Here is a 235,449-nt window from a genome sequence, read left to right as displayed (position 1 = left end):
ACTCGTGTAATTATTTTAAACAGCCGCAGTGTAAATTTCGTTAAACATTCATCTCCGCTCGAGACTTGGAGTTCATCTAGGCCCGATTTGGGCATAATATGACAGGTAAACAGTTGAGACTGGTGATAAATGGCCAGAGATGTTTTGAACCACATTTAATTGTTTCAGGTCTCTGGGGAAGTGAGACGGCAAATGCAAAACTTTCGATTGATATTGTAAATACGACTTTAATGGCTATAAAAGTCAGCGCTCGCTTTAATTCTGAGAGCCACACACTCGAGAGGCGTTCTGAAAGCTAGTCAGTCAATCATTAATCACTCAATCAATCATTTGGCAAACGATTCCCGGCAGCCTTCATTGTCCTGTTGTTTTCGCTGGAAGAACCTCCAGCATTTCACTGGGGTCTCCAGCTAATCAACATCCCTGAGTCCCCCTCCCATTCTTTATCCCCAGAGTTCCCCTGCTTAGGCTGAATCTACGTCGACTTGTCAACATGTCGTTAACACAATTTCCATACCAGATTGATTGGAATGCCAGTCTCCAACTGAAGGCTGTCTATGTGGTGCAAATTGGTGGGTGGCGAGGAATTTTAGATTCTACTTAGCATACAATTTGATGTAAGAAAAATATTGGAGAGCAAGGAATGGTTTTAAAAAATTTGTGAATTCTTGAACGTACTTGGAATAACTTAAATTAGTTGCATGCATTTTTGAAAATAGCTACCATATAAAAGAACCAGAAAAGACTCATAGAACTTAGGTTGACTGATACCTAAAAGACTTAATATTTTTATAAAAAATGTTAAAAGGGGATAAAATTAAGAAAAAACAATGTGTGCCCATTCCCATGATTAGCATATTCCTAATTGCTGATATTAGTCAACTAATCAGTGGCTGTGGATACCTCCCATTTTGCATAACATTATTCGATCGCACACTCTCGGGCTTCTTAATTTTATATCGCAAAACTTTTGATGGCTGGCTTAAAGAAGTGAGCCGAAAACAAAGAAAATCCCATACTCGAGGCATGGTGGTTCTGTATATAAATTCGCATTGGTGGTCGTAATGTGCCTCGGTGGATGGGGATGCGACATCATTAATCACGTTTCAGTGTGTTGCCTCGTGCAGCAAGTGAACTTCCTTCTGCCGCCGCCTGACAGTCGCAACTGATTGCTGGATCTGAATTGGGATTTCGGACTCAAATGCCCCGGACAAAGAGCAGGCAATAGCAACAAACACACGCTTCCCCAACTGTGCCATCCTTTTTGTACCACGAACCATCCTCCCTGCTGGCGCAAAGCTCTCAGAAGTCCCCACCCCCCGAATCCGGGCACTTTCCCCAACCACCCGCCTGGAGTTTTCATCCACCCAAGGAGCTGTGTCAGAGCTGAGAAAATTCGATGTAGCAGCCACTAATGCGACTGAGTTCAAAAGTTCCTTGAGCACTCGCCAAGAGGAATATAATATGCTTAGGATGCCGCGAAAAGGCTTTAAGAAAGTATTTTAGCTTGGAGTCAAGTAAACTTGGCAACATAAAGTTGCTTAAAAGCCCACAATAAAAATAACTTAAAGAGTTTCTAAGGGGGTGTTAAAAAGTTGTATTTGTAAGTAAAACGTTTTTACCATAGGCGGTAGAGTCCACTAAAGTCCTAAATCAAATACATTTATGTGTTATAAGAAGAACACAATGATACAAATTAAGATAAAAAAGTTTTTGTATTAAAAACATTTTTTACGTTCACAGGTTAGAGACACGGAACTAAAAATGCCTTTTAAGTTTTTAATATTTAGAAAAGTTTTCTAAGAGGTCAATGACCTATTAGCAGATCAATTAAAGTGATTTGTAAACAAAAGGAAGCGTAATGAGCCTCACACACTATTAGTTAACACGCACTCTCATTAGTTAACATTCGCTAGTCAATTAAACCAAACACTTTAACTCGGAATGAAGACCTAAACCAACATTTACACCTATGAGTTTGGCCGACAAGCCGCAGACTAAATTTAAGTTTTATACACTTAACTGGCCTAATGACGTTTTGATGGTGACCATCAAAATCGAATCAGTTGGAAGTCGATTAATTAGTGGCCATGCCTCCTATATCGCCTTCCCCCGCTAACATATGGACCTGACGGCGAAGGTGGCACAGCACGTGGACCCAATTGTGAGGGGGTTAAGATACTTTCGGTGGGATTGTGGGCGGTCCAATTATTCGGCAATTAGGCAGAGTCACATTCGGAAACACACTCCAAAAGTGTGACACGAATTTATGTTCGTTTAGCTTTCAAGTAAAAGGGGTTTCGGCAACCAACCACCTAAATTTAAGAATTTTACTTAATTTAATTTTTATATTTTTATTCGATTTACAATTAAAAATAACTGCTATTAATTTTCCACCTATTTATCCAACTATGTTTCTTAATGCCTACAAGGAAAACTTCTATAACTCATCCATTTTCTTCTTAATGCTTTATATGAGTCAGTCTAAATATTTACTAAAAACAATATTAAAGCGTTAAATGTCCGACCTTCTCGGCGTGCATTATACAACAATCATTCTATCGATTTTCCATGTTTTGTTTGCTTCATTTGAATATTTGCCCGTCATCGTCGTAACAACAACATCGGGGAAAAATCACGGTAGTAATGATAACAACAATAACAGCATTAACCCCAGCGAGACCACAACAATAATCACATAGGAGAACATTATGCCAAAGTGATATTCGTCGGTTGTTCAATTGAAATTACTGCAAGTCAGCCCAGACTCTCCAACTCGGTAGCTGATTTCAGTAGGAGAAATCGGCATCCAATAGTCCCTTTCCTCTCTTCAAGATCAATGCGGTTGTTATCCAAGAGTTTTCTGCATCTAGATTCGCTCCTATAGGAACCCATTTCTGAAAGCGGAAAATAAATGGACTGGTCCATATCCACACTTATGTCTCGTCCGGAATCGATGAAAGCCCTCTGAAAATGGGCGGTGCTTCCATGGCCCAGACGACTTTTTTCCGACTTCAGTTTTGGAGCGTGCGCCATGACTGCCGAGTTACCAACACACTTGCAGCATATAAACAACCTAAATGTCGTATCCGTGAGTGGTCCATACAGTCAAGGTTTGGTAAATAAACACAGTTGAACGCTACAGTGGAGTTGTGCACTATAAGTTCTTACTATGACATCCGAAGAAATAGTTTTAGAGAATGCCATACAATAATATGGAAATTAGATTGTGAAAAACATTCCTATAAATTTGTAAGTATTTAGAGATTAACATAAAAATACAGATACATTTTAAAGCTGATATGAATTATTTGAAACCATTAGAGAGTTTTCTAAAAATATAATAGTCAAATATCCCAAGCTGTGAGGTTTGTTACCAGGCTCAATATTCCAGACCGACAGTGTACACGCAACTCTGAATGGGTGTGACTAAAGATCTTGCTGTCCCGCTTTAGCCTCAATCGTTCTATCTCTGTCGCTCGCGAAAGAGAGAGCCGTTTGGTGGTGGAAAATGGCCACCGCGGAGGAGGGTGAGAAAAGCATGGCTGCAATATACGAATGGCTCACCTTCCATCCCGCCGCGTGTATGTGTGTGTAGGCCGTCCTTCTATTGTTTCTGCAGTGAAAACCCGTTTTGATGGCAATGGCGGTGGGAGAGAGCGAGCGAGAGAGCAAACGGGTGAGCGAAGAGTAGCGAAACAGGTTCGCTCGCGCGGAGAGTTATCGCCAGCGAGCATAACAAAAAATCGGCTCGAATGGAACGGTTCGTGCTCGCAGCGCACTCGTAAATCCGAAGTGTCCGCCTTTTCTCCCAGTGTGTGTTTTAAATTCATAAAAACCGTTTTTTTACAACTGGAAAATAGCGCCATAACAAAGGCTCCAGGGTTACTAAAGTGCCAAAAATAAAGTGCAAACCAAGTCAATAAGTTCTCAAAAACCATACAAGTGAAAACGGTGATATCAGATGAATATTTATAAATATACCATAAATAAATCGTCTTTCTATGATTGGAGTTTTAAAACAAACTCTTGTTTTCGGTGTAAAAGTTGAAAAAGCCTTAATTTGCAATAACCAACACAATAAAATAATTACTATTTACGAGAAGTCGTGAATCAACCTTATAGTTACTGTATAAAAAACAAAAGCTTAAGAATATGTGCAAGCGGAGTGAAAGTACCCAAGAAGATTTCTAAAAAACCAACGAAAAGCCCCAAAAAACCTCTCTGGAGAACCGCGACCCCACAGATCTCTCGTCATGAGCTCGTTCCTCATGGGTTATCCACATGCTCCACATCATGTCCAGAGTCCCATGTCCATGGGCAATAGCTTGGACCCGAAGTTCCCGCCGGTGGCCGATGACTACCATCACTACAACGGTCACTACTCGATGACCGCCTCCACGGGCCACATGAGTGGTGCCGTCGGCGGTGGTGCAGTGTCAGGTGTGGTGGGATCGGTGGGCGGTGGCGGGGCAGGTGGGATGTCGGGGCATCCGCATGCCATGCATCCGGCGGACATGGTCAGCGACTACATGGCGCACCACCACAATCCGCACAGCCATTCCCACTCGCACTCCCACTCGCTGACGCACCACCACAGCAACAGCGCGTTATCCGGGCACCACCAGCCATCCGCCGGCGGTTACAGCTCCAACTACGCAGCCGCCACTCCGCCCTCACACCCGCACTCGCATCCGCACGCACATCCGCACCAGAGCCTCGGCTACTACGTGCACCACGCGCCCGAGTTCATCTCCGCGGGAGCGGTGCACTCCGATCCCTCGAACGGATACGGAGCGGCGGTAAATGTCCCGAACACGAGCAACGGCAGTGGCGGCGGAGGAAGCGGAGCAGTTGTTGGAGGCGGAGCAGTGGGCGGATCGGGCAATGGATACTACGGCGGTTACGGCGGGGGCTATGGGGCTGCGAACGGGAGCGTGGGCAGCACCCACTCCCAAGGACACTCGCCGCACTCCCAGATGATGGATCTTCCCCTCCAATGCAGCTCCACGGAACCGCCGACAAACACGGCGCTGGGACTGCAGGAATTGGGTAAGTCAACTATAATGGGAGGTTTCTTAACCACATTTGGTAACAGTAAGAACCGTCTAGAGATCTGAGAAAAGTCCCTTGAACTATAAAAAGCGTTTAAAGAAACTTATAATATATGTATTAAGGAATAATAATACGTACAAAAAGAACAATGGTATTGGCAGTATGGACTTTAACAGTATTTATCAACGATATATGTTGGTTTTAAAGATTCCGATTTTGTTCTTCAGAATTGCCACATTTAATCTGCGAATTTAATTAAAGTAAACTTTTCAGTCTAAGTATAGACTGTAGTAGTATAAAAATTTGGTTTTGTGTGCTGGTAGTGTTAGTCGTTAATTTTAACTCATCTACAAATAGTTTTAAAGATCTGGCTACAAAACGAATAATATTTACTAAAGGTTTTACAATAGGTTATAAGGCTAGAAGAAAACAATATCGACAGCGCAATTATTTCGTACCCTTAAAATGAAATAGTATCAAGAAAACGACCTTTAACGTTAACAAAAAAGGAATATAAAAATCCCAACAGGAAGGTTTGTTTTAACTTTTAATGTTTTTTTTTCCATTTTATTACAAAATTGATCAACTATAAATTTTAAATCTTGATTAAAAGCCAGTTTTCAAACCAAATAGTTAACAATATCCATTTACTGCAGGTTTAAAACTGGAGAAACGCATCGAAGAAGCTGTACCTGCCGGCCAACAACTGCAAGAGCTGGGAATGCGATTGCGCTGTGATGATATGGGATCCGAAAATGTAAGTACCCCGAACAGTGCATTTCGCAAAGGAACGCATAATCAAGACCCTTGATTGACTTGTTTAGGACGACATGTCGGAGGAGGACCGGCTCATGCTGGATCGATCTCCAGACGAACTGCTCTCCAATGACAATGACGACGATCTCGGGGACTCAGACAGCGACGACGATCTGATGGCGGAGACGACCGATGGCGAGCGGATCATCTACCCCTGGATGAAGAAGATCCATGTGGCGGGAGTGGGTAAGTTGAAAGTTTCTCCATATCCCTCCTTCCCCTCCGCCTCAAGAGCCCCCATGTTGTGGCCCATTTTCGGGGTATGCTAATTAAATTACTTAGCTGCCAACACCCACTTGATCCACTGACAGGCCCCTGTAATGTTCGTTCTTTGGCGAAAACGAAAATGAAAATAAACAAAGTAAGAGCCAAAGACACCAGCCAACCGAGTAACTGAAAAAAGAAAACTGCGACTCCAAGCTCATTAATCAAAATCAAGAGTGCCACGCCTTGTGTCGAGGGGGGCGAGCCGTGCTCACCAAATGACAAGTTCCTGTACATACTGCTCCTATATAATGTAATGCACACGTCGTTGTGTGTGTTCCGTTCGCCTGCAATCAGCACTCGAATCGGCTCCTGGTAATAAGGCCTCTTCAGCTCTTTCAGCACTCCAGTCGACTTAAAGTCAACTTGGGTTGTTGAATGGCTCGGTGCCAATTGATGTGTCACATAGAGTAAGCAATATTGCTCTGCATAAGCTTTTATTTGCTTTTGTGGCACAGAATGGGAATTAGTATTATGTAGAATTCTGCATATTTTAAAAAAACATCAAGAATCGCACAATGTCTTATTTACACATATATTCTTATCAAAAAAACAACTGCAGTATTGGTATTAACTTCACTTGAATTGTTACACAAATTTGTATTATTTATCAAGGCAAGTCAGATTCTGACTCTGCAAACCCAACAATGAAAGCTTTTATGAGTATGAAGCACCACTATTCTTAGTAAAAACTGAATGCAACATCCAGTTAACTCGGACATGGAGAACAGGTTTCTACTCAATTCCATTCACCAGATCCAGACCTGTGAATGGGCTCCGTAAAGTTGAGTTGACAGTGTTGGCCCGGCAAAGATAATTACCCTTAATTGTCGCGCCCAAAACGGGAATTCATTCAGCCATGTGTCGAATGTGTTACCAACAATATCCACCGGCCAACTGGCGATTGTCGCCACTTATTGTTTTAATATTGCTGAATGGGGATGCCTTTGGGCGGCCAGTAGGTGACGAATGCATTTGCTGGAGGATCGGGAGAAGGTAGAAAAAACTGATAGATTGCTTTTTAATTAGCACAGCGTCAAAGTACTCCAGTTCGACCATAACCTTGACCCAAATGGGTAATTATAACGTTTCGCTTAACGCCACTCCGACTCGCTCATTGTCAAATGCCTCATCGGTTCATCGATTTCCCAGTACCCACTCCAGATATTAGTCTCACTGGGGATTTTACAATGCACTGTAAAAAACCATGCATTAAAATTGTCGCTACATCTCGAATAGATCGCAAATCAAAATTTTATTTATTAATAAATATACCAAACAAAAACAAATTTTAAACTTTAGGAGTTCTAACAACATTTTGAAAAAAGTTCCAATTGCCTCAAAGTTTTTTGTATTCATTTTTTTAAGGATAAGACTAGTTCTTTTATACATTTTTTTTAACATTTGCATTCGAAAATACATAAAGTATAGTTTACTTAGTAGAGGGATCAAAATTTCTTCGAGTGTCTCCATCAAAAATCAAACATCAAAACAAAATATCGGAGTAGTCCGACGAACTGTGGGACAGACAGACAAACGATCGCTCAGGGGCATTTTTGACACAGTCGCAAGGTATACGACTCCGATTCCGACTTCGACTCCGCTTCAGATTCCGATGCCGAACCCCCTCCACCTCCACCGTCGAGCCGAAACTCCGACTGAGTGACGGATGGTCCGTGTCATTTGATGTTAATGTTGTGACATTTATCATGAGCGCACGACCACGAGAACAAGACGAAACTTGATTATCGCCAGTGCATCATCTCGGCCAGCGTCTTGGCATCCGTCTCGTTATGCCCCAAAACCCGTAACCCCGAGTCCCCTCCGGTGTCGTGTTGGTCCCTTTACAAATGACTTACACTCGCTTAGCACTTGCCCGAAACTAAGGCCCCAAACTATGCCTCCGATGTGGCGTGTGGTCCCTTGCCCAATTTATTGTGTTTGTGCCCTACGGCGAGCCCAAAACTTGTTCGAAACTTGTGCCTCCGTCGGATGAAAGAGCGAGGCTAGGTGTGAAACGAATTTGGAGAGCAATTTCGTGAATTATTTAATAGTTGGCATTAAAAGTGTTGAAAGGTAGGGAAAAGTTAACTAATCTGGGCTTATTTTATGTTGGCGTTAATAAGTTTAATGGGAGAAAAAAATCTTAATATGCTGAGATTCATAAATAAAATAATTCAATAAAGAGTTTGGGCTCGGAATTTAATTTCTTTATTTTATACAAGTTTACCAAGAATTTCGACATATTTAAAGAATATAATATTAAAATTAAAAGGTTTTCGTTCTAAAGAATCTTAAGAATTTTTGAACAGAGAAACACAAATAAATAATGATATTTGGAATGACAAAACAAAGCATTTGAAAAGTAATTCTTTATGATTTCATAATTTAATGTAGCAACCTATTTTAATTGAGATACATTTGAGAAATGGAAAATTAATAAGAAATAATTTATTGGTTTTGGTAATCTCCTGCATATAGGTACATATGTATGTGGATTTACTTATAACATGTATTATGTGTAACCTTTTCTAACTTCTACCTTAAAAAAATTTCGTTAACGTATATTTTAAAATTGTTTCCAACCAATAATAATTTACATTAAACAGGTTTTGTGGAAGCCTGCAAAAATGTTATTGTATTAATAATTTATCAGTTATGGATTAGTTGGCAATGGATCTTTAACTGTTTTAAGAGATACAGTTCTCGCAATTCTTTAATATAATAACTAAACCTATTGAAACACATTTAGGCCCATGCAAATGCAAAATCTGAACGAAATGAATTCTGTGAAGAGCATTGACTGAATAATATTGATTTTATGCACGACGTCGGCTCAAGATGAGGCGGCTAAAAACGCGTACAAGTTTCGTGTTTGTACAGGGAGATACACACAGCCGTAGATACAGTATAGCTGCTTTCAATGAACGGCGGAACGTGAACAGCCTTGTAACTGAATTTCAATGGCAAGTCCACGATTAAGTTTCCACCATGAGGCTGAGTTCGGCCCGAGAGTCACAGTTACTCGATGACTTGCGGAAAAGCCTCAGAGGCGGGCAAAAAAAAGTGCAAGCCGCAGATACAGATACAGATACAGATTCAGAGTCAGACTTGGATTCAGATACATGAGGCTCAGACGCAGATGCTGTAAAAACTCAGCTGGAATTGCGCCTTTTGCAAAAGTGCAAACCGCTGGTAAGGGGGTGGTAAGGGGTGGGGAATCAGGGGAGTAATCACCGGCGGCCCAGGGCATGACAATGATGAAAATGACGCAGTAAAAATTAAGAAGTTCGCCTTTATGACAGATGGGGCACGAACAGCTGAGACTCAGCTGGGTTCTTCACAAAGCATAATTAGCGATCCCTGTCCGCTCACTCTCTCTCTCTCTCTCTCTCTCTCTCCCCTCTTTCTCTCCCTTTCACTCGCTTTACTGCCGTCTCTGTTTTGGTTCGGCAATTTACGCCAATAAAGTTCTCCGGACTCCGGAGCTGTGCAAATTATTGAAATTGGCTTTAATTAGCGGAGCTTTTATTGCTGCTGCCACACTCTGCCCATTGTCCATCGGGGAACACAAATATATACGAAATATATATGTACAACTTAGTGGGGTTTTGTGGGTTCTTGTCTCGAAAGCAACGAATCTCCAAGGTCGCCTCTCCATTGTTCACCGGTCTTTGAGTCGTGAGCTTCTTAGCTTGAGTTGTCTTGTCTTTCTTCTGGTACTCTGCACTTTGCTGTCGGTTTCGGTTTCGGTTTCGCTTGATTTTACGGATCCATTCTATTTCCATTTCGTTAGCACAACAAAACGATTCCGTCTTGGGACAAGTGCCGCATTTTCGGCTTAGTTGAATAACATTGTTGATGGTCATTCGATTGGGGGCTTTTGTTGTTAAGTGCCAGAATCGAAAGTGAAGCTAGACATTTTTAGAAACAAATGCCAAAGCTATTTTTGAGCATGAAATGTAAATGAAAAGAGCGCATCATTTAAATTATAACTTTATTATTTTACGTGGGTTGTTAAGCTCAAATATTCAAAAACTTTAGAGCTAGCAATAAAAAGTTGTATCCTTAAGTATAAGTTTAAGTTTTTAATTTATTGCATTTGTTCTTAATGGCCTAGGGCTTTTAAATTAACAGTTAAGTCTAGTTAAAATACTGAAAAGCTTTTAAAGGAATATATAAATGCAAATGTTTTAAGATAGTCGTCACTGTACAATTTAAATAACCTCTGTGGTTCTGGTGTTCGCATAAGAGTTTGTTTTTCACATAATGGTAAACAAGAACCAGGGAAAATTCGGCATCCATTCTCTAATTAGTTTTGGCTCCAACAAACATAGCATCTTTTCCCCCGACTCTTTCAGCTATACTTAAATTAACATATTTTTCCATTTAGTTTTGCACTTGGCTTTAAGTCAGTCAAAAGCGCTTAAAGTATGTATTTGCGTTTAAATTAACAAAATTCGAGTTGGAGAACAATTCTCCCACAGCGCGGCAACCAGTTCAAGTGCTGCGGGTACTTTACGTTGGAAACACATATGTAAACATATACATATATAGAATATAGAATACATATATACGAGGGTTTGGGTGTTCTGCCCGTACATGTGTAAGTAGCATGAGCTCATGTTTATTTTTATTATTTGCCTGCCACAAATTGCAAGTCACTTGACAAGCTGCTGATGCAGCTCCCGCTGTTGTTGAAATGTTGACTTGCCTTTTTTCTCCACTCGCGGTTGTTGTTTTTGTTGTTGTTGCCATGAGCTCACACACTTTAATGTATAAAATTAAAAAAAAGAACACCGAGCGCCTCAGTAAAGTTTCAAACTTAGAACCCAGCTGGATAACACGGCGTATGCGCAATCTCCGTTTGGGCATTCATTAGTGCAGACCGAAAATTAATTTCTAGCCATTTGTTCGCTGCATTCGAATTGCGATTTCCTCTAATAGGCGAACAGGTTTTTCGTTTTTTCCACGCTTGCTATTAATGCCTTTGATGAATGTTTGTATAAATGAATTATGACAGCCGTTAAATATTTTCGACTGATTTCTTTCTTTTATTTTTCACTACGATTTTGTGGCTTTTTCGGGTTGGCACGAGTCAAATTTCTTTCTCCGATTTACCTCCGATACTTACACACTCTCTGTTTACCGGGTTGTCAATTAATCATTTGTATTCAGGCATCTTCTTAAATCGAATGCAAAATGAATGGATTTAAAGAATCGAAGCCCGGAAGTTGTCTGGTGGCCACCGCACCTCAAAATCGGGTTGGCTTAAGCCCTCAAATGAGGCCGCCAGACAACAGCGGATTATGAAATAATGCCTGACATAGTTTTTATTCCCCATCCCCGCTTTTGCAGCATGAAAATGTAGAGTCACAAACGCATGATAAATCATATGAAATTTCGGATGGGACAAACATGCCGACAGCCTGAGTCAGGCCCCAGAAAGGGAAGGAAAGTGTGGGAGGGAAAGGGACAGCTGCTGCCTACACACTAAGTCCGCCCGCGGGCGCCAATTTTATGCAGCATGCCCGTCTCCCTTTTTCACAGCTCTTTAGCACTTTTCCACCTAACGTTCCCCTCGGAGAAACGTATCCCCGATGGCTTGTGCAATCTTGATTTCCTTGGCCTTGTATGATGCGGCATTTTCATAAATTGGCTGCCATTCTTGCCAGTGTTAAATGCAATTGGCACTCTTTTCCTTTTCGTTTTCGTTTTTCGTCTTAAGCCATGACGCTGCGGTTTCCTTTGGAAGCCTGGACCGAACACTGAAGTTCTTCCGCTTCGCGGGCCCTGGCAGTTTCGTTGAAACGTTGAAATGAAATGATACGCACTTATTAAAAACGAATTAACGCAGCATGCCGCCAACGCCAGCGCCGACTTCTCCGCTGACGCAGCAGCTGACATTGGGATCGGTGTTGTTTCGTTATCTGTTGTATTTCCCTGCTCCTTTGGGGTTTTGTAATTGATATTGCAGTTGGCTCGGTTCGGTTTCCACCGCCGTCCCTTTCGGTTCTCTTTAATTTTTCGACTCATGTTTTGTTTCGAGATTTTGCTTGCAACCCGAATCAATAATTGATGGATTAGCGTTGCATGTTAGTACTTAAGCTAATTTTTGTGTGAGGAACTAAAAGCTCAATGGGGTGTGTTATAGAAAGATTGACTTTACAAATTAACAAGGTATAATCCCTTAGAAGCGATTTAAAAATATAAAAGGGTAAATGGAAAATGATGATATTGTAATCTTATTTCATGATATACGAAGCTGTAAAACAAAAATATAGCAATAAGTTAGGTTTGCTTCAAACAATTTAATATCCTTGTTTGTTACCAAAATCAGTTGTTTTCAAATAGCAGGAAACCAGATAAACTTTTAAATGTTATCATACACTTCTTCTTCCCGAAAACAAACTTTTAACTTTATTCGACCTGCCACCCCGCTCAAGAAAATAAAAATAAAAACTGTCAGCAGCTCTTAGCGCATCTGTTCCGTTCCCTCCTGAACTGCTACAATGACCTGACCCATGTTAGTCCATTTTTTCTGATGGACCACCCGGCCAATGTGCTCCCCCTCTCCCTGGTTTGGGGGCCTGTCAACGGTTGGCTGGACATATATCATTAATCTAAGTTTCGGGCCGCCGAGCTGGGATTGAAATATTTCTATCAAATCGAAAGCTGTCTGTCACAGAGCAATGAAATTTTTATAAATGCACAACTTCGGACGGAAAGTGCGAGGGACTGTAAGTCTGATAGAAACATCAGCGGAGATGGCAGCAAATTGAAATTGATGGAGCGTGTATATATTTTGAATGTCCATCTCCGACGGGCGGCAGGTGCGAGGCATTTATCTGTCTCGGCGATAAAAATAAAGAACACGGAGTAAGAAAGTTGAAAGGGGAATGGGAGAGCGGAAGGATGCAACCCTCAGATGTGTTTAATTTCCCAGCCGGAAAAACTAACTGCGGCCGCGTAATTTTTCGGGAGGCCCAAGGACAAGTCCTGACATCCTGGCAGTTGCGCGCCATTTGATTTTGATTAATTATCCCCGGCCCAACTGACACGGCTCTTTCATGTGCCCGCGGGCTAACCCTCTGAGCCGCCCCCACCCCCTCCCCCCTCTGTGGCACCAGCAACTCCCCTCGACCTGTCCAGTTTCAAGGTGAATGCGAGAAAAACTTTGGCGCGGGCTTATTAAGGGTTGTCAACTTATCTGGGAGATTTATTGAGAACTGTTATGAAACGCAATTTGAAGTGTATTAATTGTGGTGCCCCACCCCCATCCCTCCATATTGTTTATACTCCTCGATCATTAATTACGAAAATCCTGCGTTCTCGATTCGAGTTTCACACGGAGAGAACACGGAACTACTGTGGAAATGTATAATCTTAAAATGAGTTGCTCTCAAAGTCTTTTTAATTTGTGTTTACAATAATTTAATAAAACAAAAGTATACATTTTTGCAAACATTTGTACATCATTATTCATTTAAACATTGTTTTATATTTGAAATCGATTTCAAGGAAACTCTAACTCCATGAATACTTATAATAAGTTAAACAATGATATATAATAAAAGATATTCAAATCTAATTTTTAAAAAACTAGTGTTAAAAGACCTAACCTTTATCTTTATGTATAATATATGTACATTTTTTAAGATAAGAATTAATATATCTCATTTTTAGAAAGCTTTTTCTTTATTTTTATTTTTTTATTTTATTAACTACATATTTATTTTTTTATATTGTCTAACTCCTCCGATCTTTCTCCTTTTTTCGTGCAGCGAACGGGTCGTACCAGCCGGGAATGGAGCCAAAACGCCAACGCACCGCCTACACGCGCCACCAGATCCTGGAGCTGGAGAAGGAGTTCCACTACAACCGCTACCTGACGCGTCGGCGGCGCATCGAGATCGCCCATACGCTGGTCCTGTCGGAGCGGCAGATCAAGATCTGGTTCCAGAACAGGCGCATGAAGTGGAAGAAGGACAACAAGCTGCCCAACACCAAGAACGTGCGCAAGAAGACGGTGGACGCCAACGGCAACCCAACACCGGTAGCCAAGAAGCCCACCAAGCGGGCCGCCTCCAAGAAGCAGCAGTCGCAGCAGCAGCAGCAGCAACAGCAGCAGTCGCAACAGCAGCAGTCGCAACAGCAGCAGACGCAACAGCAGCAGACCCCGGTGATGAATGAGGTGAGTGGAGCGTGTTGAAAGTTAACAGGAGCAGGCACTTAAGAACCATCCACTCCTCTGAATGGCAGTTCTTGCGTGTACTCTACAATTTTAAATTTAATTCATAACACCCAATTTACTATAATGATTACTAATTGAAAGAGGAGTGGTTACGGTTTATAAATTTAACGTACTTAATGATCTGACTTACAAATCTGAAATTTTAAAATATATGTATATATATATATATAAATATGGTTCAAAAGAGTAGTTGCTTCAAAAGACATGATTGCTGAAGAGAGGTCGTTGCAAAACGAACTTAAAACATATTTGGAATTTACTTTAAGTAACCTTATTAACTCTTCAAACGATTTATTATTAAACGATTTTTAATCAAGTCAGCAACTTCAATAGGTCTAGTATTTAAGGAAGTAAAATGCCGAACCTAAACACATCCTTCTTAAAATTTCCATAATGTTCTTCAACTTATTAATACAAAAACCACCAATTTTACTATATATGGGACATTCTTTTACAAACAGTACGGATTCGAGAAAAAATTTTTTTCATATCTCAGAATTGAATGAAATTTTTTTTATAGCTTCTATGGAAGATTTTATTCGACACGTGTAAAAGGATTTTACTCAAAAAAAAATAGTTTTTTATTTATTTTTTCTATATATTAAATATATTATCTCCGCTTCCAGTAGTCACATAATAAAAAATTTTTTTTTATTCAATAGGTATTAATGTTGCCTTTCAAGTTTTTTACTTGCAATTTTTTTATTTGTTCAGAAAAAAAATTATAAACAATTTAATGGTTTCAAAGCTGATCCCCACAACATATGTATATAATTGGAAAAATTACAATTTAATTCTATACGTCATTCCTAAGAAAAAACACTTGGATTTAATAAGATATAAAATAACATTGATCGCGCTGCGGCAGCATGTGGAGCGCGCGCTGCGAAAATTATTTAATTTCTCTTGATCTGATGAAGACCCCACTCTAATTCCTTTTACTGGTTATTAAGCGAAACATAGGGATAATAAATTGATTTTTTTCAATTAAATAAGTTGTGGGGATCGGCATTGAAATGTCGATATAATGATTAATTTGTAACTAATAAATAAATAAAAAATTAAATTAAAAAATAAAATTACTTTTTGAAAGCTGAATTCTTGAACTAAATAATAAAAAAAAATTGTAACGATACGATTAATAGAACAAGAGATAATAATTGATTTAACGTGTTCAAGGATAGAGAAAACCATTGATATTGTCAAAAATCATAACTTTGTAAAAAAAAATTTTTAAGCAAAATACCGATACACGTGTCTTTTTATTTTGCTTCCTACACCTAGAAAAAAATTTTGACAAAAATCGGAATTGTGACGCAAAAAAAGGTGTACCTACGATTTGTAAAAGAATGTCCCATATATGTATGCAAAAAAGTAGAAATTTTTTTATTTGGTATTCCGAAGCGAATTGACATTAATATTTTATCTTATCTAAGCCAACTATTAACTCAGTTTAAAAGTTGTCTTCAGGGGTAAAACTATTGTTTGGTTTTTAAAATGAAGATACTTAAGCCAGGATATGTCTTGCAAACTAGATTCATACTGATCTTCTGACCACCATTTTTAACCACTTTCCTTTCCCTTTCCTTTCCTTTCAGTGCATTCGTTCGGATAGTTTGGAGAGCATAGGCGATGTGAGCTCCTCGCTGGGCAACCCGCCCTACATACCTGCGGCACCTGAGACGGCCGGTTCCTACGGAGGACCTCAGCAGCACCTCGGCAACAGCGGCAACAATGGCAGCGGCAATAACAACAATAACAACAACAACAACAACAGCAACCTCAACAATAACAACAATCAGATGGGTCACACGAACCTGCACGGGCACCACCAACAGCAGCAATCCGATCTCATGACCAATCTTCAGCTCCACATCAAGCAGGATTACGATCTGACGGCCCTGTAGAACGACGACTTCGGCATTGTAAATTAGCTATCCCTACCATTCTTTGTAGAATTCTTTTTCATTTCGAATCAATAGCCTTGTACTTGGGACAAGGCTAAAGACAAATCGGAGCATACAGTGAACGTAGTTAGTAAAGGACCGAGCATTAGGTAGACGCGCTCATTATATAAAGTTGTAATCACGATTCCCCACAAGCGTTGTATATGAGTTTTACTTAAGCACCCTAGGATTCAGGTTTAAGAGATTGTATAAAGCCTAGAACGATTCGTCATAGCTGTTAAGTGGCAAACCCTAGCTCTAGAATTACTTACTTGTGTAATTACGGTAACTATAAATATTATTAACGAAACTAGTTGGCATCTGTTGTGCGTCTCTAGATGTGTGTAAGTTCGTACTTATATTTTATGGATATAGATAAAACTGAAAAGTGGAAAGTACATGTATCGAAATAAAGAGAATATATTGTATACGGAAATGAAAATAATACCAAGCTAATATTTGTTCATGGCAAAGGGTGAAACTTGTAGAGAAAACATATCGTACTTAAATAAGAATTAATATTTAAAGTGGTAAGTAATCTTCCTGGGTGACATTTTCAAAGAAGCTTCGCAAACACGAGATTATTGAACAAGTTAAACAATCTCCTTTGATTGATAGCCCCGATGAAGTTTCTTAACCCGCCTACACAAATCCCCGCCGAAGACATGCACACTTGTGTGCTCGACTATAATCCGCTGATTCATCATCGCTCATTGTCAACTAATTAGGACAAATTTAAACATCATGGCCCAAACGCTGCTGGGTAGCCGAATTCAGAGCCGAGTGTCTCCCCTTCAACTCCTTTTGTTGGGGGGCTTTCGCGCTAAAGAATTCAGCAGGCCTTTGTTGGCAATCAGCTCCGCTGAAGGAGAGGAGCCGAGTGAAGTTGCCAAATGCTAACAAGAGTTCTTAATTAAAAATCGATTCGCCAATGATTGATCACAGCCCATTGGCACCTGTTGGCTTCTGGAAATGTGTTCAACAAGAAATCGTCTCCGAGCGTGGGGATCCTCCGCCGATGGAGTGTGTGCGATAAACTGGTCTTAGCTCACTTCAGAGGTCCTATTGCGGATTGCGGATTGCGGATTGTGGCCGGTTGGTCGGTTGGTCGGGCGCGGCCTCCGTTGACAATGACCCGAGTCACCAGGAGAGTGTCCACCGAGATGGGCACACAATCAATCTACCCCCGATCCCTGACAGTGGATTGTCGGCCGGGTACATGGAAACACTCTTAGCGCTTAATTTATCATTGCGAAATGATCAGCACTGCTCCTCGGCCTCGGGACCCGCGATCCCAAACTGGAAATTGCGCACACTCGTCCCCAGCGATAAAAGGATTAAGACCCACTTATAGACCGGAACGACCGAGAACTCGCCCGAGGAGCCTGCTTAAAAACTGGGGGACGGCATCGAAGACGGGCACGCAGTTGAAATTAGCAGCTCAAAGTGATTACGAGAGCATGAGCACGTGTTAGGGGAATAATTTAACACTCTGACAGGGACCTCGGGGTCCTTCAGAAAGGGATCGAGCCCTGAAAAGGGAAATCGTAATTATGACCAACGGTAGCTTCACTTGTCACTTGCCCTTGGAGAAGGACCCACCGCAGGCAACTCTTCTAAAAGCCGGGCTTAAAAAACAGGTTTTATTGCAAGAATTTCTTTAGGATGACTATCTTTAAAAGTAAACAAAAGGTAAATATTGTAGGATAGTGGGTTAGTAATAGTCAGGAAAGATGAGACTTGTTTGAAATAGCATTTCTCCATTCTTTTAATTTGGTCAAACCCAAAATATAAATATTGTGAAGTATATATAACGTTTATTGCAGATGGGATGCATTACCTAAGAAGTGCATGATTACTAAAATATATAATACATCTATTTTAGTAAAAAAGAAGATTTATAAATATTCAAGTTTATCTCAAGATAGCGTTTGTTTAAGAAGCAATAATTGTTGGGTCGATGCAGTTTCCAAGTATTACTAATTCCCGTCATGTGCATGTACAATCTTAGGTTCATTTAATTCCAGAAAATTTCGTTAATCCATTAACCCCCACAAAACGACCTCACACCTCCTGGTAACAACTGGAGAAGACCACAAATCCAGCAACCATTAGTTCTAAATGATTTTTAATAGACAAAACTCAGCGCAGCCATTCATCTGGCCATTTATATCCCAGTCCGGCCTCAAAGAGCCAATCCATCGTTTGGCCACTCGCATGCCCAACATAATACATGGGTTAATGGTTACAAATTAGGCTGGATCGGTTGCAGGCGACCAACACGCAAGTAGAGGGGAGTGGCAAGGTGGACCAACCGCAGGCTTCCTTGGAGGAGGAGTGGATCCACAGCAGAGGTTGATAAAGTAGCACTTCATCTGGAAAGTGTTGGATTGTTAAAACAAATAGTTGGATTCAAAGAAATAAGTACTTGCAATTTAATACACTTTGAAGTAGGATATGATCTTTATTTTAGTATTACTGTTTAAGTGATACCTATTTGTTTCAATGTTTTTTAAATCAAATACACATATAAATAAATATATATATTTTAATTTAAAGTCAAAAAAAATATATTTATATTTATATTTATATATGATTTTAACTTAACATATAAAAGATTAAGCTATTTCTTTAATATATTCTTATTTTAGAAGCTACACTTATTGCTATTTTATTGACCTCAGCTGTGTATACATAGAAGGAGGCTAAGCTGCCAATTTAATAAATGGCCAGGCATTAATTAAATCGAAAAGGAGAGGGAACACACACAAGAGAGAGCAGGGAGGACTGGAGCTGCGACTTGAGTGATGAGACTTGATTGATTCCTGCCGAGGGCCACACTTGAGGTGCATTGTTGCACATAATTGTGGCTCCGGCCTTGGCTTGGCTGCACATTGATTTATTTATGCGGCCCGCTCTCCTTTGTCCCCTGGAATTTGTTTCCAATTCAAACTTAATGAGAATTGATGCCTCTTCAGCTTTTTGATTCCGACTTGTTTGTTTTGGCTTCGGGTTGTTTTGGCATTAAATGGCCTACTAATTGGCGAGGTGAAAACAATTAGCTGACATTTCTTGGAATGGCATACAAACCTCATAGCCAAAACGGTAGCCAGCTAGAGCCAAAAATGTCCTGCGGCATTCATCAAAAGGCGTACGGGGAGAAGTCAAACTGGAACCTCTGATTCCTATATCCCAGCGAGAGGGCTGCGAATCCTTTACCGTTCTAATCCCTTCACTAGTGCCGCCCGACGGCGCGTGGGCGTTTTAAGTGGGCGTGTCGCTGTGTCCGTATGCAAAAAAGGTTTGTCCATCCAACGAAATTAGCAACAGTAGACGCAGTTAATTGTTCCTCATTGTTTCGTCCCTTTCTGCCTGTCAGGATCTCACGAAAAATGTGGCTATAATCAAAGGGTTGAGACTGTGGGCCGAGCCGTGTCCCTTGACTTCTGTTGGGATAATCCGGGATGAAAGAGGATGAGACAGGATTAACATGGCGAAAGAGTCGCTTTGACCACCGCTGAGAAAAGTCAAAAGTTAGGAAGCCTGAGCGGCTCGAAAATAAATTCAAAATATTGGAAAAACAAACTCTGGTAATGCGAAATTGCATGGATGTTCATTGATATGCAGACACTATTTGTTTTCTATTTTTTTTTCCAAAAAAAAGGTTCATTAAATGCCAAAAAAAAAAATAACGAAACAAAAATAAAGATATTAATTAATAATTTTATGCGGTTTTTTTTTGCTGCTAAGTAGTTTGTAAATCGGTACTGCTGAATTGCATAAACCTCATTGATCATCTGCGGACATTATATTTATATTTTCTATCGTTTTCGAAAATAAAATGATTAACTAAATCAAAACTAAAAAAAAATATTAAAATCCGAACCCAGATATTAAATGAATTAAAGCTAATTAATAACTAGTTCCATATTTTATCTTTTGGTAAGACAATGATGATAATGATATATGATAATTCAACGATGATATGCAGAAATTTTATATGTTTTAAAGTTTTCGGAATTAAAAATGGTTTACTTTAACTTAGTTAATCTAAATAGAGCTATTATATGTTCCATGAAAAAATAATAATATGTTCAATTTTTGTTTTTCGCTGGGTTATTAGGGAATTGGACGACCAAATATAAAATGCTTTAATACCAATGTTCATTCGATTTGTTTTTGCGACTTCTTTTAAGATGTCAGGCAAAAGTATCTGCGGTAATTGACACACGATCATTAATCAAACTGCACAATACTGCATGCTTTTCTTTTCGTTCATTTCATTTTAGTCTTGCTTTTCGCTCGGTCTAAGAATTTTATTTACGTGAAAGGGAATACACTCGGTGGTCAACATTTTAAATGATTTTCCTTACAATGTATAATTTTTTAACAGGCGAAACAGACGTCAACACTTTTTAAGGCATAAGCTTGGAAAACCAAACCATCTCATTGTAAATTTTATATCCTCACCTTGCACTGGGAACAATTTAACTATAAATCAACAAAAACTTTAAAAAAATATATCTTTAAGTTTTATTTTGTTTTTTTTTTTTATGAAAAACTGTTATAAAAATGCGCTAGATTTATTTACTTTCGTTAACAAATTGAGCAGTATAAATATACTATAATTATTGTAAACATATTAAATATAAATCTTGTTTTTTTGTATAAATATAACTGTACAATAATTGCTATATTTCATCTGAAATTAATATTATTAAAAGAATCATTAATTCATAAGAATAAATTAACAAAGTTTGTACCGTTTCTGATTCTAAATATGTATCTTTTTGATTGTGGCCCTTTTTCGCTGTGTGTTTATCATGGCTGCCATCTGAAGGCTTTGTTTTTGCTACTGACAGCCCCTTGACAAGGCAATGGCAGCTGGAGAAGGCCTGAAGGGTCCGAAAATCCCCATATATGATGTGTACTCTTATTCCCATCCCTCACGTCCTCACTCACGGGCTCGTCAGCCACCCTCTCCACTTTCCCCTGGTTTCCCTTACCACTTCGCCACAGAGTGAAAGTTCCCCTTGAACGGAGTCCAAAAAGGACCCAGATGAAAGCAATTCCAACCATTTGCAATTCTTACCCTCGCGACGGAGTGTGTCTGTGACAGTGGCATTTTTGATAAAATTTTATTCCGTTCACATAGCCGTCAATGTCATTTCTGCCGCTCGCTTAGTCCCTTGCCTTTTTTTTTGTTTTTTGTTGATTATTTCGTTGACGTGCTTCTGTCTCAGACTCCGGGAAAAAATGGATACTCCCACACACTTGAAACTTTGGTTCTTTGCCGAATGTTAAGTGGTGGTTAGGTTTTCGATTTCCGGTCGAGTTTTGCGGGCAAGCGTGGAAAGTTTCAAAATGGTCAATGTATAAGATAGTTGATTATAGGGATTAAAATAAAATGCTTTTAACTAACTGTGCCAAATTACTTAACTCAATTCCTAAATCTTTCGATTAGCCGACGGACAGACAAAAAATATTCACTTTAAAAATTTGTGTAAAACACGGGCAACACCAAATACAAATTTCCTAAGAGGGAATCAAACAAACGGTTTCGGACTAACGATATTCAGAAACAAGCCGTAGATTTCAGATAGCCAATATACAAACCATGTAAGTGTAGAATGTATGATGAATATGTAGAATGGGTGTATATGTAAACTTAGTGCTTATTCGCACTGCTTGCTATTAAGCAGTGCACGTCGTATTCGAATAAAACAAATGCGGCGATATTAAACATTTCTTCATTTTATTATGTTCGAACATGCTGAACATAAACATTCAAGGTCCGTTTTTAAGGGCATGCTTGTTATAGTAAAGCGTTTCAGCTCTCGGTTTAATTTATAGGGTAAGAGTAGTCTACATAAATAAGAAAATATCATAAGGTTTCACAAAGCGAAAAGTTTATTGCACTGTTCCTCATCTTGCGGACGCCAATTATATAATATCAATAGAACCTCAGTAACATTGGGGTCATCGAATTACTTTGGCGATTGTTAAATAATTCCAACACACTCATTTAGTTATTAACCATGCTTAAGTTTTGATGGCAGGACAAGTCCTTATATAATTTTTAACATCACTTTTAGCATCTGCGTACATAAATTGACGATAATGTGCAATTAGCAGGAATTAGGAAGATGGAACCACAGTAACTTCCTTTAAAGGCAAGAAAAAGAAAAAAATACAAAAATATTCATTTCGGACAGTATTTTTATTTATATAATTTCGTTCAAACATATTTAGTTATTTTTCCATTACCGTGTATTTTCTAAAGTTTTTACAGATTATTATTAAAATACCATATTTTAATGCACCGTTGATTTAAAGAAATAAATTAAAACTATTTCATAATAGTAAAATTAAATGTATATAATTTTATAATAATTCATTCATATAATAATCACACAAATTTCACCATTTTAGACGAATTTAACCGCTTTGACCAATTAGAGTATCAGCAATATTTATTATCTACCAATGTTAAAACAATTTTGAATTTAGAAAAAAATGAATTAAAGAAATTCAATTTTAGTTAATTTAATATATATTAACAGACTTAAAACAAAAATTGTGATCGATCCATATCTTTCGATCCATATCTTCGCAACAATTGGTGCCAAGGTTTGCGAGAAACTTTGCTCATTTCAAAAGTGTCCCTTAGACGACGAGTCTATTAAAGCCAATAGACGGATAGATTGGGTCCCCTTTAAACTGTAGTTTTCTCCCTTTGTCTCCTACGAGGACTTTGCCGTCCAGCGTAAATTTATGGAAGATTATTTCTGGAATTATTATTATTAATTCATATTATATATATTTTTTTAATGGTTATGACATATTCTTCCTATTTAGACATTTTTAAAAAGTTGCACGTAGTGTCAAATTATAGGTCATTAAAAATTACACAGTCCATTCAAATCAAATCAGTGCTTATCAAAATTGAGGATGAATATTTTTTATAGAACCATATCGGAATGTTTGATATACCTGTACATGATTAATGACAACGGTGATATCTAAATTAGTTTCACAAAAGCCCTACAACAGATAACATTTCAGGTGGTTAGGGAAAATTTTGGGAGATTTTCTGGTGAGGGGCGTTGCCTTGCTCACCCTCTCGGAATTTTGGCAAGAAACAAAAAGGTGGACGGAAATAAGCGCCGACGGATGTGATTCAAGTGGCGTCCTATGCAAATTGGGCAAAGTGCATGGCCATTTGCGCAAAACTGCAAACTTCGCCAATCCTCCTCATACGAACACCACCAGAAATCGACTTGACCCAAATGCCTTGCTGAGGCGAACACCAGATACTCCACACATCCACTGCCGAGGAACCCCAACGCCCCCACACCCTTGGCGAAATTGTAATGGCAATTTGTATGCAAAATTGAGGGAATGTAAATTTCGAGCAACACATCGAATAAATTGAAGTCGGCAGGAATATAAATGGAGCCCAAAGAACTGAGCAATAAGAAAACAGTGTCCCATGTCCGGTAGCGAAAAATTTGAAATGTGGTACTTAATTCAATTGAACGATGCTATAACTTTGCAGACAAGCGTCTGCTGGAAGGCTGTTGATAAGAACATTTTTTCTGCCAGAACATAATGACCTTCTTAGAAATCTACTTAAAGGAGCATGACACAGCTGATAAGATACATTAACAAGTATTTAACTAGTATTAACAATTAAGTATACAAGCTAACTTAGGCAGAATGAAACTAAAAATAACGTTTGCTAAAATTCTTTTGTATTTGAGTCATTGGCATTGAAAAGTGAAAATACACTCTTATCTATAAATGTAAAGCCAAATAATTATGTCAAGACAGCAATTCATTATCATGGATTTTATGGTAAGCACTGGCAACACCTTACTTGGTAACAGTAATTAGTTTTTATTATCGTGACTCAACATGGAATAGGTAAAACTATATTATTATATTGATTTTACAGACATTAACTATGGATCTTATAGCGTTAATTTCATGGAATTTTCATTAGGAAGATCAAATATCAGCACTTGTTTTCACTTTGGTAAAGTTTAATATCAGCTGAGATCACTTTTTCGATGGACATTGAACCACACAAACCTCTCTAGAACCGAATTTGTCCTTAAAGCTAGTATAAAACAAATTCGGATCTACAGGGTAGACGTGGAGCAAACTGAAACTGGAGGGGAGCAGTCGCCGGGTTGAAATGACGCAGTGACTCAGGTGAGCAATCACGGCTGCAAAAAAAGTGAAAACGTTAATAAACATATACAATGTGAGTTTACGGGGCGGGGTAATTTGGGCAGCGCGGCAATTACATGCGCCTCGGGTAAATTATATTTATCGTGCCACACGTGATGCGGTGACGGCTGGCATAATACAACCGTTTCCTTTATTCCTTTCGAAGCCGTGGAGTGACCCATAAATGTGATTACAAGCCCGCGGTTGCCTGCCAATTAAACAGGGGTCTCCGTGTCCGTGTCCGTGCCCGTGCCCGTGTTTGTGTTCCTATCCTGAAAGTCACGGAAGTGCTCCGCCGGAGGAGCCCGCTCCGTGTTGTCTTCGCCCTCGCCTCTGGAAGCCGACTGAACTGGAAGGCAGGAAGGCAAGACCTCACCGAGTGCCTCGAGATTAGGCGCTAGTCCGAAAAACAGAGCGCGGAAGGTAATGCCGACGTTATCGGAAGAAGCGGCGATAAGATAAGATACGGCTGCGATGTCTTGGGAGTGCTTAGTGCGCTTGTATCTTATTGATTGCCCCCGGATTACGGCACTTTCTTCACGTCGATAAAAGGTGCGAGGCCTGGAAATTGGATAGACAAGGAGCCCATTAACCGAGTGATAGATCTGGGGGTGTTGCTTCTGAGGCTCTTCTGTTTGCACTCGAATCAATCAGCGAGCAGCTCCACTAAGCTCCCGACCTGGATCGCCGTCGCCGAGGGCGCCACCTTAAGCCTTCTCGTTCCTGCTCCAAATCGGTGAATCGGTGAATCGGTAACGACGCCGGCGATGATTCAGCACTAAGCCCCGCTAAGACTGCTGAGTAATTCCAAGGGAGGCGGAGGGGAAGGCGGTGCGGTGGCAGATGCTCCGATGAAGTCCGTGTGTCCTGTAATGAAATTTCAATTAATTAATGACTTTCTAGCAGGATTCATTAGCACTAAGCGGCGGGCCATAGACGCACTAAGCTGGCGAAGTCAAAAACCTTTTCGGGGCCGGCGGGTTACCCTGGAAATCCCCGGATTAGGTCCTTAATGGCAACAAATCTTGCGTAAACAAAGGAGGGAGGACGAGCCGTTTGACTTTGCACACCCTCTAACGCTCCCTCTTTCTCATTCACTCTTTCTCTCTTTCTGTCTGCCTGCGGTGCCTCTTTGTCTGCAGCCCCCGTTGTCCTTTTTGCAGCCTCAACATGGCCGCCTCAAAAGAGAGAGAGAGGGAGAGAGAGAGAGCGCGCTCTCCAAATGTGTACACACAATCCACAAGGGGTAGCAACGAGAGAGTGAGAGAGAATGAATACTGGGGTGAAGGACCACGCAGGCAAAAGGCAGCTGAAACTAAGTCGCGTTTCTTTCTGTGATCATCCAGTTGAAGCCAGAAGCAAAGTGCTCCATATTTCAACACCTTGTCCAAATTAACGCCGCCTTGCCAAATCGAGATTCGCAAAATAAGTTACATCACCCCGACCCAGCAGCACCCTCGAATCAGAACCGCTAATTGATTTCACGTGGTCAGAAGCTAATGGTTAACGCGAAATCGCCAGGAAATATTCATTCTGTACGGCCTCCAGAAGCCCGCTAATGCAGTGCAAATATTTGGCAACATTAAATATATTATGGAAATAATAGATCTGTCGTTAATTTGTGGCGACCAAGCGAGCGAAGGATTTCGCGGTTGGCAGCGTTTATTAGCCACCGAAACTTACAGTTCACGAGCATTGTGTACAGTCATGTCGAGATGCTAATGATAGAGTAGTTATAGTGGAGATTGTAAAACTGTATTTTTAGACTTGTGTGTCACTAGTTTTTGTTCTCAAAGTACTAAGTATAGTTAATGTGGTGAGGTTCGCCTCTCACAAAATTTCACCATTTGATTTTATACAATTAAAACCTGTTCCACGAATTTTATTGCTTGTATTATCTAATTCCTAATTTTTTTCTAAGGCGCCTAATTTCCATTTCCATTTTAAAAGTGAACTCTTTTGCTTTAATCTAAAATGTTATCACTCCAACATCTAATGATGTGCCATCACTGTTTAGTTGTGTTTTCATTGTTCCCCCAAAAACATTGATTAATTAATTTACAAAGTATTTTCTTGATATCGCTCTGTCTGCATTGATAAGTATGATGTACGAGCAAGTCAGATATAATTTCGGTAGCCTTTGGAAATTCGGTTGCTATTTTTGTTTGCTGATAGCCGACGAATCGATTTTCAATCGGGCCGCAAGCTTAGAAGACCATTAGTTGCTTTGGGCAAACCTAATAACTCAGACTTGTAAGCCAGATGAATAACTCAATCAATGTGTTCTTTTGTGAGGAGGTTTCTAAGACGTCAGGCGCCTAAATTCATTCTTCAGATGCAATAACAGTGAAAGATACAAAGAGAAACCCCTCCGGAAGTATAGCGAACGTATACAAAAGACGAGTAAGGAAAGCAATTCTTCTTTAGTCACCTGTGCACTAAAAAAAATTGTTTTGTATTATAAGAAAAACATATTACAGGCTATTTTAATTTTTGAAAAATTATAATTTTTGTATAAGGTTACTATCGCCCACGAAAAGCTAATAAAATTATAAAGCCTTCTCGTGTAAAAGAATAAAAAACAACAAACTACAATTGTTCAAAGAAAAGGTAAAATGGCACAAAGCCCAAAATGCTTTCCTCAGTGTATCCCCTTCCCCCCTGCGGTAACCTACTCCCTGACCAGACCCACAAACCTTCGGCGATCCAGCAACAGATACGCGCAACAAAGGGGCAATGACTGGCTAAATTTTGCAATGCTGCTTTTAGCACATGAAGACAACTTCGCACATAAATCAAAGTGCCAGCGAGAGAAGAAGAGGGGGGATGGAGGGGGATGGGAGGGGGCAGATCATTTACCTTGGTCAGTTCAGTGCCAAGTGTCACTGTGCATTGTGTGCGCGCATCGCTATTCAATCACTGTGGCCCCACTGTGCCCTCTGCCATGTTGCGTCGCTGCGTTGTTTGCATCGAGCGGAGGCCAAGGTTGTTTCAGTTTGCTGAATAATATTATTGCCGCTACCTCACCTTCTTGCCATTCGCCGCGAAAATCGAGAGGCAGGTAGAAATGCGAGGAGAGAACTGAGAAAGAAATTCCGAAAACGGTTCGCGGCTGGCGATTTTTTGCATTTATTTTGAACCTGCCCAGGTTTGCGGCATTTTGTATCCGCACATCTGTATCTGAATCTGTGTGGGTACCAGTATCTTTACCCCATATCCATCGCATGGGGCTCGCATACCGGTCTTCATTCTATCCTGATATCGTCGGTGTCTGTTTGTTGTTTACAAAAATACGCGCCTGCCTCTCGCGTTTCTCGCTGTTCTTTCCCTTTCGCCTTTTATTTATTTTTAGTGTCTTAATTTATCTTTTCACTGGGCTTGATGAAAATGCGCGGGCCACAGAAATGCGATCCCAGGTGCCGAGGAAATGGTAACTAACAGTGGGTTAGTCGAAATAAAAGCTTCCGGAACAATTGGTGTTTAGTTTTACAAGCCAAATTTGTCATTATATTTCGTGTATAAATGTAGTTCTCAAGTAGTAATCATATTTATAACACACAGCAAATAAATATTTAACTTATTAAGCTCGTTTAACTATTATTTTCAGTTTGGCTCACTGTGCACTTCACAAAGTGCAAGTTCTCAGCTGCCAGCTGCATTTCCCAACCGGCTGATTGTTTGAAAATTTGCATGAAATTCCAATAAATATGTCATACTGCAGTTACCCCAATTTAGGTGCAAGAAGTTCCCAGCCCATTACATTTGGGGTTGATCGGGGTGTATTAGACTGAGTACTAAGGGTATGTTAATATTATAAGTTCGATAAGGAAGTGAGAATGCTCACAAAAAATGCAGCATGTGGCAAGTTCGATTCTGAGGTGAACGCAATTGCTTGAAGATTTTTAATCTAGTCGTAAATGCACGGCAATGATTTCAATGATTTGTCTGCTTGGTCTGACGTAAGAGTTAAGATTATAAGCAATTCATTTAGTAGCCGGTTCAAAATCGTTAATTTCAGAGATTAAATTTTAGGGCTGTTGCCATTTTTATTGTGGGGATATCGTGAATTTAATTAACTTTTGAAAACAAACGCACAAAATTCAGCGGCTTTGAATAAATCATAACACCATATAATATTGGTATCATAAATGTTAAATGTTGTTTGCATATCTGCACTTAATCACTTATGCAACATGGCCTCAATTTTTGGTGACCTATTGACACAGAACTGAGAACTTCTCGTTAACAGTTAACAGATTTTCACCCGAAACGCTCGACACTTTTCTCCGCTCGTTCATATTTATGAGCGGCACATTCCCAATGCAAACTCTTAAAAATTCATATCTAATCTCAGGCACTTCCCCTCACCAAACATTTTCCAACCCAGCTCCCTTGTAAAGGGCTTTAATTGGCCGGAGGAATTTCAGCAACATTACATGCAGCTTGTGGGCCATGTGGACAAAGCGAATAGTTATACAACAGGCCAGGCAAATTTATGGTTCATATCCAGGTCAAAGCCCAGCCAAAAAACAAACGAACTTGTTGGCACAGCACCTTCATAAAGATATCAGCTAAACTTTGAGACGAACAGGTCTCCAAATGTGTCAAAAGCCAAAAAGTCGCCGGACGGCGCTCTGTGGCAGTCTTCAGTGTCCAACGTCAGCAAATGCATAAAATAGCCATAAACTCTTATTTACTATGCTTTTCCTACAATGCCTGCGACTCAGCCAGTTTTATTCGCCGAGCGCCGCTCATTTGGTTATTAGTCAGTCGCCGGTTTTAGTTCGAACCATTTGCATACTAAATGAGCAAAGAAGCAATTGGTAAAACTATTTGGTTTTGAGTGCAGTCGCTTTCTCTTACGGTTCGACCTCATCCGAAAAAGGGAGTTTTTTGGGGGCTTCCCGGAGCGAAAGCAGCTCCTTTTTGCTGCGCATCCCAGAGATTCGGATGGCACGCACCTTACGCGCAGCCCCACGCAAAATTTGCACAGAAGCAAAATGTGTGTGTGGGGTATATGCACCTACACAGAAAAAACTGGTCTGGTCGTCCCACTTATTTTGTGTCAGATGTCAATACTATAACAATGTCCATATGATGTTAATAGGTTATAATTAGAATACAGAGCACCTCTTCAAATATATAAAAGAAATACATCGCTTTAGAATATTAATTAGCTTGAACTCTTTACTGAGTTTTTTAACAAAAAAATTAAGTTGATAACAAATTTTTGTTTTCATTTTCAAGGAAATAGAGGCAATATGCAGTTTTAAGAATTTTAAAAGCAGATTTATAGAAACTTTCTTGCACACAAATTTCTATTTTCACTGAGAACCAAATCGGAAATATTTTAAGAATTTAAAAAACAATTTTTTTGACCTCAAAAGTACAAAGCCAAGCTTTGTTGTTCGATTGGGTTTCCCGCAGTGTACATAATGTATTTGCAGCTATGTACGCACTCACATTAACTGCAGCCGCCGCAGCAGCAGACTCGGGTTGGGTCACCATCCTCCTCATCCCGATCCCAGCCCGGGGCTTAACACTTTGCCACTTGGCGTATCTGGACCCGATAATCATCGTCTTGGCCAGCCCGCGCCCCCTTACCACTCCCTCGGTTTCATTACGGGATTATTAGAGGTGGGTGGCCTGGGTGGGTGGCCTGCAGCAGCTGTCGCCGCCTTCTTGGGCACAGCCACTGATATTTCGGTATACTACTTAGCCCGTGCACTAAATGGCGGGACAAGTGCCTTCCACCAGGAGGAGGGGCAGTGGCAGTGGCAGCTTGGAAAAGGGAGAGGGGAAGGGTAGAAGGAAGGAGAAGGGGGGTGGGGTCGCCAGGGGGTTGCTGTTGCTGCTGATAGCGCGACAACGAGGTTGAAACTCGGTTTCGGGTTTTATTTTTTCTTTTTGTGCGCCCGACTTTCAGGATTGCAGGGGTGAAGGGCGAGGGGTTGGCCGCTTTTCAGTGTGTGTTCTGCGCAAATGAAAAGTGGATGAAAGGAGCACATTTCCGGAGCTCGCGACACTACCACACTCTCCTAACGGAGTACACACAGACACACACACACACACACAGAGGCGACGACGAGTCGAAACGAGGACAGGCGCAGGCTTTGGAAACGGCAATTGACTGCGGCTCCACCACCACCCCCCTCAAAGCCGCCCACTCCGCCCCCTGGATGCACATGCGTACAACTATCTGGTGACTTTTGCCAGCTTACTTTTCTGGGAATTAATTTCGCATACATTTTGAACTTTAGAACATACCTGCTCGGAATACGCCTGGAACTGCAGCCTTAAATCCATTTGTACTATGAGTTCCAGAAGCTTTAATCAATTTATTATCGAATCGCGTTTTGCTTAACACTTTTCACAGAGTTTTCGGGGGTTTCTGGATTTTTCGACCAGCTACTTTTATTGTTTTTTCAGCAGCCATGATAGTTGCATGGCCAGGGATCAGGTCGCAGCCTCCTGCAGGATAATGGCTGCTCTGCCCGCCTCTGCTGCAGCGACGCCGGCAGAGGCAGAGGCAGCGAAAGAAGCAGTGGCAGAAGCAGCGGCGGGCGATGGCCGCCTTTCCTCTGCGAGCAGAACGCTCAACGTTCCGCCGCGCTCGGCGTCAAATTTCAAACTGAAACTGAAGTGAGCTCAGCTCACCATTTCAGCGCAGTCGACGTCCGCCGAGCGGTAAGCGGTGTTTTCGCCAAAGTTGATAACAGCCCGCTCTTCCCCTCTCCCTCTGCCTCCTCCCCTGATTCGTTTCCCTTCCACGGGATCTGGATCTGGGTCCGGACCTGGGTTGTATGTGGCCCTAGTCGCAACTCCAGGGAGAGAATCGGGCCAGGAACGCCGAGTGGAGAGCCCGCGAAGAGCACAAAGTGCCGAAGAGAGCCCTTCTACCACACTCGAAGAAAAGTAACTAAAACGTTTTTATTTGAACGGCTGCTGATTGTTAGCATTTCATTATTAGAGGAAGGTGTATTGCCTTGGCTACGAATGAGTAAAACAGCAGCGGATAATTAGCTGATATTCCAGAGGCACAGTAATATTAGCTCTGTATTATTTCATTCCAAATGTTATACAATTTTGTGTCACTGTACTAGATTGGTTTGAATGAAAGTTTCTCAGTTTCTATCACTTGAAATATTATACTTCAAGTTAGCTTTTTTATTGGGTAATTTATAGTTTCCTTGGTTTGTTAAAAATATACATATTTCTCTCAGCTTAATATATTTTTCTAAGCAAACTGTTGTTCTTGTTTTTTACAAGTAGCAAGGCAGTCATTGACAGATTTGGTTGTAACTATGTACCTATCTAAATTATAAAAGTTCTAAAGCTTATCTGGAAAGTTAAAATAAATAAATGAGGTTTATTTGCTTAATATATATTACCTTACTAATTTTCTAAACCGCCGTTGGCAGTTTATATCGTGAACGGATTTAGGTGTGATCATTATCCATTAACTTAAAAGGAGCGTCACGTGAGAAGCAATACATCCTTTTTTATTATTATTTATTTTCCTTTCTTTCTTTATGGAGTTGTTTGTGAAGTGTAGCAACTCCTGTTCTAAGTTTTCCAGGGCGCAGACATGTGTGTTTGTATTGCGGAGGGATTGAGCACAGCCAGCTCATTTGTAGACTTTTGTGGACCCTGTTTCCAGAGTTCTCAGTTGCCCAATGGATGCGAGTGTGTGTGCGTGGGAGGACCTCGGTTCGCATGGCGATTTACGAGGGCAGCGTAGCCATCCCGTACATAAGAACACATCTATTTCCCCGCCCAACTCCCCCAGGACCTTTTCGCACTCTCCACCGAGCTGAGAGTCAATGAAACTTCTTTGTCGGAGGAGCGGCGGCGAGAACGCTCCGCGTGTTTTCAGAATGAAATCAAAGTGGGATATTTAAAGCCTCATTAATCAGACCGTCGCTTGCTGAGGAAAATCCTCGCTCTGGGAGACTCGAGGTCCTCGAGAGGTCCTAAAGGACCCCATTCATCGGGGAGCGGGATTAGGGCTGTGGGCGGAGTCTGGTGTTGATGCGCTCGTTAAATTCAAATTTGTTGCACTGATAATTACACCTTTCGCCTTCGAAGGGGACACCATTAAGTGTGGTCCCTGGCCAACTCGGTTACGAAGAAAAGTACAATATGTTTATGTTTCCCAAAAAAGAACTGCAAATAAACCCACCTTAACTTTCTTTGAGTTGGATTGTAAAATAAAAAATCAGGACACCCACAAATAAATAATGTTTTTGTTTCAAGAAACTTACTCTTACTATTCTGAGTAACGACTGATTACTAGTAGTGTAAACCATAAAATAAATTATTATTTTGGTAATTGTTTTTTTCTTTAGTTCTTCCTGGATCAGAAACAAATTTGATATATCGTCTTGGGGCTTAAAATATTTAACAGTAAATCAGTGGCTACTATTACATTTTATAATACGTTTATCAATGGATACAATTACATTTTTAAAAATATAAAATTACGGTTATCTTCTCCTCGACATACATTGCTCATATACTCGATAGACAGATGCAATTTCATAAGAAAATGTTAAATTTCGCCATTCGGGATTTCGGAAACTGTCATAAACGGCAAAGGAAAATATGAAATGTGAAAAGCAAGCTGTTTTCGGCTCCGACGCGGGAACCCATTATTGTCCAATTGTTGTTTGCCATTTTTAATTTATGGCCCATATATCCTTTGGATTTCTTTTTTATGCAATGGCTACCTGAAAAGGAACCGAGTTTCTTTCTTTCTGTCCAACAACAGGTAAAAGGTCGCTAATGGTCGCAGCCTTGGTGGAATTTCTTTCTACCATATCATCCAACGTCATGGAACAGTTTTGAAAACGTCTCTTGACTTTGGTTTATCATCTAAATATTTGCGTTTGTTTAGTAGATTAGCATGTAGACCAAACGTTTTCTCCCTGCTTTTATTGTTGCATCGTGAGCGGTGGGGCAATTTGATGATTCGTCGTAATGAATGCTAATTAAACGCATTCGTTTTCTAGTTCACTTGCCAGGCGGCAACAAACAGCCAGCATCCAAGTCCGTCGCTAAATCGACCAGAGCCGCCACGATTCGGAATCGGTACATACTATATGTACCCGATTTCCTTGGTTTCGGCGGGGTATGAAAGTGTGTCAAAAATTCTTGAGCGTATCCAGACGCACAGAAAAAAAAACTACTGAAATTAATATTTAAGTTTTTCGTATATAAAAAATTAAAACATCTTATAAAAAAATTTGTTATTTTTATCAAAAAGTTCTTGTCTTATTTCCAGTATTAAAAGTATATTTCCTAGTGTCTTCGAAATACACAAAACAAAGTTTACTTGCACATACTAAGCAAATTGGATTTTTCTCTGTGCTTTAAAGACGGTTAACAATAAAAGCCGAGCTCTCCGTTTTGCCGACGGAGTCGGCAAACATTGCGCTCACACAATCTCTATCTAAAACTCTTAGACACATATCCGTGGAGTGGTAGAAAAGTAGACACGGTAGTAGATACAAAAAGCAGAGGAACGTTGTACAGCACACAATTTGGGTATATCCACATCCACGATGTCGACAGTAAATGAAAACACAAATAAAAGGTGCTAATTTCATGAGGGTTCAATTAGATGCTGGCCTGGATGCTCTACGATTTCTCCGCGTCTTTCCAGTTTCATCTCCCAGCTATGCACGACTTGCTACAACTCTAAAATGATTGAAAAATTGCATTAAATATTTCAAAACAGAGGAAAAAGTAAAAAAATTAATAAGAAATAACTAAACGGGTGCTCGGGCGACCCTGGGCTAAGCCCTGGATCCTGGGAATAAAAGTCCAAGGCGATACCGACAGATTAATATCAATATTCAAATATGTATGTGTTCTTTTTATAAATTCTGACGCCTGATCAGAAATAGTCCCGTCCCTTAAGGGGTTACATGGGTTTCCTCGGGTAAAAAACGGCCTTTTTTCAAACATTTTTTTTGCATATAAAAAATGAAATATTTCAATGAAACTTTTTATTATTTAATAGATACATATTTAATAAAGATTTTGTGAAATTTTCAAAAAAAAATATCAAAATGTCGGCCATTACGACGCCATTTCCGCCAGTCCCTCGGAAAAAGGTGCCTCCGCGTTGTCAGCAGAACTTCTTTCAGGATCATCCAAAGTAAAAATAAAAAATACGTGTTTCAGTATAGACAATAAACTAGGTATTGGACGAAGGAAAAAAAAAAAATGAAAATTGGATTTTTGGCAGACGTTTTTACAAAAAAATGCAAATTTCGATGAAAATTTCTCGACATTTTTTTTTTTTTAAATAGTTGTAATTGAAAAAAAAAAATCCTTCGTTCAATACCTTGTAAATGATATCTCGAATACTTGTGTAAAATTTCATTAAGATCGGTTGAGTAGTTTGCGAGAAATTTTGACAACCGACTTTGAAAACATAGTTTTGAGAAAAACGCGTTTAAAGTTTTAAGAGACAATAAAAGTGGTCTCAAGCGTCCACCTTCTCAAGGCTGTATCTCCGAGACTATTACTCGGATCAACTTGAAAATTTAGGACAATATTCTAGAAATGTTATAGAATTTAATAAGACAAAAAAATCGATTTTTTGAAACCGTGAAACCCATGTAACCCCTTAACCACTTCAAAAACTTCACCGACAGGAAAACGGAAGAAATTTTTTTGGTTGCTGGTTTTTCCTATTTTTTAAGCTTGCAGCGCTAGAAAATGATCACGCATTGGTTTCACAAAGAAACTACCCAGCAGAAATAATTATTAATTCATTTTCAATTAAAAGCTAGCCTGGATGCCGGACGATTTTTCAGCCACTTTCCAGTTCCGTCTCTTAGCTATGCGAAACTTGCTTTAAATCGGAAAAGGTTGAAAAATCGCAGAATTTTAATCTTATTAGAATAAAAAATTAAAAAAAAAACAGTTAAATTAAAAAAAAAAAAATAAGTCGCCCGAGCAGGGACTTGAACCCTGGACCCTTGGATTAAAAGTCCAATGCTCTACCGACTGAGCTACCCGGGCAGCGACGTGTCTGATTCCGGCCCGAATAAGAGCGAAACGTGCAAGGTAGAACTTAAATACATACACATACATAGCAAGTTCTTAAAATACCTTGATATGCACGAAAGCAGTACAAAGCAGTACATTAAAGCTCTGTCGCTTTAACAAGCAATAAAGTTTTAGGAACGTATGAGTTCTAGTATTTATACCCTTCCATGAAGGAGACACCTCAAACCCCATAAAGTACATATATATAATATATTCTTGATCAGCATCATTATCTTAAGTAATCTAGACTTGTTGGTCCGTCCGTCCGTCTGTTTCCATGATAAAACTTGGGTAGTTATTTGGATAGATAGGAGAGATCAATAAAATTACGGGAACAAAAATTATTACGTTGCTTTTTTATCACATCGACATGATGTTTTTTTTATATACCATAGGATAATCGAAAATTATTCGTTAAAATGATAGAAAATTAGCAAAAAAAAAAGTCAGCCTAATCGGCTTTTTATACAAAAAAAACCGTTTAATATATTAATACATATTCAGTAAACCAGGTCACAACCAGGTTTCTCTATTGTACTGCTTGATTTAACCGTTTCTGCACCGAAAAAAATATTCCAATCGCAACCATTTTCTCTAATTCAATGTTTTATTAACTGCTTCTGCTCCGAACAGAAAATTCAACCCCAAATAAACTTTGTCGTTTTTGTTTTTCCCTACAAGTCACATATGTATTTTCTCGAATATTTATGCTCTTAAATATTTAAACACAGTCAAACTTTTTTTTGAATTTTTTTAGTTTTTAAACTTCTTTTGTAAAACATTTAGCTCGTTCAAAATTTCGAAGGAAACATTTTGTTGTTGTTGAGTTCAGCCATTACATTTTAAAAATACTTTCTAATAAATCCATGTACATATGTATATGGGCATCTATACTCATAGGTTTTAAAAATGAGAAAATGAAAGCACACAGTCGAAATACAACAACTTTTTAATTTGTCGTTTCGCTAGCGATCTTGGATGAAAGGAAAGGAATTTGCGTTGCTTGAAGTAAGGATCTCTGGCCGCAAGCATTTGAATGCCCGGATAGCTCAGTCGGTAGAGCATTGGACTTTTAATCCAAGGGTCCAGGGTTCAAGTCCCTGTTCGGGCGAGCAATTATTTTTTTTTTTAATTTCATTCTGTTCCTCCTCAAATAACTGAAAAAATAATTCGGTTAGTTTTAAAACAAATTAGGTCGCAGAAGCAAAAAAAAAAATATTACGACAAAAAAAAGAGCAAAAAGATTGTGGTCCAACCATATTGGTTGGGCTGATAACGGCAGTTCACTCCGGTACGCTATCCCACTACTGCCTACCACGGGAACTCTTGGCTGCTGGTTTTCACCCCTGGCCCGGTTCATCCCTCCTTAGCCAACCTGAATGCCGCGGACTCCTCCATGGCACCCATATTGATGGCAAGCTTAGTGCGGACGTTCCGTCAACATGAGCTGGTCCGCTACACAGTAGATCCCAGCCTCAGGCCATCCCACAATCGGACCTCACAGAAGCGTGATTACAGAAGCTGCCAACCTTCCAGTCGGAGCAACTGCGTCTGAAACTCAAACACACGTCCGCGCTTCTGACTCGAACGCCATAAAACTGCCTTGCCGATGCACCACTCTAACGACATCAAGCAGTTCATATGTACTGGATTGCTGGCAGCCGCGTTGCCAATTGTATTGTCGAAGGTAAGGTCTGGCCGACGACACATTAATTAATTTTTTAAGGTTGCAACCACTAAAAAAAAACTATCTACGGCTAGACAGCAAAAAAATTTAAGTTCGCCCGAGCAGGGACTTGAACCCTGGACCCTTGGATTAAAAGTCCAATGCTCTACCGACTGAGCTACCCGGGCACGGCAGGAGCTGCCGGCAAAAGTTCCAGCCATAAAAAGGACAAGGCACAGAGGTAACTCGTCCTTTATAGCTTGGATGTTAAAACATACCTGTTCAAGGAATGTAAATCGTAATAAAAGAATGTATTCTATGACCTCTACCCAGTGGATTAATAATTTCCCTGCAGTACTGCGCGCTGGTTCGTAGCTGGTGAAATAAGCGCTTACCAGCAGACCACCCCTACTTACCCATCGGGCCCAAGCAATGCGATCTTTCATTTCCGTTTTTGTATGAAATGTCCGCAAATAGGGTCAATCGTCACCGTGTCGTATACCCAGGAACTAGTGAAATAGTGCCCCAGTGCCCCATATTAAGGGAAGTAATGTAAGTACTTACATGGGACCCCATAGAACGGTCGGTAATGTAAGTACCCATTATTAATTAAAAAATAATAGAAGTAACCATTGTTGAAATGCATTATTAATTTACTTATTTTTTATTTTTAAATAAATACATTTTCTTCATTTTTTTTGTTAACGCTAGAGTTTTTAAAGTGCCTCTTTTTTTGGAGCTGCAAGGCCTTTCGCAGCTGGTCCTCAGCTGACCCAATACCTCCAACTGAATTTATAGAATCTGGGAATAAGAAAAATTTAATGATTATTAATCTTAATTTAAATTTAACAGTCCTGATTATAAATACCTACCAATCATAACACCATAGAAATCTATTTTCTTTTTTAAGGCCGCTTTCCCCTGAACACCATCTACATATATTATAAGCCACAACCACCTCATTAGCCATAACATTTCTCAGATTTTTTAAAATTCCGCCATTGACAATTATGTTTTTTATTGCATCCATCTGTAAACGAAATAAATACGAATTGCGGTTAAAAGAAAATTTTATATTTAATATAATTAGTTTTACTTACCAATTAATTTGCGTTTGCTCCGCTTCTCTCCACTCAACTGCAATGCTTAGAATAATTTTGACAACCGGCAAACACAAATGCGTTTCAGCGAAAGAACGGCGCAACATAAATAGATCTAACTGTAATCGAAGTTATGCTTTCAACTTTTACTTTGCCCTTTTGCTCAAAATATCAAAAAAAAAGGCGATGCTTATTTTTTTTTATTATGAATTTTCGTTTATGCTTTCGTGTGCATACATATTTCTATTAGGTGGTTCGGCGTTCGATAACCCTAGGGTCACCAAAGTAAGTACCCATGTAGAATCCAGCTAGTAGCTGGTTCGCAGCTCGTTTACCGTAGGGTCAGTATAGTAACCGACGAAGTAAGCAACTACGCAAGGCAGGGTGGTTCGCAGCTCGTTTACCGTAGGGTCAGTATAGTAAGTACCCATATAGTAACCGACGAAGTAAGCAACTACGCAAGGCAGGGTGGTTCGCAGCTCGTTTACCGTAGGGTCAGTATAGTAAGTACCCATATAGTAACCGACGAAGTAAGCAATTGCTGTTCTTCACGAAGTTTTCGAAGAGTTGGTAAAGTCGGCAAATAGCTCGGCTCTGGGTCGTCCTCATTCATGTCCATAGTGGCTTCCTTTCTCCACAATGCCGCTTTTTTCAAAATCAATTCCTCTCCGATTTGAATCAGTGATGCCAATTTGTCCTTTTTCCGGACAGATCTGTCCTGTTTTTAACCCTTCATCCGGACAAAAATTGAAAATCATCCGCATACCTGAAATCTGTCCTTTTTTTTAGAATTTTTCATCCGGAAATCTGTCCTTTTATAAAATCAAATATTATTTACTTTTAAAAAGGGTAAATTCTGCCTATTTTAAATATATTTTCAATAAATTCTAAGATTAAAAGCAAAATAATTTCACAATATTCCAATATTCACCTAATAAATTGGGAAAATATTGAAAATACTTTAACATTTTGGTCAGAAGGGAAGCGGTATCGGGATTCTGCAGGCAACAACCCCTATGAGGACCTCTCAGTCTGCTTTCATTACCATGGTCAAATGCTGAGGTAGAGTTTTTAGCCAAGTAAACTTGGTGAAAACCAAAATTAGGAACCGTTTGGAGGTAGATTCATTAAATGCCATTTTGGCAAACAGGTATACATACATATATTTTCAAAAGCTTACCGCTTATAAATACATGTATGTATGTACATGTGTTCTTTCTTGAGATTTGGATTGCGTCGTCATAAATTATGTTGTCATAATTATAACTTGCCTGAAAAGTCTCTCCAATTAATTGGCTCCATGCCTACTTATGAGGACAGCAATAATGACGAAGGAAAAATAATCAAAGATGCCTTAAAACTATTATTTTAATAATAAAAAATAAAATTACTGTAAAAAAACTTTTTGTCCTTTTTTTTTTATCCTTTTTATAATATTTTCATCATATTTTTCCCGTTTTTTTTTTCTCAATCTGTCCTTTTTTTTTCGAAAAAATTTTGGCATCGCTGATTTGAATTCTCCTGGATTCAGTGCACTTCCGATTTTATAGTGAGGAATACCGATATGGTGATGCCACAGTCCAAATCCGGTTCAGTAAGGCAGTGAATTGAGTTACACTCACTGCAGCGACCTTTAATTTGAAGGCAGATACTGTCCGCTTTTCCAGATAATTTGGCCCGTTTAAATTTAAAAGCACAAGGAATCGGAACTTTTTCGTACAGCTGTTTGGCAACTATGTATATCCGTCCAGTAATTTTGCAGATTGTTCCTTGACCGCAAATCCTTGTCCTGATCGGCTGTTGGGGCAATCGATTTCCAAACTTCTTGGTCTATGTGCAGGTTCAAATAAATTGTGGTGAGGGGTCCATTCTTTGGAGCATCAGTGACCTGGAATTCAGGGTCCTCATCAGGTGCTGTGCAATCCATGGTACTGTTGGCAGTGATATCCGAGTGCGCTAAGCCACATGGTCCTTTCACAATACATATTTATTACGAAATCAACTTTTATCAAGCTATAAGCTGAATATTCCTAGCTCACAATAATCAATTTTGTTGCACGCGAACTTCTGGTCTATGTTTCCAAAGTTTAATCCGAAACATTTTGTAACCTACCTAAGTTCGATTTAAACGAAAAACATACATATACACAAACCATAATCTGTATATACATATGTAGGTAGCTATTTCGTCTCTTAATCGTTCTGCATAAAAATAAAATAACGAAAATAAAAAAAATGTTCGCCAACAGTGTTTACATGCGTTTGTGTTTATCGATCTAAGCAGAAATCTTTTGTGCATAAAAAAATATAGGATTTTTGATATTAGGTACTTTTGAGATTTATGATGAGATTTACACAAAAGATAACTTATTTTTCGTTGTTAACTACTCTTAGGCTATAAAAAGGCTATGAATGGACCAAAAATACAAGAAGGGACGCTTGACTATTAGGTACCCATTATTCTGGAACAGCAATTGTAATGGATGTGCAAAATTGTTATAAACTATTAATTCACTGGGTAGAGGTCATAGAATACATTCTTTTATTACGATTTACATTCCTTGAACAGGTATGTTTTAACATCCAAGCTATAAAGGACGAGTTACCTCTGTGCCTTGTCCTTTTTATGGCTGGAACTTTTGCCGGCAGCTCCTGCCGTGCCCGGGTAGCTCAGTCGGTAGAGCATTGGACTTTTAATCCAAGGGTCCAGGGTTCAAGTCCCTGCTCGGGCGAACTTAAATTTTTTTGCTGTCTAGCCGTAGATAGTTTTTTTTAGTGGTTGCAACCTTAAAAAATTAATTAATGTGTCGTCGGCCAGACCTTACCTTCGACAATACAATTGGCAACGCGGCTGCCAGCAATCCAGTACATATGAACTGCTTGATGTCGTTAGAGTGGTGCATCGGCAAGGCAGTTTTATGGCGTTCGAGTCAGAAGCGCGGACGTGTGTTTGAGTTTCAGACGCAGTTGCTCCGACTGGAAGGTTGGCAGCTTCTGTAATCACGCTTCTGTGAGGTCCGATTGTGGGATGGCCTGAGGCTGGGATCTACTGTGTAGCGGACCAGCTCATGTTGACGGAACGTCCGCACTAAGCTTGCCATCAATATGGGTGCCATGGAGGAGTCCGCGGCATTCAGGTTGGCTAAGGAGGGATGAACCGGGCCAGGGGTGAAAACCAGCAGCCAAGAGTTCCCGTGGTAGGCAGTAGTGGGATAGCGTACCGGAGTGAACTGCCGTTATCAGCCCAACCAATATGGTTGGACCACAATCTTTTTGCTCTTTTTTTTTGTCGTAATATTTTTTTTTTTGCTTCTGCGACCTAATTTGTTTTAAAACTAACCGAATTATTTTTTCAGTTATTTGAGGAGGAACAAATGAAATTAAAAAAAAAAATAAATGCTCGCCCGAACAGGGACTTGAACCCTGGACCCTTGGATTAAAAGTCCAATGCTCTACCGACTGAGCTATCCGGGCATTCAAATGCTTGCGGCCAGAGATCCTTACTTCAAGCAACGCAAATTCCTTTCCTTCCATCCAAGATCGCTATCAAAACGACAAAGCGTGTACAAATTAAAAAGTTTTTGTATTTCGATTGTGTGCTTTCATTTTCCCATTTTTAAAAACCAATGAGTATAGGTGCCCATATACATATGTACATGGATTTATTAGAAAGTATTTTTAAAATATAATGGCTTAATTGAACCAAGAAAAAAAAATTTTTTTCGAAATGTTAAATGCCAGAGTAATATTGAACTATATCAGTAAATTCAAAAATAGGTTTACTCTGTACAAATAATTTAAAAGCATTCTACTATTTGCATTAATCCGTTTAGATGCTTACGGGCAAAGATCCTTTCTATAAGCAACGTAATTTCTCTTCCTTCCCATGCAAGATCGCCAAGGAAAAAACAAAGCTCGTACAATTTAAAATAGTTTTTATTTTTTATGCCATAGTCATACATGTTTACATAGGTGTTTTGTTTTTCTTTATATTTGTATGGTTTCCGTGGATTCATAGTTGAAGTGATCGGATTTTTGTTTTTGAACCGTTTTTGTATAATAATTGCCTTGGCAATCGAACCCAGATTAAGGTGATACATACATGAGAATTTCATTTAAAATTAGTTGGTAACTTTATTTTTACATGGAATGCAGTTAAACTTCTTGCCCCCTTAACCCTTAACCCAAAACTTCGAATGGTGTTCCACTTAAATCGGCTGTGAAAATCACTTCATTTCGGTTCCGACAAATTGCATTAAACAAACAGTTGAAATGTTGTACAAACTAAGATTGAACAAATGTACAAAATGGGAAACAAAAAACGATTAAATAATTTGTGCTAGGTATTTTTTGTTTGATTCTCTCATTTCCATGGTTTTGTTCGTTTCGCTTTGCCTTGCTCATTCTGATTTGCTTTCTCTAAAATTTGTCTTGCTAATTCGATATACATAATTTAGGCTTACTGGCTAGGTTCACATAGACTACCGATAGTTCTAGAATGCACTAACCTTAGCTTAGCGAAAAGTACAGCATAAATAATTACTTTACATTACGGTTATGGGTTTGCTTTAGCTTTAGGCTTTAACAATTCTCGCTCTTATCAAATTTCGTTGGCTTACTGTACGATTAACTACGCAATTAAATTTACAGACATTGTTGAGAGGCCGTTGAATAAATAATGTGGAAGGGTCAGTTGCTGATCTAAAGAAAACTGCGATTAGCTATAGCAAGTTCTATGCTGAATTTGAAATATTTTTCTTCCTGTTTATACTCCGAATTTGTTCTTCAGTGGCAATTAATCAAAAACGATTGAATACGATCGATAAAGTTAGTAAAGCATTTTCAAGCTGCTAGAGCACTTTCAACAACACAAACGCAAACATACAAAATAAACTGAACAGTTGCAGATATTTCCGAATTTCCTCTCAAGACGAAACACAAACATAATAAAAGGCGACCCCGAGCCGGGGTGCTCCGCTATTTACAAACTAAACAAAGCCTTATGTGGTTAACTAGAGTAAGGTTCTCTACTAGCTAGGAATTAAGTACACTCTTTAGGACTCCCTGGAGGGTGCGGGTGGGGTATTGGATGGGAGGGGGATCGGTTCTGGGTGGGGGAGATACGAACGAAGGACTAATGTTAATTAGAAATCACTTTGAAATTATTGCAGATATTAGTTTTGCTCAACTTGACAGCTCTGTCTGTTCATCTGTGCAGCTTAGGGCTAAAATTAAGCTAGGCTTACAAACTAACAGCTTTTCGAATACTGCTTAGAGAAAGAGATTCATCATACTGGAAGGACCACGAGCACTCGTGGAGCCATAGAAACCAAGTATATCACTGAGTTCCCACATTCGAGAGCGATACAATGCATATCCGTACGAACCAACAGCAAGTCAACATCAAATATCAACGTGATATTGATCCATACTGACATGAACAATTCCATCTTGGTTTGTGAAACACAGCAAAGATACTTGCTCCTCTGGCTGGTTTGGAATTTTGTTGGTCTCAGCTCGACTGCCGTGAATTGCGATTGCTCGCGGTTCCGCCTCCAGTATCATAAACCCAAACGAACCAAGCGGAGTGGCTCGTTTCTTAGCTTAACACGAATCAGTTGCAAACAAGAAACATCACTGGATGTTGGTTGATCGACGGGCGGCGACAGGCGGTAGGCGACGGGCGGTTGGCGGGGCGGCAGGCGACAGGGGGGCCGGAAGGGGGCGTGGCAGGCGGACTCAGGACTCAGCAGCAGTACAAGTTGCAGCCGACGATGTCCGCTTTGAACTCCAGCTGCAGCTCCGGATCGGGCTCACAGTCCGACTCCAAGAGCTGCTCGAAGCCCCGATCCTGGTTCCGATCCAGGGGATTATCCCGCTGCTGCTGCTGCTGCGGCTGCTGCTTTAGCTGTTGCTGCTGCTGCTGCTGCTGCCTGATGATAACCTGAGATCAGAACTCCTGCGGATACTTGATGCAGTCGGTCGCCTGCGAGCCGGAGGCGGTGGAGGCGAACAGGGAGTTGGGCCCGTTGCCGTTGGGCAGGCCACCTGGCCCACCCGCTCCTCCACCACCACCGCCCACTCCCACTCCCACGCCCACTGAGCCACCGCCCACGGAGCCGCCGTCCTGCGACTGGTAGCCGCTGGCCGCCGAGGCCGCCGCCGCCGTCTGATATGGTTCCTGATACAACTGATTGAGTCTCTAACCAGTACCCGAAAAGTGCCACGCGTCCTATGCGCTCAGGTGCGCGAACTGCGACGGATGGATATCGAACTGGTGGTACGGGTGGCCGTAGGGGCCCATGTGGTACGGCACGATGTTCATCGAGGCCATCTTGTGCTCCTTCTTCCACTTCATGCGCCGGTTCTGGAACCAGATCTTGATCTGCCGCTCCGTGAGGCAGAGGGCGTGCGCGATCTCGATCCTGCGGCGGCGGGTCAGGTAGCGGTTGAAGTGGAACTCCTTCTCCAGCTCCAGCGTCTGGTAGCGGGTGTATGAGGTCCGTTGTCGTTTCGTCTCGCCATTGGCATTCACAGTACCTGGAGGGACGACAGAGGGATAGATTGATTAGAGCGGTTAGCAAAAGTAGAAAGGTTTGCAAGTTACAGTGGGCGGATTACAAAATAATTAGAAGTTCAAGCAAAAGCAGCATATTGTTTAAGATCTTATTTACCACTTCTTATATTAATATAATAAATACTATACTATTTAACATACAATCTAATCTAATCTTATTATTTTATTGATACTTCGTGAAGAAGCTTACCTAAACAAATTTAAACTACCCTGCTAAAAATGATTACTTCTTTTTAAAAGTACTTTTATATGTTTCTAACTCAAAATCCCTAGAATGCATTTGTTTCTGCCAAAAACTTTGTAAAGGCGTTCCTAGGCAATCGTCAACGTTCAAGTGGACAACACCAGACCGTTTCCCACTCCCCTCGAGCTTTCTCACCGCTTCGAGGCAGTTAATTTTCTCATTTATATTGTGATTTTCTGCAACGTTGCGCATTTCATAAATATGACGTGTCAAAGTGCCATTTGGTGGCACCCGAAAAAGTTCATACTTGGTATTGTGTTTTGGCCAGAACGGAGAACGAGCAGTTCGGCGAAGGCGAATGTATCTCGCCCCAGACAGATGTTTGTCGCTCGCCGAAAACTACAGTGTCTTCCCCCTTCCTTCGGAATCCTGTATCGGCAATCGCGGAAGATAATGACAATTTCCCGTTCTTGGCAAGTCGCCCCCGAAAACTTTTCTGTCATCTGTATCGGGGCTTTCGTTGGCCAAACTGCACGAGGGCGTTCAAAGAGCGTCGTTCGTAATGAGGGGGCGTGCTATGCCAAAGTAGACTTTTTAAAAGCCATTTACCGTGGCGTGTTATTACGGCCAACTCAATTGGCCCGCCCGCCTCGCTTTGTTTTGCTTTGTTTTGTTTCGGCTCTCCAATGCGCGGCAAGAGTTGCGGCGGTTCTGCCAAAGACACTCTATCTGTATCTCTAGTATTTATATCTGGGAAATGTGTGGCAGTCAGTCAATGTGATAGACGGCAACCGCTGACTTGCCTGTGCGTCCCTCTCTGATTTCGAGGGGACTGTTGTCTCGCTTGGTTCAGAGTTCCACTCGCTCTATATGGGTCATGGCCCATTTGCTAAATGGGAAATAGTTTGGTGCCTAGAGTGCCTGAGGCAGTCGGTATAATTCAGTAATAGATTATGCACAACAACTATTGTTAATCGGAAGTCAGACTTATTCAGTTAGTCTGAGTTGCCGCCCCTTCTTATTGATGTTTTATAAATGGTTCTCCTATTAAAGTTTTATATAGATAAGTATTAAAGTTATTCAAAACATAAATAAGAATGGTTCGCTTGGCTTGCTAATTGACACTTTTCCTTGATATTTTAAATGAATCTATTTATTTATAATTGAATTAAAGCTAAGTACGCGCCGCCTGGCCTTCCCAAAGACACAAATTTAAGTCTCGGCTGGCTTTAAATAAATTTACGAAAAGAGGACCGCCCACACTCGCTTCCGAAAGTTTTCCGCTGTCACAGTTTAGTGGTCTTCGATGTGACGTTGGCGGAAGATGTCAGGTCACATCAATCAGCGGCGAGAACCTAAATGGAATTCCTGATTAAAGTTGAAATTAATTACCGCTCGTTTAATTAAAGCGAGTTCGAGTGTGGCCAGAAAGCGCCGACATCAAAGCTCCTGCGCTCCCTGGCTTCGGCCTCCCTGGCTGGCTGCCATCCTGAATGGGCTTAAACTAATGACCAAGTAAACAGCGGGCAGACAGTAACCAGACAACGGGCATCGGCTCCATCAGTCATGCGGATCGGGCGGCAGTAGAGAGGACTTCGGTCTCTCAGTTGGCCAACTGTTGTGGCCGTGGCCACAAATTGAATTGCACCAATCTTGACCCATTTTGTTTTGTCAGTCAGGCCATCAAATGCGATATTGCAAGTAATATTTCTGGCTCGCCATTAGAGGACTCCTCTCCTTTTTTTGGGTGCAAACTTTTGCCGAAACTTGGCAGACTTCCGGCTGATGCATGATGTGCAGACGTTTCTGAGTGCTCCTTACTATTTGATAAGCGGGGATCCTGACCTTGCCCATGCGTCCGGCCAAATCGATACGTCCTGTGGCCACACTCCTGCCAGGGGTCACAGACAGCTCTTTTTGGCCATTTCCCATGGTCTGCCTGGCAGCGAGACAACAAAAGACAAGCCGAACACTTGCAATGCCGCCAACCATTTACAATTGTCAAATGCCGCTGTCATATGTTGCAATTTGTTTACACCACTCAAGGGCTGAAAGGAGAAGCGAGTGGAGGAGCACTGCGAAAAGTATCTTTGGGATGCGTGCTGGGGACTCAAGAAGAGTTCTTGCCATCTGATAAGTTTTCAATTTAATTTAAATGGATATTAGAAATGCTGTATTGCAGATTCTTATTTCATCTCTCCTCTTGTTATGACTAAATTGGCCCCTTCATCTCGAAGGGAAGGCATCATCGGCCACTAATTCCCACTTAGATTTCATTCGATTTCCGACTAAAGATCAACACGCATCCGCAACCCGTTCAGCCCGTCGAGTGTCAACACTGCGGTCTCTTTTAGCCGTATTTTCTTTATTTTTCGGTTAACTACATGCGAGTAAGCAGCGCATCGCACCGCTGTCGTCATGGCCAGGCGCAATATCTAAGGCGAAAGCCCCAATGAGTTGACAGGGCAGGGCTTCATCCAAAAGCAGCCCCATGCCGTCCAAACGGCACCTGGCATGTCATATCACTTGCGCTTATATCACTTGCTGGGGGAATCGGGGGAGAGGGGCTCGGATCTCTGACAGCGCCAATGAGCGAACATTCGAAGCGTTTTACAAGTTTGTTCCCATTTCCCTGCCACCTCGGTGGGATGGGATGCCATGGGATGGTATAGCATGGTATGGGATGGTTTCGAATCGGATCGGATCGGATAGGGATGCCAGCGCACCAGACTCGCGTTGTATCTTTGTCTGCGTCGGGCATTCGTGAAATACTATATAGACATATTGGATTTTGCATGTACGAACATATATGCGCACATTTTTCTGAGACAGAACGCCCCACGAATGAAGAATCATCTTGTGTGTGACTTTTTGTAGTTTCGTACTTATAGAAATACCCTTTTTTAAAGGGTAAAATATTTTCAAAATATAAGTAAAATAATTTTTGTTTTATTGGTAATTATATTCCTTAAATTTCCCTACTCTCACAAGATATTTAATATTTTAACGTATTAAGAGAAAAGACAACAAACTTCGACTTGACTTTGATATTTTTTAAATTTCTCTAATCTCGTTTGATTAGGAATTTAAAGAAAAGCATTTACACTTCGGCTTGATGGTGAATTCCCCGCGTTGTTGGTCATTTCATTTGCATTTCGCGCAAGATGACGTCAAGTGTACTTGGCTAAGAGAACTCTGCTGACAGCCGCTTAACATATCAGTTGGAAATTTGAAATTTTTGGTGCATCCCATTTGGGATTGGGCCTGCATGCAAAATCTGTTGCAGAATTTATTAAGTGACGATCGGAGCGGGTTGCTTATTCGATCTCAGTGTCAGCGGATCGGGGATTCTGCAATTCAAATTGCCATTGTCTGGCCGGGATGTTTCGTGTCCCTTCGATGTTTCGTGTCCACTTCTTTGCATACTCCGATCGTCCTGTGATTGACACGGGATTAGCATACTCGACCCTCGAGTGGATGCCTTGTAGGTTCAAAGTTAAGCTGGAAACCTTTGGCGTAGGTCGGACACCACGGTCTTTCGAGCCGAAGTTTAATTGTTTTCTGCTTGCCGCGGCGCAAATAGAAATAAAAAACGACAAAAAGATACTTGCGGCTTGTCACAAACACTTGTACCGGTCATTTGTCAACGGTCTGGCGTCTGGTCAGGAGAAAAAAAAGAAAGAATACAACACAACGACTGAACATCGTCATCGTAATCAGCAACGTGTGCGGCACTCCGAGATCCCAGCACCTGGGATCGGGTGGGTTTGGTGTTATATGGGAGTGCGGGGAGCACGATCATCTGGCGGCCTCGGTTTTGATCTTATCGTGCAAAAACAACTTTGAACTTGTTGCACTTTTTACAGCGAATTGTAAGCCTTACACAGAGGAAAAGTGCGAAATAACTTATAAGTTTGCATAAGTCAAATCGAAATAGAAGTAACTGAATGAATGGGAAAGGAAACTTATAAACATACAATACTGGACTGTTTTTCTGTTCCGAACTAATGCGGGATATTTCTCCCTGTGCAGATCTGCTGAGTCAGGTTGTTGTCCACTCGGAAAGTCCATAAATCAACGCACTTCCGATCGTCGCAAGAGATCGCTGGCTACTTAGGGGCAGAGGCCTGTGGCTAATGAGTCGTTTAACCGAAAACCATTATCAATGTCACAATTCCAGGCGAGGGTCATTACTCATAAGAAACGAGCGAGTGAGGAATTCTGTCACAAATTGAACTAATTAAATACAACAAGTGATCTTGGCCAAAAATTACGAGCAGTTTTGAGGCTCTCCGAAACTAAAAATTCCCTCAAATAAGTTTCGAACCCGAACGGTTCCAGAAATAAATCAGACGGAGGGCCAGAGGTGCCACGCTTGAGGTCTGCTGGAAGAGATAAATCTTGGAGGGATATAGAATGCAGATGGAGGAGTCAAAGGGGCCGCAGCGCGGGTTAATTTCTTTCGGAAAAAGAGAATTAATCAAATATGCGGTCGCCGGTTCGGTTTATCCGGCCGTGTATCTGTATCTGTTCCTCTATTCGGCAGGCCGTATCTTTCGCTGTGCGTTGCTGCATTCCTTAGGTGATAAATGATGCTGCCCGGCGGTTCGAGTCACTTTGTGTGTGTTATTTTTGGGGGCAGGCGACAAATGATGTGACATTTGTGATAATGAAACCCCCGTCCCCTTCTCCATGTCCACCTCCTCCCACTCATTGCAATCCAGCACGCGCTGGACAACAGGTGTTTCGGGTCCATCGATGTCCACAGACCATTAAAGAGCTATTAAATCGTAGTCGCAACTACTGTCTGCCTCTGTCCGGATATATTTGTCACACTCTGGATGGGGGGATTGAAGAACAGGGAGTGGGGAATGGGTATGGGTATGGGAATTCCCTGACAAGAAACTCTGAAACAGCAGCCGAGCTTCACCATTAATCACAATTCAAATAAAGGAAGCGTTGCAGTCACAGAATGGTGGTCAGAAAATGGCAAGAATATTAAAAACACTCCAAGAAATGGGATGCAGCCAATTCCTTGGGCCTTCGGGGCAAACTTTCTGTATTGTTTCTGGCTTCGTTTCATGGTGCGAATTGTGCGTGGCAAGGCCACGGGTGCTCCCACCCGCCCACTTTTGCCCACTCCCCCTCAGGTTTTTGGGCATTCGCGTGGCTGCCTTTGGCTGGGTTTCGTGAAAAATGGAAATTATGTCAAGAAGTAAATTGATTATTTCGCTTTAAAGCATTTTTCAATTTATATTCCGTGTTTGTTGTCAACACGAACACATTCAGTTTCGTCAGCCCGGCAGTTCAGCATTTTATTTCCAGCTCTTTCCGCCGTTTTCTTCACTTACTCGTAGGCACTCGAGTGAAATGACATCATGCGGCACAGAGTTCTAATTCTCGACTTTTTGGGAAACAGCTGATGCGGTTCGTTGGCGAATTGAACGATCTGAACCTTGAGGTTTGCGGAGGGAAGAGGAAAACCTTTGTCCACACCGAGTGTGCGGCATATGGTTTCCGGTGGCAAAAGGTATCGGTCTTAAATTTCAGAGGTAACAATTTCAGCTTTAAGGAGCCAAATGTGGGTTGGGTACAGCATTTATACATATTTGTAACTTTATTGTATTAATTAAGATTAATTTTTCAATACTAAATTATTAAATTTAATACTAAGTGTCCTTGCTAATGCTACAAGTCTATAAATCAGCCATTAATATTCCCTTTTCAAGTTTTCCCCTTAAGCAAGCATTGAATGTACCAATAAATAAAATTTAATAAAATGTATAAAATATCAACATTTCGTGTCATATTAAAGTTGAAAAATAACATGATTTTCATCATAACTTTCCTTTTTAGAAATTATGTTTATATTTAAACTACTTCACTTAAAGTTCAATTTGAGCGACTCAAAACAAGGATTATGTGAATAAACAAAATTTAATAAAATATTTAATATCCCAATTTCTTCTCATACTAAAATTAAAAAATTAAAATTAATCCGTTGACTATCACTTTCCTTTTGAAATTGAAATAATTATTTCACTACTTAACTCAAATGTTCGATTAAATCGACTCGAAATTTGAAACCAAGTCTTTCGAAAGTAAAAGCTGTTAATCGTACTCGTCAGATTTGATCCCTCAACTTTATAATGATTCACTTACAATCTACAACTTCGAATCCCTCCACCAATTAAGGAAGCGATTGAAATCCACCTGTTGATTGGCACTCAGGACTCAAGTGCTTTTCGGGGGATTAGGCCAAGCGAACGCCCCCCGGAGACACGTCACGCCCCCGAACAACCCCCTTCACCTGTCCCCGCCCCTTCTTTATAGTATCCCCCACAATAGACAATCAACCCCTGGAGAGCTTTCCTAATTGTTTTCAATTCGGGACAGTTGCCTGCCGCCACCCCGAAGACCATCCTTCAATCCTCCGCTGGCATAATGAGCTGGGTAACAAATTATGCCGCTTGTAGCTTGTATTGTGTTGAAAATATAATAAATGAATTATCTGCATAATTAATGAGCTTTTAATTTTTAATGGCGCGTCGCAGGCTCCCAGAAGGCAGCATAAAGCTCACGGAGGAAGCGAGTGGCGGTCGGTTATCTGTCCGAGCGTATCTCTTAGATACAATTTTAATGTGACTTCTTGCAAATTATTTATGCGCGCATTTTCGCCCAGATAATTATCGTTTATCTCTGATTTAAAGAGTCCTCTCCCGCCAGAAGATGCTGGCCATGTACACACACACACACACACACACACACACACAATTCGCAGAGGTGTGTGTTCATGTTCGAGTCCAAAATGACTACCTCAGTTAATTATGGGGCTCCCGAGTAGGGAGCGAGCGTCGCGCATGCGCACATAAATTAGTCGAGCTGCGCGGGAAACCCGTTCTTCGTTCGTTCTTCCCGTGCTTCCCTGTCTCCCTGTCTCCCTGAACCTCCCCGTGAAAAGACCGCATAAACAGAGGGGCATCCCCTTTGCAGCGAGATACCCTGCACCGCTGCTCCCATTTTTAATGAGTGTCCTGTCGTCTGCAGTTGAATGAACGCGCTACAAAATGCGGCATTGTCGTTGTCTGGCTTCTGGAGTTCTCGCTCGCTCATTTTCCGCAGGCCCATGATTAACTGCTCGGGGTCTTTGACTGGCGCTGATGATGACCACTCGTCCTGGTCGTGGTCGTGGTCGTGGTCCAAGCCCGAATCGCCCGAACCGCCCGACCATCCGACTCAGCAATCAATCACGGGCACGTTGAAGAATTTTTTACCCGGCGATTTTGATTTACTCGCGTCGCACTCATTGACTTTCCATTAATAATTTCCTTTGTAAATTGCATCCTGTGGCAATTGTTGTAATTGTGATGAATTCTTTATTAATGCAAGGAGCGGGCAAGAGCTACTGTCAATGGCGTTAGCTTCAATTATATTCCATATTTCTTGTGCCGCAGAGCTTGGGCCTCGGCGATTTGCATTTAAAACCATACCAGCCATTGCCCCCCGGACTCTCCACTTCTCCACTATCTAATTCGCTGGCTGATGTGATTTTGATGATGCTTTTAGCTCCAGTTATCTGATTTGCTGTGGGTTGCACAACAGCAGGCGCAGCAAAAGAATTGAAATTGAGGCATTAAAGTTGGCCCAGGTCAACGGGGTTGAGATTGAGTGCTCTACACGAGCCATTAGCCGATCTACTTAGAGCCATTAATCAAGCGGAAAGCTAATAGAGCTGTATTATCAGAGTGCCTTCTTTGTTTTGCGCCATTCATTAAATGTATATGCTTAAAAACGCATTCTTCTCTACCGGTTCTTCGCCAATTAAAGACTCTTACTGCATAGTTAATTAAATGGAAATACAGAACGCAAAGCCCGCTCAGCGGAATTAACTTGAAATTTATAAGAAAAAGTGATGTGTTTGCGAGCTTCGCTTTTGGAAAACAAAAGTATTCAACATGGCTGCCCCAGCAACATGTCAGAGAAGATGTGAACACGAAAAAAGGCATACAAAAAAAGTGAAAAAACGAGGCAAAATTAAAACCCAGAGACGAGACTCTCAGCGACGGAGGCTGAAGCCGCGGCTGCGGTGATGAAGATGGAGATGGTGAAGTCAGGGCGCGGAACAAGTTTTCAAAACTTGCTACAAAGGTGTCTTTAAAAATCTTTTAATTTTGGCTCTTCCCCCCGGCCGCTCGCCCGTTTCTTTTTTTTCTCTCTTTCCAGCAATGTGCAAATTTGCTGTCGTCAGTGGGGAACTGAAAATGGAGCTGGAAAAGGAGCTCGAACATGGTTTTTTAGCTGGGAGTCGCCGCCCGCCTTTTAATGAAGCGCGAAGTGCAGCAAATGTATCTGTATCTGCAACTGCACCAAGAAAAAAGATGCCCAACGTGGTCTTCGTTGATTGGAAGATTTTGAAATTGGCAATTTTATACTGACTGAAATACCTAATTTAATACAAATTCAAAAAGTCTGATAAAGCTTAATATTGATCAAAAAGCTTATACTTATTATTTGATTTTATACAGAAAATAGCTTCTTAAATTAAATTATGTAGTAAGTAAAAAATTAAGTTTTAAGAAAAAGTAACTTATTTTAGCTAAACTAAATTTTAGCTCTTTAGAGCACGAAATGAAAACAACAAAATAAACTATTTAATGGGCAAATCGACAACAATAAATGAGGTTCTGTTTTACAAAGAAGAAATATTTACTTAAAGTTGCGTATGAAGTTCACTGCTTTGGTGGTAGTTCTTACGATTTATTTCAAAGCCTATACATATGTTTTTTATTTCTTTATGGCATTATTTTTCTCGCTGTAACCCTGGGAGTATCGAAAGTAAAGCAAGCCAGGCTAAAGTTGTCCTGGGCCCCAGGGTAGAACGTTGCCAACAAATTGCAATTGTTGCCATTGCACTGGAGCTGTCACTTCAAAAGGGAGACAACACACACACATAAACTTTCACACACACACTCAGACAGCGAGGAATCGGAGCTGACCCTTGAACCCCGGCGATTTTAGCACGCCATAAACAGGAAGAGAGCCCCAATTCAGGGCCTGCAACGAAATATGGCCAGGAAAAGCCGAGTGGAAGTGCCAGACATTTAAATCGAATTGGCTTCAGGTGGCACGCCGGCCGCCCGGTTTTAATCTGCGAAATGTAAGACAGTTCGTGGCACGTAGCCGCAGACAGCAGATACATATGTATCTGCCAGATACACTCGCACACACACCCGGACCACGCGTGTAACTCAATTTTCAATGGAGGAGGTGGCAGCACACGTTCCTCCGCCCGAGCTGCAGAAATCCGAGGCGAGGTGAGAAGCCCAGGGAGGCGAACCCAAACCCAAACCCAAACCCGAACCCAAACCAAAAGCCGGCTCACTTGTGGGTTTGTCTACTCAGCCAAATAGTTTTGCCGTCCGCATTAATAATTCACAATTTCATCTCGGCTTGTGTGCGATTTGTGATGGTTTTCGTTTAGCTTTGCGTTTGTTTGCCGCCCGTCTGCAAGGCTTGCGGTCGAGACCAGGTACCACTGTACCTGTCCATAGCCTGTTGCTGGTTGAGCTTTGCGACAGTGGGTAGTGGAGCTCGAATTTGAGATAAATGTGGGAGGGCATGCATAATTTAAGGTACTTAGGAGACTTGTTAACGAGTGTAAAATCTTGTGGAAAAATATTAATAACAAAATGAGCGTAGATAACAAATATTATTGTTTCTGATAAACATTTATTGATAATTCGCTTTGTGGTCACAATCATGTGCTTAGGCAATCGAAACAAGTGAAAACCAAAAGATATCAAAGGCTAATTGCTCACAAATCATTCTTTAAAATGTTATTAATAATGGAGTATTTTATATGAAAAATGCATTTGCTGAGTTATCAGGATTTCTGCAATTCAAGCACTTTTTACCCTTTTGCGACCCACTGTATCCAGTTCGCTTATCGCCATTGCGTCATTTCATTTAAGTTAATGCGCAAAGAGATTAATATTCTATGCGTATCTCGGCGAAACCGTCCAGAGGAAAAGGGGAAAACGGTAACTGGGTGAGAAGTGGATGCTGGAGAGCGGGAGCTGGGGAGCTGGGGATCCGGGGATCCATTCGTGGCCATCTGCAGATGTGCGCCAATTTGCGACTGAATTTGATAAATTCGCATTGCAGCGCTGCCGTGACACTCGGTTGAATTTATGGCTCGCACTTTTTCACCATTCAAATCGCAATTACTTTGCTTGATTCGCAATTTAATTTTCTCCCTCCCCATCGTGCAATCGAGTATCTGGACGATATTTGTATATAGACATATGCACTGACCGCTCGAGTAGTTCTCTAAACAATGGAGAAAGAGTAAACACAATTCGGACTTCCTGCCAGTCCATTAGAATGTCGTATCAAAGTGGAATGGTTTTGAGTGAGCTGAAGGTGTTGTTCCCTGGCGGAATATGTATTTCTATCTTTATATGTTCCTGAGCTGCATCCGCGGATGTATCTGTATTCGCGCTGGCCGCCTGCATCTATCAGCGCTGGCACATCATCAGTCATTAGTGGCGCCATTGTTGGCTCTTTAAATACTGCTGTCTTTGTTGCCGGCGAGCTGTTTCCCCATTGTTACTGTCTCCCTCGAACTCCACTCTCCCTTTCCCTCCTTTTATGCGCTTTTATTAACTTTGGCCAAAATGTGGCCGACTGCCACTTGAAGGCATCAATGGGCAACTGAGTTTCATAAACAACGAGCCATCGGGCCATCATTCATCTTTTGTGTGTGTCGAGTTGAAGACGCTTTTAAAGCGCTTTCTTCGCCGACTGATTTGGGCTATACGATGAGTGATATTCTTCAAGCAGACAACGCGTATATATAGAACTGCAATAGAGTTGACCTACAAACAGATTAAATAATTTGGGGGATGTCTGGCAGAACCTTGTCGTTAATGAGCAGCTAATTTTAATTACACTGTGCTACGAGCATATTTTATTTGTTTGTGAAGTATGCAATTCCTCCTTGAGTAAGTAAAAATATTCTTATTTCTTATATTGGAAACGGTTCTATTAATTTTCAAAAGAATCGCTTACGAATTGGGCTGTACTTCAAACTAGATCTGTTTGTTGCCATGAGCAGCAAACATTATATTTCCATCCATGTAGCACTGTGTTATTAGGCGTTGGTGCTCGTTTTCAGTGCCCGTATCTGCGCAACTTAAAGCCGAATGAATTTCAATTCGAGCAGAGTGATGAGTTCGTTTAGCATCCCTCCGCACTGAATGGGCGCAGAATTCATTAAGAACAATCGCCAGTAAAACAAACCGAGTGTTTCGTGTGCCAAAAAGTTACGCTTGGTGCGAAACAATTCGACAGGCACTTCTGTGCCGAGGCTCCCCATTAGCGGCCCAGAATACTTCAGAGTTGGCTAATAATAGGCCTCGGCTTGGGCAAGAGCCATCGTCATCTGGGAACCGGAGGAGCAGTGAGCACTGAGCAGTGAGCAGTGAAATAAATTTATGTTCTACTGCACTTTCAGCACCTTGCGCAGATGCAGATGCAGATGCCTGGCATTTTGCATTCACCTCGCGCGGTGGCCATTATAAAAATCATTTTCATTTTCGGGGGATTCTAAGGTCCCCGCGCAGAGCACCGAAATAAAAATAATAACAATCATTATGATTAAACGTAGCTATTTGAAAAGTCGTGTTCCAAGTTAATGAAAATGTAATTGGGCAGCGAATGCCGGGCGCGTTTTTCTTCCTGGCTCTGGCTCTGGCCCTGGTTCTCGTTCTGGTTCTGGTTCTGGCTCTGGCTCTGGCCTGAGATCCTCGGGTCCTCCATCTCTGGGTTCTGTCTGCAGCTTCGTTTTTATGGGCGGAGGCAGGCGCAAAAGCAGCATGGCGGCAGGAGCTGGAACTGCAACGGCAGGTCCGCCAGCAGACAGCGACACCCCAGACCCCAAACCCCAGACCCCAAGCCCCAGAACCCAGAACCATTTCCGAGATCGGGAACACAACTCCAGTTCTATGCACAGGAAAAAAGGAGGCCCAACTTCGATCGATTTGACTAGAAATCAACACTGCTTTTATGTTACAAAACAATTCATTTTTTCTAAAATGAATTATACCTAACTTAAAAAGCATAAATCTAGAATAGTTTTCTGTTTAAAATACTTCATTGTTTTAGAATGAAATATAAATGAAGCTTGCTCCTAACAGAATAAACTATTTTTGGATTGCAGCACCTATAATGCATATTTAGGCATTCGTAATGATGAACTATTTGTTGTTTAAAATAATAACGCTGAACTTCTCTGTAATACTATTCTAGTATGAACTTCCTCAAGATGCATTCTCAAATTACGTCTTTTGTGTAATGATCCAAACTTTTTGCGCAGTGCAGCTCCAGTCTCGAAGGCTGCTGCATTCTGCTGCCTTGCAGCGACCGTCGCGTATCTTGTATCTGGCATTCAACTCGTTTGCAAACTATTAATTTTGTGTAACATCCTGGCATCTGCGGCATCGAGTGGCCAAAGCCTTCGGGTTGAACGGCACGATCGGCGGGGAAAACGGAGCAGAAGATATTTGCAATTTAGATTTAGAAAATAGACTGTCCGCTGGCGGTGCTTTCCCGCACGTTAGATTTATTTTCCCGGAGTTTTCGTTTTTAGCCCGGCTTCTGTTTTATAGTTCTTCTCGTCAGTTACCATTATTGACACGATATTCGGTAATTATATGAATTATGTGCAATTTACGGAAATTTTCTGAGCCAAATTGCATGCAAACTTGAGCATATTTTTATGTGCAATTAGCCACTAAATAAAGGCTCTTGTGGGGCCACTCCAAAGCAGAAAGCGAAATAAATATGTGGCGAGCAATTTGTATAAATAAATAAATAAATAACCCACTAATTAGGGTGCGGCCTGCCTGGCTGAATAAAAAATGTTCGAAGAGAAATGTCAACAAATTGTCAATTTTGCTGTACGAAAAAGGGGAGAGGCGATCTAATAGGCATTTGACATTTCGAAAGATTCGCCTGCCAGCCATCAGCAGGTAGCACGAGTATCTTTGCATCTGCATCTGATTCTGAATCTGCGGCAGGTATCCGCTGGCTGCATCTTTTGATGATCTGCTTGGAGCCCTGCCAGGTTTGGTCTTGTCAATTAGGGAATGGATTCCGAATGCCAGCAGACTTCACAAGACTGCATGCGATATTTACCAAACATGCAGCTATGCTCGTGTGTGTTTATTGGCAGATAATTTACGCCGGGAGCTCTTCAAAAAACAAAAACTCTTTTTGCGGAAAGTGTTTCGCAGAATTCAGACAGCCTCGTACTCGTTGTCGTTCTCGTTCTCTTCGCTCGGAAGATGGCGTTTGAGCTGGCGTTTTTTCTTTGCACTATAAAATGGTTGCCACAGTAACAACTTGACGTGATTATATGCAATCAGCCACTCCCCCTCCACCCTTCAGCCCCTCAGCCCCTCCACTCCCCGCCTCATGAGCAACATGCACTCGAAATTTGCATAATTGTTAACATGGTGTTGCTGCTGCCTTTGCCGCTGCTGTTATTTTTACTGGACTTTAATCAGCGCCTGTTTCCGATGCTACCCTCCAGATTACCCTTTATTATTGGCATTTGCGCTGCTTGGCACCTGCAACAACGTTTTTTAATAGCGATTCTTAGTCCGGCCGCAATTATGAAGAGCCATGCACATGCCAACACACCCAGCAAAAACTTCTAATAAAGACATTTGCTGTCGAAAATTGAGTTGTGTTCTGGGACGATTAGGTGGCCGCCTAATTGCATGTCCCAGCAGGCTGTTGACTCTTGAGCTCTTAAATCTAATGTTTTTTTTTAGAGTTTTTATAAATATATTTAATCGTGTCTGTACCTTCAAAGGCAGTCGAAGAATCACGCCAACTAAAAACATATTCGAAAGATATAAAAGGTGTGCAGACAAGCATTTAAGTTTCGGGTGTTTACTTAAGGTCTAATTTTATTGACTGCTCATATAACAGCATCATTTAAAAATGTACCCCAATATATTATTAAATCTGTTAGGCATAATGTTACGTAAGAGCAGCTATTGTTGTAGCTGTATCCAGAAAAGATGTAATTATATATAAAGACATGGCTACACATAGTTGTATAGATGGCTGCCTTTCACATTGCCCTCAACCGAATATGATTAAGAAAGTAATTAAATCTCGGCGATGCATGAAAACTCAAGGAAAATGGCAACGGCAGACAGAGATGCCAAGATACCCGAGCTCTCCGGCGAGAAACATAATTTCCTGCGTTCATTACTTTGAGTGCAGTTTGTATGGGCTGCATATGCATCTGTATCTGCATCAGTATCTGCATCTGCATCCGTATCTCTATCTGTATCTGTGCCTGTAACTGATTCTGAGCGAATTTCATTCATGTCTCTGGCAGGCGAAGTTCATGTTCTTCATTACTGCACCCCGCTGCAATCAATTTCTTCGGCGCTTCCACTTGCCGCAATTTGCATAACAGATACTCGTCGTTCTTGCTGTTATTGCCCGGCTGCCATGAGTAACAGATACATAAATAATAACAATGTGCCCCATTGATTGGAGCCGGGCGGGGAACGAGTTTCCCCACACTCACACACACACACACACACATCCACACGCTTGCAAATCGAAACGGAAAATCAGGCAAAGTTGTTAGTCAACGTGTATCTGTATCGCTTGCGTCGACTTGTTGGCAGTGCGACTGACTACCTATAAATATGCAGTTCATGCGGAGCACTTCAGCGGCTCTTTAATTGGCTGACATGTTGTGATTTCGGGTTGTCAAGCGCCGGTTGAGTAAGCAAATATGGAAATGCAAATGCGATTGCAGGTCTGCAATTAACCTTTTCAGCGGGTAGCAGCCTATATTTAGTTTCTTCGATAAATACTTTCAATGGCCAATCCTTTGCAGTTTAATGAACTAATGAGCGGGCACTTGATTTATGAGACACCAGGCCAAAGACTAGCCAAAAATATTTCTTAGAACCTGAATCAAATGATTTATTCGTCGACAGAAATATTTAATTATTTTTTAGCTAAAATAATAAACGAGCTGCAGGTAGGATTGCAGCCAGGTAGATCGAAGCAAAATGTCAAACTGTTTGCAACCCAATTAATCTCCCCCAACCGCCGGCGAATATGAAGAATCTCCCCAATAATTTGATTACACTTGGGATCCCCGAAACGACTTCGTGAGTTGCCCTGTCGATGGGTCAGAAGCGGTGGAAAATCGGAAAATGGGAAAATCTGGGGACAGCCGCGTGAAACGGGGGGTGGCTGAAAGAAAAATCTGTGTGCGCGCCAGAGACATGATGAAAAATCGCCGAACAATTTTTCGTTCACAATTTTCCAGCCCAACAAATTTCGGGTGGAAATTTGTTCGGTTAAATTTAAATATAAACGGAGCGAGGTGCTGAGATTTATATCAAGCCCCACTGTCCGTATCTGCATCTGTGTCTGTCTGCTTAGATGTATCTGTATCTGTATCTCTATCTGCAAATGTATCTGTATCTGCGGCGGTATTATGAGTTATTGTGGGAGTCAGGCGGCCTTAGCTGCGGGATCAGATCGCCTCACGTTTGTTTACAATTTTCACGAGCTACGATTTTCGCGGTCGAGTTTTTCACGCAGCGTTTCCCCTTTTCCTTCGCCACGGAACTGGAGAAAATCGGAGAGCGTAAGTGCGAGGGAAATGTTGTTATTGTTTATGTATTTTGACAAGATTCCCCGCGCGCACAGTTTGCCAGACAATTTGGTGCTAAGCACTTGGCAACGTTTTCTGCCCAATGAATATGGCTCGCTGGCTCGCTGGCTCGCTGGCTTTCTGGCTTGCTGGCTTGTTGCAACACCCATTCCGAGTGAGTGAGCCAAGTGTCTCGCAGAAGTGGTAATGAGCACTGGCTGAGGTATCGATTGCGGCGAGTTCTCGGCCGGCGGACGGATGTTGATTTATGGAGCTCATTTCTAGCTAATTCCATCATAAGTGCCGGTGAGTTGGTTAAGTGATGCGGTACATTAAGTGCAGACACAAAATGGTTATATATGCCTCTATTTGCGAGTGTTTGTTTTTTTATCTACACATAATAACTAACAAAACTTCGTAGGAAACTGCTACTTGGTAGCTTTTTATACGTTTCGTCTTCTTTAAGTTAGGCTGCTAACTAGCCAAGATAAACTAGTTGGCATGATTATTTCGACGAGCTATTTTTGTTACTATTTATAACTTCCGCACTAGTTCTATATCAGTTGTAAATTTATCTGTCCTTTTACGGAATTGTACATCTTTGTATTTGTCAGATATTTTTAACCACTATTAGAAGTAAATTATTTTTTGTTTGTAATTGAAAACAGCTTTTAATTATCCATGACTATTAAGAGCTCAATGTTTCAAAAGAATTTCCAAGTTAGTTTAACCTCTTTTTCTTATCTGGAAGGTTAAAACTTGTTTTTGTTTGAAAACATGTAATTATTAGTTAATAAGCTTCTATAATAAGTGTTTATTGAGAGCAATCCTAAAATGTAAAAACTACTTACTACTAATCAAGATATACTTGATATTTGAATAGTACTTTATAAACACCAGAATAACTCAATTTTTTAATGAAGGAGGAAAATGGAACTTTAAATGTTTAAAAAAACATTTTAAATTTTGGTCAATATACAACCATCATTGAATGAAGAATAATTCAGAATATTTCATACTAAATCCTAGTTAACTTAATAATATTTATTTATTATGTATCGAATGGAGTACTCACTCGTTCCGAGATGCACTCGCTTCATCCAGGGATAGATCTGCGGCGGGTTCTTCTTGCCGTTGCCGCTGTTCTGGCTGCTGCCCGCCTCGTTGCCGCTGTCGCTCTCGGAGTCCGAGTCCCCGCCCCCCGGACTGTGCATGGGGACGTTGACGTTGCCCGGTCCGCCGGGCACCCCGGATCCGCTGTGGTTGTTGTTCAGGCTGGCGGCGGCGGCCGCGGCGGCCAGACTGCCGCCCAGGACGCCCTTGTTCAGCGATCTGGCCACGCTCTCCACCACCGAACTCGGCGAGAGCTTCGGCGAGATGTCCCGCGTGGAGAGGTCCTGCGGGCTGGCCAGGGACTGGCTGTTGTTGTTGTTGTTGCTGTTGGCGCTATTGTTGTTGTTGTTGCTGCCGGGGACGCCGCCCCCTCCCCCGCTGCCGCCCGGCGTCACGGGGTCGTTGGCGTACTTGCAGCTGATGTTGGCCTGCTGCTGCTGCTGCTGTTGCTGCTGCTGTTGCGGGTTGTGTTGCTGCTGGGCGAGTTGCTGCTGCTGCTGCTGCGCGGCCACCGCCGCCGCTGCGTGGGCGTGCTGCTGCTGCTGTTGCTGCTGCTGCTGCTGCAGGAGCAGGCGCTGCGGCTGCAGCTGTGTGTAGTCCACCATGTCGGGGTTGCCCTGTCCGCCGTAGGCCGCCTGGTTGGCGTAGTGCGCCTGCGGAGTGTTCGGGTAGAGGTTGGGCGTGTAGGCCGCCGCCGCCGGGAAGTAGTCGTTGGCCCCCGGAGTGGCCGCCCCCGCGCTGCCCTGGCCGCCGTTTGCCCCGCCGCTGGCCACCACGCCCCCGCTGCCGCCCGCCCCGCCGCCACTGCCGCCCGCACTCGAGTTGCCCGCTCCCGGGTGGTTCTGCTGCGGATTCATCTGCTGCGGATAGCAGGAGGCCAGCGAGTTGACGAACTGGTACGAGGACATCGCGAAGCAGTCGGGATCCATTCTGAAGCCAGGGGTCCTAGTCGTGGATTGGAGTCTGCAAGTCGGAGGAAAAGCCATTAGAAACTGAGTTGATTGCGGTTCTATAAACAATTAGTAACAGAATGTTGGGAAAGCTTATGAAGAGCGCATTACCCCTTTAAGAAGCTATTGTAAAGTTAATCAAATTCCTTTAAACCAAATTAAAAGATTCCATAATTAAGATTGGCAAGTTTGTATTAAAGCATTGACCTTCTTGTTGATTGGTTGATACTTTAACCACCATTGTTATGCTTTGTATTCTTGAACTCTCATAAAAAGAAAAGGAACTCGGCGAACCTCAGAATTAATTCGTTTTATTGCTTTTCCTTTTCAAGCTTGAGATCTCTTTCTGCGATTGGCAACATTGTATCTGCGAAGCTGCGGGGGTTAAGTGTTTGCATGCAACTGAAGATAAACCGAATGGACACCAGCTTTTGAATGCAACTTATTTGTAAAGCAAACAACTGTGGCCTTAACCTCGGGGATACATACAATGTAAATTCGGAATTTAAGATGAAGATACTCGTATGAGCAATAAAATAGATAGAGAACTATTTGTATACAAATCAATAAGTCAAGTGAGGAATACTCTTGGGCAGCACGTAAAATACTTTATTCAAAACCAAATAATCTAATAAAGTAAAGCATTGGAATTAAAAATACGTGAGTTATAAAACTGCTTTTAGTTTTTCAGGCGAATGAATACGAAAACATCTTTTGATTGGCTCCTTCTTTAAAGTGTTGCTTCGCTCGCTGATAATTTCGCTGGCCTTTTACTCGGCTATTGTTATTATTACTTTTAGAACGGTACAAAGTCGGGTCTTGCTTATTTTCCGCTGGTGGAGAGAGTAGGGGCTGCCTAAGCATGCAATTTAAGCGCGCCGGGCCATCGAAGTGGATACTTTATACGTGGAGAGGAGCCTTTGGCCGCGGAATGCCGAGGGACCGCCCACTCTTCTGGACACACTTGGCGCAAATTTCTTGCGGCTGCACTTGCTGGCTAAAACCCCCTTCCTTCCCCTCCGCTCCCCTCCCCTCCGCTCCACTCATTGCAACCATCGCAGATATTGCAGTCTTGGTCTGGGGCATGTTTGTTCAATGGCGGAAAAACTCGTATTCTCCGCCGCGCAGATAGCAAACAAAAGCAATGACCCTCCGCTTCGAAAGGAGCTGAAGGAAAGGAAAGGAGCTCTCGAATCGCCCCAGAGCCGAAAGAGTGCAAAAAGGCAATACGGCAAAAGAGGCCAAGCGAGGCCGCTGCACATGAACATGGCCAAAACCGAAAATCGAGATGGCAATATTGATTCGCAAAGCCGAGTTCTATATACTCTAAAATTTATACGAAATAATTCCTTCGAGAAATACCAACTGTATTTTGCGCAAGTTCAATTTAAGTCAACTTTTCCTTAATATAAAAATTGGAATAAAAACAGTTGAGATTACTTCTCTAAATTTTAGCTTGTGTTAATTTAAAGGTGGAAGTATAAGTATATATAATTTGTGAAAAGGGTCTGAAAATTCCTGAGATGATAGCACCTTTTCGAAGAGCATCGGAATAAGCAACAACAGCGGAGCACAGAGAACATTGGCCAAAAACAATGCACCCAAATGCACACCCCGCACCCCGCTGCCCTTTTTGTGTCTCGAAACCAATAATTTTGATTCAGTGGGCAATTTAACCCTTTAGCATGTTGGGCAAATGAAAGGAGCTCTCAACTTGGGCTTAAATTAAAACGCCGTACGCCATTCGAAGCTGGCCAAGAACCCAAGGAGCGAATGCTCAACTTTGGACAGAGATTTATTTGATGAGCAGGGTTCTCGGGGAAAACGCAACAAAAAACAAAAATTAAGGAAATATTGTAAACTCGCCTTCGGGTCTCTGCTCCGCCTGCTCCGCCTGCCCCCTTTTCCCCCTTCCCCCTCGCCGATCTGTAGCGATTATAGGCTTAAAGGCCGGAGTAACGGTGCTTTGGAGAAAACCATTTCGACCTGGCAATATGAGAATTATAGTTGTAGACAAGCGCCCGTGTTTAAGCCAAACAAGGCCGAAATCAGCGAAATTATAGGATCAGCGACTCTGGCTGACTTTGAACCTTTGACTGGCAGATATTTAAACAACCTGGGGTCGAATCGATTTGGTGGCAATTCGAATGGAAGCGATGAAAATTGATTGGGTGAAAAACCACTGTTTTCGGCAACCAAAGATTGGGGGCTTCAAAAGTGGAAATTGATTTGCCAGTTATGTCTTTCGTAATGGAATCGATTAATTCACACTTATATTTACTTAGTAATTTCTTCTCAATTTATATTCGTATTTATTTATTCATAAGCAATCTTATCATAGGCTTCCCTCTTAAAGTTTTCCCAATGCAGTTGCATTTATGAAAATCAAACTAAAGCCAATCACTTAAGGCAAAATTAAAAATTCAAAAATCTAGAGGGGAAGGGAAGCTGAAGCCATAAATTAAACGAATTTTGGAAATTGTTTTCGAAATAGTTTAAGACGGCGCTGAGGCGACAAGCGGTTCAATTGGTGTTAATTAAATCCATGAATAATAAAAACGCCGGCGAATTTTGCGGGCAGCGAAAGAGACGGGGAACCGGAGGGGAGAAAGAGAGGGAGGAACAGACTCCGTCTTAGATTGGCGATCGTCGGCCGAATTCATAAGAAAGCCATAAATTATGGCAATTCTCCCGGGCTCAGCGACATTTTGGACTCGGGCAACCGAGTTTTTCTTTTGTTCCTCCCCTGTTATATAAACACTTTAATATGCCTTCGAATGGGAGCGAAATTTCTCTTTTGCCCCGATACTTAAACCGCAGAACGAATTTCCTTTTCCCGGCCACGTCGCTTTCCATTTCACATTGACACAGGTAGGATCAGACCCTGTTTAACCTTTAGAGGAGGGTAAGAGTCAAAGTGAGAGTAAATAAACAGCAATTGAGTTGCACATGCGTTTGGTGATGCCATAAATCAAACGGGGGGAATATTCCAAAGCGACAGCTGAAAAGGGTTTCTTCTTTGAAACTCATCCAAGATGTTGATTGTATTTTTAGGGGGTAGCGTGTGTACTTTATTCGATCTAGGGGCTGAGCATCTGCCCAATTAAGATGATTAAGTTTAGCATAATCGATAATTACCCTTTCTGTGGGACGTTAAATATTCGTAGATACAAACAAAAGATATAAGTATCGATTTTTTAATTCTTAAAAAATACATATTAATATTGATATTATCAGTTTTATATATACATATAAGGTGCAATTTATCAACCATGAAATTAAATAAAAGCCCTTTTTATAAATAGCATATGATTTGGATATTATTAACATCTTTAATACTATTAAAACTTGTATTATGTTCCTCTTATTTTAACCTTACCTAAACCCACTTTTACTAGTTCTACTCAAACCCCACTAAATCAAAGCCTAGCCCAACTCGTTTCTGCTTGAAGAAAACCCCGTGAAGGAGCTGTCATCCATTTCTGGGCACTCCATCATCGTCGGCATCTACGTCATCGGCCCAGAGGCCACCATCTTAATTATGAGGCGCACAAAGCGGCCAGAAGAGCAGTTACTTCTCCTACGAATGTCGCCGGGCTGTTTGTCGTCACCATTACGGATTTTGTACCCAAACGAGCCCTGGCCATAAATCATAATTTTTAATATTTGTTGTCAACAGGGGCGTAGCTTGTGTGCATGTAAACACGCCGCTCAGAACCTCAAACAGCGGTACGCACGGGTACAACTCTCGAAAAAAAAAACGAGAACAAAAAAGATAAATAAAAGGTATTTGCGCACGCGCAGTCACACTCATTGGCAAAGCTTGCCGTCCCGCTCCCTCGACAATGCACTGGCGTGAGAGGGAGAGAGAGGACCGAGACTGTGTGCGGACCCATTAAAAAGTCATAAAAATTTGTAAGCACCTCATAAAAATAGTCATAAATATTATTCCTCTTCATCTTTTTGTGTCTTTTTTTCTCACTCCCGAAACTTGCATCTCTTTCTGGCTTCTGCTGCGGCAACCCTCGTCACATGTTTGCGGTTTGTTTGTTTGTTTGTCACGGCTCTCATAATTTTTATGAGTTCTTCAATTGTTTTCCCAGCTCAAACCAATCATCGATCCCGATCCTCGCTGCAAGCGGCCATTTGTGGTTCGGTCTGATAATTTACGATCAGTTGCGCAATGGTCGATGGAAATTATTATCTCAGTAGTCCTGTTTCGGTCAAGGACATCTCAACTGTGTAATATATTATGGTTTTGCTGTGTTTAGCTACTGTTTATGTGTAACAGTTGATAATTTAGATTTATGGTAGTCTTTAAGTGAGTATTGTATTTCAGTTGGTGGAGGTTCAACTTTTTTTTCTATCCCATTAATACATTTTTAAACTTTTAATACGTTAGAAAATATAAATTTAACATAAATATGTGCTATAATAAATAATTAATAAATATTTTCTTACTATTGTAATAAAAATTTATCAACTTTAGCAACAAAAATAATGACCTAATCTTTTATTTTTCTTTGTTTGATTTTCTACTTTGTAGTTCTTTATTTTCGTTTCCTGACAGAATTGTCTGCCATTTTTGCGGCCAATAGATCAACGACTTTAGCACAAATTTTTTGCTTGCGTGTTTGCGATTTTGATTTATAAATATGAACAAGTGGAGCTGAAATATTTGAGGAGGGCGGCGAGGAGAGCCGGGGTTAGCCCATGATGAATGTCTCCGCCAGGCGCAGGCCAAATAAATTACAGCGCTGCAGAAGACACTCGAAGAACTTTGGACTGGCCTCTTCCCTCCAATTAGCAGTATGGAACTAGAAGTCGGAATGGGAGTGTTACTGGGTACTGGGTCTGCGATTGCGACTGTCTCACTGTTTGCCCACATTATGCAATCGGGGCAGCCAGCTCTTTGATCTTGGCCCACCCTCGGCGAGCCAAACGAATGAAAGTGACCTACATCAAGTGGAATTTCTTCCACTTAGAGCCCATATGTGTTCAGCCCCGTCGGGATGTGGATGTGGAACTCTGCCGAGGAGGAGCGTCTTCACTCGGTCATTGGCAAAGTCGCCTGAAGTTCCAGACCAGTGCGTCTTCTATTCACGTTACATATTTTCAGGTTCGCCCCATGGCGTCTTGGCCAGCATGAGTTCGCTTCCCCGGACAGGGCCAAGCCTATGTGGTAGTACTTCATCCCTACTTGGGTTGGGTATATAGCGTATATAGCTATGTGCCTGGATTAGCCTTCTATATGCGCCGCTTGTTAGGCATTTTTCATTCGCTGTGACATTTCGCCTTTGTGCCTCTTAATTATTTCAAAAGCGGCTGCATTTCGTTTTAATGAAGTGAAAATTCCTTGCGTTGATACCGCGCACGCAACCCAACGAAAAATTACCAAAACACACACCACAAACAGAAACAAAGGACTGATATAGGAAAATATACAAAGTAGGTTCGGGGTTCGGTTTCGGACAAAACAAATACACTTATTGATTTATAAAGATTAAATTACTTGGTAAGAAATGCCTTAAAATAGATTTATCATTCAAAAGAAATTACATCAATATACTAAAGTGCAATGTTTTGTGAATTAAATAAAGTTATCCAATATAAGTCAGTAAAATGTATTGTATTTACTTTCTAAGAAATGCCTTAAGAAAGTTTCATCATCCCAAGAAATTTAATTTATATACTAAAGTGTAATGTTTTATGAATTGCGTTGATGAAAGAAGGTTACAAAAAATAAATTAGTCCAAAAGACTGCCACCAAGTATCAGGTTACATAAGTTGAAATGAGATTTTAATGAACCTTATAAATCAAAGATGAACCTACGTAGCATGAATATGGATTTTTATTGACTCGTTTACTTTAATATTTTACAACACATCAAAAAAAGCACAAAAAATACAAAACAAAAAAATAAAACGGAATATTCTTTGACCTTCGAGCAAGCATTTCCACCTGTCCCTAGGTGGATAGCGAATTAGCCTGCCCTAAAACCCGTCTACTCACAATTGCAGTTAGCCGTCGGCGCTCACCTCTGGTGAAGCGGGTTTCTTTTCTGATATTCACTGCACTGAATCACAAACCTCACTTGTAACTCGGAAATAGCAGAGGGCAATCACAAAGGCAAAATGTCACAACCAGCCGGATATGTGGAGAGTTAATCCGCTGGCATCCTGCTGGCAAATTGGCTAGACTTGAGCGTTCTACCTGCAGGTGAATGTTTAGATGGCAACTGGCCGCAAAGGGCTAATCGACGGATTTGGACGGCTTTTAAGTACGGAACTAGAACACACGCACTCGCGCAATTTGTCACAGATCGCGATTAGTATCTGCGGGATGGCCAAGTATCTAAGTGTCTGTGCGAATTTCACGCCGAATTTATGACTGTCCATCAACGCCAGCATCGATGCAAGCACTTTGCTGCCCATCCATCTTCCGCTAATATCGAACAGTTTCCGAGTGTCTTTGTATCTTTGCGCGGCACAGCAGTGGCTGTGTGTTGGATTGTTTGAGCTGCAGAGTGCTTTTTTGTTTTATTCCGGTGTATCCGCGGATACGTGCTCGAAGCGCCAATGTCTCACTTTGACTGCTCGGGCATAATTCAAATATCTGAGCATCAATAAAAAACACACCGATACGCGTACGCGCTGCTCACTCACACTGCCCCAATTCCCCCGTCCAATTGTATCTGCGAGTACGAGCAAGTAGGGCTATGTAGCTACGTATCGCCGACCAAGTGCAGCGTTCATTATTCGAAAAGTGTGCGAGAGGGACGGCAGAGCGGCGCACTGGCCGCCGTCTCGGTCGCTCTTGGGAAGAGCATGCCTCCACCTTTGCGGACGCGAAGAACGTTTCGAATCAACCGCCAAACCAGAAATTCGTTGCCACAAATTGTATCTCACGTACACGGGGCCCCTGTGTGTGTGAGTTCGAAAGAGCGCCAGTTCGAAGAGCACCTCTCTCCGCATTTCGAACAAGTTCTTATTGCTCTCACTCCCACCGTACGTGTCCGTGTGAGATCGTTAATCGGGAGTTCGAAAAATACGTTTTCGAACTCCGACTTATCCGAAATTCTTATTGTTCTCACCGACACTGTCCGTGTGAGATCGATTCGGCGACTTTGGGGACTTTTGTGAGTGCTTTGAAAAGGTAAATCTATCATAACAAACCCTCTGGAGGCTCAATATATGATGAAGTAGAAAATTACATTTTTTCTATGTTTATATAGTAAACAAGAAAAAAAAAACAGTGACTGCATGTTTTTGTTTACTTATGATAATTCTAATAAATAAAGAAAAATTTATCACAACAAACCCTCTAGAGGCTAAAAATATGATAGTTTTTGAAAAGTTTATTTTTTAACTTTATCTGATTTACAAGAAGAATACACTAAATGCATGATTTGTTTATTTTTGAGATTTTTTATAAAAACCAAAAAAATGGTATCCAAATAATCCGTGTGATGGCTTAATTTATGACGAAGTAAAAATTACTTTTTTTTCTAGTTACCGGAAAAAAACACAGCAAATTCTTGTTTTATTAATTTTTTTTTAGATTTTTAATAAATAGGAAAAAATCCTTTGCCTTGGTTAATAAGAAATGACAATAACGACGTTGGAAAGCAAAAATATGGAATTTAATGTTTACATTTTTAAGTTGAGTTTTGAGTTTTTTATGTAAATTTTTATCCGTTCAATCCACTGCAATATTTTTTAAGTGTTTTAGTTTTTTTAGTTGTTAATTAGATATTGACAATATTTTGACAAAAAAGAATGGTACCCATTGATAATACATTTCCCCCTATTTTTTTATTTAACTAAGAATAAAATGTAGGGCATATTAAAATATTATGAATATTATTTATCTTAATGCTCCGCCTCCTTCTTTCTCATCTTTCAAAATACTTTTTGGTTTTTGCTGTATAAACACTTGTTCCTTACCTTGATGTGGATGGTTATTGGAAATCCAATCGGGTTTGAAACAGTCGTTCACTTAATAAGTTTTTTCAGGCAACACTTCACTGTTTAATATGAATTTTTGTGGGAATTGTATTTGCATTGAGCACTGCACATTTATTTTTTTTTTTAGGTTTTTGTTGTGGTTAACACTTTGAGATATAAATTTCAGGTATGTAACAAATTTCTCCTATCCAGAGGAGTAAATGGTTAAGTATCCGCTATGGGGAGACCATAACACCTTGCCGTCGCCAAAAAGCTTCCATGGAATCATAAGACTGACTTTCAGGCGGAAACTTCGCGGATTGCGGGCGCGTACGAGTGCGAGTATCTGTATCTTTTGCAGGAGACCGAGCGCGCAGCTTGGCGACTGAAGTGCGCCACGTTCGATTCACGTTTGAGCCATAAAAACCAACAATACGACCCTCTAGCTATCTGCGCTGGTGTGCGTTTCGAACACTGTAAATCACTTGCGGACCCGACAAACGGGTGCGAGGGAGAGGCAGCAATGTGCGCATTTTCGAAAAGCAGACCATCCCACTCGCACCCATGGCAGACTCCGCCTCCCGGTTTGATTTATGCGACGAGGGTGCCACGGCAACCGGCCTATGGCGCTCCAGCTTTTCGTTCGCCGCGGCCGGGAAATGGGGAAAAGCGCGCTGCTGGGAAAACCGTAAAGCGAAAAGCGAAAAGCGAGAAAAAAACAGGTAGTTGGCAGCCACTCCAGGACGCATCTGCCCCCGGTTCACGGTCCAGATTAGGCCGAAATCATCCTAGATTAGGAGTCTCGGCCCCGCACGTCCCCACTTTATTTGTATTCAATCGTGGCGCTGTTCCGCTAAATCACCGTCACATTATTATTTCGCATTATTATTTTATAAACGTTCCGCTCCGCTCCGCGTTCATTTCCATTTTTATTGGCCGCCTTCGAAAATGCAAAGTCTCCTGCTAAAGTTATTCCTCCTTTAAAACGAGCTCGTTGGCAGTTGTCTCTGAGTTTAAATTTATTGGTCTGTTTTTCGGGGCTTGGGTTCATTTGGACTCCAGCCAAGTTCAAGTTCTCATGATTCATTCGGTTTTGGGGCTTAACGATTTTGATTTGTTTGGCTAAATGCCTTAATTAAAAGTCGATTTCATATTTGCTACCAACATTCCAGATTCAGAGCTGAACAAATGTTGTTTGATTTCGACGGCATTTGAATTTGAATTCGATTAATTACTTTGTTTCATTTTTTTAGGGTCTGTTAGCTATTTTTGTAACAAGATACAGTGAAGAAAACACACCCAAACCTGATTTTCAATAGGACTATTGTATTGGAAATTATTTTTGGAAAATTTAATATAAAATCAAAATGATAAAAAGTTGTGTGCTCTTGTAAACTTAAAAATAGATAATGATTTGCCTAAAAAAAGACTGATATGATTTCAACCTACGAATAATCGATTGCATTTTTAACATGCCCCTTGTAAAAATAATGTCAGTCTAGGATATCTAATGGACATCTACAACTTTGATTTAATTTAAAAGCGTTGTTTAAATTTTTAACAATGGAACAAAAAAAAAATATACATTAGAAGCACTAAAAAAACTGTCAGTTGGGTTTTTACTTAAAACTTGTTGCAAAAAGAAAAAGGCTAATGCGCTTTAACGAAAATTAGAAAATATATCCGGTTTTAAGCCAATTTAAAGTGTTCTTCCGATGCTCAAGGCTTGTGTAATGTTTCCACATGTTGTTCCATTGTTTTACTTAAACACACATGTAGAACATTGTGTTTGCTCTATCTACAGAACCCGCATATCACCCCGAGGAAAATAAAATTTGTAAAAAACGAAGAGATGGAAAATAAATGAAAAACTAAAAAAAGAAATCATAAGAGAGACGCCTGCGTGTACTTCTGTAATTGGAGTTGATGTTGGCGATGCCAGCGGGCAGTCAGAGCCAGACTTTCGTATCCCAATCCATGGCACCATCCTCTCGGATCCCATTCCATTCCAGATCCATGGAGGGTCCCCTCAGCAGCATCCAACATGTTGCAGGCGATTTTTCATCATCGCTTGCATGTAGTTCCTCCGACGTTGTAGTTGTTGTTCCTCACACACACTCGCTCAATTTTTAATATGAAACAATCATCCACGATTGTAGTTTGTTTTTAGTTAAAGAAAACAGCGCTTAACGCGAAATAGGAATTTTCAAATTAAGTGTGGACACAGAACAGAACTGGAAGAAAAATTTGTGAATAACTTTATAGTATACCATACCACACAAAACAAATTAAGAAAACTTTGAAAAATTTTTATTTTACTATACGCTTATTCTTATTAGTGAGTTCCCGTAAATATAATTTTATTACAAAACTATTAAAACTCTATAGAACAAACTCTACATTTAATAAAGCATTTTCGTTTTATAAAAATGTCCCTTTTACTGAATGCTATATTTTATTAGTTGGTTAGAGTAATTAGCACCTTAATTATTACAACTTTTCAGAGGTTCAGTTGACAAGATAGATCAGATAACATTATGATTTTGTTTCTGTGCACCAACGGAACTGAAACTGCAACAGTTTCCAATTAAACGATCCAAGAAAAATGGATACCCCTCCCCGGACCAAACTCACGACAATTCGTTAATACCTTACCATTTGAGTTCTTCACGCATCCGTAATGGAAATGGGGGCTTTTCGAATAGGTTGGAGGATGGCTGCCCGGGCTTAGGAGCAGTTGATAAATACCCTCCATTTGGAGGCAAACACAAGTCGGTGTTAGCCGGGATATACGCGATATTTGGAGCAGAGCAAAGTCTTACGGAATCAACTGCAGTTGGCGATGCATTGAGAGATGCATTTACATTAAAGGCCAATTTAAATTAATTTCCACTCTCTGCTTTTTGGCAGCTACCAGTTTTCAGTTTTCAGTTTCCAGTCGTCGCTCCTCGGTTCTCGCTCCTCGAAGCCCCAGTGTCAGTGTCAGTCCATTCACATTTGATTATGACAAACGTTGCTCAGCTGTCAGACATGAGCTACTTAGTTGCACAAGATGGCTGGCAAAGTTGCTGAGGAGGGAGAGGGAGGGGACATCGGGTTCTTGAGACTGGTGAGTGGTTCTGGAGAAGAGGGACCTGGAGGTCATTAGGAGGATACAACAGCTGAGCTTAAGCGATGGGATCAGGGCATGGGACCCAGGGTCTCTGGGCTTCAAAAACGAAGCAACTGCAGGGCACACCTCTTCAAAATTGGAAAATAATGTATAAGCAACTAAAACACTTTGTTTTTGAATCCCCAGTTAATCAATTAAATATCCATGAGTTTTATTTTCACAACAATAAATAAAATGTATAAATTAGGTGCAGAAAATCTTCCCGAACTTCGACCGTCTTACATACAAGCTAAAAACATTTTTAAACTAATCGGTAAAGTGCTATAAACACTACTTTTAAAAAAGTGTACCAGATATTTGCTCGATAGTAGTTATTGCCCTTTTAACTTATTTATTAAAACTGTTTTCTTTACAAATGCAAATTTAGCAACAAAACAGTGCCAATAAAACAGCATCCAGTTCTGGGAAAACGCCATTTTGATTGAATTTTTATACGAACGCACATCCCCCTTACATATACAAGGACCATAAGGACACGTTTGCCAGCCAGATAACCAAGCTTTTTCCGCAGTGGGAAAAGCTTTAACTGTATATTGCTCTCGCTTTGGCCGCAGCTGCTGCAGGACGAGATGTTTTTCGGGGGAAAGCGGAGGGGGACGGGATTCAGGGGGACGGGGACTGTTGCGCATGTCCTTAGCCACAAGCTGCGTACTTATGCCGTGATTAATTTCCCAGAACAGCGGCGAAAGTTGCCACGAATCTATGAGATACTTTAAAGTGTGTTTAAAGTGAGTGCGAACCTAGCATCGAAGTATTTAAAAATGGCCGACGAGGGATAAAAGGCAGCTGCTCACTTCCAGCAGCCCCTAGGATTCGTTCCCAGCCAAAAGTCCTGACAGCAATCAATCAGATCGCAACAAAAGATACGCAGCAAAAAAAGAGAAGAATACACACAAATTCTATAAATTCCCGACTGGCTGCTCTTGAAATTCTGCACCAAGGTCGAGCGCTCAGCTCAATGTCCTTCTAACAGGTCCTTCGGCATTGTTCAACATGTTCCAGTTGTAGTTTTTGGCAAATGCTTGCCAATTCCTTACCCGAAACTCCTTTCGCCCGATTCCGAATCGGATTTCGATGCCGAGGCTCATTTGTGTTCATTATCGTCCTGCGGCGCGCCGCCAACGGAATCCTTCCATGCCAATTCCCTAGTTTGGGTTCTCCTTCGCCCACACTATGCGTGTGAACAATGCGGGCATTCACTTGCTCGCAGCACTGTGCTACATGTGTCTCGATTGTGTCCTTTCACTCTGCATTTCCCTCCTGCCGCCGCTGCTAATCAGCGCCGCTTTAATTAGCCCACCTCATCAAGGCCACATTAAAGGCGCAGAAGGATTGCAGCAGTGGGAGATGCGCAAATGCCTTCCATTCGACACGGTTTCAAGTTAATCCTGCTAAGAAGGAAATGCGGAAATAATTTAAAGCGAAAACAAGAATATTTCAGATAGGGACTTTACTTTAAATATGGAATATATTTTTTTAACACTACATATTTGTACTTTGTCAGGAATAACTCCAGAAGATTTTTAAACTAAGGTATATGTTTAAGGTATTAATGTTTATAAGTACTATAAAAAACCTTATTTAAAAGTTAAGAAAATTTGTTTAGTACCAAAATATGTAAAAAAATAACTATTTCATATATAAGGTTTCTAAAATCAGAAGAAAATAGTCTTGCACAATTTCCAATCTCTTTTATTCCCAAATATAATAATGCACTTTTGGTTCCTATAGTTTTCGACTCTTCTCATGCAGTTTTAAAATAATAAAATAATTTTAAAAATGTTGCGGAAGGGGCGAAATGTGTTGCAGCATTGCACTTGCAACATTTATTGCATTGGGTTTGCAACACTGTTGCAGAAAGGACAGTTGCAAGCAGTGCATCCTGATCTGCGTTACCATCGTAACAAAGGGGTGGGTTTGCGTCCAGGTTTATGCCAACAAAAAAATATCTTCGAAAAACTATTTTGTAGAATGTAAGGAATAGTTTTTCCAATAAGAAGGATTGGAAATAAGGATAAAACTCTATTATTTCTAGCCAACTAGAAACTTATTATCCCTGTCTTAATACCTTTCTCACAACCACAGATGCCGCTTTAATTAGTTTTCAGCGATTTCAGGATCAACCATTAAAGTACAGTTCAAGTTTAAAACAAATTCCAAGCCCAAACATACTCAAATGTTTCAAGAGTTTCCGAGCCCCTTTTTGGAGCTGTCAAGTTGTACATCGACCTTGGTCATTAATCCTCCCATTCACGTCAAATTTGTACAATTCGAATGTCAATTCGAGAAGGAGAAAGTTTTCAACGTCTGACGCGCCAGCAGAAAAATCAATATTGCCAAACGCATGTGTTTCCATTAACAATTTGTTTTGGCGAACTTGAAACTCGAAGCACCCAAAACACGAAGAGCCTTGAACCGATGCTAAAAAATAAATTAGAAAATTCCTCCGCACCCGCGGGCACATATGCAGAAAAGCCCAGTGAAGTTTTCACCTCCATGACTGGGGCCATCGACTCTGCCGCTCAGAATTAGGGTTTTCACGGGCTGCGGAAGGGAAAATCTGTGGGGCGGGGAGGCTGGCGCCTTGCCTAATTTGAATACACGCATAAGGAGAATTTGTGTGTGCCTGAAAATGGAAATTCTGTGTGCGATTCGCTCACTGACTGACTGACACATATTTGGGCATGATCAAAATTAATGACCCGGCACTCATATAGGCGCAGAAACTCAAGCACGGAGACACCTTGACGCACACACTCCGCTGATGCAACACGAGCTCTGAAAATGGGTCAAATGGGGTTTGCTTCAGCTTTTTTTGGGAGAAGATTTACTTTTTTGTGTTACTTTTTTGTTGAGAGTGAACAAAAAAAAATTAAAAGGAAAACTAAAATTCTGGAAAAAAAATTGGTTCTTACTTCTAAGATTACTGAAAGAAATAGCCTCTAAATAAAATGAGAAACTAATAAAAATAATTGGGTAAGATGCAAATACTTTATAGGTTTCAAATCAGTAACTAGTTTAGATGAATGCGTACCGTGCTTATCTTTTTTAATCTTAACTATTTACCCATCACATTAAAAGTTTACTAAAAACCAACATGATAAGATACTTTTTAGCTTGTTCTGTTTTTACAAAACTAACAATGCTGCCGTTTATGGTTTACGAATTTCATTCTTAATTCCAGTAATCATCCTAAGAGATTAGTCTGTGGTAATTGTATCTGCTCCTCCTTTGTGTAAATATTATTTTAGGGATTCTTTTGCCGCCGTTTAGCGTCACATGCAACTTGCCATCATTCCGAGTTAAGCGCTTTTTTCGACCCGAGCTGTCGGTTATTAAAAGTCATAATTGAATTTCTTGTAAACAGTTGTTTGTTGTGAAAGATGTGGCCCGAACATGCAAAAACCCGCCGATAAAAAGCTGAAGGCGAAGAAGGAACGCGGCCGTGTCGGCGCTGGAAATTTCGAAAGTATGAAAAAAGCAATTAAAACTGATATAATGAATTCTTTCTTTAGCCATGTTTCTCTTTCGAGGTTGGAGTTGAATCCGGAGTCGCAGTTGGTTTTCTGCCTGGCTGGTGAAGGGATTGGCCTTCGTTTTACCCGTCTGCCGCCCCCTTCCCCCAGAAATTTTCCGGGCTGATTAGCATGAGGCGTAACAGTTTTTAATTGCAGCCACATTTCGCCGAGCCCCGAATGTGCAGCAACAGAAAACCTGGCAACACATAATGATAGCAACACTTATCTGGCCATCAGAAAGTTGAAAAAGTTATACACTTTTTCAATTTTTTTCACAATCACAAAAGTTGGTGTGCCGGCTGCTTTCCCTTTATTTTGTTGTCACCTGATGATTTTTTGGTGTCTCTTTTTGTTTGGATTACAATAAATCTGTATTGTTGCGTCCATATCCCTTAATGTAAATAGTATTTCTTTTTATTTGATACTTTAAATAAAAGAGCTGAGTTTTATGAAAGATAATGTCTATAGATGGTTTAATTCTTTTTCTGGAAAATACATATCTATGGTAAAACAAAGGACTTAATATTTATATGGTAATAGGAAAAATCACATTAAAGTTAAGTTAAGTTACAGTTAAGTTTAAGCAAAGCTTGCAATATTTTTAAATAAAGTAATACGTAGGTATATTCAAATATGCAGATATACACAAAAATTTATTATTTTTGTTAGTTGCGTTAGTTTTACAACAGATGTGGTTTATAAATGTAAGGGATTTTAATTTTGGAATACTATTACCTAGCCTTTTTTCCAAGTGGGTTAAATAGTAGCGAACAATGGTTTATACTAGGCTTGATATTAACACTTAGTACTCAGCTTGTATTCAGCTTGCTATGAATCAATTAGCTAGTTTAGGAAATAAACTCATGTCCTGCTCTACATTTAATTTGAGGCCACCCATCGGGTGTTGACTGTCCTTAGCTGCAGTTCCATTATCCTCCTAAGGCTGTCAAGTTATCTACGCCGCTTGTGGCCATTGTCGATGTCTTCGCAGGAACTGCTACAAAAAATTGTGACAATTTACACTGATCTCTGGAACCTGGCCCAGAAGAGTCCCGTCCTTGACTGTCATAAAGTCAGTTCCGCTAAAAATCGTCGTAAAATACTCCCGTGAACTAGAAAAAAATAAAGCACACAAAAAATGTGCCTCAGTTCTAGTTTGGTTTCGAGAAATTCTCTGTTTGCGCGGAGGAAAAAATGGAAACTAGAATATGCGGGACAATAAAAAAAACGATGTGCTGTAAAAACGTTTTAGAGCGAATTCGCTATTGTGTTTCGCGCATTTTGCTCATTGTTAAAAAATTCGAGCATTTTTTCGGGTCGCGACACAATTTTTTGCCGTAGTGCCTCTAGGATTTCTCTTGGTTTTGGCCTCGTTCTCAGGCCCTGGTCTCATATTCCATTTAAAATGCGCGACGCACAAACGTTTTACACGAATTTATGATTTTATCGCTTTACGGCCGGAGTCCCAATAAAACTTTATTGAGGCTGCCGACGGTCGCAGGAGTTCTGCTCGAGTTTCTGGCCGTAGTAGGCCTCGTTTGGTAGCCTCAAAAGTGTAGCAGGGTCAGGTTGCTCGGGATCATCGCGCATCCTGCGAATTAAGCCAGCCCAAGGTCGCGCAGGGTTATGCAAGTCTATGCAACGGATGGCTTGCATAATAAAGGCAAATATTTGTTTAACTGGGAACTGCTCTAGTTAGCATTGTCCCGGCCGTATTGTTCCTGCCCTCACCCCGGTACCGCCCACGAGCCGGAAAAGAGAGTCAATAAAACGTCACCTTCACCTCTTACACAATATTTCACAACGATCTCGCAAATCCGGGGATTAGGCGCACCAGTCCGGCGTTCTCAAAAGGTCCCCGGCATCACGCTCGGCCGTAGTCGCCTTTACTCTAATTTAAATTACCACTCCATTGTTTCAGAAATGTTTTCTAAAAACTGGCCTAGTTTTCACCAAACACTTTTCTTTAAGCAATTTCGAGTAAGTCTTTCGTTTTTACGACCTAAAAACGGTGTAAATTTCCGCGAACTGAATATCATTTTGGGTTGTGTAAGATTTTTTGAATAGGCTCTGTGTTGCGGATTTTGAAATTCGGAAACGCAAAAGAAATGACTGAGGAAGAAAACGAACTCCTTAGAATTATCAGTTGTAATCGTATACAGTTATGAGTTTGGTGAATTTTGTTCATCACAAATTGAATAAGCTTCCTTTTCTATAAATTGGCTTTAATATTCTGTTTAAAAAGGCACATTCTCGTATGGTTCCTACATTTTTTAAATTCGAAAACAAGTATCGATAATTTCGTTCTTTTTTTTTACAAACCAAACTCGTTTTATAAGTTAAAATCTTGATTAGGATGAAAAAAATTACAACTTTTAAAAATTTGTAGTAATTTTTAAACTGTGTCAAAACAAACGAATAAAGCACCATCTGAACATAATCGATACTTTCGGTTTTTTACTTAATTTAAACGAAATTCGTTTGGTTTATAACTTAATATTATCTATAAACACTTACGTACAAAAGAATCAATACCTTTTGATTTTATGATTTCTTTTTTCACATTTTACGCTGATTTTTTCCTGCTGACGGAAACTTGTACTTAAAAAAAAAAAAATCATTTAACTGACTTCCTAGTTTTTTGGTTGATTTCTTGTTTTAATTGTGATAAACTTGAGTTTGCCGTTTATTAAAACCAGATTTTTCAGCACTTAAATATTGAGCTCTTACACATCTTAAAATTTGAGCTCTTAGTCACATAATTTTTTTGTTTGTATCTCAGATTTTAGTACCATCTTGTTAAAAAAAACTGAAATAATTTTATAATAATAATTTAAAAAATTTTTTAAAGGTAAGTAGTAGTTGTGTGATCTTATTTGAAATAATTTTCGAAATCTGAAATTGTAGAATTACTAAAAGAGCAAGCTGTATACATGTTAATATTGGATTTGTATTTTTCAAATTATAAAAAATAGTTCATTTAAAATTAATGTCTAAGATTCCTTAAAAACTACAATATAATAAAGATTATGCATGTCTATTAAAAAACAACGACTTTTTTATTATTTTTAGAAACATTTTAGAAAGGTTTCTCGATCTTTCCAAAGTATGATATAGTCGTCTGATCCCATCCATGCCCTTTGCAAGTAAATTCAAAATTGCTCGACAACATTGCAATTTGACATCTTAATCCTTTCCTTGAGCCGAACTGCAATTACAACTCAATTCTGCAGAGACGGGGGCGTTGGCTGAAGGAAAGTCTGTTTTGGGTAAACAGAGCGAAAATCCTTCCACCGCCCCCGCCTTCGAACCGGCAATTTCCACCTCGATTTCCCTGATTTCCACGGACGAATCAAGGTCTACCTGAAACGGGAAGACGCGTGTGTCTCGCATTAGAATGATTTCCTGGCGAAGGACGAGGTCCGAGTCGCAGGACGACATCGAGGACGAGGCTCGCGCGACTCGCCTCGACTGGACCGACTCGAGTCGACTGTTTATGGATGGTAAATGCACCGTGTCATGGGTCCTTAAGCGTCTTAATTGCCCGCGTATCCTTCGCCGGCGAGCAGCGCAATTGGTTTCCAAGGCGGAAATATTATTGGCACATCATAAAACTATAAAACAGGCTGCAGGGGGGCACCCTTCCTCCTCCGCTAGACATGTCCAGTTCTACAACTCGGTTCTACAACTCGGACATCGGGCTCTGAGATTCAAACTGAGACCATCCAATGCCATCAGCAAATTCGCCGAATTCCGAGGAGCGCGCGCGACTTCGATTCCCCGGCGTACGCCGAACTCCCCGGAGACCTCCGTCCCAATCATTGTTAATAGACTTCGTCCTTATTAGCTGTTGATATCCCACGATGTCGAATAGTTACGAACAGCTATACTGGCATCGAAAAAATTGTCATTCGTAGTGTGTGCAAAGTCGAAAACATTAGGTTATAATTTATATATCATTTCAGGTCATCACTTACAAATTATTGATCAATTTTGATATAATTTCAACAATTAATTTGTAATATATTTCAGCATCTTTATAAAAATAATAAAATGCCAAAAATATAAACAAAATTGATTAATATGAAATCTTTTATAAATATTTCAATAACTTAATTTAAGCCACTATACCCTACCATCCTAAAATTTAAAATCACTTTAAAAATAAACTTTAACTGGTACGTTGACTATCTAAGATGTTTACGCTCTTAACGTTCTTTAGTATTATTTGAAACAAATAGAGCACGTCATTTTACTATACGAGTATTGGTCGTTATTTATTAATCTGAAAATACATAAATGTAAAAAAAATTCCGATTTGCATATATGCACTATATTGGCTTAGTTTGTTTTGTCTCTCAGTTTTTAAGCTATCTAATTAAAAAAAGTTTTATTGTTATTTCTCATGTAAGGAAAACATCCCAGCTCGAAATTTAGTAATATCTAAAAGTGTATATCCGAATTATTCGTTATTTTGAAGAGTTTAAAGGAAATTAAGAAATTAAAAGGACTATATATTTCTTCATTTAATATTTAAATGATCTTTCTATGATTTTAGAAAAATTAAAGTTTTTTATTTTGCACTTTTAACCAACACTGCAAATAAGCAATTCTCAACCTAAGTTCAATCTAAAAAGCCATTAATATAGTACGGATGAGTGGGACAGGCTGACATAGAAGGTGTTAACAAGGCTCTAACTGAGACTTCAGCAATGCGAATTGATATCTGTGGGCCATAAACAGTTCCATTGCGGGGCATAATTCCCATTTCATTCAGCTTACGAGGTCATCATCGCTATTCAAGAGCGGCGGGACAATGCGAATAAGTGTGACAGAAGCAATTACAGCCCGATCCTGATGTCTTCGATGTCAACACAACGGAGCCAGAAGACATGGCAGGCAATTCAAGGATGCGCAGGACGCACAGGACTGCGAACAGAAGCCAAGGACACAGGCGACGCGTGACGCATCGGGAAAATATTTGTAGAAAACATTGAGGAAATCTGAAAGGAAGCACAGCGCGTCGGCATCCTTGACTTTGATTGGTGCCGATCCAAGGACGAAGTGCCATATCCACCCAGAGAGCTGACCTCGAGAGGAGTCGTCGGTGGGCCTCAGATCCAAGGTCATCGAAGTATATGTCCTGTCTGGCTTTCTTTTTGCTACATAACCCAACAATATCTACTAGCTGAAGATTACTTCATCTAGCTAAACACATCTGGCGATTGATCGGGCCAATTTCCCAAGCGAAGAGCTAACCACTCGTGTGCAGTTCGATTGTTAAATTAAACAAGCCGCATAACTCACACGAAAATTTTGAATAATTCTCGAGCATCGCTACTAATTAGCCGCCGATTGAGGCAATCAAATTGATTGCCTGCGATCCGAACCAAAGAAACCTCACGCTGGGATCTCCGGACCCAAGTTAGACGGATTGACGCTGAATCTATATATAGCCGGTGTATCGGAATAATACGGGGGATTTACTCCGATCGCCGGTTGTTTGTTTTGTTTGTTGATAATTTCTCTCGGCCCTTTGCTATTTTATACGCAGCGGGTCGTCTCCTGTTTCACTCTGATAATGAGTGCGATCTACTCGATTGTTTTTATCACCCCTTCCCTACTTTTATGGCATTCGGTGTATAATGAGGAGTGCCCCCGGAGGAGATCAGCCCGACTTCAAAGGAGAACCATCCCCAGCATGTGACCATCGCGGTTTCACTCAAGCTAGGAAAACAAACAAAACTCGGGACTAACTGCCGGTGGAGTATCCTAATGGGACGTCTTATGTAATGCCGCTCCGCTGGACAGGTGCATAGGTATTGGGCCATTTTAGACAAGCTTTTGAAGTTTGAATATTAATGAGTTGCGAGCTGCAGGTTCGCCAATCAATAAACCCATAAAAGAAAACAATACTCCCTCCAATGTTTATATTCAATATATCTGGAAGTATGTTTCGTTTATCTCAGATTGATAAGATAGCGTTTAAATGATATTTGAAAATAAAAATTTATTTCAAAACTCAATTTTATTGCGGTATAAATTATTTAATTTGTGGTTTTAGTTGTAAAACATAAACCAAGTATTTATTATATTTTTTAAATAAATATCAGCTTCATGTTTTAGTGCTTATACAATGTAGTAATGATTTTGGTGGATTCTAGTAATGATTTTGATTGATAAGATCGAGTTTAAAATAAAATGAATTAGAATTTTAACCTATTTTTTATTTATGGTTTTAGATTTAGTTTGATTCCCGAGTGCTTATCTTGTTATTGAAGGTATTTGCAGCTTTCTTTTACTAAGGATAGTTTTCTTAGTGTCCTAATGATGTTGGTCACTCTGGCTGCGCTTGACCAACGGCAGCTGATAGTGCTGCTCCGGGTGAAAATAATGATGCAGCATCGAAAATATATCTGAGGGCTGGGAATTAACACATTCGCCTCCTCCAGGCGCGTGCCTGTTCCACCTTCCCGTGCATTCATCAATATCCGCCGGACCGACCCACCGAGTTGCTACATGGCAGAATAGCTATATAGATGCTATCAGACTGGAGTAACCCTCATGGAAGTGCCAAAAATGTGCAACGCCGCCAGCGGAAGACTGAAAGGAAGGACGAACGGAAAGGGGGAGGGGTTAGAAGGACATAAAGGGACATGCAGCCACTCGGCACAATGGGATGTTCCCGATTCACTGTCAAGGTAATTTATTAATTCGACAATAAAATCGCACGAATTCCTCGGACTGGTATTCTGGATCGGGTTCGGGCTTCCATTCGAGATGGGGTGTGTTGTGGTCGGACACTCGCATGTGGGCCTAACAACTCAATTAAAGTTGCCCGGGTCCTGGACCCCGAGCCTGCTGCACTTCCTTGGTGCGCAGGGAGTTTTATGGCCATGTGTTGAGTTCGGATTAATCTCGATTGAGGCATTGAACGAACCCGATCGGTGGTAGTGAGAAAGCTAAGTGGCTCTGCGCCACTAAATTTGCCAATAAAATTTAATAAAAATTAAAGAGTTGAATGAAGGGAAGGATTTTTAGTTCAGAGATAAAATTTATAGTTTAATTGATTGCGTTCCGCTTATTAAATTAATAAACTTACAGATACTACATAAAAGAGCTTAGATTTTTAATACACTCCTCATTATACGGAAAATAGTTTGTGTAGTTAAATTATTTTAAGCATAATATAAAGCATCATTTTTCTATCTTGAATCTATAGAATCAAATGAAAAAATATTTCAAATGATAAAATGATAAATGAAGTATTGAATTGAAATTTCAAAGTAAAAAAAAAAAATAGCTTGTTTTTTTTTAAATTATTTCGAATAGACAGAAGCAGTTTTCGAGTTTTCTCTGTAGCTCTGAATCTATGTGGAAGAATAAGTTTTGTAACCCACTCCACATCGCTAGCTGATTGTTAAATTTACTCTAAAACCGAAAAGGCGGCTCGCATTCGCGGGTGTTGTTGCAATCACAGGACATCGGGGAAAAGCGAACTGCAGCCTGGCGAACTCTCTTCTGTCAAACTGAAAAACGCCATAAATTTTGTGCAACAATGGAAGCTGCCAGCGGATGGAGACGGGGTTTGGGTTGTTCGGGGATTCGACTTGGGGTAGGGTGGGATTCGCACATGCACAAACGGCACACATATGTCAGATCTATCGATATGTTAGGGGTGTTCAACGGGGGTGGCTATAGAATTCTTTTCCGCCGCATAAGCCGATCAGAAAGTCATGTAAACACAAAAGTGGCGGAGAAGTGATTTTTTTAGCAGTCAATTTAGCTGAGCGGATTTCGGGTGTTATGTAAATATAATATAGCATTTGAGACCCCAGAAATCTTTGAAACCAAGACATGAAATAGTGGGACTTGTATTTTTTCAATATTTTCAATATTTTCTATTTCTCTCTTAAAACAATAAAACCAAATAAATACAACCATATTGAAATATTAACTGCCAGCTTTAAAGTGTTTGTGTTTGGTTACGAATGTATTTGGTATCAAGATGAGAGAAGAAAGAAATATATATTTAAATATATATTGGTCACCATGCAATTGATGCAATAGTCAGGACATTTTGCATAAATGTCGCTCCTTTTTATTATTTGCAAACGAATCCCAGCTATTTTAAACTACCTTTTTGAGACTTTATCAAATGTTGGATATAAATTCTGCCAAGATTTCATTTTGGTATAGCTGTCATGGCCTTCGAAAAATTTAGAAAAATAATAGAAAAATCGAGTTCATTTCTTTGTTGTTAACACGTAAATGTACATTACTTAAACTAAACTAATTGTTTTTAATCCGTTTGTTGAACATTTGTAACATTCTCGTAAATTAATTTTTAAACATTTATAAATCTTGTTAATGGAGAGGTGTTTTAATATTTGTTTAACTGTTTGTGTTTGCAATTGCGCGGGTGAGAAGTGACGTGTTTTTTGGCAGTCACTTTGGCAGGGCGGCGTTCGGGTTTTGGGCAAACAGCGGGCATAGGAGTGAGTTTTTGAGGCCGGGATCCGAGTTGCGCACTTGCCGGGCCACAAGGCAAACAAAAAGCGCAAACACGCGACCCTCGGCCACGCGCAATATCCTTCCAGGATCGGACGCAATGTTATCCTTTGGCCGCCCAGTGCCGCGGAATAAATTCGGAGGGAAAGGGCCGCGGATTCCGGGAACAACTGGCGGCCAGTCCTCGTAGTCGTCTTTCTGCGCGCTGGCAAAAATCCAGAGAAATTTTTAGGGAACCATAAACGGGCCGGGGAAAAAGCCTCCGCGACGGAGGAACGTTTTCAGCAACAGTTTACAGTTCACTATTCCTTTTTATGTCTTTATGATTATTGCAATTAGAGGGAGATCGACGGTGTGTAGTCCTCCTGCTCTGCGCACCTCATAGGTAGGCATCTCATGGCTGTAATTACCGAGCAGCGAGATTCAAGGTCGCCGAGGAGGGGAAGTGCGCGGGCGGATAACTCGCGATGATAATGGGCGCGATGGGTAGGTAATAAGCAGCGCAGCAGGTAGGCCTCGAACGGATAACTCCGGCAGGACCTCGGATAACTCCCCTCCCCTCGGTCGCAAGGACATTTCCCCGGCGGGGAGGGTTGCGAACAGCAGGCGGCAAAGTGTCATGCGCAGGGACATTTATGCGCTATAACGGCGAGCGTGTGCCGAGGTCCTCCGCTTTTGCTATATATGCAGGATCTGCCGCAGGACGAGCTCATTCGCAGACTCACCAGCGTTGCGTGCACATCGCAGAGTTCGATCAGAGTTTAGACACACACACACACACATCAGAGATGGCAGCCACCAACTACAGTTACGCAGAGAACATGAACATGTACAACATGTACCACCCCCACAGCCTGCCGCCCACTTACTACGACAACTCCGCCGGGAACGGTTACTACCAGGGAGGCTACCAGAGCTACCAGGGCTACTACGCCCAGGAGAGCTACTCGGAGAGCTGCTACTACAACAACTACAGCTGCCAGGATCAGGTGACGAGCCAACCCACTCCAGCTGCCCAGCCCACCACCCCCCGCCGAAGGTCGCCAAGCGGAAGGCCGAGGAGGACGCCGCCTCCATCATCGCCGCCGTGGAGGAGCGACCCAGCACACTGAGGGCCCTGCTCACGAATCCCGTGAAGAAGCTGAAGTACACGCCCGACTACTTCTACACCACCGTCGAGCAGGTGAAGAAGGCCCCCGCCGCCAAGGTCGCCGCCAGCCCCGCCCCCAGCTACGAGCAGGAGTACGTGGCGGTCCCCACGCCCTCCGCCTCCGAGGACGTCGACTACTTGGACGTCTACTCTCCGCAATCCCAGTCGCAGTCGCAACTGCAGTTGCAATCGCAGTCGCAGAAGCTGAAGCATGGCGACTTCGCCAGCCCGCCACCGACCACGCCCACTTCTCTGCCGCCCGTCGAGGGCATCAGCACACCACCCCAGTCGCCGGGGGAGAAGTGCTCGTCAGTTGTCAGCCAGGAGATCAATCATCGCATTGTGACAGCCCCGAGCGGGGCCGGCGATTTCAATTGGTCGCACATCGAGGAGACTTTGGCATCAGGTAGGCATCGCTTTAGATCAACCCCTAAAATGCACGACCCTTAAATTATTAGAAAGATATCCCCCTACAAATATTTATATTTAAATTTAATCAATTACTTATCAATATCTTTATTTATTATTTACAGATTGCAAAGACTCCAAACGCACCCGCCAAACCTACACCCGCTACCAGACTCTGGAGCTCGAGAAGGAGTTCCACTTCAATAGGTACATCACCCGTCGCCGCCGCATCGACATCGCCAACGCCTTGAGTTTGAGCGAAAGGCAGATCAAGATCTGGTTCCAGAACCGTCGCATGAAGTCCAAGAAGGACCGCACGCTGGAGAGCTCCCCGGAGCACTACTCCGCGATGATGCCGCCACTGGAAGCCACCACCACCAGCACCGCCGGGGTTCCCCCCGTGCCGATGTACCACCACCAAGCCACCGCTGCGTACCCCGCCTACAACCACGCTCATGGTTACGGTTTGGTGAACGATTACCCCCAGCAGCAGGGGCACCAAAGCCACCAGAGCCACCAGTACGATGCGTACCCGCAGCAGTACCAGCAGCAGTGCGGCTACCAGCAGCATCCGCAGGACCTCTTCCATATGCCCTGAAACCGCCGAAAAACCGAACCGAACCAAAACGAAACCCGAACCAAAACCATAAACGAACGCACTTCTCTCGACCATTTGTAGGTGACACGCAAATGGCGAAAGCCGAGAACGAAGCTGCGATGCGATGAGTCGCACAGTAGAGCGCACTCCCTACGGTGCCCAGAAAGGACCCTTGGGCACAAGGACCAGTGCGCATGTGCAGAGGCCTAAGACGGCAGACGGGCTGAAAGGCAGACAGCCAGAGGATCCTTGCTGCGAGCGGAACCCAGTGGCTGGCCATGATGGGTTCTCAGCGATCGATTAGCTGCGGCCAAACGCAAACCCAAAACACTCAGCCGGGAGGCTGATTGTGGCCAAAAGACTTGGAGACTGACAAATGTTTTTGTACAGATAGTTCTTAAGATAGCCTTATAGTAGAATATTATTTATTTAAATATATAGCAAACATCGAATTTAAACAAATCGATCTGAGTATTTATTTGGGGGTGGGTTGAGGTGGACATTAATTGATTTAAAACTTTTGGGAGATATAAAATTTAAAGAAAGTTAAAGCTTAAATACACAAGCATTTATCAACATTATTTAGCATTTATATCTATAAATATGCTATTACAGATTATTATATTAAGTTCAATTCAAGAAATGTAAGTTGAATAAAAATGGTAAAGTCGAGCGCTCCTAAACTAATTATGCAAATTATGTAGATGCATATAATATTCTTTATTCAGGATTGTATCAATTTGAGATTTACGTAGTTTATATAAACAAACAAATAGAGATGTTTATCGCAGATCTAATTTTACATTTATAGTTTTTAATATAGACCGATTGATTCTGAATTTAGTAAGCAGAAAACTACACATTTTTTGATTAATTGCGTTAAACAAACTAAGTTGCAAATTCGGATTTTTTTTTTTGTGGAATTGCAGTCTTTGATCGCTGAAACCACCCGACAGATTTTTGCTGAACTTATTCGAAAGGCAAACGATTTAATGTTGAGCAGGAATCGTGCAAATTCGGGCAGCTGCATTTTCTCGGTCTATCCCCCTCGTCCCCGACCCACTGCTATCTCTCGGATTTTCTATAATTTTCACTCTTTTCGCCAGAGAAACGTCACATTTTGGTCGAGACTCGGGTATTTCTACCACCACATCCCCTGCTTCCTTCCTCCCCTTCGGCGCAGCTTGCTCCTCTATTGAAGTGAGACATTGATTGGTCATTTTTCATTGCCCGCCCGTGACAGTTATGGGTATCGCTGCGCAAAAGAAAAGCCGGATCCCGATACGGAATCGGAGTCGGAATCAGAAGCAAAGGCGAGGGGAGCCATGAGCAGTTGCATTTTGCCTGGCGTCATTTATCCGACTCATTAGGTAAAAGTGGACAGTGGGTGAGCACGGAGTAGCATCTGTGGTTCATAGGATAGACTTAGGTGCGAAGTGGCATTCGGTTAGTAGAGTGGTGAAATGCAAGCATCAATATGCGAAAGGAAATTTTGTGATCGTAATAAAGTTTACTATCTTCGTTTTAAAGGGGCTGAGGGGCTCTAGTTGCGTAAGCTTACTGACTCACTTTTAAATACAATACTAACTTAAACTAATGCCTTGGTTTTTAGTAATGCAAATAATTTCACTAACTAATTTCTGTGGAGGCAATTTAAATGGTAGTAAGAAAAACCAACTCTACCAATTTAACGCGATTTAATTCTAATATGAACCTCGATAGGATTCTCTTATGCTACTTATGATACTCTTAATATGCACGTTATTTAACAATAAACAAGTTTATATTCAAGACTCGTTAGTATCTTTCCTTAATATTTATGTTCTTTTATTTTAGTTTATTATTGGTTCGGTCCGTCCCATCCCGACTGAGTGATGCTTATCAAGGAAAAATATAAAATTCTCTTGGAGGGTGTCTCGTTAACTGCATTGCTAACTTTTGTCTGTAATACAATTTTTTTGCTGCAATTGTATACAAACTTCATAACTTCTGGTGCTAAAATTTTCAAAGTATCCACTTCCTACGTTATTTTACCAAAACAAAATAAAAAAGCCAAACACATTTTTTATAGTTTCCAAATAACTCTTTTACCACATTAGGCAAGCAATCGTCCTTTGTGAATTCCCTAAAATCACCCTTTAGTCAACATTAAGCAAACGAAGGCGCAAGGACTTTTAGGTTTCCTCAAAAGTCAATATTTCTTTTCATAATGTTTTCTAGAGTTTCTAGAAGTGGTAAAAGATTTACGTGTAAATTGCGAAAGAGTTACGTTAACTCTTCCCGAGTCCTTCTGCGAAGTGAAGCCTTTTTTATCCTTTTTATTCGCATTTCGTTTTATTAGAGAGCCTCGGAGTCAGTTCTTAACTCATTCGCGAACCATAAAACCCTAGATTCGCGGAAGAAGTCGCCGTTGTGGGCGGAATCCTTTTGCCGGCCGGGTTCAGTCAAGGCTGCAAAGTCAATCCTTTAGCATAATCCTTTAAATAGTCAAAATAAAGCCCGCCTTTGTCAAAACAATGCGCTTCCCTCGCAGAATTCGCATTCGCGAATAGGCGGTGCCATTGTGTCCATTTAGCCGGCAGGTACCGCCTCCTCAAAGTCCTCGGGCTCGAAGGATTCCTCGGCCTGCATCGCTATCCTTCCACCAGCCTCAACCATAACGATCGTAAAGTTATCCTTTCGCCAACACGGGCACACGGTTACCTCCTTAAGCTGGCGAAGGAGTTACAAAGTCATAAAAACAAAACACCTTTGTCCGCGCAGCATTGTCGGTTGGCGAATTATCCTTTCTGTCGCCGCTGCCGAATCCTTAATCCGCGTAGTGTTTACAGCCAGTTAGAGCAGGACACACTGGTAGAATAGACAGAGAGGGTCAGAGATTCGCAAATGACTTGACCCTGGCGAAAGGGGAAGGAACATGAAGGGCTAGAAGTGGTATGCCTTGTGTTTCGCAGGATAAGCCTTTAGCTGGAAGGGATCAAATTGCATTATCCTTATGTTAAAGATAAACACGGAGCGTCTAATCCAAAACATTAGATCAAGCGTGATATTCGAATTAACTCGGTTAGGAAAAGTGGGTTTCGAACTATTCTGGGTTAAAATATACTGAATTTGAAAATGTATTCTACTAAAGCGACAACAATTGATTAGTTTAATTTTAATAGGTTTTTTAATTGAAGGTCAAATTTTAATTTAAATGAGAATTAAATATCAATTATTTAACAATCGTAAAGGTAAAAAATGTATATAAATTAGTCAACCCAAATTGGTTGTGAAATTAATTTGTTTAATTTGCCAAAAATATTAATACCCTTACCTATTTTCCATACTAACTTCGCAATTACGTTAACAACTTTAGAATAGGGTAGGTAAAATAACCGAACACTTGTAAATCTGGCGAAACTGTGCTCCTGTCATATTATCACCCAACATGAAATGATAATCGAGTTCATATAGCGATGGCCAAACGACTTCGGCAAGTCATCGTGGAGGTCAGCACTTCTGTTGCGGCCGCACCCTTTGTTGTGATGGCCATATATTTATGGCGCTCAAAAAGCAATTAATTGTGACCCAAATCAACAATTTCCGAATGGCTGGCAATATCAACACGGCAGCCCGATCTAATGGCCCGGCAAATGCCACCGATCTCCACGGACCAAGATGTAGGAATAGGAATAGGAATGGATATATGCACCTAGTGGGAATGGGAATGGTAATGAGATCGAGATCGGCTGGCTTGGCCTGGTATGCTGATGCTGCATGAGTTATGGCCACCACGGTAAGATGTCGCCCCAAACGCTTCGTTTCTATGCACACTTAAAAAAACAGGTTTTAAAACTCAATTGCCATCTTAATGATATAATCCTATAAAATTACCATTGAAAATAAAGCAATATTAATGTATAAAATATTATTTCCTTATTTTATATTATTAAATTAAAGTAGTAAACAAGATTTCAGATGTTTTCTTTCTGTGCACAAACTTAGTTCATGTTGCTTGTACTTTCCAGGAAATCTCGCGGTAAAAACACCGATGAAATCAGCGCCAAAACCCAAACTAAACCAAACCAAACCCGATCATCTGCCAGCGGCTAGATCAGTGCTGAACTGAACCCTGGCCCAGCCAGAGGTTAACATCAATATGGTAATAAGCCATATCACATCCACTGAGAACCTCCGATCCCAAGCCATCCTCATCCGAAGCTGTGGGATTTATGAGTTCACCGAATGCTTTATGGCGTGTCGCTTTGACTAATTTATCTGCAAAAGGCGACGGCGCTGGTCACGAACTTTATTGTTAATTTATGATTAAGCTGATTATGTTCGAATCGGTTTTGATTCGGGTTTTTGTTAGACATGCCCAACAAAGGCTGTTCAAGTGGAGGATTATACAAATTGTGTCGCTGCCGTTTGCCAATACCAAAAATAAAGGTTTGCCGATAAGTTTTTTTAATTTGTTTAATTATGATAAGATTTTAATTTGCGGGAATGTTTTAAAAATATGTAAAGAAAGTTGTTCTTACAGGTAGCTAACTTCCTTTAAATGCTTTTAGTTTACAAATAGAAATTATGAATATTCAAAAAAAAAAGTAATTTGGAATTAAATTGCATACACATTTAAAAAGTTTGTACCAAGCGATTACTTTATAAAATATGTACGAGTTAATCAGTAAGACGAGTATTTTTGCTATTCTTGCTAAACACAAAGTAAACTACTTAAACCCTAATTTTAATAATAAAGGAAATAAATTCTTTACGATTTAAGTATATTTTAGATACTTTTAGACTTTAAGATTCCTAGAATTCGTTTCTTGAATCACAATGCTGTTGTACCACTATAAAAAAGATTTAATTTCCAAAAATATACACGTGTCTTGGATTAAACAAAACAAAAAATTGCTCACTACATTGTATTTGTTCCACAAGTAGCCTTTTCCAGATCTTGTAAAGTAATATAGCAGATATATTTCAATTATTGTTGATGCTTGCCTCGCCCGCTAAAGAAAAAGTCTTTCGTTTCGTTATTCCGAAAATGAGACCGACTGCGAGAAATCTCTGGTCGGTTTATTTTAAATGGGCCGTAAAAGATAATTTTAATTTTTAATCAAACATATGCACTGCGAATCCCGCACCGACGAAGACCAGCATCCACCGCGGATTTTCGAGTCAAAGAGGCCGCCGAAAAAAAACATGTGAGGATGCATATGCATCCTCAGATTCTGATTCAGATTCAGCGGATGGCACCGCTCGACGTAGCACATCTTGAGTGCTCGAGAGCCCGATCTGCCACTGCCACCGCCTCCGCATCAGCATCGGCATCGGCACTATTTAGCTATAGCTGGCATTATACTCGCATGTTCACGGCCAAATAGAATTCCAAAGAACACAGGCGCTTGGATATATCGCGTACAGGAAAAAAGAAAAGTTGGGTACCTTCACCACTTGGGCAGCAGTTGTTAAGATCTTAGTTTCTTTCCATAAGTTTTTTTGGACTTAATCATAGCGAAAGCATTTTGGTTGGCGAGATGAAATCAAATCAAAGAGTTATACTTTTATTGTTGATAGACTTCATAAAATACCCTTGCCAAAAAATAAATTTTTTTAATTCAGTAAATTTATTTATTAATAATTAACTCATTAATTTTATATTTTGTTTAATTTTTAAACTCGTTGTTTTACTAAAATTTGCTTTAAGCCAGTACTTTTCCTCTAACAAAACCTTTTGTCTACAGCACCATCTAGTGGAAAGTGAACAGGACTCCAAAAAATTATTTTATTCTTGCTTAGAATCTCTGACTGGAAAACTCAATACTTTTTCCAGTTTGTTTTTTTTCGAAAATATCTAGAATCCTTTATCTACATAAAAATACATATTATTTACATGGATAATAATATCAAAGACAGCAACCAACTTAAATTCGCGCACTGCTTACATTAACTGCTTGAAAAAAATTTGTTGCTGTAGTCCATGTTGAGTACCATCTGCAACATTTACTTAGACACAAAAAGGATACAAAATTAGAAATGTATTTTATATATATATATTTATCAAATCAGTGGCTTACATTTTACTTACTTTGGTTTTCGAACTTTTGGATGGAAAAACTCTTTCAATGTTGGTATTCGTACTCCTCTGACTTGAATTTAAATGTACTTTTCGATGTATAGAAACAAATTTAAGTTAAATACATTTTTTTTTTGAAAATAATAAAAGCAAATAAGGAAATTTCTTAAATAACCCTTACTTAGCTTTTAACACGTATATTTATTAAATGTTAATGTATTTTATGTTTTTGAATAAATATGCAATTTTATTTTAACACAATAAGGTTTTATTTATACAAATAAAAAAGCAAAACAGACAGACGATTGGTGTCTGACAGATAAAACAGCCTCAAATATTGTTGAAAATATGATTCTAATCAAATATTTTTTATTTATTTTGTAACCCGACTGGCACTGAAGTTTAAATTCAGTTTCGGTAACAATATAAGCAAGTAAAAACTTTGAAATACATACGTCAAGCTCCAGTTTTTTCGACAAATTTCAGCACCCAAAGGATGTTTGCTCTGCTGAAAAATTAATTAAGTCTAATTTATACTATATAATTTTTTTAACTAGTCTTAAAAACACTAATTCATTTATTGTTTAACTTAATCGAAAAAATATCCACAATCTAGGCAAATTGTTCGAGAAAACGAGATATACGGAAAATACACGGATGTTTTTCTTCTCATTTCTTATTTCAAAGTTCTCAAAATTTCAGATCAGCGGTTTTCCAATCCACAAAAATATTTCTAAACTCGTCATGCTCTGCACTTCTTTGTAATCAAGTAAGATTTTCGCTTCCCCACTTTGTTCTCCTAATTGCGGCCCATGAATGGGTTTCCACGGCCGCAAACAATACTTGGGGAAAACACACAGATGCGATGCACTCACAGATATTAGTGCCGTTCCTCGAAACTTCAAAGATATCCGACATTTTTGTTTTCTTGCGTGAGCCGTGAGCGTGAACCGGCAAAAGTTTTGTGTGGCGCCTCTCTACAGTTGTTCCTCAATTAAACTTTCCTGTGGCTCCCGGCTCCCCTCGCCCTTCGATTGCCCAAAGAAGGCGAACACAATGCCGGGGCTGAGTAAATATGGCGCAAGTAAACAAAAATATCTGGAAGATACAATTATACGCACGCAATTCGTCAATCAGAACGACATTTTTCTTTTATTTGCTCGCCGGTCATTAAAAGCCCGAGCAACCTGAGAATGGGAGAACAAATGTAATAAAAGTGCCGCAAGGCGGTGTTTTTTTTTATTTTGTTTTTTCCTTTTTCCAACCGAAAGTCTAGGGAAACAAATACAATGTCAGCTTTGTTTGGGGTTTTGTCTTGAGTTCAGGGCTTTCCTGGGCAATTATAATTCTGTTAGATTGAGTTGCTTTCTCTGGATTTTTCTGCTGCAGTCCGAATCGCTCGAATGCCGAATGCCGAGATACTCGCACAAAAGGTAAACTAATTAATTGATTAATGGCCGCGATCACACGCTTTATCTCGCAAATTAATATTATTCAATTTAAAACTGACTTAAAGTCGTTTTCACCACAACTAAGAGTTGTCGCACTATAATGGCGCTCATTAATTCTCCCCGGCCGCAGACAGAGAAGACAGGCTTTGGAGAAAGAGGGAGAGAGCAGTCAGCGAGATCCTTTTGAGATCTTTATCGCCTCGTCGATCCCTCCGGCCATCGATAGTCCCCGAATGAATCAGTTGCCGCTTGTCACATGCGCCCAAGTCGGGCCTCAGATAATGCCAATGGATCGCATAACTCAAATCTCGGCTCTGGGATCCGGGATCCGGGATCGGAAACCGCCGTCCTGGTCACATGAGTCCCCACAATTAATTGAGCTGTTAAATGTAAGTCTCGGAGAAACGAAAGGGAAAAATTAAAATTGACATCCCAATTAATATTTGGCTCGTTTGCATGTTCGGGCCCCAGAATACTCCGAACAACTTACAAGTTCTACAGGTTTTCCCTTCCTCCAAGAGCCGCCGAAGATTTTGTAACCTCCAATCGTATCGATTTCAATCAGTTAGGTGTGGATATTTCAATTTCATCCTCAAATTACTCTCGAATGATAAGGTTGAGGTTGGTAGTTCTGGGAATAAGTTTTGTACAGCAAGTAAATAACTTGGTTCGATTTGGGGTCTTTATGTTATATTTTAATGGTTAAACAAGGAATACAATCTAAAGAAATTGGCAAATAAATGTGTATAACTAACAACAAAAAATGTTGAAAGGATATTTAAATTTTTTACTTGGAAACTGGTTTATGTCTTGTATTTTTTTAGTATTTTAATAAAAAATTTGAAAATAATTAGTAATAGTTAACAATCCTAAACAATAAGACATGAAGCAGTGCTAGTTTCTAATAAGTATGAATAAGTAACAAATCAAACATTACGGTTGTTTTAATGATTGTATTTTTCAAATTTTAAAATTGAAATTTGTTCCTTTATAACATAGTGATTTAGTTAATTTAGAAATTGAGGTATATATTTTTTAAAGACCATAATAGGAGCTTTTTAAATATATTAAGCCATAACATAAGAACATAATGTACGTACAAAAAGTTATCTGGTTAAATTCAATTAGCTTGGGCATTTTGAATGAATAAGATGTATTTCTAGGGTAAACTTCACGAAGAATGTCTGGAAACCAATTAGATGATTGTGCTCCCTCAGTTCGCTGAATATATTCCATAGATTAAAACATTTTAATTACACGCATCGCTTGGTGGGTTTTCCCAGTTTTCCCAGCTTGCTGACTGATATGGATTTGTTCCACGCAACGTTCCGGGGATCAAATATGTATAATGAAAACTTCAACGCCATCGAGGGTTCCTTACCTCTGACGGAATGCTGTCAGAGTTTGGCTCGGTTTTCGGGCCAGTCGTCATCGCCGTCATCCACCAAGATGGTAGGCATTTAAGGCCGACACACACACACACACAGCAAGACACACACACTCACACAGCAACACGCAGCACTCGCACAGACGGGGCCAGTCCGAGAGTATCCTTTTCGCTTCTTTCACTGGCTCGGCCTCCCTTCAGGGGCGTAGTGCATGATAAATGTCGGGGAATCCGTCAATGTCAAAATCAGACTGTTACAAAGCAGCAACGGCGTCCGCAGCTCTCCGAGGGGGTTGGCCAGGGGCGGGGGAAAGCAGGAGAGCAGCAGCAGGAGCAGGAGCAGGAGCGGAAAATGGGAATGCGCCCAGGATGCGAACAGGAGCATCGCTGGCAACAACTGCCGCTCGACCAACTGCCGCTCCGAGTCCGGAATCCCATTTCAATATCACGCATTCAATATTCACTTAATAATTTCGCAACATTTTTGCCTGATTCGGGTTTGCATGTTTTGAACAGCAGATGAGATTCACACTGAAACAAAACTATTTATTTAAATTCTTAGAAAAATATATACATCCATTTCTTTTACTTATAATATTTTTTAATCTTTTAATTGCATTTTAATTGCTTGCTTTGGATTTGGTTTTACAGAAGAATTGTAACAAATTATATAAATTACATTTAATTTTTAAGTCCACACTACATACATTTTCTTATAGTGTGCGGAGACAGTCGGGAACATGAGTATATGCAGGCCATGCAAATGCCAATGCAAAATCATCTAGCGGAAATTATGCTGACTAATTGCTGGCAATTAATCAGCTCCTGGCGCCCACACAGCAGCAACAATGGCAACGTGAGGCGGCGTGTGAAGTCGTGGAAGTTGAGTAACTGGCTAGAATTGAATTTGATATGCTCCATTGGCACCTTACCTCATGTCAGCCCAAGTCGGGATAAAGTAATTAAATTACTCAGTGGTGCAAAAGTGTTTTCTATTAGTGTTTTTAATTTGACAGGCGTTCGGAGTGGGAGTTGTAAGGAGAGATTTAATGCCTAGCTAGGTCAAAATAAATAACAAAATGAATATAATTATAACTAAATTTGGTTACAAATTATTATTGAACAATTATTATTAAGCAAGTTACTGTTAAGTCGGTTGTTGTTTAGCAAATGATAGTGATGTACCGACCGAGAAGAAATGTAGTTTTTACCAATTCAACATTTAATACATCAGAAATTATCCATTAGAAAATTATATTTTTACAGAAAATGTTCATATCACTTTCAAAATAAAATTTATATTATGCGACTGCTTTTAATATTTATCTAACTATGCTTAACCTAGAACATTAAAGTTCTTCTGGACATTAAATAGTTCTCCACATCAGCACAAAAAGTAAATATTTTGTCCGGCCGGAGAGGGCAAAAAACGAAATAACCATGTCCATTGGCAAGTATTTTGACAAATTGCCCGATTGGACATTGAAACATTTTATCTGCCATGTCGTCGATGCCAATGGGCGTAGTCCTGTGAGAGGAGGGTGGGTTGTGGGTGGTAGATGGTGGGTGGTGAGTGGAATCCGACCGGGGATGGGCGATGCGTTGGGTCAGTGCGTGGCATTTTGGTCATTTATATGAACACTCGTCCTTTTTCATTGCCAGTTGGTGTCCCTGGCTCGCTCCCTCACTTCGTCCATCTCCCTCGCTCTTTGGCCATTTCGCTATCTCTGTCTGGGCACATGTGTGGAACTTCCAAACTCCAGACCAAACTCAACCGAACCGATCCGGAAGGGCCGCCTTCGGGAGCACATCATGGCGAATGACAGATTAGCAAAGTCCCAATGGACATTTGTAACCGAACGGAGATTCGAGAGTGGGCGGTCGCTCCACTTGCAGAAAATATTGTACCTCAGTTAAAATAGTTAAAGCTTTCAAATTTCCTTTCTAATAATCCTTTTTAGGTTCCTAAATGTATACTTTCTTTTCTCTAAAATAAATATAAGTTAAATAAATTTATAAAAAATGAAAGTTTGATTTGTATACGCTTCTTTTGAAACTCTTTCAATGATACACCTTTTCTTATAGATTTTTATATTTATTTCGCAGTAATTTAAAATTTTCGATTATAATATTTTTTGAATATTTTATTTTACAAACAATAGACTATGAAGCTAAAAATATAAAATATGAGAAATTATTTGACTAGTGATTCGGCATTAGACATCTAAAAATCAGGAAAATACATTTTAAACAATTTTGAAGTGTAACTTAAAGTTCCTGGGATTCAGTCGAGGGTTTGGCATGCGGGACATTTTTGGGTGGTGGATCCGATGGTAATTTAAATTGCCAGCCCGGCCGGAACGCAGCGTTTTGACCGCTGCCCACCTTGAGGTCCCCGGAGACACTCCGCAGTGGACGCTCCTTATCGGCCGTGATTACTTTCTAATCCGTGGCAGCATCCGGGGCAGTCGGCCCGGCGTTGACACAAACAAATGGCCCACTGGCAGCGGCAGTCGGAATGACAGGGCACATCAAACGGAGCAGGGTGAAAGGTATTAATTGCCGGACGAGGACCAGGTAGGCAGTAGTAGGCAGGACTTGCGGTGGGTGAGAGTGTTTTTAATGTGAAAGCAATTTCAGCAAATCCGAGCCAACTCAAACAAAACTGCCGCCGCTCACAGGTACACGTGTAAATTCTTTACTTATTATGACCAAAGTGGCCATAATTATTTTGATGTTGCTCTGCAATTAGTGTTCGATCGGCTGGATGAATGGGCAGGGGAGGAAAGCCAGCCGGCGAAAGGGAAAGTGAAAAATTGCGTTTCATGCGTGGCTGCCTCAACAAGGAAATTACGCACTTACTCCCCAGTATCGAAAAGTGAAATTCGTTTGGAAACAGCTAATTGCAGTCATTCGGTGCACTTGCAAATGGCCGAACCCTGGGTGAAATGGCCGAAAGGCAAACATTGTTATGGCTGGATAGAACGAAGGGATGTGATCTGTGAGTAAATTTTGAGTTGTAACTGAAGATAAGTTCTTCTATATATTCAAACATTTTCCCTATTTATAAGGAAGATGTAGAAAACAAATTATATAGAAGTGTTATAAAGCTTACTTAAGACAATGTTTAGTAGAAGTCTTAAATACTCAGAAGTCTTCATGAGTTATAAAAATAACATGTGGTTAAAAAAAGGCGAACAAAATGTATATAAAGGACTTTGAAATCACGTGAAAATAAAAAACGAAAACTCAAATGGATATTTCTGTTTATATATCTAAAAAAATATTCATTTGATTCATTCAAATGCAATCTACTGAGTTTTCAGTTATAAGATCACGATAGTTGAGCAATCCAGGAAAACCTATAATCCCATTAAAAGACATTCTTATTATTCGCACTCTTAGCTGCTGAAAAGCATCAGCACGTAAATCAAATGCTCGTTATCATCTTCGCACACCCACATCCAACATCTGCTCAAATTGATTCCACCTAGAGGTTATAGGGTGCCTATATCCCCGAGTTCCCCTGTCATTTGAATGCGTTTCCCTGTCGGCGGCTGAGTAATGGCTGCATCTCCCGTTGACGAGCACAACAAATTTCATTGCAACGTCTCATACTATCAATGTCGGCAATATGTCAAATATAACAGCAGCAGTCGGAATCGCGGGGCAGGGGATATAGACTGCGGGAGTGGCAGCCACGTGATGCCAAAAAGGTAAAAATAAATAGACGCGACATGCAGAAGCTGTTGCAACGGCACAGGCGCATAAAAATTCATTTTGAAAACTTCTACTCTCGACAGACGCTCCCGCATGTGAGGCACAAATTAATAATAAACCCAACAGCGTCGACGGCGCGACGAGGCTATAGTGATATGTATATAGATGCTAGATTAAGTCTGGTGGGCAGCAGATCGAAGCTAGAGATGGAAAGAGAGATGATATCAATAATTATATAAAACTCTGTCCCTAAAAACGTTAATTAGTTTAATTAGTTTGCAATTGTAAACGTTTGGAAAAGGGAAATATATTAATAATTAATAGCAACCCACAAATATGGTTTCTTAAACCCTTATTAACTATTTTTATTTCCAAAAAATTAAACATTTTAGTGCAAATATAAAAAAAATATTTTCTAAGCGAATTCTTAAATAATTTGCATAAAAATATTTCAAATTATTTAGAAATTTAGAAACATGCTACTTTTTCACAAAACACAATCCTAAATGAACGAGAAATCGCCTTCAATTAACGATATCGAGTCAAATAATAATTTTCAGCTTTTAATAAACAATGCCACTGATGGGGCTATCAATAAAAACGAAAAAACCGTTTTGTACTATATTTAGCTACTTTGGAAATATTGATATAAAGCGGTCTATCTCTGCACATAGCTCGTGTCACGCTGTCATATCCTCTTCCGATTCGAATGCAGTTTGGGACATCAAAGAGCTGGCGAATGGCGTCTGACTTCTGCCATTGGCTTGTTTGAGTGACAGATTGTTCTGCAGGAAGCTTTGAAGTGGAACCCGTGGCAACCGTTTAAGATATAATTATCCCGGTGCACATGAAAATTGGCAAAGAATAAATGGAAGTGGAATTCGTTTTCGATATCCAAATGCCCTCGAACTGAAGCCAAACAAATGAGAAACATAATATTCCATTATGTGGGAAATGTGTTAACAGAGAAATCAACGGAATAAACAAAAAACAAACGGAAAGCCCAAACAAATGGCGGTCGAACGATGGGAGGAATCAAACTTTGTCCACTGACAAGCCACTCAACTCATTGACATTGAAAACAACAACGGCCAAACAAAGCGAACTCACACAAAATTAGATTAATTTGGGTAATTTGAAGTTTCGTTGTAATGAGTTTGGTCAGTCATTTGGCTTTGACATTTTCGTTCATTTGGCTTTGTTGTCTTTATTTCGAGGGTCCGCGACATTGTCAACGGTTTTCTTTTCCCCCGACCCAGTGAAAACACATCGGAGAGCCCAACTGGAACCCAAAGTTTTATTCATCTTAGAATTTTTGTCATAATCAAAAATGCCCGCTGCCTTGGATGCTGTTTGTTCCTTATTTATTCGGCTGCCCGAAATGTTGAAGTTGCCCATTTTTTGAGTGCCCCGAGCGACATCAGTTCCGCATTCAGGGATTCCGATTCCGATTCCGACCCGGCTGCAGTTGCATCTCCGGGGAGTTGGGGGATTGGGATTTCCAGGCGGGAGGGGAGAACGTGTTTCTTATTATTTTTCGCTGATTAATCGATTGTCGGCTGCGTGTCGCTGGCTCTCCCTGCCTCCATATGTCATCCGCAGTGCAGCGCCCAGTGATTCAGACACTTGTCACTGGAAAAATGTAAACATGAAATGCATTTATGTAGAAATGTGGAAAAGTATCTGCGCGAAATACAAATATCCCCCCCGTCCGTCCTCTGGGGGAGGGATGCAAAGTCGCTGTGGGTAAAAAATGGTTTGACATGGCGCGTCTCAGTCGAGAGACTCGCTCGGATTGGGGGAGCCGTTGCGTAAGGGAAATGGATTGCTTTCATTTTTCCGAATATTTTCCGAAAAAGGATGAAAGCAGATTGCATATAACAAAGTGTGACTTACTTTAAAATGATTTTAAGGTTGGTAGATATAATCAAATACAATAATAATAATAATAATAATAATAATAATAATAATAATAATAATAATAATAATATAATATAATATAACAATAATATAATATAATACATAATAATAATAATATAATATAATATAGAGTATAATAATAATATAATATAATGTTATAAAAGCACTATAAATATAATAATATACTATCTTTATCACATTACTTCTACAGTACTTATTTTTTATTTTAACTTGAACTTAAATTAAAAAGGTTTTCAATTTATTCACATACCATTACCGTTTGTTTGACTATTACCATTCCCGTTACCTTCGATAGGAACTACATTTAATTGAAACCGTTTTAAGTTCAGGAATTCCTTTTTTATAATAGGATACCGAGCAAACCTAGTTTGAACAAAAGTTAAGGAATTGTGGAAACGTTGGTTTTTTTAGCATGGAATCAAGTCCCTTGGATTGCATTTCCTTCAGAGGCTTTGGCATTGGTCTGCTTATTGTTTTCCAAGTGCCGTGGCCCGGTTCCCGGTTCTCAGTTCCCGGTTCCCAGTTCCCAGTTCCCAGCCCCTTCTGTGGATTCCTCTACGGAGTATACTGGCTCCCCTGACTTCAGATCCCGGCTGCTGGCTCGGTCCGCTGGGCTGCTTTTGATGATGATGGCATTTCCTTTGGTAGTTGCGTACGTCATAGATTAATGACGGCAATCCATCAAAATCACTCGATGGACATGACGAACAGCCGAAAATTCAGAGGAAGCAGCAAGCCCGTCCGGCAGCTCCGAGAGAGCAAGGGAGACGGGCGATGAGGGAGAAAGAGAAAGGGAAGGTTTGCCAGCTTGCCAGTCAAAAAAGGCACAATTTTGGGTTTTTTGTTTACTGCGTTCTTTGTGCTTGATGTTTTTTTTGTTTCCAGCTCCTGCGACCAGCTTATATATATTTAATGCACCGATTTCTTTAGAAAGACTAAAAACTTGGAACTTAAAGGAATATGTTTTAACATGCTTTTAGTGGATAGACGAAAATCCTCTAGAAATATGTAAATCATTAAAAATATATATATATATATATATATATATTACTTGCAAATGTATTAAACATATTTCAGATTACGTTTTTTAAATATGTATGTTTTTTCATTATTTTAAAATTGCGAGAAGTTGATGTTGCCTTTAAAGCTAAGTAAGGTTTGCGATCTTATAGGATTTCCTCTGGTAAAATGTTTTTATTCTCGTATGCTTATCAATACCTGATAAATGTATAGATTTTAAAAATATTTGTACTTTTACTTTAAAAAAAATGGTATTTCTCAAATCTTATAAAATTACCGCTCAAAGGCTATGCCACAACAATCGGTTTTCTTATTTGAATGTGTTAAGCGAATCTTTTATCTAGAGTATAACCAAATCATGAATATTGAATTCAGGTTCGGAACCATAAATATTTCTCGACAAATCACAAATGTTCAGTTCTGTTTCGGAACCATTTTTCCAACTTCCAACTGTTAGGTGAAGACCTTAAACCTATCCCCAAATCGGGCGCATATTGAATTGCATCGAATCGGAGGCGTAAAAGTGCATCGCCCATGAAGACTCTGTGATCAATCAATTGCCGGAAGAGCTGGCAACCAACGGCAAGGTCCAATGACAACGCCTCTATGAATAGATCCCAGAGCATCGCCAGCGCACTTACCAACGGGATCGAGGAGGCACACCACTTAGCAAGAATCCGGCATTAGTGGGAAGGCATCGACATCCCCAGAAGATACTTGAGATCCAGTGGGGAGGGGCGAATCGGAAAATCTTCCAAGTGGGAAATTTTGGGGAAGAAGCACTGGCGTTCGCTTGCCACGTTCAATTAACAACAAAAGTGTGACTGCGACATGTCCTCGAGGCACAGAGTTATCACTGTACACCTCTGCCTTTTGCTCCCCGACATCTGTGAGTTTTTATTCAAAACTCTTGTCTTCTGGTCGACGGCATTATCGGAAACTGATTAATAACATTGTCGAGCTAGTCGAGGTCCCCAAAGTGTGAGTTCATGTTCCCCTAAAAAAAACGAAGATCTTGTTCCGAAATGCTTAATATTTGATCTGGCAGGGGCTTGACTTCTTTTTGAGAATACAATAAATGGGAAAATCTATTACTCATAGCAAACAATTTTTAGTCATTTTGGGACTATCACAAATAATTACCCCTGGATACAGAATACGATAAACACTTTAAGTATCTGAACTTTGCATACCCATAAATTACAGAAATTAAGAAAATTTCGTAATATAAATTAAAACAAAAATGTCGATATAGTCATGCCAATTTGGCCTTTTGCCCGTTTTTACACAAACTATTTCTTTAATTAAAAAAAAAGTATTTTTGCTTTGGCAGGAAGATTCAAATTTGTTCATGATTCACATCAGCTTTAATATTATGTTATTTCTTTCTACTACATATTTTCTATTTCCTGGCAACTACAAAGAAACTCTCCCATTCATTGCTTAGAAATAAATGAGGCATCAAAATTAAAAAAACTGTAGTACTGTAGAGCTAAGGTTTAAATAGAAACTATTTTTGCTCTCTTTCAATTAATCATAAATTTAAGTCTGGACAACAGTATTTGTTAAGAGGACTTAAACAAACGAAATACAATCCCTTGAATACAATTTAATTGTTTTTTAAGTGCTGCATAAATTACTTAATCACGTTCGAGAAAAGCCAGGGGCCTAGGACTTTAATTCAGTCCCGAATTCAGAATTAGTTGGGTTCTCCTGGGTTTAAGGAGTATTTCAGCGCTGGCTTCTTGCGATTATTCGTCTGTTTTGGTTTGATAAATGTTTTTATCACCGCATCGAGTTCATTCAGTGCCGGCATCGCTTAATCTGAATGCCATCGTCAACTGATGGCAGGGCATTAGTTTTCCAGGGGCGTCTGGAAGGGGGAGGGGCATCTGGGGCTTGCCAGCGGAAGTTTCATTACAGTCGCCAAAAGGAGGAAATGAAACGGGCGGACCGCTCCTGTGGAAGCGCTGAAATCGATGCGTATCTTGAGCGATGATTTGCGGTGTGTGTGAGTTAAAAGTTTGTGGAAACCATAAAATAATTAACACTTGATTATTATTCGGGGAGCGATGACTGGACGAAAGTTTGGCAACTTCGCTTAAGTGTCGACATGGGTGACATCGATTTAATTTGCTCGCCAACTCCTCCGAAAACTATTTCGCAGCAATCTAAAAACAGATTTAGACTTTTCCGCTGTCAGCAGCAGCAAATGCTGAGAAGCAGCTGAGATTTTTGGGGCGTTGGGGGATGCAAATTTCTGCACTGCAAGATGGATGCAAACTCTAATTTATCAAAAAATTCAACACCCCTGGCGTTATTTTTCTGCGTCGCCTTTGTTCTTTCTAATAAACTTAAGTGCAAGTTGCAAGCCGGCGACAAAAGAAGCCAAGACAAAAGCAGGAAAAATAAAAAATTAACGTCAAACAAAGAAAATCCACCATTATTATGTGCCACGCACACATCCACACATACACACACACACAAAAAGGCGAACGAGAGAAATGCGGTTTGCTTTGGTTTTATTGGGTTGCTCTAGAAGTTTAGTAAAAAGATTTTTATATTGGTTCACTGATGTGATTTAAATTTTTTAATTTTTTTTCTTTTTATTTTATGTAAAAAAAATTAACCTTAAAACCAAACCTTTTTTTCTTTCTTGTTTTTAAAGAATGACTTCTGGGTTATGGCAATTCTTCACGTTTCAGTTTTTATATAAAAGACATATGTAGGTACAAAATTTACTTTCAATTATCAATGTGATATGGTTACAATTTTAAAAACAACCTCTATTATTTTTAACCGATTTCAATTGATTATATGGTTTCTCGGTTGACTTTGAAAACTCCTTAAGCAACCCAGGCAAGGACAAAGCGTGGAAAAATCCGCTTTTCATCCCCCCGCAAGGGTTTTCTTTTAGGGAAACCATAGTTCGCTGTTACTGTTTTTTTTTGGGCTCCGGGGAAACAAGGGTGACATGATGGACAGACGTCGACGTTTTTCATCAGCGGTCGTCATCTTGTGCCATCGTCAGACGTCGACATTTGCACTGAGGGAAAATGTTTTAAAATTATTTTTCAAAATAATATTTGAGCACTTCAAATCTGAGGAAAACAGGTTATTGCAGTTTAAAAAAAGAGGTAAGGGGATCGATTACTGGTTCAAAATAAAATACTTTTAGTAAATATTAAGTAACAATTATATTAGCAAATTGATAAATTTGTTTTTTTTTTTTTACTGAAACTTAATTCAATAATTTCTTCATAACATTAATTGTGAAACATATATTATTTTACAGATCATTTTTGATAGAAAATATACATTTTCATAAATTTTTGTAGTAACTTGAAAGTCCTATAAAAAAAAAGTGTTTTAAATAATGTTTGGAATTACGAATTTTTCTAGGTGCACAAGGCTTCCGCAGACACTCACGCACACACAATTGTGCGTATGGCGGCCATTGGCATCATGGTGGTGCTACGGTGGTGCCATGGTGGTGTGCCTGCAATGGTGGTGGTGGCAGTTGTGCGTATTTTTGTGTCACATTCCAATCTATATCAATCTTGTGTTTGCAATGACGGATGGCATTTGTCAATGTCAGACATTTTCGTTTTCCATTTGAGCCTCTAATGGCAGACGGGCAGAAAAGCCGGAACAGCAACGCGGGCAGAGTCCTGTGCTCTGTGTCCTGAATTGTGTCCTGGGTCTTAAAGTCACTCAGCCACTTGCCGAAGACCTCCCCCTCGCCCACGCCCACTCCGCCCATGCCACCCACCTCTCACCACCCAAAGGCCCTCGACGCATGAGTTTGACGAATTCGATGTCAAATATTTTCCTTGTTTCCCTCCAGACTTTTTTTATGAAGAGCATTTTCTGGGAATTAGAATTGGCTTCTCTGGGTGCGTTTTTCCCCTGGTTTATGGTATTTGGGGTAGATGTTTGCCCCCCGATTTTCCCATATCACGGTTTTAGGAATCCTTGTGTTTGTGTTGGAAATCAGTAAATGTGTTTACATTAAGTGTTTTCGATTCACAAATATTTGAATTCTATGAGGGGATTCACTTGCTCGTGTTGGCAAATTTATAAGGGGAACAGCAAAGTATAAACTTTACTAATAAAAAAAAAAATGTGTTATTAAATAATCCGGTATTTTATTATATTTCCGTAATAAATAATATTTATCATTATATTAATATTCCTAAGAAACTCCAGTAAAAAACGTTAGACCCACAAAAATTGCTTTATTGTTTGCAATTCTGATAATTACATTTTTCGGTGCCAACAAAAATTTGACGAATTTTGAAATTTTTTTTAGTTGATTAATAATGTGCGTGAAAAGTTAACTCACAAACGATGTATAAATATTTTTTATCTTTTCAATGCGATAAAAATTCTCCTTTAGATAATTACCTAATGTTCAAATTTACTCTTTGTTTGGCCAGTTTAGATTAATAGTAAGCAAACCTCATGCTAATTGAAAACAAATTAAGTTTTCCCTTAAATATCCTTTGGGGTTATCGTTTACAATTATAACTTCTCAAAGGAAAACTTTCCTGAAATGGCTATCCCAACTAAATCTTCATGATACGTCACCTCATGAAAGGAGTTACGCACAACAAATTGGAAAACCATTATTCAATGTGCTAAATGTTTAATATAGCAGGCCCGGCAAGACAGTCGCCGTCAAAACAAACAATCGACATCATTCAACATTAAGTAATGATAAACCAAGACCTGCGTGTCCCTATAAAATATGAAGAACAACTGAAACAATGATGAGGTTGAGCGGAGTAAACACAAACCACCCGCCAATGTGTCAGCGAGCAAAAGGCAAAACAGTCCAAACCGAACCAAAACCAAAATAAAACGAGCCGGAGAGCCGCCGTTTTGTTGAACATCATTAATAACAAGATACAACGAGCGGAGCGGTAAGCGGTCAGAATTAATGAATGCTTATGAGATGCCACTGCAAAGATGTGCTAAACGCACGTCCAGCCCAAAGAACTCGGTTCCAGTCCAGTTGAAACCCGTCCAAAGGATCCGTGGCCAGTCGGTCGGATCGGAAATTAATGAACAGGGCCAAAATTAAAACCGAAAAACAAACCGAAATGCATAAACAATTGAAAAGTGTGTCGACACAGGGCGGAGTGATTGGGTGGGTCGAAGAAATCCCAATTCGAGGTACCATGTTGTCTGCCTCGTTAGAGACTTTCTGTATCCTTTAGCAGCACTTTAGTAGACTCCATGTCGACATTGCGTTTGTTTGATCACTTCGAGTGGAGCGGAGGACGGGGAAGTGGAGTTGGGTGATTGATGAAGCCCGAACGTGAATTTCACACCCAGCCGATATCGCATACAAATCGAATTAAAGACAGAACCAAACGTTGGCTAATTAATTTCCACCAAATATTGATAAATGACTCGCCGGCTAGCAATGCAAATCTACAATCGAAGCAACCACAAAGTTGTTGCCACACTGAAAAACGTATTTTTAATGAAAACTATTCGATTTGATGCTCGAACTAAGAGATTATGAAGTATTGTGTTTATGTAAAGATGATAATAGGGTTTGTTTATTTAAGTAAAGTAACTGTTACTTTTATAAAAAGAAAATACCCATATTAGTTATTAAGAATTATAATGGGTTTCATTAAAAATATAACAACTTATAATCTTAAATTGAATATGTTAGACCTGTTATCCTCAACCTTTTACCCTACACTGAATTGTTTTCAAACACTTGTATGGGTATAAAAAACAAACAAGTATATAACAGAATTTTGAGTTGTTAATGGTGCTCGCCATGTCTTTGGATCTTAGTTACGCCGAGTGTAGCCAGATCGAGGGACTATAAATAGTTGGCCCTGATAAATGATGTGCCGAAGAACGGCTTCAAGTGACGGGGGCAATTATGCGAGGAGCCAGCTGAGGCCCAAATGACAGGCCGATTGAGTTAACGTTAACGCTAAACGCTAACGCCTGCTGCCTTCCGAGCCAAGTGGATGATGGGCAAAAAGGGAGGAGTTGCTGCACCAGCACCGGCTACCAGCTAAGTTCGTGGCTATTTCTGTAGCAGCGTTTAGCTCGATCGCCCCACGATCGATCGCCAATCATTAATAATCCATCGGAACAAGGTCTTATGGCAGAAGCGGTCTTTTGTGGAGTAGCGCGGACCAGGGCCAAACAGGTGTGCCTTGCCCCTCTGCCACTTTTTCCCCTCAACATCTCCGATGTCCGGGGATCGTGGGCTTTCGAAATCGATCATCGTCACGCCGCCGCTTGAGTCGATTAAAGTGAGCGAATTTTCATTACCAGAATTCATTTATTTCGCTAGAGAAAAATTATAATTAAATATCCCGTTGATTGTGTTGGCTGATCGCTTTTCGTTTTAGTTTTTGTTTTTGTTGTTCTGCTTTCAATTTTGAGGCTACAAATTGAGTGGGCTAGAATGGTCAGAGAGGCCAGGACCACACACACGCGGGATTGGTAATAGAGATTGTTTATTGGAGTGAGAGGAAATTGAATGTAAGGCGATTGAGGTGTGATTATAAAATCATTCAACTTTTAAAAACTTTCAAACTTTAATCGGCATTTAAATACTATTGGATACATTGAAAGATCTCCCTGCCTAATTTATCGGAAATACTTAACCCACCACTTTAACCTGCCATTTCAGAAAATACGAATAACGATTTAAGCTTTAACTGCATGTAAATTAAGTTAGAAAGCTGATTGAAAGACGTATCTTTTTACCAAACCTGAATAAAGTCTAAGATATTTATTTAAACTTTAGTAAAGACTAATACCAAAGAATATTCTTTAAATTTCAACTTACTTTGAATGCAGAAAAGAACCTGGTCTAACCGTTTGAGCCAACAGTGAAATGGAAACTGATCTGCTGTCGGCACATCACATTCCCACTACCATTTGCCATTTTTGCGTTCTTTCCCATCTGGCTAGTCAAAGCCAAACGTCAGAGGCCATAAATCACCGATTGACAGAGAGTCACAAAGGATAAAGTCAAAACACAAAACAAACACACAGCCTATATCCCGCCCACGCGGAGAAAGGATGTGTGCAAAGCGAAGTTTTATGACGGTCACTGTCATTTGGCAATTGACGTTTTGAAGGACATGGACTACCTAGGAGAAGGATTACAAAGGATTGCCGAACCATCGAATGGACAATATTTGCATATCAGTTCGCCACGCATCCCGGAAAATGTCAAGGACATTCTGCAGAACACAATGGGTGAAATGGGTGAGAGTAAGGGTGTCAAAGGTTAAGGGTAGTGCCTTCGAAAGGAGAGCGATCCCATAAATTTGCCTGCTGCAGTTGAAGGACATGTGTTGACGGGGTTTCAAGATGCGTTTTCAGTTTTCCCATTCCTGCACTCAGCCACAAATTGCCTACAATTTGGCCATTACTTTTGCCCCGCGCACCGAATGTTAATGCAAACGGGGGGAGAGTTGGGGATACGTGTCTGCCTTTGTACAAAATGGTTGCACATTTGCATAATTGTGGTAATTATCAATATATATTCATTAGTGTGAGAGTGATGCTTAAATTTAATTTGCTTTTAATTAGCTCATAACAATTACGCCCGACCAGTTTCGGGGCAACAAGTTGCTTCATTGTATTTTCGACTGCATACGTTTACATACAATTGGTGTATATATTAATTATATTGGAGTGTTAAAAAATAAATAAAGAAATCGCCAGCTTTTGAATAAATTAGAAATCACCACGAAAGTTATTTACACAAAATGTATTCATAAATGTTCAAGAGAATAATGGAAGGGTGAAGTATGTAAAAGACCAAAAATGTCTTTAAAAAGATATTGAATCTCTGCACCATCTTATTTAAATTCTCCTACTGAAGAAATGGAATCCAAAAGGTTTCTCTAATCTGACAAACTCAGTAGCCTTTGTTTTAGGCCACCGGGTAACTTTAAATTTATTCATTTTTCCTCGACATCGCTACAGAATATTTAGCCCTTATTCAAATCACTTGGATTTGTTTTGTAATTAAAGTTAAACCAAAGGAAAGGGGGAAAAAGGCAGAACAAAAGTCAGCCATTGACCCCAGCAGCTGGGAAAGCGGTGGGAAAACTGGTTTTCCAGCTCATTTCAGCCTGGTCAGATCGGAGAGCAGGCGATAAATTTTCTACCTGTCAATAGATGAGCGGCTACCTTAATGGCATCCCAGAGATAAACCGGCAGAGGCCTTTGATTGTCGAAGTCGATGCTTTCTCCCTCTTCCAAAATGGCTGGCCCGAAAATGAATGCCGAATGCAATTGCCGGTCGCCACTTAAAGGGCAGTTTTCCATAATGGCTCAAATTATTTAGCAACAAAAAATGAAAACGACCTGGGTGAATTAGGGCCAAAAACACGCACTAAATGGGGAGTGATATTACCTGTTCGGCGGGTAATGGCTGTGTCAACAGGCAACCGAGCTCCACCAAGCCTGCCAATGAAGTCATTAAAATTTCACCCTTATTATGGCTTTTAAAGTGATTGCAAAATGAGCTGGAGAGAGGTGGTTCGCCGATGAACGTCTTCATTAAACATGCATCAAATTTGCGATTAAGTAAAGAGTGCACGCACATTTTCCGTATGAAATAATCAACCTGCCTTCCTTTATTTTTTCCCTCTTTTCCGCCGGCTACGGAAGGTGCAAGGAAGCAATTTCCTGTAATTGCCACCATTCTTGTTAATCACACTTGTATAAGACCATATATGTATGTATAAGAGGAAGGTAGCACATCCAGAAGCCAGGGCATCCAAGTGCAACAGGCTAAATCGTTTTCTCTCTGCTGCCTTCTGCCTTCTGCCCGCTGCCTTCTAAATTCGCGATGAAATATTTATGAGCTGCTCAAAATGCATACACCTGAGCTCAGCTGTGTTATTTTTGTATTGGGTGGAGCTCCGGGAACCAGACTAAAAGCCATAATTGGGGTCCTGCTGGGGAAGATCGCAATACTTCCGTTACGCGGCTCAAATCGATCACTTTAGCAGCTCCAAATAGTATGAAATTATTTAAACGTGGCCATCGCAAAATCACTGCCATCAACGGAGATTCATTCAAGGCATTTTGGCCCAAAACTGTTGGCTTTCAAAATTGAACGTAAATTGTTTTGGGAAGTTTCACATTCTTCTGAAAGTTGTAATACACTTTATTTATTATTTATATTTAATAGTTGTACAGGTTATTTAGTAGGTACATATCTGTAAGGAAAAAGAAAACATAACTGAACTTCAACTTTACACAACATGTTTTCTTATATAATAACTGAACACATTCGTATGCTCGCGATATATTTCTTTTAAACGTTTTCTCTTCAACATTCATCAAGTTGATGCTTTAACTTTTACCCCAATTTGTTATTTGCAGACACATAATCAAGCGACTTCCTTAGGTGGCGCTCAAAAGCGTCGCTATTAATTACTCAAATTAAAAGATTCCTTTTTTCCAACCATATATAGAAATTGGTCTCTGGATAATCTCCGTTTGGGCTCTGTTTGGCCTTTTTGCATTTACAATTTCACTCCGTAATTTGCCACAATTAACGACTGATCAGCAATTAAAGTTGCATTACCAGCGACGGGTTTTGAGTCTCGAGTGGCACCTGCGGATTGGCTGGATGCCTGGATAATGGATTCCAGCTCCATGCGATCCATCAGTTGGCTGGCCATATATGCGGTGGGTCGTGATTGCCTCTGATTGCTGCAGCAGCATCAAAAACGAGTTAAGCCCACCGCCGAGTATTTGGTGGACTGTTCGCAGTTTCTAATGATGATGATGTGGCTGCTGGCTCCGAATCCGGCCTCCCCAGATGTCATCAAACTCGCAGACCCCCGAATGACTGAGTGGAGGTCAAATGGACATCTTAAGATCAGCTCAGATGAAGTAGAAGCACTACAGCAAAAATTCAGAACAGAGTGTTGAATGGATAGATACTTGATAATTCTTGATTACATAAAAGACAGATTCGAAGGTTCTTCATAATTTTCTGTTATAATTTGTTAACTGAACTTACCATTAACGGTAACAATTTGGACAATACTTCTTAATTTGTTAAGGTGAGTAACACACGTTGCAATAATTTAAAAGAATTGGATATCTTAAAGTCAGAGAAGTTAACTTTAAGTAACTTTATAAGCTTTATAAACAGGGATATTATTTGACTGTATTAATCAGTTAATCCTTTAAATAAATACTTGCTAATTAAATATCTAGTTATACCTTCTGAACATATATTTAAACGACTACTTTATTAATTTGGTATGGTATTCCTTAAAATATCTGTATGACACTTAAAGACCTAGTTGAACTTTAGTTTTTCCATCTCAGCAACCACATGTTGCTGTTCCACTTAGCATATTAAAAAGCGAGCTCACCCAGCAGCGAAATCTCGTATGCAACTCCTTCGCAGGAAGCCAAGATTTATGGAATTTAATTTCCTGAGTTGCCTCTTCTGCCTGGCGAGCCGCGGAAGGGGAGTCCTGCGATGTTTGCGAGGGTGTCAGCAGTGTAAACAAGGATGCAACGGATGCGTGGCCATGTGAAGAGTGACACGTAATATTCGCAGCAAGCCACAGGCTGCAGCTACTTCTGCTGCTCCTGTCGACACATCTGCAGTCGGCGCAAATGGAAAGCCGAGGAAAACGGAAAATGAGGAATGACCCCGCCAGCAGGACGACCCAATAACATTAGCCCAACGGCAGTGGCAATATTACCAACTGTTACCTAGGGAGGAGGTTCGCAGAGGGCAAAGGACCGGGAGAAGGGGAGGGAAGGCTCTTTTCAGCCGGGAGACAGTGAAAGTGAAAGTGCGCCTAGCCAGGTCGCGATGGCAGGCAAATTTCATGCACCATTGCGTGACAGGCAGCGACTCAGCGTGGCAGGCTGCAGTCGGGGGTAAAAGTGTGCCTCGAAGCGGCAGGACACCGTTTCTACACTGTGAAAAACCGTAGCAAAGGACTCTGCTGATCTCAACAAGGTAAAACAGTTTAAATTATAAGTAATTTTAATAAAATTACAAAAGAATAATTTTTGTTGGAAAAAAGTTAAGCTAAAATTAAACTGTTAAGTAGAAGAATTCATTTAATTGATTTAAATTGTAAAAGTAGAATTCATATTTTAATTATCAAGGCAATAAACTGAAAAGTTATTGCTGAAATATGTATATATGTATGCGTATGTATGCAAAGTTGATTAGTAATAGTGAAAGAAATCTAATTTTAACGAATTGTTAAATCTGATAATATGGTTAATAGCTACAAATCTTTAACAGAAGTGTGGTTTTAAAAGAATGGATTGTATACTGCAGTATAGCATAGCATGCATGGTAACAAAATTTCGACAATATTCGAGTGCAATTTATGATGTGCTACATAGTGCGATGGAGTTGGCTCCCCGATTTTTCTCTTCCTGCACTGTCCTTGCTGTCGTCCCCTCCTCGTTAATGCCACACACGGAGTAGTAGTATTCGCGGGGGGAGGGGGACAAAAGGGCATGGCAGGGCGAAGCAGGCGAATAATATATGAGTGCACTCACTCAAACTGACTAAATTCCCTCCCCCACTCCGCTGGCTTCCCCAGAACTCCCCACCTTGGCTTCCAGCCCCACAAAAACCGAACCGAACGGAACCGAACCGAAAAATGTTTGCTCTTGATCGATTGCCGTTGAACCGTAGCGGAGGCAACGCACGCGTAACAAATGCAATCCTCCTTAAAAGCAGAAATGTGTCACACGTTGGCAGTACACTCCGCCCACGGAAAACCCCCTGCTCGAAGGTCCTCCAATAATGGCTGAATCCTTTCAGTGCAACTCCTTGACTCCGCCACCCTTTTCTTGTTTTTTTCCCCCATTGTCGCCGTTGTTGCTGATGTGTCCTGGCAGATCCTTTTGTTGCCCTTTTACTATAAACTTTTTGTTCCGAGCTTTTGTTCCAGAAGCTTCCTCTTCAGCTTCTTCTGGTTGTGCAGAAAACAAAGATAAATTGGTTAATTTCCCCCACCCCGCCCAGTCAGACATCAATCGATGTTCGTGTCTCCATCTCGCTTCCGCGGATGCCATCTCCCTCGCTCTGGTAATGGACTTGACTGAGCTTACGCATTATTCTATTTCCCTGGATATCTTCCCAGTTTTTCCGACTCTGTTTTCCTTTCTTTTGGGCTCTTGAGAAGGACACTAGATTAGTTAGACGATTGACAGCTTAAATATATTGAATTTTCACAATAGCAAAAAAAATAATTTAACAAATGTTAGATAAACATTTTCTATAGTTTTTTTTTTATTACTTTTTTAATATAATACAAATGTTATATTTTTTATAAAAGTAGTAAATTAGATTTAATTACATTTCCAATTAAATCATGTTTAAAGTGCTTTGGGACATCAAGCAAAAAATGGAAAATTTTAAATAGCTTGTATCAAGTTTAAATATATGTTTATATATTGTACATTATATACGAACTTAGTACGCACTCCCTCCTTTTTATTGAACTTTTAATTGATTGACTGGCAAATGGAAAAAGTCTAGCCCGTGATAATTAAAAGTCAATGTCGTAACCTACTGACAAGTGGCTCTTACCAATCAATGAGGTGCAAGTTGAGAGACGTATTACAAACCATAATCGTTGCCCGTTACGATGGCAATTCGTCACTCACTTTCAAGAGGAGCAGAAGAAAAAGCATACGGCATTTTCGACAGGATCAAAGTCCAGTGCTATGATATGGATATCTTTTATAATAACATTCCAGGCACCATTCAATTTCTGCATCCCCCAAACCATAAATGAAGATTTCCCGAAATCAGCTACCGTTGGTTTTCCTGGTGCCAGAATTTCCCCTCGGCATTTTCTTGATCCTACATCCTGACTCCTAGAACAAAAAGCGGGAAAGGAAAAACACAGAAAGCGAAACGAAAACTGAAATACGGCTGCATCATTAAATTTAATATGATACTCATTTAATGAAATTGTTGCCGATTTGTTTTGAAAATACACGCGCTTGCTCCGCACTCCCGCTCATTCCCCCTTTCCCCAGAAAACCCCTCCGCTCCTTTGGGCTTGACGCCTCCTTCGGAGAACCACAGCGAGGGCGGCAAGTCCGTTCTCCCCTTTCCCCCCAAACCTTGAGCCCTGGCTTCAACCTCAGCTTCAGTTTTTGTTCCACTGCTCGTGCCAAATGCGGGCGGCGGTTTGGGGGCGGGGCTGCGAGAGTGCAATATTGCGAACATGGCCGGATAATGACGACATCGCCATAGCCATCGACGCCGACGTGGGTTCGGAAGGAAATATGCACTGGCCGCAGGCTGAGTGCGAAGGAGCAGGATAAGCATAATTACACTACAACTCAGAGATTCAACAAGAAGTATAAATAAACTGTGCACCGAACGAGCTTGATTTAAATATTATTTTTATTGTTGTCTTGTTGGTAGCTTTCTTTATAAAAGGATGACGTATTAAAAACCAATGAAAAAATGTTTTAAAAGGACTTTTATGTGACTTCACTTCGATAACATTTTAAAAACTTTTTTGGAATAAAATACACCCACCCCTAAAGGCCTTACTAAGAAGAAATATTTTTTTTTAAATTTATTCATAACAAATTGAAATATTTTGAACAATATTTATTATCTTTGTCGCTTTTAAGTTTAAACATTTGTGCGAACCATATTTTTAATACAAAATTTACTTCACTTTGTTGTCTTTCAATTTAATGTTACCGCAATTTTAATTGCTTGGACTTTCTTTCAGTGCCTTCTGGATCGTAGTTAGTGGCAAAAATCATTCTAATGACAGCAAAACGTAAAAAGCTCTGAAAGTGTTAAGTGGTTCCTCATTAAACTTTATGTACTGCCCTGCTCTCCGCCGGCTGTTCGGTTCGGCTTGGTTCCGTTCCGTTCGGTTCGGTTCAGTCCGCTCCTGTCCCGCTCCTTGAAGTGAAGCTTGCTTGTGTGGGTGACTGTTTGAGGGGGCGGGACTGCTACTCTGGGATGAGGCTTAAACGATTGCTCGACCAGCGTCATTAGCACTTTTAACCGCATATTAAATTTAGTAAAGCCTTGATTAATGGCTTCGCACTTCATTTTTGTGCATTTGACCAGCTCTTAGTTCCTGTTTCCGTATCTGTTTGAGGGGCTCTTCTTAACCACCTCCAACGTTCTTGCTACCGAAAATCTTATCTTTCAATGAATCGCAGAGACAAATGACACGTGATTTTATTTGATTTACTTACATCTGCAGCTCAATTTTCAGTTTGACTTCTGGTGAGTCGAGTTTATCGTTCTGCCGCTTTTTGTCGCTGGCCTTTCTTATGGCCAACAGTTCCAGATACAGTTACAGATACAGTTCCCTGCTTCTTCATTCGGGCCATTATCCGAAATGATTCGATCATTAGCGACGTCGTTCCTGGTCGCAGTCGCAGTCTCAGTCGGGATTGGGATTGTTGTGTTCTTTCGGCATTACGGGTAATTACTGGAATGTTGTGACAACATTTCCCTGCCTTGTCTTCAAATTACTTAATTTTAATGGCCAGCCATATCGCACGAAAAGATTGAGACGTATAGGGAAATTAATACACCCTCTTGTAGGTGGGAATCTTTTCTTTCTCTGTTTATGAACTCAACAGTTGGAGACGATAATTGAAATCGACTGCTTAAACAAATTTGATTTATTCAGTCAAGGAGAAAAAATTAAAAAGAAATAATATCATACAATGTCGTAGGAACATAATTTATTTAAAATTTTTTTAAGGCATAACCGAAATACACCTTTTTATCCCATTTTTACTTAACCTGTAAAGTTTGTATAATTCTTAAATAAAAAAAAATAAGCCGTTTAAAAAGTATTGAAGTATAAGTCTGAATAATGCTAACAATTATTATCATCAGTTTTAAACTGATTAATATTATTTTCCATATGTTCAGGATTTTAATATTTCATAAATAAAAGAGTCAACGGTTTAAAAAGTTTTATGTCTTAATAATGATTTGATAAGCCTAATAGAATAAAAATAAACATTTTAAAAATAATTATAGAAATTGAGACGGTTTTTAATTTTAATATAATACCCTTGCAACGAAAAGGGTAATAAAACACAAAAAGGTGTGTTTTAGGCATTAAGGGATATAGAAATTTTTATTTTTTTAAGTCAGACGAAGCAGTATATAAATGTTTATTTCATTTGTTTAAATTTATTTTTGCATATGAATTTAAACAAAAAACTTTGATAAGGAAAAAAATGATATTAAATATTGACCCACAAGTATTTGTTTATGTTTAACTTATCAAAGGCTTCACCAGTTCGTTTTTATTCCCAATCACCGGCGGCAAGTGTACACCGGCATTCTTGGATCGTCGGTTGCCCCTACACAAATACACCGCACTCACACTCACACAGCGGCAACAATAGGAGCTGTCACAACGGCGGCCATATTGAAAGTCAGTCAAGTATTTCGAAACTCGGGGGCGGAGTCAATCGACGCGCATGCGCATCGGACAAGTGAGCAAGTGCGAGCGAGGCGACAAGTGTGTGCGTAGAGTGCGTCGCGTGTGTAGCGGCCATGCCACCGTTATTTCTGTGCCTCTATCTGCGATGGTGTGGAATGGGAGTGCTGGGCCTTCGACGTCGCATGCGCATCGCATGGCAGAAAAGGAGGAACTGCTCAGGTCCGCTCGAGGGTCCGGGCTTCAGGTCCGGGACTCTAGTTTTCGAACTCGAATTCGAAATCGAAACCTTGCAGGTGTGGGTGCGCTCTCTCTCGGGCAGTTGTCAATGTGTTGGTGCTTTGCTGCACTGGTGTTAGTGCGATCTCCGAATTTTCGCAGCTCGAAATATTTTTCGAATTCGATTTAAAACCGGACTTGAATTCGGTGCTCGGTTTGGACCCATAACTGGTTTGCTCTGGGCCCAGTTTACCTGCCTGCTGTTCAGTCTCTCTGCTTGGGTATCTCTGCATCTGTATCCGTATCTTTGCATCTGTAAGCGTACTGTGTCCAACTGCGACTCCAATTTCCCCGGCATAACCACTGCATTCGGTTAGGCGGTTGCCCGAATCGCTTTTTGGGAGTTAATATTCTATTAGGAGCTCATTTGGCTGATTGCCAGCCAGGATGTGTAATAGCTTTTTGCGCAATTGAATCCGACAATGGCAACCAGGCAATTGGAGTTTGTTTTCCACTTCTAATTATCGACCAGTCGCCCTTTCAATGATTTATGTGCTTCGCTCAATATCGTCTTGATGGATCGATGGCCGATCAATTGATGGATTGTGTGAACCCGGTCTTCGAGCACTTGTCCGCTCGCATCTCGCATCTCGCTGTCTTCATTATTAGCTCGAGTGGATTTCTGACATCTTGCTTTGTTTCCTACAAATTCTCAACCGGTCTCAATTTGCTTTCCGTAATTAATGATTTATCTCAGTTTTTTTGAAGTGTTGTCTTAATTCCAGCGAAGTGATTATTGATAGTTTTTCCATCGCACTCACTCGATCCGAAAGTGTGAGATGTCTCAAGTGACTTGGTATCCATCTCCGATTGGCCCTAGGCAGATAGTTCGATCAACGAGTTTTGCAGTTTACATCTTTACAGATGGCTGACGTTACTGATATGTTAAATATCTCACATTTACATCGTTGTCTTCGGACACTTGTCTCTTGTTTCTTGTTGGGTCTTTGGTATTTCGATTATGTTTAATTTCCATTGATTAAGTTATACTTTCTGCTTACCGGAACATTTTTCTTTTCCTGGATTAAATGTTTAATTGAAAACATCTACAGTTCATATATTAAAAAATATATAACATCAGTAAAAAACGTTTTAGGAACCAAACTATAGAATTAGTCAAAGTTCGTCAGAGTTGACGAATTCCAATGTGAAATGCCAATATAAATAAATAATCAATTACTTGAGGGGAATATTTAATGTTCTAAATTAATAAATTTATAATTTATCATATTTACAATTATTCAATTTAACATTATGAAATTTTTTAATTGGTTCCTATTTGAGTTTATAAGAACTGAAATACTTATCAATAATCAATTGCTATTTACATAATCTGTCAAATCATAAATAACAGTTAAGTTTAAAACTACATGTTGTATCGCCTTAGATTTTAACATATTATTAATTGCTATTATTAACAAACTTATGTCTTCATGCTCCCAGAATGGATGATTTAGTAGAAATTGCAAAACGGCTCTCGAAAATATCTTTGTAATAAGCCATTCAACTCATTATCACACCCCATAGAATATTAGATTTAGAAAAAAGTATGTACACGTTCAGAGAAATGTTTTTATGTTGGAGAGACTAGGTGGAATCTTAATGAAATTTCTATTTGAGGGCCAAGTAGGAACCATTTTAATTAACTTCAGCAGACCGAAAACCAACTAGGAACTCAAACTTGGCAGAAAATCTTGTGGGAATGGATGCGTCCTCTCGATGCCGCTGATTCGACCATGGAAATGGAATATTTACATTCGCATCCGTGAGTCCAAATTGGCAGCTGCTCAAATCTGAAGCTATTTATGTCAACTAGGGATGCGTTGTGATTGCGGCAAACACCTCGAACCGAATGCTAACATATAGTATGGCAACACAGAAAACACAAGAATTGTGCAGGCAGGGAATTTTTACAAGTCAAAATTCTGCCCGAATTGCTCATGTGATTCTGTGACATAAACGTGAGCACATTCACTGAATTCGCGATTACAAATGGCTGGCGATTATGCTAACAATGCGAATTCAATTTGTTTGAGCTCCTGACTGCCCCGAGTTCGGGTTTATTTAAGTTGAGGCCAGTTTATGCGGGTGGAGCAGCTGCTGATCGTGGACCTCGAGTCCGGGGCTCAGGTGTCTGGGTTGGCCATTGGTCAGAGCTTTGTTAATGCCACTTGATTAATCGCTTATTATGATGTCAGATTAATAAGATCGTTTTCAAAAATGGTCCGCGTCTGAGGCCTGCAAAAAGAAGCAAATGTTAAGTGAACGATTCCACGTGAAGTGGTTATTTAATTCAGTGCTTACCCAATGACATAATCAGTGGTCTCAGGAAATCTTCACTCAATGAATAGTAGTACAGTGATTTCCACTTAAAGAAAACAACATATTAACAGAATATTTCATTATTTGGTATCTAAATAGCTTACCTTTAGACTCAAAGTTGATGACATCTATGACCCACAAAAATGATAACAAATTAAATAAAAAGACAATTTGAATTAAATTTTTAAATACTATATTTTTATTATAAATATTACAAATAAAAACAAAATCTCATTTGTAATTTAATCATAATTTTCTTTATGCTTTTCGCTTTGCCTTTGCAGCCCTTCACTGCATTCTCCATCCTCTTGTTTACACTAAAGTTTAAATTTTATTTACAACAAATGGTTTAGCTTCCACATTTCGTTTCAATTTCGCACAAATGTTTGAGTGTATTAAATGTTTTCTTTTGTTTCAAATATATATATTTTTATCAACGCTTTTGAATTTTGTTTCTTGTGAAATTCTACATTCTAAAATTTATGTTTTTTCCATTTTTTTATAATTTTTTAAAATTGAAACTTAAGTAATTAGTTTCTTACAGAATGAGGCCGAAAGTTACGTATCTGGATTGAGTTGAATTTCGCTCTCAAGGTTGTTTTAGCCAATACTTTGTAGAGTTCTTTCGAATCCTTTGACTATTTTCTTCTATTGCAAATCACAAATCCTTTCACCTGGGATTAAACATCGGTTAGGAAAAGGGACGAGGGTTTTCGGGGGAATTTACAAAACGAAACGCTCTATAAAGTTACATGTTTCATATTAGGTTTGTTTAATTATATATATCTACATATAAACATATGATGCTTTATAGTTTTCCTTCCCGTCCTTCTATTTATTTCTCCTTCGTTCCTTTGACTTTGGTATATGGATTTCCACAGATGGTGTGGAAATTGAGTTTGAGTTACGTACATTCATTTATATAGTGTTAGGCAAATATTCATATAGAAATCGCTCGGTTCTGCTCTCAAAAGGGGATTCACTATTTCCTCGTATAATAATGCGTTCACTTCATTTTACTACTTTACAGGGTTTTTGTTTGAATTCATTATTTATACATATTTTTTGTGTACCTCTGTTTACATTTTTTTTTTTAATTTCGTCCTCACTTGCCAATTCATAAATTTATGCATTTCGGTATACTTTATATCCTTTTCGACCTAACTCGATTGTAAAGAACTTAAAATTGCACAAGAAATTAAAAATAAAAAAAGTACAGAATCAATCGATCTTTTAACCAAAAATTGAGGAACTCTCAAATTGGGTAAGCTTAAATTTGCACTTGCGAGTTTTATAAAGTTCAATTCTCCATCAAAATTTTAGATTTATTTTTTAAGTTTCGCCAATCGTTCTGTTCATGGTTAAGCTTCTGTAGGTATTATTTTTATTGAATGTGTAAAACGCTTTTATTACTTTAAGCAACGTTATTCCATGGTTTTGGTATTTCTTTGTCTAAATTTGCGACATTCACTTAGGGCAAAGTGTTCTATTATCGTGTTCAGTATTATAAAGTATTTATGGGTTTCTTGAACCAACATGCAATGGATTTTGACGCCATTCATTTTTATTTAGTTTTTATTGGTTTTTATTTTATACTTTTGCGCTAGAGATGCTACACACATTGATTTAGTTTAATGTTTATGTTTTAGGTTTAGGGTTTATGCTGGTGTGTATATATAAGTTAATCGTACAGTACTTATGACGCGTAGAACTAAGTTATCATGTATATAGTATATATGCTTCATATATATTTATTTATATATAACTCCTTGCCTTTAGCTTTACTTGGTATCATGTATAGTTATCCATATATTTATATGTATATATGCATTATAGTTAAATATAGCTTATTTAGATCTGAGGTCACATGAGTTGGTTTTGTTTGAGTTTTACGCTTTACTTGTATCTTTATCGTAGTCGTTATCTTTACGTTTATCTTATTTCGCTTTCTCCACTTGCCATTCGTGTACAATTAAATAATAAGTAGAAAATAATAACAATTAACTAAGTTTTAGGTAGAGTTCTCAGCTCTGCTCTTTGTTTAGTTTAGTTCACGCGAAGTTCAACGGATTGAATGGGATAGGTAAAGATAGTCCTCTGGGATCGAAGTAAATTCATTTGCGCTCGCCGAACTAACGTAAATTGTATTTAGATAGAAATTTCATTTAACTGCTGGACTCCGGCGGATCTACTGCGGATGCGGATCTACTGCGGACTGTTGGGTGGCGTTATCTCATCGCCCTCGCCTCCCGATCCCGGCTCGCCCTTCGTCTTGTTCTCCTTCTTCCACTTCATGCGCCGATTCTGGAACCAAATCTTTATCTGGCGCTCCGTGAGACATAAAGCGTGGGCGATCTCGATCCTCCTCCGACGGGTCAAGTAGCGGTTGAAGTGGAACTCCTTCTCCAGCTCCAGCGTCTGGTACCGGGTGTACGTCTGCCTTCCGCGCTTGCGTTCTGTTGGTTCCAAGTAAATAAAACAATATTCACAATTAAAATCAATGCAACGCTTGACCGGCCACCAAGTCAACAACAACAACAAATTCTACTTTTCTACAGGTCCACTACCATGCATACGACAAGAAGAGCTGGAATAAAATATATATGTGCGTTGTTCTGTATCTTTTTTGTTTCTCTCCCGGATAAGTCGGATGAGGGAAGGGGATTGCGGGTTGGGCGAACCCAAAACCACATGAAGCAAGGCGCTGAGACTCTGAAACTGAGGCTGATTAAAAGACAACCTTACCGAATTCGGATATTTGTACTTGTCAAAAAAAAAAAGAGCACAACAGGGCCCACAACAGGTCTGTGACGAGGGGCGGAGGCCAAAGGGGTCTTTCTCCTCTCTGCCGGCCATCCCGATAGGAACTCTGGGTTTAATTTTCAAGGCATACCCTTACCCAGGGTACTAGGACTTATTCGAAGAACGAAATTATAGGTATAAAAGGCACATTTTGTTATGTTTTAAAATAAATAAAGAAGTACAAATTTTAAGGATATTACCATACGGAATTGTAGTTCTTGAACATGGTTTTTATAACCATTAAAGCTTGTTTGAGAGAGCATCTTATATTCGCCAAAGCGCCCAATTTTGGGTTTCACTTGTGGATTAAACTCGCGGAGATTTCATGGACATCAAGCGGCGAGCAGACAAGGTAACTAATTATGCCCCAATGCGGTCTGTCCGTTCATCTGTCGTCCGTCCGTCCGTATCTTTGTCCGTAAGGCAGAGAGGTATCATGCCTGTGATTCAGGCAAGTGCAGTTTCACCTTCGATCTCCGCTCACGCCCCTTGTATTTTTCCCCTTGGACGGTAGCCGGGCATAACTGTAAAATAATTCAGCATAATTACGAAGGCTGCCTCCGCCCCCCGAAACCGCTCCATTTCGAAAGCAGCCAACCAAATGAGTTCGGCGCCTAATGACACTTACTATAATTATAATTTCGGTAATGACAAAAAAAGAACGCAGTGAAAACGTCGGGAAAAATATGTCAAATATAATACGCAGCAGCAAATATTATAATTGTCAATGGCAGAGGCAGGTAATTGAAATGGGTTGCTAGCGTGAGAAGCCATTTTCGGGTGGAGTTTTCCCGGCTGCTTCTTGAGGTGCCCCTTTTTGTGTGGCTAGTTTTTTGTGGAATGGAAAATGTCCGGCCGGAAATTGGAAGGCGGCCACAGCAGCATTGGCATTCCGGTGGCTTTTGACCAACCACGCCAAGCGGCAATCAGTGGAAGCCCCTCACCCAAAACCAGTCGTCTTGAGGTGGGCAGTCTTAACTATTTTTTAATAACATCTTCAGCATTTGTCTTGCTCAACTCGCTCGTCCAATTTTTTCTTTCTTAATATTTTATGTATTTTTTTTGTGTTCCATCTCTGGCTCGAGGTCATTACATCATAAGCTCTTTTATGTATTTTTCTCGTACTTTTTTTTTGGATTTTGTGCGGCATCCATTAAGGCGCGCGAATCCCAATCGTATAGAACCGGTGGAGGGGGAGCTATACTGGGGGGAAAAACAGCACAGCGGTGGTCAGAGCAGCTACCTTCTTTTAAATGACACGGCTGATGCCATGTCTATAACCCGAGGCGTTCGCATTTAATCATCATCAGTTAGACGAGTTGCTGCGCCGGCAAAAAATCTTGAAAGATTTGTGGCAAAAAGCGTGCGTGGTCATCCCCCTTGGCCTGCGCACCTTTTTTTCTGCAGTCCGCGAAGAATCCAGGGGGCAGGTCCAAAGAGTTGGGTATTAGGAGCGGATTAAGAGCGGAATAGATGGGCTGGACTTTCACCCCGGATGATGAATAACAAAGAGAGAGATTTAATAACGAGAAAGATTGTTCTAAATATAAATTTGAAGAGGTGTTCGCTTATTGAATAAATTAATAAGAAATTCAAACACATCCTATTAATCTCGTAACAACAAATCTAAACTAATTTAGCTTGTTTAACCATTATGCATTAGACAAATTGAAATCAAAAATGCTTATATTAGAAAGTTCGGTAATTATCACTCATTTCTAAAATCCACAGCTCTTTTGGCCTGCTCATAAATATATATTTAGTTCCCATCTGATCACTATCTTGTTCTCTCGGTGGAACACATTCAGCACATTTCCATTTCCATTTGCATTTCCACTCCCATTCGAGGTAACAGAAGCTTTTGCTGATAATTAGCAACTCAAAGCTGAATGCCTGCCCCTCATGCATTGCAAATAAATGATTATTTTAATTGATGAAAACACCTACAAGTTATGCATACAAGACTGAGATCCCCCTTGAGAAGTGGAGTTAAGTTGAGTTGAGCTGAGGGGGCCGAGGGTTTCGGGTGGCCAGAGTGAATGGGCAGAGGGGCGTGCATTGGCAATTTAAGAGCGGGCGCTCTCTGAAATTTGTTTTTAATGATGCCTTTGCACATTTCATGTTGCCATCACTCAGAAAATATAACAACAAAACATCGTACAAGAAATGAGAAAGGAAAAGAAACTTGTTCTTAGATATTTGTAAGAAGAGCGTTGATCGGATGGGGCGCCCTTCTCAGGACAGGAGCTTCGAATTGAGCTCTGAAAAATTATTATAAACGCATTAATGGCGCTTTGAAGCCGAAGGAGAAGGAACGAAGAAAAAAGCAGGGGAACGTGGAGCCAAGGTGGAGGTATCAACAACAGAAATATAATAAAGGTGAAACAATTAATATGAAAAAGAGTAGCGATACATGTGAAGTACCAAAGGCAAGACCTCGTCGGTTCTCCGCTCCTCTCCTCTCCCCTGCCACGCCCCCGCCCCCCTTACCACCCCCCTTTGGCCCACACATCTGAAGTGGCTGAGTGGTTGACTGACGGACCGAGTGGACCGGGGGCATTAATGCTTTTTGATATGAAAGCGTATTGTAATTAAATTGCGATTAGGCCACCATTTTAACCATTTTACTCGTTTATTACACTGCTCCGGCTCCATAATGGATTTTATTTCATTTTCTTCCCCTGCCACAGCTCCCTGCCCTCTCCCCATCCCCGCACACACAATTACATTAGTGCTATTGGGTGTGTGTATGTGTGTGTCGGTTAACGTTTAAAGGAAATCATTAAAGTAATTGCTAACAACATTTTATGGAATTCGTTGGAGCAGGAAAAAATTAAAAAGCATTAGTTAATAGCTCAAAAAATTCTATTTTATAATGCCCATAATGAATTATTATATTGGCTGAGATTGCTTTTTCATCGCGCACGAGTCTCGTCGAGCGGAACTAAAACAATGCCCAGCATCGTGCGAGGAAGTCGCGCAAATGCGAAATAAATTTCTGGAAGGGAGCTCAGAAAAGTAATGCTACTCTTGTCATTTTTTTGTTTACTGTGTTAGTTTTTAAATTTATTAAGTTCATATTTTTGTAGCATCTGCCTAAAAGTGAAAACACGTTTTTGGAATGGTATCCATTCGTAATACTCAGTAGAATGCCATTAATGCGGATAACCTCCAAAATAAATAACTTGGCCGCAGGTGAAGGCTATATCCATTCCCAACTGCAGTTGGGTGGTCGTCGTTGCAGTCGCAGTTTCTTGGCCAAAAAGCCGCTCGTCATGCAACAAATACAAAAATGCATTTAGCTGCAAACAAAACGAAACGTAAACAAGTACAAACCGCCAAGCAAAAAAAAGCTCACATCAAACGCGAGTAAATGTTTTTTTAATTGCGGAAATTACGGACAAACGCGAGCCGCCGCAACAAAGCTGGAAAATTATTATTATTTATGATCGTAAGTTGATAAATTTTTCACCCAGCTGAAAAGTGTTCGTGTGTGGCATTTCGTGAAAAAAGATACAAATACCGCTGGTTGATGTCACTTTGTTCTCCGTGCTGTTCTGGTGTGAATCTGCCAACTCATTCGCTGACTTTGTGCTAAATAAGCATTGGGTCAAGAGGGCGCAGGGGGAAATTGAAGTGGGTGCTCTTTTTCTACCGAAAAGTTTTCCTCCCATTTGATTGTTTTGCATATTTGACGTATTTTTGCCGTTGCAAACTTTTCGCTTTGTGTTTTCACAACCTTTGGGGAGTTACCCGAAAATGGCTCGAAAAGGAGCAGGAATAAATACAACCCGAAATCCTTCTGAGGTTTGACGTCTTTAACTGCCCCGCCAGCAATTCCTCGATGTTTCCCTTTTTTTTAATTAAGTCCAAGAATTTTCGTTGTTATTTCCAGAGGTGAGAGCAACAATTAAATATTTCCATTGACCGTTTGATCATTTGTTACCAGTCGGTTTTTTTAATTATCATCTGGCTGCCCTTTTCCATCTGACTATAATCTCGGGAGACACGACAGCGTTTTTAATTTGGGACTTGGTAAGCACTTAAGAGGGTTAAAAATCGACAAAAGTTGACAAAAAATGGAGTCCAAAAAATCAGAGAAAAAAGGGCTAGAAAGGATCGCCAAGGAGTTGACTTGGGGCTTACAAATGCATTCGTTTTAGAAATAAAAGAGGGGGACTTTAAACTTTATTTAGTTATCGCTTAAACAAAGGCGGAACGCAGAGCGAAGGGAGAAATAAGAAAACTATGCGCGCCATCTGATTGTTGTTGCGGGTTCTTTTTTCTTTGCGTTCTTACCACCGTTTTCGAGGTATACACTTGAAAAAAACTGGTCAGAAAATGTCATTGTTAGTGGAAAAAAAAATTTTAACATTATGATAAGTATCCAAATATAACTGTGATTAAATATAATTTGTAATGCTAAAATTAAAAAAAAAGTTTTAAGTAAATTTAGGACACGAACTAAGTCTTGTTACTACATTGGGCAGGTGCTACGGGTAAGTTTTGAAAACCTGTTTCCCCTCCTAGAGAAATGGGGACCTTTTTTTAAGTGTATCCATTCCCCATTTTGGATGCTCACTGTGGCCATTGCTACCCATGTCAAAATATTTGACAGCTGACTAAAACACGCTACGCGAGGGACGCGAGAGAAAGAGAGAGCAGGCATTCAGTCAGGCTCATATCAAGTATCCCTGAGCAACCGAAAAAGCCTCTCCCCCGCTCTCGCTCTCTCTTTCGTTCCCTCGCCCTCTCGCTTTCTCCAATGGCCGCTGGCTGGCAGCCATTGAAACATGTGGCTGACATTGACGACGTTGACGGCGACAGCGGAAAAGGAAGGGGGAGAGGAAGAGAGGATTTAGAGCAAAGGATGCTGCGAGGGAAACTTAAGTGGAAGTTCTCGTTCGATGGAAAAAATAATTGTTGCCACGGGTGATGACAACTGTAATAAAAGCTAATCATGAACCGCATCAAAACGAACTATATTGCAACATTTATAAAGATGAATAATTTATATATTTAAGTACTAGATACTCTTGCGCAAAACTAGTTGGCTTATATAATGAACATTATATATCTTTTTATAATAAACCTTTTTTGTACTTAAAAATTGCTAAGTTACTTAATTTGAAGCTTGAATTCCATGAATTTAAAATAGATTTCTCTTAACGCAAAACACTTAAATAACCATTATCCCTAATTGATTTAATTGCAGAAGCCTTCCACTTTGGCAAGCTGCTCTCCTTTCCGAGTCTTCGAGTCCTTTGCATAACCTCAAATTAATAATTCCTGACTAGTTTCGGATGTTTGTGCATTCCCATCTTGCCATCAGATACATTTTTTAAGGAATCCCAAACGGCGAAACGCGGACCGCAGGAGGCACAAAAGTTCGGAGGGGGCGGCGAGAGCTTCCTCACTTCATTGCTGCATGAATAATATTCGTAATTTGTCAAAAGGTTGGCCAAATCCCAAAATACAAAAACAGCAGCGGCCCAAACGGAAGATGAAGAATAAAATGGAATCCGAAAACAGAGCTGCGATTGAGCCACAAGGCCCCGGACGCCTCTCCCGTGTCCAAAACTGACCCATCTCTGAGTGCCGAGGCCCCCAAGGACCTTTGGCGAGCTGTTGCCATTATTCTGCGCTCCTCAGCTGGCCACAAAGGCAGTGGGGGCGAAAGGGGGCGGGGCGTGGCCGTGGGGGAGGAAGAGGAGTGGTGGCTCTACCGAAATAAAAGCGAAATTTCCTCTTCGCATTTGCTGCGCTTTATTAAACTTTTCCACCCACAGCCACACAATGTGAGTGTGTTTGTGGGTTGGAAATCCCCAAAGTTCCTGTGTCATTTTTTGTGCTTGACGTTGCTCAAATTTTTTGACAGACCCTGTCAGAGGGGTGAGTTTCTATATATATATAATATATATGTGTGTGTCTGTATATATTTAGAAAAAATCTTCACGCATTTCGCAAATTATCTTTTGATCCGCCCGCTTAAATTGCCAACGGCAAAAAAAAAGTGAGCAAGAGCAGTGGTAAACTGATTTGAACTATTCAATACCTTTTTCTTGCTGTTCGATGTAAATAAGTAAATATATTGGACTAACTTTTAGATAAAAATGCTATTAAAAATATTCCTTTGAGAAAATATAAACATATACAACTTAAATTTGTTTTTATAGCTTTAATTCTATGCCAGTCTTACAAATTATTATTTTAAGCCACATAAATTTTATGAAATTCAGAGACGAGATCATTGATATAAGAAGAGATTGCGGTCGGATCCCTAGAGGATCTCTACCGGCTAAAATACTCAGCACTTCCGAGCTCCACCAGTACCTACAGGGTATAAAATCCTGAGGAATGGCAGAGGAAAATACGTTAACACAATTTCACTTTGGGTGGACACATCTAAGCCGGGCCAATCGTCTGCCTAAGTAGTTGTTTGCCTCCCACCGCCCACTGTCGCTCTTCTGCCATCGAAAAGTAGTTTGCGCGCAAATCCTCAAGTTAAGCAAAACTCTCCAGGACATTAAGTGCAGCGCCAACAGACAACAAAGGCCAGGGATGGCAAAGTTTCCCCCCTCAACTCCCTGCTCCCCTCTCCTTGCTCCTCGACTCGCCAGCGACTGCCAAACGGATGATGGCCGGGATCAACGTTTTACCAAAGCCAGGGCAAAAGTTTTTCCAGCAGACAACGTGCAACTTTTTGGCCAGCGAGAAGTTCTTTTCATTGTCTTGAACCCCACTGACAGCTTCTGAAGGGGCGAAGGGGGGAAAAGGGGGAAACTGTCGCTTATAATGCGCACAATGAAGTGCACTTTTCCTACTCGCAGTGGCCAGAATTGAAAAGTGCTCAGCTTTGGCTCCTCCGGCATAAATATTTCCATTTTGTGTAAGCGAGAGATTTCCCAGGAAATGTGAGTGAATCACAATGAGCGCCTCTGACAGCGGCAATAAAAGATGCATTTATTCGAGGGCCAAGAAGCCACGTAAATGGGGAAAGTGAAATAATTTATATCAAGAATATAAATAATTAAATTGGACAACTTAAGGTAAGTATAAAAAATAAATACTTCACTTTTTAGTTGTTTGTAGTTAACATGTACTCTATTTAATTTTTAGCAATCAAATGACTTTCAAATTCGAATCTATCTACGGATGGTTTAAAGCCTTTTTCACTGTTTGTATAAATGACCAACTTTATAAGAGACTTGTTCTCTGTGTGTAAATGAATACAGAGGAGGCCAACCAGGCAAACACTTGTTGCAAAAATTTGTTGACTGTCGCTTAAATTTATGACCCAAAACTCGAGGACCGCAAAAAGAGCCAGCAGCATCCAAAGGATTTGGCTTGGACTGCAAGTTTGCCTCTCTACTCACCAGCAAATTATCAAATGGCAGCGAGATAAAAAGGGAAAAGAGGAGGAAATCGAGTTGAACTTGGTAAATATCAAAACAACATTAAGGCTGAAGAGAGAGAAGGGCCAAAGGGGCTACAAGTCCCATTGTGCTGACTGCTATCCATGAGTAACAACTTAATTGAAACGGAGCTTGGCTTTTTCCTCCTTTTTTATTTCGAAAAAGACCCCGAACAGACTCTTCTCGCCTTGGCCAGTCACGATCGGAACCTTTGTGGCACCTTTATCTTTTTATTTGTTCGCCTTAGTTGTTGCCTAATGCACGCTTGAAAAATGTCCAGGCGTTAAGTAGTTGCAATCGTGTTACAGTGGAAGAATAATTATTCTGAATAAGAAAATGGTATACTTTTAAACAGAACTAAGAGTTAAATCAAACTAGTTGAATCTTTAAGTGCAAGAATTTAACTTTTTTACTTGAAGTTTTAGTATGATTCCTCTTTGGTTTACATCCGCATTGATTTTTTTTCAATGAAGCCCAGGCAAAAGAGTACTTTTTACCTTCGGACCCAACCTGATCTTGCCAATCCCTCAAGGTAGGTCTTTTTCAATTCGCCAAACTGCCCGGGGCCTTCAAGCAATTTTCGATTATTTGTCCCACTGTCTCCTACTATTTATGGGCTATGCAAAATGCAGGCAACTCGGACGAGGAAAGACGAGGCGAAAACCTAAGCAGAAATAAACTCGTATGCATTTAATCATCGTAACTTAAGCTCGGGGATCATGTTGTGGCACAGTGAGAATGCCGCAGTTGCCGCCGCGGGAGATGCGGACCGAGCTTTGGGCCAACTCCGGCTTTAATTCCCCCCAGCCCCCATCCATCTCCCTCTCTTCTCTGACCGCTTCATTTTTAATAAAGAAAAGAAGGAAAAAACGCAGCAAAAAAATATATAATAAGAGAAAAGAGGGGAAAACTTCATGTCACCGTGCTTCCTTCTCCTCCTTATTTTTTAAGGCGCGTTCTTCTTACTTTTTTTGTGTTTTTTGCACCGCCGCAGAGGCGTAGAGGGAGGGGATTAAGACGACGGAGTGGCCACTGCCGAGTGGTGCTATGAATGGAGCCTCGGCGTGTTCTGGAGATTAATAAATTGATGGCATCCATTGCACATAACGTGTAACTAATGGCGCTCATCAATTCTGCTTTACATCTCAATCTGGCTTTGGCGAAAAAATACAGCCAGCAACAAACAAAAAACCACAGCGATATCCCTGGATGGAAATGGAATCGGGGATGGGGATGGGGATGGGGATGCGGACGGGGAGTGCTCCTTGGATTCGGTAATGACCCAGGAGCAGGTCAGCTGGCCGGGAGAAAAAAGGACCAGCCACTTGAAAGCCAGCTCTCACTTTCTCCGGGGAAAAGTGAAATGCCAACGGAATTCTATATTTGGAAGGGACTCGCCCTTTCACTCGAAAGGCAAGCGAATACTATCGCCACTTACGCAACATCCTTTAAACCTAAAACAGGACCACATGCAGCTTGTGTGCTCTACTTTCCAGTTCTCATTAGTTACGCCTCGGGTTTTGGCAAACCTTTTTCGGGCGGGTTTCGGGACTATTGTCGATTTGCATCAACTGGCAGGACCGCCTTCTGTGTTAGGATCTCCTAGACAAGCGAACCCGAGGAGCACCTCTTCCGCCACCTCTTTCGTCTTTCATCCATCGCCTTTCATCTGCCTGCATTCATCGATTTTCGGATTTGGGAAATTCGCAAATTTGGACGAATGTCAGGTATCAGGATGCCTTTTGCAGATGGATTACGGCTAATGTCAAGCAATTGGCCAAGGCAATAAAGTGAAATCACCCGGACGTGTCAAGGTCGTCGTCGAAGTATTGTGGGTGAAATGCAAACACATATGGGAGAGTATGCAGAAAGAGTTCATAAAACTTATTTGCTTTAATGTTGAACAGGAAATTTAAAATAAATAAAAGTGGCTTTCAATGCAGTAAAATATAGCGAAGTTACAAATATTCAAACAATTTTATCAAACAAAAAATACAAAATAAACTTATTCTCTCTACGGGTTAGCGTTGTAAAGATGACGGATGTGAGAATAGTTTTAAATGTCTTGTGTTGAAAACTCTGCTAGAATATACTGCTTGGCGTTCAAAGATCGGCAATCAAGCAGTAAACACTACGGAAAGCAGTAGTTCTCGAACTGCTTTACACTGCTTTGAACTACGAGGTTCGCTGCAAAAGTTCGAATGACTTAATTTAAAACCCTGAATTCGCTCTCGTTGTCGTATGCACAATTACAATTTCTAATGGGAACTACGATATCAACTCGATACGGGGGACTAACTACAGCAACCCACTACGATAAGAAGAAGAAAAATTCCACTTAATACGTTTCGTGGAATTGTCGATCACTTTCCTTGACACTTACCAAACTGACTTCGCATCCAGGGATACAGTGGAGACGGCATCCCCGAGGACTGCGAGTTCGGGTTTTGGGAAGGGGGCGTGTGTTGGCCAGGATGGCCCTGGTGCATCTGCGGAGGACCCTGGCCCTGGTGCATCATTCCTTGCGGAGGAGCGCCCACCGGAGGCACTCCCGTCTGCTGCTGGTACATGCCCATGTTGTGGTGGTTCTGGTGGACCTGCGGAGGAGGATGGCTCGGATTAGTCACACAGTAGAGTGGGGCTGGGACCTATCCACCAGGGGAGTTGTATTCTAGCGGTTGTGGATGTGTGAAGCGGATTCGGGCCTCCATCTTACCTCTGTCACGTCGGGAACTCCCACGTCCGTGTAGCCCAACTGTGGGTGCGAGCAGCGAAAGCGAAAGTGAGAGAGATGGGAAAAGCGTTAAGTGGTGGGCGAGATTGGCAGGTGGGATTAGAGGCTCTACAATCGGTTAATACTAGCTTAAAAAAACAAACTAAAGGCTATAGTGTCCTAAGAATTACTGAAAACTAACTTAACTTATTTGTTATTTTCCACCAAGTAATGAAATATGTTCAAATTATTAGAAAATAATATTTTGATTATTATTAAAAACGATAAGAATAAACAAACTGAATCATTCAAGTTGAATTGTTTTTATTACTAAATGGAAAGAATTGACATGTATTCTTGATTCCTAATATAAATATATTTTAAATAAAGTTTAACTACAATTGCATTTATTTTAATGATAATATTTGTAATGTGTTAGGTGATGGTATTTCGACAAAAGAAACTTCTACTAAAGCAACCCAGTTAAGCTACAATATACTGGTGGACTCACCTGCGTTTGCGGATGTCCCATGTGGTGGGGCAGCGTCATCTGGGCGTTCATGTGGTGGCCGGACATCTGATCCACCAGCGGTGGCGATCCGCCCTCGGGGACCATGTCCAGTCCGCCCACGGCCGCCTGCAACTTGCAACTGGCGTAGACGACGGGCTGCAAAACAGTAACCAACAAGCAATTAATATATAATTAATAAAAAATAGAATAGAATAGAATTCTTTCCATTGTTGCTTCTTCATATGATTATCAACATATAAACCTAATTGAGCAACGCAGCTCTTCTTATCTCTAAGCACACATTGTATTCCGATTTCCCATTGGCCTTTGCCTCTGGAAATCCGCTTCCGCTGACTAATCCAGATGATCCAGACTTCCGGAGGAGTCATCATCATAAGTACGAATCGGGTTGTTATGTGCGATCTGAGATCAAACCTAGTAGTATCCTGGAGAACTCACCTGGTGCTGCTGCTGCGGATGGGACACCTGTTGCGTCACCTGCGGCAGTTGCTGCTGCGGATGTGTCACTTGCTGCGTCACCTGCTGCTGCGGATGCGCCACCTGCTGCGCCCCCTGGCCGTTGGTCTGCGCCTGGGGCATGACCCCGCCCACCTGGCTGGAGGGGCTGTCCGGGCGGGAGTAGACTTGGTGCTGCTGCTGCTGCTGCTGTTGCTGCTGCTGTTGCTGCTGCTGCTGCTGCTGGTCCATCCCCTGGCCGTTGTAGTAGGGCATGCGGTCGTAGGGGGGAAGCGGGGGTAGGGCATGTTGCCCTGGTGGCTCGCATTCTGGCTGTAGTGGTGCATCTGCTGGGCGTCGAGGTCGGTGACCCCGTTGCCCGGGTAGTGGCCATGGTGCATGTCCGAGCCCATGTACGAGTTGGTGAAGTACGAGGTCATGCTCTCGCAGTTGTTTGTACTCATCGTCATCGTGGCAGCCTCCTCAGCGTCCGCTGATCCCGCCGCGAGTCCTGATCCTGGCGTGAACGTGATCGTGACTGTGACTCTGCTTAGTGGCTAGTGACTGTGGTGCTCCTCTGCTGCTCCTGCTTCAGCTTCCTGTCTTGCTTCTGCTCCCCTGCCTCCGTGCTTTTAGCTACTTTCCTTATATACAAAGTAAACTGTTGGATAAGAAAGTGATTAGTTGTATAAATTAAGATGCGAGGAGTTAGAATGTCAGCTAGATTGCATTTCCTCTTCTAAAGTTACAATATATTGGGGAAATCTTTCAACAAATTAAGAGGTATGATCATTAAGTTGACATTGACATTCCTCTTGATTAAAGTAATTATACTCACCTAAATAACCTTTGAACACTTAAGTACAATGTACAGTTGCGTAGCCTAATCTTAGCTAGTGTGTAGTTGTTGTGTGAGGTATAAAATGATTTCCGCTTTGCTGTTCCTCTGTTTGCTGTCTTGGCCAAATATAACTCTCTTTCTCTCTCTCTCTCGGTTTGGTAGAAAATCTCCCTTCCTTGGTGTTCTTTGATCCTTAAGTAGCCTTATCCTCTAGTTGGTATTCCTCAATTTTGATTTTGAAACTCTGTAAGTAAGGAAGAACGATTTTAATTGGTGTTTACTCCTCCAAGTTTTGGTTTAAAGTGAAGTTCGATCTGGGTTTTTGGCTGTGTGATTTCACATGTTCCCTAAGCTCGGAGCAACATGTGGAGCCCACTGACAAATGGCTTATCGCATGGTTCGACAAGTTCTTAAAAATGTGCAAAGAAATCTTTTTTCTGGGTATAAGAACAGTTTATAGGGTGCGGTTATTTCAGTTTCTATTTAAAATGTTATTAGTTATTTCATGCACATTGACCTTCAATTAAAAATAATATTTATAAACCACACCTGACAACCCTGCAATCGTTTTTAATGCTAAAATTCCACAGATCCCTGCCAAGATGCCATGCTGCAATGCCTACCGAAGAACTTTTGTGGTCCCCAAACTTCGGGTCTTCGACTGGCATGCAATTGCCCTTGTTCCACCCGCCGCTTGACAAGCTGACAACATTCATTGAATTTATGAATATGAAATCAATTGTGCTATCCCCTTTTGACCTGACATCCTTCCGGTCAAAGTGATTTAATTTCCTGGCTCATTATCACGAGTCTCTGACCTCATAAATCACAAATTCCCCCTCCACCCAGATAATCCAGACAGAAAGAGGGAGACGGAGACACACGTTGCCTGCCAAGCCATGCATATTCACATGTCCGTCTGTCCCGCTCTATCCGATTCTGCGGCGGTGGTGACAACCCTGCCGAAAATCCCCAACTAACTAACGGTAACTTGCTGTCGGAAATGAAACTTCCCCGACTTGCATAGAATCCCCACCATACAAAAATAAAATAAAGGCTATGGTAAACTTTAAAATATTTGAGTTTTGTGTCTCGCTCTCTTTTTGTGCATTGTGTTCGTCCGGCATTCTCCGCTTTTCCTGCTTTCCCTGCTTTCCCAGCCGTCCTGGCATTTCCCTTTTGTTAACGAAATAATTTTCTTGCCTCCAACGCTGCTGCCAAAGCCAAAAGCTTCCCTTTCAATTACACATTTCCCAATGATGGCGATTGAGCGGGAGAGCCAGGCGCATCGGGATGGGCGAAATGGCGCGAAAGGACAATGGCGGCGGCGGAAGGATGCGTGCGTTCGTGTTTGTGTGCTGAGTGCTCCGTTTGTGTTTGTTTGTTTCTGTGTGTGTGTGTGTTTGGAGGGCCAAGCGGATGCTGGCAAATCGCTGGACTGTGCCCCGATCTCTGCCTATATCAGACATGTGGGTGAAGTTGGGTGAAGTGGGGGGAGTGGGTGGGTGGAAAGCGGGGGGAGGGAGCCTTGGGGTAGGCAAAGAAACCCACTCAAGCACAAGCGAGATGATAATAATGTCTGATGTGTGTTTTGTCTGTTCTTCCTGTTTTTGCCGCTGCTGCGGTTGCCGGGGAAAGAGGAAAGGGGCAAGGAGGGGGTGGGAATATGATTTATGCTAGTCTGATGTGATTTATTCAAGCGAAGAATTTTGCTCAAATTTGATTTGCCATAACCGATTTTGCCACACTTTAATTGCAAATGTCTTAGGAAATTATGGAGCTGATTGATATTTACTAAAATTGTTTTTAGTTAGAGAAGTAACATATGTATTTCAATACATAAACGAGTGCTTGAAAATAATTTTACTATCAATTCGATGAGAAGTCTTTTTAATAAAGAAATAATATAAAATCAAGACTAACGCCATCTGACGCTAATTTCAGAAACTAACAGTATAACATGTCAAATGTCAAACTTTCGTCAAATTTGGCAGCCCCCTAAGGTATGCAACGAAAACAAAAGGACGGGCGCCATCTAGCAGAATAATAATGAACTGTCAGCCAATTCAAGTTACAGGCTTAACCAGTCCACTATGGGGTTAATAGTAGACCTGGGTTGATAAAATATTAAGTATAAATAGTAAAATACAGTAGAATCCGCTTATAGCGACTTTCAAGGGACCGACGATTTTTCGTCGTTATACCCGGAAGACGCTCTAAGCAGAAGGATTTACGTGTATAAGTCTGTCTGGGGACCAATCAAGCCATCGAGTTTTCGTCGCAATACCCGGACGGACACTATAAGCGGAGTCGTTATAACAGGATTCTACTGTATTGTTAAATTAACTTTTATGAATTATAATAAAATAAAGATTTTAATAAACGTTTTTGTATTAACAAAAAACACATTTACAAAACAATATCATATGCAAGAATATGGTAATTAAATTGTATTGTATTCATAATTTTATTATGGTTATCAGAGTATCTCTTTTTATAAACAATTGGCCTTTGGCTATTATTTGCTTTAGTTTTTTTATCATACGACATATATTCCAAAGGAATTATAAAAGTAAAAGTACATATTTCAAATGGAAACTCAGAAAGGAGTGCGAATTCGATTCACTTTATTACGAGCCTTACACTTCGGTTAATTTCTTAAAAGGTTTGCAACGTTAAATCAATACTTTTAAATTTTAAAAATAAAAGAGATTCTTCAAGATCCTCGCCCCACTGTGCAATGGCATTGGATGTGCATTCAGGTTCAGCGGAGACAGAAACCATAGTTTTAAGCCCAGCCCACTAAGCCACGCACACCATCGCACTCGACCCACTCGCAAACACACACACACATTCAGAAAGTGCGCATGCCATATGGGCAGTCCCGTTACCAGTTTTAAGCCACACACCACGACAGCTGATTGCTCAACCGAAATCGGGCCAAAAGTAGATGTGAATCCGATGGAGAAACGGAGCGGAGGGCCATCGGATGGGGTTATCCATCCACTGCGGAGATTTTAGCCACAATTCGGTTAATGAGCACATCAACACGTTCCCATTCCCATCCCGCTCGTCCACTCCCACGCATGCGCCATCCCTTTCTAACCAACGTGTCAGGAACCAAAGCGAACTAAAATGAAATGAAATGAATGACTTCTTTCTTCGGCCATCAACGTCAGGTTCAGCCATTTTGATTTACGACTGGCAGCGTAACTGCGACTGCTCAGCCGTCGGGGATGAAAACTACAGATTTCCGGAAATCCAAAAAACCATACATATATGAAATTAATTTTCCAGTCGTGTTACTGAAAATATTGGTACTAAGTAAATAGTAACCATTTAAATTAGGCAAACATTGAGAAAGTATAAATCAGTATTGAAAATAAAGATAGTTACTTTAAAATGCACTACTAAGAATCTTGCTGTTTAATTGTTCAAATACTTACAGATAACTAACACAATACTGTAAGTTTGGATGTGAAAAAGATAACATTAATTTTTTTTTGTAAAAACACAATCATTTTTAGACACAACATTAAAACAAAAATTCGTCTGACTATAGCAAATTTTTTTTTGTTTTGTTTTCATTTTGATATTACAACAGAAATCTTTTTTGAACACACAGCTAAGTTTTAAACAACTTCAAGCAACTAATTTGTTGTGCAGAGTAGCGTTCATAGAATTCCCTTTAAATCAACCAAATCAACAGCGAACGTAAATGGCAACTCTACCATCTTCCTGTTAAATTTGTGTTTTAATTTTTTTTGCTCATTGTCAGCCGTTAGACGAAGGCGTCGCCCGTCAGCTGTCAGTTCGTGTTCTCGTTCTGGTTGTTCTTGTTGCCACCGCTGGCTGGGTTGCCATTGTTGTCGGCATCATTTGAAGAAGAGGAAGCGGCAACGGTAAACTTATAGCCAGTTAGTGCGTCTCATCTTCGAGTGGAGAGGTGGGAGGGAAGGGGGAGTTCCTGGGTGGATGTCTCTCAATTAAAGCAAGTGGAGGGAAGCGTTCTGCTCGGCTGGCCGACCTCTGCCGGCGGCTTAAATTGCTGTTTTGCATTTTATTTAAATAATAATTGGCTTGACTAAGTTTTCGCAGGGCGAGGAAAAGGTGGAAAAGGTTGGTGGGACTGGGAGAAGGTGGAACGCATATCGTTGGCCTTAAGAAGCTAAAAAGAAGTGCGAGAATATTCGCTCCAATTAGGGGAATCACACAAGAAACTACGAAGAATGAGGAAATTTAATTAGAGACCATCTTAAAAAAGGTAGCAAACAACCTAAGATGTTATGAAAACCCTAGACAACTTGATCATGATTGTAATTTTTTTTTTAATGAGAGATGCATATAAAGAAAAATCCGTTTTACATATTTGTGACTGTAATGCTACCATACATCTATTTAGTGTTTTTATATATACATTCTTTTCACTCAAGTAAAAATCTGATTTTACAAATGGCCCTAAAATCAAGCATTCTCAATTCGTCTCTCCCCCAGAATAAATTTCAATATAATCACCTGAAAAAGAAGAAGACCCTAAAGCACGTGCTATTTAAGGGAGGCCTAAAAATGCCAAAAGAGTTTATTGTGCCATCAACTAAAAGAGCAAATAAAATTTTATTACCACTATAAATTTCAGGCACTTGAAGCGGCTCACCAAAAACAGAGGCGAACGCAAAGCAACAACAGAAGTGAAGCCTGAAAAAACTACGAAATTTTTCAGAAGCGTAAGAAGAACATTTTAAAAAGGGGTAAAGAACATTTTTGAGTGAAGTATAAATGTTCATCAATATTTTCAATAGTTTCAAAGACTATATTCTGAAAATGATTCTGAAACAAGTCTTTGTTAATTCTTTAAAACCCCTCTAACCGACGCCTTTGACCTGCAGGCCATGGTCAGGTTCTGGCTCAGCCTGCAGGAGGATAAACCCACGCGATTTGGCGACGTCGGCCAGACAGAGACGCCAAGACCAAGAAGTTGAGGAAGGAAAGGAAACCGGCGATACGCAAAAAGGGGGAAAAAGGGGATCGGGGACAAGTAGAACTCTGGCAATCGATGAGGGGGTTGCGGGGGTAGGGAGGCCTGCATTTTTCTCACATTTATCTTACTGCGAGTGCTGCGTTTTATTGCGATTGGAAATTGAGCTTGTCAACGCGGCAGCGGGCAACGCTTGGCTAGCCATCGAAACCAGGGGTGGAGCAGGGGCCTGGAAAAGGGGGAGGGGGTATGCGAGTGAGAGAGGGGTACGAGCTGCAGGGACAGCTGGCCGGCTTTTTGGGTTCCTGGTTCCCTGAGATAATAATAAAAATGTCAGGCTTTGACGATTCTGCTCGTCTTTGCCGTCGGTTCATAAATAAAGTGATGCACTCGAAACAAAAGTACTTAAATTCGCTACTTACAAAACTATATTGGGTTTAACTTGTTAACTAATTTAACCATAAATCTTTTAAGCCGTTAAGTAAAGTTTGTCTCTATTTAAAAACTTATCGCTGATTTGGTGCTCTATCAAAAAGAACCCAATATAATATCAACAATTATAATAAAATTTAAAAAATCAGTTTTAAACTAAAACTTAGAATAGAGTTATTTGTTTCAGTGTCGTGGCAACATCTTTTCCTGACATCCCATGTTTTTCCCTTTTGCTGCATTTAAATTTTGGCCATGATCATGGCCAAGTGGCAGAATAAGGCATTTTCCTGGATATTTAATTGGCGCATACTTAGCATTTACTAATGGACATGCGGCACAGTGTGAAGGCACCTGCCCCAAGTCAGCGACTCCCGGGGGAATAAGCAGCCGGAGGGGAGGGCAGGTGGGGTGCAAAGGACGGGGGCAGACAGTGAACACACACAGAAATGGACAATGACAAGAGCTGATAATAAATCTAATTGACACATTTGCAATGGTTGACTCCCCGTCCGCAATTCCGTCGAGAGATCGGCCGAGGATCTGGATCCCAGATCCGAGATGCAATTAAAACAGCAACTGCATTGCTAATGATCGTGGCAGCTCTCTCTTTCGCAGGAAAATGCTGGAACAACTTGACAATCTACACGCACACACGAAATACATAAATTGCTGCGATCATATCGAATCATCGATCAATCGATGGACCGTTCCTGCCGCGATAACGCCGCAGGACCTCAACCGCCGCTGTCTGCTGCTGTCCACACTCGACTCACTCGAATCAGTCGAATCAGACGAGGCTCTCGGAGATCCGAGCTGCAGCCTCTGACATCCATCCATGTTGGACTTCATCTGTTGCCGTTGATTGGCAGCCAAACGGCGGAGCAAAAAGCCGCTGGAAATTGATTGGCAAAATGAAACATGGCCAACACATTGGGCTCATGTTTGCGATGGCAAAAATGCCTTCATTACAACGCGAATGCGTAAAACGCAGGCCACGCATGCGCATTGCTTACTTCCCAATGAAGCTGGGATGTTTAGATGCTCCGATGTTCGGATGCTTCAATGTTCAGATGCTCCAATGTTCAGATGCTCCAATGTTCGGATGCTCAGCTTGCAGACTTCGCACGCAGATCCCGAAACACGCGAACCAAAGGATCCCGTCTGCAGAATCCACTATCTCCGTTTGTCACCGCGAATCCCCTCGTTAAGTGCTGTTGGCTTTGAAATATATTGTGCCACAATTGAATTGTTAAGTGCTTGGCCTTCGGAGCGGGTTGCGTGTGAAAATTATAATTTCCTGACCAGTTTCAGCTCCAGAGAGCCAGAGCTGCTGACCCCGGCAAAAAAAATTGTGTGGAAGGAAAAACACAGAAAACCAGCACAGCAATGTTGTCAACAATTTGCAAAGGTTTTTTATGTTACTGCGGTATCGCAATCAACCACGCGTAGAAACATTTAAGTGGAAGGTAATTAAATTTCATTTTATGACCACTGACCGAACAAAAAACAAGGGAAATTGGTTGCGCCACGAAAATAAATAATGTTTTAGTGCGGAAAGTGAAATTAGTTGGACTTCGGCCAAGGGGAAAGGGTTGAAAAGGTTACCAAAATTGGCAGTTAGCAAGGCGCAAAATGCCGATTTCTCTCTTAGATTTCTTTTCGAATATTTTCAGGGAAAACCTTCAGCAAGAACCTGTCCTTAGAAACCCCGCTGGCGTTGAGTTCACGATAGTCAGCGGGTGTCAAAGGTGAAAGTTGCACTCATTGCATAAGGATCTGCGCAGATGATGCAACACAGCAACAAATGATTTGGTCAGGTAATCGCCGTGGACTCACAGAATTTCCAAACTCCCTGCCTTGAGCAAAACAAGGAAAATAGAGCAATTAACCTGGCCTACGTGCTCGGGTCTCAGACCAGGCTAAATAGCAGGGAACGCTGTAATTTGCTTAATTGCCCGTTAGTGTCTGAGATTATCTGGACTCGGTTTTCCGATAAAAATAAGAGCGACGTATTGTGGGACTTCCCTTCGATCGATTGCGCGAGAGTGTCACAAAGTCAACACGTATTTGCCAAGCCCTAATTGAGGCCAAAAGGCATTAATTAATCAATTATCAAGTAATCTAAGAACATAAAGTTTAAATGGCTTGGGCACACGTGGCCGATTCACAAACTTTTCCATTTACTATTTTTATTAGAAATACACAGATTTTGTTATGAACTAGCTATAGGAATTAAAAAACTATCAGGCAGTGTAGATTTCTTTAAGCCTTACATTTTTTTTGTTTTAATAATGTTTTAAATTAAAAAAATATATCTTTGCTATCTATAGCACTATTACTATTTTCAATATTTTTCCGCATCGAAATATAAAGTTTCTGATATCTTTCCGCTGTGGTCTTAACCTCCTTTCGATTATCTGCCGTCGCATTAGCAGTGTCATCTTCATCTGCTGCCATGTGCTCCCGTTTCATACTTTATTTACTTATTCAAATCGTTGAGGCTCTCCCCTGTCCCTTCCACCCCCTCTGACCCAATCCCCTCCGTCCCTCCGCCACCCCCTTCTCCTTGGGACAGCATTCAACTTTGCCGCCTGACACTTTTGTGACAGCGACAAAAACTTTTGTTCTATTTTCCGCAACAGAAGCCGGCGACGAGAAAACCCCCGACAGCCAGGCAAAAGCAGGCGAAGCAGGCAACATTGCAAAAATGCTAAAACAAAAGGCTGGAAAAAATCTATATGTATAAGACGTATCACCCCCCAACTCGTGGCGAATGTCATGACAGGCTCAGTGACTTCGGGACCCGGCAACCAACTGAATCGCTGACTAACAGCCTGTCGCGAAATATGAGTCCATTTCAGCAAAAGAGATACCGCACTGGAGTGTACGGGATATTGGATACGGTGGGCAATCGCAAAAGGGGATTTCATTTGGTTATGCTTTGATTAGAAATTCCATTAAATGTGATACTAGATAGGGTTTTATTGGTAGCCCCATTTAATTCATACATCTAGTATTAAAAAACTTATTTGTTTTAGTTTTCTTTTTTAAAAACCTCACAACCAATAACAAACTTTATGAACTTTTATGTGGTGTTAACTTTTTTCCTTGGTGACAATGATGTTGTTGCCCCAGGGTCTCTCCCGTAATCCCCGTCTTTATCCTGATACCGCCTTTCGCTCCACTGTGCATGCACGTGCTTAAATACTTTGGCATTACAAACCGCCCACCGCCCACTGTCACTCCCCCCTTCCCCACCCCTCTTCCCCAAAGAAGTCTTCAGGATGTGACACAAAATGCCGCCATCGTCGCTGGCTGTCATCATTGTCTGCTTTAAAGATTACACAAAATATTTGTAAAAATACAAAAATACAGAACAAGGGGAAGTCGCTGTTGAGGGGGCGGCACAAAAAATAAACTCACAGCTTTACAAAAATAACAACTGCGGAGGCAGACCCACAACAGACAAAACGAAATCAAAGGCAGCGGGAAAACGAAAAACAACGCAGCAAAACGAGAACGAGGAATACACAAAAATATTTACAAAATATTTTCCACTTCAACGAAATGGAAAACGCGACCGCCCCAGTAGCCGCCACCTTCTGCCGCATAGCTTCTGCCTGCCTTGAGTTGACTTGGCTTTTGTCTGCCACTCCACCTCCTATTTGGTGTCTGGCCACGGCTCGTTGGCTCTCAGTTTTATCAGCAGAGATGCTAAAACTATATTTTCGAAGAACTAGCTTTTTAAAATAAAGTTCCAGAGTCTAGGGATAATACAAAAGTTGTACAAGTTACTAACAATTTCCTATGTTTTCCCTTCATCAAGGTTTGTGGTTAATGGTGCGAAACGTATTTTAAACTCGTCCATGAAACGTTATTTAAGTTAATAATATCTATTTAAATAATATATATAAATACACACACATATACTTATATTATTTCTACTATAACTTAATATAATAGAAAATATCTTATACAATCCAGCCAATTAGCCAGCACTGTTTCCCACCGACTCAGCTTCAGTTCTTCAAGCGGCGCCGACTGCCAACGAGCGTGAAATGCCTTGGGAGCAGCCATAACAACAACAACAACAACGAAGACGTAGATGCAACGGCAGCAGTTGCACATAGCAACAATAAAGCAAGAAAAGCGATCCGGGCAACAACAAATTGTTTGAGTGAACTTGACTGGGAAATCAGCGGGCAGGAAAATGAGAAGCAAGAAGATTTTCGCACAAAATGCGACAAAATGCTACAGCAAACGAAAGTTGGGCAGATTATATAGATGGATCGCTCTGGCACACATTTATATACACATTTGTGTGCCTCTACACACTCACTCTTAATTGGCAAACGAGTTTTTAATTGATTTTCTTTTTCGTGGTGTCTGCGCTGACCCACAAAAGTGAAAACAAAAACTGAGAGCCTTGGGTTATAAACACATTCTGTATATTATAAAGACTTAACATTTACATGTATATTATTGTACTAATTTATATTTATTGAAATAATGAACCATATAGCATACTAAAAATAGTTTTTACCAATTATTTCTCCTTATCATATTTTAAATCCCATTTAAACCAACCTAAATCGTCCTTGTTATTGCCTCGCCTCAAAACAAAGTAGAAAGTAATTTCCCAAAAAACTTAATGCTCATCCTGCGTTAATCCCTTTTGGCCCCCACTCATTGCCCCCTAGGGAACTTCAACTCGTCCTAGAACCCGCCATGATATGATAATTACATGGCGCCACAAAGTAGAGGCCAGGGAAAAGTGGAAATGGAAATGTGAAATTCATTTTCATTTAGCGCTAGCCGCAAACTTCAACGCGGCCACTCAAAATATGAAATGGAAAATGTGTGAATATTTTATTTGCTTTCAGCCAAACTCCATTTTCCCTTCCTCTGCAAAGTGAGGCACATGTGGCAGCGGCAGTGGCAACAACAACGAGCCATGTCAATGTTAATTTAGTCAACGCCACAAAAAGCGAAAGAGAAGCGAAACAATTCCATTGGGCATTGTTAGCTAAGAACCACCTACTCAACCGAAAACCAGCACCGCCTGATTTCACATGTGGCTCTGTGTCAACTTTCATGAAATTAGTTGGCAACATGACGAGCTGCCAAGCAAATGTCGCCGTATCCGCCACGAACACGCCCATTTTGGGGGGCGGAGAAGGGGGCACATTTGAACACTGAGAAAATTACATTAATTTGTTCCAGAAATCGTATTTAGCAAAAAGGAATTTTAAAATGCTTTCAACTTCACAATTTTTATATAAATAAGAAAATGTTAAAAAAAACTTTTAATGCATCGAATAGGAATTACTATAACAAACAACTTAATTTAAACTTAATATGGAACTTTTCTAGAAATTGTTTGTAATTGGTTTATTTAATCATTCATCAAATGCCAATATAAATAAATTAAATAAATCTTTTATTTCCTTTTTCCTATAGTTTATATTTTAAAATATTGTTGTCCTTATTATATCCTATTTTTCTCAGTGCTAGGCTGTAACTTTCGGCTAATGCGCAGCTGACATCGAGCCACCAACCAACACCTTGGGGCAAAGTAGTTTTCGCTGTTTGGGAACCGAAAACCAGACCGAGCCCGGTCCGTGGGGATTGTGCTCGTAACTGTGAGTGAGTAGTCATATATCCATGTGCCGCACTGTACACGTGTTGCTGCAACACCGCAAAACACCGCAGAACGCAACTGAACGCACCACAGCGACCGAGTTGACGGCCCTGCCTGCTAATTAAAAAATTTCCCTCACCTCATCACCACCCACGCCTCTTTTTGTACTGCCGCCACCATTTAGTCTAATTATTACAAATGGCCGAAGGGACAGGGCTAACGAAATACACACCAAAACTGCACAGAGGGTTTTCACCGAAATGCACTCACAAATTCATTTAAGTAATTAAACGGTCATTCGAAAGTGTGAAAACAACTCGGCTGTTATTAAAACTTAACATTTGAAACTCCATGAACAGTGGATTTATTTTGGCAACAAAGTCACCCAATGAGGATTTATATTCAAGATTATAAGACATTTCGATAACATAATTAATAAAAGAAGGTTCGTATTTCTTATGTTAGGCTCATTTAAATTAAAATTATTATTTAAATGCTCAAATTAAAAAAAAAAAATTCAAATTCGAATTTTATACTGTATTAATTTTTGTTTAAACTGAGTGTGAAATAATATATAGGAAAAAAAAATTAAAATGTTTCCTTAATTTGCACCACTGTGACATGGGTTGGTTCCATTGAACTTTGCCGTTCTCTCAGAAATCTGTTTTTCCTGCCTTTTAACTTTGGCGTGACAAACACTAACTATATCCCTCCCACTCCCTACTTCACTTCACTCCCCACTCACAATCCAAACACGATTTTGTTTAATCGATAAAAGCATTTCAACTGCAATTTGGCTATCGCTTAGTGCGAACATTTAGCAGGAAGAACGAGTAGCCGAAGGGAAGAAGTGGAGTGGAAGTATCTGAAACTACTTTGCAGATACAATACGGTTGAAAACAGCCCCCGCAAAGATACAGATACAGATAGAAACAAAACGAACTGAGATTTCAGTTTCTCCTGTCGCCCCCATGGGAAAATTCAACATAAGAAGAAGGCCGAACCATACATTCTTGAGCGTGTGTGCTACAGTAAAGATTCTATAAATAAAAAAATTTTAAATGTAATAAAAACACAAAAAATTCAAGTTGAATGATAAAATTTCAAAAAATTATGAATTAAACTTAATCTGTTTCCGAAATTACTTTTTTTCCCCAGCACAAAGAAAATTTGTACCTTTTTTCTCATAGCCAAAACTAAAACAGGCCCGGCACTCAACCGATAAGGTTAGTCCAGTTTCAGTTTGCTCCTGCTCCTCCCTGACCAGCTGCCCATATGGATGAATACCAAATACTGCAGGCAGAAAAAAATCATAGGAGGTGGAGTACGGAAAATGGCATTAGAACATCGTAATCGCAGGCACCACAAAACCGGGTGGATTTTTCCTCGATTTTTTCCTGCTTCATCCATTGCGTTTGAATGGGAAAAACAACCCCGACCAAAATGGGGTAACTGCTTGCTTAAGTGTGTGTGTGTGTGTGATGTTGTAGGGTGGTTTTCATTTGGCCAGGCCAAAGTTATTCCATCTCCCAGTTATTGAAGTTTTCCTTCGCTTTTCCAAACACAACCAGGGAAAATTGCACACGCATTTAATTACATTGTTCGGGGTTAGGAAATGAGATTGAAAAGAGTTTACTCTACCGTGAACTGCCATTGAAAACCCATTGGAAAAGCCCTGATTATTTACCTGGAAAGAAAAAAAAGAAATTCGTTAGATTTAATATAAAGAAGTTACTTATATTACTATTTACATTAGTTATTACTTGATGTTTCCCCAAGCAATAATTATTGCCAATTTTAGGCTCCATTGCCTTTCGATTTGAACCAACTAAGTCGCTGGTCGGCATTAATTAAGAGAAAAGTCACTGGCAGACATTTGCCAAGAACCGAAATCAATTCCGATTTCGAACTTGCAACGTGTTGATTAAAAGACCATAAAAATAATAAGCAAGGGGAAAAAGAGCCGAGAAAAACACATCAACAGCAGCAAAAGTCACAAGAGCGAAAAAAATTACTTAATTAGTTGGCCAGCAGAAAGGAGCCAAAAGGCGGTCCACGGCAAAAGTGTAAATTGAATGAAATATTCATGCGAAGGCCCAGACTCTCCTGCCTTCGGTCCTCACCGTCACCAAAATTGGCAAGTGCGAATGCCAGCCTGATGTTTTATTGAATTGAAAATCTCATTATCACCTCGCTGCATTCTTTGGATGCATTCGAGGGGGTATCGGGGGAACTTGGGCTTCGGACCAGTCAGGCCAACGCATTTGGCAGATACTCGCAGCTAATTATCGTAATTATTGCAAATTTACAAATTGATATGAAATTGATTAGTGGACGATGGACGATGCAGCCGATGCCGAACTGGATGCTGTGGATACAGGTGCCACAGGCTCCCCATCCCTCGCTTCAAACTGGTTTGTTATGCCCAAGTGTTGGCCTTAAGGGGTTATATCCAGTTGCGAGGCCAAAAAAATGAGCTTTTTTGAAAATTATTTTTGGAGAGGCTTTTTATTGTATGTATACGTGTTATATATGAAAAGATAGGTCATTTTTTCTAGTTTTAGAATACATTTAAAAAAAAAAAAATTGTTGGACTCCGTCGGTCCTGTAGAGGATCTCCCGAGGGTCCACTTCAAAAAAGGGTTTTGCGGTGAGGAAAATATCTCCGGTCCAAATTATCAGAAATGCAAAAAACCAAAAGGATTACGTAAAGAATAGACAAATGCTGGTAATGAGACTTGGGATTTTCAAAATTTTGATTTTTGACAAAATGGCGGCTTTCCAAACATAAAACTTTGTTTTTGGCACAAAAATTTCAACTTTGAAGTGGCTAAAAAAATCGAAATTTTTGTCGGAGCCAAAATTCCAAGTCTCATTACCTGAAAAAAATATCTAAGAAGAGAATGTGAAAGTTTTAAGTCAATCGGACAAGCCGTCTCGGAGAAATTTTCCTCACCGACTTTGAAGACATAGTTTCGAGAAAAACGCATTTAAAGTTTTGGCTACTAGTTGAACTACATGGGAGACGTCTTTACAAATACACTGATTACTCCAATACTATTTACCGGAATACTTTGAAATTTTCAGATAATCTTCTTAGATATATATACATTCAAAATAGGCAAAAAAAAAAATTTCGATTTTTTCAAAATCGCAACTGGATATAACCCCTTAATGAAGATGCCAAAACGGGCTTGGAGAATTTTAAAAACATTTTTGAGGCCCTTGAAATGTTAATAAGCTTTATTTCCTCTTTTGTTAGAATTAAAAAAATCAATAATAATAGGGGAGAGTGGTCCCATACCGACCGGTCGTACCATCCCGACCCCCCCATGTTTCTCAGAGATGGCGATGCTAGCCGAATTGTCGGTAACTTCAGTGAAAAGCTGTTATAACACATACATTTTGGAGATAGATAGCCAATTTGACTTCTTTTGTTTTACTGCAATTTTTCCGTTTGTTTTGTTTCAACGCCTCTGACATTCAGTTTTTTTTCTTTTCTGAACTTGAGCTTAAATATTTTTAAAATTTTTTTCTCCGCATAAAAATCGGAGGGTAAGGTTTTCTGATAGTTGATAGTCCTAGCTTTCACTCACATAATTAGAATTACATCGCTCTTTGCGTCTTTAGTTAATGCCGAGCAGTTAATAAGAAAAGGTCGTGGTGGTCCGAAACCGACCGCTAGGTGATGGTCCGAAACCGACCCCCATTTATTGGCAGCTTAATATGTCATAGCGTATTTTTGAGGGAAAATATGAAAAAGTAAACAAGATTCAGTAAAGAAAAGTAACAGAAACATCAAAACACATCAGAAGAAAGCGAAGAGACAGTCATCAACGAGCGGCTTTCGAAAAACAACTCGAAAACAACGCGAAAACTTACTATGAGAAAGAGGACAACTCAGACTTCATCAATTGACTACAGTGCCCTTTATTTCATACATTAATTTTTATTTTCTGGAAAGAACCTTCAATATATTTCTTAATAAACGTCAAAATCATTAAATTCTATTTTATGTTATTAAATTTTTCTGTTAAGAAATAGGGGGTCGGTTTCGGACCACTACTTTTGAGTACGACCAAAAAGTAGAGTTTTATATTTGCCTGAATATCTAACGCTTCAAAGCACCTACGCACTTACTAATCATTTAGATGTATAGTAAACTGATCCCTCTACATAGTAAATTTTTGAACTGAACTGAAAAATTGATTTTTCTCACCTTTATCGCTTTTGCCTTTTAGGGGGTCGGTATGGGACCACCCTCCCCTACCAAACTTTTTTATGACACGTTCAGTTGTTTTCAAAAAAATTTTCATCTAATTTTTATATCTTTCAAACTACTGGTTGGCTTTCAAGTTGCTCTACAGAGCTGCTTTTAAATGTTTTGCCTTGAAAGGTTACTTCTCTAAAGTCTATAAGATTTTTAAATTGTAAAATATAAAGCCACTATAACGGCACTGGGAAAATCGCTCAATTTGTCCATTCGACTGTCACATTGTTTGCCTCCATTGAGAGAGGAGCAGCCACAGTAAATTCTCATGGCGCGAACAAATTTTTCAATTAAGCCATTAATTCACTCCGCGCCACACAACTGCAAACACACACGCACGGACAGCACACAATCAAAGCCACTCACACACACACAAGTACACACAGTCATTCGCAGTGAGTTAAAGCTATCATCATCGTCTTTGATCATCATGAACCGCATCCTCATCGCTGTCGTATTATTTTATTAAGCGCGCGGTCTGCATCTCAGTCTCGTTCTGTTTATCTCATCCCAATTGAAATGCCGCCCCTTGCCACACCCCCCGCCGCCCCTCTCGCTGCACATCCCGCTTGTTGTCCACTTTTACGCAAATTTTATTCATGTTCGCTCTTTGTCTGTCCCACTGTCTCGCATTCTGTCCTCGCTTTGTTCTCAGTCCTTCTTGGCTTTGTCCTCGCAAGTTGGCTCGAAAACAAGAAAACAAGTTTTGAGTTACTTTTAAATAGGGCAGGGAAAAAATTCCAGAATTTCGATTTGTATTTTTATTGATTTGATTAAGGCAGTTAACAAATTATTAAGCTACGCGTCATTAGTTTAGTTCGCAAATGTAAAAAAGTGATTTGTTATAATTTTTTTGTAACCTTTTCGTTCAGAAATAAGAACTGTACTTAAATTTTATCAAGCCTTAACTTTAGTTCAAAATCTAATATATTTATGAATTCCCAAATTGAAATGAAAGAAAGTATAATATTTTAGATAGTGAGCCTGTAAAATTTATAGGCACCTCTCAATTTATTTATTTAAGATTATGTTTTAATGAATTCGTATTCAGTTGCATTTATCATCCACCGTTCGACCACCGACCGTTACTAATTTTCAACACCTTTGCAACGAGTCGCTGCTGGTCTCCCCGTCCCTGTCTGCCCCCATCTACCCGTCTCCCTCGCACTGTATATATAGCCCTCTCTCTTTTTTGCCACCACCGCGGGTTGCCTTGGTTGTCGTCGTCATATCGTCATACGCCCCGTGGGTGTTCATGCAAATGGTTTACTTTTCACCTGCTTCCTTTTGGCCAAAATGCCCCGCAAGGAAAACCGTGTGTGTAGGGGTTTTTATTTTACTATATGCCGTATGTGTGTGTGTGTGTGTGTGTGGAATGGATATGCGTGCCGCTCGTTGTTGCTGTTGGTGGAAATTGCATGTTATTAGCCGCATACACGATCCCTTCCACTGATAACAAAACCATATTTTATTTATACTCCCGATGTGGTTTGTTGTTTTTTTTTATACAAAATTTGCGCGCTTAGACATTTTATTTGCCAATAACCAGCGACCCACGAGCCACGCTCGAGGGGGCGGTCTACAAGTTTTAGCCGCAACAGTGTCGCAGCATAATAAGAAGACATTATGGCAACAACGGTGGCAGCAACAACGGCAAAACAGCAACATCGGTGGGAGAACAGGGGCGGCGAACGGGGGGTTATTGGAGGGGTCTTTTGGCTTTGCGTGCTAACATGCAATTTCATTGTAACCAACCAAAAATGGGAGGTGGTGAGGGCAGGGAGGTGAGAAAGAGGCAGAGCTGTAACACGTCTATAAAGAATTGTGAATAAATTTCTAAATAGCAACGGGATGTGACGAGAAACAGTGGCGAAAATTGGAGCCATATAACAAGTCTAAAGTTTGGAAAAATCTAAAATTACAAATATTTTTTCAAAGTATTTAAGCGGAACAAATAAATATACTACTTAAAATTTACTATTCCGTCAAATATTTTACTGAGGCATCCGTTTTTTTCCCCACCGTTTACAAATATAACGTATACGCCACGTGTAACACAGACGTAAAGGGCTATTTTTTGCCCCGCTTTGCTCGGATTTCAAGGGAACCCCCTTTTTCACCCACCATCAATATGCGTGGGTGGTTACCCCCTGCTAAATCCTAACCGGATCGGGCAAAACTTTTCTGTTTGTTTATCATTAAGACATTTTACACTTTACACGGTTGCCCTTATAATCTCCCCGCTGTCATATGTGGATTCTATATATACCTACATATATTGAGGGGTATTCCTCTGTGTTCTGTGTGTTACTGCGTTTGTGTGAGAGTGTGCAGGATATTGGCGTCGCCTGTCGCCGTCGGCTGTTTGTGGAAAGGATTACAAGGCGGCCGCAAACAACTGCGACTGGTAACAGTGCCAACCAACTTCTGCTCCACTCATGTGTGTGTGTGTGTGTGTGTTCCCTGCTGCTCGCACGCCCCCTCCCCCCTCGTTTTCTAGCTGGCTAATTACAATAATTTTTCTAATGTCGCTGCGGCATAAATTTGTAACGTGACGTGGCGATAAGCATCTCTGCTCAGCGACGGAGTTCGTCGGACCACAAAACAACATGACAATTTCCAGAGCCTTGGAACACGAACATGGAAGACCAACATGGAGTTGGCCAACTTGGACAAGGTGGCCATCAGCCGAAGAAGAAGAGGCAGCGTAGAAGCCGCGCCAGAAGCAGAAACTAAAACAGAGCTGGAGCCAGAAACGTGTGCAGCGATAGACATCGGGCGGGTCGCTCGGATCGTTGTCAATCAGGGTACTCCGCGAAGACGTACACTTTCCGAAAATATTAAGCAAAATTTAGTTTATAGTTCAATGTCGGAAGTGTTCATTATTTGAGTTGATTGATTAAGCAATAATGGGAATATGTTTAACCCTTTGAGGGGCAGTGGGAAGTATACTTCCCACCTGTTTCTTTGCCGTTTTTAATTAATCTCTTTCGCACTGCACTCGTTTTAGTAAAAATATATTATCATTTAGACTCTCAAATACTTATAAAAAGTTATGAAAAAAAAATTTTCGTGAAATTGTTATTAATTAATTAGTTATAAAAATTCAAACTTGAAAAAACGGTCGTGTTTTTAAATAAATTCAGCTGTGTGCAAACTACAGGTCCAAAAATTATGAAAATTTTTTTCTGACTAGCATATACATTGAACAAAAACATATGTTTTTTTCAGAATTTTCGGCAGGCTAGTTTTTATGAAAAAATTTTTTGAAAAAGTTGAAAATAGTGTTATTTGACGAATCTTTCCGTCTGATTTCATTATTTGTTATGCGGCGAAATTCAAATATCAATGGTTGTACATAGGTTTTCGGGGTTGCTGATAACGATTTTGATATCAGTAGATTAATATCCAAAATTTCACAATTCCGATATCAGAATCGTAATCAGCGACCCCGAAAACCTATATACAACTATTAATACTGAAATTTCGCCAAAGAGAAAAATGTGCCCCTCAAAGGGTTAAGTAACAAAACTGAGCTGCTTATAAAAAAAAAAATCATTTTTGAAAAATATTATCGGATCGTTTGATTTAAATAAAAAACAAAACTCTATTTTAGAGCTAAGCAGATGACAAGAATGCAAATTGGGTCTTTATAAGCCATTAGGCTTTTTTAGCCTCTATCTTTTTCGCAGTGCCGAGCTCCATTGGAAATGCACAATAGTCGCCGCCGTGGCCAATGTGGATTGTAAGCAAACCGCTCAATCGCGGGACGGACGTAACGTACCGTACCGTACCGCCCGACTCCCCGCCCGTACCGCCCGTGAGTGTTGGCGATGTGCGCCGCCGGTGGCATTTAACCGCTGTAAATGAGTTTATCTGGCGCAATCAGCAATTTTCGGTATCCGCTTTTGTGATGTCGCTGCGCATGTGCAGTTGAATGTTAATTAATTGAAATGTACTCGAACTTACAGCGAACCGCGGCGAAGAAGACAGCGCCACAGCAGCAACAATGTCGGTGCGCCAGCCCCTATTCCCCTTCCCCTCCCCTCCCCCTTCGATCCCCCCACCGCCCCCTGGGGAGCTCCCTATTGGCAATCGCGATCGGCGGGCGATAAGCAAATTGCAGGCGCTGCAGTTCAAAGAAAAACGACAATTATGCGCCGCACTCAGGTCTCGTTTTTGTTTGGCTTTCGGTTTTCGGTTTTCTTCGTGGGCTTGTGTGGCGAATTGAAACAAAAGCCTTGAATTGGAGCAGAGTCATCGAAAAAATGGCGATCAGTTTCGGAGGATGGAAATCGATTCAAGGTTAAACAAATAAGTTACAAAAAATTAAATCCCTAAATGCGACAATTTCTTAGTTTTTAATTCAGAAGGGCTATAATCTTTAACTAACAATATTTAATTTAATTTGTTCTTATTATATTTTTGTTCTGCTGGTAACTGATATAATTACGAATTCAACATTTAATATTAGCTTTTAACAGCAAAAAACTCCACACTGCGCTGAAATGCAGAATGCATAAATATTCTGGGCTCAACCGGATTACGTAATTCCCCTTAAGCCGTGTCCTACTCCCACTTAACCCCATCCTGCCCACAACAAGAGAGACAACATCGTGGAGCCTGCGTCCATGGCTAATTAAGTTATTGGCTGCACGTTGGCAACTTGTTGCGGCATTTGGTTGACATTCGAGTGCAATTGACTTAATCCCCAGTAAGCTGTTGCCCGATGTTGTTGCCGCCAGACTGCCGACTGCAGACTGCAGCTGCAGCTGCCACTGCCACAGCCACTGCAACTGGCCCAGAGGTGCACTATTGTGCAGTCGCCTTATTTGTACCGACAACACAACAGCAACATCCACGGCGGCAACAACTGTTGCCACTGCGGCAGCGGCAACATGAGCCGGTGGATCCGCACTGCGTTGGCGGCTTCCCTCCGCTTTTCCCACTCCTCGTCGGCCTTGTATGTTAATTTGTTTTGGGATCTCCTCGGCAGCGTCTAGTTGGGCGCGTGTCATCATTAACGTGGCCAACATCCCCTCTTTCCCCTCTCTCTCCGCTCTGGCCATTGTTGCCTGCCCTTTCACATTGTTCCCGCTGCATCTTGGCCAAAGAGAGCCCAACAATGGCAGTTGCCTTAATGGAAAGGCTAACACCCGCGGCAACAACAAATGCCACGGGATCAGGGAGCACAAGAAACGACAGTTGCTACTGACCCAAAAATAATAGGGATACAAATATACAATAGAGGTGGGGATGTCTAGGAAAAATTGTGGTTTTACTTTAATAACAAAAAATATCCATTCGTTGATTATGACAGATTAAGGAAAATACGGAACCTAACGCCAAAAAAATAAATAGTTGCAAATAATCAAAAAAATCTAACTAAGCAATTGTTATAATGAAAAATTATTGTTCTCCTAAGTTCACTCTCACAAATCACTTAATTAATATAATGAATATTGGGGTCTCAACTTTAGTTTCTGATTTCCTCTTTGATATCGATTTGAATAATTATTCCGCCTTAGAATAAACTTCAATTTTTATATCGCACATCACCTCATCAGCGATTGTTTTTCAAGCAACCCGATCGGCAATAAAGCTCCCGCCGAACCTCTCCCACATTTGATAAGTTCGCGAATCAACAGCTCTAAATTAAGGCAAATTAATGGCCATTCATGGGCCAAGAGTCGAAATCAATGGGAACTAGTTGGCCGACTCAAAATCTGGGCCAGCAAAGAGAAATAGCGAAATAAAATCGGCGAAATGTCGAACAGATCTTCCCAAGCTGCCGCCGGCGCTTTGATTAAGCGCTGTGACATTTCTATCGCTTGCTGCAGATAAAGAGAGGGAAAAAACACAGAAATTGAAATTGAAATTAATGCCAGATTGATGGCAATCGCCGGCCGACAATCGCTTGTCGTTCCATATTAATGGACACCGCGAGCGGCGGAGATTATCTGGCCATAGCCTTTGATCATTGGTAGCCATGCAAATATTGCTGCTCCTCGAAAAGATTGTATCATAAAATAAAGTGAAGCGCATAAAATTTGTAAACTAATTGCAGTGCCAAAGTGCAGTTGACAACTGCAAATCTGACTTCATTTCTGTGTGGAGGATACTTGAGTTGCAGAGCAAGATTATCAGTTAACATTTGACACTGACAGCATCATTAAAAATCATTTAGTGCATTAACATTTTTATAGAATTTTTTCGTCGTTTTTTCAACCATTTAGTGGAAAATCCCGGTTAGCAAGCTCTAGAATTGTATAAAATTTGAAACTAATTGCAACGCCAAAGTGCAACTGACAACTGCATGTATATATCTCCGTAATCGGAAGATACTTTTGTTAGAGCGAGCGATTATCGGACGACAGGTGACAATGACAGCTTCATTATAAAGCAATTAGTGGGGTTTATGGCAAAATTAATTTTTAATCCTACGCGCAGCGAAAACTGCAAGTGACAGGAGTCACACGAGAGGACACAAAGGACACCCACATGGGACACACATAATGCCCCCCGCAGAACCCCCTTTTCGAGCTCAACTTTAGCTGACAGCCTGCACTTGTCTGCCCCAGACTCTCGGGTCCCTACTCCTCCGTTTATATATATGTATATATGCATATAGTCTGCAGTCTGAAGGCTCCAGTTCGAGTTGTTGGAGTGCGTGTGTTATTCAATATAACAGCATGTTGAACAGCACTAACAACAAGCAACTGCAGCGACTCGAGAGCACGCTGCAAAATCTAACGAATATGTAAACGATATGCTAGAAAAATGTCAGTCAAACTGTCGCTTCCAACACACGCGCAACAGCAACAACATCAGCAGCAATAGCAACAGCAACAACATCTGCAGCAGCAACATGCACGGCAGCAACAACATTTAGTCACTTGATGCTTATATTGAAAATTGTTTTCTGCATTGCATTTTGCAGTAGATGCATCCGACGTTTACCTCTACATTGCAGTGAAAGAAAGGCGGACACATTAAAAATAAATAAAAAGATTCAATTTAATCATTTATAAGCCTAACAGCAAATTGTAAGATTTAAGAAATTACTTGGGTCGAAAAAAATCAATAGAAACCATGCTAACAGCTACTATTATAAATGAATCCGAGCGTTGAGGTTTAATTCTCTTCAATTGCAATTTCAAATGTTACGGATATTCAAATGCTGATATAATAAATAAAGTAATGCACTGGCAGCATATTTAAATCGTTGTTCTTGTATAGTTCATGGGTATTTATATATATTGCTGGTCATTTACTTTTAATTTTCCCCCAGTGCAGTCATAGTTCACCTCAGTTTTGATCAGACTTACGGGCAGAACCAGCTGTAGTCAGAGCTCTGGGGCAGGCAGACGACGAGTAGAATGAAAAAAATAACAAAAAATAAACACATTTATGGAAATTTATTCATAGAACTTATGAAACCGATAGACAACAACAACAAAAACAGGAGGGAAAAAAGCGGCTGTCTGACGGGGTCCCACAAGTCGGCTTCCCGCCCTCCCAGCCTCCATTTGAGCACCGTTGGTGGCTTGTGAGCCTGGTTTAGTTTCGCCAAACAGTTGTCAGCTTGCTTCTTTTTTCACTGATTTTTTTTAGTACTGTTCGTGCCCCACAGCCTTGGGTTTCGGGTAGGGTGAGAGCTTTGTGCAACGGGAGGCGTTGAAATGATTGCCACAGCATGTTATATTTACTATATAAATATGCGCGCGAGCAACAAAGAGATTGTTTTTATCTGTCTCGGGATTGTTTGCTCAATGAAAGTGCCGGACAAATAAAGAGCGTGATGCAAAATGCAATTTGTTGATGATTTCATAAAGGGAAGTGCACCAAACGGGTGCAAATCGTTGCGTTGAATGTTTAAAAAAAACTAGGTAAACGAACATTTCTGAAATCATTCTCAACTGAATATTTTATACTATTTATGCCCCAAAAGTGGAGTTTGGTCGAAAGAAAAATAACGCAATATGCAAGTAAGAGTCGGCTGACTTGAATGACTTAAGTTTTGTAGCTTGGGCTATGATTTATAAATAATAAAATAATTTATCCATAATTATTCCGTGAAAAGTCTAAAAATATACCACAATCGTTTAATCAAACACTGCCTGATAGAGATCTCAAAATTAATACAAAAAAAATAACATTGGATTTTCCGCTTCTCATTACCCGATCGAAACATTGAAAAATTCTTGTAATTTCTCATGTTTTATTTGCGCTGGCAATTAAATTAATTGTTACTTGAATACTTTGACGCCATTCAGCGGCACATCATTATTACACCACCATTCAGATACGCCAGTTTGTGCGGCTGTGTGCGCCTGAACATATTCATATGCCAGATGAGAGAAACTAAAAAATATGCGCGAAAATATGAGCGAGAAATGATTTATGGCCATTGCCAATTGCAGCTGAGCGACAGAGAGGGGAGATGTTGCGGGGGATAGGTTCGAAAATTGGGGAATGGCATGGCTCCATCCCGCTCGCTCAGCCTATATCCCTCTCTGTGGTCTCTTTCTCTTTCTTATCTGCCATCGCTGCATCTGCGTGCGCTAATTATTTCATATGTTTTGTGGATCTCGCTCTAAATCTACCTCTGTCCCTTTTGCACCATAAATTAGGTGCAATTTCATTTTGTATTTTTGGCGTTTAGAGAACAACTTGTTTGATTATCGAAGAACTTAAACGTTTAATCCGCCATTTCGATTCGAGATTTCTTACTACTCGGGACTAATTTGCTATGTAAAACGACAACGAGCGAGTCGAGAAGATTTATGAACTGCTTTAATGATCTAATTAAATTGCAACTAGCCGTGAATATCATTCGACGATCCCCCTCTATCGCTCGGTGGCATTATTCTTCGCTATAAATCATCCGACTGCAAAAGCTTGCTTCTATGGGTATGATTCTGTTTCAGGTTCAGAATTTCCAATTACATTGTATTATCGACACGCGTTTATGCTAATTAATTTGATTATCAACTATTATCTGCTCGGCGATTTGGCGTATCATTGTTTTGGGCGGTTCAGAATTAAATTAATTGGCTTATGGACGCTAAATTAAATTTTAATAATTGTGGTTTATTGAGTGAGACAGTAAACAGGAATGTGACGACAATTGGATTTAATTTGCAGTTGTTTGTTTATGCAAATTTTAATATGGTTTTAACTATTCAATTATAGTCTGAATAAATATCAAATATTTCAAAAAAATAAGTACGGTACACTTTTGTAATTACCTTAGTTTTCTGTGATTGTTTTCGTGTCTTTTCTATCGATATATAGTTGTTGTTGTGTAAAATCGGTGCCCAAAATATATATTCATGTATATTTATTAGTGTGTACTTTGCTCAGCTAAAATATTATTTTATGTTCCTCCCACACTTTATGTACACAATGTTGTTGTTATTTAAATCGCTGATATTTTAACTTTTCCGTTAAATATATATAATATCACAATTTCTTTTTTAAAAACGTAGACGTTTCGTAAGATTTACACTTATTATATCTTAAAACTTATAATTTTATGCCGTTAAATATTTATGTATTTACAATCACAATTCAGACGAACTAAGCATATTTGTGCGGTAACGATGCGAATGTTTTGAGATTGAGATTGAGTTACTGTTTTTGTATTTATTTGTGATTTGGTTTTTACACTCGTTTGATTTTGTTTTTGTGTTGCTGCTGCTGCTGATGATGAACTTTTTGAATTTCTTGAGGTTTTGCAAACGATACAAAAGCAAAATTAATAGAAACCGCGCCACCACGATGGCAATCAGAACGATAAACGAAAGGACGAGAAGATGCAAACGCAAATAATTTCGATGTTGGCGCGACGCTCTGCGTTTTCTACCCATAAACCCAGAGGTATCTGTATCTCCGCTGGCTTTCATACAGGTCAGAATCGAATTCAATTTGCCGCGGACCGTTTTCCTGTCCTTATCAGCATGGGTTTCTTATCGCCGGAGCCCAGAAAACCCAACGAAAATTGGCAATCTCGGTCTCGTCTCCTTCGCAGCCGAAAAGTTCAATGTTGCTGCCGGGCCAATTTGATAAGCCCTATATATGTGGGTCGCTATTGCACCCGGAGTATACAAAAAAATCAATTTGGTCTTTTATGATTGATGCTGCTGGCACGCGTGATTTTCGGCGAATTTTCCATGTCATTTTCAGGCGGCTCCACCACGCGGCACTTGGCGCCCGCTCATTTTGCGCCAAAATATTTGCGAAAAGGTCGCTTATGTCACTATTATCTGCTTCCTGTTCTTATTCTCCCTCCTCTTATTTGTTTTGTTTTTCGCCTGGCCTTCGTCCTGAGGAAGCAGCGAACAAAAACCGGAGAAACCGCCGACTTTACGAGTTTATTTTTGTATTTTTCGAGATTTCTTTATTTTATTTTTGTGCTGGACCGCTGGAGTGTATTTTTACGTCAGATTTTTTGGGAATTTGGGAATGAACCGAACGGAACTGAACGCGAGAAACGACGGCAGAACCGAGAATCAAGTGCGAATCGAGCGGCGGCGGCACGTCTATTTGGCACGTTCATTCATTCACAACTGAACCGCCAGTGAATCACAATGAGCCCGGCTCGTAAACATTCGCCTGCTGTTGCCAGTCGCCAGTTGCCAGCCCGCCAGCAACATGTTGCTGCTGTGCGTCACACGAGCAACACCGTCTCGCTGACGAATGAGCGTGCGAGGCGAGCACAGCAGCAACATCAACAGCAACCTTAGCGGCAGTAACAGCAACATCAACAGCAGCAGCAGCAACACCAACGGCAGTAACAGCAACAGCAACTCAGCCACACAGCAACAAACGAAAATGATAAATGGCGGCATTGTTTTTGTACAAACACACAGTCGCCGGCTAAAGTGGCGAAAACAGTCCAGGATGCTCCACTAGTAGTTGGGACTGGACTACTGCGTAGTTTTGATTAACTATACAGATGTTATTAAAGGTTTTTAATTTATATAAATATTATATCTAAAAAATGTAAATATGTATATCAAAATATAATTTAAAAAAATCCAAAGGAAACATTACTTTTTTTCCAGCAGTACTAATTTCTTAAGGAAACCATAATAAATTTAAAAATGCAAGCTAAAAGTATTTCTTATTTTTAATTACTTTTTTTTATATTCGCATTGTCTAATAAGACCTAATGATTTTGTATGATCTCACTGTACTGTATAAATAACTTAAAAATTATAAAACGGTAATGCTCGTCTTTTTTTTTTTAGATAATAATATCAGCCGATATAATTCATTTAAAAACTATTTGTTTTCAATAAAGAGTTTCTACATCTTTTCGGCCAATGTCTTCTCGCGAAACATTTGTTGCTGGGCTCGCTCACTTAGAATGTTGCAGGCGAATGTTGCGCGCGCTTTGACCAACTTGTTGGCCAAAATGTTGCCGGCGTGCAAATGAAGTAATATTCGAAATAATTACATTTAAATGGCAGAAGTTACATAAACGGGCATAAATTAAATACACATTGAAAGCAATCAAGAAAAAATGTAAAAAAAACAAATTAAAGCAGTGGAATATAAATGATAACTATATAAATGAAAGCTTTGCACATGGGAAATTCAAATTTCAGAAAAAAATTCTTTGTCGTTTTTGGATTGGCGCTTTGATTTTGTGCCGATAATTGCTGCCATGAATATATAATAATTCAGAATCCACAAAGGGTGAGGAGTTGCGTTTGTTTAGTATCCAGGAGACCCTTTTTAGCTTTTTTTGTTTATGGGAACAGGCTGAACTTGAATTCGACTCTGTTGTTTTTTTCGGGCAACACAACACAACAGCATAATCACAAAAATTACCGCCATGCATATGAAATACAAATATCCCCCTCTCGGAAATCCCCTCCAAGAGCACGCACACACAAAAATAAAGAGTGGAGAAAAAAGATTTATTGCTTTTGGCGGCGCAATTGTTGTTGCCGCTTCTATATAGTAAAAAGTTGAGCCGCAATTGAAAGTGAAAAGCGTGGAAACGGGGAAGTCATCGAGAGTGTCGTCGGTCAGTGAACGCCGTCGGCCAAGGACCTCTTTTTCCTCTTCCCTCTCCTTTTCCCGATCCAGCGGTACGGCTTCATTATGCCCGAGGTCCTGTTTTTCTCCTGCGCTCAAATCTATATCAGATTTTTCAATATCCCTTTGCATATATTTAAGCGCTAATTGCGTGAAGCCATAAATCTAAATTCTGTTTTTTATTCAGACAGAGAAGGCACGAAGGCAAGAAGGCCAGACAGAGAGGGCACGATCGTGATGATAACTTCATTTAATGCATTTGCAACGCACCAACTAGCAACAGTTGTTGTTGTCGTTCTTTTCTTATATTTTTGGTTGGAAATCTAAGATCTGCCAGAGGGGCTAAAGGTTCGTGCAGATGTCAGATAAAAATGGCTAAGTTGGCTTTCAGTACGATTTAAAAGGCATTATTAAATGGAACAAACCGAAAACATAAAGAAAAAATATTTATAAGGCATGCTTTAAGTAAACTGCAATATTAATCCATTTGGAATCCAAAATTTACACTAAGCTTGATTAATAAGGAACCCATTTTAAATTTTATTTAATAAATAAATTGCCTCTAAAGCATGTTAAGGAGAAGAATTACTATTGGAAGGAACCTAAACATTTCCTTCTCCCATAATCTCTGCAAACTTTGACATAAGCGAAAATATCTCTTTCGCTTGCCAAAATTTCTCCTTGCTCCTGTTTCACTGGCGCTAATTTAATTTATTTTGGCATCTGTTTCGAGCACATTTAACATCCATTAAGCGAGGCAATTCTTTTGATTGCACTCACATGCTTTTCCATAGGCCATCCCTAATGCACTTCTCCGCCCCCATGAAGGGCACCCTCATTCCGCACATCATTCTGCCCCCTTTTAGAGGGTCGCCGTTCAATCAGGGCGACACTGAAGCGGGACGTCATTAGCCATATCCTGGCATCAGAAGGAAGAATCTGCCCGGCACAATGGCCTGCGACGTATCAAAAACAATTCTCGCCACAAAATCCGTTGAATTGAAATTTCAACTTAGGGAAAAGGGTCCGCTCCCCCCGCCACCCTCCTCAAAATCAGGACACCCTCCGTCGACCCACTGATGTCAGGCCAAAAGCTGACAAAGACGAAAATCAAAAACGTTACGTGGTCCTGGCAGCTTCCACTCGCGGACTCGAATTAGAGCCTCCCATGCAACTGCTAATGGGAGCACACACACAAGCACAGCCTCTAACTAAAACTCACGGGCACATGACTACTTTTACAGTCAGGGAAAAATGAATAGGTGGCACAACTGTTTCTTAAAACTTAAAATAATTTCGAACCATATAAATAAACTGGCCAAAATAGAAAATCAGACCACTAAAAAATCGCATAAAAAAGAAATTAAGAGAGACATTTTTGTAAATTTATATAAGCTTTTAATTTTACAAGTAACAAAAAGTTAACTTTATTTTAATACATTTTTGACTATATTTTTTTAAAACAAATAATTTTAAATGGTTATAAATCCATTAACAGCCATTCTCTCATTAGTAACATTACTTTAATATAACATTATGATGTCATATTTGTTTTCAAATTTTAGAAGTACCCAATTAGGAATTGCAAAAGAACAATTTGGGAATTTTTAAATTCGTAGTTTTTTAATGAATTCCAAAACTATGGATTTCTATTTGCGTGCTCGTCTCTGTGGATATCCCGCATCCATATCCAGTCTAGCAGGAGGCGGAGAGTGACCGAGTTGAGTGGCAAAAGATATTCCAAACTCCCATATCCGATCCGCACACACACTCGCACGCTGGCACACTCGCACACTCGCACACCCATACAATCGCACATTCCGGCTCGCATTCGCATATGAGTATTGAACGACGAAATGAAACGCACATAAATCAAAATGGCCGGACAGCGGACCCAGCGACGGGTCGTCGGTCGACGGTCGTCGGTCGAGAAGGACGCTCGCTCTCCGTTTTAGACTGACAGGCGGACTCCGTTCCCGGGAAGAGGGAACAGAGAACAGGGGCGTCGGTCGAAGGGGAAAACTCAGGGGAGGGGGCGACTTTGGGCGCACGGGAAATGAAACTGAAAAGGGAAAGGAAACGGCGTTTTGCTGCCGCTGCTCTGCTAACGGTTTGTTGGCCAAGGGACCAGAGGGGTGGGCTGCCGAAGGGGGTGGCGAACAGAGGGGGTGGGCCGGGAGCGGGAGGGGGTGGTGCGGGCATGGCTGAGTGCGCGCTGCTGAACAAATGAAATGACGACGGGTTGACTGCCTGTCAAAAGAACAAACATGGGCGCACAAGCCTCTGTCGGCGTCGCTGCCTCAGTCGACGTCGCTGTCTTACACTGAAAAAGTTAAGCCTTTTATTTGAATACTGTCCAAAAAACAAATGAAGAATTAATTTATTGGCAGATATAAATTTGAAGAAGCTTAGAGTAATTGATTATACATTAAAGAAGCTTGAAGCTTTTTATATTATAGAAATGTATCAATTATTCATCCACTCGTCATTTTATCTTTATGAATGTTCAAAAGGAATATCCAAAAACATAAAAACTAGTTTTCCACTTTCTTTTAAATTTGTTAACAATATAGTATAAAGAAAATATATTCATACTTTTCATAAATAATCATTCCAAGTAATTAAATTTGAAAGGGTTGAATAAATCTCATGAATGAACTATAGTATTTCCTTTAAATTTTTAAAAGATATATTACTAGTTATTTCTTTAAGTGCAGTCGCCATAGGAAATCAAATGAAATGAAATGCACACATGACGAAACAAAAGCCAAAAAACACCAAACACAAAACCGAAAACAACAGAAGCAGCAGAAGCGGCTGAAACAAAAAATTATCAACCCGAAAGGCCGCTGGCAACAAACAACGAGAGCAAAACAAAAGCTCGCAAATAAGCAAAAAGGACGCCGGGAGAAGCCATCATTGTAATCATCACCAGCAGAGGGTTAAGGGTCCTCGATGTGGGGAGTTGGGGCATTTGGGGGAAGTCGACAGGAAGAGCTGGAAAGAAGCAGCGGCAACAGGAACAGCGGGCAGCCCCAATCCTGGCAGTCCTTGTCTGCCGGCGTCTGTGTGGGTGGAAGTTGGTCGAAGGACGAAGGGGGGAGGAGTGGAGTGGACTGGGCAAGGGCCTTCTGTTGGTCACATTTGCGGCTTGGCCCGTTACCCGCTGAATATTAATTAACGCTAATAGAATTGTTAGGCATTAGAAAACATTGACTAAGTACTAAGCGAATTTTACTCTGGAGAAGGGATTTATGAAATTTTTAGTGTTGTTGTGTTTTTAAAAATTAAGCTAAATTCTTCTTTTATAGGTAAACTTATAAAATCCGTTAAAAATTATGAGTTTCCTAATTGATACGTTTCTTAATACTCTATACAACACTATTTAATAGCCTACCCGCAATTGAGAGTACAAGTCAGCTGGGAAGATTACAATGAATTACGAACCGCACCTGTCATCGATTCAGCGGCGTCCTCCCCTCCTAAAAATTAAACAAATGATAGAGAAAGACCGAAAAATACACGCCCCCGTTTAAGGCTGAAAACATCAAGTGGAAATTGAATTGTTTCCATTCTAACGAATATCAATTTCGACATTTTCTAAGGACAGCGCAGCGAGCACACACAAAAAGAACAGCCGAAGGACACGAGAAGAAGGGCTGGCCAGGCTGCCTTGTCCTGTCCCATTTCTCGTTCCTGTTTGTCCTGCTGTTCGCTGGTGTTGGCAACGCACATGTTCCAATCTAGGCGCACAAAAACTGTACATGAAATGATTACCCGAACCGGGAAAAAATAGAATAGAATTTCAATTTTAGAAACGTGTTTCGTTTCGGAGGGTAAAAAAAACTTTAGAACACGAAATGGAATTCTTTTTTTCTGAAACAAGAGAGGGCGACTTGACTTGTCTTTGCCGGATTTTTGGACACTTTCCGGTGCGTGTGTATCGGGAAAAACACCCCCGAGAAGAGCAGGAACTGAAACTGAAACATGGAGGCACGGACACGGACATGGACACGGACAATGACGGATGAGTGCTGTCATTATGGCGGCAGCGACGAGGGCTGAAGTGTGTCTAAAATCGAGCTGACGAACTGTCACTCACTCGCTCACTCCCTTCGCCAGTCGGAGAGATTTTGTGGCATCTGGAATGGCGTCTGTCCATCCACCGGATAGGGGGAGGATTTTCTCGACGCGGCGCCTCAGATTGATTGCTCTCAAAATGGACAAGCAGCATGGCCGCCAAAGGATGGCCGATCCCAGATCCCAATAGCTCCGATTAGTATCCATAAATACGAGAGTCTAGAAAGGTGCAAGTCTGGCTATCAGAAGCTGGGAATTTTTAATTGTACGCCACGCACTCAAGTCGAAAAAAGTGGATGGAACTGAGAAAATAGAAGTGCGTCTGCCTTAAAGTTTTTTTTTTTACCAAATTTTATGCATAAAGCATTCTTTTTCTTTGGGTGGGGTTTGTTTTTTCTGCCCTAAGACAAGACGGCCAAATATTTAATTGGTTGCGCTTGAGAGACACTTGGGTGAGTTGAAGTTGAACAATGCCTAATGGGTTATTCTTCTTATGGGAGTCGAGTTAGGCGGAGTTTTGGGGAGATCTGATAAAAATACATTCAAGGAGAATATCAAGATCGAAATTTCTTACCAGGAACCAAGTTAAAGAATGTATATAGTACCTGAAATGATAAAAAGATAAATAATTAGTTAGTTTATTTATTAATTAGATAAATATGTAATTAGTTAGTTTTAAATATTTATAAAAGCGTGAAAGTAGCTTACAAATGGAATTATTATGAACGCTTTAAATTAAAATGTATATATATTTCATATATTTTCAATTGGTTACTATTGAATCAAAGTAAATGCTTCCTTATTTGCACAAGGAAAATTCTATTAAAAATTCGTCACAGGCTTACACGTGGCCTAGGAAAATTGAACAGGAAGGCAACCCTCCTAAAACCTTTTAAGACAACCCCTTAACAACGCTCTCCCTAATGAACCAACAATGTAAAACACTTTCTAAAATCAATTCAAGAAACTCCATCCCGAAATAGCGAAAAAAAACAACCGCCACCAAAGCCGAAAATGATCAAATTTCCACAGCAACTAAGGATGGAGTCCTTCGTCCTTTTTGGTGGTGGAGAATTGGCAGGACCAGAACCCGCGCCATACATGAGTTACAATATTTTTCAATTAGAAATTATTCTGTTGAAAGTAATTCGATTATTTTCACTCGGCAGGCGACACGACTGCTGACTGCCGACTGCCGACTGCCTTTGGCCAGTAGCCGTTGTCAGCATCCGGCGGGCACAGGACTCAGGATACAGGACCTCCCCACAGAAACCGGCAAGCAAAAGCGAAAAAAATGCAGGCAAAAATGTTTGCAAACAATTTTCGATTGGCGCCGCCGACACAAGGTAAGGGAAATATATATATTTCTCTGTTGAGTTTTCAATTTCTTTTCATTTCCCTCTCTTAAAATGAATTATTTTTCCGAAAATGGAAAATCTGTTGCTGACAAAGTTAACAGTTGCCGGAAAATAGTTTTTTCGCTTCCGCAGAGAAAAGTTGCTGAAAAGCGCGCCATGAGCACTTAATCAGGCATTCCCTTCCAAGATCATAAACAATGAAAGAGAACCCCTTTTAAAGTGCCTTCAATCGTAATCGTAATCGCTGATCGTTCATCGTTCATTCGTTACAAATGTCTCTGGCACTTCATAAAACAAATTTATGAACTCGCCGCGCTCGATCGTTGATCTCGACATCTTCATCAGGTGATCCGGATTCAGCACGAATGTGTCCCCAAAGAAAACACTGAAAGAAATGTAACTGACAAAATCTATAGACACAAAATACACATAAATGATATAAAAAAGTTCATTAGTATACTTATGGAAATGTACTTTGCATATTCTCCAAAATTTTATTTACTAATAACTAAATTATTAAATACTTTAGCTTGTTCTTTGAACCTTCTTTATTATAAGTGCACGTCTTGTTATAACTCAATTGTTTGATCCAAATTCCATGCAATTGCTCCCCTGGTTACTCATTGTGGCCGTTCTTTTCGATCCGTGCCCCACATCGTTGCCGCGGCTCACTCGTTATTGCAACTGGCCAAGAGCTCCTTCTGCTGCTGCCAAAGTCGTACTCTGGGCTAATGAATTTAATGCAACTTTCGGCCGCTTCTGGCCGCTGTGTGTTCGCCCGGGCTCTGTTTCTGTGCTTTTTGCCGACTTTTCTTAGCCATTTGTGTCTGACGTTTTTGCGCACGAGTTATGCGTATTTATGATATACTGAGTACGTTTTTCTGGGTCCCCGTCCGAAGTCTGAAGTATAAAGTCTGAGGTCTGGGATCTGCGCATGCACAAGATGCCTGCGACTATGTTGGTTAACCTGTTGCGTTGTTGTCGCTCTTTTTGCGCCTCATTGTTAGCCGGGTTGGCCGTTGGCGACCGGTTTGTGACATTTTCTTGTAAGCCACGCACCTACAAGTCAAATTTATATCGCTCATTGCGGAATGAAGTTGTTACAGTTTTTCCCGCCGATTCGATTCGATTTGAGTTGATTTTTGATTGTCAGACAATTGTGTCATGAAATGACGCAATGCACGAGTTATGGTCCCAAGCCCCTTTATCTTGATTAAGTCCAGAGCAAGATAATCAAGAGGTCCAAGTATTTTCGCACACCTTTGGCAATGAGCATTAAATTAGAAGGGATTTTTTATACACCTATCTTAATCCAATATCTAAATATTTTATATAATATTTATATATATAGAAATCATTTCATAACTTGGCTGATTTTTGCCATCCCTCATCCAATTTGTATGAGTTGCGATCCGCCAATCTGAAACGAAATCGCGACCCTTGGCCCTTGGCCATGACCAACATGGTAATCCAATTTGGCCCGAAACTTCCTGGAACCTCTCGGCCCGCTCCCATTTCGAGTTCAAATCGATTCATTAAAACTGTGGCAAGGGATCGATTTTGGGCACCGGCCAAGAGACACCAAACGAAGGAAATCGAACCAAAATAAGAGAGCTGACCAGACACAGGCCCCAACCCATAATCAAATCCATGGCATATGCACACAGTGAGTCCGAGAAGTTCGCAGCTTGTGGTAATTTTGTGGGCGTTCTTACTTAGATTAGGTCAAAGAACGTGCCTTGAATAGAGGCCCCAACTCTAGCTCTAAGACATCTAAGCCGTATCAGGATCCGAATCAGAATCGATGTTGTTGTCCTTCCTGTGTGCGTGCGAATCAGTTAAACTCGTTTTGTGGCCAGAAAGGGGGGCTCCAGACGGACACATGGCCATCTCCAGTTGGCCCAATATATGCATGCGGCGCACATAAATCACTGTCAACCATAATCATTTAAAATCAATCAAAATGCGAACGCTTTGACTGCAGAATTGCCGGGAATTGGTCGAACGTGGCCAAGTCCCGGCTCGAGGTTCCAGCACCAATCCGGCCAACATCTCACACACATGTGCATTAGCACCCCCCTCTCCCTACCCCTCCAATAGCCCCTAGTAGCCTCCACCGGATTTCTCCTCCCGAAACCCCCCTTTAACCTCCTATCAAACGTCTATGATCTCGTGCAGTTGGTCAGTTCTGGCTGTCTGGTCTTCTGGTCGAGGGCTGCCTGAAGTTGAAGCGATTAGTGGCACAATCTCGCCGTCCCTCTCCCCCTCGATATCACCCTCCCGCACTGTTCACCTATCTCTATCGCTCACCCACTCTTTGCAATCTTTTTTCCTTGCCGGCCCGTCAATTTTGTGCAGTTTTTACGCGTGTGTCTCAACCTGTCCGAAATGGCCTCAGCTTTTGTGAACGGCGAATGTTAGAAAATCACACACACACACACACCGGGGCATTAGCATATCGAAACCCCCCTTCCGAACCCCCTCTGAAACTGTATTCTGCCGGGGGTCCTGTGTACCCCTGCCACCGACGTGGACTGTTGTTTACTGGTGTCTGGGACTGACTTTGGGCCCAAACTGTGCGTCATGCATCCATCTAATGACAGGACTGCACAGTGGGAATACAAAGTCTTGTTGAAGTTAGTACTCTTTACAGCATATATTTTATAAGTTATTGAAATGATTAATAGGTCTCTTAAAGTTAATTGTGGTTAAGTCCTAAGAGCCAAAGAAAGGGTGCATTTATAATATCAATTTTAAACAGATGAATCACATATTATTAAACATTATTTTAAATTTTTTGTTTAAAAGGGTATTACACATTACGCTTCAAATTTGATTATTTTTTTTTGCAGTTATAAGCTGGTTAGTTACGGGTGGGCTACGCTAAATTGCCTTATCGATCCGACGACGCCACAAAGTCGAGCCAATCGCTAAATTCAGGCGATAACAAAAACGAGGCGTAAATTGCACTACAAATTATCGATAGACTGGCGATAGGCCTCGAGCGAATTACCATGCCAGCAGTAAGTTGCGATTCGCTTATGTAAGTGCTTATCGATTCCATCTGGAGGTGTTCGTTCAGGTCGTATCTTTCAGTTTTTCCCCCGAGCAGATGCCAGTCAATGTTCAATGCTTTGGCACCTGTCAGTGCGACTGTGTGAGTGGCCGAGTATCTGTGTGCCTTTGCGCCAGTGTGGGTGGCTATATATATGGTAACATATATATATCGTGTGAACTGCTGCATATGTTAATGTTCCCCTGGTTGGCCGCCATCCTCCACTATTTTTTTTGGTTCGCCCCTCTTTAATTTGTTTTTGTTTTTGTCGGATTCTTTGACCGAAAACTTTCGGCCAGAGTCTTAGAAAATTACAGTGGAGTCTACATACAAGTTCCTATTTAATTTTTGTTTTTTGCTTTTTTGAATAATTTAACTCTAAGACATTCTTTGAGTTTACCTTTTCGCCTCTACCTTTTTGGCTTTGCTTTGGTTTCCCTGGCTGTGGTTTCATTTCCAGCTCCGGCGGCTTTCATAATAATAATGGCGATAAATCATAAAAATTGCACCTTTCATTCAAGTTGGAGTTGGAGTCGGGCTTTTCGACCCTTTTTGGCTCCCAGACTGAGTCTTTTTCTCTCTTCCTGTCTGAGGGTCTAATGATAACTTGCAGCTAAATTTGAAGTCGGTTTGGTAGCTAACTAGTCAAAATCTAAATTATTTATTATATAAAAATTAACTGTTATATTTAAAAATCAGAAGTGTATGTATAAAACAATTAAACTCCCACTTGAGGTAGGAAACAGTTGAAGGTGATTTGTTTGCTCTTATCATGGCGCCAAAAGTGTGTTGGGAACTATTCCTTTTTGGACGTTCAAAACAAATCGTTCGGCTAAAATTTTGGGTAACGTGTGTTTCGTGTTGTTGCTGTTCTGGCTTTTGAATTTTGCGTGTTTTGAATAAATTTTATGCGTTTGCAGTTGACATGACATGTGCGTGCAAACATTTTTCATTTCCCCATTTTGTATGCCACGCTAGTATTTCAAAATATATTCGTAATTAAATACAAACAGCGCAGGCGGCATAAAGAGAGCCAAGAAATATTATGCTCCAAATTGGGTTTTATTGTGGCTCATATGTTTGCACACAAGGATAACGATCTACGCCGGGCTCATTGCTCTAATTACAGGACTCGCTCGTTCATTATCCGGATACTGGATTCCTGTTCAACATTGCGTGCGGGAATGTCTTTTTTATGTGTATGTATTTATAATTGCGGAGCAATTAAGATTTTAGTGGGCGATGTGAAGTGTGTGAGGAAATTCGAGTGCTCACTGTGAGCAGGATTTATGATAAGTTAAATTTTAATCAAGTTGGAGATTATATTATATAAAACAAATACATGTACATATAAATGCATATAGCAACAATAATTTTTATATCTGCACATAATTGTTTTTAAATAAAGTCTTCATTAATAATCCCCACCCGCTATTATTTGTCACAATTCTCTTTTAAACCAATATACTATAGCCTTCTCAAATTTATTATCCCTCACATAAAGTACCAAATCAGCCATCAACGCTGGCTGCCAAATGGATTTTCTCGACCATGACAAGAATTTGTTTAAACAAAAAAAGAGCCAACTGGGAATTAAGCGAAAATGTGTGTTTTAATTATGACAAGAGCTGGTTGACAGTTTTAGCGCTCGGCAAGTGTCACGCCTGGGAAAGAAACTGATGTTTATTATTTTAAGAAAATATATAAGAAATAAGACAAATATTTTAAGTGTTTTGCAACATGTTTACGAGACAGCCGGATCGGGATACATATTTATAAAGATTTCTCGAAAAGCTCCCCCGAAAATAAACACAGACATTTTGAAAGGGACCGGGATTGATTTATAGCCCCAAATTGAGGAGATTCCTCCCCTACATCTCTGGAATTATTGGAAAGGTATCACCGTGGGGTCGGGACTGCAAGCAACTTGATTTTCATTCATGGCCAGCTGCAGGAAACACATGGAACTAATTTTTAATAATTACTAAAATTGCCTCAAACGTTTGCTTAACCCTCGACTGCCTGTGCAGAGAACCTTGAAATATTTATCTCGCTCTCCTTTTTTATATAAATAATTTTTGGAATTCATTAAAATATATACTACGCATTTTTGTATTCCCTTCACGTTTTCGGTGACCTTAGCTTCCCCGAAAAATGAATAATTATAAAAAACCAGAGTTTTCCCTCAACTGTATTATTGTTTTCTGTGCTAATTAGTGGAACTTTTCATCGTAGCTAATTAATTATGTGACACGCTTATCTGGAGTCTAAAATAAAAAGTTCGTTGTCTTTTTTTTTGGTCTGCGGAAGTGGAACCTTTTTGCTTCCGACTTTTGAACTGGCCACACCTCCCGCTTGGCCATAACAATTAAAATCCAATAAGCAGCCAATTCATGTAATTCACTTAACCAAGCTCGGGCTTTTGAACGGGAGTTCTAAGGCCATAAAATCCCGTTTACCGCCGCCTAAGAACCTTTCGTGAAGTGGAACTGGGGCTGGGCCACACATTTTATGGGCAACAGCCAGCCAGCTGTGGTCTGTGCGGCAAATGGCGAAATGATTGCTTTTTATGACCTCATAAAATTAGATACAAATCGCTTTGTCGACGTTTATCTTTCGCTCTGTATCTCCATCTCCCTCTGCCACTCCTCTGTGTTCTTTTTCCTCTCTTTCGCACGAGCCCTTGGTGAAATATGTGCCAAATGCTTGTTGGGTTTTCGCCTGGCCAACTGGTTAAGTAAATCATTTAACGCTTTTTACGTTTTATGTCTGTATGTGGCAATTATCAAGTGTTCACTGTGGTTAGTTTTACGACCTTGACGGGTCCTGAATTGATGTGGGATTTTTATTCTTATTCGATTAGCAATGGAGATTTTTATAGCGTCGTTCTCGAGATGACTTAGGGTGATTTTATGGAGAACAATCTGGGGAGAAGTTAACAAGTCATAATAACCGAGTTTTACAATGTACTTATGTTAAATTTATACACATTTTTTATTTCAATTGGTTCCTTGTTTTATTTACTTTTTGTCATTTGTGACTGAAAATTTAGATATTATTTTAATGATATTGTGTTAGATAACTTATTTCGATTATTTATAAAATTCCATGAAACAATTTCCAGAATAAGCAACTTTTTAAGGGGGTCTACATTTCAACAAAGCTTTAATTGAATTCATTACACTTCAAAAAAATATCTGCATTATTAAACGAAAGGGAAAAAGGAGCGAACAAAAAAAAGACCGACAAAATAAGAGGGGGGCTCAAAAAATAATAATAAACCGCCGTTGAATTCGACGCAGACACGGGCGGATATTTTTGACGTTGCCCAAGGAGAAGACACGCTGTGTGATCCCCTTCGCCACCGTCTCCCCTTCCCCACTTCCCCCTCCCTGAACCTTCCCTGTCCCATCCCCCAGCCAACCCCCGCAGTCGAGGGGCGTAAATGGTTTCGAGGCCGAAATCAACTGGAAAGGGCGGCCAGAAAAAAAAGAAGGAAACCCGAAATTCTCTGACGCAGCTGGAGGGCAGAAGCAGAAGCAGTAACAGGAACAGGAAAAGGATGAGGATGAGGATGAGCATGAGGACGAGGACGAGCACCAGCGACACATCCTTTGTGCCAAAAAGGTAGCCGCAAAACAACGGCAACAACAGTGGTGGTTGCAATTTCCAAATGAAAACTTTTTTTGCATACCCAAAAATATGGAATAAATTGAAGAAAAATAATCCAACTCATCGCGAATTCTTGGCCAATCCGTAAGGGATTTTCGCATATTTTTCCACGGTTTCGGTTAAAGGTGACACGACTTTAATTTCCGCCATGGCTTCGAGAACGACAACTCTTGCCACCAGGAGAGATCGAAAAAAAAACCCTTACATGTTCACTTTGTATGTAAATCATCCCAGAGCAACAAGAACAGGATGCAGGACCAAAGGACGAAGGACGAGGGGAGCGAGGTTGGGGTGGCTTCCAGGATGCGCCGTAGGTGGCCAGCGGTATGCAGCGACCGCAGAGGGCGCCGTAAAAGCTTTTTGTGTCAACGCCATCAACGCTGAAATCAATTCAACCGCCGTCGCCAGAGGACCGAAGCCACACAAAAACCAGCAGAACCGCACTTAAAACATGTTCTTAAAATTAGAAAAAGTATTTTTTAATGAATTTTTTTCTTCAATTAAAAAAGTAATTTTGCTTAAGAGGTTATTGCTTCCCTTTGACTTATAGTAAATATACATACACAATCAATTTAGGGTAACTTTTAAGAAGTTCCTCAGTTAATATTCAGAAAAGTTTTCCAAGTTTAAAGTCAATTAATATTTAATTTATAATGTGAAGATTTTGTGACATAAGTTTCTTATCAATTATTTCTTAGAGTGCACTTAGACCCACTGGACCATCGTCTGCTCCTGGCATTGTTGATGATACCAAGCTGAGGTCCTGTGGACAACAACGACAACGAACAACGGAGGACACTGTTGTGCATCTTCCCTCACCAGCCGAAGTGAACTTTCACCTACGCGTTTGACTGCACAGCAGGAGCCCCGGAGCGAAAGAGATGGGGCGAAGACGGAGACGGACGAGGGAAAGAGATGCCATCAGCAAGTGTCAATAGCAAAAGCGCCGAGGGAATTATGAAATATTTTATTAAAACCGAAAGGCAAATGAAGGGGGAGTGGGAAATTGTCTGGAGAGAAAGGCAGCCCTTGTAAGGGTGGAAATTTTCTGTGGTAATTGTTTCTAAATGAAAGCACAAATCAAAGATGGAAGATTGAACCTGAGGAATTTAATATACATTTTCCGTAGCAATAAAATCAAACTGCTTAGTTTAAGTTAACAATAAAGGTTTTTGTATTTTTAATTTAAAAAAAACGGTTGTTGAATTGGCTTGAGTTGAAATAAAAACAAAATTTCGCCAAACTAGTCACTATTTAAATACGATATATCGGATTATCTTAAAAACTCCGATTTTATCCTAACTATCCTCCATCGATAAAATGCAATTTCCAATTCTGAATCCAAAGGCCCCACCAAATCAATAGCCATCAGCAAATAAATGCATATCCATTGAGAATCATTCAAATTCCAAACAAAATAACCAGCAAAATCCCGAAACGTAAAATGTCAACGCCAATTCCGAAATGCAAAACAAACTGTCAGAGAATAGGAGCGAAAGCCGGGGAAATAGGACACAGAGGGAAACGCACGGCAGTACGTAATTTATTGCTGCCATTTTCAATTATTTAATCAATAATATTAATTTTCGTATCATATTTTGTCACGGCCAATAAATGAGAAATTTGTAAAACAGAAGCCGGAGGGACGGACAACGACATTTCACTCATGCAATGCACAAGCACACGGATGCGGAGAACTGCATTCATGTTCACACATTCGCACATGGAAAACCAATTGTCCTGGAACAACCCTACAACACCTCCCCTCCTCCCCCAACCTCCGAGTTGCACATTTCATTTGCATTTTGTGCAGCGGCTGCAATTTCATTTGTCATTCCTGTCCCCCAACCCAGTGGAAATTCCTGGGCAACCCCCAGTGAAATTAGCCACTTAAATTCGCCGCCCACACCCACTTTTCATTAGCAACAATTACTCAGAGCGGATGAATGGTTTGGCCATTCACAGAATTTTTTCAACCAACGGAAAACTGTTAAATTCAGCACGAAACTTTCACTTTAATGCTGAGTGGGGAAAAGTGTAAATGCATCCTTGCTTTATGCATTTTTCCACTCGCTACTCGTTTTTAATCAAATTGTCAATCGCTGTCGCTTGTTGTCCTCGCTCGACTTGTAGTCCGAGTGTCCTTTGAGCCTCTGCGTCGACGGGGGTTCTCGCCCCTTATTTATGGCCAATAAACTTCAAACGTTGCATTGGAATTTTTTCATTTATTGCCTGCCGCCCCAATCCCGATTTCCCCTTGAGTTGTGTTATGTTGTCTTTTCCGCCTCGAGGACAGTGTGAATTTAATTTTGTGTAAATTGCAGCAGCAGAATGAAACTGACAAAATACTTCGCAGGACTCCAGAACATTGGCAGGAGATTGCTGGCTAAAAGGAATTTAATCTAATTTCGGAGAAGGGAAGTTTCTTGAATTTACATACAGATTAGGTTGAAGCTTCTGATGAGAATTTCTGAAAGCGGAAGTGGGGATGAAGAAAAGTATTATTTTGGGAGTGACTAGTATTTTTTGTAGCTAAACTTTAAAATAGGTTTTTACTTCATACCATATTTACAAATCTCCTTTATTACTATCAGAATATTTACGCGAAAAACTTTATATTTTTCCTATCAGTATCGCTGCTTAAAATTCCCCAAAAATTCCAACCATTTGTAAGTATACTCTGCCACACATGCATACCAAATGAAAGCAGGGAGACAAAAAATTAAATTACAAATTTCCAAACATGTCTAGGCCCAAATATTATCGCAACTTAGGAGGTCGTAAAAATTATCATTAAGTTAATGACCATAGAAATAATGAGGACGCAGCCATTGACCTTGCTACAGTTAGCTGACCACACGCCTCTTTCCCACACCACTCGTCCCTAGGATTAGGAAATGAGGATTAGGGATCGGTAGTCATAAAACCCGGAATAACTTGCCCTTTCTGGTGACCTTCGCGTGGTTCCGAGATTGCATAAGATTACGCTAGGCTCGAAATTAAAGACAAAAGTCAGGCAAATGCAGGCGTGTCCTTGCCATTTGTCCTTGTTCCTGTTGCACCGCTGTGAAACTGTAACTGCAGCGAAGCGATTGCATAAGTTCTATTCTCTCCTCGAGTCAATGTTTTGCCTATTGATATTTTGCGAAAATCCTGAGCGACAATGCCAACTTTCTCTTTTTTGTGCTCTAATCCGAGTTGGCCTTTTGTTCCGAGCACTTTCGCCTCAAAGGAGTTGATCCTTTGTGCGGGCGAACAAACAGGTTGCCTGTCGCTCAAAAGGACCAAAAAGAGGGTAAGAGAATGGCTGAGCTGCACTCAGAAAAATGGTGTCTTTGAAAGTTCATATCCTTTTTGTTTAAAATCATCTAATAAACTTGGAGACATTACAATTTCTGCATATAATTCTAATAAAAAAATGTATTCATCATTATGGTTTCAAAAATATACTTAAGGAAACATTTAATAACGGACTTGCAATTTTTTTCAAGTGCACAGATTGAGACAGATCTCGGTGTGGCTCAGTCAGTGGTCCAACGAAGATGGATTGTGTGTGAAAATCCTTTCAAATGATTTGTTTACCAACAGAGCCGCGGCTGCCTCGGCTACTAAACCTCCTCCGGAAAATCTTCCACCGCTCTTTTCCTTCTTTTTCCACCTCCACTTTTCCACTCAACTCCTGCCAGCTGAATACTGCCTGCTGGTGCGGAGCGTTCTTATCCAGCTCTGGCAGCTGTTGCATTTTCCACGCATTTATCAGTCGATGCCATGTCCATGTCCTCCGCATCCACATCCACATCCACATCCTCATCAGCTCTCTGGGGCCGTGGACAACACATATTTCAATGTTCGTGACTCGATTTTTCCGCTTACGTTTTCATTTCGACCCGTCTTTACTCCGCTCCCGCTCCCCCTCCCTTTTCCCTTTCCCTGCTTTCTGGCTTGAGCGTTTTTATATTGTGCGATTTAATTTTTATTATATGCGCCTTGGTCAATCGCACTCCCCTCACCGTTCTGCGCCACATTTTCTCCCCCGTCTCCTTAGCCTTGGTTTATCGACAAACACTTTAGCAACGAAGCCATCATGGAAAGGCAGTCTTAGATGCTCGGACAGGGGCGTACTAAAAGGGAGTTCGATGTGATGAGAACTATATTACGATTAAGTAAATTAAGTCGAAAAGTTGCTTAAGACAATCGAAATATTAATGGTAATATTGTCATAAGCATCATGGTTTTAATTGATTAAATGAATAAATTACCATGTTTTTGCTTTGAACTGACTTTGAATCCAACTCGATCCAAAATCGTTTGTAAAATTGTTTTTCAGTAAATAGAGAATATATTGCTTTTAGCAATGTGAATATAATTCCTGGAATTGTTCCAAAATTATAAAGATTTTCGTTTTGAGAAAATAGTTTATTGTTTTAAAGATATAAATGTTTTTATATTCCCCTCTTGAACCGCCCCTGAACCCATCTGGTGGCATTTAGATTGCCGTGTGTGTTTTCTCTTCTTTATTTTCTCGTTTTGGTGAGCTTTCGTCCGGGAAGCGAAAACATGTTTGTGCCGCGTTTGGACCCTGAGCCTTCAACCCGATTCGGCGGTATGGCTCCGTTAGGTTTCTCCGACTCCGGATGGCTTTGGATATAACAGAGAGTTTGCCTTAAGATCGGACTGGTTTTCGGGGTAAAGACCAAGAGGTTCAGACCCCATTTGTGTTACGAACCGCACTGTTTTGGCGCTGTTCACCTGCCTGTCGCAGCCTATTAAAACCACCAAAATGCACCTATAGAACCCACCTAATCGCACTTGTCACTTGGCTCCACGTTTTGTCCACCACCAACCCCCTCCACCCCCTGCAGCCCCTTAAGTGGTCATAGCTCATAAATGCAGTCCGGGGCAATCTTCAATTCATTTACATTTTTATTCACGCAGATTAGGAGTATCGGGCAGTGTCATCTGCTTTTTGGCCCTGCAGCGGCTTTGTGCTAAGAGCTGCCAATAAAGCAGGGGATCGCCAAAGGGGGGACGGGAAGGGGGACAATGTGAGCGGGGAATCAGGGGCGACATCACCTTCGACGGGCTCGCACGTTCGCCAAACTGTTGCAATGTCGCAAATTTTTATCGCACGTCTACAAGAAATTCAACGCGTGCACATTCCGCATTCAAGATGCTCACACAGCATCCAAAAAAGAGATTGAAACAGTGGGTACGGCTAAAAAAATGTTTGTTAATTATACATTAAAAAAAAAATTAAAAAACCATTGATCTTTCTAAAAACAAGAAAGGAAGCTAGCTTCGGCAAGCCGAAGCTTATATACCCTTGCAGTCATCAATATGTCGAACAAAACGCATAAAGGCTAGACAGCATCGAAGCTATTCGATGTATATTATATATTTTCTATTCATTTTCCATATTTTTGACTATGGATCATATAGGAGCTATACGATATAGTTGTCCGATTTTGATCAAATTTAACTCGTAATTCAAGAGTCGTAAGAACACTCTATATTCCAAAAATCATACTTGTCTGATGAAAAACAACGATGTTATCAATTTATTTCCATTAATTCTATATATAATTTTCGATCCCTCCTATGGCAGCTATATGATAGAGTTATCCGATTTTGATCAAATTTAATCCGAAATTCAATAACAGTTAGAAAACGCCATCTTGAAGAATTCAAGTCGATCTGATGAAAAACAATAGAGTGAGAATTTTTTATTTCATTCTCTTGTATTGGAGCTATCCGATATAGTCGGCCGATCCGGCCCGTTCCGACTTATATACTGCGTGCAACAACTACACAACTTTTGGGAAAGTTTCAGCACGATAGCTTTAAAACTGAGAGACTAGTTTGCGCGGAAACGGACAGACGGACAGACGGACAGACGGACAGACGGACAGACGGACAGACGTACATACATATTTCGATTCTGCTCGTGATGCTGATCAAGAATATATATACTTTATGGGGTCTGAGGTGTCTCCTTCACTGCGTTGCAAACTTCTGACTGAAATTATAATACCCTTTTGCTCTGCAAGGGTATAAAAATAAATATTGTGTTGCTCAGGTTTTGTTCAGGTGGTAATTACTGAAGTAAGAAAGCATTATTCTTTAGGACTAACTTAGAATGCAAATCTAAATGCATTTACATTATAACGTAAATTGTTAAATATTTTATTATATTATATTGGATATATAATATATTAAATATATTTTATCTTTAATTTTTCTATCTTGTTCTTAAGTTTTTCTGAATTTAATTTATATTTAAATCAGTTGACTTTCAATAGTAAAAAACTGGAAGTTAGACAACTCCAAAAATGAAATAGTTGCCTTTTATTTAGGTTATCTTTTTGACTATTTCTGAACATATATTAACAATCTGGTTAACTATCCTAATAAACTTTCTGTTCCGAATTTCTGAGCAATATTTGTTATGCCTGGCCCATGGTAACCCATCTCCTCAGCACGATGCTCCTCCAGCGCTTTGGCTGCCTGGCTGCTCGCACTCGCGTACATCTGTCTGTCTATTTGCTGGTCTTGGTATTGGCCGAGAATCGGGAATCGAGCATCGAGTCTCTTGGCCAGACTGAGTTGGCAGGCTGCCTGCTTGTGAGATGATGGTCGGGACGCTGGATGTTGGATGCTGAGTGCTGGATTTTGCCCCGGAGAGGGAATCGACATGGCTGCAATTGACTAGCGCTTGTTTGATTGCATTCGAGGAGCAGTCGAAGAAGAAGTCGAGGAAATCGCACCTTGGTCCGGGTCCCACTTCCATCTGTGGCTGCCAGTGCCAGAGCCAGAGCCAAAGCCAATGCCAATACCAATGCCATTGCCAATGCTTTTGCGATTGGCTTCGGGACGTCGGTTTGTCGGTTTGTCGGGTTGTGTCTCTGCCATTTCGCAGAAATAAAGATGTTAAACGTTTTGCTGATTCGTGTTTTATGAACTCAATTTCAATTTATAATCTCTGTTGCCACTCACCGGCTGCCCTGCAACCAGTTCGGGGCGTTTTAGCCATTGTGTTATCGCCTAGGAATACACTTGGCCAATTGGCCTAGCCCCTGCGTCTTTCCCTGCAAAACCCCAATGCTTCCCCACATTATTCTGTATCCTGTCACTCTATCTCTGGGTTACTTAGTTCGGTCCTGTTCAGTTCGCTTTGGCTCGCTTTGGTTCGGTTCTTTTGTCCGTTGCATTGTCAGGTCTGCAATTTTAATGTTGACAGAAATCAGATATAGCCAACTGCTGGAATGCTGCCTGCGCATTTAAGGTATTTGAAATGTATCCCATTCAGCTACCCATCCCAGAATCCCCCCTTTCCTCATTCATGTGCCTTACTTGGTGGGGCAGACAGAGATGGCTTCGGAGGATAGTCCGTCCGTGTCTTTTGGCGGGCTGAAAAGTGGTTGCGTGTTTACCTGCAATGACAAAGAGGTGAGCATAGGAAATTAGTTCAATTTGTTAGATGCATAACTAAGAGATCATATTGAGAGTGGGCGATACGAGTGGGTACGATGGATGAAGTCGGCTTATGAGTAATAGGAGGATGTAATATTATGGTTTGACATAGAGATTGTGCGATGTGCTTTTTAAACAGCCAACAAAATGGGTACCCTTTATCATATAATTTTATTATAATGTAATTGGTTAGCAATTCATCTAACATGTTATAAGGATATATTACTAGATTTTGGAATGCAGATAGTACTTCAATGATTTCATTAGACACGAAAAGATTATTAATTGTGTATCGTCACAGACCAAATAAAATTTCCTTAATTTAAACCACATCGAAAGTTAACAATTTCATCCCTAAAATTGGAATTCCACATATTCCTTAGCCAGAGAACCAGAAACCGATACTCCCCTTTCAAAATCGGGAGACCCATTGAAAAGTCATATTTCACAGACGAAATCATTCCAATTAAGAGCAACATGTATTTTAGTGGCGCCACCGATGCCCTCGTGGGACCTTTGACATACATGGTTACCCAATCTCCTTCTTCGTACCCCCCCCTTTCTCCTTCCCCCTAAATTCCTCCTTGCCTTCTGCTGCTTGGGAAAACTGTGAGAAAGATTCTGTAGTTGCGAAGCAGTTGTGAAGATCTAATTTCCCCACAAGCTGCTTGTAATATCCTGTTTGGCTTGGGCCAAAAGGAAGTGCAAATACTCATAAGGACATTATATATTTATGTGTAAGGAAGCGTGCGAGTGTGTGTGTGTGTTTTCTCCTTTGACACTTTGAAACAATTTAGCTATTTCATATTTGCTGACATCATCTAGTTGTAATGCAAAAAGCCAACTTCCCTCATCAGGACTCGGGAGTTCGTCCTTTGGGGTTGGGGGCGTGGCATTTGTTTGGGGGTGGTTTCCGTCACTCGTGCTCTCCCTTTCGCACTCAACTATTGACGCCGTTGACGTCGACAGTTACATTGATTTATGGCCCCGCCTGGACCTCTTTTTTTTCGGTCCTACGATAACTGAAATCTTATCCATCAGGCTGGTTTTCCCTCCCAACGCCAGGGCTTTTCCTCTAATGAATATCATTTGAGGACAATTAGTTAATTGAGTAGCTTATCCTGGCTTATCCTTTTTTCTTGTTTTCCTCCGTTTTTTCTAGGTGCGTATGTCTTATCATCTGAACTTCTACCTCTTCTCGGGTAGCTTTTCAGTCCACTTTTCTCGCCAACTGACCGATCCCGTTTTCCCCTGTTTTTCACTCCCAGGAGCATGGGGAAAATGGCCGTCGATTGCGGTAAATGCAGCACTTCCGATGCCTGCTGATGGGTTAAGGAAAAGGACGAGGGAAAAGGGGGCGAAACGTGTGTAATGAATTATTACCCTCTGATAAAAGTGCACCACGAGCGGTTGTTTTTTCTGGGTGGATTTCCGCTTTCTGACTGCCGTTTGTCGAACGTTAAAAGCCAGTTTTCAAATGGTTATAAAAACATTAAAGTTTGCCTAGTTTGGAATGAATTGCAGTTGTAAGGCCTATATGTACATTAGAAATTTCAATTGTTTGAAATACCATTACAATTTTACTCTATATTTATACAATATTTTTATTTCCAATTACCTGTCTTTGCCTGCCTGCGTAGAGAGAGTACAACATAGGTGCTTAGTATGCATTGATTACATTTTAATGGAAAAGCTAAAAACTAACTAATATAAAGAAACATTATTATATGAGTAAAGTTTGTAATCTTCAACAGGAAAGCCATACTAATGTCCTTAAAATATCACAAGTCGCCTCTCGGATCCTTTTAGTCCACACATCTTCCGTTTCGGATCGCTTAACAAGCCAACCTCTGTGTTCGGACCATCTACTCTGCCTTCCATTTGCTAATCACTTGCAACATTCACCGCTCCGGGGTCTAGACAAACACTTCAATTAGAAAAGGCCGCTCTTCCCCGTTCTCCGTCCCCTCGAAAACCCCACTCACAATCCTGCCCGACGGCTCTGTGCGCTCACAAATGAATTCATTTTGTTTCGGATTCGATGAATCAGTTGGCAACTTTTTTGCCATTGCCTGGCCTCCACGAAATTGGGGGCGTGGCTGTAGCTAAAAAAACAAAAGAGGGCGGCAGACGATTTGCGGATGTTAAATAAAAATGTGAAATGAACAAAACTCAAAACGCAACAAAAGCATCAAAAACAAATGGACAAACGATGCTGCACCTTTCTAGATGAAGCTGCAGTTGCGGATGGATGATGATGAGCACTGGAAAAATTTACTTCTTAAAATCGAAGAGTTTCTTTTAGATTAATACACGTTTTTAAAAATAAAATACCATTCTCTAATAATATGCATTCGAATTTTCGTATGCATTTGCTTAGTTCTTTTTTTTATAATTGCGAAAATATGGGGAAAAAAATAGTAATCAATAAGAAGGCTATGACTAAGGTCCAATACAATTAAAATTTTGTATATGTATATTCCATAATTTGTGAATATAACAATAATTTGAAATCTAAAACAATTTCTTTAAGTGCAGGAGTAACCGGCTGAGCTAGCTGCTTGGGATTAAGTTGTGAATCGTGATCTCGGCGAGCACTGGGCAAGTGGATGGGACTGAGCTTCACCCGAAGACTTCCAGCTGCAGTTGCAGATGGAGTTGAAGTTGAAGTTGAAGTTGGAGTGGGAGTCGAAGCTTCGGAGCTTCGCACTGAGTCCGAAGAGCCTTGGAGTCTGGGGCTTGCCCTGCCCGCGGTGATTAATCCACGGACCCCTCCTCGACCGACAGACTCTCCATGGAGGTGGAAGATGCGCGGCTTCAGATACTTTCGGGGTTAAGATGGCTGTGGACTCCGAGCAGCTGGCCCTGGCTTTGGCGATATTTAACCCGTGATTACAATGTTTGTAAATTTGTTCCCTGCCTCGGCCTGGCTCTTCTTGAAGAGTTCGGTGTTATTTCGTTGTTGTTTTTCTACTCTGGGTTCACCTTGCGGGCCAATTTGTTCGAGGGACTGCTGAGAGTCTGGCAAAATGAAGCTAAATTGCTGCAACAGGCGGAGTGGAGAGCTGGGCTTATGCTCCTGGTAGTTGAGCAATTTATTATTGCCGCAAATTGATTTTTATCTACGCTTAATCGATTGTTCCTAGGAGTGACTGCGAAATGTGCAGGAGTGGGCTCAGCGAAAATTATTTATGTTAGTTCACACGTTGTTTTACACGTAATTTATTAACCCGCTTTTCTAGTGCAAACTCTCTGACCTTGGGGGCAGTGTTGGAAAATCGGTTTTCCGCCCGTCTTTGGTGTGAAGGTGATTTACAATTTATTCCGCCCCCTCTGCACCTCCGCCCCTTCTGCCCCAACGCCCCCTTCGACGGCCATGCATGATGCGATAATTTGCGCCAGTCTGGAGCTGGCCAAAAAGATATTTATGACAGAGAAATGAGCGCCAATTGCTGCAATTACCAGCGCGTGTTTGGCCGGCGGCAATGGCAGGCCCAAACGAGTTTAGATTTAGTTAGATAGATTTTGTGTGGAGACAGGAATCTATTCGGTGGATTGGGGACTCTGGCTTACAGTGGTAAATCGAGCTAATTTGTTGAGAATTCAAGCAGTTCGCTAGGAGAAATTCTTTTGAAAAAGCCTTTCAGGAAGCGTTTAAAAACAGTTAGTAATTCATGTGCTAATTATTATGTATTAACAATAAGACAAATTATGGTAAGCCTTTAGATTCATTCATTATAATAATATACCAGTAGGAATCCTCAATTTGATTTTAAACATTTCTGTAATCATTAGGAATAATATTAATCAGCATATGAATCCAATCTCCCTCTCCCTCTCCAATCTCAATTTCAACTTTTTCGTATTATAATTTTGTATTAAAAATGTAGCCTTTGACAATCTCAAAGTCAGCTAACAAATCGATACATTTTCAATATCCGCAATTGTAACATGTAAATGCGTTGAGGGGGGAATGTAAATTCAGGGGACATGTGGAAAAGCGGAGGAACCGCAGAAAAGCCAGACCGCATCGTTGTGTTTTATATATTAATTTGCGAACAATCGAAAATCGACATGTGACACGCGTTCGCTGGCCCCCCGTTTTCCCCTTTTCCCCTTTTTCCCCGTCCCTGTCTCATTTTTGTGTTTTTTAAATTTATGCGTTACGAATTGCATTTGCAATTTTTTCTCCCTGCTTTTTATTGTTGTTTGCGGCTGCTCTTGTTGTAAATGCAACATCGATGAATGCGAAATGAGGGAAGCCGGAGGAAGCGAGAGGCAGATATCCGATCGAGAGAGAGGGAAGACACCTTCCCTCCGTTTGTCGCAAATAATAATAATAATCGAGGCAATGAGGGACCCCGAGAATCGGTCCTGTAAATGTACCGACATATCCACCGATATACGTTCGTGTAACCGACCTGCATCTGTCGCAGCGTCCGTCTCCCTCTCTCTGCCGTCTTCCCTCTCTCTTCCTCCCGCCGCCCGGGACATATCAAAAACAATTCCAGCTCATCAGCATCATCGATGTCAGCCCCTTTTCCCCCCTCTATATACATTTTATACTTTTTTTTGCCTCACCGACATTCGCACACGCCATAAATCAATGTTCGATTTTCCCAACAACAACAACAACAACAGCGGCAGAAGGGAAATTCGCAAGGAGAAAGAGACGGGAAGGGCGGAAGAGTGAGACGGCGACAGGCAAGGACACAGGACATTATGTTCGCGCCATGTTTAAAATTCTTTTTTCCCGGTCTGCTGTTTTGCTTCCTTTTTTTGCTTTTCGCTCGCCTGATTTTCAATTCCCGTTTTTGTAATTTTTCATTTTTTTTTGCCCTCAGCGCGTGTTGCATTTCATTTCATCTCATGCGTTACACACATTTCATTGTTGTTGCATTGCTCAATTCCATTTTCACTGTGGCAGCAGCGGTGGAAATGCATTACATTTTCTTTTTTTCGGTGACATGCGGGGCGCCACGAAAAAAAAACAGGGGAATCGGGGCAGGAAAGCGGCCACCGGAGGCCAGGTATTCTTATACTGCCAACCCAAGGAATATTTGTGGTAAATTGAACAGATTTCAGCTGTGCAAGATGCTCAATGAAAAATAGTTCTGAAAATAGCCCAGCGAAAGCGGAAAAGTAAATGGAAAACAAGATAAATACAAAGTATATTAAATAGTCTATCCTAGAATGGGTAAGGCTTAATATACAGGATTAAATACACATCAAATTCCAAGACTTAAATCAAGAAACCAAAATAACAACCCGTATTGAAAACAACTTTCTCCGAGAACCTCATCAAAATAATGCACTGTGACCCCAACGATTTGCGGCAAAACAAAACCCAACTGTCTGCAGCCACAGAAATTATTTATACAAGGCATTTTCGACACTTGCTAAGCTGGAAAAACTTTCGCACCAGCAGCTGTTTCGGAACTTTAAGCAACTTTTAATAGACCTAGAAAAATAAACAAGTACTTGGAACAGAGAAAGTATGATCGGGATAATACCTGCAGTGCATTGAGCGACACCTTCCGTCGAACTGAAACCTCCGCAAAAAGGACAAGTTGAAGTTGGGGGAACGAGAACCAAGTTCGATTTTCGGCTATTTGCGATACTTTTTCCGCTTTGTCGGGGGCCGTAACTTTCGCTTTTCGAGGATAATTGTGGACAGCAGCTCAATGGGAGTTATGGGGCACATGTTCGCTCGATACGGCCGAAGGGAGTTGATATCGCGGAGGGGGTCGGGAAAGGGCTTAGATCCATTGGCCGTGTCAGCAGCACATTTGGCTAAAACCAACTGGACACTCGGTCTATGCTAATTTGTGCAATGGTCAAAACACATTTGCCGACGGAAAATTGTACGGAGATACTTTATCGCTTTTTGTGCCACACTTTACTCCGGGAAAATTATTGCGCTCGAATCTCTCTCGACTCGACGCTGCGAAATTGCCAACTAGAGATGCCTCCAGTTTGTTGGCCGCCTTAGGAGCCAAATACAAAAGTATTTTACGTATTTTCCGCACTTTCTGCTCTTCTCCATCGGCTTCTTCCTCTTATTTGGGAGCGTTTTGGCTGGCGCTCGAAAATGCTTAACAAAGCCCCAAAATGACAACAAAGGGGCGGAGGAGTGGGGTCGAATCAAGGCGTAATAAATTATTATACTTAAGAGAACGGCCCGGGGTCAAGAGAGTGAGCTAAAGAGCCGCAGTGGCCACATAATAATAACGCAATTTTCAACTAGCAATAAACTTTGGGTAAATGACTTCATTGCTGTGGCAACTATAACTTTATGGCTCTTTGATGGCCCCCCATTCCCGGTTAATCCAATCCCAGTTCTCTTAGCTTTTCTCAGCATGCGCAGTTGGTAGGGAAACTCTCTGTCTCTGTGACACCCCCTACAAAATGCCACCATCCTCAGCCATCTCAATGCTGTCGAAAAGTGGAGGCATCCGAAAAAAAAACAATCAAAGCCAGAACAATAACAGCGTGCACGATGGGAGCCAATGGGGATTCGAGTGGGAAAACATATCCCTTATATGGAGACGGCTCCCCAAATTCATGTGAATTAATATTAGTTAAATAATAAATAATATTATTGTTCCTTATACCTTCTTACATACTTTAAAATGGTTTGAATTTATTTTATTGCAAAATCCTCTTAGTTCTAAAAACCTGAATATTTCATATTTTTAGGCTAATGTATATCATAATAATATTTAAGTAAAATATTAATTACACTTCCCAGTCATTAAAAATTCGAAACTTATTTATTGTATAAAAAACTGCTCCTCTAATAATGGTTTCCTTGATAATGCAATCAGAGCTCTGAAATCCATTCAATCCCATTGTCGCTTTCAGAGATTGTCATCGTCACCACGGCCATCATCATCCGCACATTTATTTGGCTTGGAAGTGTGCTGCATGTAAGGGCAGCTAATAAAATTAAAATGCCATATTTCAGCCGTTGATAACAATAAGTGCGCTCAAGATGCCCCTCGGATGCCGCTTTCCTCCTCGTTGCTTACTTGCTGCTGCGTCTGGCGAGTAGGAAATTATTTTTTGGCACGAACACACAAACGTGCGGCCTTGCCACAAAACGTGGGGCGCCGACATGAGGGGTACGACTTCGGTGGGGGCAGGCGGCTGTTGATATGACAAAGCAGTTGAGCTAAAAAAAATACCTGTGGAAAAGAGCCTGCAAGGAATTTTCGTAGATATTGATTTTGGTGTCAACGCCGACGGCGCAATTCTCTCAACCGAAAATTATGAAAATTGAAAATACATTTTGGAAGGGGCCTGCTGAAGTTTTCCTAATTTCCCAGACAAGTGCGATAAGCATCTAGCCAGACAGGAGGAAATGATTTATGCGGACTTGATTTTTATTATTGATTATCCACAAAATACTGGGGGAATTTTCAAATGCACTGAAAGCTTTGTCAGTTTTAAGTGAATGTCCACAGGTGTTAAATGTTGATTTAAAATAAATATCCTTTCAAACAAGGATAAATCGTCGGTATGTTTCTTATACAACTATTGCTCAGATCAGATTTGTTTTGACATAATCAAATAGTATTTTATGAGTTTTTTTTCTGGGTTGCTTGCTTATCTTTAAATGCATGATTATATATTTGGCAAGCTAATCCATTAATATGCCAAGTTTATTTTTTAATGGAAAATATCAGAACGGTTCTCCCCACATACTTTTCCCTTTAGTCATGGCTTGTAATTAAATTAAAATTCCTTTAACATGACAAGCCTGCAAAACAGACACACATACACTGGCTAAAAGGAGTCAACAACAGGCGTCCATGTCCTGGTAATGGAAGTCCTATGTGTCTGTGTGTGTTGACTGCATCTCTTGAGCTCGTTTTGTGCAAACTAAGACACGTTGTCAGCATTCATGTCACTGAAAGGGAGAGGAGAAGGCCGAGTGGGTGGCGAAGAGAGTGGGAGAGTCCTTTCAAGTGGCTTTTGCATGCTGGCCGAAAGATTTTTCATTAAAATTTTCCCTTCCATCACCTAATAGTTTTCCTTTGGCTCAGAAATTCTGCATTCTAAGTAAAAACAAGAAAGGAAGCTAGCTTCGGCAAGCCGAAGCTTATATACCCTTGCAGTTACTAAATATGACGAACAAAATACATACAAGCTAAAGAGCATCGAAGCTATAACGATTTTTCTATTAATTTTCCATATTGTTCATATGAACGCTATATGATATAGTCGTCCGATTTTGATGAAATTTAATTGGTAACTCAAGACTCATTAGAAAACTCTATATTCCAAAAATTATGATTGTCTGATGAAAAACAACGAGGTTATAATTTTATTTCCGTTATTTCTATACAGATTTTTCGATCTTTCCTATGGCAGCTATATGATATAGTACTCCGATTTTTATGAAATTTTTTTTTTTCAACTTAAGAGTATTTAAAAAACTGTATGTTCCAAAAATCATGCTCGTGGCATTAAAAACAACGACATTATAATTTTTTTCCCATTATTTATATATATACTTTTTTATCTCTCCTATGGCAGCTATATGATAGAGTTATCGGATTTTGATAAAATTTAATCCGAAATTTAATAGCAGTTAGAAAACGCCATCTGAAAGGAATCAAGTCGATCTGATCAAAAACAACGGAGTAAGAATTTTATATTTCATTCTCTTGTATGGGAGCTATCCGATATAGTCAGCCGATCCGGCTCGTTCCGACTTATATACTGCGTGCAATAACTACACAACTTTTGGGAAAGTTTCAGCAAGATAGCTTCAAAACTGAGAGACTAGTTTACATAGAAACAGACAGACGGACAGACGGACAGACGGACCGACGGACAGACGGACAGACGGACAGACGTACATACATATTTCAACTCAGATGGTGATGCTGATCAAGAATATATATACTTTATAGGGTCTGAGGTGTCTCCTTCACTGCGTTGCAAACTTCTGACTGAAATTATAATACCCTTTGCTCTGCAAGGGTATAAAAAATGTAACATTTTCCAGTGTCAACTTTCAGAAGCTGAAAATGTTTAAATTTGGGTTTTCAGCAATTTAGTTTCACTACTTGTGGAAACTTTAAGATTTCATTTTATTACAACGTGAAAGTTGTTTTGGTTAGATAACGTATTATAGAAATGAATACTACTAGCAGACTTTCACAAAATGGAGCAGGCAAATTAAATTGTGGCAAAATATTAAATAATGTGGCATATGTTTTCCTTAATAACACTGTGCGACAAAATTTAACGAAATGTTTGTTTGAGTTACTTTTTTGATTGTTTTCGGTTAAGGGGCATAAGTTATGCACAAAAATATTTATGCCACCTTCTAAGTGATAGGATTTCTTTTTTTATGATAAATTTTATGAAATTATTATTATGAAAATATTTAACACAAAATATTATTTTTTTTTTACTTCCAATAAACTATTATTTTTTTTGAAAGTGAAATTTTTTTCTAATTTTTTTTGGCTTTTTCAGAGGTATCCTCGCGTAATAAGTTCCATAGGAAGTCGCCCAGAGTATAGAGCTGGGAGAAAAAAATTTTAAAGCATTGTTATAAAAGCCTAACGGTATATTTGCTTAATATATTTTAATTAATAGATATTGAACTTGCATAAAACGCTTATATCGGTGAAAAAATATTTTCCCAATATGGTATTATAAGGCTGTGAAATATGCAAAAACACGCGTTTTTGGGACCTTTGAGTGTGCGTAGAAGCTGATTGGCTATTGATATTAACAAATCCAAAAACTTGTATTCTTATTTTGACTAGTAGAAGTGAAAAATAAGAAAAAATCAACTCAAACATTTTTTTGTCGCACAGTGTAATCTGTGATTCAATAAAAAACATAAGTTACTTTAAAAAACTTTGCTAAATTCTCGGCCTACTGAGCATATTTAATTAAAATTTTTCCATTTCACTTGCAACGTTTCCCAATCTAAAGACGCACGCGTTGAAATGCTCTTCCCCTTCCGAATTTCGGTAATGGACTTCGCAGCGTTTGGACAGCGTTTAAAGATCGCACTCTCTTTTATCGTCGGGGGCGAAAGCTCCATGATGAGGCTTCAATCCGGCCAGACGCCACCCCCAGTGGATGAGGGACAGGGGGTGGTGGAGGTGGAGGGTCGGTCCGGGGGGAAACACAAAAATCTTTTTACGTCAGTTCTGCTTGTCTTGTTGCCTGGCATTTTCTTGCGTTGTTACCTTCCGAGCGGGAACAGTGCGAAATGCTTGGTTGCGTTGTTGCCCCGAACTCCCCGCTCCGCTCCAGCCCCTCCCATGGCAACAGCCCCCCACCGCCTCCCCCTCGAGTGATGCCAAGTTGGCCGATTCCTGGCCAATTTTACAAAAATTCTTAAGTTCTTAAATTTCTATAGAATATTTTTATAAAATAGAACACACAGCTTACGAAATGCATTAGTAATCATATTTCAATTTCATATTGTATAAGCATAAAAGCTTAAAAATTAAAATTTATATTTGTCAACTCTTTGTTAGTACAACTACATATTTGTTGTATAATCAATACATTAACTTTACCCTTTTTGTTATTTAAAATTCGTGCAGTAAATAATACATTTTTTAGAGCATATTTTTACAAACATTAATGTTGTTTTTTAGTCAAAAATCTAACATTTAGCGATATTTCGAACTTTATTGTACACAACACTGTCTCTTTTCCTTCGGCGACTCGCAAGCAATTTCCTTTAGCGCAGAGTATCCAACGAAAGCGGAGCGGAAAGTTTTTGCGAAAAACGTTAAACGCAATTGTCCGTCCGTCCGTCTGTTCGTCTGTCCGTCCGTCCGCCCCTTTGTGTCTGTCTCCCTCGCGCTCCGTCCGTCCGCCTGTCCCCGTCTCTTTCTGTCTGTCGGTCTGTCTGGCCTGGTTCATCCTTCCGCTTTCCGCTCCCCACCTCCCCACCTCCCCATCTCCCCACTTTCCCATTACCCATTACCCACTTCCCAATGCCCGACGCCCGCCCCTCGGGCAGTTTAGTATATAACAAGTCAGCGTCAGCTGCTCCTTTCCGTTCCGTTCCGCCCGCTACAGTTCCTATGAGCGTGGCTATAGCTGTGTCTATAGCTGTAGCTGTAGCTGTAGCTGTAGCTGTAGCTACTGCTGCCACTTTGTCGGCTGCCTCGAATACTTCCATGTTCATTTTACAAGTAAAACGGAAATGACAGTTCCGCAGCGACTCGAACATCTTTCGCTCCTCCGCTTCTCCGGTTCTCTGGTTCTCCGGCTCTCGGCGCCCCCGAATCTCCGCTGCCGTGGAAAACCATGGAAAGTGAAAGAAACCTTTCTCGCATAATAGTCTGTCAAAGTGCTCGAGTTGCTCCTGTGACGCGCAACTCGCCATCCCGAGCACTTAGCACTTGACAATCCGCAGAAGGAACGGATGCACGCCAATGCACAGGAAAATGGGGGATATATTCTCGATATAACCAAGGATCGGTAAGATCCAAAAATGAATTGATTTTGCTTGCTAGAGTTGCCCCTACACACATCACGGATTCCATAAATCACACAATTTTATGCTGAGCTTAGAACATTTTTGATATTAATGCAAATAAGTAATTGTTGAGCAATTTTTAAAGAAAAGGTTGTTCTCTTATGTTTAGGGCTTAAAATCAAACAACAAAATTATCATAACTAGTGTTAAATTGTTAATTGTTGTGCTTTAAAGTTTTTTGGTGACATGAGCTACTTTATTTGGCTTCCTTATTTGGTTACAAAAGAAAGTGAAATTGGTTTTTAAAATTTAGGGCCGTGAACTTGACTTTAGCATTTTGTGGGGTGCTACTTTTCTATCTTTCCACTTTTTCCCTCACCACTAGAGTTACTTAAACTAATTTTCTAATTATGAGTCCGGAGCGCAGAAATCATGTCAGACGTCCAATGCTCTCTCGCTCGCTCACTCGCTGAGTGATTTATGGCTGCTGCTGGAAAAATGTCAAAATATTTGTTGGCCAGTCTCCGAAATGCTCGTTCCCCCGATGAGTTCCCCGCAAGTTTATAGACTTGCCTACGCAATATCGAACTTATCCAAATCACTTGGCAAACTTTGCCCTCTTTCTTTGTGCCCCTTCAACGAATGCTCCTCCTGCTTATTGCTATTCCTTCTATTGTTTGTTGTGAATTTGATTTATTTATTTATTGTTGGCCCTCGTTTTGTATTCGCTAATCGCCAGTGGAGCGACTGATTAGCGTAATTTTCCGGCTGCTGAGCGTTTGGATGCCTGCCTTCGTTATTAATACAAAAGTTCGAGGCTATTTTTTCATTATTATTCTGGAAACTTTGTTGATATAATTTGGGAGTGAAATAAACAGAGAGTATGACTTTAAGACAAGCAAATAAGGAATACTTAAAAAGCAGTAGATATTATTTTAAATGCCACTTAAAACATAATTTTGGAGACACCGTTAAATTGGAAGTGAAAAAAATATTTTGCCTAATCTCTGAAATCCCTAAAAGGATCTCATAATTTTTAATGCCACCCGTTGTCTGTTGTGTTGATAGATATTCCAAAAACGAATAAAGAAGAATTAAAAACACATTATCTGAATATTTTACAATTTATAAAATTATTCATTTTGCATTGCAATTAAAATGACTCAAAGTCCATTACATAATCTTATTAGTTTACACCCAATGTAGTATCATCTCTAGTTTTTCCCGCCACTGAACGACACCCACACATGTTGCTCCACTTTGCTAAGCCGGTGCTTTGCGCGAGCGAGACAGCAAATGAGCGAGTGGGATGGAAAGCGAACTGGTGGGTATTCAGTGTTCATATGCTAAGCGATTCCCAGAGGCCGGGCAAAAACAAAAAATACTTTTGGGGCAACGGCGATGCGATGTCAACTTCCAAGTAATTTGCAAGAGCCTGACACTTTTTCTGTTTCTGTAGTTCTGCGACTTTGATTTATGGGCGCGTCTTCAAAATACTAATACAATGTGACTCAGGTCCGCCCGGAATAGTGGGCGTGGCATCTCATCAGAGTGTGAAGGTCAAACTTGTTACCCGCCGAAAAAACAATTTTCTATTTCCGCAGTCGCAGTTCCAGCTTTGTGACACATGCAAAGCCCAACCAGAAAAATAAAAGGTGACAACCCAAAAGCTCCACAAAACTATGAATAAAATCACAAACACACACGGGTAAAAAGAGCAAAAGAAAACGGAGAAGCGGAGATGAAACAAAAGTCCATGTTATTCTACCGAAAAAGTCAGAAAGTCAACTTCACATGCCCGAAAAGTCGCACAGAAATAATCCCAAAAAAGTTTTTGCGCTCAAAAACATGAAAACGTTCAACACAATGACAGGGGCTGAGGAAGTGGGGATTTCCAGAGGGGGCGGCTTACTGGCGATGAGTGAAAGAGAGCGCAGACGTTGATCACAAAAAGGAAAATGTCAAAGTTCTTCTTTTGCGGTCTCCGAGGTTCTTAAAATGTTCTTGGCAAAAATGTTTGTTCTTCGGCTTCTGTTTTTTTTTTTAGTTTTGTTCCTTTTTATTCTTGGAACAGGCGACAAGGGAATTTTGCACAGAAGAATCCAATTTTTTAGAGTTGCTCAAGGTACAATGACTCAGATGTCATTCTTCTGCTTCCTGGATTTTTAATCGCAGTTAATAATCATTCAGGTATTGACCAATCTAGATAATCTAGGTTTAAAACACCCGAATGCTTCTTAATTTTAAAATGCTTTTTGAGCAATCGACATTTTACCTGCATTTGTTTAAAGTACGAAAGCGAAAAAAAACCTTATTTAAGTATACTTAAATTATAATTATTTATATCACAGCAAATTTTAATTAAAATTCCATATCTTTTAAATTACATAATAGAAAGGCCTCTATATCCGTTATAATGTTGATTGCATATTTATGGTTACCTTAAAAACTATTACAACAGATATGTACCCTCCTTTTTTTAGACCAAATTTGTTAATCCTCCTACCATTTTGCTTAACTTAAAGCTAATTTCTGCTACCTCTCCGTTTGTTATGCACTTTTCCCCTTTTTTGTTGTTGTTGTTGTCACGCTTCTGTTAACTTGAAAAGGAAGTGCACGTCAAAGCTTAGACACAAACTACGAAGCGTAAAGGTGCAAGTGAAGCCAAAATAACAACATTCATTGCAATTGCCACCCGGCAAAGTGAACAGCATACAGCAGCATAGAAAAAAGCAAACATAGAGAAGAAAACCCGACCATAATAATAACAATGGATTAAAGGGCATCCGAAGCCAGCAATGCGTGCCAGCGAGAATTTGTTGAACAATTTCGCCGAGAGAAACCGAACGAGAAAAAACCCCGGCTTGCATAAATGAATAAATGACTGCCAAATGAAAAGGGAAAACTAAATGGAAAACCGGGGGAAGGGAAAAGAAGTGAAGTGAAGAACGCGAAAGCACAAATTACTAACAATTAAATGGCGAACAAAGTAAGCCAAGCTGAGCCAAGCCGCAATTATCACATCACTGGCTAACTGAATCCCCCAGAAAGCCCCCACAAAATACGAAAAACAAAAAAAAAGAGGGAAGCCAACTCTAATTTATGAACTGAAGCAGAAGAAGGAGGCGATGCACAGTGGAATTTCGGTATTTCTCTGCTCTTTTTTCGCTCTAGTCTTTTCACTTTACTTTCGAACCGTCTTCAAGGTGAACAGCGATTTGTTAAGATGCGGCGATAAGCAGGTAATAAAAAAGAGGAGGAACGGAACGGCCATAAAAAAGTTGTAGGCCTAACAGGTGCTAACTGTCCGCGCGGCAAATTTTCAGGCTAGCAAAGTAATAACCATAATAACCCAAGGCCTAAGGAGTTGGGAACCCACCCCTTCTGCAGTTCCATTTTTTTCGAACCAAATTGACAACGATCCAATTTCATAATGAAAATTTTTTCCGCTGTCAGCCTTCAATTGAATTGGATATAAGGAGCAAGTAACACACAAAAAAGAACAACAAGAGATGGCAAAAGTTTTGCCGGCAAAAATAGTCGAGGAAAGGGATCTGAATATGTAACCCCCATGAAGAAATCCAGCTGACAGGCCCTAGAAAGAGATAGCGCCAAGGAGTGAGCGGGTTCGAGTGTGTTTCTCCCCCATCTGTTTGTTTTTGGTGCTCTTTTTTTGTATAGTTATATCGAGTAAACGAAAAACAAAACTTTTTTCCACTTGAGTAACTTAAGTGCCAATTCCAGCCAGAAAAAGAAAGACCCGAGAAGACAGCAACGAGAACCAAAGCCAGCTAAAGTTGAATTAAAGAAGCGCAAGAACAATATTTGGCAATTGGGGGAACGAGATTCTGAACTTGGCGTCCAAGGGTGTGCATTAAATTGATGTGAGAATCGATTGAAAGCCAAATGAAAAGCTGCTTAATGAATCTAAGTGGGAAAAATTATGTGTTAAAGTGCTTCAATGTTCATAAAAAATATATACCCCTTTCGAAAGGTTAAATGGGAGTTTACTTTTTTTATTAAATCAGAATCTCAAGTTCTGTTACGCAAAATAAATATTTTATTATTATAACACAAGTCTTATTCTAACTGTGATTCAGTTTAAATAGATCTTTCTAACTTATAAGACTTGTTGTCTGGTTTATACATAACAAACGCTACATAATCTTTAATTTTTACCTAAAAGAATTTTAAACATGAATACAAAAAACTAAAATCAATATTTGGTTTTAAGTTAAACAAATCATTTTTTAAGTATTTGTATACACCAATTTTTTCTGCTTTGCCGTCGGCAATTATTCTTTGGTAGCAAATTAAAATTATTTAAAATAACATTTAAAATCTAGAAGATTCAAGAAAAAGAAAATATAATGTTGGTCTTAATACGCTTTTTGACCTTGCTAGTACTTTTAATTGTTTTCCAAAAAAAAGATAAATAATGGCCGCTCGAATCAATTTGCAAAAACCCTAAAAAGTGAGACACACACACACTCGCACACACAGATGCACAAACACACCACGTCAACAACAATAGAGAGCCATGAAACAGGAAAGCGGCCATGATTTGCCGTCGGCAATTTCCAAAAATCCTCGACATCAACCATTGCGGAGCGAAGTTCCAAGTGAAGAGCGGAGAACTTTACTAGTGATGTCGGTTTGGCTAGTGAACTAGCAATAATTCTAATGCTTTGGCGGTGAATAAAGTATTTTTAGTTTTTGAAATTTAAAAATTATGATCGTAAAATCGTAGCATTTATATTTTGTCAATTTTTATAGAAAAGTCTTAAAAATATAACGATATATAATAAACTAAGTTAAAGGAGCAAATCGTTTACGTGACAATCCCTTTAATTAATATCGAAACCAATCTTGTATTTTTATTAAAATCTTACAATTCTATTTTTATGTTTGTAGCCATTTTTATGTAGCTATAAGCTATTCCAGCGCATGGAATTGCTGGCAGCATTGATGGCAAGTGCCACCCACCCACAAAAACTGGAATAACAGCTGCGCTAAGAGAGTCCTCTCTTATCCTGATGTTTTCTTAAGAGCGCCACACAGCTGTTCAGCAGTTTGGCGCCAAAATAAAACTCCTCTCACTGGAAGTAAAGAGAAGAGAAAAGCAGCGGCTTTCAGTCAGGACCAAAATATTGTTTTTCGCTTTGCTTTTTTCCTTATTGGTTGTTTCCTCATTATAAGTTGAAATTAAGTCCATTGCCAAATCGAACGATACCGATAACTGCCCTCGACTGACTCGCATATTGATCGAGTACTTTGGGCCAATATATTTACATAAATTCTCCGCTGCCGTATTTGTGGCACGCAACATAAAACTTTCGATCATTTAAGGCAACCGACAAGAATTAGATTTGGCTTTGGTTATTTTCGTCTTTGGCCCATTCGCACGTTTGACCCCCTTCAAGGTAATCGCTTTTGGCCAATCCAAATGGGGTTGTGCCAACAGTCGAATAATTTTCGCAACACTGAAAAAAGTCGTGGAGCCTTGGCCGATATATAGAAATCATTTTTGTTGTTTAATTGTTAAGGTTCTTAAGTCAATATCCAAGAATGTGTATTTTTTAAGTTATTTTGTGGGAACTGTGTTTAAAAATCTGTTTAAACAGCAAGAATTAAATTATTCAAAACTTAAATTGTTTTAATTATTATATTTATTTTTTACCACCCAAAAGTCATAAGAATCTTTTACTCCGTTTTGAACATGAAATCTAACCAATCAAGAAATGTTGGCTTTCCTACATTTTTAATTTTGTTATAAATATAAACAATTATAATCGTTTCAGCTTCAGACCTGAGGAACCTACCCTAACGATTTGGGAACTCTTCAACCATTTTCCCAATCGCGGCCAAACCGCAAAACTACTCAAATCGAATCCCAATAACGAAGACCTTCGCATTCCTACGCATCCGCTCCAGTATCTCAGTTTCTGTTGCTGTTTCTGTCCCCTGTCAGTTGGTTAAGATATCGAAATATGTGCAAATGTATATAGCCCCGTCCCGTATCGATTTCAAATTGGAAGTCGCAGCTCGCACGGCCCGCAAAACAGAAACAGAAAATAATTAAGTTCTCAAAAGATAAAAATCATGTTAGCCGCAGATCAATTAGTTGATTTTTACCATAACCCGGGCATATATCAATTTTAGTTCGCCTCCTCCACTGCCTCTTCTTCTTCTACGACTACGTGTTGTGCCCGAAGTGACGCCCCCACCACTTCCACCCGCCTCCCACTTCACCCCCGCCAAAAAGTGGTCCGCTTAGTGCATAAATTTACATATGAGAATGTCTGGAAATGCTTTTTGAAGGCTGTTGAAAAGTTGCTGCAGCGGGGGCTCAGTGGGTTAAAGGGGGTGAGGGGTGGTGAAGTGGCGGGGGGAGGGTGGTGGAGGGTTCTCCTTGGATGTAGCACCTGCTTTTTGGCCTGGAGCAAGACACTCGAGTGGCCGAGAAGGAGCCTCGAATGGAGGCTGATACTGGACATGCACATGCTCGGACGTCAGTAACTCATTTATCGCTTAACTCCTTTTTACCAGACTCAAGTCTCGCACGGAGAGAAATACAATCCCATTGGTTATAAACTGTTTGTAAGGAGGTTTCAAACGAAAAAGGTTTGTTATATGTTATACGTTTCTTTGAGTAAAGCCATGTGCTCCTAATTCTCAACAAAAAGTTAACACTCCTTGGGAAACCTTTAATTAATAAAAGATTCTGAGTATAAAACTTTAAAGGTAAGATTACAAGTTGTGTATTTTTGGGTATAATGATAAATAACAGGACTTATATGGCTTGTTCCTGCACAAATTAATTATAACATATTTATATCAAAACCTTGAATCATTTGGTGACATTTTTCGCCACGTGTACTATCTGTTTCTGTTTCGGTTTCACTGGTCTTATTTTATTTTATTTTGACAACGAATTTGCATGCGCTGGAAATTGTGTTTTGAGGCTTGTTAATTTTGACTAAAGTCGCTGCAGTTACGTGCTGCGTTCAGTTCAGTTCACTTCGGTTCGGTTCTGTTCCCAATCCCAAACCCAATCCGAGTCCGAATCCCCGATCCCAGAGTCGCGGCCCATTGCGTGACTGACCCAACCTGAGAGACTTACGCATGCGCGCGCTTACAAACGCCAAACTGAGTTTCACGAAAAAAAAAAAGCAAACCAAAGCAAAAAAAAAAAAAAACAAACTGTTAAAAACAGCAAACAAAAAAAGACTGGCAAGGAAAAACAAGTAAAATGTGAAACAAGAACCAAAACAAAGTGTTCGATGTTTCCGTTTCAAATTCTGTGGAAGAAGACATTTGCCAAGGCCCCAAAGTCTCGCGGCCTGTTCCATTGTGGGACCAAACTCAGTGGGACAGTGGGACCTCGGGACGGAGACAATTGGCGCGCAAACAATTGTTCGGTTTCGGTTCGTTCTTTGGTTCTTTGCCTTGGCCTCTGCTCGCTGGCCCCACGAAAAAGAACAAGTTCGGTATTTTGCGTTAAAGCACCACTAAACTGGGAAGAACTTTCCGACCAGCTCCACTTGGTCTAAACAGTGGGCTTAATTGCCAGGTATACAAATTTGTATTAATAATAATTTAATAATTAATAATTTTACCAAAATTAGAAGCTAAACTTATGTTTATTTCAAGGTAAACATTATTTACTTCCATTTTGGGTAGAAATATAGCTAATACTATTCAGATATTATAACTCAAGTATTGAACTTGATAACAAGAATATTTCAAGCTGCATTAATTCGGAAATTGTTTTCCCCAGGAAGTTCTGCCACGCCCACTGTGCCGCCCATCCCACTGCTCAAGCAACTGGGCGATTGTGGCGCAGATAAAAGAAAGGCACTTGAGCATTACATCGGCGGAGGCAGGCAGAGCATGCTCTGCAGCTCCTCCAAACAGCCAAGATTTCGTTTCGGACCAAGTCCGCAACACACAAAAAAGAACAAAAAATCGAGGGAAAAAGTGCAAGGGAATTAACAATTCATTTTATTGTTAAGTATGCGGCCCGCCGGACCCACAAATGGGGAGAGTTCGGGGGTCCCGGCCTCTTTTTAGACCATCTTGTTAGGCCCTGTCTGCAGATTCTCGTTTGCTTCGTTTTTTTTTCCGTTCAGCTGGAGCATCCTTCCTCATAGTTAATAATGCGATAATTTCATTTTCATTCAAAGCAAATCGAAGGCAGCAACAACAAAGGGGCAAGAAAAGCAGCAGCTACCGAATTACGAGCCATAAAAAAGGAATAAATAAAAAAGGAGGCAGCTTGTTGCTGGATTTCTTAGCGTGTTGCGGCAACATGTTGCCCAGTTCTTTTTTTTCGCTCTTTTCGGAATGGGTGAAAAAACCTGATGCATGCGCAAAATTTAAATTATGTTGTTTTGTCGCATGTTTTTCTCCTCTTCTTTTGGCTGCGCTTTGTCGTTGTTAGTCTTTTTTCGCAGTTTAGTTCTTAAGGCATTATCAATGAATAAATGAAAATGTCTTTTGTCCAGGGAAAATTGTTGTTGCCGCAGATGTTGGCATGCAACTGCAGATCGCTTAACATCTTCTTTAAGTCGCTGTTTTATGTCACAGCCAACTGTCATTTGTACATTGAATTGCGGTCTCCTTCGCTTCTTCGCTCCCTGGCGATATGTTCGATTTGCATAAAATCACAGGAAGCACTTAGGATTAATAGCGAGCGCCCCGAGTGTCGCGGGTTAAACATTTGTGTAACGAAAATTGATTCAATTTGGTGCTTACCTTTTTCGACGTGCAGCTATATTCTCGTAATCCATGTAAGTAATCCACCTTTGTTATCCATTTACTGCGGGGTTAATCCAAAATTGCACTGCAATGGAAAAACAAAAGCCATTTTAAATTTGGTTAAATTGTTGCTTAGAAAAAAGTTCTCTTCGTTTTCTTGCTGGCGCCATCTATCGGATGGTAGCGGAAGCGCCCATGTTAAATTCCACGAAAGTGAAATTTTTGGGACTTTTTGTATATGTTTGTGTATGTGTGCGTGGGGCATTAATAGCATTTAATTAATTGCCTTTTTTATAATTTAAAAACTTTTAAATTGACAGACTCCACACGAAAACAAAGAAAGTATCATATGCACATTTTTAGTATAAATCGAAGTTAAAACAAAATGGTTAGGTTTTATGAGGTAGCTACAATAGTAAACAAAGAGTTCAAGAAAATCGTTTCCTCTAGCACAACCATTTGAAAAATGTGTCCCAAATAAATTTAATTAAGTTTGGAAATAATTCAACTACTAGTATGTACATACTTGTTTTGTGTATAGTTTGAATAACTTCCTATGAATAACCAAAAAATGTTATACTTAAGATTGAAATTCTTTTCTAACAAACAAAACAACTCTTTGAATCATGAACATTTGCTTATCTATCGAGGCCCAGTAAAACAAAATAAATATCTATCCCACACCAATTATTTTGATAAGCGTCTAAAAGACAAAAGTTTCCCCTGTTCCGTTGCCTTTTCCTTTTGACATTTTCCCACCTTTTAATGTCACCGAGTCGGTTCGCATACGGAACCCAGAAAAAACCGAAACCAAAGGCAGAAACGATCGACAGAAAAAAGATCACTAACAGCGAAAACAGCAAGAACAACAAGGAAGCTGGCCATGGCCAAAAGAGTCAACGGAGCCAAAGACCAAGTGGCAGACTGTCAGGTTCAGGTTCAGTTTCAGCTTAAGTTTGGGCCCCAGGTTCACAGATTCAAGCTCGACTCGGAGCTGCTGTCATATCCTTTTGCGGTAAAAGACGACTGAGAAAAAGGCGGGAGGACGGAGGGGCGGAGGAGCGGATATTTGAGACCGCTTCTCATTCATTTGCGCCAAATGTCATTATTGTTGCTCGTTTGTTGTTGGTCCTTTTGTGGCCGCTGCTGCCTCTTTTTGTGGCATCTTCGGGTCTTTTGTAAAACTCCCTCGTTAAACAGATTATTTTCACACCCGACTTCAGCGCTTGGCTTTTGGCTGCTGCCAATTTGGTAAGTGAATTGAATGGAATGGCCCGGACTCTGAAGTGCAGTTCTCTCCTTGCAGGCGTTAATAATGCGATTTCAATGCAGTTGACTGCACTGCTAATAAAATATAGTATAAGTTCGTACTATGAATAAGCTTTGGATAAGTAGTACAAAATTTAAATATTTATTTATATTTCTTTTATATTCGTATACCCATAAAAGAAGGTATTACTGCAATATTTTATTTAATATTTTTCGCTCATCCCAAAAAATAACTTGTATGCTAAAGTCTTTTAATATAAAAATTTATATTCCATTTTGATTTGATACTTGTAAAAAAATAAGTATTTGTATAACAAGACTTTATACTTGTACATCGGATTGTCGCAGTGTGGACAAAATTCAAAGACCCTCAAAGTGCGAAATGTTTTCTTTTTATATTTATTTGGGGAGACCTTATGAAAGCGACAGAAGGAGTGACACATGTATGCACCTGGTTTAGAAGGTTGCGGTGCCAACAATGGGCAGGCTTCGATTTGGATGCGAATAAGCTGATTGTTAATTGAGCGAGGTAAGAAAAGAATTACCAGAACTTTAGCTCTTAGTTATAATATTCTAGAGCGAGATTTGGGACATGATGGTGAAGATTAGATTAAAAACTATTATTCATTTTTTAATACGAAAATCAAACCCATTTTTTAAATTTTGTACAGGAAACCAAAATATATCATACTTCACTACAGCTCTAACTTTTTTTAAGCCGTTATTTAAATATCTGAAAGTAGTTTCCTAATAGTTGTTTAAATAGCAATTATTTATTTTCAAATGCAGCCATTAGGTGAATTTCACTTGAGAAATCCAGTGATACACTCCCAATCGAAATAATGATCGTTGAAGAAAGTGAAGGCTGCTATATTTTTGAGGGGTTTCCTCCCCAATCATTTCGCACCCAAGACTTGAAGACTTGGAGGTACTTTGCCGCAAAGCGTTTGAAATGTTTTTTGCGGACACGCTCTGCGGCACGTAGCCCTCGCGAAAAAAAACAAGAAGAAAAAAGCCGAGAAACCCTTGGAATTCGAAAATATTTTATTGCAAGAAAGGGGGTTGGGGGAGGGGGAAGACCACCTAGGCGTAACTGTACCCAAATTGATATGCATAATTTTTGCGCTATTTGCGCTGTTTGTTTTGATCGCGAAAATATTTTTGCGCTCGCTGCGTAATTGTTGAAAGTCAGGCAAGGCAGGGCCGATATTCCGGGGGAAAGGGTGGCGAGGGGGCGGAGGGGCTGACACGTGAATGACAGATCAGACAACCAGCTCACGCCCAACATCAGAAAACATCCATAAATATTTTTGTCATTTAGCTCCCCAGCAGCGGCACTCGCTGCGATTTATGGCCGAGAGTCGTAAAAAACCGTAAAAAGCCTTCCCGCGAACCGAGAGCATCGTAAAATTAAACAGCGAAAATAGTTTTTGGCCGCTTAAGTCGCCGTTTGTGATCGAAATATTTAATTAATTGGTTGGCCCCTCGATCGATCGATGGATCGCTGGATCGTTGGGTCGCTGGATTTGATCGTGGGTGGCCACCCATCCCCGAATTGGAGTGCGATCGTTTGATTTATGCAGACAACGCGGACACATTTAATGAGCGGCGTTTGAATGCGTTGGACATTCCGCGCGAATCGAATTCTGCACTTGTCGCTAAAAATAAACGCGGGGAACGGGGATGCATTGCCAAATAAAATCGAAACTGAAGATAGGCGGAAAAAGTAAGCGCCATTTAACTTAAGGTAATCGAAAGCTTTTAGTTAAATACTTCCATCTCGGAAAAGTAATAATATATTCAAATATTTTGTTAGTTATATTAGCACAAAGTTGCAAGTATAACTTTTCACTTTTAACAGATATTTATTCTTTTATATGATTTTATGAAAAATAAAGGTATTTGCAATTCAACTGAAACATTGAATTCACTGTTATTTATATTTTCCCTGCATGTTTCCAGTGGTTGTTTTCTGAACTGTGGTGAAAGCTCTTGTAGAAGGATATTTTCGTGTGGGTTGGTGTGCTCGCTAAAGGATAATAGGGGAAAATGTGAAAAGGACCAGCGGAAAACTGTGGAACGTGTAATAGTAAAAATCTGGAGTGTGACACGGATACTACAGTAACTAAAGGAAGGATAATTGGGAAAGCTGTGGATTGAAAGCTCTTTTCTTATCAGGGGTGTCCTTTTAGTTTCTTTGGACTGTTTTAGTCATTGTTTGCAATCATTTTTTCCCATTTGCAAAAGAGGATTCAAAATCAATTACAAATGATTATTTTCCATATAAATTCTTTATTCGTTAGAAATCAAATATTTGTATTTAATTATCAGACTTTTAATATTTGCGTATTGCTACATTTTGCGAATTTAAACATGTTTCCAAAACTCAACAAGTCAAGCCATTAAAAAGTAATAAATAAAATATACATAATAACGCAATTCAAAGCAAACAACTGTCTTGAGCATGTCACATATCCATCATCGTCATGCGAGTCAGCAGATTTATAGTTAATAAAAAAACTAAAAATAAATAAAAAATACATTAAAGATCTACACAGACTTGTAAATAATTTGTAGACGAACAAAGCGCAGAACCATATTCAGAAGACCACACACAACGAGAAGGTTCAGACTCAGTGACGCCATAAAGCAAAAAAAGGCAAGAAAATTAAAATTTGATAACTACTACCCCAAAACGTAAGGCAGTAAAAAGTAAGTTCCTTTTAATTTTATGACAGAGCCGGCACTTAATAAACAATAATCATCATCTCAAGGGGAGAAGATCTTGATCTTCAAGTGGAACTAACTCCTCGACTCCATCACATATTTATATTTTCCTTATATACGTTTTTTTTTCCACAAAAATCGCCAGTGAATCGCATATTTTTTCGTGTCGGTCTTGTGCCAACGAGATTTGCATTTTGATGAATTGCAGGCGAAAGATGGAGAACTGAGAACCGAGCTGAAGTAACCTGTAAGTCATTTTCGTGACACTATCTGAAATGGCGGTGTGGAGATTGAGGGACAAAGTGCCAGAGCAACTGATGTACTTTTTTGCGCTTCTGGTCTCTTGTGTGACTTGAAATTTAAATTAACCTTTTGGTTTTCGGTCTTTTTCTGTTTTTTTGCCTCTTCAGCTGGGGTAATTATTTTTTCATTTTGCGAAAAAAAAGAAAAAATGCGAAGCTAGCTTTGGTTGGATGTGAGTTATTGTGCAAATTAAAATGAACGATGTGTCGGTAAGGTCGCCTTTTGTTGTCGTAGCGCCAACGACAAAGTCCCCCCTTCAAAGACCCTGAACCTGAACCGCAAGTGCGATGTTTCAGTCGTTTTTTCTATGCTTTTTGTTTCTATATCTTGTTTGGCTGTCTAGCGCGTACATGATGTGACTATGATTCGTGTTGTTCGCTCGCTCCGCGCCATGAATTTGCCCTGTCCATTGCGGTCGAGGCGATAAGAATCTCTCCCGAGTTCCCAGCTCAGAGCGGTCCAGATGAAAAGCCCGCGCCGGCGAAATATTGACTAAATGTCCGCGGAGCGGGCGGGACGTCCAACCTGACAGCGGTAAGTGATTAACTTTTTACATGACTCCGTCTTCATGGTCAGCGCTCTCCGATCCAATCTAAATTCATAAGACAAAAGCGTCTATTTCGACGGGGTTTTTTCTGGTTAGTGACTCAGTTTAGAGAGTGCCGTTATTTGCTTGTCGCTGAACTAGTTGCCATTTAATCGGGGGTCAACCATCTTGGTTTATTAATTTGTGGAATGATGGAAAGGAAAAGACGGATGGAAAATGAATTTAGGCATGTTTGGTTTTTTTTTTAAGTTTTCAATTGGGCGTGCAAATTGAGCGAACATTCTAAATATCATGCTTAAGTTCGTTGCACAACATTGTAATTTAATTATAAGTATATGTAGTACTTAAAGAAAACTTTCTTGTAAATTGTTGATCACTTAAAGCATAGTTTTCGTTAATCGATTTAAAATCAGCTTTTTGCTTGAACTCTGAATAAATTTGTGTGCCTCTCTTTCTATTTCTCTCAGTCTCAGTCTCACTTCAATTTCCATTTTGGGAACCAATTGAGACTTGGAATTTGCCATAAATTGCATGTGCGACAACTGTTCCTCTGTCGGTGTGTGTGTGTACGTGTGAGGGTGTTGCTGTGTGGGTGTTCTGCTGTAGGTGTGATTGTGCTTGTGTGGGTGGATGGAGGAGTTCCTGCTACAGGCAGAAAATGCTCCTCAATGAAGTCAGTTCATTTAAGTTCAACTTATGATGCGGCAGAAATTTGCAGACAATGTTGGAAATATTTCAAACTCAATTCCAAAAGGGCGACCCCAAATGCCAAGGTGTGTGTGTCTATGTGTCTGTGTGTAATCTGAATTGAGGTGTGTGGGTGAAGCTGGAAAATATGCAAACTCGGTTTGAATTTTGAATGACCTTGGCATAGAGGAAATGGCAAAAAACATTATTTAAACTTAACAAGGCGACAACTGGGGATAACCTCACACAGATACTCACATACACAGATCCAGAATGTGCATGCGGATGTGTGCGTGTGGGCGGGAGGGAGAATTTAGGTAGGGTTGATGGTTTCGGTTGAGTAGCAATTTGTGCCGAACTCAATCAGAGCACACGGCAGCCCATTAGTCTCCTTACTCCTCTGGGATTTTAAGCCCGAAAAAGGAGGTGTGGCGACAAACACGCATACAGATACAGTTGGGCTTAAAATAATAGCACCGAAATTTTTATTTGGGTTTTTTTATTTTCAAAAGATTTAAGTCTACTACTTTTCCTACTAATTAAAAAAAATAGTGACAAATTATTGAAGGAAAAACAATTTTATAATAATCCTATTCGAATTCATTACAAAAATTTAAAATAATTTTTTTATTATGGTTTAAAAACAGTTTATGTATCTGCGTGTCGAAATAGGTTTTTTAAGTATTTACAGTCTGCTTAATATTTATTTTCATTTGGTACTCCTATTGAAAAATTATTATATAAACAGGTAGAACTAATTTTGTATTATAAATATCTCTATTAATACACCCTCTGCAGTAAATAAGTTCACACATGTGTGTGCCTTTGTCCCTGCGTGTATTTTGCTAATTTACTAGACAGAAATACGCCTTTAACCCACCTAGCTCATTTATTATATAAAACACAACGGCCAACGGGAGTCAAAGGGTGCTGAGGGGGGGTTAAGGGGTTGGCAGGAGACAAAAGACAGGGCGACAGGTTAACTGGCGAGGCAGCTGCTGAGCCTGATTGCAGTCCTTGGCAAAAGGAAGTAGAAAAAGCCGCAGGACTCATCGGCGTCATCGTTGCGTCGTCCTCCCTTTGGGCTTTAAACCCTTTTTGGCTTAGCTTCTGCTGCTCCTTGCCGTATATGTATACATGAATGTGTGTATCCATGTGTGTGTTTCGAGGGTAGCAAGGTGGAAAAATCGTGTTAATTTCGGAAGGCGGCATGGAGACGGAGATTTCGGTGTACCCATTTTATATGAGTTTTTAATTACAGAAATTAGTTGGCTTCCGCTCATCCTGTTTGTCCCGCCCTTTTTATTTTGCTGTTTCCCTGCTGTGAAACAAGGAAGCATTTTTTTGTATAGTCATTAATTACTAATAAAATGATTTGTTTTCAAAAAGTTAAGCCTCTTAAACTTCCTACGCCAATCCCTAATTTTAAAACTAATATGAAATGATTACTATTTAAAAACAATTTTTATATTTTTGACACGTTTTAAATAAAGAATAAATGCTCTGCTTTTAAAACGATTCTCTCGCTTTTACATGTTTAAATTCTGTTCGTTCTTTAACTGATTTTAAAATCGCCGAAAATATGAAATATTTAAATGCAATTATCAGGATTCAGCGGACACAATAATAAAACAGAGCAAAATGCAAACGCAAGTGCAGCCAGATGAGGAAAAAAGTTTTGTCAAATCAACTTCCTTCCGTTCTCGTTGCGCACAAAATGAAAAATATCATATGAAATTAACCCTGCCGCGGGCAGGATACCAATCCCAACCCCCTGGCAAAAAAGGGTAGTTCGAAGGGAGAAGGGGGAGGGGAGGGGGAAATGCGATGGCCGAGGCAGACAATGTGGCAACAAATTTGTATGTAAATGTATGCAAAAGTAATTAATCATAGTCGCACATGCACGCACACTCTCTCACAAAGACACTCGGGCACTGCGGACTTTACACAGACATTCAAACCAAGAAAGGACTCTGTCTCTCTCTCGTACACAAATACTTATATATGCGAATGGAAATCCTGGCGGTTGCAAGAGGTGCAACTTGTTTAAAGGTTAACTTCATTTTTATATTATTATGACAGAACAGGGCGGGATTTTGGTTGGGATTGGGGTGCGAGGGAAATCCTTAATAAGCTAGGATGCGTATTGAGGGTGAAATCAGCGGATTACTCGCGGAACTAACGCATTTTACCAAAGAGAATAAAATTCAATAGCAAGAATTAAATTCCAGATGGTAAATATTCAATAAAATAGTTTTTGAATAGTGAACTATGCACAAATAAGAAATAAAAATAAAATAGTTTTTAATGATTACTCAAATGTCATGCCAAGAAAATATGATATTCCAAGCAGCAAGATATTATACAATTAAACGACAATGTTCATTTAATTACTTAATAACTAACTATTTTATAAATTATAAAATATAGGACCTTCGTTGTGTTTAAATTATTGCATACTTTTTGGCACATGAGTCTCAAAGACATTTAAGTGCCAACTAAAAACGCTTTGGACTGTATTTTCTATTAAAGTATGAGTTTAAGTAAAGAAGGCAAAAAAAAATCTAAAGATCAACTCGCTTTTTTCCTCTGACGCCGGTTTATTTTACTCCCAAGTAAACTTAAAGTTCGAAAAATTGTTTTTTATTTTTGCAGCCTTTTTTTATTGTTTATAGATTTTGTTCTAAGAATTGAGCCCAATGATTTGAGAACCCGGCATTTAATAATCGTTAAGCTGGCTCATCTTGAGTTTTATCTTCCGGAAGATCCTCTGCCCCCTCCCTGAACTATATTCCCTTATCCTTCTTCCAAAAAGGGTCTCAAGTGGCCTTGTGTGTGTCCGTGGGCGATATTGAAATTCGAGACCGCAGAGGTCGACAAATCCTTTGGCCCATCGCATAACAACATGTGGCTATGCAGGAGCATCAGCAGCAGCCATTCGCCTCATCCTTTCAGCTCCTGCGAGCTTGCTTGTGTGTTTGTGTGTGTGTGTGTGAGTGAGTGTCGTCTGTGGGGTTGGTTATATAACGATAACAGTGGCGGCCATGATACCGCCGCCTGATTTTGATGCTGCCGTCGCTTAGTGCGACCCAGCGATATCGAGCAGACAATGGCGGTGGTGGAAAATTCGAGCCAGAGCCACATGTGCTACGTTTCCACGGGTGGAGAGGGGGGATTAAAGAGGGGAGGGGAGGTTCCGAGGCAAGCTGGCGTTGGCGAGGCCGCTGTATTTCGGCTTTTTCCCTGCGCCCGTCTTTTTTTGTGGCTCATAAATCATCACTGAGACGACACCGTGTTAAATTGGAACTTTTCCCATACTTGAATGGAATTGGGTGAAAATGTGAATTATATATAGCTAAATACATATTGAAAACATAGTTTTTCAAAGTTTCAAAGTTAAAGAATATCAACCTTAACACACTAAATTGAACATTTGAAGGGCTTAAAAATTATAAATGAATAAAGCTGGTTATGGTTAAGGAAACCAACATGTTATGTTTATTTTTTGATACTACAAAATTGTTAAGTAAATTAATAAATCAGTGAGGCATTAATCCTCAAAATTCGACAGACAACGAATTGAAGAAATCAAACTGTTGAGTACTATCAAGACGTAGAATAATTTTTTCTACTACTACTAAGATATTAATCAAAAAAAAGGGGTGAAAAATATGAAATTTATGACTTCATAAAAATAACTCAAGTTTTAGTGCTGCAGTTTCTATCCTAAACATTTCATATTCAAAACGCAACATTGTTTCAAAAGAATTCTAAAATTAAGTAAAGATGAGGCATTACTCTGAACTAGGACGCAGAAAAAATCCCTTGAGATATTTTCGCTCTTTGCAACGGGCGCAAAAAGTGCATAATTTTGTTCATTTAATTTAAGCATGTGCGGAGCATGCAACATTTCCACTCTCAGGCATGCAAATCAAACACACGCTGTCCACAGCCCCACAGCCCCAATTCCCCAACTCCCTTTGCCCCATCGAGCGACCAGCGCTCCGCACAAGCCGAAAAAGCCATAATTTTCCAATTAAGCGAAAATGAGCGATTTATTTGCCATGAAATCAGTGAGAATCGCCGATAAAAATCTCTTCATTCTGTTGCACAGTTGCTCTGGCCAGCGGCCATTTGTGGGGGTGTGGGGCGCGGGGGGAGGGTGGGAAATGCGGGGGAAAAGTGGGCAGGACCCAGCAGACGAAAATGTGGGAGCGGCGGCAAAAGGGGGTTGCCCTCTGCAACCGCTGTTGCTTTTTTCGCTTTGGTTGCAGAAAGTGCAACGCGAAATGGTTGCCGCCGTTGCAATTATTTATTGTGCCCCGAGTTCGGGATGTAGAGATGCGGGATTTTCGGGGAAATTTTCGTTATGGAGGTCAGAGGCGTAGAATGGGAATATATCAGCGTATTTCTTTGGTTAATAAATTGATTATTCGCACGGGTTTTTTTTAAGCATTTGTCACTGTGAACCCAACAGAAAAATCTTCATTCAGTTTCAAAATACAATGAAAATATGTAAAAAAAAAAAAAGTAATCAATATTTTGGTTTTATATCTATGCAATAAACGCAGGTAAGGATTTTACTACTAGAGGAGGGAGGAATTTAATTTTTATTTTTCCTAAAACCCCCTCCAAAAATACTAGCCTACGACTCTGTGTGAGTGGGTGCTGTGCAGCAGCAGCTGCTGTGGGTGGGTTCGAAATGTTGATGCTACGCTGCGGATGTGGATGTGAATGTGGATGTAAATGTGGAGGTGCCTGTGTCTGAGCCACTTAACCCCAAAGGGGGTGGGATGAGCAGGGACCAGCAACGTTGTCAACCAACCTTCGCCCAATTAACCGAGAGTTGCAACTTCGCGGCTCTGATGTTGCATTGCTTTTTCAGTTCCATCTTTTTTTAACGTCTGCAATTTGATGTGGAAAATTGCTGAAAATGCGGCTGACAATGAACAATTTGTAATTTGTAAACAGAAGTTAAAATTATATACCTGCTGATTAAAAAATGTTAAAGCAAACATAATATTTTGGAATTGACCAAATTTTTATTTTATTATTAACAAAAATGTTCTTTGTTCTTTAATCTTTCTAAAATACATTAATAGGTTTATTCCTCCATATTCCTCCATATTTCTCCTCAATAATTTTTATTATAGAGGCATGTTTAAGATTAGATCCATTTACACGCCAAAAGTCAGCTGTAATTGTATTTGCAATTCCTTGAAAGGGTTGCAACACTTCGAAAAATGCCTAAGCAACAATCTGTATCTTGGAGTTGCATGTTCAAAAAGGGACATGGCTATTTAACACCTGTGAGCCACACTTAATTAAAAATGCAGTTTTTGTGTTTTTATTTTCGGCCACACGCCAACACCTTGAAATGAACCGAGTATTTGATGCGAAGTAGCGTGTTTGTGGACTTTGCCCCGTTTTGTTGCACTCACTGTATTTAGCATTTTGCTCGACTGACTAATTCAATTGTTCGAGCGAGCAAAGCCCCAGGATTCCCTTTGTTTCCCCTTAACCCACGAAATAGTTTCGTATATCAACAACTTTTCACTCGCTCACTCGTCTGCCACTTCCGTTTTTAGGTGGGAAAAGGGAAAACGAAGGGGTTGCCCAGGTGCCAAATGCAATTTGTGTTGCATTTTTAATTCATGGGAGATCCCTAACGAAGTTCTCTCTCCCCTCGAGTTTTGTCTGGAAAAATTGTTTAGTTTCATGAAGTTCAAGTTGGTCGTTGTAATTGTGTTAAAAGGTTTGTCTGTTTATAATTTGTTTTTGTTTGAAGGAGTCATAAAACATAGTTAAAATATTTTAATATTTTTACCAAATCCTTATTTTACTTGCATTTTAAACTATTAGTTTTGGGTAAATGTTGTTCATCGTGAAAACGAATTCATCTTATGCACTGGATTGTCAAAAAGGTCAATGCTCCCTGCCGAGAATTCCCCCTTCATTTTGCGAATTCTGCCAGTGCATTTGCATTGGCGCCAGTTGCAAAAAATAAAAGAACGGAGATTGTTTCGGGGTTTGGGGATCGACAATTTTTCGGACATACGCATTTCGCAGGGAGCAGGGAGCAGTCTCCAGGTTCGAGTCCTCGAACCAGGACCAGGCCATAAATTAAACGCATTTTCCACACACACAAACACTGTAAGAACGGGAAATGCAGACCAGCGTGAAGTGAACTCCGCAAAATTTCCATTTTCGTTTCATTTTCTGTTAATTTGCCTATGGCAGGGAAAAAACAGCCGGCGGGAAAATGAGGAAATGAAGAGCGGCAAATGCAGAAATTTATGAAAAATTAATTTTGAAAATCGTTAATTGAGTGTTTATGGCACTGCACACACAGATGAAAATATGCATATGAAACGCACTTTTTAAGCGCATAAATATGAAAGCAAATTAAATGTGAGAGATTTACGACTGCCGGCAAAGGCTTGAATTATTTTAAAAATTATAATTACTTTTTGAAAAGCCGACGAGAGTCGCAAAATTCAAGCGCAAATAATAAACTGCTTAAATCAAATGTCAGTCAGCCAGTTGACTTCAATTTGCATAGGCAGCTAAATCATTTTGTCGTGTCTTTCGAGTGTTTGTGCGAATGTGCGCAAAACAAGAGCAAACAATATTTCTCACATAAATTCACACTTTAACCAATTTGCATGCAATCTGCGGGGGTGCAACAACTTTTGCCCAACTGCCACCCAACTCCCCGTCTGAGGGTGAAACCTCTCTGTATTTTGCGCATGATTGTCGAGGAAATGGGGGAAAACTGCGGGGGTTGCCGAGCCATTTCTGCTGCATTCAGTGCGAACTTTTGCATATTTAAATGGCTCTGGTCTGGCATTCAGCAAACTGTACGAGTGACTGAATGAGTTTGAATGAACTCGGTGCACAGGGAAAAAAGAGAACACGAAACCAAAACACCAGCAGCACAACACAACACAGTCCAAACCAAAACAAAACAAAACTCTTTGGCCCACGTTGCAGTAGAGTTTTTCACTTCCCAGTTCTCTGGACATCGTCACCAGCAACAAAATCGAGAACATTTCAACGCAACCGAAAAAGGGGCTTTGCCACGGGTTGTTATGTGAAATGGGAAGCAAATGGGGGATATATGTTCGTTTGTATTTCGGGAAATACATGCATTCGGATAGAAGGAAGCAGAGAGCCACAGTGGTACAAGGATTGATAAAAGTATATTAAGATAGCCATAATACATAGCTTTTCCCAAATGTAATTAAGTGGATTTAAAATTCGAACTAAAATTTTAATTTAAGTTTATTTATCTTCGATTACATCAAATCTTAGATACAATAAACAAACTAAACACTATAAATTAAAATAAACTTTCCCTTGTTGAATAAATGGTGGCATGTAAATTAAATTCTTTTCCATAACTTAAGCTCAGAATGTGCATTCTGTCCATTGCCTTAAAGGCTTCACTGTTTTACAATACGCGTATATATATCCTACAAACTAAGCGAAACCCACTTCCCTCTTCAACCCTTTTGAGCCTTCACGTTTTGGTTGCACCCTCTTACCGGTTCAGCTGCACTTTGCCATTGTACGAACTTAAATCAAAAGGTGACTAAACGAGAATTTCCTTTTTAAATTAATAAACTCGGCCAGACTTCTGACGTTCGCTTTGGCCTCACTAGAAGTCGGCTTGTTCGGCTTAGTTTGCCGTTGGCTTTTGGCTTCTGCCCAGTTGGTTTTGCTCTTGGCCCGAAGGCGCCTCAAACTTACCCGTTAACTGCACTCATAAATTCCGTTTTGGTGGCAAAGTTTTCTGACAACCCGCAGTTTTTATGGTCGCCAAAAACTTTTTCTCTCAGTTTGTATTTGATTTAAAATGGATATTCGGATATATATTTTTATTTTATAATTGCTTGACAAATCATTAGGTGCAGATACTTGTGAACGGAACTCACCTGAAACGAGGGCAGATAAAAGCAATAATTTATTAATTTTAATTTTTAAACAAACTATTGATTTATGCAGAATCAATGAACTAACTTATTTATGACCCTGTTTGGTCAATTATTCAAATGCAATTGAAGTGTAATTAAAAATGGAAAAATTTTAAGACGACTAAAGCTTACATTTTTAATAAAGTCATAGTCATATAAATAATACTATTGATATATACACTTCTCACTATTTCGAATATACACTCAATTTTAAAATACATTTGGTAATTTGGCTATATATATAAACATATATATATAAACACAATTAGAACTGATCTATATGAAACAAATAGACATTTTCTGTATTTTAAAATTAAGCCAAATAATTTGTACATAATATACATTCAAAAGCTTTATGACAATGTTGCATATTAATTGGGCATGCAATTAAAATCATTCTACCCAAAAATAAATTTAAATTTAAGTCTCCATAACGTAAGATGTATTTTTGTTTTAAGCAAATTTTCTTTAGTTGTTTCCCTTTCAACATTTCGCATTGGAAAATAACTAGAAATTTATTCGCTCACTGCCGGCGGAACATTTGCAGTTCGGTTCAACTACCCCAATCGGATGGCCGTAGATTGCCGGCCAGGATACGGATACGGGCAAGCAGGACCACACACTCGCCTGCCAGCTGATAAATATCACCCTCCGAGACAGAGACGGCCAGATGGGGAAAGAAAGAGAGAGGGAACTCTGGCTGGGGATTTGGTAGGGCGCTTCCGAGGAATGCCAAACGGAATGCTGCTCGAAGTCAAGCCGAGGGCAGCGCACATGTCCTGGGCCCAAGTGTTTTAATTATAAAAATGAGATATCGCAGAGCTGGTGCGCAGACATCTTCGATGTGGCTGGGGGTCTGTCCTCCAACCCTCGCAATAGTTGGCCAAACTATGCGAAACGCGTGGCAGTTGCACGAGCCTTCTGTTTGCCCATGAGGGCAACTAAAAAAAAAACCCGGGAAACAGCCGGAAGGAAGCGCATGTTGACGGAGTCCTCGTCCTCGTCCTCATTCTCGAACTCGTTCCCATTCCCATTCCCCGGCTTATCGGGCCCAAAACGCAGCGTATCTTATCACAGACAATTTAAATGCGCGGCCCGCAATGGAGGGTTCCATATCGAAGGGCTGGCCAAGTTAATTCTAAGTCAAACCGCGGGCGTCTCTCATTCGGAATTTAACCATTCATGCGTTGAACTTGTGTGAGTTTTGATGGGACCCTTTAGATAATGGTGCACCAAAAATAAACACACAGTATATATTTCATTTAAAGAATTTTTACAAACACTACAAATTTAATTTGTATTTCTTCCTATAACACTTTACAAAACAATTTTGCACTCGTTCTAATCATATTATCAAGCGTTTATTTTTCCTGAAATGGTCTTCTTAAGAAAACTATACTTCTTCAAAATGATTTCATCTCGAAAATCTCATAAGTTCTAGCCCAAGAACTCATCGCATAGTAAACTAAAATTAATTTTCAAAAGAAAATAAATTTAAATGAAGTTCCCAACTTTAGGCTGACACCATTTGAATAATGACGAAAATCACAAAAGTTGAATCGGAGGACTCGGGCGAAAAGTCACCGAAAAGTAGGCAAAACGGAAGCCATAAATGAAATTAAAACAAAGAGTGGGGGCATCAGGGTGGACCCAAAGTTCAGGGTGGGTTCGCTGGTTCCTTGGATGGATATGGCCGTGGCCATGGTATTTGCTGGTTCTCTAAGGACTGAAAATTAGGGTCACTGGGTGTGTGTCGCTTATTTTTTTAAGAAGCCTTTTCGGGAAATCATTGCGTAACACAAACGGACAAAAGAGGATGGGGAAAATGTGAAAGAAAGGGGGGAGTGTGGGGATAAGGCCAGAGATAGGGAAAAAGCCAAAACATCTAGACCGAAAATTTGTTACCGAGTGGAAAATGTTGCTTCGCTTGTTGGTTTTCCTTCCCCTATTTTCCTCGTTTTTATTTTGCGGCGCCCATTTTTATCCATTTTCTGCCGCGGCGTTGACCAAAAAAGTTGAAAAAAAGGAGAAAACTTTTGCCGGTCTGCTATATATATAAATATATATTCTTTGTTCGGACTCATTCCGCTGGCCGTATATATTTGTTTTTCCGCGAGCGACTTTTGTTGTTTGCTTTCGGTTTTTGTTTTATTCGACTGCCCGCTGTTTTTGCCATTTTTTATATTACCACGCCATTTATCATTTCCCACTGCCAAAACACACTTCCCCAGCGCAGCTTTCTCGCTCGCACAAATTCTCCCATTCTCCCTATATGTATTTGCATATTTGGAACATTTTTCGGCATTATTTACCTAGACTTCAGCAGGTAAATAAGACGATTCTCATGCGACTTTAATTTAATTTATTAAAAATAAGGGAAAAGCTCGACTCTGGCAGCGATTTTGCTGGTGATTTTCCTGACGATTTTCCCGGTGGGTGGTGCGTGCGAGGCTTCAGTTTGCCGCTCCCCCAGCAGCTCCGACCACTCTCCCATCGAGCTAATGGAAATTCTAGCTGCCACTGAAAACGAAACCGAAACGGGGAAAATGCCTCGAGACTGCGTTTTGTTTTCGTGTTGGCCAACTTCGCTCTTGACATTTCCTGGTGCCAGAGTCGGTCCTCCCAACTCCTGGCTCCTGACTCCTGACTCCGGATCCGGCTCTGGGCTGTTGGTTTCAGTTATTTGCTTTGGTTTTCTTGGCTCCGACGACTCTGCGTGTTTGCATTTGACACATTTAATTCTGGCCTCCCACCACACTTCACCTATCCCCCTCCACTCCCCTTCTATTTTGCGCCTGACGCTGACATGATTTATTAATTATGAGCCGAAACATGAAACGAACTTGAGTTCTTAATTTTCGACCTTTAATGCGAAGGTTTTTCGCAGAAGATATGATGAGTAAGATTAGTTTCAGTGGAATTTCATAAGTTAATAACTTAATTAAACTGTCAAACTCCGTAAAAGTTTTATTTAAAATTGTAAAGAAGGTGTTTTTTAAATTTGATCAAAAACTAGTCACGAAAGGTTAGAAAAAGCTTTAAAAATTAAATGTTACTTTTAATAAATAACTACATGTTTGAAAACACATTATCATAACAAGTGGTTTAAAAAAATATGAAAATTAAAATCTTAGCTAAAGTAAACAAGTAAAGTAAAACAATTTTATACAACAGATTAAATAATTACAGACCGCCAAGACTGTTTTTAATCAAAACCCATTAGACATGAGAAAAGACAACACTCGTGTTTTGCTTTCTACATTTTCAGCGACTAATGAAAAACAACAATCCGTCGGCCAAACTGATATAAAACCGAAACAAAAAGAAGAGCCAGACGACGAAGAAGAATGTTTTATTTTCGAAAATTAAATTTTGTTGATGAACAACAAAGAGCCAAAGCCACGGAAAGTGGGGGACAGAACTGATTCAACATAGAAAACATCTTTTTTGGCGCTGCACGCGGAACGCGCCAAGCGAGATAGATGGATGGCTCTGGTGCCAAGATTTATGGTTGATCAAGAATTTCCCGTACGCTGCATGCGTTTTCCAACCCAAAAACTCCTCCCGCCTCTCCGACTCCCTCTTATTTTTAGATTTCCTTTTCGTTTCGGCTTTCAGTGCGATGCACCCAACTCAGTCAGCATCTTCGTGTGTTTTCCCATTTTCCGAATTGCATCTAAGCCGGGTGCGAAGAAGAGAAATGTCTCTTGGGTGTATTCATAACATGGCCGCGCCATAAATATACCGCTTTTCCAACAAGACATCCGATGTCGGTGCAACGGGCCGCAGCCAATCGAAAATAGGAAAACAGGAACGGAGTGGCGGGGGAAGAGCAGAAAGGCGGAAAAACAGAAAAACAGAAAAAAGAAAAACTGGGCGTACGCCAGTCGACGCCTTGACGGATTGGACGAATGCAGCCGGCAGATGCGGAGATACAAAGTTGCCGAGATGCAAAGATGCACTGCATAAAGTGCTGATCGCCGGCAATCAAGTTGCAGCCGAGTGTGCGCCTGGTTAATTGAGAAACTAGTTTCACTCGGCTTAAGACGTTTCATGGCCTGCCCACGGCCGACGAAAATGGTATATCTTGTTGTCCCCAGAACTGGAGGACAGTGGAATAGTATAGTTTACGGATAAAAAATTGCATAAGAAAATATGATAAGTTTTGACTATATACTGTTTCAGTAACCACACAAAAAATGTTACTCTCTTAAAAAGCTCAAGAACACAAAACCTTAAAATATATAGAACTGTAATGCGGATACTAATAAAATGGAAATCGAAAACATAAATTCGATAGGAGAAGCTGACGACGTTTATGTAAACAAGAAGTAATATTTATTTTTAATTTCTCCTTTATTACTTTTGTTTTACATTTGTATCGTAAAATAATCGCTGACCCATAAAACTTCTTTGGCTTTTAAAAGGCGAGACATTTCCCTGAGGAGTCTTGATAAACCAATATTAAAAACAATTTCCCAGCTGACGATAAACCATTTCTGATGCATCTTTATCGGTTTTTTAAAAGCACTTCTCAAGAGACTTATCCCATGGTGCGGAGCCATTGGCGTAATCTCGGTTCTTGTCTTGTGTCGCAGGAAGTGTTAAGCGGAATGTTTTAATAGCCGCTCAGCCATTGAGGGCTCGTCGCGTCCTTTACTATATGCAAATTACAAGAACTAAGCTAATAACACGTTCCTCCAGACAGCCGAGGTGGGGCGCAAAAGGCAAAGGGAGAAGCTGGGATATTTTAATTTTCAAGTGCCGGGGAACGGGTTCGGTGCAACATCTCTATACAAAGCAATGGAATCGGGGCTTGTGATTGGGGATCACCACCTACAGATTTGTCGATCCTCCTTTTTCAAGGTGTAGTGAAATTCATAAAAATGCAAATAAATAAAATTGAAATTAAAAGTTGTTGTGCAACAAAGCCAAAGGTGATAAATCAGGTGACAGAAATTAATTGAGTTATTCAACATTGGAAGCATCGGATATCAGACACCTGCAAGAGTGTGTAGATACTTGTCGTCGGTGTTGTTATTGGACGGAGTCCCCAGATCCGGCTGAAGCCGCACCTAAAAAAAGAGCAGGAGAATCGGCCAGAAGAAACCGAAGCCGAAGACATTTTGCCAAGATTTGCTTTACTTTTTTCGTTACTTTTTCGCGTATTTTTTCCCTTTTTTTCGTTGCTTGTCGCTGGCTGATTTTGGATTAATTTGTTCTACAGCCGAGTAAATCCCCCACGCCCGTCTGCATTGCAGGCCCATTGCGTCACAAAAGGTAAAAACGCCGAGAAATACGGAACAAAATCGTCGAAAAAATAAGAATATATAGTGAAGTAAAGACGACAGTCACCTCTACCTGGCCGTTCTGGCTGCGATTTTGCGACTGTGCGACTGTGCGGCAGGTTTTCGCTTCGTTTTCGGCGTTTTTGGCTTTTTGCAGCGGAATGATATATGAAGTATCTCATGGTATGACATTAACAGCACACACGAACATGTAGTTTTGTTATTTATTGAGTTTTCAGATATTTTGAAGGCATTAACATTGAAACAAATTATTATGATTACAAGATTTATGGCCGCCAGCCAACGAAAACACACGAATAATCAACTCAGATACAGATACCAGAAACCAGAAATCAGGGAAAGAGACGACACCGCCAGGTGGAGCGGGAAAGGAGGACACATCGCATTTGAATGAAGTGCACCGCATTCCCCCAATCCACTTTTGCACGGACCTCCTCGTTGTCACATGCAGTTGCATCTTATCTGCCTCTTTCTGTCGCCTGCCCATCGTTTTTGCAACTTGATGGATTGAAGAGCATTTTCGGTATATATTTGAGGGGTAGTAAGCCTTTTTGTATTTCATAATCTGTTTAAGATATATGTTTCAATACGGTAAATTTATAGTTTTTAAAACGAAGTAACTGCTTTATACAGAAAAACCCCGAACTAAATGGCAGCCCCCAGCGACTTCTTGGCACTCTCTCAAATCTCTCGTAGTATCTCGGCATTTCAAAGATGATTTAAATGATGGCCGATAGAAGACACTTCCCACAGAACTTCTTCCCAGAACCAAGAACCCACAGACCCATTTGTTATTGCCTTATTAACATTGATAATCTCTGGACAGTGGCCAGCTAGCCGAATGGCCAGGCCCAGACTCAACTTGGCCAACTTGGTCTGCTGCTGGTGACCCACGCATGCGGCGAAATCAGAATTTGCCATCGAAGCGTAGACGCGACACTTTTGGCCAATTGCGATTGCAGCCCGGCCGCCAATTGCATAATTGGCTAGTTGAAATGCGCAAGTGCGAGTGGTTTTTTATTGCGGATGCACTGGCAGACGATTGAGCGGGTTCGATAAGGTAAGCGCCCTGTCTGCTTCTTGGTCAAGCACTTAGAAAAAATGTTAGATTTTTGTAATTATGTAAAAAACAAAGTGTGCACCATAAAAACAAAATGCAAAAAGGTAGCATTATTTTAATGTTCTGATAAAAAATAGATCTTTTTAGTTAAAGTATTTTTAATTTATATTAAACCCTATTCCAAAAAAATAAATGGTAATTGAAATTTTACTACTGTTTTTTGTAAAGTTCCATGTGAATAAAAACAATAAATTTGTTCTTCATTTTGTACTTAATACAAGAATGTTTAAAGTTGTTATACACTTAATTTTTAAAAACAAGAAACTCTTCTTTATATTTGGGTTAGCCCCTATTGAATAATATTTAAAGTGTAGGTCCTGATTTTCTAGACTCTGGAGCTACGACGGCTGTCGGCTTTCTAATCGCGTTTATTGATTCAAAGACGGGCCAGGCGGACACCTGACCGCAAATGGTTCGGGCCTGGTTTTTCTCTGGATGATGTTTGGGTGCCAATGCCGGCGGCGTTGCAACTTCGCGGCGGACTTCATAATTGCCACAAGTTGACGCACATCGCACGTGGGGCTACGTGTTGGCATTAGGCACTTTTTTATCACACTTTTATTGCTTTTTTGCGCCAAGCGTCTAATGCGATTCTTCATAATTTTTATAGCTTTTTTATCGCTATTTTTCCCTGTTGTCTTCCTCCAGCCAAAATGTCTTGGCTGTGGGTTAATAGTTGTTATTGTGGCCCAACTGCCAGTGTTGTGTGTTGTTGTTGGTGGTGGCACTTTGACTAATTGCAGTGCACTTGCCACATGAAGTTGTTGCCGTTGCTGTCGCTGCTGTCAGTCAGCTTGTCCAAACAATTTGTCATCTTCTGTGTCACGTCACAAATGGGTGGTGTTCGTATATGTGTGTGTGCAGGTTAATTTTTATTAGATTTTCATGGAAACCCTACTTTATAGACCTGCCAGCCAGCCAGTCAGTCGGTCGTTGTGTGTCTGTGGCACATCGTTTATCACTTCCTTTGACAATTAACATGCTAATCAATCGCTGGCTTGCTTTCAAAACAACAAAACCTTTGGGCAAAAATGGGGCCCAGAGTTCCGTAATTAAGTCGTTAAAAGGGAATTCATTCAGAAGCACAGATATATGCCTTTTTCTATTGGATGTATTTTTATATGTCTCATATATATATTTAGGGAAATTTTTCTTATTAATATTCAAATGTTGCGCTTCGCTATTAAGAAATCCTTTTTTACTTTGGAATCATTTTTTTGAATTACCTTTTAAATGTCATAGAATATATTTAAACTTCTAGAAATGTGTTTCATGTGTTTTCAAGCTTGAATTTTATTATTCCTTCATCGGGAATTTCCGTGAGCAATAAATATTTCGCAATCTCTCAATCTCAGTGCGATTCCTGATTTTTCCGCCCACCAACCCGTGGCCAATCAACTTCAATTTCGTTTAACATTTCTCTCCCCTTTTCCTTAAAGCTCTTTGCTATCCCATCCAGCAAGTATCGACCCTTGGCTGGAGGACCTCATAAAGCTTTCGACTCGAAGGAAACCAATTTGTTCTGCCGTTTGATTTAAACGGTTTTATGGCCCGTCCTGTTGTTTTCACTCCATGTCTCAGGACTCCCTTTCGGTCTGTCTGTCTGTCTGGATGTCTGAATGTCGACGACCACGACGCGCCCTTAAGTATGCCACTCACAGGGCACAAACCCCCAGAAGCATAACCCACCCACGCAACCAACCACCCACCCATCCAACCACCCGAATGCTAACCAACTTCGACCACTTGGGACCTTGGCAAATTTGCAGCATATGCACGGATGATAAGGACAAAGGACATTTCGGTTTCGCAAGACATTTGGTCAGAATTCAAATATATTTGGGCATGTGTGGGCTACCGAAATCCCCCTCTTTCCCCCTTTTTTCTTCTAACCCTCTTCGTGGGGTGCAAATGGCATCCGTAACGGTTTAATCTGTTTTAAATTATTTTCCCTTTTGGCATTCCTCGGCGATTGTGGAAGAAGAGAGAGGTGCAAAAATCCAATCACTAATCGGATCTACACAGAAACAAATTTTAAAAACAAATTTCTATATTTTTCTATATTTATTTAAAGTTTATATAATATTCTCCAACAAAATTATTAGGCCAAACATAAATATTTTTGGAAATATGTATTTGTTTTCATTGTTTGTAAAATCTTAAACTCTTTCAGTCCGATTATAAAATAAATCATTCTTTATTTTCACACTATAAAAAAAAAAACTTGTAGCAAATTGGCTTACAGATAAACAATTCCCATTTTTTTTAAGTGTGTTCTGTGTTTCTGGTAGAGGGATATTTTCTGAATCTCCGATTTTTGGGCATCTGCGTCTTTTTGGTTTTGATAATTTTTGGAGAGTGCGCTGCCCCCTTAATCCTCGAACAATGCTCGCTGTCTTTGTCAAACACTTGCTTTCTCCCTCTCCTGCACACACACTCACATTCGACTACAAAAAGTATCTGTGTGAGGGTCTCTCGTTGCCTGGCAACGCTTTGGCATCAAGATTAATTTTAGACGAGAAAAAAGGAAAGAAATAAGTCAAAATGATTAATGGGCATTAATTTTTGTGGCTGTTGCTGTTCTCTTCTCCTTTCTTTGGCACATGCATTTGTATGGCATTGGCAATAGCCATCTCCCTCGCACTCTCTCTTTCTTTCCCCCTTTCACCCCCGCTCTGAGGTCGAGTTTTCGGCTATCCGAAATAGTTTCGAAAGGTTAATGCATCATTTTTTGTTGTTTCCGACCATCTTTGCCATCCCCGTCTCTGTCTCTCGCACCGGCTGTGCAGATGTCCTATCCCTTTCACACCCCTCCCCCAACCGCTCTCACCCTTGAGAGACGGCCATGCCGGCTGTCGGTTTTTGGGAACGGGAGTGGGAACGGGAACCGGAGTGGGTCAGGGATTATGGCTGCTCTTTCAGCCGCCACCTTTGATGCTGATTACCCGGCTTTGGAAATGGGGATGGATGCGAGTGGGCTCGGAATGCATCTCAAGATACGAATACTTCGTGAATACTTTTGGATCTATCTTTAAATTTTGTTTGTGATGTTTCTAAACTTTTTTCTTATTCAAGGTTGACGACAATATCTTTGGTGACGAAAAGCTTATGTACTCGATGAAATATAAAAGTTGCCGAAGAAATGTTTTAATGCCCTAGAAATGTTTCTATTAAATTGTGTTTAAAAGTTGTTTTTAAAAATACATTTTATTTTAAAAGCACTAATTTTTTGAAGGTACAAGGGTGCAGTGCTTTTAATAAATACTTTTTAAAAACTAAATAGAACCTAATATTTTAATGAAGGAATTAAAAAATATGAATAAAAATTGCACATACAGATAAAATATATGTGGATAGATCGCTTGAATTTTTCCTTAGTTCCTTTTTTGTTTAATAAATTTGATCAGACTGAACTACAGTTTAAGATGATATAAATTAGGAATAAAATTTTATTAAATTAACAATATATCAAACATTTTTTAGCCTAAATATATTAAATTTCTATTGTTATTTGTTCTTTCCCATAAATGGAACGGAACAAATATTATGAACCGATTTTGGCTAACACGATTTCGTTTATCTGTATGTAAGGCTTGATATTCCAGTTAACTCTATCCTAAGATTGTTTTATTTGGTTTCTTTTTTCGCTTTTTTTTGTGTGCCCTTTTAATTGTGAAATTTCCACGAAATTTTACGATGCGACTTTCAGTGAGTTGATTCGTGTTTTCGAGGCTGACACGATTCCGCCAAAAGCCAACGTGGAGTTGGAGTTGGAGTTGAGTTTGAGTTTAGACTTGGATTGTTCGGGGGTCCAAGTGGCAAGACCGAGACCGGGGTTGCGGTTTGGGTCAGTGAGCAATCCGGACCGCATTTGTGTCATTTTGCGACAGCTTTGACATGTGTGACATTGTTTTTTCTTAACTCTTTCGCTACATTTGCTTCTCTCTTTTTCTATATATATTTCGGTTTTTTTTTGCGACATTTTCGTGTTGTTTGTCGTCGACTTTGCTTTGCGGCTTGCAGCAAACAACAAAACGAATTATTTCATGTATTTTTTCCCCTTGCTTTTTTACCCGGGGCTCTCGAAGTTTTTTTGTATGCGAATCTGAGACAGACTTTTGCCCATGGCTAGTTAGTTTAGATACATAGATATAGATTACGTATATGTGTTCCAGCTTTGTTTGACTCGCATTTGCCGCCAAGCTTTTATACAACGTTTCGCAGTTCTCCGTTTTTCTTGGACTTTTCTTGACTCACTTTTTTGTTGTATTTTTTTTCAGTCAGCTCGTGCTGTTTTGAACAATCAGTTCGTATGTGCGGCAGAAAGCGTTTGAAATTCAAGATCCAGATCTAAATGCAGATACAAATTTTTCAAGAATGGTTCATAAAATAAGAACGAAAAAATTGAACCGTGGCTAATTGTTAAGTTAAAATGCTTGAAACTATGTTTTTTCCCAGCTCGTATTTGTCATATTTGTTTTGACATCTTTTACTACCACCCGCAGCTGCAATATGCAAATATTTCTCACATATGTATGTTTACCTCCCACTTTCTTTGTGCACAGGATGTTCGATGTTCCGCCCGAGTTTTCTGTTATATTTCCAACCTCTCGCAGAGTTCTCTTTAGAGGGACACAACACAAAAAATCAAGATTTATTTCGACTTTTTATGACTTATTGACTTCTTCACACAAATAAATCACAGAATTTTCTCCATTGTGATGTGTTTGTGAAAATATTGGAAGTGAATGTGATTTATGGTGGCAGTGCACACGTGGTGGAACAATTCTCACGGTGGGCATAATTGAAGTAGAGTACAAGCAACATACAACAAACATTAGAAAGAAATAGTGGGTGACCTGATAAAAAGAAAGATCACCAAGGGTAGTTTTTGTTGAAAAACTGATGGCCGGGAAATTGTTAATGTTTTTTCCACCTATGAGGTTTCGTTCTGTTTGTAGTTGTTGACTGCAAACTGGTATAAAAATATTTTTCATTGTTTAAATTTTAATAAATAAATAACTAAACCAGAAATGCAAACCAAAGTGCAATATTGACATATTTTAAGTGCTAAAGGGTGAAGGAATTACTTTAATTTTCTTGGAGTGATTTACCAGTGAACAAATTTTTAGTTTTATTAAACTTACATTGAATTATTTCAGAGTTATGGGGATAACATTTTAAATATCCAAATAATAAAATTCATAAATTCCCACTTGCCAGAACCTGTTCCCGCCGTCCATATTTGCTTGCATTTCTTAATCCTTTAGCACAATGCACCGAAATCTTGCCAGAATCGGCTTTGATTTATATCCACACAAACGAGAAGAGAAACATGGAACTGCATCTCGAGCACACAAAAATGATTTGATTTATTATGAATTTCGTTTTCGAGTTGAAAGTAAAAATTTTGAACTGCATTCGGGGCTGCGAAGCCAAATAAACCTATGTGTGTAGGAATCGTCGGACGGTTCGATTCCAGATCGACGACAACAATGCGAGCTCATAAATAATAATTTGAGAGAGTGCCGAGCAGAACGCTGGGTATGGTATCTAAAAAGAAGAAGGCTGTGCCGAGCCCAGTCGGAACTGTAAAAACAGGTAACCTTCAAGATACAGATACAATGGATGCAGACAGCGAGACGTGGATAAAGCCAAAAGTCATGTACTCCGACTCCAGCGGCTTAGCGACTCGAGTTCAAAGTCAGATAATGGACTATGGAGATGCGTTTGCCGAGATATGCACACCAAATTGCCACTGCGAAGGACGCATATTAATTTTTATGACCGTACAAAATGACTATTGCATAACCGACCGCCAGGTGACTTCGACTTCCTAATGGCCGTATGATTTTTGCTGGAAAATCCTCCCGATTTTACGAACTCCTGACAAGTGACAAAAAGGAAAAGTATCGTAAAAATCAGCAGGTTCCACTTTCGGTTTCGGCTCGTCGTTGTAGTTGTCTTTTCAAGGACACTTTGAGCATTAAAAAAATAGATTCTTTGCGAATTTCGGGAAGGTGAATGCGAGCAAAGGTAGTTTGCTTTTCGGAATTTCCCTTAGTTTCGTGAATTTTCATTTTGTTTCCTGCCGCTCTGGAGTGTGTTCCGAATTTTGGTGTGCGAGTGTTGTTTTTTAGTTTTCGAGTTTTGAGTTTTTGCGTTCCTTGTCGCATATCTCTTTGCCATAAATCATTGTCACCCGCTTCGGCGCAATGTCACTGGGAGCGCTTCCCGCTGGGTTTCTGGCCCCCTACCCTTAACCCCCTGAGTCCCTACTCCTCACTCTGATTTTCGACTACGTTTTTCTACCACGAACCTACAAAAAATATATAAAACAGCTCGAGGCGCTGACTTCTTTTGGGCTAAAAATTAATATAGCAAGTATCCATTTCTTTCCCTTTGGCCATGGTAAGAAAAACTGCATGCGCTCATCCGAAAAAAATGGGTTAGACCTAAGTTTTATCCATTCTTTTAGCAACTGCTTTTGTACTTTACTTTTATCACAATCACCAAGTGCTGAATTTAATATACCTAAGAATTCATTAAATATAATTAAAAATTGTGTTTTTTATTTAAAAAGTCTTATACTAATCAGTTAAGACAGTTAATTTATATAATCTTATTTAACCCTATTTAAAAAGTTTTTTTATTAGCAACTTCAAAAACCGAAAAAGTAATCAGAAAATATTCTTTCAATCATAAACGAATTATAAATTCAAAATGTAAGTAAAAATATTTTTTTCTGGGTGAAGCCATATTTTTTTATTGTTAAAGCCAATATGAATTCCCAAAGCAAAAACAATGAAGAAAGTGAACAAAGTCCATAACTTCCGGCGGCTTATCAAGGTTTGCCTCTCAAGGGTTTAAATATCTCGAGGCGAGCCGACACCATTTTTGACGATCTTAAAAGGAAAAACACATTTTTGAAGTGCCGTTTCTGGTCTTTTGTTTTTTGTAGACTTATGAATGTGACTAATGTGTGTGAAACTAAGGTTTTTGTTTCAGCTGTTTTTGTATTTTATTTAAATTTGCCGTGGCTTGCATATGATTAATTAGCCGTTTCATGTCGCCATCTATCAATAGGAGCTTAAAATATAATTTTAATTTCAAATGGAAACCAAACAAGTTTTCTTTGTGTCCCGGCTGTTTTTTGAAGCTTTTTTTATTTGTTTTATTAACAACAATTTCGTTTTCTTTTGTTGCTTAGTTTTTTGGTTTCGGTTGAAGCTCGGAGGTCGTGATTAATGTTTTTACAAAAGACTTGTCGCCGTTCGTATGCCGAATTATAAATCTTTTTTTAGCTCATCCACGAGTGTGAACTTGATTAAGAATTCGTTTAAAAGGAAGTGGTTACTCATGGATTTGGTTAGGACAAATCAATATTTATGGGTATTAAAAAAACTCCCTAGGTAAATAAGGTTAAAGTCTGGCTTAAAAATTATTCAAATATAAGTGAAATAATATCTCTGATGAAAGATGTGATTTTTGCATACAAATCAAAATATTTTCCCCAATTCTTTGACCACTGCATCAGTGTATTTTTGTGTCTGACACTGGACCATAAATCATACAACTTTTTGCAGGCCAAACAAGAGCGGAGTTTATGATTTTGTCAGCTGTGTAACATTTCCAGCTGATTAAATCGATAAATTATGAGAAAATAATTTCATTCGATGGAGCTAGTTGATTGCGCAAAAATATAGGCCGGCAAAAATGGAAATGGAATTGTGTTAACAATAAACAGGCAAAATGGCAAGCCCACGCAAAGTCCATTAAAGCCTAATATACGCATCATAAGAAAATTTTCTAAATGTTTATTAAATTAAGTATAAATTTTGCACTTCGTTCGGGCGCAAGTGCAATGAGAAAGCGGGAATTGGAGAAAGAGAGAGGTGGCGAGCGGCAGACAGAGAGGACGACAAATATGCAAAGGCCAGACAACTAGGACAACAACAAAATCAGCAACAACAAGGACAATGCACTGCAACAATGGCCGCATAAATTTTCTTTGCAGAGAACCCGAGAGTGTCCTGTTTGTGCGAGTGTGTTTGTCTGTGTGTGTGTGGGCCTGCGAGAGAAATGGCTGCCCTTTCCCACCATTCGGAAGTGAAACTATGTTGCCCAGGATATGTGCAATAACTCAAAAACGAATTCCAAGTTCAAAGCGCCCATTACTCGTGGCCAGTTAAGTTCGGAGCTCCGTTTTCAGTTTTCCAGCTTCAACTCCCGGGGAATCCCGAATCCCTGCCACTCCTCCCTTCCCCATTTGCAAATTTATGCAAATGGCTAATAAGCCTGTCAACAGTTTGCAGTCTGCAGGCCAAATGAGTGATGACCTGGCTGTAGCATCCGAAAAACGCCTTTTGAGTTATGAAGTGTTGAATCCGAGTTCTGGCAAAAAACTTAGACGTTGCAAGTTGCAATACGGAAACGGCAGATATTTCTATGTTTTATTTTTTATTTTACAAGTCTAATAGTCTATGACAAACCAATTCATAATAAAGTGTTGCTGGAATAAACCCCTAATCGGTATCTTGACAGATATTAGTAGTATATGCTTTTAAAAATTAAAACTAGTTTTTTTTTTAGCTTAAACTGAACTTTCAAAGGTTAAGTGTTTTTTTTTAGTAATTTGTTCAAATTTTAAACCTTTCATATAGTTTAATTTTTATTTTCATAGTTAAATACGGAAACAAGTTGTTAATCAAGCTATTATAAGAAGTATCCAATTTGTTTTTATGTTGATAACGTAGCTTACAAATTAAAATAAGAGTTTTCAATTATTTGTTTATAGTTTGAAACAAAAACCTAATTTGAAAACACCCTTCCTCATAGTCAAAAATTTTAAAGTTCCGAATAAATTCTTGCCTTTTTAAACAGAAGTAATAAATACTCTTTGAATGCGCGCTAGTAATGCAATAGCTTCTGAGGTTGTAATCAATTTCTTAATAACAATTTGGTAAGACTATTAATGAGTGATAGAAACTGCAAAATAAAAACCCTCAACTGTATTCGAATAATTTCTGTCAGTGGAGCTTGGGGGAAATTGAAAAGTAAAGCTCTGCCACTTACCTTTTAAATCCAATAACGTGTGCTTATCCTTCAATCCTGTTGGCTTTTCAAATTTCTCAGCTAACGGTTGCTTGCACGTACGCCAAAATAAAAACTTTGCCCGCAGTGGAAACGAAACTTTTTCTTCTCCTTATTCTTTTATCGTTTTATGTTTTCTGTATTTTGGCTGTCTACGGTTTATTTTTGTCGTATTTGTACGGTTAGAGTTGGAAGCTTTAGCTATTTTTGTTAGTGTGTAGATATTGCTCGATTTGCGGGGACTAGAAATCGTTGTTCTATAGATTTGAGTTTTCGATGCACGATTTTAAGAATAGATAAACACTTAGGTAGTAGGATTTGGCTTGATCAATTGGAACTCTTCTTTGCAGCACAGTCACCCCAGATTCATTAGTTATATTGCACAATTTGTGGGTTAATCCAGACACCTGCCAGACACTTGAACATCATAAAAAGAAACGCGCGCGAAATTAAATTTCCCAGGGTGTTTGGCTTTTTGTTTTTGTTTGGTGTTTATGCGATTACGATTGCGATTACGATTATTATTATTAGAATGGGTTTACGACGATCTGCGCCGTGCGATGGCCAATGTGCGACTGATTGCGGTTCTAATTTTTTACGATTATTGTTATGATTATTTTACGGCCTTTATGATCTTAGCGGGCTGTCAATTGGGATATGGCGCGTGGAAAGAGAGCGGTCGCGGCGGCGGAGAGCGAGCGAATAGTTCGGACAGCCCCAAGATATGGCCGCTATAGCATCAAACACCGTTATGCTTCTTGGATCCCTCTCGCACACACACTCGCACGTGGGCTAAATCAACGGTACACGGACGGGTCCTCGAGTGCTTTGTTGTGTGATGTTGATTTCTTTACGACTCCTATCAAACTAAACCCATAAAGCATTCAATTCAAAGCATATACATGTGAAAATCCCAGCGAGAACTCCTTATTAATCCAGCGACGTCGACAGCGAGCGCCGTCGGCGGCGGCAGCGCAGTATATAAATAAAGTCTTATAAGAAACTCGTGAGCGAGAGAGCGTTTTATTTATGTGCCGCAACGCCGGCAGCGACTGCAGCGTTGGCAGCGGCAGTGGCTGCGACCGCGACAGAGTTGCTCTGCCCATAAAGTATTTTGCGAAAAGAACGGTTCTGCTCTCGTTGCCATTTGAGTGACTGAGAGAGCACTGAGTTCGCTGCGAATTGAGAACTTGACCACGCGTGCTTCCCACATTCTCACATTCTCGCATTCATTCGCCAGAGGTCCCGGCTTGAGTTTCCTGTTTTCAGCTCGGAGGCTTTACATTCAGCTATACAAGACGATCTTATGCCAAATCTTGAAGCACTGTTCGTTAATTTCAAGAGGGAACACATTTTATTTTCTTTATATGGTATGTTTTATTTTTTATTTTAACATTTTTCTTCTATTATTAACGGTAAACCGCTGTTCAAATCCTTTAGCCTAACTCAAATCACCTTTTAAAAAATCGTTCAACTTTGTTTGAATTTACATATGTATCTCATTATATTTTCCAAAGTTATTTTGTGTTTTCTGTGACAAAAGCCTAGTTCTCTAAACTTTCGATTTTAGTTAATAATTAGATACTCTTTGAATATGTCGTTACATGCGAATGTATTTTCCGGTTTACTTAAAGTCGGGCCAAATCTTAACACTTCATATAACCTTTTCAAAATGTAAGAATTTTTATTCCCAAAATGTTTATGTGCAACAAGATAGCAATTTTCCGCTAAATATGCCGCTTAATTTTTTTAAATTATTGGATGTTCTGCTAAGTTGATAAAAAAAATTTTAAAAGTTGTTCTGCTACCTTGATGAAAATAAAATGTCGTTTAGAACTGACGTATTTTAAATGTACTTCAAAAAGTAAACATGTGTTTTTAAGGATTTACATTCATTCAAACGGCACATATAAATAGTTTTTAAAATGAGAAATGGTTATCGTTTTTAAAACAGAAATAGCTTTCTAACTATAAAGAACAATTCATGTATAAATATATTTGTTTGTGGGAATCTTTTACTAAATGTCTTGGTTGCTTAAAAAAACTGTCTTGTGTATTAATTTATTGTATTTCTTGATTTGCGTATACATATCTTGTTTTTTGATCAAAATTAATTGTTTAGGTACCCAATCTATGCAAATAGAACCTTTATTGTCGACCAATTTTTTCGCAAATATTTTCAAAATATTTCGTAAAAACTTAAAATTTTTGTATGATAAAAACACAAAGATAAATTAAATTTTCATTTCATATAGTGAAGTTGGTACTTTTTAAAAGTTGAAAAGAGTAACATTTTAAAATAAAGACCTCTTTTTACGAAACATATTTGGAAAATATGTATAAAAATCTTCATGTACACATAATTATAATTTTAATTTTTAAAACCATTTACAATTTTACTATTCATAAAAAATATATTTCACTGTCAACTACATCTAAATATAAAAAATGGGTTTGATTAAACGCAAATCTGTTCGCCAAAAATGATTAACCCATTGCCGTCATATTTTGTCGTTTTGATGGCTCATTATCGGCTAACAACTCGATAATCGGGAAAATGATGGCCGTCGTGAAATATG

The 235,449-nt window shown here is 40.2% G+C and overlaps 6 protein-coding genes, 1 long non-coding RNA gene and 5 other non-coding genes across 13 annotated transcripts; 4 read left to right on the top strand and 8 right to left on the bottom strand.

Annotated features, from left to right (window-relative positions):
• The first annotated feature begins 3,753 nt into the window (after positions 1-3,753).
• On the top strand, positions 3,754-16,768 carry LOC108089098 (homeotic protein deformed). Its single transcript, XM_017187212.1, has 5 exons — positions 3,754-5,052; positions 5,712-5,812; positions 5,880-6,057; positions 13,920-14,329; positions 15,988-16,768. The coding sequence occupies exons 1-5, from the start codon at positions 4,257-4,259 to the stop codon at positions 16,294-16,296; spliced, it is 1,794 nt and encodes a 597-aa protein (XP_017042701.1). The 5' UTR covers positions 3,754-4,256; the 3' UTR covers positions 16,297-16,768.
• Positions 16,769-22,559: 5,791 nt separating this feature from the next.
• LOC108089099 lies at positions 22,560-31,175 on the bottom strand. The gene is made up of 3 exons (XM_017187213.1): positions 30,838-31,175; positions 25,250-25,437; positions 22,560-25,131 (listed from the first exon to the last, which is right to left on the bottom strand). The coding sequence occupies exons 1-3, from the start codon at positions 30,874-30,876 to the stop codon at positions 24,786-24,788; spliced, it is 573 nt and encodes a 190-aa protein (XP_017042702.1). The 5' UTR covers positions 30,877-31,175; the 3' UTR covers positions 22,560-24,785.
• A 4,356-nt stretch (positions 31,176-35,531) lies between these two features.
• Trnak-uuu lies at positions 35,532-35,604 on the bottom strand. Its single transcript has one exon. It is a non-coding gene; the product is annotated as a tRNA-Lys (tRNA).
• Positions 35,605-36,669: 1,065 nt separating this feature from the next.
• Positions 36,670-36,742, top strand: Trnak-uuu. The gene has a single exon. It is a non-coding gene; the product is annotated as a tRNA-Lys (tRNA).
• A 670-nt stretch (positions 36,743-37,412) lies between these two features.
• Positions 37,413-37,485, bottom strand: Trnak-uuu. Its single transcript has one exon. It is a non-coding gene; the product is annotated as a tRNA-Lys (tRNA).
• Positions 37,486-41,056: 3,571 nt separating this feature from the next.
• On the top strand, positions 41,057-41,129 carry Trnak-uuu. Its single transcript has one exon. It is a non-coding gene; the product is annotated as a tRNA-Lys (tRNA).
• Positions 41,130-41,798: 669 nt separating this feature from the next.
• Trnak-uuu lies at positions 41,799-41,871 on the bottom strand. Its single transcript has one exon. It is a non-coding gene; the product is annotated as a tRNA-Lys (tRNA).
• Positions 41,872-42,315: 444 nt separating this feature from the next.
• Positions 42,316-71,276, bottom strand: LOC108089091 (homeotic protein Sex combs reduced). Of its 2 annotated transcripts, none has more exons than XM_017187204.2 (3): positions 70,869-71,276; positions 61,934-62,934; positions 42,316-44,937 (listed from the first exon to the last, which is right to left on the bottom strand). In XM_017187204.2, the coding sequence occupies exons 2-3, from the start codon at positions 62,898-62,900 to the stop codon at positions 44,630-44,632; spliced, it is 1,275 nt and encodes a 424-aa protein (XP_017042693.1). In that variant the 5' UTR covers positions 62,901-62,934; positions 70,869-71,276; the 3' UTR covers positions 42,316-44,629. The 2 variants fall into 2 exon arrangements, with proteins under 2 accessions (XP_017042693.1, XP_017042694.1); XM_017187205.2 differs by lacking the exon at positions 70,869-71,276 and adding an exon at positions 68,935-69,600.
• A 15,521-nt stretch (positions 71,277-86,797) lies between these two features.
• Positions 86,798-88,653, top strand: LOC108089079 (segmentation protein fushi tarazu). Its single transcript, XM_017187185.2, is given in 3 exon segments — positions 86,798-87,092; positions 87,095-87,625; positions 87,753-88,653. Coding segments are annotated over 3 exon segments (1,239 nt in total). The 5' UTR covers positions 86,798-86,857; the 3' UTR covers positions 88,226-88,653.
• A 32,022-nt stretch (positions 88,654-120,675) lies between these two features.
• LOC108089090 lies at positions 120,676-122,049 on the bottom strand. The gene is made up of 3 exons (XR_001771266.1): positions 121,972-122,049; positions 121,850-121,913; positions 120,676-121,783 (listed from the first exon to the last, which is right to left on the bottom strand). It is a non-coding gene; the product is annotated as an uncharacterized LOC108089090 (long non-coding RNA).
• A 45-nt stretch (positions 122,050-122,094) lies between these two features.
• Positions 122,095-233,743, bottom strand: LOC108089089 (homeotic protein antennapedia). Its single transcript, XM_017187200.2, is given in 9 exon segments — positions 122,095-124,323; positions 134,468-134,681; positions 134,801-134,839; positions 135,309-135,464; positions 135,768-136,057; positions 136,060-136,425; positions 136,603-136,849; positions 203,837-203,924; positions 232,853-233,743. Coding segments are annotated over 6 exon segments (1,125 nt in total). The 5' UTR covers positions 136,235-136,425; positions 136,603-136,849; positions 203,837-203,924; positions 232,853-233,743; the 3' UTR covers positions 122,095-124,072.
• Positions 189,088-189,423, bottom strand: LOC122320771. Its single transcript, XM_043209221.1, has one exon. It carries the CDS (start codon positions 189,311-189,313, stop codon positions 189,218-189,220), a length of 96 nt encoding a protein of 31 aa, XP_043065156.1. The 5' UTR covers positions 189,314-189,423; the 3' UTR covers positions 189,088-189,217.
• Positions 233,744-235,449: the final 1,706 nt, after the last annotated feature.

The sequence above is a fragment of the Drosophila ficusphila genome, unplaced genomic scaffold (genome assembly GCF_018152265.1).
Source record: "Drosophila ficusphila isolate 14025-0441.05 unplaced genomic scaffold, ASM1815226v1 contig_791, whole genome shotgun sequence".
In the NCBI taxonomy this organism is placed as follows: Eukaryota; Metazoa; Arthropoda; class Insecta; order Diptera; family Drosophilidae; genus Drosophila; species Drosophila ficusphila.
The sequence above is the reverse complement of the archived record's forward strand: the minus strand, read 5'-3'. Positions and strand labels throughout refer to the sequence as shown.

Bases quoted from the DNA above. Each gene is read 5' to 3' on its own strand.
- LOC108089099 (XM_017187213.1), bottom strand. From the start codon at position 30,876: ATGGATTTAAGGCTGCAGTTCCAGGCGTATTCCGAGCAG. The intron at 25,438-30,837 runs GTATGTTCTAAA...ATTTCATTACAG, and splicing joins TCCAGGCGTATTCCGAGCAG to GACACACGGACTTCATCGGA. The intron at 25,132-25,249 runs GTCGGGAGCTTA...TCCAATTTCCAG, and splicing joins CCTCGGCGACGGCGATCCAG to GCCTCGCACCTTTTATCGAC.
- LOC108089098 (XM_017187212.1), top strand. From the start codon at position 4,257: ATGAGCTCGTTCCTCATGGGTTATCCACATGCTCCACATCATGTCCAG. The intron at 5,813-5,879 runs GTAAGTACCCCG...TGACTTGTTTAG, and splicing joins ATGATATGGGATCCGAAAAT to GACGACATGTCGGAGGAGGA. The intron at 14,330-15,987 runs GTGAGTGGAGCG...CTTTCCTTTCAG, and splicing joins AGACCCCGGTGATGAATGAG to TGCATTCGTTCGGATAGTTT.
- LOC122320771 (XM_043209221.1), bottom strand. From the start codon at position 189,313: ATGTGCCCCATAACTCCCATTGAGCTGCTGTCCACAATTATCCTCGAA.
- LOC108089091 (XM_017187204.2), bottom strand. From the start codon at position 62,900: ATGGATCCCGACTGCTTCGCGATGTCCTCGTACCAGTTCGTCAACTCG. The intron at 44,938-61,933 runs GTGAGTACTCCA...TCGTCCCTCCAG, and splicing joins GCGAGTGCATCTCGGAACGA to GTACTGTGAATGCCAATGGC.